Source organism: Castor canadensis, chromosome 12, assembly GCF_047511655.1.
Source record: "Castor canadensis chromosome 12, mCasCan1.hap1v2, whole genome shotgun sequence".
In the NCBI taxonomy this organism is placed as follows: domain Eukaryota; kingdom Metazoa; phylum Chordata; class Mammalia; order Rodentia; family Castoridae; genus Castor; species Castor canadensis.
Window position 1 is genome coordinate 89,398,581 of NC_133397.1, and position 288,358 is coordinate 89,686,938.

General features: G+C 38.6%; 3 protein-coding genes and 1 long non-coding RNA gene across 10 annotated transcripts; 3 read left to right on the top strand and 1 right to left on the bottom strand.

Annotated features, from left to right (window-relative positions):
- Positions 1–786: 786 nt before the first annotated feature.
- Slc9a2 (solute carrier family 9 member A2) lies at positions 787–81,311 on the top strand. 3 transcript variants are annotated; one of them, XM_074050454.1, is made up of 12 exons: positions 787–1,333; positions 28,359–28,822; positions 35,894–36,144; positions 51,808–52,025; positions 52,570–52,772; positions 63,696–63,785; positions 64,298–64,368; positions 69,797–69,958; positions 74,021–74,117; positions 76,083–76,214; positions 77,851–77,941; positions 79,729–81,311. In XM_074050454.1, the coding sequence occupies exons 1-12, from the start codon at positions 1,045–1,047 to the stop codon at positions 80,097–80,099; spliced, it is 2,439 nt and encodes an 812-aa protein (XP_073906555.1). In that variant the 5' UTR covers positions 787–1,044; the 3' UTR covers positions 80,100–81,311. The 3 variants fall into 3 exon arrangements, with proteins under 3 accessions (XP_073906555.1, XP_073906556.1, XP_073906557.1); XM_074050455.1 differs by lacking the exon at positions 787–1,333 and adding an exon at positions 2,388–6,007; XM_074050456.1 differs by lacking the exon at positions 787–1,333 and adding an exon at positions 15,484–18,156.
- Positions 81,312–87,947: 6,636 nt separating this feature from the next.
- On the bottom strand, positions 87,948–106,319 carry Mfsd9 (major facilitator superfamily domain containing 9). Of its 3 annotated transcripts, none has more exons than XM_020157392.2 (6): positions 106,119–106,319; positions 101,954–102,041; positions 100,286–100,329; positions 96,389–96,518; positions 93,346–93,555; positions 87,948–90,855 (listed from the first exon to the last, which is right to left on the bottom strand). In XM_020157392.2, exons 1-6 carry the CDS (start codon positions 106,266–106,268, stop codon positions 90,065–90,067), a joined length of 1,413 nt encoding a protein of 470 aa, XP_020012981.2. In that variant the 5' UTR covers positions 106,269–106,319; the 3' UTR covers positions 87,948–90,064. The 3 variants fall into 3 exon arrangements, with proteins under 3 accessions (XP_020012981.2, XP_073906559.1, XP_073906560.1); XM_074050458.1 differs by having other exon boundaries at positions 106,058–106,260; XM_074050459.1 differs by having other exon boundaries at positions 101,954–102,058; positions 106,119–106,255.
- Positions 106,320–118,686: 12,367 nt separating this feature from the next.
- Positions 118,687–175,341, top strand: Tmem182 (transmembrane protein 182). Of its 3 annotated transcripts, none has more exons than XM_074050460.1 (5): positions 118,687–118,962; positions 119,199–119,298; positions 120,916–121,014; positions 156,157–156,294; positions 172,757–175,341. In XM_074050460.1, the coding sequence occupies exons 1-5, from the start codon at positions 118,831–118,833 to the stop codon at positions 172,975–172,977; spliced, it is 690 nt and encodes a 229-aa protein (XP_073906561.1). In that variant the 5' UTR covers positions 118,687–118,830; the 3' UTR covers positions 172,978–175,341. The 3 variants fall into 3 exon arrangements, with proteins under 3 accessions (XP_073906561.1, XP_020012979.2, XP_073906562.1); XM_074050461.1 differs by lacking the exon at positions 118,687–118,962 and adding an exon at positions 118,983–119,089; XM_020157390.2 differs by lacking the exon at positions 156,157–156,294.
- A 7,576-nt stretch (positions 175,342–182,917) lies between these two features.
- On the top strand, positions 182,918–240,667 carry LOC141415063 (uncharacterized). Its single transcript, XR_012440087.1, has 3 exons — positions 182,918–183,376; positions 238,222–238,595; positions 240,585–240,667. It is a non-coding gene; the product is annotated as an uncharacterized lncRNA (long non-coding RNA).
- The last annotated feature ends 47,691 nt before the right edge of the window (positions 240,668–288,358 follow it).

The following is a 288,358-nucleotide window of genomic DNA, read 5'->3' on the forward strand; positions in this document are numbered from 1 at the left end:
ATTTCGGATGCCCTCGTACATGTTCACCTCTAAGCCTAAAAACAGAGAAAGATGTTTTTCTTTTTCGTGAGCTGGGGGAGGGAGGACAAAATTGCACTGGACAGAGTTACAGTAAGTGAAAGCAGCACAAGGTGGAAGTGACAGGATTCCTGGGGAGCGTGGGAATGCTGCCTTAGAACAGGGGAGTTTCCTGCACTGAGAACGCACCTGTTGCTTCTCCAAAGGGTGCAAACTAAGATTTTTCTAAACTTTCTGCACAGCCAGACAGCTCCGTTGTGTGTCAGACCTCAGCAGCGCCTGGGTTGGGATGACTGCACCCCTATTCCACCCACCCTCCTTCTCCAGACCACCCAAGCCTGCGGCGCCTCCTCGAGTGCCCAGCGCACAGGGTGTCTTCTTGCAGGAGCCTGCGGGGAGAAAGTGCGAGACGCGTGGGTCGCGTCGGTCCCTTCACTGGATGGACGCCCAACGCTGCCTCCGGGGCGGGGACAGCTCCAGTCACCCTGAGCGCGGTGTGGCGATTCCACCCCCAGCTCGCCAGCTCCGGGGGAGGGGAGGGGACAGGTCTTGGCACACGGTCCTAGCGAGAAAGCATAGCCATCGCCCCCGCGGCCACAGGGCCCGGTGCAGCCCGCGGGCTCTGGCAGGTGCACGGCGCACAGGTCGGGTCCCTGCGTCCTCCCGCCCTGCGGCCCCGGCGCCGCGCCTGCCCCGCCCCCGCCCCCGTCCCGCCCCGGGCAGGGCCTGTAGCTGCGGCCGCGAGCCGCGGACCGGGCATGGGCGGACGGCGGGCCGCGGAGGGCGGCTGAGCGCTGCAGAGTCCACGCAGTGGCCTCCAGTCGCCGTGCGCGCCCTTCCTGGCTGTCCCCATTAGAGCAGAGACCCAGCCCTTTGGCTGCAGAGAGCCGGCCCCGCGGCGGCGGTGGGTAACTCTTGCTGTCCCGCTCTTCATGGGACCGAGCTGGTGGCGCTGTCCCAGCGCGATGCGCTGAGAACGCCAAGGGCCAAGTGCCCCGCTGCTCTACTGCACCGGGAGCCGACCCCATGGAGCCCGCGAGTACCGGGCGGAGTGTGCGGGCGCCGCCGCCCGGGCTGCTGCTGCTGCTGCTCCTGCAGGTGGCCGGACCGGCAGGATCCCTGGCCGAGACCCTGCTGGACGCGCCCAAGGCCAAGGGCACCAACTCCAACCCGCCTAGCCCCGCGAGCGTGGTGGCCCCGGGAACGACGCCGTTCGAGGAAAGTAGACTGCCGGTGTTCACCCTGGATTACCCCCACGTGCAAATCCCCTTCGAGATCACCCTGTGGATACTGCTGGCCTCCCTAGCCAAGATCGGTGAGCGAGCTGGACCCGCGGAATGGGGGCGGGAGAGATCGGGATGGGGACGCCAAATAGGACACTTGATCTCCAGGTCCTGGCCACCTCTCCTTGAATCAAGACAGGGTGACAGAGCAGCTTCTGTCAGGTAATGAAGTCCCTGAAAAAGGTCATTTCATGCTTTGGTTCTTTAGTGGATCTTGGCCTTGAAATGCCCCGAAGTGATTACCCATAGAAACTTGGCGGTTTGCTGCGGATTGTGCATAGAACGCCAAGTTTGACAGCTCTCTGCCCAAGTGGAGTGAGAACAGTTTGCTGAGGCAGGAAGCCGCAAGGCTGAAGAGTATGTCACCTACTGGGAGAGAGGGGCCAGCCAGCACCAGGGCTAAAATCCTTATAGTCCAGGATGCCTTGAGGAAGAGAACACTTTGGGTGTGACACAGACTCTGTGGTGCCCCTGACTAATGAAGAGCAGACAAGGGGACCAGAATCACCTGAGTGCCTTGTAGCTGCAACAGGAGCACCTTGTCTTCTCTCTCTTGGGCTGCCACTCTCTCTAGGAAGCTTTTTCTTTAGCAGTCATGTCACTCAGGCCCGTGAGGCACATACATATTTAAAATAAATGAAACCACCATCCTTTTGTAATTCTGTGCCTTTAAAAATTAGCGTATATTAATTGTACAAATGGGTTTAGATGAGATATTTCAACACATGCATATAATATAACCCTTTTTACTACTCTTTCCTGTGCCCCTCTCTGTACCCCCTTTTAAACAGTTTTCAGTGTATTTTATTATGTTATTTTCATACAAATATGCAAAGTACTTCAATCATCATCACCCCACATTACTCTCTCATTTCCACCTCCCCTTTCCCATTGCCTCTGCCCCCCCTCCCAGAAAAACCAGACCATTCTTTACTCTTATTTGGAAAGTAGAAAGCTCAGTGGATTTTCTCATCTTCTTTACCTTCCCCATTCCTGATCTTTTATGTTATAATCATGGTGCTTTATTTTACTTTATATTATTAAGGCTTTAAAAATCTTAAAATATATTAACTACTGTTGTACTATTCAAAAAACTTATAAGGTCAACAGAATGTATGAGTTGCCTGTGTTTCACACATTTGCCTCCTGAGGTGAGGGAGTTTCCCATAAAGTATGAAAAGATGCATTGTCTATCATCCTCAGGGAGCTTCTTGATCAGCAGAGAGAGGCACTGGGGACTAGAGCACAGGAAGTGCTAAGTAGGGTGACAAGTTTGCAAAATATGATATGGCAGTGTAGGGAGGCAGGGATCACCTCCCCAGGGAGAGGAAGTATAGAAACTGTATTTTCAAGGATGATCAAGGTCTGGTCCATTGGAGATGACAAGCAACAACATTCTAGAGATGATGAGCAAAGGCATAAAGGAGAGGAGGAGCCCAAGGCAGGTGGGAGGGACAGTTTATAGGAGGGTGGAAGTTGGAAGAGGTAATCCTGCAGCACACTTCCCATGTCAGATTAAATTAATTAGACTGTACTGGTGGTGAACTGAGGATCCCCAAGCAGCCTGTGTTAATGACTTTGTAGTATATAATTGCCTGACTTTGGCATGGCTGTGTCTGTTGAGTGTTTAATTCTGCCTGAGTAATGGTCAAGGGAAAGGGACTTCCCATCTACCTATTTATGGTCATCTATGGTGTATATCTAACAATACACTCAGAGGCCATGTCTTCACATGACCCTCACAGCATATCTGCCCCGGAGCAAATGCAGGCCCTCATACTCTCCCCTGAGAGAGGGAGAAATTCAAGCTGGAGAATTTATACCCAGGGCAGGCAGGGTCAGGAGCCAAATGCTCCCTCTCTCACATGGTCTGAGCCCGGAGTCTCCATCACTCCATGGCTGTGTGGTACCCTGTGCCATTACTGCTTCTCTAAAGCCTTTTCTATCTCCACACTTCCCTCTGTTCTTTGCTCCTGATTATTTTAATCAGATTAATTACACTAATTATAGCCGCTAGTACACAGTTAAGTTCATTATCCCTAATTTTCACAGCTTCCATCCTGGGGAGATAGGATGGCCCTTTTTTGTATAGGAGGAAACTGAGACGCAGTGAGGTGAGCTTGCTGGTGGGTGGTGATCCAGAGAGCCACCCAGCTCTGTGTGATGTTTCATCTTTGTGTCAGCTTTGGAGTCTTGCTCTGTTGTGAAAATAAATGGGCATGGATGTGTCAAGCATTCTTAGAACAGTGGCAAGGAGGGGGTGTGACATGAGTACTGTCATTATTAATGGCAGTGGTCCTGGCACAGTGAGGACAGCAGCAGGAGTAGCTGCGATGTTCTTGGCACTTTAGTCCTGAGCTGTCTCCAGGCTTCTCTCCTGTCTTAGCCTCAGTCCTTTTCACAAGTCCTTATTCAATGGGTGGCCCTGTGTCCTTGCTCTCATACCGTTGTATTCCATCTGTCTCATTTCACCTTATCATTTTAATTGTGGGGTATTTTGGTAAAAGGTGTTCTTGCTTGTGTGCATCTAGATTTATTTGCCCCATTAGCAGTTTTCCTAGCCCAGATGTCTGTAGGTTCCCTGGACCACGTTTATACTTGTCACCATTCCTGCCCAACCTGTGTTATATTTGACAATGGAAATCATTCCACGTTGTACTTGTGTTTCTCCTTCCCCATCCATCTGCCTTCCCTGAATTCTGTGTCTCTGGCTCCTGTCTTTTCTCTCCTCACTGAATCTGAGATGCTCCTGTCTCCTGTCCAGAGAGGGATCTGAGCAGCCAGGTCCAGACTGTCATGATAAGGTGAAGGTTATAGATTTCAGGGCAGGAAGTGGAGCTTTTGAGACCCTACAGCTAGTACTTCAGGTCTTTTGCTATATTCTTCTTTTTTGTTTTTCTTTGTTTGGTGGTATTAGGGGTGGAACTCAGGACCTCAGTCTTGCTAGGCAAGCACCCTACTACTTAAGCCACAACCCAATCCTTTTGCTGTAGTTGGTTTTTCAGATACAGTCTTCTGCTTTTTCAAGTGTGTTCCTGGAAGAAACTGAAAATGTCACAAATCCCCAACTCTCCCTTCAGGCCCTCAACTCTCTGTTTGGATTTGAACAAGACTGTGGGATACTTTCATAGATTATTAAACAGAAATGAAACTATTGAAGGTTTTAAAAAAATTTTAGATTGGCTAGGCTATTATTTTGAGGGGTAAATTACATGTCTTAAGTCTCTCATATTTGGAAAGGAGGGTAAGTTGAGCTGTGCAGAGGACACTAGGCTATCAGGTAACCCAAATGGCAAATCACAAGGAGTACTATGGTTTCTTTGGGGCATTTTTATGGAAGTACTCAGTGTACCTGAACTTACCTGCCTCAGAGAACATGGAGAAACATTACCAGTGATTAATCTTAACAAGGATGGACAGCTTGACCAAAGTTGAAATTCCTAATAACATTTGCAGGAGGTTTAAATAATGCTTGATAGTGAATTTATAACAGTTTTCTAAGTTACAGCATATTGTAACCTTAGAAATACACTTACAAGTGAGAAAACAGATATGGAAAAACATGAAATAATTCAGCTTAACTTCATGTTTTATTTGATTATTGGGAAAAATCAACTTCCTAATTACACAGTTTAAGAAAAGCAGTTCTGTGATTACAAAGTTTCCTAAAAAGATGAGGATAACAGTAAACGAAGATAATGTATGTGGAGTAGACTAACAAAACAAACAAAAGAACATAGTAAATTTAGTACACCTTGGAAAAGCTTTAAACGTTTTGGCAAGAAACATTTCCTAGTTTGATTTTCCCTTGGGTCCCCACACATGTGAATTTTTATTATTCTTTCACTTTGAATATTTATATTCTGAGTAACCGTCGGGATTTTTTCATAGTTATAAATACACCCTTTGCCTGGTAAATTCTGTGTGCAGGGATGGAGTTGTATAGCTTGAAATATTACGTAGCCAATGAATTAAGAAGAGAAAAAAATTCCTGCTGTGTTTTAAGATTGTCTGTTCTAATTTCTTTGCCCACAAAGTGAGGTTCCTGCTAACCTGAGTGAGTATGGATCTTGATTGTGTGCTCTTTGTTCAGGGTTCAAGGACAAAACTCCGGGTCTCCTGTTCTTCAAAGTAACAGAATTCTCTTCCTTGTCCTCAGCTGCTTCTTGCACCCCTTCCGCTGTCTTGTGTTCTTTTGGGGGCTGCTCTGTCTGCCTTCCTTCAAGGTGCACTGGCCATGCTGTCCTTTTCATTTCCTTTGTCTGAAAATCAAATAACTTGTGTTCTTATTATTTTAAGGGAAAGATAGGAAGCAATTTGGCCCATGCAGATGTCTCCTCTGGGCTCCAGGTTGTCCTGAATTTGAAATATGAAACTCAAGAGTTACATATCTCTCTGAATTTAAAGATTTCCATCTCTGAAAATACTTTTCCTTGCACTTGGTTTGTTTCTCTTTGTCCTTTTTTGTTTACCTGAGCATTATATACCAGAGGTTGGTCAAGGAATAAAGCATGTGGGTTGTCACCCATTATTTGAACCACCTCTCACTTTTAGCACACTTCTAACATCAGGTGTTCCTGGTGACGTGTATTGGATCTTAATAACACCAAAGACTCTATCTGTCCCCCTGGGCTGCCTGTCAGACTTCGGTATTCTCTCTAAAGAATGACTTCAGCCCTTCTCATTTCTTTCTGAAGACAACTCAGGTGTAGTTTCAGATTTTTATACCTATGCTCTACTGATGAAGCCTTTTAGAATAATAGTGGATAACTTATCACTAATTAAAAATTTTACTGTTTATCAACTTAAACAAGGACAAAATATTTATCATTACTAAGATGCTTCATTTCTTGCAGAATTTTTCACATATCTTAAACATATTTAAGCCCTAAGAAATATATAAAGAATGTCTTATATAAAGTTGTTTGTTCATTGTTGGGTTGTAAAAACTTACCTGTAAAACCAGGTGAATTATTGTCTTGATATATGGATAGATTTTGACTAATGATTCAATTGATTTAATCTTTACAGTTCTATTTGGTTTTTCTGTGTCTTCTTGGTTCAGTTGAGGTGCTATGTATTTTTGCTTCATATGAGTTTTTACATTTATTGGAAGACCTCTATTTTATCTGCATTATTGTTCTTCTTTTTATTCCTAATATTTTTCTTTTTCTTTTTTTTGTTTTTGGCAATGCCAAAGTTTGAACTCAGGGCTTTATGCTTGCTAGACAAGTGATCTACCACTGGAGTCACTTCTCCAGCCCATTTTTGCTTTAGTCATATTTTAATAAGGTCTTATGTTTCTAATAAGGGCCAATCTTGGTCACAATCTTCCTACCTGCTCTTCCTGCATATCTGAGATTATTGACACACACCACCACTAACTGGCTTATTTGTTGAAATGAGGTGTCCCTGACTTTTGCCCAGGCTGGCCTCCCTCTCTCCACCTCCTGAGTAGCTGGGATTATAGCTATGAGCCACTATTCCTGGTCCTAATACTTTTATTCTTTCCTTTCTTTACATTGATCAAAATTCTCAGAAGTTTATTAATCTTATATTTAAAAAATAATTAGTTTTCAGTTGCTGTCTAATTTGAGTGCCTGCTTTTACCGTTAAGATTAACTTACTCCTATTTTCTTTTAGTTTATTTATTTATTTAATTCTTGAACTGAAAGCTTGGATCACTCATTGTTGAATTTACTCAGTTTATGATGTATCAATTTCCATTTTATAAGAGTAATTAATCCCTGAAAAGCACTAATAGTCGAAACATAATTGCTATTATTTTCAACAATTTCAGTGGTATTGAATGCTATGTATGCTCTTATGAACCTCTGGGTTCCAAAATTTACATGCACTTATACTGAAATGACATTAGCTTTATTAAAATAGACAAATTACTTCAACAGGTTGCTTTGTAATTTTAATTCTTTTTTCTTTTCTTTTTTGGTGGGACTGGAGTTCGAACTCAGGGCTTTTGTACTTGCAAAGCAGGTACTCTACCACTTGAGTCACATCTCCAGTCCATTTTGCTCCGGTTATTTTGGAGATTTGGGGGTCTCACGAACTACTTGTCCAGACTGGTCTCTAACTGCAATCCTCCTTATCTCCTACTTGTCCTAAGTAGCTGGACTGCAGGCATGAGCCACTGGTGCCTGGCTGTCATTACAGTTCTTAATAAGTGATTTTTATCTTCATCATTTTCTCCAGAATGTGGTATTTTTTTGTGCTTATTAAATTCAAAGTTACAATTTGTTGTGTACTTAAAGCTAAGTCACAAAGAAGACACAGTTATGATACTGAGAGTTTGTATGATTTAATTTTATAATAATAAATAGTAACAATAAAGAATATAGTAAAGAAAATATTTCAGGAGAATAATGCAAATAAAATAATACTTTCCAAATAAGTTGCATATCATAATTACTACTATTAAGTAGCAAACCATAGGCTTTCAGAGAGAGGAGAACTTAATACAAAATATCACTGATCAACCTGAAAAGATCACTGCTTGATGGATCTCATTTGAGCCACAAAATTAAAGTGTGTAAAGTCAGCTTGACCTTCATGAAATCAAAGAAATGTCCTAGGAACTAAAATATTATTAAATGTAATTCTTCTTAAAGATAAATTCTCATAATTCAAATGGTGTTTTCTAGAATAGTGGTAGGCTGTGTACTAACGGCTAGGCTAGAACCCCACCTTTCTGTCCTGCTTTAGTCACATTGCAGTTTTGATATGTAAAGTTTTCACTGTCATTCAGCTTTCAGTATTTTAAAATTCCTTTGTGATCTTTTATTGTAAACTCAATAATTATTCAGAATTTTACATTTTGGTTAATAAACACATGGAGATTTGTGTTTTTGAATTTTATACCTAGTCTATTACATTTTGGTCACATAAGTATGCTATTGATTTTTAATATTGATTGGGATGTCCTCTGTGACTTTACATGTGGCCATTTTTAAAACTACCTTTTCCATGTTAACTTGAAGAAGAATGTATATTCTCCATTGCTACAGGATTATGCACATGTATTCATGCACATATATAGAGACAAGATCAACTTTCTAATTATGGTGGTAAAATCTTCAATAGCATTATAATATTTTTGGCTACTTTATCAGTTTCTGAGCTACACAAAATCAACTTCTAGGGTTGTGATGGCAATGACTGTAATTCTGTCAGTTTTTATGCTATGTTCTTAGGTACATACTGATTCAATATTCTTATATCTTCTGAATGAGTTCTTCCTTTATACTTTTCTTGGGCCTCAAAGTTAATTTTTTCCCTTGTATAACTATTGCTATTCAAAAGAAGTGGATTTCACATAGTCTTTTCCCGTATCTGTGTTTTCTATGTTAGCATCTTCCAGATATATCTTTTCTCACATATTTGCTAGCAAATCAGCTGCATCATTTTCATTTTGACATATCTCATTAAACCACATATAGCTGGATTTTTGTGTTATTAAATTTTGAAATCTCTGTAGTTTACAAAATAGGAGTGTAATTAATTTATTTCATGGCTATATTCCGCTCATAAAATGTCACAGTAACTTCTCTTTAATGTAAGATGAAAATAATTGTTCTTTCCTCATTTTTTTTTTCTGCAGGATGTAGAAATGTGACTATGATACCTTTGTTTTACCTTCTCTATTTTCATTCTTGAATAGCTCAGTAGCTGAGGAAGTTTTGGACCTAAATTTTGGAAAAGATATCCTCAGATTAAAAGAGGAAAGGCTTTATTTTAATTCCAGTTCTACCACTAACTTGGTCTTAAGGCCCTGGCAAGTCTTCACCTACTTGGTTCTCTCTCTTGAATAGTCAAAGTTGGAATATATATATCTTCCCCATATGTTTAATATTTTTATAAGGCTAAAATGAGATTCTCTGTTGAGGAAAAAGTCATTTAAAAAAGTTTTTACTGCCATAGAAAAAGATACTTAAGCCAAAACAACCATGTATTTATTATATTAAATATGGAGACATGGGCATTTGTCATTCTAAGTGATACCTGCACAATTACAGGTTCCTCTTTTAAAATTACATCTTTGAAATATAATGAATCATAATTGATGTACTTCCTGCAACAATGCTGTACATTGTTCATCACTATTCATGGGCTTTCTAATCTTGGTTTTTTCAATTTAATCCCTTGTTTGAAGATGTCTTCTCCCTCTCCAGGGAAGGAGAGGGTGATTCTTTGGATAGCTTTACATATGGCTGTGGCAGAATCACACGTTACAGGTGAATTGCATTATTACTTTATATTGTCATGCAAAAGCTCATGTGAGAAAGAAAAAAAAACAAAGCTCACAATTAAATTTAGAAATTTCTACTGAAGGCTGGGAATGTGTCTAAGCTGTAAAGCACTTACCTAATATTAATGCGTCCAATCCCCAGCCCCACAAAAAGACATTTCTACTGAAAATGAGTTAGATCACGCAAATGCCTGCTCTATGTAGAGAAAGACTCTGAAGATGCTGAAGGGTTTTTTTATCCATAGAGAGTTCCATTAGGGAGTCACAGGCACTGAAACGACTCCATTGCCATATTTCTGTGACTCTACCTCTGGTAATTCTGCTACTCCCAATTCCCAGGCTAGTTTCCTAAGAACCTACAGGCTAAAACCCTGGCAGTGTAATATGACCAGTATCACCTTTCTTGTGGCATTGAAGGGTGGAGATGGGTGAGACTCTGTTAACAGTTTCTTTCATAAAATAATAATAGCTAACAAGGATGCAGCATTACTCCCTGCCAGTTATTTGGGCCAAATGATTTTCATTCATTATCTTATTTAATCCTTACAGTAACTTCATTATTACTATCCTCAGATTTTAAAAATAGATGAAGAAACAAGATTTACAGGGCTTAGGTAAATTGTCCAAGGCCTCATACCTTTCAAGAGGTAGAGGTGGGTCCTCAGCTTATTCTTCATTCCTCTGTGTCTGGCACTGTCACCCTGCTTCTCATGGGAAAGAATGTCAGAGCACAGTTGGCCACCTGTGGTCTGTGGGATCTGCATCTGTCAAGTCAACCAATAGCAGATCAAAACCATTAGGAAAAATGTGTCTATACTGAACACCTGCACACAGGCAGACTTTTTTTCTTGTCATTAGTCCCTAAACAATATAATGTGGCAACCATTTACAGAGCATGTACTTTGTATTAGGTATTATAAGTCAACTAGAGATGGTTGAAAGTATGCAGGAGGATGTGGGTAGATTCCATGGAATATTGTTTGTATATAATACTTGTATATTATTGGTATATAATATTTCATGTAAGGACTTAAGTATGCACAGATTTTGGTATCTGAGAGAGATCCTGGAACTAATGCCCAAGGATATCAAGGGTGAGCTATACTCCCATCTGTATATTAAAAAATACTATATTTCCATCAGTGGTCTCCAAAGTGCTTTCATTTTCTTAATCTTACCCACTTTTCACACAAAGTCAAAGAACTGCACTTGTGTCACGTGATCAACCCTATTGCCTCATTTTGACAATCTTAGACTATCGTTGTGAAATTGGACACAATCAGGATCATTGTGAGAACCAACTACGATAATACATGAAAGCAAATTGTGCTCCAAAGTTACGGATAATATGACCTCATGACAACTCTGTTGGGTAGGACAGAAAGAACAAGATGGCAGAACTCACTGGTAGTTCTAAAGTTAGAATGTGAATCTAGAACTTTTGGGCCTTAGTCCAGCCTTTTCCATGATGTGGAGAACGTGAAACTTTAATGCTTTTGAAATACAGTAGCCCTCCTGATCTGTGGTTTTCTTTTCCACAGTTTCAGTTACTCACAGTCAACTATGGCCTGAAAATTTAATATTTGTCTTGATTCTTTCAAGAGAAAATGATCATGTAACTTTTATTACAATACATTGTTATAATTGTTTATTTTATTATTAGTTATTGTTGTCAATCTCTTACCATGTCTAAGTTATAAGTCATACGTTGTCACAGGTAATAGAGAGTTTAGTACTGTTTGTGGTTTCAGGCATCTGCTAGGGCCATTGAAACAAGTCCCTGATGGATTTAACTAGTTAAGGATTCCTAGGTTAAAGAAAAGTTCAACCCATATAAGTTGGGCTTCTCTATAGATTCTAACAAATTTACAGGAGAAAGGCGTATTAACTATGCTTCATTGTTGCACACACATATTAAGTGGTACATATAGTAATGCACATATGGACTCATGTACATACAAATGACATTCATTAGGAGGTAAGCTTCATGAGGGAAAGGACTTTGTCTTTGTCTGGAGCATAGTAGATCCCAAATATAATTACTGAGTAAATGAGCAAGTAATATTTAGAAACAGTTTTTATTTCACCACACCTTCATTGTGTGACAATTAAGGTCACCATATACTCTGGTTTGTGCATGACATCTATGGTTTACATTTGTTGTCCTGGCATATACATTATTAATGTTCTCTTTCAAGTATCTAAGTTTTAATGATTATTTGGTCTCTTCACTTACTAATAATGCATATGCTATTATTAGATGTATTTCAAGTGGTAACTTAAACTCTGGTGTTCATGTCCCAGCTCTTCCACTTACTATTTGTGGATTTACAGTGACTTAATTAACCTTGCTAACCTCTGTTATTTCATCTGTCAACTGGGATCATAATAATGGTACTTGCTTCATTCATTTGCTCTTAGGATAGAATTAATGCATTTACAAAACTTGCTATCCTAAAGATCTCAGAAATTTGGATAGTCTTTGACAAGAACAGATTTCTTGCTTGCTTCCTTCCCCAAGGATATCATTATATCACGAAAGTCTATTTTGTTCATTTGTTCCATGACACTTTCTTAGATTGTTTAGATGTTCTGGTTTCCTGCTGTTGGTGTTATGAATAGATTTCTTTCCAAATCATACAGATTTCAGTTTCCAATGTTGCATAAGTTAAAAAAAAAGAAAATCATCTTTCTACTTCCGCTAAGTGAGTTTTCAATGGAAAAGAAAGGCAGTGCACACCCATTGTTTTATTCTTGGAGGCTGAAGACTGAATAGCCAGGCATAACAGATGGAGGCAGAAGACAGGGTGGGAAGGTGAGGCTTACACACCGGCAAGTGAGCCTTCCCTGCAGGAGCCCACTCTCTCTTTGATCTGCCCCTGGAAGACCCCGAACAAGCTGCTTGGTCCCCTGTATGTCATCAGGGTCTGCAGACATGTCGGTTTGTGCACAAAGGATGGAAATACATCTTTCAGAAGATGCTTTCTAAGTCTCTGCACTGAGGAATTTCTTTAGGACTCTAAGAAAGAAATTGAAAGCAATATATCTCCTAAACTAATTGATGCTTTTATAAAACTGTCAGCCAGTGCTCTTCATCTTCAGTGACCTAAGGCAGAATCACAAATGGGCTGACTGTACATTGTCTTTTACAAAACACTAGACTGATTTAAACTCCAGGTCCTCCGGGTTAGGAAGGAATCACTGTTAGTGCCAACAACCCTGAGCTGCTTTCTTGGGAGCAGGGCATCCTTTGTCAGGTCTCTTGTGAAATGTCTGGGAAGTTGTGGAAGACACTGGCCCCAGTCTGAGTAGCTTACAATTTTAAGGGAAATCAGAAATCATATGTGCCTGTGAGAAATAGCACAGGTCCAGTCTCTCTGTGTCTGATGCCCAAGCTAACTTTCTTCAGAGCTTTTATCACCCTCTCTCTTGGTTATTTATTCATAAGTAGGCTGCTATTCACTGGCCATCCCTCTCTTCTTTGTGTCTTTTTGCTTGGTTTTGATGTTTCAATTTTGAAGCCAGTGAAACCAACAGAACCCTGACTGTTCTTAGATGTGAACAAATGGGTATAGTTGGCAACTCCCTGGCTCTCCATTTTTCCATCAGATGTGTTCATAGATTTGACTGTTATTTTAAAGAAACGTAATAACTACGATGACAGTGGATCCACAAGACTCTCCATCTGGTCTGAAGATGTGTGTGCTTATCCTGATCCTGGTGAAGAGCCCCTTGGTCTGCAAGGGAGGGCAAGTGGGAGGGAACATGGTGCTGCAGACCACCGAGTCGGTCATCGGAAGTCAGGGAGGAGGCGCAGTGAAGGAAAGGATATCATTCTAAGTAGTAGAGAAAATAGTGTAATTTACCAAATATGGTAGTTTCTTAGTTTAGCCTGGCCCACCAGAGTACAAATGTTTCTCCTGCCACATAAATAACTAGTGACTGCCGTTGAGTGTTAGCAACCACTTAATTGAAAAATGAAATTAGGTAGCAATTACTGTCAATTGTGGGTTCCTTTCCTATACTTTCATCTATGTATTTTAAGCAACTGGTAAATTTGTTTAGCAGCCAGGCCCCTGAAGGTATAAAAACCAACAGAAAATAAAGCTTCCACAGGAGGAGGTGGGGTGGGCGGGGTGGACTCCCTGGAAAAGCTTGTCCAACGTAATGACAGCAGTATGCAAACAACTAAACCAAAATTGGCATAAATCATTTACTAACACATGGGTTGAAAGAATGACAAAGCCGAGAACTTAACAACTAGCCCAGGGCAATAGAGTAAAATTACTTTCAACTCTTGGCCTGCATGGAAAAATTTGAATCTAGCTCACAGTATACCAGAGTCCTTATCACCATCAACCAGCATCACACTCCTTCCCCCTGATCCAGCTATGCAAAGTATGTCAAGAAATAGGCACCACAACTTGCTGGGACGCTGCCGTTCTTCCTAAATAGTGCTTCTGCAGTGGAAAGTTTAACCCGTGTAACAATCCCTGCAGTTTGAATTCTCCCTTGGTTAAACCCCTTGATTAAATAGTATTTTTAAATGGGAAGGGGATAAAAATAATAAATGGGGGGCCTATAGCCTCTAAGAGGTGAGACTCAGTAGAGATGAAGACGTTTGAGAGCAAAAATCTTCTGTTGAATCTGCTTCATAGCTGTAAAACCTAAGCCTGCTGTGTGAACCAGACTCGGTGCTATGCCTCGCTTGAAACATGAGACCAGGACTTCTCTAACTAAGAATAGGCAGCGTGTCCAAGAGCAGCACTCGGTGTTTTAACAGCAAGGATCTTGTTTCCCACATGGCTTGATTAGAAATTGTCTTGGCATCTGTGTATTACTTTTCTAAGCTTGGGGAGTCATACATTTCACACCCAGATAGAATGTGTGCAGAAAAACTTTGAAAACCTTCCAGCATTGTTACTATATTTCTTGGAGCAGAGAGCAGTGTGGGCACACTGAGCCCATTTTAATTTCTGGGCTGTCTTGAAGGAGTCACATGTGTGTTCACATTCGTCTTTACTGTATTGTGCTCCTGGAATATTTCGCAGAGTCCAAGTGACAGACTTTGTATTGTTCTTCTGCCAAATGCCAGGATCTGATCACAGTGGGGGCAAAAATGGGGATTCTTCCCAAGCAGAGGGTGGCTCTTACTTCCAGTTTCTGGGCCATCCTACTTCTAGCATCAAAAAGGGAAGGGGGGCTCATTAATAGAGTAACTTGAGATTATGTCCTTCACCAGGAAGTAGCATCTGTCTACATAACTGGTTTTGGTAAAACAATTGAATAAAAAATTAAATCCATTAATAGCCCTAAGTCAAAAGTGAGTCATATTATTTACAGAAAAGTACAGTGCTTATGTATTTATATGTTTGCTATTCCTCCCCTCTTTTTTGTTATTGTGGAATACTGGAGATTGAAGTCAGGGCCTCAAGTTCTCTACCACACACCAGTCATTTTCCAGTCCTTTTGCTTTCAGTTTGTTTTTTTCTGTGCTGGCCTTCACCTGATATCCCTCTGCCTCTGCCTCCCAAGTAGCAGATATTACTACTGTGTACAACCATGCCCAGGACCTGTTTGTCTTTTTTTTTAAAAAAGCTATAAGATCAGTTTCTTAGCTTAGAAAGAAAGAAATTGGTTCACTATATACAAGATCAATATGCACGTTAATTCAATACATGTCCTTTACAGAGATGCTGGTTAGCTGTTCTCTAACATGTCTGTCTCTTTAAAAATCACTGGAAAAATAGTGAGCTTTTGTAGCCCAGAATGAGGCAGTAGTCTGGCACCTAGGTACCATGATTATAACTTCTCTGAAATAAATTTTAGAGAAAGATTGGACCACAACAGAATGCCATAGGTCACAAGATAGAGGCAGTAGCCAGGGAGTTGTTCCAGTTACAGTATGCTTGATGTGTTCACTGCTAAGGGTCAGCCTCCTTAGCAGCCCCAGGAGCTTCATCTGGGTCTCACCTGCTGCACCTGCCCAGGACTGATTTGGGCAGCAGAAGCTGGCAGAGACTCTGGCCCTGGTTGCATTCCCACCAGTTGCCCAAAACCTGATAATTTCAGTTCTAAGAATTCTACACACACCACCATATTCCTGCTCAAAGCAGAGTTCTTTCAGAATACCTTGATGTGAGAGACAACAGAATTCCCTGTGATTTGAAGGGAAAGCTTACTGCTTTCTCAATCTGAGACTTTCTCTGAAATCAGAGATTTTTTTTTTATATCAAATTGCTGAGAGCATCATCTATGACTGCCTCTGTCCTTGGCCCCCTGTGGATGTGTCCTTTGTATAACTGGGAACTATTAGTGGAGGGTCAGGGGATTCCATGCAGACAAATTGCCTAGAAGGGTTTATGGACAACGGATGACTCCTTGTCACTGTGTGTGTATGTGTACTTATCTGGATGGGCTCCATACACTTGGCAACTTTTAGGTCTGTGAAGAGTAATTACCAGGTTGCTGTTTAAAACACTTAACAGGAAATTTCTAGTTATAGATATTAGAACAATATGCTCTGCAAAATCCTTTTCTGACTCATTAATTTGTTGGACCTGACTTCTTGTGGAGGGGCAAATATACTATTAAGACTCAATCTTAACCTTGCTGATGGCTTGGACTATAAATAATGAGTTGAGACTGAAGAAGGGATTTAATGCAGGTGATAATGAGGGAAGGAAGGAAGGCACCCTGGGCACCTGAGCAGCTGAGCGCTCACTTACTTGCTTATGGAATTGGAAGCCTGTCCTATGATTCATGGAATCTCAGTGCCCAAGTTTCGCTCTCATTGCTCTGGTTATGATGTCAGGAGTCTAGAAAGAGCAGCAGGTAAGGTGGAATGGAAGGATTTGACCCACTCCAATCTCCATCTGATGCTTGGCTTTTTTGGACTTGAAGTCTAGACATGCAGCAAGGGTTGTTGTAAATTGAGAATATTGTATGCCAAAAATGTATTTAATAAAACTAACCTATGGAACACCATAGTTTATCAAAATAGCACTCAGTGAGATCTCACTTGTTTCCCCTCATGAATCTTTGGCTGACTGGGAGCTGTGGATCATTGAATCAGAAGAGACAATTGTACCATGTAGCTCAGGAAAGCATTGAAACTTAAAGTTTGATTTCTACTGAGTATGGACCATTTTCACACTACCATAAACTCAAAGGATCATATGTGGAAACTTCATAAATAGAGCACTATCTATATTTATACCTTGTTATATTAGAGGGGCTGAGCCTATCGTGTTGGGACACTTATGCACTTGGGTCAGCCAGAATTTGTTTGATAGTCAAGTTAACAAATTAGTACAGTTCCCAGAAAGTGAGCATGTTACAAAAAGAGAAATGCACAAAGATGGCTGATGTGCTCTGACCACTGGTAAATGTCGGAAGACTGTTACAGAAAATGTGAGAGAAAGGCATTTATGCTTAACCCCATCAATAAACAGCACAGGTAAGAGGAAATCATGCAGGGAAAGTGCTCACAAAATGATTTCACCATCCACGAAAGGTAAACTCCAAGGTGGAATCAATTGTCTTCCTGGTGATTATTGATATCATGATGAAAATGTTACTTACTCCTCACTACGCAGGCAGTTTCCTTTATATCTGTGGGTAAAATCAATGAATTCAGGTTTTAATATTGTAACTATTCTTGTCCTCTTTCAATGAATATTACTTCAATAAGCCTACAGAACTGATAAACATGTTTGCTGTGGTCAATGGAGAAATTGTGTTAATAGGCTAGAAATTCCCTATGCTTTGACATTTTGCTATGTGTTTTTTTTTTTTTTAGATAAATTACTTATTTTACCCTCTGAACTACCAAAAATTCTCAGGTTTTACATTTTAAGTGAAAGCCCCCCACCCCAGACTTAACTCACAAAGGCCTGGTTCACACTCCAGGTGTCAGAGGAAGAGGTTGTATGTTTTTGGTTATTGCACACAGTGACCAGGCCTACCAGCAAAGATCCATGTTAACAGAATCCTCTTTTCTGCCTGTTTGCTTAGCAGTGTTCATGCAGTTATGTCAATATTTCATTTTGCTTTGACTTCATTATTTTATAACGATGCACAGGAAGGAGAAAATGGAAGGGAAGATTATTTTTATTATGTTAAAATATACACAACATAAAATTTACTATCTTAACCATTTTAAGTATACAATCTAGTGGTTTTAGTTACACACACATTGTGTACAGCCATCACCACCATCCATCTCCTGAACTTTTTCATTTTCTCAAAGTGAAACTCTATTAAACACTAACTTTCCACAGATCCCAGTAACCAGTCTTTCTGCCTCTGTGAATTAATCTATTCCAGGTACCTCATGTTAGAAGAATCACATAGTAGTTGTTTCTTTGTGTGTCTGGAAAAAGTGAAGATTGTAGAAAGAACAGTATATCCATTCCAGCCTAATGACATTGAGACAAAAGTGAAAATCACCAGCAGTCATAAAAGCATAAATCTTCAGTGTAATTAGATAAATCAATTGGCTATACATTCTGTTGGAAAAGAAAAGAACAGCACTGAAGATTAAAGAAAACAGAACAATTGAAATTAGGAATGCAAGGCTTGTGCTAACAGGTGAGATATGAAATCTTTATCTTGCAGCTATTGAAACCTCCCAATGTAACACAGATATCTGGTGCATTTCCATTACCTGTATATTTTTAGACTTGCATATAATCTCTAAAAGAGACCAAAAAGACCAAAGGACATTTCCAAATATGTTTTTCTTATCACCATTTTTGTCCACTTAGAAAAAATTTGTATTTTTCTACTCTGTTGCAATGCTTCTGACATCAAATAGTGGGATTTTTCTCCAACCATGTCCCACTCTAGTTCTCCATGGAAGACAACTAGGTAGCCTGCAATTTAGTTCTGATACTAACTACCTAGCATTTGTATAGCACCCACAGTTTAAGTGCTCAGTCCTACAGTCTGACCCCACTTTAAATGCCATATATCTGTCCAGTTGGCTTTAAATTGGGGGCTCCCATGCCTCCTCTTCAGGTCTGATAATTGCTCACATATTATCATAAGCTCACAGAAATTAGGAGAACACTCAATTTTCTGGCCTATTATAAAGGTACAAATGAAAAGCTAGATGAAAAGGTGCAAAGTCTGAAGGACAAGGGCAGAGGTTCACTGTCCTTTGCTGTCTCAACACTTTGATGTGTACAAGCCAGGGCCTTTCTTAACCTCATCTTACAGCTGTTTTATTGGAGGTTTCATTTAGACAGGCATCTGATTAAATCTTGGCCACTGGTGCTTGATCTCAACCTCCAGATCCTCCTCAGAGTTCAGGTTGGGGGTCTCAAATTCCCAGACCTTTAACCATGCTTTTGGTTTTAATCATAGAGTCAGATCCATACTGATGATTCCTAGGGGCCCCAGCCATGAAAGAAACAAAGACACTGTCATGACTTTAGTGATTTCAAGGGTCTTGGAAAGTCTGGGTTAGGAACCAAAGACCAAGACCAAATAGATAACAAAAGATGCTCCCAGCTGGGCGCCTGTGGCTTATGTATGTAATCCTAGCTATTCAGGAGGCAGAGATCAGGAAGATTGCAGTTTGAAGCCAGTCCAGGCAAATAATTTGCAAGACTACCTCAAAAAAACCCTTCTGAAAAAAGGGCTGGTAGAGTGGCTCAAGGTGTAGGCCCTGATACGCTCATCTTCCTTTTCACTAAGGAGATTACAAGGGTCTTAGGAGCTTTGTGCCAGGAACTGGGGCAAAGATTATATGTATACATTACATCATAACCTACTATACTGTATGAAATGATGGGAGTATAAAAGTGAGAGAAATGTGCTCCAGTCCTGTGACCATGTGTTCTCATGGGTGCAACAGACCTCCGGTAGAGCTGTGAACTCAACTCATAAGAGTTTTAAAGATAAGCAATTTACCTTTCCATGTGGTGATTAAAAGTTGGAATTTGGAATAAGTCTTTTTCTGTTTGTGTATGTGTGTGTGCATCTCTTAATCAAAACAAGGAGAGCTCCTTTTTGTTCTAAGCTTGCTGAGAGTTTTTCATTATGAAGGGATATTGAATTTTTCAAATGATTCTTGTCAATTAATATGATCATGTGATTTTTTTCTTTAGTCTATTGATATGATGGATTATACTGACCAAGTTTTGAATATTGATCCAGCCTTGCATCCCTAAAATAAACCTCACTTGGTCATGGTGTATAATTCTGTTTATGTATTGCTGAATTCTTTGTTAATATTCTGATGAGGATTTTTGCACATGTTCATCAAGGATGTTGTTGTGTTGTTTTCTTTCTTGTACTGCTTTTGTCCAGTTTTGGAGCCAGGGTAATACCAGCTTCATGAAATGAATCGGGAAGTATATTTTCCTCTTTCCTTTTCTGGAAGAGATTGATTAGAATTGGTGTTGTTTTGTAGGATTCACTAGTAAAACCATCTGGGCCTGGATATTTCTTTTTGGGGGAGTGTTAAAATTATAATTTTAACTCACCCATATTGGGTGAGTTGTGGCAGTTTGCATTTTTGGAGGAATTAGTCATGCAGCTAAGATCTCAAGTGTGTGTATAGATAGGGTTTATCATATATTCCCCTATTAGACCTTGGATGACAGAGTCTGTAATGATAGCCTTGTTTCATTCTCAGTACTGATGATTTCTGTTTTCTTTCCTTTTCTCATTCAGGGCTTTTATGCAGATTGACTCATTATTTTAAGATGGTAGAAGTACATGTTCTCACATAGTCTTCACTGGTAACATGGTGAAGGAAGGCTTATCACCACACAGTAGAGAAGAGAATCCCACCTCCTTTTCCTCTTCTGACACCCCTACCAATGTGGAAGCTGGAGTGTTTCCAACACTTGCCAAGAGTCAAATGTCCCACACAGACTTTGTTAGGGGTGGGGCCACAGTTTCTTCTGTAGTGTTTGGCTGGAGTAGAGCAGTCATTGTCAAAAATTTTTCTTTCTTGTGAGACAGACTCACCAAGTCTCTTGTCCAGATAAAGCAGGCCATTGTTGGGACTTTTATTGCCTGAGCCCATTGGCATAATCCAGGTTGCTGTCTTCTTCAGCTCCAAGTCTGAGATGTTAGAAGAAAAAAATACCAAGAGAATCCATGGCCATGTTGTCATTCTTCAGGTGGGAAGGTCTTAGTCAGTCTTCTGTCTTCCTTTCAGAGTCTTCTGTTTGTTTTATACACAACATCTAGGCTTTTTTAGGTGTAGTGAGTGAGAAGAATCAAGAAATAAACTCCATTTTCCCAGAAGTGGAAATCTGTTTTTTTAATCTTCATTTTCTTATCTTTCATGTTTTTGCACAAACCTTAAGAAAGTCATCTTTCAAGCATGACTCTCTTCTTAGTATTCTTTATTTTTGTCACTGATAACAATCTACCACCTCTTAAGTGAGTTGAGGATTACCTGCTGGCTTTGGAGATTCTTTTTTTATGTTAAATTCTTTGACCTTCGTGGAATTTTCCACATCCATAGAACTGAAAAAAGAAATGTGTATGTGAATGTTGGTTATATCTCTTAATCTATCTGCTTCAATAACACTGGTTAAATTATACTTTCTTTCCTCATAAGCATATAGCTTCTTACTTTATATGACTTTTTTATACCTCTACACACCATTACCTGGATTTATTATTTCATTGCTGTGATTCATTATGTGTATAATTAAAATGTATGGCATGTGTATGGCAGTGGCGTTGGGCAAATCTAACATCATGCCCTTTAAGAAATGGCAGCTCTTCTATAGTATCCTATAGAAATTGTTTGCCATTTCTTTTAGCCATAAATTTGTTAAGATCTATGGCATTTTTCAAGGAGATTCTGATTGGCATTTGCCATCTTGATTTTTCTCTTCTCAAATTTTCCCTCTTTACAGTTCAGAAAATAATTCCACTCTACATTCAGTTTTTTGAAGCCCAATGTAAGGATTCTTCTTTGACCATCTGCCTCATTTCCTTTCTCCAGGACAGTGACACTTTCTATTAGGCATCTGTCTGAAAGGATCACTCATTCCAACTCTTCTCATATCCACCACCACCTTCGTTAGGGCCAACCAAGCCCTCTCCTGGATTACCAAAGAAGGCTTCTGACTATTCTCCCTCCTTTACTTCTTCACCAGAAGCCAGAATGACCCTTTATACTCAAAAGTGTGGTCACGACCTTCCTTTGGTCAGAAGCCTTCCATGGCTCCTGGCTCTTGGAATAGGTCCAAAGTCTCTCCCATGGTGTTGGGCTCTCCATGGTCTAGCATTTTCCTGTCCTTCTGTCCTCATTTTCTACCATGTTCTCCTCCACTCCTGGAGCTCTAGCCAGAGCAGGCTCCTTGCTCAGAGTGCTTCCTACTTAGGGTCTCTATCTTTGGTTTTTTTCTTCCATATTCTGGAAAATTCTTGCTCCATATTTCATTCCTTCATTCAGGGTTTTGTCCAGGTGTCACCCATCAGAGAGGCTTTCCCTTTACACATAGAATATCAACCAAAAGCACTTCCTCGCCCTTCTCTATTTTTCTTTGCATGCTCAGCACCACTGACTGCTGTGAATTTATTGGCTAATTTATTTAACTTTGGTTTCCCACCACTAGACTGCCACTCTCTTAGCGTCTGCTATAACAGCCACTACATAAAAGGGTCTCAGTAAATATAAATTGGGTGAAGCAAAATTGATTGAATGGGTTGATCGATCTTGCTGCCACCAGTTTTCCCCTACCACATTTAATGCCACAATAATTATTCTTAGTTCATGAAGCTTTTCTTGAATTTTCTGATTGTATAAGCAACACCACCTGCAAAAAAGATACAATTCCTTCTTTTGTTATATATAGGTGTTCTTTTTCATTGCTAAATAGTCCATATTCTGCCATTATCCCCTCCTCATGTTGAGTGACTCTTTTCCTAGACTGTCTTTTGTGGGTCTGGTAGAGGTCTCTTTAGAGTCTGGATTGTTCAACTTTTTAGCCTCACGTTTACAAACAATTTCTTCACTGATTGTCACCGTATCTATTTGGTTCCATCTTCAAGCAAGAAGGCTTGATGCCCTTGTGTCATATTCCACTGCCTTGGAAAAAGGCGGTTCTGTGGCTCCCAGCTGCCACAGTACAGAGGCAGATCTTCAACAATTTGCTTTCAGGTCTTATACAGAGTAGGTCTTTGCTGCTTGATTGCTGTCCCTCCTCTTTATCCTGTGCTCCATGCTAGTCACATCTCCCCTTCCTCATGGTGCCCAGTCTTTCCTCAAGTGTTCTTGTGAGCTTAGGTCTTCTAAGGACAGAAAAATCCATATCCAGGAAGCTCAATGCCACCTCCTCTCATGACATATTCTCATATATGCTCATCTCAACTAATGTCCTACCCCAAATTCTCAACTACTGCCTTCTCTTTTTATAGCATTTGTAATTCTCTACTTTTTATCGTAATTAGCTATGGTCTTATCTTCTGTATTAGATGTAAGCTCCCTAAAGGTATATTCATGATTCATGATTCATGATTCAACTCTGCCTCTCAGATACTTGCCTACAGAAGGTACTCAATAAATATTTGATTAAGTGCTCAATTCTGTGATTGTGGTTTTCCAAAGTCCATCATGAATGGACAACTCATTAGGTTTTCATTTCTTGTTAGGAGTCAGTGTCATTTAAGTTCTGGTTTGGAATAACCCTAACAATTTTTAATGTTTCATTGATATTTTTAATGTTTATAATTATTGTATTTTATTTTAAGCCTTGTAAGTGGATCATTAAAAAAAAAAACCTCCATATTTATAGCTGTTTTTGGTGGGGTGATTTTTAAGTGAATGTTTCAGTCCCAACCTATGTCTAAATAGGAAGAGATCATTCTATTCTCACATGTTAATAATTTTTTGACATGGGTGAGTTAATTCTGCTTTATTTATCGAACTCTGTTTTGTGTATTATACATGCATTTGCTTATTTATTATTTATTTACATCACTTATTTAAACAATATAATTCAACTTTCAGAAATCAATTGTTATTCAGCCTTTATCTACTTGAGTTATATAGTGATAGCAATTGGTTGGCATATCTGATTAAAAAGATGCTTCTTACTATTTCTCCATGTTTCTATATGACGATCTCTCACTTGTTACAGTTCTAATTTTAAGGTATATATTTGGTTGCTGTGTGATTTAAGATATATAAAAATCTACAATTTTTAGGCTTGGATGAGCTTGTTTATTCCTTTTAAAACTTAAAAACAAGCTTAATGTTTAATACATTCCGTAAGTATTCGCTTTTCTCCTAGCTAGATGGACATGACTTTAGTTGGTCCTCCATTCTTTTTTTTTTTTTGGTCTGTTTCTTTCTTTTTAAAAAAATTGTTGCTTAAGTCTAGGGTTTTTCAAAGTGTGCTTTAAGGATAGTTAGCCTCAGGGCCTACTGCTGGGACCACAGGTACTTACTTGTCTAGTTCTTAACCTGAATTTGTAAATATTTGTTGATCTGACAGATACCTTTATTTTTTCTTCAAGCCTTTTTAAAAGTACAGAATAAAACAGTAAATAAAAGAAAATATAGGACATTTACTAAAACGCTTGTGTTTGTCTTTGCCTACAGCTAGTGCCTTCTCTCCTGAAGGTTTTGTATCTAGTCCACTCTAGATCCTCTTCCCTTTGGGCTAATTACCATTGTATGATTCCTTTGCTTTGTTATTTTATACTGATTTTATATGCCTTTGTTGTGGATGGTCTTCCCTAAGTCCAACTTTTACATTGTTGCCCTTTTGTGGAGCCTGTTATCGTCAAGAAGCTTCCTGTGCTGTTTCTCCTTTGCTCTTCCCAGAATTGACAAATAAGTTATTGTAGATATAATGAGAAAATAAAGTGAATTAATCTCAATTCACTTACTTATATGTAGATCTTTAGTTTTTAAATTCAGTTAATTTCAACACATCTGCAAAGATAAAACAGACTCACTCTAAGACAGAATATCATTTTTTTAAAAAATGGGGCTTGAACTCAGGGCCTCACGCTTACTAGGCAGGCTCTCTATCAGTTGAGTCACTCCACCAGCTCAAAGATGAGTGTTTTTTCTGTACATTTTATGAGACCTTTGATCCTGCTCCCCTTCCCACTGAGTTTCTATTGCAGTAAAAATAAAATGATAAATATTGCACCATATCCTCACAGACTTTTATGTGATGGTAATAAAAATTGAATGATACAAGGTTCAATGCCCCAAACACTATAAACAGAAGTTAGCAGGAAACCCAAGAACAGACCAAACCAGGAGTTGGTACACTACAGCCTGGTCCCCAACTACAGCTGACATCCTGTCTTTATATGGGTTGGAGGCTAAGAATAATTTTTACATTTTTAATGGTCAAAATAAAATCTAAACAAAACCTTTTTGTGATCTACACATTATAAGGGAGTCTACTTTCCATGTGCATGAATAAAGTTTCATTGAAATACAGCCACATTCCCTCATTTTGCTATGATCTATGGATGATTTGCTCTGCTAAGACAAAGTAGAATGTGGGCTGAAAATATTTACTGTCTGGCCCTGTGCTGGAAAATGTTGGCTCATCTCTATGTAGCATGGTAGATTATCTCTGCAGTAGCACATGTTCAACCTGGTAAAAATCATTACAAAGTTCATTTGAATTTTCCCCCAGTAACTGATACCTTTCTTACTAGTGTCAGGTGGAACCATCACCCTGGAAAAGCAAAGTCTGTCCGCTTAAGTTGGTTTTTTCTTCACAAAATACTTGGTAGTGAGGGAGGAAGGTTGCTGCTCTTTTTTTTCTCTGATTTTACAACTGCCAGATTTTCCTCCTTCTCATTTCCTCCACGCCTCCTTTGGCCCTCTGTCCCAGTGGGCTTTCTTTCTCATTGCATCCTACATTTATGTTGCTATATTTTATTTGCCTCTTTTTGACTATTTTCTACTGGCCTGGGTTCCTGGTCAGTATCACGCAGTGAGTGAGCAGCAGGCATTGGCCTCTGTTATGCATGGAAGCAGTTTCTCTGTTCCTGCTTCTCCCACCTACCTGTTTCCCCATCTTCCACTCTTAAGAATATGAGATTATTTTCTACATAGTGACAAAGCAGCAGCCCCATGTGAAAGCCTTGGGTCCCTGAGGAAAGGAAAAGAAAAGGAAGTTGGGGTATCCAAAACCAGGTCTCACTCATTTTCTGGTTTGCCTCCAGTGGATCATTTTGTTTCTGTACATTTCCTTAAAAGTGATCTCTCTGGTCTTTTCCTTTGAAGAGGGAGAAGCAACTAAAATTTAGAGGTGTTTGTGACATTGCAGGCACACTGGTAAGTGTTGGACAGTAAACCACCCATTTATTCAGTTCTACCTAGGAGGTGCATTTGTTCCTATTTTATACATAAATAACTGAGGCCTAGTCCACAATAACAGGCAGGGAGTGACAGAGCTGGATTTCAAGCTGGGGTGGGTTGGTAGAGGTCAGCCTTGAAGGCCCATGGCAGGAACCTTCAGGCTGGGACTGTGTTCCAGAAGGGAGGTGACCATGCTTGGGTCCTGGGAGACTCGGAAGGCTGCTGTTGGCATGTACTTATCATACAGGAATTGCTAGCTGTAAAAGGAGGCAGCATGTCGGGGAGATTACAACCATGTAGTTTTCAGAGGACTATTTCACTTCTCTATTTGTTAGTGAGGTCTGCAGGCTGGCCAGAGGTCCTGGGTAAAGAACAGCTGTCCCCCAACCAATTACTGCAACTTGATATAATAGAAATAATAAAATAATCAACTCTGGAGAGATGATTTCAATACCCCACACATACAGATGTTCACTTTACTGTTTAGAAATTAGGTTTTTAAATCCCTTCAAATTATTATGATTATATTGCTTTAAAATATAAACTCTTTGTCACAGAGTGTTTTATGTTGTGGCTTTAGTCCTGTTTTTAGTTAGGGCTTGCTTATTAAAATTTCTGTGATTATTAGTTTCTAAGGACTTATTCTATCATTTTACTACTATTGTCCTGCAATTTGAATACACTTCTGCCTTACTTTGTTAATGTTGCTGTAACCAAATACCACAAACTTGATAACTTATTAAGAAAAGACATTTACTTTCTCAATTCAGAAAGCTGGCAGTGCAAGATGAGGGCACCAGCATTTGGTCTCTGAAGGGAGCTCGTGCTGTGTTCTTACATGGTGGAAGGCAAAGGAGAAAGCAAAGGTGAAAAAACAAGCTAACCAAGCAAAGACTGCAGGAAGTCTTTTTTTTTTTTTATAGTTCTAGGTTTTGAACTCAGGGCTTTGTATTTGCTAAACAGCAATACCACTTGAGTCATGCCTGTAGCCGTTTTTGTTCTGGTTATTTTGAGATAGAGTCTTACTGGACCACAATTCTCCTAGTTTGCACTCAGGCTGTCATTGGGATGAAAGACACATGCTACCATGCTCAGCTTTTTTTCCACTGAAACGAGTTCTTATGAACTATTTGCTCAGTCTGGTCTCCATGATCCTCCTGATCATAGCTTCCCAAGTAGCTAGGATTGCAGTCATGAGCCATTGGCATTCAGAAGTCTCTTTTAAAGTGCCTTAATCCAATTTATGCAAAAGGAGCCCGCATGGGCTAATCACTTCTCAAGACCCCCATCTCTCAATAGCAAATTGCAATTCTGGAGGGGATCCATTCAAACCATATTATCCTCTTACTCTGCTCTAATTCAAAAATGTTGAAGTCTCAAGATGACTTGCTGTTGCCTTGCAAATATGAGTTCTCATCACTTAAGAACTGTCAGGTGACCTTTGTGGGCTAAGTCACTTTTCATGTTGCTCTCCTGTGCTGGTCCAACCAACATTTTCCTCCTCTTTTCCTGCTTCAGGCCTCCCCTAATATGCTCTCCACGTTACAGCCTCACTGGGGTTCACTATGGGTCAGGAGGCTGATGCTTCTGTCTGTTTCGTCCTTTCTGAGAAGGCACTTCTCAGCTCTACAAGTTTAAATCTTCTGTGCCTTTTCAGCCTGCAGAGATACCGGCTCCTCTCTGGAGTCATCCTCAGCAGGTTTCCTGCTTCTCTGTATTCCTGTAGCACTTGATTGGGACTGGATCCCACTTTGCCTCATACTGGAGTTAGTCACAAATGCAGTTCCTAGTTGATTAGAAATCATGGCACATTTATATTCTTTATAAAGTGATACATCTTGATGAATTGCTATTGTTATCTCTAAGGGAGCACACATCTCAAAACTTAAACGTATTTAGTATTCTGACCGAAAGAATCTGAAATGAAAAGTAAATAAGTTACTAATCTTTATAAATGCCAAAAATAGCAATACTAATCAAAAAGCTGCTTTGTGACCTCACTGCCTTGAAAAGAGCCTGGAGGTCTTTGTACCTTAGTTGCCACTTAAATTTTAACAAGTCTAAAAATAACTGCCTTGATTACTTTATTAGGGTTCCCGTGAAGATGAAATAAAATGTTACATCTGAAAATGTCTTGGAAATGACTAAGTTGTTTCAAATATAAAATTGTGTCATTTTATTCTATTTTCATGTTTAAGATAAACTTAATAGGGGTTAGAAAAATAAAAATTGTAATACTCTGTAGATAATGGGAACCTACAGCATGCTAATTCTGATTTAACATTCAATTTGTGTCTAGATAATATTTATTATGTGTATTTTAAAAATTGTGAGTGGTTTTGAGGGGATCATTTGATTTATGTTGTTACTTGGAAAGCCAGTCTACAGGCAATTGTAGTGACCTGGGAGATTTTGAAATTGGCAATTTTCTCGTAGAACTCCCCCAGGATCCATATTCGTGCCTTCACTTTCTCTTTAACAGGCTTCCATCTCTATCACAAGTTGCCTACAATCGTGCCTGAGAGTTGCCTTCTCATCATGGTTGGACTTCTACTAGGTGGCATTATTTTTGGCGTAGATGAGAAGTCACCACCTGCGATGAAGACTGATGTGTTTTTCTTATATCTTCTGCCACCCATTGTGCTTGATGCTGGCTATTTCATGCCCACGCGCCCCTTCTTTGAGAACCTTGGCACTATTTTCTGGTATGCCGTGGTAGGGACACTTTGGAATTCCATTGGCATTGGAGTGTCTTTGTTTGGCATCTGCCAGATTGAAGCATTTGGCCTCAGTGACATCACTCTGCTCCAGAACCTGCTCTTCGGCAGCTTGATATCAGCTGTGGATCCCGTGGCGGTGCTTGCTGTTTTTGAGAACATTCACGTCAATGAACAGCTCTACATCCTGGTTTTTGGTGAATCTCTCCTGAATGATGCAGTCACAGTGGTGAGTAACACATTTATGGTATGCCCCTGCAGTACGTGGGGGCCACCCACCCACTTGCAGTTTAGAAGATAACCCACCAAACTCATATTCTCCCACTCTACTTTTATATCATGCTACTTATGCCAGGTATCTGGGGGAGCTTCCCCACACAGCCAGCAAGCAAGCAATTCTGTAGTGGACACCAGCTGGCCATCCTCTAATTTAAATCAGTTCTGATGCTGTTTACCAGGAGATAGCATCAGATCCCAAAGGTTGAAGGCTGAGTCCCCAAGACCAAACCAACTTCTGGTTGCTTTACCTGTGTTTCTGATCCACAGGCTTTCCATTGGGGGGGTTCCCATGACCTCTTCTTTGTTGAACAGTTCACAGAACTCAGGGACACAGTTACTTACATCTAGTGACTTAACACAAAGGTTATTCCAAAGGATACAGATGAAGAGATGCATCAGACCTAGCGTGTGGGAAGGGGCACAAAGCTTCCACGTGTCTTCAGTAGCACTGCCCTCCAAGGGCCTCTGGGTGCTTTGCTATCCAGATGCTCTCTGAACCCTTGCTTTTAGATCTTATGGATGCTTCGTTACATAGGCATGATTGATTGCATCATTGGCCATAAGTGCTCAACTTAGCCTTCAACCCCAGTCTCTTCCTGGAGAAGCTCCCTGGAGGTTCAGGGGTGAGGCAGAAAGTTCCAACCTTTGAATCCTGCCTTGGCCTTTCCTGTGACCAGCTCCTGTCTGGAAGCTACACTGAGACTTCCAGCCTCAGTTAAGCTTAGACTACAGATACTTACTCCTCAGATTTTAAAAGCCATATTCCAAGGAAGAGTACAAAAGAGCAAGTATGGATCTCACAATATCATAGCCACTCATTTGGATTAATCACCTTGTATTGCTGTCTTGACATTCTTAATACATTTTAAATTCATTGTTCATTTTTTATTCATTATTTCACAACAGACCCTCATTTTCATATTGCCATGTGTCCCACAAAAAGTGTGGGTGGTTCCTCCATACCAGGCCCTGGTTATGCGAGAAGGGCATGAACACCATCGTGGTCTTTGTATCTCTGATGAGTTGCCATTTTGGCATCTTTAAGAGTGATGGTCTTTGATCATAATTACAAAGACTGCATATCCTAGAAGTCTTTGTGAAAAGTAATGCCATTGATATATGATATATAGATATATGATGTATCGTGTGTGTGTGTGTGTGTGTGTGTGTGTGTGTGTGTGAAATGATAGTATCTATGATGTGCCGTTCTCTGGGGATGGTTTGCTTATTATGTTAATGATCTTAGGAAAATATTTTGTCACGTGTTCACTTTCTGCTACCTCTCAACCAGCACATTTTTGATCCTCATCATTTTCCCAGAAGTGGATATTTATTCAGAAAGCATTAATTATTTTTAATTCTCTTTTAATTGCCACTTAATTAGCGTCAGGGCCTTTCGTGATAATAATGTTTCCAGAACTTACCTCCACCCTACCTTCTGAATTCAGGCAAGCAGGAAGAAGAGGGGCAAGGAAGCATCTCCCCTCCCCCACAGGTCTTCAGTGCACTCTCTTCCACTAAGTAGAGAGTGATCCAGAATTGATAAACCAGTTGGCTAGCACTGGTGATGCTTTGGTAAGAGTGACAGAGAAGACAATCATTAGCCCTTTGTGAATACTTCCTTGTGCTCAGCTCTGTGTGATAACCTATGCAAGAGGTATTTGTCCCAATTTGCTGATGAGAAAATTGAGGCAGAGAGAGATTAAGTAAAGTGTGCTTAAGTAACTTAATTTTTAAATTAGCTCTACCCTTAAAATGTTACTCCTGACTCATTTAAAACTCTACAAAGAAACCAACATTATTCTCTCTTAGCTGTATTCTACTACAAAAGCAGATCCTGGAACTAAATATAATATCATCTCTATGGATGTCTATTAACTCCATTTGGATAGGATTATACAAGAAATAATTTATTGATAGTTTACTGATCACAATTTTTGTAAAATGGCTAAGAAAGGTATTTAAAGACAGCTAAGTTAGCTGACTTGAGAAACCAAATTAGTTCATATATTCCATTATTTATTAACAGCAGTTAGTCTTTAACTTTCAATATTAAATTTTAACTGGGAACCTGCCATAATAGTAAAAAAAAAGTTTTATAACTCATTCTAATTTCCTCAGGCACCAGGTTTTCCATTGTGACAGATTTGATATGTAGATTTTACCCTTGTTGAAGGAGACTGAACAGTTGAGTGTGAATTCTTGGAGTGTGAAAGGAACTTTATAGGGAACTAAGACCTTGCTGCATTCCTTCTAGGGCAGCTCTGCAAAACAGGTTTGTTTCAGAATAACATACTATGTTTTCTGCCATTCTGCCTTTTAGAAACTTTCTCATTCAAACACCTCAGTGGTTCATTGAGTTTGTACAGAACTGGATTTAGTCAAATCACTGGTTAGAGTATTTAAAGGCAGTGAGAGATCCGGAGGCCTGTCCTATGCTTCCTCTCATGAGACATACATGTCGGTGATGATCCAACAATTTCGTTCCTTTTTTTTAACCAAAAAACGATACAAGAATGTCTATATCAGCACCATCTGTAATAATCAAAAACTGGAAAAAACCCAAATGTCCATTGGTACTTGATGGGATAAAGACATTGTGATATAGCCAATCACCTGGCACAGAGATGGCATCTAGCCAAACTGAGAGCTCCTCATTCCAATAGGGAGGTAAGGCAAGGGCAGAAAGGACATGGATGGTGTTCAGAGGTTGAGTCCCTTGTTCATGGTTTCCTATCAAAGAGCCCTTCATAGTACCATGTGTGCCCTGGGTTGAAAGCTCCCTCGAAACTCAGACTCACAGAACACCAGGGCATTCCTAGAGCTTTCCCATCTTATACCAAAGAATAAGCTACCTAATGCCACTGAATTGGCTGAATGCTACACTGAATTGAACACATGTTAGGAATAATTAGAACAGTAGTGTAAAAACTCATTACTTTGCTTTCTAGTCAGATAACCTCAAAAAATAGAGGAAGAGATGTTTCATGGGTGGTTTTTTGATTCATTCTTCTAGTCTTATCCCTAGGAGAGGCTTAAGAAATTCACAGGATAAGAAAAGGTATTAAAATATGGATCATGATACACATGGCATCACTAGGTGTTGTGGGTAGTAGGATATAGATAAATCAAGTGAATTAATGTTAAAAGTGTAGTCTTAGAGCAATTAGCTCCTTCCCAGATCATGCTAAATTCAATATTGAACTAAAAAAATAAAGCTGTGATATTTAAATAGGATTTTTATATTGTTCCCTGTAATAAATACTTTATAAAACTTTAAAAAATCCCAAATATTGTTTGAGTTTTAATTATTTGAGAAGTCCTGCTGTTTCTACACTAGTCCATAACCAAGCAACTTGTATTTACATGGTTATTTCCAGCATCATTCCTAGAACCTGTCAATGCTGCTATTGAATATTCTAATAAAATTTCCAAGAAGACTTAAGGAGCTTCCTTGAGGGTTTCCTAGTTATCTCTCTGTAAATGGGCTTGGCTAAGGAGAGCTGGCTCTGTAGACAGAAGCTAGTGATATGCCTTAGTGGTCCTTGTAGGCTATTGGAGTGGAATTTAACTTTAGGAAGTGGAGAATAAGCAGTAATCACTTGGAACTTAATTTAGAGTTTGCAAATAGCATAAGAGATAAAAAATCTCATTATGTAAAAGTGATTAGCCTTTATATCCTGATAAAAAGTTGACTTGAACCCTTTTTTTCTGGAATAGAGCTATTCTGAGAAATAATTGTATTTGCACAGTTTACATTGGTGCTTTACATAATTTCAATGATTTAGTGCATGTTTTAAATCAAATTTAAAAATATGAAATTCCTAATTTATATATGTGTATGTATTTTTCAAATGAGTCTTCAAATATGCAGCAGATTTAAAAGCACTCAGTTGTAAAATTGGCCCATTATGTCAGTTAGTAATCACTGGAATTTTAATCTCTTAAAAATACAAGTGTCAACTTGGGGCCATCTTTGCACAGACTCACTGGAGACATATTTTTAGCACACATGAATCGTATTTGTGCATATATAATATGTATACATTTTGTAAATTAAAACTCCAAGAGAAACTGCATAGGTTCAATTGAATAGAATTGAAGGACTTAACAGGAATGAACTAACTATGGCATTATGGGTAATTGTAACTAAAAAACTTTACCTCATTGATTCTGATCATCCCTGGGTATCAGGTTCAGTGTAAAACAAGATGGAAGTTATAGGAGACTTTCTGGTTGTCAAGGTAATGTCCCTACCCAAGCCTGTTCTTCCAACATGGAGCTGCCATGGAGAGGCAGTAAACTGATCAAAGTGGAGCTCTAGCCAATGGGCTGAAAGTAAGCTGAGCCCACAGCTTCACTCTTTGCAACATCTAAGGGGATATTTGACAGAGAATGTATTTTTGATAAACTGGATAAATTGTGTTGCCAGGAAAATAGTTTTGGAAGGATTACAGATGTACAACTATCTATCTGCTGGTGCCATTTCTTCTTTGGGCTTGAGCACCTGAGCTTCCCTTGTGGAAGCTCATCAGTATGCTCCATGGGGGGTGGGAAATGAAGGAGAAGAGGAGGAGGAGACTCACTAGGCTAGTGCAAAAGGACTTCCTAATTTTCTTGAGGAAATGTGGCAGTCACTCAGGAGGCTGCACCACCAACAAAAAGTGGCATCTCAAAAAGTACTGAATGATTTGGAAGCCTATCTGGCAGGGAGTTGGAAAAAAGTGCGATTCCTAAGGACTGTAGGAGTCCAGGAACTGTACCAGCTTGGAAGTCCCCAGGTTTAGGGACTGGTTTCTACCAGGGAAAATGACAAGAAAGAAAACAAGGATAGGAGTTTATAAATATGATGTGTTTTGTGGCGCAGTGGTGATACCCTATCCCAGATTTTCTAGGGTTTTGGTCAGTAATAAAAAAAGGAAGGAAGGAAGGAAGGGAGGAAGGGAAGAAGTGAGGAAGGAAGGAAGGGAGGAAGAGAGGAAGGGAGGAAGGGAAGAAGTGAGGAAGGGAGGAAGGGAGGAAGAGAGGAAGGGAGGAAGGGAGGAAGGGAGGAAGGGAGGGAGGGAAGGAGGGAGGGAGAGAAGAAAGGAAAGGCAGGAACAAAGGAAGAAAGAAAGGAAGGCAGGCTATTAAGACTATTAGGCCTTCCCAAAGGCAGGCACCCAAAGATGTCAATTTGGGGAGCATAATGGAAGTATTAAGTCTTGTGGTGGGCATGGGGGGTGTTAGAAAAGGGGAGATGAGATTCCCTGGTATAGGCTTGACACAGGAAAGGAGGAAGTGGTAGAGTCTGGGGACAGAAATACAGTGCCCAGGTCAAGGTGGGAGGGAGGCTATCAATGCAAAAATGAAAATAGTACATCATCAAAAGAGTTAGAAATCCAGTCCCTCTCTCCTCTTTCCTGTGGGATGCTTGTGACAGTCACCTCTGACTTTAACTCTTGGACGAAGGGGCACATATCACATATCTCTTGTCCTTTCTCAGAAAGCAGTTGCATCTTGTTGCTGCTGAATGCAGCCTGATACCTGCAGCAAGCCTTTGGCTGACAACAGGAAGTGGAAAACACTTAGAGTCAGTTTTTTTCCTCAGTCTGCAAATGATGATGACTTCAGCATGCTTAGTTCCTCAAAGATGAGTGTTGATTTTGTTCTTCTATTAAGTTATTTCTTGGAGGTAGGGTACCAAATCCTCCTGAGTGCTATATCAACTATTAGGGGACAGAAAAAGCCCACCTTTTCTAAAGAATCATTCACATTTTTTTTTGCTGTTGTTCAAAACCAATAAACATGTTCTTCTAGGAAAAATAGAAGACATAAGTCATAATAAGGTGTTGGTTGGTCCCAAGGAGTTTATAATATATAAGAGAAAAAATATATACAGGCCTGAAATGTGATAGGGTTATAAATGACCATGGGTGAAACAGAAGCAGTAATGTGGCATTTTCCAGGACACAGGCTGATTAGCAGGAGTGTCTGACTCACCCGTGGTCGAACCTTGAACATCTTAATCAGGTCAGGAGAACTGCATTCTAATATTGCTTCTGACATTTAGTGCTCAGAACCCAAATGAAGGTGTAATACAGCCCTTGTCTCCAATGTCCTTGTCAATTGGTTCTCCTGAAGATTCTGGATACTCCCAGAGTTGTCAAAGATGCAGAAAACTTGCTTGACTTGAACTTGGGTAGCTGGTTTTATGAAAAAGTGGAAAGTCTTAAGCCAGTCCTTCCCATTTCAGCTGGCTCAGTGGTCCCCCACTCCATCGTTGAAAGCCTATTACCCAGAAAACATGAAATGCCTAGCATTCTCAGAGCCTTAATTAAACCAAGACTGCATAAAAAAAGCAACAGTGTAGTATCATTATTTTAGTCATAAAATATACATGAAGTATACATACAACATACGTATACACGCATACATACCACTTTCTGTCTCTCTGCTTTTAGAAAATTCCTTTAGATCTCATATTACACCAGGCCTATGTGTGGGTGGGACAAGGAGATAAGAATATGGAGTGAGGATCTGGGTGAACTGGGACGAGAACTTCTTTAGTTGGGTACCTGTATTGAAGGGTGGGTCCCTTCCATAGTGGTATTCCATCTCAGGACCTTGTACAGTAAACACATTCATGACAGCAATGATAAATTTCTCTTTAACACATGACTTCCCAAGTAAGGGTGATATGAGCTGGATGTGCTGGATGGCAAGAAAATATTTTAAAATAACCTTTCAGGTGGTAACTAGAAAGAAAATGTCTTAGGAATAAGTTAGGAAATGACCTTGACATCTCCTTTTACTTTAAGAAATAGTTTTGCTGACAACATACTTTTTAAAATTTTTGTTTGTTTAAAGCCACAGTATTAAAATAATGTGACAAATAACTACATGGTGATTGCCCCTTATCATCCACTTGGGTACACAGAAGAACTGTCCTTCTCGGAAAGCCAGGTAGATATGTTTGTGCTTGGAATGAGAGTGAGGAGACTAGAGGGGGTCTTGATAATGTCTTCTCTTTCTCCCACAGGTCCTGTACAACTTGTTCAAGTCCTTTTGCCAGATGAAAACCATCGAGACCATCGACGTGTTTGCGGGGATTGCTAACTTCTTTGTTGTGGGGATTGGTGGGGTGCTGATTGGCATCTTCCTGGGATTTATAGCGGCATTTACCACCCGCTTCACACACAATATCAGAGTGATTGAGCCACTTTTTGTCTTCCTGTACAGCTATTTGTCCTACATAACAGCTGAAATGTTTCACCTTTCAGGCATCATGGCGTGAGTATTTCTTTGCTGAAAGCCCTTGAGTACATTCATGTATTCTAAAGATTTTAAAATTGAGTAAGTTATTAAAAAGAATATTTTCTCATTCTAAGAATAGCTAAAATATATTTTTGTTACTTTTTGTAACAAAGAAATGAAAATGTATAGCAGCCAAATTTATGTTAATATAATCTGAGGCTAAGGTGGAAAATTGCCTAAAAGTTATATCTTGAGTCTCATATGAAATGTGACAATAAACTCTTGGGGTTGATCTCAGTCAGATACCAGAATTTTATGAGTCTAATTCCCATTCAGTGTGGTCCATGTGGGAGGATATAATAAAGTTATAGTAAAGTTGCATCACCTACCTACGCTGCCTCTGGAGCTCTGGAAGTACTGAGGTGTGTTCATTTGAATAATCTTAGTGGTAGAAATATTTTGTGCATTATATGTGATTGAGGATGATTACCTAAAGCCATTGAAAGCTGAATTCAATGAAGAAAGGATATGGTCATATAGTTTGAGTCAGTTTTTTTAAGATATTAAATTCAGACTCTAAAGCAAGAAAGTGTTTGTTTGTGAAAGATATGGCTAAGGTATCATTCATCCATTCTGATAGAGGGTCTCAAGCAGTTCTACTGGTGGCTGCAGAATGGGAGTGTTGGGATCACACTGTGGCTTTGGAGTGTCACTTTGAATGAAGTCATTCATTGGGTGTGGATGTTTTGTGGCTTTTCAAAACAAGCCATATTATATTATGGCTACCTTCTCTGTAGTGTCAGTGGGAAACACCTTAGTAATGAATAACGAAATGCCTTTACCTTTTTCTTTTATTTGGACAAATGTTTATTTGCAGCCACATTCTTTACTGTGTGCCAGGACGGTTGAATGTAGTGAGGCCTAAACATAGGCCTCATTCCTCCTGAAATTCTCCCACCTAACCTGATTTGGGTGAAACTTTGATTAAAGACTTTTGCTTTCTGACACAGATCACAATTTCATATCAGAAGCAGATGAGGTTTGTGGTGGAGGAAGTCAAAGGCCCTCCACAAGGAGAGTGGAACTCATTGTCATGAAAGCTATGAGTTAAATGTTGGGTGGTTTTCTGTTTCCCAGAGAACCTAAATAAAGCAACATATTAATCCAGTTTGACCCAGTAATGAAATGTTATGTGTCTTCCTGGTTGCTATTCATATCATTTGTATGACTTCCAGTTTGCTCTCTGTTCTTTGACCAGTGTCATTGAAAATGTGTGATCAGCTAGTTACAAGGTCTGTGAAAAAGAGTGTGTGTGGGGTGGGCCCTGGTGTCTTATTTCACAACCACGTCCTTCTAGAAACAGTTTGTGGAGTAACCTGGAATTGTAGTTTCAGCATATTACATACTCTGGACCATGTGTCTATGTAAATTTTCTAGAACATTCACAACATAGCTCTCTAAATTAGTTGCTTTGCCTGATGTCAAGGACAGAAACTGGGGTCCCTGAAGATATACAGCAGTTGAGGGGTTTTGTGGGGTTGGAGTCGGGTACACCAGAAATGTTGCTAAGGCCTGGAGTGCGCTGGGGTCAGAAGACGAGTGCCGCGTCAAGTCATGTACTTTCTTGTGCTGAGAATTCAAATACCAGAGACAAATGGGCCACATATTTTTGATAAATAGCATAGGTAATCTCCTGCTGTGATTTGTGAGTAGATGTTAAACATTATCTTTATTTCTAAACTTGAAGGAAACATTTATTTTACAACACAGTGCATAAAAATTCCTTTATTACATTTAAACTCAAATTGTCATTGTCCATAGTGTACCAAAATAAAAAATTAACCTTAAATAAGACACTTCAGGAGATATAAATACTTTTGCACTTAGAATCACCAGGCACATCAAGTCCTGTATGATAGCCAATGAAGGGACAGGTTTGTTCACAGAGCTGATGCCCTGTTTTCTAATGTGCGGTTATTAGTAAGCTGCTCAAAGCAGAGCCTGCGCGATGCTTCCATATGGTACAGATCACAGACTCACGTGTTCCCTCTTTGAAGTGCGTCCTGTGCATTTCCATGTTGTATTTACTATACTTTCCTTGGGACATTGGTCCAGGAGATACAGTATATGATACCATTAGAGTTATACACTTCATATAGAACTAGTAATTTTTTCTGTGCTTAAAAGTCACCGAATTTGGAAATTCCAATCATATGTCGTGCTAATGGCACTCTTTTTCCTTGCCATTTAAAAACAAATTTTAAGGTTAATGGGATCGAACACAGGTGAAGTGGTGAGCATGCTCAGTACGTTCCCTTGTTTGCTTTAAAAAAATGGGTAGCCGCTGGAAAGGAAACTAGACAGAGACAGTCAGCAGGTGAGCTGAGAGAGGCTCAACATCTCTCTCAGAAATAGTATAATAGGAAATTTGCTTCACTTTTGCTGCCACTCCCTGTCTCCCTCCCCACTGTCTTCATCCATCGCTCCTTCTCCCTCTCCTTATTGCCTTTTAGACTCTTGAACTCCTAGTACATGATCTTAGTCTTGGGTGGACTCTTGAACAGCTTGTTCTGGAATAAGATTTCGTAATAAGCAGGTAGTTAATAAAAGTGTTATGAAACAGAAACTTTCTAATGTGTAACAAAAGACTTGGCTTTGGGTTCAAAATATAACCAGTGTTTTAGGAAGGAAAGCCCTAGGCAGGATTTGTGTCTTGATGTCTTTGGTGAGGTGTCAGAAGCAATGCACCTCAGGCATTCACAAAGCCTGTTGTTTCTGCTGTTAATTGTCAGCACAACACTGTGGATTTATGTTTTTCATTGACAACAGCTAAATTAAATAGTATGAGATGGAGTTATATCTGTATTTTTGTCTTCTGTCTTGTAAACTATTTGGAGAGATGACTTGTGGGGATTTTTAGATTTGGTTTTCTGCTTTGTGGTCTTTTCTAACATTTACTTCAGAACCTAATACAATATTAAGGGATTGTTTCTGCTCATATTTTGCTGTACGTTCAGGAGAGATTAAGATTCAAATACAAAAAGGGAAGATGAAATTCCCTGTTTTAAAAATATTTTGATGCTTATTTCTTTACTAGAAGAAATTGTCTCAGTAGGTAAAGCTGTGAGTGTGTTTTAGAGTTTGCTTTGTAGCACTGGACCTAAAGTTAAAGGAAAAGTGCCTGCAGTCTCCCGAATAAGAAACTTTGCATATCAGCAGCACTGGACACGTTCCAGTATAACACAGTCTCGGGGGGGATACCATCATCATTAACAGTTATGCTTTAGAGATCCATCTCCACTCATGTACTTTGGACTTTCCATTCAGAAAATGCTCAGAGGTGAAGCACAATGATCCTTCACTGAGAGTTGGGGATTTTATCTCATTTTACATTTTTTTTATCCAAGGATGCTTTGAGTTATCTCTAAAAATGACATCTACACAGAAATGAACTTAAGTGGAAGTTTGTTTGTTCTCTGATTTTGGACATCAGGCACATCTTTGGTTCTCACCTTTTATCTCACACTGTCCCCTGGGCTCTCATTAATAAGATGTTGGAAACTGTCCTGTAGAGGGGCAAGCCCGATCTCCACAGCAGGTTGCAGCCCTCTGGGAAATGATGATTTCTCTTTGATATGACCATGAATTTAAAAAAGGGTTACCTTCCTCAGATAAGAGAGTCAGGCCCAATATTTCTTAGTTTTATTTTGACAGATTAATAATTCCTTAGACTTTCCTCCCTCTAGGGTACTTCCAAAGTATTTTCTGTTTATTGTACCAATTATTCTAGCAGTGTTATTGCAATGAAAGTAGGAAATGGTGATTTTTTTTTTGGTTTCATTTTATGATACGTAATTGAGTTCCAGATGGGTGAGACATGGCTGCAGGGTGACTCAGTAGGTAGTTACACCTAGACTCTGAGTCTCCAATGACTAAGCTAATCTTGCACCTGAAAAATAAAAACACAGTCCATTACTAAGAAAATTTTAAAATGACAATTTAACAAGAATTTGCAGAATGATAGACTCAGGATTAACATCTATGAGCAAATCTAACTCTCTTGGCTTAGGTAGTCCTAGCTAAAGGTGTGGCGATCTTATCCTCTCTTCTTATTTTTCTTTGTAAAATTGATAAATGTCATTTTTTTAAAACTTTGGGAAAAATAAGAAATCTTACCATTGTTTTCCATATTGTAGCTTGGTACCAAATCCAAGTTCATCTACTTAGCACTTGAAAAGGGTCCAGTGGATTGAGGACAATTTATTGGGGCAATAAAAAAGATTTATTTAGTAAGGTAGCAAGATGGGGGAAAAACCATCTTAACACAGGGTTTAATCTCCATCTACCTTTGGGAGGAAATGGTTGAAGAAGATAGCTGGTCATCTGTTGATTTGCATCAGTCTTAAGGGGGAAGGGGAGAGATTAGGGGAGTTTCAGGTAAATCAACCTTGTGCTGCTAGTTCAAACAATCAATGAAGGCCATGTGCTCAGGGAGGCATAGGCTATTTGTAGCAAAGGAGCCTTGCAAAAGCCAGGCTCCAACTTTTCCCCTCATTCCTCTTTGCACATTATGTAGCATTTGGGATACCATGTTCTCAACACTCAAGGGTATGAAATCATCTACTTATGTGCCAGAAGGTTCCAGAATGGCTATGTCATATTTACCAGTATTCTCAAAAATGTAAAAAACAAGCAAACAAACAAACAAATAAGGAGCACATGACACTGTAAGACATTCATAAAGCATTTTACAAAGCATCATGTTTATAACAACTTTCAAACACATGAAGTCAGTTGAACTTTATATGACCTTTGAAGTGTGAAGATAAGCAGATAGAGAGTTGGATAGAAAGACAGAAGGAATCAAGCTGAAGCCTGGGATCTCTGCTGCTATGTAACCTGATACCTTTCCCTAGGTTCCTTGTAATAACCTGGAAAATAAGAATTTTACTTTTAATTATGGTGTAGGACTTCGAGCTGTGTTGCAGTATCACTGTGCCCTTTAAATTCTACTGTGACCACCCAAACATAGACACTACCAGGGGAGAGGATAGTAAAATGAATCAGGAAATAAACAAGTTAAATGAGAGGAAAATAAAGCACAGATCCTTAATTTTCTGGACACCTTCAGGAAAAAAGTAAAAACAAAGAAGTAAACAAAAAAGGTGATTACTTTTTATTTTCTTTTGCCTAAACTTGCTTGAATAGCCAGGTGAGAGTAGAACAGCCAGGAGGCAAATTTGAAATGATAAACCTTAGCCCAAAGACATGTAACTAAGTCATGAAATTATTTGCCTTTATTTTTGTGGCTTAAACTGTTTAATTAGAGGCTAATTAGAGTCTGCTGATGAACCCAGTATTTACGTAGGAGGAGCCAAAAACAGTGGGCTGTCATCATTTCCCTCAGCCCTGTCCCATGTGGTGGCCACCAGCCACATGTGGGTTTGAGCACTTGAAATGTGGCTAGCCCAAATCGAGCTGTGCTCTAAGATTTAAATATACAGTGGATTTTTCAAGAATTAGTAGTGGATAAATTATAGAATATCTCATTGTGGTTCTTATATTGATCAGCCATTAAAATGACAATATATTCAATTTCTTGGTCTAGATAGATATAATATGAATATTGACATCCCCAGTTTGTTTTTGTTTGTCTCCATGGTGACTAGGAACTTGGAAATTACATAAATATATACACCTCCTATTCTATCTCTGTGAGATATAATGTACTATAGTGTTCATCAGTAGTTTTTGCTACTTAGATACTTGAAAACTGGCAGTGAGTTTTATTTTGCTTGATAAAGTAAAAGAGAACAAAACAGTGTGAAAACAAGGGAAAATGGAAGACAACCGCTTTCCCTTCATTGACGGTAATTATGCTTTTTATGAAGAACATTTCTTTGAGAATTGGGAGGGTAGGAAAGGAAATATGGTAGGAGAAACTGAAGGGAAGGTAGGCAGTTCTTAGGTGACTCGTGATAATTACGATGTGAAATTAAAGCCACTTTGAGAGAAGGAAAAGATTTTACCCAAGGTCCACATTTAGGATTATTTAATTGATTGGTTGGTTTTGATTTGTGCATGCGTGTGTGTGTGATGTGCCTGTGTGTGTGTGTGTGTGTGTGTGTGTGCATGTATGTGTCTGTTTGTGTACATGTGTGAATGCATGGTGCTGGGGATGAAACCCTGACCTAGAACATGCCAGGCAAGGCTGTCCTACTAAGCTGTACCCTACCCCCCAGAGGTTTTCAAATAAACATCTTCAAAACTTAGCCAAAGTGAGGTACACTCCCTGAAGGGTTGTTATGACTCTTACAAGACTGAACAAAATATTTTAAAACAGATTGCTTCAGCTAAGGTATTACATGAGTTTTAAAAAATGAACAGGAAAATCTATACAATGCTCAGTATTCAAAATAATGTCTTTTCTTGCCTCATTTTCTTAGAGGTAAAAGAATATTAAAGACATTATTTTCATCTCTGTTTTCATGTTTGTCCATAACTCAAGTGGTAGAGTTCTTGTAAGTGCAAGGCCCTGAGTGCAAACCCAAGTAACAATGGGGGAAAAAAAAGAATATTGTAGAAATAATAAAACTTTTTAGTGTCATACAAATCAAAATATAAAACAAGATAATAAATCATTTCATTATTGTTGAGAAATAGTTATATTTTCTTTATTGAGGAATATTTTTTCAGAAAACTGATACTGAAATGTACAGTTATCACCCATCTAGTACTTGTGAGAATGACATGTTTGCATACATGATTGAAGTCCCTAGGCCTTTTATGACAAGGTTAGAGCAGGGGATTCAGAAACAAGGAGATTATGTTTCAGAGTATAAATGTCTGCCCAAAGCCCATATATTAAAGGTTTATTTTCCAGCCTGTGATGCTGCTGGGGAGGTGGACCCTTTAGGAGGTGGGACCTAGGTGGAAGGAAGTGAAGTCATTGGGGGTGTGACCTTGAAGGGGATGGCATATTGGGACCCTTGCCCTTTTCTGTTTCTGTCTTTGCTTCTTAGCTCCCGTGAGGTGAACAGCCTCTCACCCGGTAGGAGTCATGTGCTTCTACCATGATGTTCTGTGCCACCACAGGCCCAAAGAAATGGCACCAACTAATCATGGACTGAAACCTCTGAAACTGAGCCAAAATAAAACTTTAAGTTGTTTGCTTCGGATATTTTGTCCACAGAAATTTGAATAACCCAGATGGTTAAGGCTTGCTTTTCTGATGACCTGTTCAGCACTTGAGAAAGAGCACATTGTCCCTTCCTTTTGATTTAACAAGCCTCAGTTTACTTCAAGTCATTCTGTGCATGCAGAAGAAGTAACTTGGGTGATGCAGACTTCCTTTCTTGGTTTCCTCCTGATGCTGTTGCATTCCTCTTAGTGTACTCTCTTTCTGCTTCTACTTTGCCCACACTGTCAAACTTGAGGTCTGACTTTCTTATTATTTTCAAGTGATCCGGCCCACTCCAAGAGTCTGTCTTTCATGTGTGCCCTCACAGTTAATCCTCATCTATTTGAAGTAACTTGAATCATCTCTGGTGTCCTTATAGTCAGGAGTCCCTTTCAAACAGTAGACAGGCTGTATTAATGAGGAGAAATGAAATCAAACTATATTAAGCTAGAAAAGGGGGGCTTGTCAAATTATTTAAATAAATTCTTGCCAAGGATAGGTGTGGATTTGGTCCTAGGGTGATGGGATCAAAGATTCCAATGTCTACCAAAACATCTTTCTTAGTAAACTTTGTTTTGCTTTGTGTGATGGCTTCCTTCTTTTAGGTTATACCTCTCCAAGCATAAAACCAGGGTGATAGACAAATTGAGCTTCATATGTCTGCAATCTTGTCACTGGAGAGTAAGGTGAGATCTAGTCTGTTGGCTCCTCTTAGGAAAAAATTCAAATGAAGGACTGTGATTGGCCCAGGGGTTTGGAAAACTTGAATGGGTAATACTGTGTCATATGACCAGTCTGAGGGTCTGTTCCCAGTAGAAGACAGTAAAATAAAACCTACTTGGCCTGAAACCACCATTCCAATCTGTGTTAAGTATAAGTTATCAAGGAAAGTTTAATCGCTTATAGTAAGGTATGATGGAGTGGGCATGGTGGTGCTTCAGTTGAAGCTTCAATGGGTAAGAGAAAGACATGTGAAGAGAGAGAAGTGTAATTGAAGGCTCCAAGGTGAAATGCTCTTCTGCTTCCAAGAAGCTGGGGCGAAAGGAAGTCTTTGACCTTACTGGTTGTGTAGACAACTGGGCACCATTGGGTTCTTTAAGCAAAGAAGTGACACAATTCTATTTCCCTTTTATCGTGAATTACAGGCAGAATGTGTTCACAAATTTTCTTCCACCACCACACATACAACTGATAATATTTTAATGGTACTGGTGAAAGCTGGAGGTCATGGCGATGAGCTGGCTGGCTGCCTCCAGGACTGAAGAATTCTGTCTGCAGACCTGGCAGTAGAAAGAAGCACCTAGGTAGAGACTCAGGAAGGGAGAATAGTTGACTAATTGCAATTAAAAATACAATTGTCCTTAAATCCCCTATTAGCACTTATGATCATCCTCCAATAAGATTTTAAGTAAAATGATTCTAGTTTCAGCTCTTTTTCTCCTTCTTCTGTCCTTCCCTGAACCTTATGTCTACAATCCCACTTATTTTCCTCAAATTTTGATGTATTTAGGAATCATTTAAAAAGATTGTTACATATGTGGAACCCTAGGCCTCAGTCAGCAATTCAGAGATCCTGATTGTCTGGAGGTCTTGGATAGGGCACAGGTGTTCACATCTTTCCGGTAATTTTGTGGTACCCAGCCCATAATGCTTTAATATATATGCTAAGAGCTTCCAGACAGTAGTGACTCGTGCTGGTGTTTCTCAGGCTCATGTGGAACCCTGAAAATACTCTGTATATACATCATCTCTGGGCCATTGCAAGATAGTTTCACATACCTAGGTCCCCTCTCTGGCCCACCTCCAGCAAACACCAAGAGTTTGGAATTCGATACCTGGAAAACTCGAATTCCATTGTCAAGACCTTGTCCACACCCGCCTGCCTCTAGGAAGTGTTTTTCAGCACTAACCAACTGCATGGGTCCTGGGATGCTTGCACTTCACTACACTTTGGACAATGAGTTGTGATCTTTGTGTGATCCCTCTGCACAGAATCAGACTGCTTTCCATGCCAATAAGTGATATATAAACATTAGTTGAATCCAAAACATTTGAAAAGGACCAAAAAAGATGTAGAGATTGCATGAAATGGACAAGGCTACATGAGTGACCCAGCTTTTACAATCCTTTGAATTTGCTTGTTACATTTTTGACATTCGAAGAACAATTGTTCAGTCTTTATGCTTGGGTCCTTCTTTAAAAACAACTTTGTTTGCATTTTCTCATATGTCAAACTCACTTTCTCTTGGTTGTCAGGCTTCCTGGAAGAAGCAGTTCACTATATAGTGAATTCATGCCCTGGAATAATTAATTTACTTCACATGAGTGAGTACTTTATTCTGAGAGTATGTGGTGTACCCTGTGTCCCCATAAGACCTGGCTTTAATCAATACAGTTAGACTTTTTCATTGGTCCTCATCATTGCTAATGTTGGGCACTGAGTATGCCTGATCTGGCAGCATTTTAATTGAAAATATGCAACTTTTATCTGGGCTATATTTTCTTATAATTTCAACCCTGCTTTTTAAGACCATGTGCACGTTTGGAATGAGAGCAAATGAATTTTGCAATAATCAGTGTAGTTCACTCTAAGCAGTTCAGATTCAAGGAAGAATTCCTAATGTTAACATGGCAATAGAGATTAGAAAGTGTACCACTCTTCATCAAAAATAAGTTTTTAAAACCGAAATAACAAGCAGAACCCTTATCTTATGTATGTAAACACAGAGAGTCTTCGCAATCAGAAATCTGCCTTCACAGCCCACCTTCAATATTGATGCTTGGTCCCTTTGTTTCTAAAGATCATGATAATTTAGGTGATGCACTCTGGACCTTCATTATACAAGACTCACCCAATAATAACTGCACCTCAACTTGCTACCACTACAGGCACAGCACCATGCTAAACAGAGATGAGTGCTAGACCATGCTCTCTGAAAGTACACATTCTGACAGAAGGAAAATGAAAATCTACAGAAGGTAGGCTTCATTGAATACTATAATAGAGTCATGGGTTCTATAGAAAAAATCAGTTGCTGGAATTTCCTATTCAGAAAATATCCAAATAACAGATCATCTAAATAGAAAGTCTTTTTTCCCCCTGAAAATTTTGTTGATTTCATATTGGCTGGACTGATTTTTGCCTATGCTGTATTTTGAGTGATATAGGGACAAAGAAAACCTCAATTGCTGGTGAGTGCAAAAGCCACTAATTACAGTGATTTTGCCTCAGCATCTCTAAATTGGTGATAACCACCATACATTTATGTTAAAGCGAGGCAAGATAATAACAAAGCAGAATGAACCAGTGAATTCTATACATGCCTGACCATCATGTGGTCTCACTGAATAGAACCCAATACCTGTCAAAACATGTGCATGTTTTGGTATGTTACATGTGCCAGGTACTACAATGGATTTTGAAATTAAGATAAAAACCATTACAGGGAATAAGTTATCTCCATCCTCCAGGTTTGAACCCCTCTAAATCTGTCCTTCAAATATCCTTCAGAATTGTCTTTCTAAAATTTGTTCTTAGAATACCATTCCTATTAGCAGCACATCGTGTAGTAACTGAGTCAAAGTTCATTAATTATGTCACCCAATGCTATACCATGCATAGAATATACTTTTATTTTTCCTAATGAAGATTCCAGTTGATTTTAGAAGAGATAGTGATAGTAAGATTAGAGATAATTACATAATCAGACATATGATTCCTCCTTTTCTTCTCCAGCTTGTAGAATAAAGTTGAAGCTCAAGCACTGGGTGTAACTAACATTTCTGACCCTTAACGTTCATTATCTCTTAGCATTATTTACCTCACTCTCCTTCAGCTAGCAGAATCATTCAGCAGTTTCATGAATATGTCAACATCTTTATTTCTCTCCTTCTTTTATACATGACTATTTCTGTTCCTTGAATTACAGTCAGTGCTCTGTACCTGCAGGTTCCCCTTCCCTGGATTCATGTAAAATATCAAAGATATTTGGATAAGAAAATTGAACCTGCACTGAACATATGCAGACATTTTTCTTGTCATTATTCCCTGTGGAATGCAATATATCAGATATTCACATGGTATTTATGTTGCATCGAGTATTATAAGAAGTCACCTAGAGATGGGTCTGCAGGAGGATGTGCTTAGGTTCTATGCTGGGGCTTCTAGAACAATACCCCTATGGATCCTGAGGGACAACTGTACTTCCCTCTTCTTTCTCTTGCTAGGTGTGTTCTTATTTATCAATGATGATTTTGCACAGATGTCCTCTCTCTTGTGTATCTGTAGCTACTTCTTTCCCTGTACTTCCAAAGCATTTTTTTTCCATTCCCCATCTCTCACATGTGCACAGTTGGGTAACATTAATCTCACCATTTCTCCCCTTAGACAGCAAACTCTTGAAGGATGAAATCATGTCTTACTTGTTTTCATCTTCCTAGATCCCAACACAGAATTTGGCTTAAGTAGATGCTCAGAATGGTTGATATTGGTTGACATTAAATTGCCATTCACAATCTTATTAACTAATATGGAGATCAGGAAAGTGAGACATGCCTGGAAAGGGAAAAAATATGATTTCATGTCACCAACTAATAAATGTAAGGTCATACTGGGAATATTAAAGGTAAATAGTTTTATTTTGAAAGACACTTAGGAGTTGAGAAATTTAGCTAGAATTTTCTAAAATATAAAGAGTCTACTTAGGGTATAATAATGGTGTGGACATCATTACATTGAAGTTACATGATTAGGGTGAGAAGTTGTGGACTTGAAGCAAGAAATCATCACATGTCACATGATGAAGGATGGAGAAGTCTCACCTCTCTTGGCATGTAGTGCCTTTATAGTGTGCTGTGACATAACATTGTACCCAAGGACTCTCCTGTAAAGCTGAGGAGAGAAAAGCACTAGCCTACAAGGTTCACTAGTTAGCTCTGAAAGTGTCTTATGATTCTTCCAAAAAAAATGAGGGGAATCAAAGTTACTGTGATGGTGAAGACTTTCAGTTCTAGAAGATGATGATGTCCCAGAGAGGACTGAGAAAGTTTTTTCTTTTCTATTTCTGGGACACTGTTTTGCCTGCATCTACCTAATGAAGAAAGACTTTGCAGTTTTGTGTTTTTATGACGTTGCTGAAGGTGAGGTGGTTTGACTTCTGGTCACAGCATAGTACAATAACAATAATTTCTTTGCATTGAAAACACGGCCAGGCCTTTGCTTGAGTGGTCATGTGCATCAAATTTACATAACAGGCCAGGATGGGAACATTTGGACACTTGTCCCCAGCCACTAGCAGGCATTGATACCACAGATATGTGCATATTTCCTGAAGAGGGTGCTTCTGGGTGCTGGACCTGGGGTACCTGCCCAGGGTATTTTTCCCCGTGGAGTGATGGTGGTAGGAAACAGTGTTAGGTTACAGTTGGTGTCTGGCCAGCATGCGTGTCTTTCCTGGTGTCATGTTCATGATACAAAGCAATGGAAAATGACCCTGAGGACATTCATGTAAAATTAATTCATTTATAATTCTGACACCAAACCTATAGATGTGTTTGTTAAATTGATGACATAGTAAACTGAAGAACTTTTTGCCTAAATGGTTTACGTTTTATTAAAGTGAACATGATTTTAGAGAGAAATGTTTGACACAATCACAAAAACACTATTCTCCAGGTTAGTAAAAATTCTCATTTGAATCAACAACAACAAAAAATCTAACTCCAAGAGAGATATGAATAGGATAAGTATGAGACCCAAGGGGTTCCAATACTATAGCTGGTATTATTTTATTTTCAGAAAGAAAAGTGGCCGGGAAAAGCTGTGTACTGGGTATTTTGGTATTTGTTATACTTTGTATTTGACAATTGACTTAAATACTTCCCAACAAAACCCCTTTAAAGCACCTTTTGGATAGGATGAGAGAATTTCAAGAAGTAATATGGCCATTATAAATTATATTTGTTACAAGTTTTCTACTTCCAACATTTAAAAAGACTTACTAGTTTTTGTTGTTGTGTACATGTCAATTCTTTATAAAAACATGTTGGAATTCTGATATTTAATCAATTTAATATATGTTTTGCCCTTGTTACTTTATACCTGGAAATCTTAGTTTCTAAAAGCCTGGTTAAAATAGTAAACCACAATGTGAAAAATGAAGATTTTCTGAGATGTAGTTAACCAGGGGATCTCCAAGGTGTCCATATCCTAATTCATGGAACCTGTTAATATCTTACCTTATGGGGCATTAGGGACTTTGCAAATGAGATACAATTAGGCTCTTGAGAGAGAAGATGGCTCTGGATTATCCAGAGGCACTTAATGTAATCTCAGGATCCTTATGGGAGGGGGTTAAAGGAGAGATGTGTTCAGGGGAACCAAGCAACAGCTACTCCTGACAGCCTCCAGAAGGAACATGGCCCTGGAGACACCTTGAGTTTTGACCTTTGAAAATGATTTTGAATTTCTGAGTACTGTGTGTAAAAGGTGATAAATTGGAATTTGAAGTCTCTGTATTTGTGCTAGCTCTTACAGCAGTCATAGGAAACGAATACTGACAGGCTGTGGTTGAGAATGAAGGAGTCAGGACTTAGAAGGGAGAGGGAGTACTCCCTCATCTTAGAGACCACTGGGCTCACTGACAATTTAGAAGGGAAGAGGGTTAGGTCTGCAATAATCCTGGTTACCTGGATTAACACCCTGGCAGCACTGTTTACTAGCTGTGTAATCTTGAGTAACTGATTCTCAGTCTGCCTTTGTTCTCCTGTTTGTAAAAATGGGAATGATAATAAAAACTTGCACCATAGCTTGTTATGAGGTTTAGCTAACATAATCCATACAAAGTGTTTGCACAGACCCTGGCATATAGTAAAGGGGCCATAAACTTGGAGCAGTATTGTATAAACCCTCAGTTATTCAAAGGCTTTGCTCTATGTTCATGGCTGCTCAATTTTATTAGCACACTTAATAAGGTCACTGGTTCTTTTGGAAACCACATAAGTGGTGCATTCTTCAAAGAAATGCCTGCTTGTTCTGATGGCGGTGATATCGTGGCTAAGCGTGTGTTCCTTGCAGTGGTAGAATCTTTGTTTCATTTTAATATGCGGCACAAAATAAATATACAGGAACAAGTCTGTTCTTTGCAGTGAAACTTGTTTCTGGTTACCTGTCAGGTCTTAATTCAGAGGACTGTAAGGTTTGCATCTTTATACCTGCCCTCATGCTCGCAATAGGAGGATTTGCTTACAATAGCAGAAATCTCAGGGCCAGGAGCTCCACAATGCGGGGGTACAGGAGAAAGAGCACATAGTGCATTATAGTTCTAGAGTTATGAGAACGTAGAAAGTTTCATACTTGCCAGTTTATGGCTCCGTTATCACTCAGTGGAAGATGAATTCCCTTCTCTTGTTTTGCCTTAGGTTAATGAAGTCCTTTTGGTACTTCACGTAACCATGCCTCTTTAAATGTAACTGAATGAGTTGTCACCTAGCTCAGACTAAATTTTCCCAGTTGGTGATATTTGAATTGGTAAGAGGTGACAGGTTCTGGGTGAACCTGTGTGCCCAGTAAGGTAGAAGACAGTAAGAACAAGGACAAATGACAGACAGCTGAGAGAGGTGTGTGCCAGGTAGAGAGAGGGTGGTTTATGACACTGTGATTACTCATTGAGGGAAATGTGTGAACAGCTTTCAATGTCCAGCTCACAATGTGTACTTGATATTTTCCCAAGATATGCGAAAGAGCCATATCAAAATAGCTTTCATGAAAGAAGTCCTAAAATTTTGTAAATAAATGCTAGAGAAGACAAACAAAATAATTTTTTCCTTTAGGACTTTTGGATACTTTTAATATATTTCAAATTTCACAGAAATAGATATAATAGATAAATAGAAATGAGACCCCAAACTAAGGGATTGGGATGAAAAAGAGTGAGTGGGTCTGAGACATATTCAGGATGAAGAACTGAAAATGACTGCCATCCAATTATTTGGAGAGGAGTCCAATGAGAAGGGGTGACAGGGAAGAGAAGGCCAACAAGACCATTAGGATTTTATGCAGTAGTTTATGATTTTACAGAGAAAGAAGTCTAGTATATATAGGAGAAAGAATTGGTGGGAGGAAAATAGATTTCAGTTTTACTTTGGACAGTTTTATTTGGTTTCAAAAAGGAGAAGTGACAGTGCTGATGACTGTAAGAACATAGATGTTCTTTGAGAACATAGATGTGGGAGAACATCTATGTTCTTTGAGAACATAGATGTGGGATAAGGAGCTCTTTAGATGAAGGGCTAGAGAGCAGAACAGAGCAGGGGGGCTCAAGCCACAGGTCTGAATGAAAGCCCCAGATATAGTAGGATTTTTCAAAGTTTGTTTGCAAATCCCATTAACTTATAAAATTCAGTCTTTAATATTGTAATTGTAGAAGAGTAAGTGATAATTTAGCTCTTAGGAGGTGACTCTGGGGTTTTGATTAGGACCATTGTCCTGTTTTGAGTAGAAGCTGTACCTTTTCTTTCAGAATCACTGCTTGTGCAATGACTATGAATAAATATGTGGAAGAAAATGTGTCTCAGAAGTCCTACACAACCATCAAGTATTTCATGAAGATGCTGAGTAGTGTCAGTGAGACCTTGATCTTCATTTTCATGGGAGTGTCCACTGTTGGGAAGAACCATGAGTGGAACTGGGCCTTCGTCTGCTTCACCCTGGCATTCTGTCTCATTTGGAGAGCACTGGGTAAAGTACTTGTTTGCTCAATGAACAGTGAATGACAATAACACAGTGGGGTTTCATCTTCCTCCCTTTCTTCTGCAGCTGCTTTATTCTCTTCACATCTTCTTCCTCATCTACCTTTTCCTTCCCTCCCTCCTCCTACTCCACTTCCTGTTAATTTTCATCTCACATTCCTCTTCTTCATCTTTCTTTCTCTTTTTCCTCTCTTTCTTCTTCCTCTTGTCCTAGACCTCTTCTGTCTCTTCCTTTTCTTCCTCATCTTATGTATAGTCTCTTCTCTTCTCCTCCTTACACATTCTTTTCTGCTTTGAGGATCTATAGGCCTTTGCTGTCAGTCAAATTAGTTTCTGTTGGCTTCTGTGATTCCAATAGGTAAAAACTTGTTATCTTGGAAAATAATAGCACAGGCCTGAGAACCTAGTAGTGCTAATAAGATAGAGAAAGGGAAAGGCCTTCGCCCTGCCACAGAAGCACAGAAAATTGATCTTTATGTGTTCATATTCTGGCCTCACTCTCTGTTTTCTCTTGGGTTTGTCTTTCTTTATAGGTGTCTTTGTCCTGACTCAGGTCATTAACTGGTTCCGGACCATTCCTCTGACCTTCAAGGACCAGTTCATCATTGCTTATGGAGGACTTCGGGGAGCCATCTGCTTTGCGCTAGTGTTTCTCCTTCCTGCCTCTGTATTTCCTCGTAAGAAGTTGTTCATTACAGCTGCCATTGTTGTCATATTCTTCACTGTCTTCATCTTGGTAAGTCATGCTCTTTCTCCCAGAAAAGTCTCTCCCATTTCCTGGGAGGAAACAAGGTCTTTCAGACTCTCCAATGAATTCTAATGAATTCTGTTGATGAGATACAAATTGGCAAGGGTGTGTTGAGGCTTTGGTAATCATGGTAGCAGGAAAAATGATATTTCCTGTCTGGGTTAAGGTCACTGCTTCACCCTGGCATCTGGGATGCTACAAGTCCAATTTGGTCACTTGGCCTCCACAGAGAAATTGTTTATTTAAGGAAACTCAGCTAAGTGAGCTAAGCTTACTACTGGAAACATATGAACCATACTTGCTATTCTTTGTCATTCTCCTTGCTCTCTGACCTAGTAAATGTACTTGTCAAATGCTTGTTGTGCACTGTGACCTTGCACCAACTATTTGTCAGTTGTTGACTGTTGATGGTACCTCCCCTGGGACAGAGGAATGGGTGAATTGAGTTTACTATTGGGAAACAGTAAGTATGGTGGACTTAACAATAGCACTTAACTTTGCAAATTAGTATATTCCAGCTCTCAGTAGATTAAATTTTGTGGATATTAATTTAGAAAATATTTATTGGCCTTCTGCTATATGCAGGCACTTTCTTTAGAATTTATTATCTATACATGTACAAAGCAAAAAGATCTCTGACTCCACAGAATTTACGTTCATGGCAAGGGTGGGTAGAGGCAAAGTGGCAGACTCTAGACAAGACGCATGATAAGTAAATTATGGAGTGTGTTAGAAGGTGAAAGAAGTTACACAGCAAAGGACAGGTAGTGGATCAGGCATGGAAACAGCAAAGCAGAGGATGCTCATGAAAGGGAGAGTGGAGAAAAGGACCTTTGAGCAAAGGCTTATAGGAGGTGGAAGAATTAGCCAAGCTGAAGAACATTCCAGAAAAATGGTTCTGAGGGGTGAAGTGTGTTTGGAGGGCAGCGTGTGCTTTGCCAGGGTCACAAGAGTAGAGCAAGGGGTGCAGTCTCAGGAGGATGAGGTAAAGAATATTCTGGAGTCCTATGTCACGTAGGGCTATTCAGCTTGGCTCTTCACCAGCTGAACTGGGAGCCACTAGAAGGTTTTGTGCAGAAGTGTGATGTATTCTGACCTATTTGTAAATGGCTCACTTGGGGCCTTTGTTGAGAACAGACACTTGAGAGGAAAAAGTAGAAGTGGGGAGTCCATGGTGGAGTCCAAGGCAGGCACCGGATAGGCCCGGTGGTGGCAGGGGAGTTGGTAAGAAGTGAGGAGATCCTGTAGTTATTCTGAACAAGTGATCAGGGTGCAAAGGTGAAAGCCAGGTGGTTTTGTTTCTAAATTTTAATATTTAACAGTCTCAAAGTGCTATGTAGGTGCTTGACTCATAGTCAAAAATCTTTCTTATAAACTCATTCAACCCTCAAAACAATTTCACTTCACCTGACTATGGGATTTTACTATCCCCATTTTGTTCATGAGGAAAGTGAGGCACTGAAACTTACGTTAAGTAGTTTTATCAAGTTAATAGGAAGCAAAAGGTAAAGCAGGGAGTTAGCACCAGGTTGGTCTTAACCAGGAAAGAAATGCCTGTTGGAGAGCCTGGTGTGCACTGAGCACTCCGTAAGGTAAAATGTCCTTCTCATCAGTTCTCCAAAAGATACCACAGCCTTCCTTCAGTTATGCTTTGCAGCATGGTAACAGTGTACTATGTGGAATCCTAAGGAAGGGTGCCTTGGAAGATCCAGGCCTAAGTTGAGGAGTGACCACTTTCCATTACTGCCCTTGTCATCAGCACCTTATAACGCCAGCTCCCTTCAATGATTGCCAGTAGTGCAGCATGTCAGGCATTCAGAATAGGGCTTTCCTATATATATTGTATCATCTCAACTGCAGAACAACTCTCTGAGCTGGAGATCAGTGTTGCCTGCCACTGAGGAAACTCATTCTCAGCTGACCCCAGAACATACATTTGTAAGTGACCATGGCTGAAGTTGACCCCAGACCTGACTGCTTGGTACTACTTACTCACTTAAAGAAGGGATCATTTATTTACCAGGTCATGGTTAATAACGTAGTTATGTATCCCTCCATGATGGGATTACATTCTGAGAAAGTCAACATTAAGATTTAGTTGCGCAAACATCACAGAGTTTGCCTACACAAACCTAGATGGTACAGTGCACTACAAATTTAGGATACATGATATAAACTAGTTTTAAATTTAATTTTCTTTTTTTAACCTTTGACCTTTTTTTGTTATACTGAGACACAAACACAGACTTTGGCCTAGACCTACACAGGGTCAGGATCATCAATATCAAGGTCTTCCACCTCCACATCTTGTTCCAGGGCAATAACCCAAATGGAGTTGTCACCTCCTGTAGTAACAATGCCTTCTTCTTCAATCCCTCCTCGAGGACCTTCCTGAGGCTGTTTTGCAGTTAACCTTAAAAAATAAGTAGAAGGAGTACACTCTAAAACAGTTGTAAAAAGTGTAGTCATAGAAAATAAGTAAATTAAAAAACCATTTAATACTATCAAGTGTCATTGCTGTATATAACCGGTACATAGCTGATGAGCTCCATTTTTATTAGTGGCAGCACAGTAGGTGTGTGTATACCAGCATCACCACACATGTGAGTGATGTACTGAGCTGTAATATTGCCATTGTGATTACATCACTAGGCCATAGGAACTTCCCAGCCTCATTGTAATCTTATGGGCCCCCTGTTGCATATGTGGCCTGTATTTTAATCAAGTGTTATATGATGCCTGGCTGTAGTTTCAGTTCAGTTGCTACTTTTTGTTCCAACCTCTCATGGTTTGAGTGCCTTTGTCAAACTCAGGGGACACCAAGGAGCATTCTGGGTCTTGAGGGGAGGCACATTTCCCAGTCTTCATCTTTCATCTTCAGTGTTTGCAGGATCTTTTTCACAAGTCATCAATTCACCACTTTCACACCTGGCCTGAGGCAAAGTTGTAAAATGAATCAGTTTTGCCTTGGGTATTTTAATCTCTCCTAGTATCCTAGGGCAGAGCACTTGCAGGGCAAGGCCAGAAGGGATGATTCACTTTCTCTTCCCAGACCTTCTGCCTCTCCTCACTACAACAGTGAGTCCTGCCAAGGTATGCAGTGCTTCTGGACTGATGGACTGCTTTGCAGCCTCCCAGAATGGAGGTTATCAAATCTAAGAACCAAATACAAAGATAGACTCAGGTCATCCTAGCATGACTAGGAACTAGGTTACTGAGAGAGGATCATAGCAGTCATGGTCATCTGCACAAATGCTTCTTATTGTCACATACCTGTGATGCAAAGCCAGGCTTTGCCCAGATATCATGGACCTGGCGCATTTGTAAAATATAACCAGAGTAATGTCAGAGAAAGATGGGATTCAAAACATGAAACAACATACAAACCCTGAGTTATATTTCATAAAGTTATTTTTCTACAGTCAGAACAAACATTGCATAGGAAACAAAGAAAAGTAGTGCAAAAATGAAAAAAAGTTATTCATAGGATTTATGTATATAGATGATTAATATAAAATATCTCCCTTATACTCATAATTTTTGACTATTGGGACTGTAACTCAACCAAGAAATAAAGAAGAAACACCAATTACCTGTACTGAAGGCCTTCACACCCACTTTGAGCAAATACAATGTATATCAATATTTAACCTTCTAATGTGATGAATAAACTTGAGCCATTGAGTTTTTTTAACTAATCTAATAAAGGTGGGATTTCTACATTTATCTCACTTAGTAACAGTTAACTTGCAGACCAGTGCTACTCAGTGGAGCAGCATTAATTAATAGACCCTGCTTTGAGTCACACTGGTATCTAGTTTTATGTCCTGTGCACTGGGCTGGTTATTGATACTCAAAGGAACCATGAAAATTTCTGGCTTTTAAGGACAGAAAGTATTTGCTGCAAAGGTCTTTGTGTGGTGGTGATGATTAATTTGAGAAATGAGAGATGTGGAGTCAGTTAGGATCTGTACAAAAGGCAGTCCAAACAGAAGGAATAACTGACACAGAGTCCTAACATAGGAAGCTTTTGGAACAAAAAAAGGACCCAAATTGGCAGGGAGAGAGTCAAACTACACAGATGGAGTGGGGGACTTGGTGGGGGAGAGGACATGACTGAGCATTGAAAGCTGAGGTGAAGAGGGTGGTTTTAGTCAAAGAGGATGAGAAGGGATTGAAGCGGGGGAGTGACATGGTTGAAAAAGGTATCACTGACTCTTTGATGAGAGAATGAATTACAGGAGACAAAAATAGAAGCAACGAGACTGATTTGGGTGCTTGTGCAATAATCTAGGCTAGAAAAGATGACGGTTTGACCTTCTGTAGCAGTGGGGAGATGGAAAGAAGTAGATGAATTCTGTTTATCATGGAGGACTACCCAACAAGACAAAATGTGAGAAGTGAGCCAAAGCAGAATTAAGGGCGAGTCTGAGCATACCTTTTAACTCTTGTGCCATGTGGGGGCAGTGGGAGGAAAGTATGGAGACATTCATGTGAGGTGGTTCACCTGATCCGGTGCTGTAGGAGTCTGATTTTTTTCAAGTGTGAAGAGGAGTGGATGAGGGTAGAAGGAAGCAGCATGATGAAGTATGGCAGAGGCCCTAAAAGAGGAGGAAGACTTGGGAAACAACCAAGATACCTAAGACATATGGGCTGCATGTGGTAGTATGAGTATGTCAGTCTAACTAACGCTCTAGTGGGAGAAAAACCAGAGAAAGGGATCAGTATTTGGAGCCATGTCAGTTTTTCCTCTGGCAAGGGTAAAAGATAGTTTTGGTCAAGCTCTTTGTCATGCCCGTAGGAAAGAGAAATGGCCATCGCTCCACCACCACTGGTGGCTTCTCTTTCCAAGATTAGCCTCACCATTCTATGTACACAGATTGGAGGCTGGTGCATGCATATTTCTTGATTCTGACCCCTTCCTTTCACTCCAGTTCTCCACAGCTGGCTTTTAAACACAATAGGAGCACACACATGCACATATATGTACATACACACAAACACTTCCTTCAGAAAGGAATTTTCCCCAGAATACATCAATAATTAACAGACTCAGTGAAAGAAACCTGGAGGGAAATACTTAATGGGTTACAAATATGGTAAAAATAACTAATTATAAATCTATGCATAAAATTTTGCTTTTCAAGTAAGAATTATATATTCTTTCTCAAATGATAGCTTTTATACTAATGGACTTATTAAGAAATATTTATCTCCCATTATTTCAGAATTTCTTAGGAGATAAGTTCCTCCAAACTGATGATATTGAGTTAGTACTATCTTCAAAAATAGAATTTCATGAGACATTGTGATATTTTTATTTAATATTGTAATTTGCCATGAGAATTTAAGCATTGCTTGAATTGGGTTGCTAATGTGACTAGTACATTATCATGTTATCAATATGTAGTCTTGCTTATGGAATATTGACTCAGTTAACAATCCTGATTCCTTGGAGATTGGTAATGTTATTTATATGAAATGCAAACTGTCTTTCATGATTTAAAATTATATTCAAAATTAGGGAAGATATAGTACAGAATACAGGGCACAAATTGTATTCTTGTAGTCTCTGGGCATCAATTTTCCTAGCTGTAACATCTAGATGGAGGGATCTCCATTTCATGCAGTGTGGTACAGACAAGAGTACTCATACATAAAGTAGCTGATGCAGAATTTTAACCTCATGATTTTCCATGCAACATTAAGTAAAATAGTCACAGAAGAAAGAGAAAGTTGACTTTTTTCAATGTAATTTTATTGGACTCATATAGAAGATCCCCCAAATTCTATAAATCTGTTTGATGATTATCTAGAAGTGAATATACTAGCTAGAAAAATAGCAATTAAGCAACTGTAATTCCAGAGATGGCAGTCTTTGCCACTGTTGCTGATTAGTGATATAATCTGCTGTAAACCATGTGCAAACTCTGAAGCATGTAGACCAAGAAGCCAGCCTGTTATTTCTTCGCGAATGCTGGTAGAAGACACAAGTCTCCTGAGTCAAAGACAAAATACTTTATTACTCATGGTAAAAACATTAAGCAGAACTTTGTGTGGGTTTGGGTCAATTTTTTGTAGTCCTTGCTCCCTTGAAGGAGCACAAGGGGCTTGTTATAGGAGGAGACAAAGAGCACAGGGATCTATCCATTCTCTCTGAAGGGTGATGTTACTTTATCTCTCAAGGTTGCTCATTGCTTGCTACCCTGAGAAAAGCCCCAGGTTTAAAAGAGTTATTTTAGGAGCCTCTTCAAGAATGTGTGGGGACTTTCAGGTGCCATTCTGCTCCAACAATTAAATAAACCATGGCTGACTTAGCCTCTCAAACTGAAGTGGTGATGCTCACTATTTTACTGGCACTGAGAGGACCATCAAATGTGCTTTCATGTGTTAAATAAATGGTCATATGTTATACATATTGTTTAATAATGATACTATCCTTATGTGTGATTAGCATACTAAGTAGAATTCCATAGAATTCAGAGTAATTTAATATAGTCCTATAATAAAATAATCAAAATGATTGGACATTTAAGATAGAAAAGTGTAGGTGAATAATTTAGCACATGAAGAGAAGAACATTGAAAAAATATTTCCCAGAGTTCTGACTGAGAAATCAGGTGAAAGAAAGTGAACAATTTAATTTGGTGAACAATACTGGGGATATTGGGTTTAGAGGGCAGGCATTCAAGTGTTCGGTCTTAGTTGTGTATTTCCTACTAAATATCCAAATGAAGATAGTGAATAGGCAATGTTATGTATAAGTCTGCAACTGATGAGACTAGTCAGAGTGGGAGATGTGAATTTGGGACTCATCAATGTATAACAGCTTTTAAAGCATGAGTCTAAAAAAAATTATTCAGGGAATGCGTGTAGAAACAGCATGAAAAAAATAAAAAGGTGTCTGAGGAGTGAACTTTGAAACACACCAATATTTGCAAATAAAATGTTGAGGAACATAGAGGAGACTAGGAGACCTGGCAGAGCAAATCATAAAGGAAGAAACATCAGGAGGGAGAACCCGGAAGCCGAATGTATAAGTTTTCAAGAAGGAGAGGACACTTTGACAAAAGCAGCCATGAGTTTAGGCAAGGTGTGAATGGAGAACAAACTCCAATGTAGCAATGCCGTGAGGAGTGAGCATCTTTACAAGATCACTTAGGCTCAGACAGTGAGGATGAAACCCAGATTGACTGGGTCTGAAAGGATCAGAGGGACATTGGAGGGGGGCAGTGGACAGAGAATACCTGCCAGAGGTGGCTTTTGTTTTAGTTTTTCTGTAATGGGAGCCATAGCTGCATGCTTGAATATGGATGGTACAATAGAGAAGGAGACACACAGCTGACAGGTAGTCACTGTGCAGATATCTGAAAGCCAGAAACAGCCCCGGGCCAGGAATACCTACTTCACACCTTTATGGTTCTCATTCCACTTATCCCATTCTCAAATAAGTACCTTTGTGTGACTGGGTTTACGATCTCTGTGATCAAGCTCGTAATGTGAGAAAGACCTTACATAAGATAACATGGCAATGACAGTACTGTTTATTTCTTAATAAATGAAAACAGTTCCTTCAAGTTTTTCTGGGAAGTGTTTGCTAAATCAACAAGGAAATATAAGATGGTTTCTCCCCATGTCCCTTTGTTTATAAATATTAATTCCATAAACAACAGCTCATTTTATTCCCCAAAGAGCAGACTAAACGAATGTTCACTTTAACCAGAAAACAGGTTTTTTTTCTTTCTTTTTTTTCCCCTTCCATTCATGGAAGCAGAGGAATGCAAGAGAGAGGAAAGTAGAGATAAGAACAAGTTGGAAACCAGTCTCACTACCTGTAATTTTCCCGACCTTGTTGTCAAATGAGCCTCACAGTTGAGCATGACTATGTGGTATTGTGATTATTGTGCCAAAGTCAAGCAAAATGTGAAAATTTACTTGTGCTTTCAAAATATGTTTTTCAGTACTTGGAAAACTAACAGTTTTTTTAGTCTACTTGGATGGTAACAAGCTTATTTATTTTTCTAAGCCATATCAAATTGCTTCCCAGGTAACCTAAATTAGAAATTTTCCAATGAGATAAAATAGGTGTCTTTCCCAAGGTATCTTTCTTTTTCTCCCTCTCTTTCCCAACCAGAGACCTGGAATCCTAGAATGTAACATCAAGCCAAGCTAAATATGGCATGTGCCCTGCCTCAGATGGATTGAAGAAAGGAAGAAGAAAGAGTGAGGGAGTCAGGCAGTGTTTATTAAATAATTCCTACTGAACATGACAAGATAACTAGGAATTCAAGGAGACAGGACAAATTCTAAAAGGAACATGTTTAAACAAACACCTATTTTTATGAGTTTTATTAAGTATGTACTTTTTCAAACTGAAGTTGATCTGGGTAGTAGGCCACACTTGCTTCGTGGAGTTGACCAGTGTGACTTATTTATTTAGTTCCTTCCCTTCTGGATTATCTGTCTAGTGGAAGGAATTCATAGTAGCTCCCGTGACCTATCTTTAGTTTTGCGTCTTATATTTCCAAATACTGGGCACTTCCCTGTTATTTACTAACTGAACCTGTCAGGAAAAATCATGTGACAGAGCAGTAAACGTCTTTAAAACACATTGTATAACTTTAAAAATTGCATCAATTTTGTTTACTTTTCCTTGAACTATTTATTAAGCTAGTGGCTTCATGGAATATGGAACTCAGTAAAATCGCTCATCTGTGAAAACCACATGTTTGCACTCATTTTCATTTACATAAGTTAAAAATTACAGAACATGTGTTGATTGGGAAACTGTTATTACCTCCTATGTTATTTCAAAGTGGTAGACTGAAATACAAATAGCATACAAGATGTGACTTATACCAATTTTGGTGAAAATCAGTTTGTACTTCAGAAAGTTAAAATGAAAAGTTAAGTCAAAAAAATTCCCAGAGGTGTACTAATGGAACAGAATTAATGACCTACTTTAAAAAAATGTGTGTGTGTGTGTATGAGAGAGAGAGAGAGAGAGAGAGAGACAGGGAGAGAGAGAGAGAAAGAGTTTATATTGTCAAAAGCATTCTCTCTTTGGCTTTGTTATGTGTGGTGATGGAGATTGAATCAAGGGCCTTGCACATGCTAGGCAAGCGTTCTACCACAAAACTACATCTTTCAGCCTTATAAAGCATACTTAATGACAGGTGGAGAGGAAAGATGAAAATCAAATTGCAGGGGAAATACCTCAACATATATACCCCTGCCCTCCATAAAGCCCAACAACCTTCCTATCCTTGTAGTCTTCAAGGAGATAGAGATAGCAATCCATGCACCAAGGAAGAACCTTGGTGATCCTTCACGCCTCACTCTTACCCCTTCTCACCTGCCCAATATCATATACTTTTAAGTAACTAGCTAGTAGTTGCTTTTATATCCATAAGTTTCCCTTCATTTTCCTTTTTCTAAAATTATCTGATTACATTTGCTCTTCCAGATTAATTTTTAAAGTTTTTCTTATTGTTGTGCTGGGGGTACACTGTGACATTTACAAAAGTTCTTACAATATTTCAAATATATTTAAAATCAACCTGTCAAGTTCCAAGGTTCTGTATAAAATCCTTAAGAATATATTGTTGGAGTTGTATTGAATATATATGCTAATTAAGAGAAAAATGTCATAATAAAGACAGTTATCTAGTAACTGTCTTTTTAAAACTCAAATCTTTGAAATATTCTTTAGTTAAGTTTTATAATTACTATAAAGGTCTTATGCATTTCTGGTAGGTTTTGTACATTTGAATATATATATAGTAAATATATATACATAGAATATATTTAATGCCTAAATAATATAGTAGTATATATAGCATACTATTATATGCTCACATATGAGTTATACAAACACACATTATGAATTTTTTCATTGATATTATTTATTCTTCATATTTTTAAATTAGTATTGGGATGGATTATGCATGGTGATTTTATATTAGTCTCTTTGTTCAACTTCCTTGTAATTTTTAAATTAAAAGGGATTACTTAGCTTTTAGAAGGAAAAATGTAGATCATCCATTAGCAATAAAAACCTTTTTACTTTGTTGTCCGTATTTATACATCTGCCTTTTCTTTGTCTAGTATCATTACTGACTAAGACATGCAGGGAACTTCCTTCTGTGGTTCCTAGGTCTGAGGGAAATCCTTTTAATATTTCACTATTAAATGAGATGTGCACTACAGATTTCCTGTAGATGCCTTTTATGAGGTTAGGGAGTTTCCCTTTCTTTCCTAGTTTACTGAATAGCTTGTAATTTTTCTATTTCCAAAGTTCACCTCTGAATATGATCAGACTCACTCCATGCCCTTTCTGACTGTCATGTGGTGTCTCCCAGGAGGTGCTTCTCGACATCTTTCAAGATTCCTACCGAGTGCTTCCTCTGTGTGCAGTTTTCCTTGACCCACTCCCTGTGTTTCTCTCTATCATCCTCTTCTGCTTACTTTGTAACTACTTTTGGATGCATCTGACTTTTCCAAGGCCCTTAACTATTCATCTTTGTGTACTAAATTCCAGAGCCCCTGCCATGTGTGCAGTAGAAGCTCAGTTAAAATTATCTTAATGAATGAGTAAATGAAAGAATCATTGAAAGATTTTATTGTGGATGATATAAGAAGTACGTGACTCATCTGAACGAGATGATAACTTTATTATTTCTTACATTTACTTGTTTTATATTGGGACATAGTCTTTTAAAAATAAGCCAGCTTATTGAAAAGGAAGAAGTTAACAAAATATTACATTTACTCCCTTAAATCTGAACAGCAAAATATTGTTTGTTGTTGATCATCAAAATTTAGGAGACAATACGTTATTCTTGAATTTTTTATCTATAGGAAAATTAACTTACTTTTATTTATTTAGTTGTGTGTTTTGTCTGTTTGAAGGGAATAACTATCCGACCACTGGTGGAGTTTCTTGATGTGAAGAGATCCAATAAGAAGCAGCAAGCTGTCAGTGAAGAAATCCATTGTCGGGTAAGTGTGGACAGTGTAACAACTTAAATGGTAAAAGAAAAAAATACTTGAATCATTCTAGCAACTTGACTCCAAATTGTTTATTTGGGGAGAGGGAGGGAAATGGCAGAGTGCTTGAGGAAGTGAGGCCTCAAGTTGGAGAACAGAATGTTCATAAATCCATGATAGCATAGCTAAGCCAGCTTGCTAAACTCCTACATGGATAGAGGTGTAAGAAAGGGCCTCTTTTTACAACCTGCAACCTCAAAATGTTTCTACTGGGCAATTATCACAAGTTTTTATGTTTACCAAAATTGCAACTGAACTACAATAATCAAAATATTTGAAGCATTGCCTAATATCAATATGACAAACATCTCAATTTGTTTGAAAAAAATATTGATTTATTGCTTTCAATAAAACCAATAAAAAAGAACAAAAAGTAGCAGGGTTCTCGGAGCTTAGGCAAGATAGAGTGAAAATGACTGATTTCAAGTAGAAACTAATCAATTAGCCTGCTTTTTCTGTTTTAGTTTTTTGATCATGTGAAGACTGGAATTGAAGATGTTTGTGGACACTGGGGTCACAACTTCTGGAGAGACAAGTAAGAAGGCCTTATGACATTGAATGGCTTTAGATCACTCTGGAAGCAGGACATATTGACTTGTCCTGTAAAGTTCAGCTTATAACAGAGATGTAGAATAATAGTAGCATAAACAAAGTAGAAGCTTATTTCTGTCTTATGTAAATAACCAGAGAGAGGTGATTAAGGTTGAATAGATGAGCTGTACTCCACAGAGTCCTTAGAGTTGACTAACCAAGGGTGCTCTCCATTTCCAAGGTTGCTTCTTGGGCCAGAATTGCTACTTTGGTGACTGCTATTCTAGGCTGCAGGAAGAGAGAAAGATAACAAAAAGACAGAGGACATCTGCTACCCACCTCCTAACAGAAATTATCAGAAGCTGTCACAAAATTCCACCACTGGGAACTAGTTATACGGCCATTCCTTACTGTAAAACAGTCCTGAGGAATGCAGGAACCAGTTTTTGGTTGAAAACAGGGGAGCCCAATGCTGCCCATTTTGCCACACATGGTGAGAGGCTTAGTCAAACGAAGAGATTCAAAGCACCTGAGGATAAAATTAGACTAGTAGAAATAACTATACATATTTTAATGGCTTCATTTATCTGAAAGATTACATATGTTTATGTAGATATCACACACACAAGTACACACACACAGAATTTACTTCTTTCTAAAAGGCTCTGGTGGATAGATATGAGTTAGTACTTCTCTCTCTGCATGGTTCTTATAGTTGAAGTGGAAAAAATAAGACTAGCCTGGCAGAATTAAATAGATGCTGTAATAAAATCTGAAACATAGCGCTATGGAATTAAGAAGCACAGATTAATGCTGGCAGCAGAGTTTGGAACAGTGGGTCCAAGGAGCCCTCACTGGCTAATAAGGGCCCTCTTCCTGTCTACCCACTCAGTGCCATCCACAGTTGCCTAAAGTGACTATGTTAGGACTGCTACAAACAGGGCCCTTTTTCTCATAGAGAAATTTGTTGTGTATTTGTCAGCATATTACTGGATAGGCAAGATTTTTGAAGGAGGCATCATTTAAGCTGGACTAATTCAGAACTCTATTTCAAGGACCCTCCTTGCTTTTCCTTCCTAACTTGCTAACAGATGTTTTTCCCTCACTACTAATTTATATGAATTTGGCCAATCTGCCAATCTATTTAATTTAACATGAGAGAATTTTTTAATGCTGTTTATTCACATGATTGACATGGTATTGGACTACATTTGAAGAACAAATTATGGGCTCAGGACTCTAAAACTTTGCACCAAAGCACTCATACAGTGAACAGGTGTGTGTGTGTGTGTGTGTGTGTATGTGTGTGTGTGTGTGTGTGTGTGTGTGTGTGTGTGTGTGAGAGAGAGAGAGAGAGAGAGAGAGAGAGAGAGAGAAAGAATGTCCTTAAGGAATACAATGAGCTACAAAGACCTTAATGCCAGAACAACTTTTACAAGGTTTATAACACTGTTTACTGATATAGAAAAGCTCTTTCTATAAGACTGAACCTTATTTCATAAGCAAAGGAAAGATATTTTATGTGTAGGGAGAAAGTCTACTTAGTCACACAGGAGCACAAGGTAATAAAGCGAACTAAAATCTGCATTGGAAAAATATGAAAAAACGGTAGTTACTTCTCTTGGGAAACCTTCCCTTCCCTGAAGGTGAACCAGACAACCCAATATGTCTGCCTCATGACTCTCTACCCAACCTTATTTTACATGCTAGAATCTTCCTTACACAGGCAGGTCCTGGCCTGTGCCACACCAGTGAAATAGACTTTCTTCCCCTTTTTCCCCCTTGTTTTTGTTATCATGCCTCTTTCCCACCTATCTTCTCCCTTTTCCAGCCAACCACTTTTTTCCTTTCTCTCGATTCCTATCAGTACTTTCCCGAAGTGATGAGTGAAAGGCGTAATGCAGACCAGCTTGTTTCCTTTCAAAAGTGAAGACTGGGCTCCACATCCTTACCACTCCTCTGCCTCCCAAGTTGGGGAGAGAGTAGGCATGAGTAGGCTCGTGAATCATGACAGCAGTCCCTGCACACTATTACAGGAAGAAGAGGTGGGCACTGTAGTCATTTATCTGCTTTTGGTCTGGAACTTAGAGGAAGCAACATCAGAGGAAGTCTGGCTCTCTCCTATCTCTCAGGCAGAGTCACTGTCTCTGGGATCTCTGAGTCTGTTCCAGGGAGACCTCTCAAGGCAGCCAGGCTAATTGGACTATGCTAAAGATGGCAGAGCCAACTTTTGTTTCATGTACAAAAGGTAATGTTCCTTATCTAACACTTTTCTCAGCAGTGAATATACTCCATGTAGTAATTCATGAGCATTTATAGCTTTCCATGTGCAATTCCCCCACAAATTTCAAATCATTTCCTGGATTTTCATACATTCTGTGTATCACAGATAGAACAAAGAAGTACGTATGAGAGGCCATTTTTAAATTCAATACTGCACATATTATATCCATTATATCAATGTACTCATGATGTTACTTACGATAGTGTTCAAAAGGAAATGATTGCTTTAGGCACATTGAGTATCTTTCTCTTTCCTCCAAAGTTTTTACACTGTGACTTTCCAATGGTCCTGGCAGCAAATTCTTGAGGCATTTGATCCTTGGGAAATGGGATGAAAGGTAATACAGTGGGGATATTTCTCAGGCTCAGCTAAAAGAGTATAATGATGGTGAAAGAGAACACCTATGTGTAACTTGGCAGAGAAATGAAAGGGGTTGAAATAAAGCAAAGAAAGAAAACACACAGTCCCTACATGGAATAGATCATTGTCTTTCATGTTTACCCTTCCTTTTCTTATCTCTAGTGAAAAGCTAAAAACAATAACAACAATAAAAGAAGTTGGAGGAGATGTTGTGTTGCTATTGAGAATCCTGGCTCAATGGGCCTAACATGAAATTCAAAATAAACATAGTTGAAACAGTAGGCCTAGTCTTTCGTGTCATGGCCAGTCAATAGTAAAGCACAATTGGGATGGCTCTTTATTCAGAGCCTTCCAGTATTTAAAACATAGGACCAGTGCCAAGAACATGGATTTACATTGGTTCCTCTCATGGAACAAGTGTACCTATAAACCTCCTTGGATTTACAGTGATCACTGTAATATACTTCTTTCTTTCTTAACAAATATTTATTGCATGTTGTTTCACTTATATATTGCCACAATAATGTTACATAACAAACCATCCCCAAACTCAGCTGTTCAAAATAGCCATCATTTGTTATTAAAGTAGATGAGGTAAGAGGCTGGGAGTCATCTGGCTAGGTTGGGCTGATCTGCCCATGCTGCAGTGGCTTGGCTGTGGTCACCTGATCCTGCCTGGTCTTGTCTGATGTGACTGGAGTGAAATAACTTTGCTTTATGCATGTGATGTTTACCTTTGCTCATGGCACTCTATGCATATCCTCTCATAATGATTTTGGAAGCATGAGACACAGACTCCAGGGGGTAGGCCCATTTTCAGCCTCTTCTTCCATGTCACTAATGTCACTAATAGGCCATTGACCAAAATATTACATTACTGAGCCCAATGATTGGGAATAAAGCAGGTGCTCATTTAGGCCAATTTCTGAGTAATATGGCAGAAGATGTGGATATAGGGAGACAATGGGATCAAATGACTCATCTACTATATATGCTTGTAGTTGTTCCAGGTTCTGCTCCAGGCATGGGTGATATGGACAAAAATAATCCTTGTATATATAGATCTTATGTTCTAATGCTAAGAGACAAAATAATATGAATAATTAAGTCAAACATCATATAAAAGAGTGATAACTGCTTGTAGAAAAATACATCTGGGAAATGAGAGGGAATGCAGGGGGTAGAAAGGTATGCAATTACAACAAGGACAGGAAAGGCTCTTTTGAGAAAATTACCATAGAGGAGACTTAAAGGTGGTGTATATACATGTCCTGCAGGTGTCTGGGGAAAGAAGGAAGAGTGAATAGAAAGCACATAGGTGGCAAGTATCTAAGACAGAAAGGATGAGTGAGGCTGACGTGAGGAAGAGGAGTATCATGCTAAGAGGCAAAGATCCAGGCTGTGCAGGACTCATGGGCCACTGCATTTTCATTCGTTTGACAGATGTTTTAATAGGAGCACTGTGGTGTCTGTGCTTCAGTAGTTAAACCAATAGGAATTGCTAATACAGTAGTTATAGAATGTTCATCTCCCAGGGCTGCCATACAAATATTCAACACAGTAGGTGGCTCAAACAACAGCCATGCATTGTCTCAATTCTGGAGGCTGGAAGTCAGACAGCAAGGCATCACAAGGTTGGTTCCTTTGAGGGGTAAGAAGGAAGTATCTGTTTCTGGTCTCTCTCCTTTTCTTGCTGATGGCTATCTTCTCCCTATGTCTTTACATTGTCTTACCTCTGCACCTGTGTATGTCCTAATATCCTCTGAAGATCTGCTCTAATGACTTCATCTTAATTATGTTTGTCAAGACCTTATCTTCAAACGTGGTCATATTCTGATGTACTAGAGATTTAGGAATTTGAAATATGAGTTTTTGGTGGGACATAATCCATCCTAAAACATGGAGCATGAGGTAGAAGAATCAGAGATGACACCTAGCAGAGTAATCATTAGCTGAAGCAGAGAGAAGATTGGTTTGATTTGAACATGTCATGTTGGGAGGCTTGTTATGTATCCCACTGGAGATGTTGGGTAGACGCTGAATGCTATGGCTATGATTTGAAAGAGTAGTTGGAGCTAGAGAGACAAATTTTATAGTTGTTGACATAGGGATGCTATTAAAAGCCATGAGATTAGGCCAGATGCCTAGGGGAGTGAGTGCAGATAACAAAGAGGACTAAGGACTGAACCCCAGGATACTCCTTCCTATAGGAAGAAGAAAAATTAGCAAGAGAAGAAGCTGAAAATTAGAGATAGAAGGAACCCAGGTATTGTGGTATTCTGGAAGCCAAATGAAAGCAATGTATCCGCAGGTGAGGTCAGGAAAGATGAGTACAAATAACTGGCCATTGGGTTCATATTGTGGGTTCATTGATGACTTTGATGAGAGTAGCTTCAATAACATGTTAGAGAAAAAAGCCGGATTTATGAATGTTGAAGAACCATAGGAGAGGAGTTGGAGATAGCACCTATTTAGAACGCTGAGTAGTTTGGTTGAACGTGGGAGTAGAGAAATGAAAAGGGAAATATATATAATTTATAATTAGTGAACACTGGATGTATGTATCTTATGGTCATATACAAAAATGTATGACTATATGTATACATATTTACATGGATCTATACATAGATGTATAGTGTGTGTATTTTATATACACATTTATAGGTATGTGTACTTGAAAATATACATTATGATCAGTCTAGCTAAATGCTGCTGATGAATTTTTAACTGGAAGTTTATTCTCAGTGCAATCTTCCTTAATTTAAACTTTGACTTTATTTTTTTACAGGTTTAAGAAATTTGATGACAAATACCTTCGGAAGCTTTTGATTCGGGAAAACCAACCCAAGTCAAGCATTGTGTCCTTATATAAAAAACTTGAAATAAAACATGCCATTGAGATGGCAGAGACTGGGATGATAAGCACTGTCCCTTCTTTTGCATCACTAAAGTAAGTATAGTTTTTACAAATTAAAGTTAGTATTAATAAATTACAGTGATAGTTTTTGAAACCAGTCATAAAAATATACAAATTCATCTACATCCTGGACAGAGGCTTTAAGATGCTACAGAATGAGATTATGGTTAAAAAGCCTAGACATGAGTAAACACATTTGTATATATGTATATTTACATACATATACTCATATATATATATATATATATATAATGTTATGTTTTATGTTATATTATGTTGTGTTTTTTATTATAACATTTTATTAGGATACAGGCATTATATGGGGGGATTCATAGTGACAATTCTGATTAGGCTTATATTGTACATAGGTTAGATCACCCCCATCTCCTCTCTCCCCCTTAACCTCCTCTCTGCCACACTTAAAGCAATTGCAAAGGTTTCTTTGTTCTATTTCATGTAAGTATATGAAGTCCCTCAACCATATTCCCTCCCTATTAATCTTCTTCATTTACCCTCCCCTTCCCACTAGAACCTCCCCACGCCTATTTTACAGTCCTGTCTTTCAATATTAATATTTAAGTTGATGTTCAAAGAGGTTTCTTAATGTATCCCTGCTGTGGGTGTACTTTACTTTGGTCCATTCAACCCCTTCCATTACTCTCCCTTACTTCTTTACCTCCACCTCCCATTTTTCAACAGCTTTCAATACACATCCTCTTATCTTCTACCTTCACAGATGTTATGTTTTATGATATTATTGATGCTCTATCATCTTTTCCTTTCCCTGTTTCCCCAAGTTCCATAGAGTAGTTCCACTGTTACAAACACATTCTACATGAGTTTGTATATGATCATGCTTGTTTTTGTGTATGTTTATCTTTTGTATTTATCTTCCACATATGAGAGAACACATGTGGCTTTTGTGTTTCTGAACCTGGCTTACTTCACTTAACTTGATGTCCTCTGATTGCAACCATTTACCTTCAAACTACATGTCATTATTCCCTATGGCTGAGTGAAACTCTGTTGTGAATATGTACATTTTCTTGACCCATTCATCAGTTCTAGGGCATCTGGGTTGTTTCCATAGCTTGGCTATTGTGAATAGTGCTGCAATGCACATTGGTATTACAGGTGTCTCTATTGCATCCTGACTTACATTCCTTTGGTAGATGCCCAAGAACAGTATCACTGGATCATATGGCAGTTTTATCTTTAGCTTTTTGAGGAATCTCCATACTGCTTTTCATAGTGGTTGTACTAATTTGCATTCCCAACATATGTTGTGTTTTTTGTTCCACTATCTTGGGATGGACCACTAAGAAAATACTCTGTCATTTTTAGGATGTTTGTGATATTATTTTATTTGCTTTGAGAATTCAATACTTGTTGAAAATGAATTAAAGCCCCTTTAGCTAGCATTGGGAAATGGAATATCTTAAGGTGTGTTATAGTTGCTACTATAAATATGCATATAATTATACAGGTATGTCCTCATAGATTATTCACAGTCATAGTTGAATACTTAGAGGGCATAGTAGTGAACATCTAGTACAGTGGTTCTCAACCCAATTTCATATTAGAAATACATTGGGAGCATTCAAATAATGGAGATGTCTGCCCCCCATCCAAACCAATTAAATCAGAACCTCTGCTGCTGAGGCTCAAGTGTAGGCAAATGTAAAATTTCTTCAGGATTCTGGTGAAACCCACATGTTCTTGAGTGTTCAATTTTAATTTGTAATAAAACTTCCTCCCAATTCTAAAAATACCAAAATGTTCTTCAGCCAGGATTGAGATCCACTGATTTAGTCTGTCTCCCTTGTTTTCAGGAGAGAAGTAAGACTTATCCCAAGTCTCCCCAGTAACACTTGCTGAGAGAGGTTATTTCATTGTGTGAACATCATTCCTTCTCTATTATAACAGTGATAGAAATTATAGGTTCCCACTGATTTCTTCTTCTGCTGCTGCTGACTTGGAACTAATTTAAATTAAATGTTTATTAAAATGTTCCCTATGGGAAAGTGAAGTGAGAAAGGAGGAAGCTCCACATCATATCCAACCATCACTATGGTTTTTAACTAGTTTACCATTAAAATGATGGGAGTTGACATGGTTCAGAATAAAAGGTAGGAGTGGACAGAATGGCAAGCAACTAGTGGTAATATATTTAGAAACATCAATGGGCCAAGCAGTAGGACGACTGACTTATCTTCTCAGTTCTGCAAGTAGCTTGCTGTATGCACTGGGGCTGGTCCATCTGTTTCCCTGAGCTTGAGTTTCTTCAACACAAAATGGGAGTGGGTTGAACTTGATCTTTAAGGCTCTCTCTAGCTTTAAAATTTTGTGGTCTTTCTTATGCACACTTCTATTCACAGTTACAGCAAGGGACAACCCCATTATCCAGCTTTTCAAAAGAGAGCCACAGGTTTTGTGATCTCAGATGTTGGAAATCTTATTTTTGCTTCCTGTTGACAGTTCATTTTGAAGCTGGTAGTAAGCAAAGTAAAGACAAGGTTTAGGGTTCAAGAATAGTATAAAAACTAATCTATCTGCGTAGTTGGAAAAATAGGTGCCATGATGACTAGTCTATATTTCCTAAAATGTTTTCTTTAAAGGAAAATAGAAGCAATCAGGGAGGTAATAAATTATATTTCTGGCAATAGTGGTTTGAATATTGAGAGGATGGACCAAATCACCTTCTAAAAGCAACTAGAAAAAAAGGACAAAATGTATTTTAAAAACTGGCTTGGATCTGAAAAGCACTAGGGCATTGAAGAATTTCTTAGCCAAGAGATAAAGAGGGCAAAGTCCAAAAAGATGGAATTAGTATTTGGGGCCATGTTTCCTCTGGTGCTACCATTATTGAATGGTAAGAGAAAGTGCCTCAGAGTCTTAAGAGCTAAACAGAAGTTTGACAGATTAATTGGCCTTGGAAAATATGATTTGAATCCAGAACCTGTCAAGAAGGAGGTGCTCTTGTACTCGACTATTGGTTGTTACTTCAGAGTGCTACACCCTAGCCCTTAAAGGAAAGAAGTTGAGTCTACAATTATATCAATCCATGGATATCAAAGTCATTTGAGATTGCTATTAACCTATCACAGATATTTGAGAGGTGTGAACTTAAATTCTCTGTGGAAGAAAATAGATTATTTAAACAGTGCATTTGTTAATAAGCCACATAAAATGTGAAAAATATCTCATCAGACTGTCAAAAGGACATTATTTACAGAATGACAATAAGAAGAAGCAAGAAAGTAGGATGATGCCTTGTTTAACATTATCTGAGAACATGTGTTGAGTGACACAAATGTTGCACCACTCTCTGCATGTCTAAGAATAGCTGCAAGTGCTGATACAATACAAATACATTTTAGCATGTGGGAGAATTCACAAATACAAAGTCCTCACATAATGGGGATGGACTGTATTTACATGCATAATATAAATAGTGTTTTCAAATAGTTACAATGAGGTATTTAAAAGACAAAGCCTTAGTAAAATATAACTAATTAAATTTCTGTTACAGAAAATAATTCTATATCATTTTATATAAAGAGTGTTAAAAAATAATGAAGTGATAGCCCTATGCATCATTGTAGCTTTTCTTCTTTAAAAAAGTAATTGCATGAGAAGCTGGACGTGTGGTACATATCAATATTCCCAGCACTTGGGAGGCTGAGGCAGGAGGATTTTGAGTTCAAGGCCAGACTGAGCTACATAATGTAAACCTTTCTCAAAAACCCTCTAAAAGTTACATGAATAGACTCTGAAAACTTATTCACAATTAAACTTGTCATGAATGATTTTGATGCTTAAATAAATTTTAGAAATTCTAGTTACCTTAAAATGGAACAATTTTTAAAATATTTAAGATATACTGAAATATTGAATAATCCCCAAGTGCTATTTTTTATTAATATTCCAAACATGCATAACTTTTTTTTTAAATTGGTATTCACCTCAGTAACCAAATGCTGCTAATTTTTAAACTCAGATTCTCCTTCTCAAAAATGGTAAATCTCTAAGAAAGAAAATCACGGACTATAATCTCTGTTGAAAGGTGAAATATTCTTTGTCTAAACTTCACAGTGATTGTCGTGAAGAAAAAATAAGGAAGCTCACACCTGGTGAAATGGATGAAATTCGAGAAATATTATCAAGGAATCTCTATCAAATCCGCCAGAGAGTAAGAATAATTTATTTCCTGAAATATTCAAATACTTTTGGCTAATAGTCTGTCTTTCAGCTATGTGCTGTAATTGAATATCCCATTATTGTCTCTGCCACAGTGGGTCCCACACTGGGCATCTCCTCTTCTCTCAGACCCCTCTCCACAGCATCCCACCTTGTCAGAGCCCCACAATCCTCCCACATACCCCAGCTACAGCTTTGTAGCCCCTGCAGGTTCTGCTGCTGTTGGCTTGGAGATAAAAATTATGTGTTGATCAACTGTGAAGAAATGAACCAATTGTGTGTACGTATGTGCGTGTGTTTTATGGAAATAGCTTTATAGCGTAGATAAAGTATGGAATCCTTTTTGTTATTCATAAGGTGCTATAATTCCTTCAGTGTCTTCTGAGTCACTTATTTCACTGCATTTCCATCATTAACACCTCATTCTAACAATTTGCTAGTAAGATTGCTAACGTTCACAGAGTGTGTACAATTTGCCAAGTCTCACTGTCAGCACTCTGCTTGTATTAACTGGTTTGATTCCCCAACAAGAGGTAGGTATTACTATTGTCTCCATTTCACAGATGAAGAAACAGAGGCAGAGGGAAGCAAAGTGGCACAAAAGCCACTCAGCTTGTGAGGGATCTTCCTCACTCCTGCAGAAGCCATACACTCAGTGTCTTAGCTGGTTTCCCCAGGCTTCTCCCATTCTGTCCACATGAGTGTACTTTTACTCTAAGACCCTTTCATGGTAGAATTCTCCTATTTAAAATGAAACAAAACAATAGTTGTAGCTTCCAGGTGAAACACCTTTTTCAGAATTTGGTGTCTCTATTTCTGAGCTCTACTTTATCCAACCTTATTTCTACATTTGCTTCACTCAATAACTCCAGAAGTCCATGGACTGCCAAGTTCTGTCCTCCTCCCTTGACCTATGTAGTCTCCTCCTCTCCCTCTCCCTTCCCCCTTCCCCCTTCCCCTATCCCTCCTCCTCCTTCTCCTCCTCCTCCTTCCTTCTTCTTCTCTTTCCCTCTCTCGCTCTCCCTCCCTGCCTTAACCCTTGGGGGTCTGCCCTTGCTTCCTGTCAGCTGCCACAGAGCCTCCAGTTTTTAAGTTTTCCCCAGCAACAACCGTATTACCCTGCAGCCCTATCCTTTAAATAAAGATAGCTCTTGGAGCTCATATGGAGAAACTTGTTTTAACACTTAATTTCACAATTTTGTATTATATTGTTAGCCTTACATGACCAAATTCATAGGAAACTTCTCGAGGTAGGAGTAGAATCTTGTTCAATGCAACTTTGCATGTCTTATGCGGTCTAATATAGTTCTTGACACAGGGTAGTCCCAAGAAGTACCTGCCAATTCTATCAGGGAGTGAACGTAACTACAAATTATGATTTTTTTAAAGGAAATGCATTGTATGCAGTCTATGAAACAAAAAATGAATGATAGGGACAGCCCTAGTTTAGAAATTTTACTGGGACATGTTTGTTACCAGTGAGGACAACTTCCAAAAGTGACAACTTAGTTGAGAAAAGGACAAGTTCTGAAGTTCTTAAAAGGACATGGCACCACCAAGTGGTTCAACATGGTTTGCTTTTACATCAGTAATTCCTATTCAATACAGTGTATCAAAATGACCTGTATTTTTCCTATTAATGATCGATAAAATACAAGGCATTTCAAGGTAGACCAGGACACTGAATGAATGCAATTATTTTTCTAATTTCTAATTATTTTTCTTCTTCTTACTGAAGAAAAAAACACATTCATTGATTTTTATGAAAGGATGAATTTTTTTCAAAATTTTAAAGTGTTAACTTTTGTACTTTTGATTTTGATTTTGTTTTGTTGCTCTGCATGGGAGTTGTAGGTACCTAGCTGAGGAGCAAATTTAAACAGAGTTGTACAGTTTTGGAATTTGGGGGGAACCGATCAGTCTTTTGGTAAGCGGTCACGTATGTGTTTTGTCCCAGACTTTGTCGTATAACAGACACAATCTGACGGCCGACACGAGTGAGCGACAAGCCAAGGAGATTCTGATCCGCCGTCGACACAGCTTGCGAGACAGCATCAGGAAAGACAACAGCTTGAATCGCGAGCGAAGGGTAACCGACTGGGACATCCAGGAGGCAGAAGGCTTCCAAGGGTGGAGCCAGCAGCTGTTCTGCTGGTGGTTCACTCTGCCTATTGAACAGCTCTGAGAGGGTCAATTCCCAGAAATTCTGGGATGGAATTAATAATAAAGTCATTTCAGCACATACCGTGGCACTCAGCTGCTGTGGTCCCAACTAGTCAGAAGGCTGAGGCAGGAAGAAGACTTGCGCCTAGGAGGTTGAGGCCAGCCTAAAAAATATAGTGAGTTCCATCTAGGAAAAAAAGAAAAAGAAAGGAAGGAAGGGAAGGAAGAATGGAAGGAGGGAGGGAGGGAGGAAGGAAAGAGACAGTGAATAATAAAGTCTTTCCAAATGTTTCTTGAACACCTGTTACATTTTAGGCACTGTTGTAGCCACATGGAATACATTGGTGAACAAAATTTTCAGACTGCTGTATGTTTGTAAGATTCCTATTCTAGTGGAAAGAAAGCTACCAGCAACAAAATCTAAATTATTTGTTATGATCAAAATGATAAGTGCTATGGAGAAAATATTTCTTTTAAAAAGGGCCAGGGAAGGAAGTTGGTAGTAGAGGGAGATAGTCAAATTATAATTTTAATCAGAATGGCTGGCCCAGGCTACCATGACTGGAAGATGATACAGTCACGCACCACATAATAATATCATATGTTCTGAGAAATGCTTTGTTGGACAATTTTGTCTAGAGAATGTCACATAGGGCACTCACACAAACTAAGAGGGCCATGGTGTCACTAGGCAATATAATCATAAGGGGCCACTGTTGTCATTTCAGCTGGTCTTTGACTGAACTGTTGCTGTGTACAAATGATTATATTTGAGCTTTCTAACCTGAGGCAGCAACATACCAAGGGTTGAAGGTGGGCACGCCTGCACGTTCTCTGGGGAACTGCAAAAGCCCAGAGTGACTGAGGGATATGAGTGTTCACGGTGCACTCTGCTCAGCTGTCTAGTTGATCTAAGGCATTGTCAGTAGATAAGGAAAACCATTTACAAATGATGTAAGGATCTACTGATTTAATATGACAGGCATTACCATCACATTTTTAATGAGATTCTGTACTGGGTCATCAGAGATCAAAATTATGTGTGAATGAGATTTATCTTTTTTACATGTAAAATGTAAGTGTTCATTAAAAGTGAATTATAAAAACTAAAGACTATCATTTGAATGCCACTAAATTAACTTTTGAAATACTTTTCAAGATTTATTAAAGTAAATAAAACTTAAATATGCTACATTTTTAACACCTTTCTTCCTCTGTCTGTCTATCCGTCCATCACTCTACCTAACCTGATATATATTCTATATTGTCTCTCTATATATGTATTCGAAGTCTTTCTAAGGGACTTTATTCTTTAAGAAGAACCAGTGTTTTCATATCTTGCTTCTAATGGTCCCTCTTATTTTTATTTTTCTTAGTACCAATCTCCATTAGGTTTTGGAAGGGACTTGGATATTTCAGTTACAATTGCTTGTCAGAAAATAACTTTGGAATGAAGCACTACAATTGTATTTTAAGACCAAGTTTTGCCAAAAAAAATCAATTTCTAATATACAACTGATACCCTTTATGTAATCTGAGTACATTTTCTATCTCTTTTACAGGCTTCTACTTCCACCTCCCGATATTTATCTTTACCTAAAAATACAAAGCTTCCAGAAAAGCTACAAAAGAAAAAGAATATTTCTAATGCAGGTAATGAATATAACTGGAGTGAAAAGAAACCTTTTAGATTTATTTACTAGTGCTTTAAAAATAAATTTTCTTGTTATTTTTCTTTACTAGGGATGAGTTGAATATCTTGGAAATTTAAAATAATAACAGGGTGTCTTTTTTTAAATCATTGCAACCTTTTTGAATGGCTTCCTATGAAGATTATAAATTATCTAATTGCTTATTTTCCATAACATTTCTTTAACATAGCAAAATTAAATATTGCTACCATGGGGCTACTGAGAAGGAAAATATACAGTTGTAATTCTGAAATGTGTAAAAATGTACAGTTCTGTAGTAATTCTAGTATATTTTCATAGATACCATATATTTTACTTGAGTGTAGTTACTAAAGCTTTTCCCCAAGGTCTAATATTTCTTTGTTTGATGGTAATTTTCATGTAGATACCAAGCTATTTTCTGTGAATCCCAAAACCATGTTAGGATACAGTTATTAACATGTGGATGGGGTAGAGCAATAATTAAAACCCCTTTGCTCCCCCCCACCTTTTTAATTAAATTAACCAACATGAAAAAGTCTTAAGGATTGCTGGTGGTAATGAAGGAAAATGTAAGAAATAAGAAGGGCAGGCAGGGGACGATAAGACAGCTGCAAATATTCAAAATCATGGCCTGTCTTGTCGCTGTATGTCCAGAAACATGTTCTCTGTTCCCAGGAATCTCAACTCCTGGGCAAGTGGCCCATCCCTCCTGCTGTCCTCCCCACTGAACTCCAGCATCTGAATCTGACTCTTACCATGCTTCCTCCCTTTGTTTAGGATGTGTTCATTGGGGTTTTATTCCTTCCATGGAAATATAAAGGAACTCAGCAATGCTGTATATGCAATTCTAGGCCAAGGAAAGAACCTAAACAGCAATAGGTGATGACCAGACTGCTTACTGTGTAACAGACTCAGAGCTAAGCTCCTCTGGGAACATTCCTGCAGGGAAGCTGAGGGCACAGTCACCACTGCCAGAGGGTCTCAGTTTGAATTCCAGGCCCACTACTTAATAAAACCTCTTCAAAAATTGTTTTTGAATGTACTGGGGATTGAACTCAGGGCTTTGTGCTTGCTAGGCAGGTGCTCTACCATGAGCTACATCACAAATGTTTTTGCTTAAAACCCTTGTTCCTTCCTATTATTGCTTATACTCTCTCTTCAACAAAATTAGAGATAAGGGCAAAATAGTTTCTGCCAGGTATCAAGGGGGTGGGGAGGAGAGGAAGGGGGCGGAGTGGGTGGTAAGGGAGGGGGTGGGGGCAGGAGGGAGAAATGACCCAAGCGTTGTATGCACATATGAATAATAAAACAATAAAAAATGTTTTTGCTTTACTTTGTTTTTAGATAGGGTCTCACGCTTTTTCCTTGGCCAGCCTCACACTGCAACCCTCCTACCTGTCTTCCATGTAGCTAGGATTACAGGTGTGCACCACTTGCCTGGCCTTAATAATACCTCTTGAACTTAGTTACCCCATCTCTAAAATGGGTGATTGTGAGGATTAAATAAGATAATGTATTTTAAAGTGCTTGGCACACAGAAAAGTCTTCAAAACTAGCAGGAATCCCCCCTTGTGGACATGTATGCTCCCAGGGGTGACACAAGGAATGAAAAGTTGCTCAGCTGGAGTTTTTAGAGTGAGCCCTCTCACTTCCCATCTCTCCAGGACTCTGGGGAGAGTTGCCTGACCCCCTGAGGTACTGAAGTCATTTGTAACACCTCCTCTCGGACACCCTTGTCCACATTGTCCTTCTTTTTCTCTGTGACAGATAGCAGCAGCAGTGACTCAGACCCAGATGCTGGGACCACCGTGCTCAATTTGCAATCCCGATCTAGGCGCTTCTTGCCAGAACAATTCAGCAAGAAAGCTCCCCAGGCCTATAAAATGGAATGGAAGAATGAGGTGAACGTTGATTCTGGCCGAGGGCATCTCAGCAATCCCCCAGCATCCTGTAGCAAAGAGGGAGGTACCCAGACACCAGGTGTACTGCAAGAGCCCCTTCTCTCCAAAGACAGGTTTGGCAGGGGGAGGGAAGATAGTCTGACTGAAGATGTCCCACCCAGGCCCCCACCAAGGCTGGTCCGGAGAGCATCAGAACCTGGAAACCGGAAAGCCCGATTTGGGGGTGAGAAATCCTAATGAAAATGGCCAAAGCAGACTTGGGGTGACTGACACAGTGCTGCTGTGGTTTGTTACTTCAAAACCTGATGCCATCATGGACTCCATTTTAAACCCTGTCTGTCTAAATACTTTCTTTGGGTGGTAGTCAAGCCACTGATTTATGGGATGAGTGCTTATCCCAAGAAGAGGAAAATCAAAGAAAGGAAGTCCTACAAAACGTCTTTGTGACTCCTTGCTAGCAACGGTATTCTTTGCAGGCCTTAAGAAAAAAAAGTGCCTTTAATGAACTTGAATGACAGAACTTGAAAATTTTAACATAACTTTGTTGGTGAAAATTTTAATATATTACATATATGCCTCAAATTTTATTTATGAAAAAAAAAGTGTATATCTGTGGTAATCAGTTTTTAAGTGAATGGCACTGAAAGTGCTGAGAACATCTTTCCAAGGGTGAAGGTCAGTTTCTAAAGGGTAGGTCCTGAGCTTAGGGTAGGGGTGTTTTCCTATCCTGAGCTGACAGACCAGATGGTAAAGGAAGAACAGAACCCAAAACAGAGACATCTCCTGACTCAAACTGGGAACACAATCAGAATTTGTAGGCAGATGAAGTGGCCTAGTGTGCAGATTAGAGGTTATCATACATCTCTTAATTTGTTCCTTAATTTGTGTTTGGTGATGACATAAAAGCTCCATCTCCCCATTTTAGATGGTGCAAAGAGAAAGACTGTCCATGCCTTACAGCGTGTGACAGATTTGGTGACAGCTTTTGTGTGGTCCCAACCTTGAGGGCCTTTTGTGGCCCATGGGGAGAGAGGGCAGCACCCACATCAACTGGTTGGGGGTTTATATCGTGCAATAATGGGAGGAGGAGGCAGTTGATTCCTCTCATGGTGTCTATGACCACCTGCTTTAATAGACATTCTAGAACTTTGAGTCCAGGTGGAAGGAAGTCTCCAAGAAGACATGGATGGAAGTTTCTATAAACAGTATTCCAATGTTTAACAAATCAGTGAGATTTTGGGTTTTGACTCGTGTTTGGGAAGCACTTTGGAGAATGTGGACATCCTATTTTTTGCACTAGTCTGTAATTTGTTACCTCTTCACTTTCAATAATGTAGCAACTGAAATTCAGCATCTAAAATCGGCTTCTATTCATTGGAGTACTTTTTAGAAGTACAGCAGAAAGAAAAGAGATGGGACATAATCATTAAAGATTCATATTTAAATCTATGCCTCTTAAATCGTACATTTCATTGCTTGTCATTTTTTTCTGAATAATTCCTCTTCAAAATGTGCTGGTACAAAACTCTAAATTTCTAGGTTTAGATACGAAGCCACTCTAGTAGTTCCCTGGTTTCACATTGGAAACTTTTCATGAAGAGCAAAGGACATGAGTAGTATTCTTGGGGATGAACACAAATGAATTAGACAAAAAAGCCAATCCTCAGCATGTTCTTTTCTGCCCCATCAATGTGGAGAAGTAAATCTTTCTTTCTAACATTCTAATATCTTGGAATATTGCTAGACACTTGGCATGAGGTGGGAAGGACACACAGGTACAAGTTCAGAAGACACCATTTCTTTCCCTAGCAATCCTATACTTATCAGTGGAAAGCAGCATAGAACACAGTTGGAAAAGTACAAGCTTAGGACTCTGTGCCAAAAATCTCAATTTAAAATGGAAATATTTATATCAATATATATATATATATATATATATATATACAAAGAGATTTAAACTGACATAGACTTTTATTATAGAAGTATAATTCATCCAGGAGATGTGAGGTACATTTTTAAGAATGTAAAGAGTGAGTTTTCAGGGGGCTGGAGGAGTGGCTGAAGTGGTAGAGCACCTAGCAAGTGTAAGGCTCTGAGTTCAAAGCCCAGTACTGCCAAAAAAAATAATAAGTTTTCAAAATATTTATTATTTATGACATCTGGAAAGGAAGGTAGAAGTTGAAAATGACTTAAATTTCCTGTTTTTTTATATTAATTAGTATTATAAGGGGTTTACTGTTCAGGAACAGAAGGAGAAAACATGAAATTTTTGTAGCACTTCTTGATAAGCAGGTAGACCAGATTCAGCTTTCCTTAGGTAAAAGTCACATAAAGAATTTGAATGCATTGTATGTATTTCTGAAAAGGAACACCTAAGTCATTTTAACTTATTATCAGTATAATTTTTTCTTAGTTTTTGAGTAGCAAAGGCAAATACAAATAAATGTGATTTTAGTCTTTATACTTAATTCTTTTGGTAATTATTAATCAATCACTATGGAAAGTGACAATTGGAGGTGGACCCCTTTAAATACCATAACCACCTATACTTCTGTAGTGTAGAGAGCCCCTATCCTTCATATATGACTCCTTTAGTTTAAAAAAAAAACTGATCTAACCAAAGTCCCATCACTTCTATAGAATTTCCATAGATCTTCTGTTTGTTGTAACAGGTTTGATTTGAACTGCCTATAAGTGAATGGTCAGGGATTAATGCTTTATATCTAAAGTGAACAGCTATTAGGAACAGTTTTACTAGGCAGCAAACAATGAGAAATCAGTACCTAACGCCAATACTTTTATTTGTCCCCCAAAGGTCTGGGATGAAATTTCACTCATCATTTTCTGAAGTGGGGGTGTCCTCTTTCACCAGAAAGTGGGTAAAAGTGGGTGCTTATTTATAAAATGGAAATAGAAGCATGGTCATCACATGCCTCAGCAAATCTTGCATTTGTTACACTGTCTACAAATTGTGTTTATGCCAAAATGACATTTTACAACCCATTATAAGAACAGTTGTATTTTTGCTAGTGCAAAGTACACACTAGACTTGATTCTCTGAAGGGTGATTAAAGGGATTACTTTGACCCAATGAAGTCGCCGTTGGCATGATCTGCTGAGCCTGAACATAAAAAGACATGAATCCCAGGACTCCCTGATATCAGATAAAGCCTGCAGATATTCAATTCCATTGTATAAAATGGCATACTATTTAGATAGAACACATTTCCCAAACATATTTTTAGTACTTTAGATGACCTAATACAATGTAAATGCTCCTTCAGTAGTATACTGTATTGTTCAGGGGAAAATGACAGGAAAAGAGTCTATAAATGTCCAGTAGACATACATTTTTTTAAACCAATTTTCCATACCAGATTGGTTGAAGCTGTGGATACAGAACCTACAGATATATGGAGGTAGGCTGTACAAGAAACAAGAAAGCTCATGACTTAGAAGAGACTGGTGACCTGAGCTTTTGTTTTGGTTTTCATCACTTTTAGTGCAAATGTACAGCTCATGGCTATTCTAAGGAAAGTGGAAGAGCCTTCTAGTTGCCTGGCACTCACCATAGCTCCTTATCCCCAGCAGATGACACTTTCCTTCAGAATTCCTCATGTCTTCCACTTCATGTGGAGTTGACCTCCTCAGACAGGTTGGCCACTACAGGGCTATGTGGGAGAAACACCCATTCGGGTAGTTTTTGAAAGGTTTGCTCAATGTTGTGCTGGTACCTCATTTAAAAAATCTCTTTTGTTTTTTCTAACTTCATACAATTTTTCGAATACAATTCTATTTTACTACCTCCAAGAATGCTGAATAAATTGTGAGCCAGATCTCTTAGCTGTATGGTCAGATTTGAGTGTTTCTGGATATAATGTTAACCTATCTATTATAGATGGGTTATCACATTTTCAACTTACACAGCACAGGGAACATCTTGGCAGTTCAGGACCTACTTTAAGAACTTTCAGTATGTCATAGAGATCTTATGGGTATCTGATATCCTCACACTACAGGGTGTAGAAATGTTGCCTCATGGGACACCCAGTAGGCGGAATGACAGATATAGCAGTGGTGACTTTTTTGATTTCCCACTTGTGTGATAAAATACTTTGAATGAAATATTCAAAAGTTTTCTCCATTTTTATCAAACTGGATCCTGTCGAGTCATAAGTCTAACTGGTAACTAAATTTCTCATTTAAATGAGGCTCTTTGCATCTAGTATGGTTGACTCTGAATGCCAAATAGGAGTTCTGAATATGTACATTGATAAGGGAAAATTTCCTGTTGCTATGAAAAGTCTTACCAAAGTTTAAATATTAAATCGCTTATAAATAATCACATATGGAAAAAATGATATATCACAGAAAACCAGACTGTCCCAGTATAGTTTTGATTTGAATTTCCCTGATGACTAAGGCTTGGCAAGCATTCTCTTACCACTTGATCCCTACCTCCAGACCTTTGGTGTATATCTATATGCATAAGTACAGTTATCTACCCAGAATGGTGTGCACTTAAAGCTAATGAATTGCTTATTTCTGGAATTTCCTGTTTGATATCTATATTTATATACATATCTATATATCTATAGATATATATTTTTTGAGATAGGGTCTGGCTAACTTTGCCTGGGCTGACAGCAAACCCCTGATTCTCCTGCTCCAACTCCCAAGTAGCTGGGATTAAAGGTCTTATTTGTCCATTTTTTAAATTCCTGGTTTTTTTGGTGCTTAATATTTTAAGTTCTTTGTACATTTTGGATAATAATTTCCTGTCAGATGAATAGATGGTAAAGATTTTCTCCCATTCTATAGGATGCCTCTTCATTCTGTTGTTTTTCTTTTTTGAAAGACCTAAAACTTTGAACTAACTAGAGAAAAACATAGTGGAAACCCTTCAAGATCTAGGCAAAGGTAGTAACTTTCTGATAGGACGCCAATAGCTCAGGAAATAATTGCAAGAACTGACAAATGCAATTGCATCAATTAAAAAGTGCTTATTTTAAATGAAAAGGTAAAAATTCTCAACATTGGTGCCAAAGAACAGTGGTGCTGGCAATGCAGACACAACACAAAGAAGCCAGGAAGTGCTTCCTTTACCTGAAAAGGGGGAAGGTCTCAACTTGAATGCAAAAAAAACCTCATACTGAGGTGGCTGAGAGCAAATCTATCAATGGAAACTGTGAAGGAAAAATAAGTTTATGCTGGTTTTGCTGTCACACCAGAAACTGCAAAAGTTATGGTCACCAGCATGGTAAGTGCTTAGTTAACATGGAAAAAAAGTATTAAATTTATGCATATTTAGGAAAAAATTAGGATATATAGGGTTCAGTACTCTGTGATTTCCAGCATCCTCTGGGGATCTTGGAATGAGTGTATGAACTTATGGTCTGTGGGTGGGGGAGTACTGCAGATTCTTTGTCAAGCTTGAGAAAGGCTTTCTCTACCCATCTTGTAAACAGCAACCACTCAGAAGTATTTGAACTACTTTTTTTTTTATCCTCCACAGTACATGGTTTGCAAAAAAAGGACTTTTATTTACCAAAATGTAGTACAGTTTAAATCTGGCTGTTCAAGCCAGACCCTGATAGTTCACTTTTATGCTGTATAAATGATTAGCAATTAACACTCCCTTCTTAATGTCTATAAAGATCTTATCCCTTCAAGGAAGAACACAAGCTGTTGTGAAGTATCTTTTTTTTCAAAATAAGAATGGGCATCATTGGAATTGGAGAACATCATTCTGAGTGAGGTTAGCTTGGCCCAAAAGACCAAAAATCGTATGTTCTCCCTCACATGTGGACATTAGATCAAGGGCAAACACAACAATGGGATTGGACTTTGAGCACATGATAAAAGCGAGAGCACACAAGGGAGGGGTGAGGATAGGTAAGACACCTAAAAAATTAGCTAGCATTTGTTGCCCTTAATGCAGAGAAACTAAAGCAGATACCTTAAAAGCAACAGAGGCCAATAGGAAAAGGGGACCAGGAACTAGAGAAAAGGTTAGATCAAAAAGAATTAACCTAGAAGGTAACACACACGCACAGGAAATTAATGTGAGTCAACTCCCTGTATAGCTATCTTTATCTCAACCAGCAAAAACCCTTGTTCCTTCCTATTATTGCTTATACTCTCTCTACAACAAAATTAGAAATAAGGGCAAAATAGTTTCTGCTGGGTATGGGGGGGGGAGAGGGAGGGGGCAGAGTGGGTTGTAAGGAAGGGGGTGGGGGCAGGGGGGAGAAATGACCCAAGACTTGTATGCACATATGAATAATAAAATAATTAAAAAAAAACAATGGGCATCATTTATTCATACATTGTTACCATGTATCAACTCAAGAAAATAGAAGTTTTGTTTCGATTATTATTACTTCCATAGAATGCTATCTAAAAAGTGTTATGTGAGTGGATGATCTGGGGAAAAAGGAAGCTATAAAGTAAGAATTGTATTAAAACATATTTGTGCATCTGTGTCATTAGAAATAAATTACACTGTGAAAAGATGTAATTAAAGCTACTCTACTGATCAGTATAAATTTCAGATTGTGTATGTATATATATATATACACATACACACACATATATATATATTTGCTATTAGTATAATGGTCATACAAGCCAAAGGCTTAACTATGAATCTGTTTTAGCATACTGGAGATTAAATTTTTCAAGTCCTAATTAAATTAGGACTTTAAGTTAAATATATATTGGGATACAATAATGACTTCCAAAAATATAATTTATTAGACTACTACTTAATTATAATTTAAAGGGATTTTATTATTGAGAAAAATTATCATGTAACATAAGTTCATCAGGAAAAAACAGGACTGATTTTAGTCTGCCACCATTTCAAGAAGAGCTGCCTCATTCACCTCCCTGGATAGGTCTGGAGTAAGCTATTTCTGAGACTCCTGAAAGGCTAAGGTGAGGTTAGCATTGGTGGGGGGGAGGGGGTGAAGGGATGTGGGGAACCACCCTGAGGGCTTTTCTATTTTTCTATGCACTCCACCCCAGAAAAATAACTGTTCTCTGGATGCAGCTGCCCAGCCTGGCCCAACATTCACTCCATGTACGTTTTTGCATATGTTACACAAGTGTCCTCAGAAAGAGAGCCCAGCGCTCTCTAAAACATCCTCAGTGTTCCAACCACTGAGTGAGCTCCATAACCACCCACACATGTTCTCTGAAGGTTGAGATGGGACAGGACAGAATGTGCTCTACACTCACCACCAGCTCTCTTAGCTTTTCCCTGAGCTTCAGGCCAGTGCAGGTACTACCAAAGTCCTTCCCAGAATATCCCTGAGCATCCCCTCCTCTCCCTACCTCCCCGATCCCTTTGGCTACTTGTCCCTCAGAGCTCATTTGGATCACTGCACCAAAGTACAGACTGCTTCTATTTCAGTCTTCAAGTCCTCCTTGCTGCACTCAAAGGGATCTTCTCAAAACACAGATGCTTCCATACCACTCTGCCTTGTGAGTTCTTCAGTGGTTTTCCCTCACCTATCCCTCAAGCCCTAAACAAGGCAGATGAGTCCCTTCCTGATGTAACTTGGTGATTCTGAACTCTGCTTGTGCACACAAACACCTGGGTGCATAAGTCTGGTTCCCAAGGTCCAGGCCATGCATCCAGGGTAGAGAACCAGTGTTCCCAGCCTCTTCGGTGAACTCCATGAATGACGCTTGCATATTTCCCCAGCCAGGTCATCCAGCCCAGGTCTGGAGCATGCTACTCTCATGGCCAGACACACCCTGCTCCCTGTGTTTTACTCTTCCCCTTTGGACATGAACACAGAAGTCCCCCTTTTACTCTGGGAAAAGCAGTGTCTCTGGAACCCTGAGCTGCATTGCCCCTACCAGTTATGGTTGGCATAATGTTAGAATGTGTGCTTGGTCCTTCATAAACATCCTAGGCAAGTTCATTATTTTTCAGATATGATTTCATTGAATTTATTAAGTTGAACCATATGAAGATTTTTTTTTCACTTACGAAAGGAACAGCTTCATGTGTCTCAATCCGATACTTTGGGAAGGATTGTAGAACTTAATTTAAAGAACAAAACAACACAAATGTTAGTTGAACAGATACACATTTAATTTCCCTGAGATCATATTCCATAGACAATACAAATACCGATTACTAGGTCAGTCAGTGTTTCTCAAACTTTGCTGTGCAAACAAATCAGCTAGGTATCTTGTCAAAATGGGGCTTAAACATCTGCATATCTAACAAACTCTCAAATGACGTTGAAGGAGCTGTCCCTGGACCACACATTGGGACAGCAGATGCTAGACATGTGAAAGGAAGTGTGACAAATCATTTAATATCCCTCCCCCAAAAAATAACATTAACGAAATACTAAAATTTTTAGTGCAAAAGAAAATGTTTCTCTGTATACTGAGCTCAATCTTTGGTTTTCAATATTTCTATGTCTTACTATACAGCTTCCTTAAGTTTATAGGGTTTATTTGACTTCAAAAATAAAGTGCTATGATTCTTAAAAAGTGTAAAAATGGCTATACTTAAAAGCTTTGAATAAAACCTATTTCCAAGAGTGAAGACATCTTTGGAAAAATTCTTCCAAAATTTTACTTCATTGCATAAATCCCTAATTACAAACTGTCTTCTTGGATCTAATCTCTGTGACATTTAGTGTATTCCTTCAGGGAAGGCAATCTTTTGGTATCCTCAAAAGCATGTAGCTCTTTTGTAAAAGTTCACAATTATAACACTTAATAAGAGTTAATTATTTTTCTTATAGCTAGAGAGGAAAAAAGATGCTCTTCAAAGGAAAACATACTTTCAATTGTCATAAATGTTTCAAGTTATCATACCCATTTCTAAAACTTTTAAAATACTTCTTCTGACTCATAAATAATAAATATTAAAGCCATGACAAATTAGTATATTAAAATATTATTTACAATTGTATGTGTTAGGCTAAAAAAAGAATAATATCCTAGTGGACCAATTAAGGGTTAAAGGGAATGTGAGGGGAAGAGGGGCCCCTAAAAAATGTTTACTAGCAGTCAGAACTCCCAGTGGTCAGCATGGCACACCTCTGGTGAACCTGTAGAGGCCCCTCTCGTTCCTCTTAGGTGCTAATGCAATGGCATTTAACTGGGAAAGGGCATACCACAACATGCCCCTGAAAAACAACATGGCTCTTTCCAGGCACAAAATTGAAATGAAACAAATCAAGTGACTTTTAACACAAACCCCGGGGAATCCAGTTCCAGTTTCTCTCCTCTGAAAATAATATTTAACTTAAAAGCATTCCTGGACTTTGGCTTTACTGCCAGGGTCTATCAGCACCAGAATCTGAAGTGCAACTGGAATGTGGGCTTTGCAGAGAGGATCACAATGCACAAGGTCCAGGGGGAGTTAGTCCCAGAGAAGATGGACAGGCCCATTCTTAATACAGAGCACAGTTCCTGAGAGCTGGGCAAGGGGAACCCATTGTTATCACAAGCATGATTTAAACCATCAAATTTAGCCAGCGCCTAATAAAAACAGTCAAGTGTCTGTCTCACTGTGATGCTTCTTCTACCTCCATGAGAAATCACCACTGGTGCCTAAAACACAGTAGATCTCTAGGCCTTGCTGAGGCCTAGTCAGGGGCAGCCAGGCAGAGGGGGTGAGGTCAACACCTGATTTTTAACCAGAAAGAAATCCTCAGGCTGGTTTTAATAAAGCAGCTTCTTCAATCTTCCAGATTCTGACAGCAGCAAAGCTCCTTCTTAGCTTATGGATTTAGCAGGAAACCAATGTTGCAGGGGTGATCAGCTTGTGATTAACAAGCTACCTGTATTTTTTCAGCAGGGAAATGTGTGGTTTCTTCCCTCTTCCAGAAATCCTATCTTGCTATTCCACCACCACTTCCCTCTCCTGTACATGGCATCTTTTTTTTCACCCTTGAAAATGTTGGCTTGGGGTCCACATGGGAAGAAGGAGCCTTTCAGGTCAACCTTGAATTGGGTCCCCATTGGCAAAGCTGCTTCAATCTTAACTCTCCTACATGTCACTGTGACTTCTGATGGTCCCACAGGTGTAACTGCACAGCTGAGAGTGGCACACACCACCTGGAAAAAATTTCACTTATACCATCCCCCTTTTCTGATATGTACTTCTTATTACACCCATTGTTCCTGATTTGCACACTTCCAATTTTGTTTCTTCAGGATGTTCCCTATGCACATTTTAATTTACCACTCCCATCATCACTAGCGTGAGGTTTGTTTAGTGACATTAGGAAAATAGCAACCAAGGCTAGAGCAGCCCCAAGGCTGGGAGGGCCACACGGGCTGACCTCCTGGGCCACTCCTGAGAGAAGAGGGGCAATTATGCGGCCCACAGCTGTCACAGACTGTCCTACGCCTATGACAGTGCCGCTGGCCTGGGCTCCGCCCATGCTCAGCTGGAGGTCTGTGACACAGGTCCTGCCAATACTGGTGGAGAAGGATAGGAGCGTGGAGCAGAAGACCACCACAACCATGCTGCAGGCTGTGGAGTAGAGCAGCAGCAGAGTGCAGGTGAGGGTGCTGGAATGCAGCAAGACTATCTGCGAGTTGTGCTTGTACAGCCGCAGGATTGGCCCCAGGGCAAAGCCAGCCAGGGTCCCCAGGGCGCTGCTGTAACTGATGAGGTACCCTGAGGCCTTAGGCCGCACCCCAAAGCGCTCCTCCAGGGCCAAGACGAAGTTACTATAGTACAGCATGACGGCCACACCCATCAGCAAGCGCACGAGAAATATGTGCCTCATTTCAGAAAACAGAAGGCTCTTCATGTCCTGCAAGGCCGATGGGACTTCCAGCCAGGGCCGCTGAGCCATCTTTTCATTCTTGGTGGCTACAGGGGTGGTGGCTGCTCCCTGCAGGGTGTAGTCTGTCTTCCCCAAGGGTGCATGGTTCTGACCCCACCTCGGGCTATTCTTTGTACTGCTGAGTTTCGCTTCACTCCAAGGTAATAGCCAAACGAGACCTGTTAAAGTGGTACAATACCCATCACAGGAGACCAGATGCTGATTCCTGCAGAGCCTCCCTGCAGGCGAGCAAATTACGCATCTGTATTTCTGCACTAGATATTCTAGCCTGTGTTTTTACTTCAGTTTTCCCACTATTCCCACGGCTCCACTGTGACATTAGTAGTCAGCAACACACCCTTCACCTTTATGAAGAATACCCTAACTATCCACAAAATAGTCACCTCCTCAGCTCAAAAGCCTGTGATGGCTTATATCCCATCACTTTATAGCTAAACTCATAAATTTAAGTTCACATGTAAATTCTTTACTTCATAAACTCTCTTTTTTTGGTTTTGGCACTCATTTTGAAGCCATTTTACCTAGATTTACTCCACTCTGCCAGGTCTACTCTCCTGGCTGAGGTGACTGGCAGACAATTATGAAGTGATCTTATGAGAAATGACATTGAGCTTCACTTCCTAAATCTGACATCCCAGCCTGACATGGCATTCATTGTACAATATCATGCTGGGAAGGTGAAGATTTGAAAAGTTGCAGTAAAATATGATTGAAATGACTGAGTACAAGGGAAACTGAACAGTAAGGTTTTACCTGTTTATGTAGCTTTTTACCCAAGGTAGGGCATACCTTGGCCTCTGGACAAAGAGGATAAAACATGTTTTGAGAACTTGGCACTGCATCCAAGATGCCATAGCTGCAGCCCAGGAGGTGTTCTTTCACCCATCAAATAGCACAGGCCCTCTGCTTCATGCTTGGCCTGTCTATGCAGGGGCACGGTGGTGAGCAGATCTGATTAAATCCCTTCCCTATGGACTGTGTGTATGTGTGTGTGTGTGTCAGGGAGAACAAACAGAATATAAGCAGAAAAAAAATTAATAACAGAATTTAAGAAGTGCTACTGAAAAACACTTGAGCTATTTTAGGCAGAATGATCAGGGAAGGTCTAAGGAAGAAATACCTGAGCCTTGAATGATGGGAAGGAGAGAGATGTGGTGAAGTAAAGATCTGTGAGAAGAATGTGGTGGGTAGAGGAAGGAGCCAGTATGTTGCTCTCAGACGGAATCAGCCCAGCACATGTGAGGTTAACCAGAAAGGTAGTATGGTCAGTGCGCATGGTGGAGCAGAGAGCAAGTGGAGCCTCCATTACCATCCAGGCACATCCTTTACCATGATGGGAAGACACTGCAGGGTCTGTAGCAGGGAGTGGCATATTCTGGTTTTATTTGCTTCCAAAATTTTTTTGAAATTTTTAATAAGTATATCAAAAGTAAAAGGAAGTATTTTCATTTAGATTATAACTAAGAAAATATGTATCATACAAAAGAATAAACCAGACCCTTAACTTACACCACAAACTCTAAATGGATTAAAGATAAACATAAACTCTAAAACTATAAAGCTCTTAGAAGAAAAACGAGGGCAAAACTTCTTAAAATTAGTCTTACATGCAGGGCAATGGTGGCTCATGCCTACAGTCCTAGCTACATGGGAGGATGAGATCAGAAAGATGGCCATTTGAGGCCATCCCTACAAAGAGTTCAAAGACCCCATCTCAATCCATGGCAGGGTGCAGTGGTGTGCCTGTCATTCCAGCTATGCAGAGGCTGACATCAGGAGGATTTCAGTTCCAGGTCAGCCTGGGCAAAAAGCTCACGACACCCCAACTCAATAGAAGAAGCTGGATTTGGTGGTACATGCCTGTCAACCCCTCTACTATAGGAAGCATAAATAGGAGGATCATAGTCCAGGTTTGTCCAGGTACAAAGCAAGACCCAGCCTCAAAAATAACCAGAGCAGAAAGGCTGGAGATATGGCCCAAATGGTACTGCGCTGTCAAATGAGAGCAAAGCCCTGAGTTCAAACCCCAATACCACATACACACACACACAAAATTTGTCTTAGCAATGATTTCTTGGACATGATACCAAAAGCACACACAACAAAAGCATAAATAGACAAACAGGACCATTCGAAACTAAAAAGCTTTCCAGCAAAGGGAACAATTGCTAAAGTGAAAGGTAGCCTACAGAAATGGATATGTTATTTGCAAATCTGATGTCTGTAAAAGGGTTAATAGATATCCAAAATATGTAGGTACTCCTACAAGTCAAAAGCATAAACAAAACCAAAAATAACAATAACAAAAAAAACCCCAAGTAAAACGGGCAAAAGATGGGGCAGACATTTCTCCAAAGAATGGTCAACAGATGTATGAAAATAATCCGGGAAATACAAGTCAAAACCATAATAACATATTAATTCATTCCTATTAAGAAGGTTGTTATTAAAGAAAAAAGAACACATAAGTAATAGTGAGGATGTGAGCCTTGCACAAAGGTGGAGGGAATGTGACTTGGTACAGCTGCTAAGAACAGCAGGAAGGGTCTTCAAAATGACTTTCACTTTTGAACAATGAGTCTGCCTCATGGTGCACAGACTGTTCAGTATGAGTACACAAAACAATCTTTTCATAAACACTAACTTACCTGCATTGAGAAGGAAGACTGAAAAACAGATTAAGGCTGTAAGATAGAATCCACCTTCTAATTCAGTGAGATAACCGCCAACCATGGGTCCCAAGATGAAGCCAATGCTGGAGGCTGTATTGAACTGTCCCAGCACAAGAGGCCGCTCCTTCTCTGTTACCAGGTCAGAAAGAAGAGCCCTAGAGATGGAGAGGGTGTGTTTAAAAATACCTGCAAAGGGATAAGAAACACAGTCTGTAACTTTTCCCATACAAAATGGATCTCCCTTAAGATTCCGTGCTTCATCTGTCCTAGATAGAGTTCTGACCTTCATTTTGTTTGAATCCCTAAGTCCCACAGAACTCACCTCACCATAACTGGACTCCTGGGCTAGTGCCATGACTATAGTGGGTCACCTCAACTCTAGCACCAAGCCCCTGAGCCCACAGCTTTCCCACCTCTGGTTAGGACACCCAGCATCTCTAGTCCTCTCTGTTCTCCAACTGTAATCCTGGTGGTTTCCCTGACCAAGTTACCATTCTTTATCCACTCACTCACTGAATAAATATTAGTGCATGCCTACTTCACATCCGGCACTGACCATGACCTGAAGGCAAAGCAAGAAACGAAAGTCAAGAAAGCAAAAATTGAAAAACAACCAAACAGGTATCCCTGCCCTCACACAGCATGGCTTTTTATTGAGGAGAAATACATAGAATCTACTGAAAGGCAAGAAAGCCTCTAGAGAGGAACGGAGCAGAGAAGAGGATAGGGCATGAACAGAAATATGGCATCCTCATTCAACCCGTACCAACTGATTTCTACTAGCAAGAATCTTGTGGATTTGTTGACCAAACTACTTGAAAGCCATTGCATGCCCTTATACTCCTGCTCTTCAGACACCCGTGTGGGGAACACACACACTCATGAACCTTCTGATGGGCTCTGATTATAGGTAGCCCACAGCTCTGATCAATGCCTACTAAGATCTCAACAGAGCTGCTGGTGTGAGTCACCCTGAACTGTGATGCGATGCCAGTCTCCCACAGGCAGTTCTGTCTGCACAGCACTGTGCTCATGTGTTTTAACACATCACTCCTGGGTCGATTCCCAGCTCTGTCTCAAAATTACAGTGTGCAATTTAGCACAGAGCCAACCTCTTTCGGAAGTAAACTTACAAATCCCTTTTGGAATTAGGTAAACCTTTTTTTTTTTTTGGTGGTACTGGGGTTTGGATTCAGGGCCTCATGCTTGCTAGGCAGGTGCTCTTCCCACTTGAGCTATTCTGCCAGCAACTTGTTTCTTTAACTGTTAGAAAAGGCCAGGATAAATGATGTGCAAGCAGTCTTATAGGAACTCTGACTTTCTTTGAAATTCTATTTCTGTCAGGTTTACTGTACAAATATTGGGGAAGAGAACTATGGTAAGAGTACCCTATTAAAAGCCTAGATGTCTTTTAGAGGTTGTGAGTGCAAAACCAGGCATCCAGTTCAAGCATAACTGAAGCCAGGAGCTCATTTTCAGGACATGACACTAGGATCTGATTGTGCATCAGAACCCTAGTGAAGCTTCTCCAGGATCCCTCATATTCATGACCTCCAAACAGTATAGAGGTCAAATAGGCAAGGAGGAAGTTTTATGTATGGCTCTCCTTGTTTCCAAACATCAATACGTCTATATAACAACTATCACCACTTAAACAAAGCTCGTTTCACAATAAAGCTCTACCCACTTTGTTCTCATTCACCTCCCTCATCTGTTTCTATGGAATTAGGAACACAGCATACCATTTGATGGTAGGGTTTAAAGTAGTATTAGAAAAACACATTGCCAAACAAACCAAGAACATATAATAAACTCAACGCAAGATGAACATGGAACAACTATTAATGGAGTTTGTATGTGGAGGGGGATTTGTTAGGATCAGTAACCTCATTTAAGTCAAAATCTTCTAAATTATTTTTTAATCAATAAAAAAGCATAGTATGAATTTAGGAGGGCAAACTCAAAAGACTTTCAGAGAATATATGGATGTCAAAGAAATAGTGTGAACATTCCAATGAACTGATCATCACCTATCTATTAATTGAATTATTTACAACACAGCTCTATTCCTCATTGTTATCAATGAATGCACAAAATAAAAACTAGTTCAAAATGTTAGAAATAGTCAAGATCAGCTGAGCATAGTGCCTCACTCCTGTAATCCTTACCAACCTGGGAGGTGGAGTTTTGCAAGATTGCAGTTTGAGACCAATCTGGTCAAAAAGTTCCTAAGACCCCATCTCAACCAATAAAAGCTGGATGTGGTGGTGCCTGTCTGTCATCCCAGCTATATGGGAGGCATAAATATGAGAATCAAGGTGCAGGTTCTGGTATGAATGCAAAACCATCAAAGCAAAAGGGTGGTAGGTGTGGCTCAGGTGGTAGAATAACTGTCTGGCAAGTGCAAGGCCCTGAGTTCAAACCCCAGTACCACCAATAAATAAATACATACATAAAATAAAAATAAATAGTAAAGATCAGTCTGGAAATAGAAAACCAGCACATGAACTGTTACATTGCAATCTTACACTCCCCCACCCCCAGTCAGCAGCCAGATTTCCAAAAGGCTACAGGAAAGCTGCAGGGATAAATCTCAATTTGAAGTCAGGAAGCCCAGTTACAAAACCAGAAGCTCACCTCAGGAGGGGTTAGTAATCACAGTACTGACCAAAGACCTGGAACACATCCTTACTGTTTGAATGTAGAGATGTCTTCGAAGAAGAAGGAGACTGGTCAGGGCAGTGGCACAGTGTGTGTCACTGACAGCCTCTGAGGGGTTTGGGCTCTGTCCAGCACAAGGTTTATAGTTTTGGAAAAGTTAGCCTAAGGTCAGCTAATGCTAAGTGTTCAACACACAGCAGCTGCTGGTGATGAGAGTACTGCTCTCGTTGCTGCTGTCATTATACTTCTGCAGGTAAACTCTAGTCAAAGAGGCAGTACCAAGCCAGGCAGGTTTACGTACAGAGACTGAGATTTATTTTGAATGAAAACACACACATACTTAAGGTCCAGAACTTACCCACAGGGACTCTAGCTAGTACAAACAGGAACACATTGGTGGATACTCCAAGGAGGAGGTAACCCAGGGCACTGAGCAGGATGCACACCAGTAAGGAGGTCCGTTTTCCGACCACATCGCTCCAGCAGCCCTGAGGAAAGCAAGAAAACAGAGACATCTACAATGCCCACCAAAGCCATGTAAATGTCCAATAAAGCATGGCCAGGTGGAAAATGTCAGGGTATCTTGTTTAGGGTCATTTTCTCTGCTATTCCCACAAGCTGAGTGGAAAAATCTCATTGTTATCTTTGTCTCCAAAACAAAGCCTGATGATCTGGTAGCTAAGAATTCACTGGTGAGAGGGTGAGATATAACTTATAAAGCCTTATTTTTGTCTTTATTTCATAATTTTATGCAACTAAACTCAGAATCTATGTATATTGTTTAGAAATTTAGAAAATGCTGGATGACAAAATGAAGACTAGGGAAGAAAAATCCTTTCACGATCCCAAACCTGTATATATTTTTAAGGAAACGATCATTTAGGACTATATTTTAACTTAATTTTTTTACATAGTAGTGTGGTTTGAACATCATTCCATGTCATTAACATTTTGCCATTGTTACTGTCTTTAATCATATTGCACCTTCCAGTATGCACTAATATTTACTTAACAAATTTGTATTTTGTTAGATTCTTTGGTTCTTGTCGATTTGTTAAAAACTAAGTATGCTACAATAAACGTCCTCATAACACACTCTTTTGTAAATGTCCTTGAAAAGTCCTTAGAATAAAGCACTAGCATAAGTGTTGTTGGGTTAAAAAATGATAGGTGTATTCTTAGGCAATGACACTGACTCAATCAATATCTAGAGAGATCTATAGTCCCATATCAGTGTAAATTGCAGAGTCTCTGGTTCCCTATATTCCAACCAATATAGAACATTCTCAATGAGAAAAATGTGAGAATTTGTTAAGTGGCATTTTATTGTTTTGGTGATACTGAGATTTGAACTCAGGGCTCTAGGATGTCATTTTTTCCTCATGCTAATTTACTTTTCCTTTTTCTGATGAGATGAAGTTTTGTGTGTGTGTACTACTTGCATTTTCCCTCGAGAGAAATAAGCAGTGTAATGTGTCTATCAGTTACAATGTGTGTGGTTGGGAGCCTCAGAGAATTCCCAGGCATGGGCTCCCTTCTTCACCATTCTTTAGACAAGTCAGGAAGCTTGGTGAGACTATAGGTGGCCCAGGATGAAGCTCACCCTGGAGGGAATGACGTGCTCTATAGTGACCAGATGAACTTCCCAGCACCTCTGAGAGGTGGAATGCGAGGCACAGAGACGAAAGCAGAACCCAGTAGGAGCAGAAGCTTAGAGGCCCTCAAGGGAAGACCTAAGCAAGCATAGGCCAATGTAGAAGACGGAGGGCACAGAGAGGCAGTGATGTGCTGCCTGGGGTCCTAACATCCTCTGGGATAGAGCGTAGCCCAATGAGGAGTCTAGGCCACCTTTCTAGCTCAGTCCTTACTTATGTATTCTTCATGCCTCACTGAGAAGGGTCAAGAACAGAACTGCTGTTTCCAATTTCTACTGGTGTTTTCATATTCTTCTAAAACCTTACTACACCGGAATATAAACTGTCAATCCCTCTATAAGTCATTCTGAGGGTAAATCCTCCACAATACTGTCATCCTTCTACAAATGTCAACAATCCCTTTTGCCAATTTTCATTTCAACAGATTTTGGAACTCCTCCATTCCTTTCTCTGAGTTCAGAGTCACTGGCCTTCTTGTGTCCGCATGGCAATCGTATAATCCAGCAGTGATGCCCTGGGGTGAGGGTCCTGGCTATCTGAGTTTAACTCTGCACTCTTACCATTCCCTATACTACCATGATACCAGACATACAACTTAACCTCTCCAAGCCTCAGTTTCTCTATCTCTAAAGTAGGATTAATATTCGCTATAAAAAATTAGTCTACCCCTCAATGCTTACTAGGTGCTTAGTATAAATGGAGCACCTAGTAGGGTATCATCTGAGAAAGGTCAAAAACAAGGTCACTGGCATCATGTGACCACTTTCAAGACCTATAACTACCCTGTGAGGCTGGTTATCAAGAAGATTAAATGAAGTAAGTGCTCAGAAAGGGCCCAACACACAATAGGCACTCAATAAATACTAATCATTTTTCTGAAAACATACACATTGAAAAGATTAACCAGAGCTAACAAAACATGTTCATATAAAACTTACAATAATTAAAATATGTACTTATAAAAGTATTGGTTAGAAAGGAAATTTTAATTAGGTATTTCTCTATCTGAAGAATTTCTAAGCAAGGTTATCATTCAATTAAAGATATATTAAATGTGCTTTGTAAGTGAAAACATAAGACAAAGGATCAATTTGATAATGTGGGTAGTCATAGTTGGCAATAAAATTTCACATTCATAAAATGCTAATCATGCTATGAAATGTGCTAGCAACAAAAATGAATCAATCAGTCATGCTTGGTCTTTATCTCATAGAGGCCAGAGTCCATCAGGAGGGTGCAGAGAAGAACTGGACTTCTCTGCATGTACAGCCTACATGCTGTAAGACATACATGTAGCAAGCACTGTGGGAGTGAGCTTTCAAATAAAGCAGAAAAGGTGTTGCTAAAATCCAACCAACATCCTTGCCTCACAAGAACATGAAATACACATCTGCCTGACAAGCAAATGCAGTTCTCTCCTGTACAAATGGGTAACTCTACTCAGTCATTAACTTTTTTTTAGTGGTAGGAGGGTGCTGAGGATTGAATCCAGGGCCTCATGCATGCTAAGCAGAGCTCCACTACTAAATTACACTCCCAGAACCTTCATTTGCCTTCTTATACTGTTAAAGCAAGGGCAGATGACTTTTAGGAAAAAAGAATGTGGACTTAGAGTCTGCATACTGAGATTAGGTAGCTTAGTCAAATAATTTAAACTCCATGAGTCTTAATTTCCCCTTGCATACAAGGGAGATACCAAGTGGGTTGCTACATAGTTTAAATGAGAATAAAGCAATGATTGTTGTGCAAATTTAACATCCTAAAGATGTAAAAAAAGATAAACCAGGGAGTAGCTATTTGCTTATTTAAGAGTTCATTGTGGAATCTGACTGTCTTTTAAAAACATATTTTATAAGGAACTTGGAAAACAGGAACGTACATCATGTTCACTAAATGTGAGACTGCCAGGCTACCTACAAACACCATTACTCATGGTCAATCTGAGACTAGACAGACTCTTCTATTTAGCTTCCCTGACCATTGGACACTGAGTTCTCAGGATTGCACAAGAGAGAGAGAAGAGGAAGAGCAGTACAAGGCTCTGAATTTCAACCTGCCGAGTGGTCAGAAGGAGTGTGTGACAAGATCACCTTTGGATCTTTCAACTCCATGCCTCAGATATACAACCAACCACTCCAAATGTCTGTCTATTCACTTGGGTCTTACAAACAATAGAGTATTTTCTTCAATGGGCACAACTTTAGACAGAATTCTAGAAACATAAATGGATTTGGCCATTGTCAAGTAAGTGAAACAAGTAATTAAATTGGCAATAACTCTCATTTACATTCTTCTAGCAGAGAATCACAGGAAGAGCACACTAGAATTTGAATTTGTTCTCATCCTATATCTACTAGTGACTATGCTGTGTTCAGAACAAGCCATCCAAGTCCTTTAGGCTTATGTCTTCTCAGGGACCAAATGAAGAAGAACAGACAAAAGAAGGATCCTCCTTGATCTAACAACACTATATTCTAACCATTGGCATCCCTACTTTTTGATAATCCTCAAGCCTTCAATTTTACTACAGCCATGATGATGAGTCTCAGATGAGCATGGTTATGCTCTTGAGATATGCTGCCAGATGGAAAGTAACTTACCACAAATGTGCTGGAAAACAGTTGCAAAATGCCGTAAGAGGAGCCTACCAAAAAATAAATAAATAAAATCAATAATTCAGTAAAATGAGTTAGACCCGTCACAAAAATGAATAAATGTGGTAAGAATAACAGAAATGAACGGAAAAGCATAAGGGTAAAAGCCCATTTTGAGAAATGGAAACTGCTTTGTATCTTTTACCCAAGTCATAAAAGTAATATATTTTTTAATAAAAGGCCTTCAAAACAAAATTAAAGGTAATTGGAAGACATAATAAAAGCAGGGTCAATGTTAGAGACCCTGAAAGATAGTCCTTCTTCCGTTATGTGAGAACTGTGCAGCTTCATCTTATAAAATTGCACAGAGAGCATGCGGGGGGTTGAAATCAGAATGAGAAAAATTAAGAAAGGGTAATGGAGGCGGTGAATGCCATCAAAGTACATTATACACATGTAATAAAGCCCATTACTTTCAACAACTGATACATGCTAATAGCTGGTCATTGTGGCACATCCCAGTACTTAGGAGTCTGAGGTAGAGAACACATATTCCAGGCCAGCCTGGGCTATATCAGTAATACCCAAGCTCAAAAAAAAAAAAAATTAAAAAAGAAAAAGGATATAGAATAATAAAAAATAATAGAAGTAAAAAGAAAAGTGAAATGTTAAAAACTGAAATGTTTTAATTTTATAAAACACAACGTTTTACAGGTCTTTTTGCTTTTCCTAAAACTCTTCATGATGCTGGGTTTCAAAGTACATCTTTCTTTTTTTTTCATTATTGTTATACAGGGGATACACAAAATTTCTTAAAATTTATCATAGTTTTATTTATCCCGTCCATCATTCACCTTTATTTCTCCTCCCCCATTCGTAGAATAGTTTCAACAGGTCTCATTTTTCTATTTACACACGAGTGCATAGTGCATAGTATCTCTACCATATTCACCCTCCTACACCCTATCCCCACATCCTTCTCCCTCCCACTGGTACCAACCCCTCCCAGCAAAATACATTTTCAAAGGAAATACCAACCATGGCATGGACCAGGATTTAACGAAGGTTAGGTACAAAACTTTCTCAAAACTTTTGTTGTCCAGTGTTTGAATGATCACTGGCTGTTAGTCTTAAGAATTTCTCATTAGTTAGCATGGTCCTAACCTCTGCTAACTCCTGCCTCCTTCATAAGTCAACGGCTCTGAGTGGGATTTTTTTTGCTGCACAGGTAGAGAAACCCAACAGGCTTCTAGGATGTGCTGGTGGTGTGGGAAGCTTGAAATATTGCAAGGTCCACTCCAACCCCTTCTGGCCAGGTGTTTTCTTTAGATTGTCTTTCTGGTCTTTCATATTATGTTACAGGTTCCTAATGTGCATGCAGGAGCCTATGCCTACCCTTAACATACACAGTCAACTCCTTGCAGAGGCCCTGTAAGTATGGGATGTGGGAGCTAACACTCAAACCTCAACACCTTCTTCCTGAGTTCAGGTAGCCTAGGAAAAGATTAACTACATTTGCTCCAGGAAAGTATATTTTAAGAGAGCCTGGAAATTCATTTAATCTTATTTCTCACTTACCTTTGGATATCTGGCTAAAGATGGAGTTGTCTGGGGATACTTAGTTCAGGGGATTTAAAATCCAGTGCTCTGAAAAAGGGTGGATTAACCACTCACCTACTATTCCAGCAACAATGGGACTTGCTCCAAGAGACCTGACATGAAGGTTCATTAAAGGCACAACCATGCTGACACCAAACAAATCCTAAGAGAAAATAAACACTGAATGACTCACGTTAGTAACTGAAGTGTAGGAGTTTTTTAAGTTGTGATCCTAAAAATCATAAAACAATTTCAGACATAAAACTGGTATCTCGGGTTTTCAGCAAAAAGAAACCTTATTTATATTCCAGAGTATGCCACATCAATTGGATTAAAGTCATCAAGGAATCAAAATAAAATATCTTGTATGCAGTTGCCACACATACAAGCCTGGGTTACCATGACCTAAGATGAATTTTAACTTTAGCTTCTTGGTAATTCGCCCTTAACATCCAAGGGGGACATGTTACAGAACTCCCTCACATTAAAAAAAAAAAGAAGAAGCTGAAAACCCCACTATGTTCTGTCGATAATGAAGTAGGAAATAAGGGAAGGATAACTTGTATTTATTGGTAAAGCAGAACTTGCTTAAACATAAGAATTTCCTCCTGGTGTTAGGAAAGGCAACTAATGTGCCAGAATTCATAGTTTATAGCTGTATAAGGTAACAGCTGAGAAGAAAGCCTCAGCAGGAGGACAGAGAAGGCTGATGTGTGAGGGGAAGCAGCTGATCATAGAAAGTAAATGTGGCTGTGGGGTCACAGTTCTCCACTCTAGCTGTATCACTTACTAAATGCGTGTCCTTGAAAAGTTATTTAATGTTACAACCTCTAGTGACACCCTGTGTAAAGAAGAGGCCCAATAACACCTGCCTGATAGGATGGTGACAGCATTTCATTCAGTGACATAATGGCTGACAGCAGTCTGACACAAGTAGAAAATTGAATACAGCATAAAGCATCTCCACTCTTGAGCTCTGGGGATAAGTCCAGATCTGTTGGTCTGGTATTAAGGTACTAGAAATACTATGTATTTCCCCTTAAGTTTGTCCTCATTTTTACTTTACTTGGTTACCTACTACAACTGGTGTAAGGGGAAAAAAAACCGTATCGTATACATACGGGTTTTTTTTTTTAACATTTATCCAAGAAACATGGTTAAATTGAAAGAAAGAGAATGCACAAAAAACCCCATTTTCTTCAGGCCCAGAGTTAATCTTTTGCTTCCATGTTGGTAGCTATGTATTCATACAATTAGGGAAACATAAACTTCCACATACTTTGGTGATCCTTTTCCATGATTACATCTTTAGACAACCATATATCCAATTTTCAGAGCTATGGTTTATAATTTCAATTTTAAGATTATTTAAAATATATTTTAGGGTTCCGAGCCAATGGCTTTTGGGTTAGTACTCAGTTCTGCTTCATCAACGGTCTAGTGTCACTTGAAGACTCAAAATGTTTCAGCCTTCTGGGGCTTTCAAAAATGGAAACTGTCCAACAAGATTTTTTCCAATAAAATCCCCAGTAGCACATGTCATTTAATATTCAAATGGCTATTCTAAATAAAGCATGGGAGAGAAATATTCATGTTAATAGCTTGAGATCTAAGGAAGGTAAATATGAAAATACATACTTATCATTATGGTTGGTTTTATTTTAGCACTGTGAGTCTGAAAAATACTACCTTTTCCCAAGGAGGCAGGCTCTTTCCTCTCAGGAAGTTCTGCTCTAAAATGGTCTTCTCTTTCTGAATCCATGGTTTCTTCAAAACTACCATCTTTTAGGGCACATTGTACTTGGCAACTGCTCATGTGCTTGTAACCATTTATGAGAAAGTCCAGTCGGATGGGGCCACCTAAACCTTCTTTCATTCAACATCATTATCTCCCAAAGAAAACTGATGAACCTTTTCAAAAGTTTCAGGACATTTTTTTAGGGTAGGAATCCCATGGTTTCTTGGTTTGTGCAAACTGAATTATCAGTAAGATGAATTATCACCTACTGAAAACTGATGTAATGGAACAGAAATCTCAGCAGGCATCTAGAAAAAAGAAGGGTAGAAAGCATAGATCTTGGCACTATCTTAGATCGGGCCTAATGGAGGATCTTAGTCTTCCTTCTGAAACAAATTAAAACCAAGAAGTTTTAATTAGGTAAAAGCTAAAGTCAGGACATTTAGCAAATGACTTTGGTAATCTTGTTGCCTTCCTCTTCCAATAGGATACCACTTTCCCAAAAAGTCTTAAGGGTGTTTATGTGTCTAAATATATTAAAAATAATAACTGAGTTATGTATAATATTCCTTAGACATTAACTAACAAAGACATATAAGATGCTTCAACAATATTCACAGTTGCATATATTTTGTTTACAACATTTTCTGTTTAAAATGATCCCTACTTTCTTTAAACTTCTAGGCTTTTTTTTTCTTTTATTATTCATATGTGCATACAAGGCTTGGTTCATTTCTCCCCCCTGCTAGGCTTTTTTATATATTTATTAGACATCTAATGATTATCTTAAATATATTCATTTGTGAGATTAGACTTCCCATATGCCCAGTATATGGAAAACATATAAAAGACTGTCAATATTCAAATCTGCACAATGAATGACCTGTGAATTGCTTTATTTTATGGTAACTGTCCTGGAAGTTTCCAAAACCCTATGAATACAGTCTGGACTTTCCAGGGAGGGCCCAAGGCTTCTCCATCTGGCAGTCTGCTGAAGTACCTTCTGAGGTAGGGCTGCAGTAGCTTGAGGCTTACATTTCCAGATGGCAGTAAAACCCCTTTCCAAGTCTGAGGAACCACCTACACTCACTAATTTTGAACTCTGAGTAACTAAACTGCAAAGTGGAAGGGACATCGATATCCTAAGACTGACCCAAGAAAAAAGGATGAAAAGGAATAGGAGGCCAAAGGAGTGTGAGGCTCTGAAATCAAAGGCATGGAGGTTGGGGGGGGTGGGGGGGATGGAGTGAGGCCATAGTGCCAGGGTACTGCATGAAGCTTGCAAAGTTAACTGAAGGCAGAGGTGTCTCTAAGAAGCTGCCCTCCCTCAATGTTTCCTAGCTCTAGGAATATAGAAATTTGTTGAAATATGCTTTCTTCAGGATTCAACATAGAACCTATACCAACTGTTGGATGGTTTGCAAGGAAGTGGGGATGGAGACTGCCTGTCTGGTCCTCCCTACCTGCGTTGGCATCCATCCTAGTGAAGTATCAGCCTGGAGAGTAGTAGTATCCAAACTACATATGTGCAGAAAGCAATCAATTGCTTTTTTGCCAGGGCCCAATGCTATCAGATACCATCTGCAATGCTTTCTCCCACTGACACTTCAATTAACCAGCTCCTTCTGCCCAAACTGGAAATCCTACTTGGTACTTCTTCCAGCTCTTTCCTAATCTGAATGTGCTCACAACCAAGGGTACTGAACCAGGTTTAGACTTGGAATGGGAGGAGTGAGGAGTCCCTGCAGATATAATGGTCCAAGACTACCAACATAACTTTCCCCATAAGACTCTCTTAAGTGTTTTGGCAGCGGGAACCACCTATTACAATACTGGAGGTCCACAGCACCCACCACATGACAGGTGTTTGGAAATTCCATGAATGTTAATTGGCTTACCCTGCCACACACTCATCTTTCTAAGCTTTCCATTCTACCTGGGAAATGAAGCATCTGGATCAAACCAGCACATACACACAAAAAAATTTATAAATGAAACAAAATCTGAGTTGTGCAATATATAACCATTCTGTCAAAAGGCAGATTGTGTCCGGGTCATTGTGCTTTGCATTTTTAAGCATTAAGTCTACTAGGAACCTGGTGAAAATGGGCCTAATTCTGGGGTCATCAACAGAGATTTCCCCTGCACCTAGTCTGGGGGTAAGGCCTGTGTCCCTAAGGTATCAGTTGCCACCACAGCAGCCGGGTTTTCCAAAGCTTGCCCAGGAGCCTCTGCTGTTGCCTAGCATCTGCCACAGCACTGAACACCTGAGGGCGCCCTGGAGCGCGGCTAGGTCAAGGAGCTACACCTGAGGTCGGCTGTGAAACGGACAAGGGAGGCTTGAGAGGTAGGCAAGCCCCTGATCTGGCAGATGGCAGGTTCCTAGCCTTGGCTGAGCTCTGCAAATCTCCCCGGAGCTTGAAAGAAAAAAGCAGCCCTACCTGAATCGCAAGTCCCGGGGCGTAGTCAGTACTTGTCCCCAGCACCAGCGGTTTTACTCACCAAGAAGCCCACCAAATAGAGACAGAGCAGGAAGCGGCGGGCTCGAACCGCCCTGGCCTCCGCCCCTGTCTTCGGCTTCTGCCGCGGCTCCGAAGTCTCTGAGGCCAACCCCGGGATCAAAGTCCGGCCCTGGCGACCCTCCAGCTCCATGGCCACGCTCCGGGGCGCGGACGAGGCCGCAGCCGCCTGGATCCGCCCCTGGCGCGCCGGCCCCGCCCCCGCGCGCATGCCCCGCCCCCCGCGCCGGCCCCGCCCCGAGCGGAAGCGGCCGGCGCGCGCCTGCGCAGAGGGGCAGTCGCGAGACGACTGCTGCGCCGCTGGGTGGATGGCAGCTTGTGCTCCCGGTCAGGTGGGGTCAGAAGAGGGCACGCCACTAGCGTGTTAAGCACACGCCAGTTTTGTGATGACAACAATGATGCTCATTGTTTGTTTTGCCCCGGTTGTTCAAAGGTAGGAGTTGCCGAGCTTTGTGTGGGGTCCTATGTGGTGGCCAGCTCCTGCTTGTAGAGCCACAGACCCTGCCAGTTAGCTGTGATAGACAAGCTTCGCTCTCCTTATTTGAAAAACGGGCAGTCATGCACACGAACGTCTGTCTTCGTGAGAAGTGTCTGGATCCTTATCGAGCACTTCCCCAGTTGCTCTGCAAGGGGAGCAAGACAGATGTGCCGTGCCTGAGTTGAGGTTACAGGCTCATGGTGTACACAAATAGCATGAAAAATTAAGAATAGGCATACAATAAAGAATTAAAACATACAAAATAATGAGGAAGTCTAGTGCCTAATGAGGCGGGGAGTGAATTGCTTTAGAAAGGCAGTTTGGAGGTGACATAAGCTGAGAAGAGTTGCACTACAATGCATGTGCTTGAAACGTTGTGAATAAACTGAAAAATCAGACAGGTAGGCAGGGACACAGATCACTTAAGACTTAAAAAAGCCATGTCAGAACTCTGGGGATTTATTCTGAGTGCAATGAGAAATTAAGTGAGTATGTGATACCAAGTAGTGTGTATAAATCATTTAGCACAACTGCCTGCTACAGGATGGGTACTTTGATATCCATTAACTATGGTTTATTAAGGGGTTGTGCACGTAGTCAGATGCCTTTGCCAGCAAGGATCTTTGTGGCTAACTGACTGTACTATCCCTAAGAGTGAAAGAGAATAGCCTACTAGAATATTGCTTGTGCTTTATAACTGAAGAACCCCTAGAACTGACACCTCAAATTCTGACTTGATTTGCAACAAGTGAAGAGAATCGCACCTCATCCAATTATTGGACTGATGAAATTTAAAAATAGAGCCCTTTGATGGAAGAGGGGTCAGGTATCCTAACCTTAAGAGAAGATCTTATAGCATTTGCATGATTACATACCATGAATCTTCCTCCAAATTTTCCCTTGAGGAATCTGCAGCCATTTCCTAGGCTGGCTGTGTTAGTCAGCTTTCCATCATTTTAACAAAATACCTGAGATAATTAACTTATAAGGAAAAATATTTTATTTTGGCACATAGATGTGGAGGTTTTAGTCTATAATTGGTTGGCCCTGTCACTTTAGGTCTGTGGCAAGGAAGTGAATCCTGATGGGAGCCTTTGGTTAAGCAAAACCATTACTTTCTGGCCAGGAAGCAAAAGAAAACAAAGGGACCAGGATTTCATAGCCCTCTTCAAGGACCTTTGGGGGACATTTAGGACTCAAACCCTAGCAGTGACTAGGTATTGTCAAAAAGGAATACTCAAATCTTAGGAGAATTATTAGACATTTGCTTTGAATTGACACTAATTGTTGGGGCCTCAAAATGCTATTGTGTCCTATCAGTCAAAGTAGTGTTGCACGGGGAGTCCCCAGTATCCACCTCTCCAATTCAGTGAGTCCCCAGGAGAACCTGCAGACCTCACAATACAGTTGTACTTATGGCTAAACTTTATGACAGGAAAAGGATACAAAAGAGTATAATTTGCATGGGGCAAAGTCTGAATAAAAACAGCACAAGATCACAAGAGTCCTCTCCTAGTGGAGTCACAGGTAGTTAATTCCTCCATCAATGTGTGAAACACATTGAACTATTGTCTATCAGAGAAACTCACTAGAAACTTAGTGCCATGGTATTTTTTATAGTGAAAGTGATAGTAGTTTATTAAGAAAGGAATACACTTTCAACAGACTGAAAGGTGGTAGTCTCTAGAGTGAGAATGAGCAAAACCTCCAAGGTTTTTATTGTGGGCTGGTTACCGAGGTGCTCGTCTTCTTAGCACCTATTAAGATTCCAGATTCCTTGAAAGAAAGCAAGTTTTCAATATAAACCACATTGCCTGTACAGTTTAGGCATAATAAGCCATTCTTGCATGTTAGGATATTAAGAACCCTCCCCAAATCTGGGTTTCTAGACACACCCAAAGAATAGCATTTTAAGTGGAATTTTAAAGGCTAACAGTCAAGCTTGATATTTTAATTTTTTTCTTTACAAGAGTTTATAGTAATCAGGTGATAGATGGACTCTTAGTACAAGCCTGATTCACAATGAGCTAACAGATTGATGGATGTCTTCAGTTCTTCAATGTGTAACTGGAATAGTTTACTCAACAACTGACAGCATCCATACATTAGCCTCTGATCCATAGGTGAGCTCTGTTATGGTAGGAAAGGCTAAGCACAAAACCTCTAGAACTTCCTTACAAACATACCAAAATAGAACCAATAATCTGTTCCTGGAGGAATTAAAACAATGTCTTTATCAAAGTCTTCAAAGAAGCAAAGGTAATCAGATCCATCCCAGCCGCACATAACTCATCTGCTTAGGCTGTGGAGAAGCCAGGTAGATCCTGGAGAGTGACTGTGTGCTGTCATAAACAGAAGCAGGTGGTGACTCCAATTGCAGCTGGTGTGCCAGATGTACATTTACTGGAGTAAATAAATCAGTGTGGTTCTTAGTACTAGGAAAGTTGCTACTGACCTGGCTAATGATTTTTTTTCTTATCCAAACAAGTTGGGAAGTTCAAATTGAAAAAAGCAGTTTGCTTTTACTTTACAATGCCAGCAGTATACATTCACAGTTTTTCTTCAGGGCAAAAAGTCAGTTGTTTCTGTTTCCACAATGTTCACAGGGATCTTGATCACCCTCAGACTCCACAAAACATCCATATGTTTGCTACACTTACAAATTTATACTAATTGGATCTGGTGTGCAGGATGTACTCAGTGCTTTCAGTAACTTATTAAGACAAATGAGAACTGGAGGATGGGAGATAAACACTACAAAGCTGTGATGGATCAACCATGTAAAGGATGCAAATGTATCCCCCAAAATGGGAAAAGGCAAGCTCTAAATCTCTTGCCACTTACCATGAAAGAAGAGGTACAATATATGGTGGGCCTGTTTGAGTGTTGAAGGCAACATATATCACATTTGAGTATACTACTCTAATCAAACGTTAATTTCATCTCCAAGGCTGACAATTTCAAGTGAGGAAGTAAGAGAAAACTGCTTTAAGTCTGGGCAGCAGTAAAAGGTGCTGTATTATTCAGGCCTTATGATTTAGCATATGCAGTGATCTTCACAATACCGATGGCAAGCAGTGATGCTGCTGGTACCTTTGTCAAACCCTACTGTGAGAATCACAGCACAGATCTTCAAAGTGTTAGAGCAAATATATGCTCTCTTCAGCACATACCTATTATTCTTTAGAAGCTTTTGGATTGCTCCTGGGCCTTGGTGGAGATTACACAACTAACAATGGCACATGAGGTGACCATGTGCCCTAAGTCTCTTGTGAACTGTGTGTTCTCTGAATCACTGTATCAGTTGTCTATGGTTTCCATAACAAATTACCACAATCTCGAAAGAAACAGGAATTTATTCTTTTACAGTGTTGGCAGCAAGAAATCTAAAATCAATATCACTGGTCAAAATCAAGGTGTCAGGAGGGCTGTGCTCTTTGTGGAAGTTTCTTTCCTTCTGTCTTTCCTTTTCTCCTTCCTTTCTTCCCTCTCTCCCTCCCTCCTTCATTCTTTTTTAAAAGCTTTTTTAAAAGCTTCCAGTGGCTGCTGACATTCCTTGGCCTGGAGCTGCTTCAACTCCAGTCTTTAAGGCTAGCATCTCCAAATCTTTGTTCTGCATTCATGTTGCCTAATTCCTGGTGTATGTGTCAGATCTCCCATTGTCTTTTGCAGATATGTGTGATTACGTTTAGGTCTTACCTGGTTAGTCCAGTATGGTCTCCCCATTCCTTCATCCTTTACTTAATCACATATGAAAATAACCTTTAATTTTTCCATGTAAGGATGTGAATTTCTTTTGAGGAGCCATTTTTTAGCCCACAGGTAAATTGCTTGAGCATGTAGCTTGACCTGCTGCATGGTCTTCTCCCCTTCCTGCCATGCCCATGGCCTCCTGGGGGAGCTTCTTACAACCACTTGACCAAGGAAGAAACAAAGTTGAACTTGGTTTACAAGCAGACATGCATAATATTTTGGGGCCACCTGAAAGTGCACAGATGGAGCGCTATGGTACTACTCAGGGGCAACTCTGAAGAAGAGTGGTGAATGAAGATATTCTTAGTGGTTGGAACTTCCAGTGGTACTTTTGATTGTCTACTTTGTTGAAGGTAGAGAAGAACAAATAAACAGTACAATTCGTGGACAGTTTCTAACACACTGGATGGAACAGATTAGTGATTAGGAAGTTTGGAGAAGAGCTATGTGTATGATGTCTCAAAAGGGGCACAAGATGTGGAAGATATTCTTGTCCTTTTGAATGCCCCAATGGCTTTTACTGTAGAGGATCACTTAATAATCAGGTGGACACACAGTGCTTCTTCAGTAGGCCCTTGAACAAAGTACCTGGTGACAAAGTTAGAGGCTATCTATGTGCTTAATGGCATGGCCTTACCCTTACTAATGCTATTTCTTCATGCCTTATCTACAGAAAAGAACAACACTGAGACCTTGCTATGACACAATTTGCTCAAGGAGACTAGTTAGTAACTGTATGGACAGTTGATTATGTTAGACTTTCCATTATGGAAGATGCAGAGTATCATCCTCAGAGGGATAAACACATTTTGGATATGAGTTTGGCTACTTTATTCAGAATGCTTGTGATGCCACTACTTCTATGAAGTCACAGGATAACTTATTCACCACTGGAGTTTCACATATTGCTCCTAATCAGAGTACTCATTTTTTCTTCAGAAGAAATGAAACAAACAGTAGTCTCATGCTTATTGAATTAACCTATCTGTAACATTCATCATCATGTAGAAGAGACTGGCCTAATTGGAGGAATGGCTTACTGACAGCTCAGAGTGCCAGATGGAGATGATGCCCTAAAAAGATGGAGTTGTCTTGTGTTCTCAGCATATACAATATGCTTTGAATTAGAGATCAATTATGGTGCTGTCTTTTCCATAGCCAGAATACATGAGCTTGAGAATCAAGGGATGAAAATAGCAGTGATTTAGTATTACAGTTAATAATTCACTGAAGAATAATTACATCCCAACTTAACAACTTGAGTTCTGCTAGTTTGGATATCTTAGCTCCCAGGGTGGCAGTGTTAACACCAGGAGGCACAACAAAGGTTCTATTAAATTAGAAGATGAGACCACCACTTGGGTAACTGGGAAGAAAGAGTCAGCTGTACTATCTAGGGTAATTGAATATGATTATCAAGATGACATTGAGCTGATGTTAAACAATAAAGGCAAGGAGCACAACATTTAGAAAGCTACAAAAACATACAAATAAAAAGGCAGAACTATTGAAGAATCGCATCCTTCATAAGCAAAGGCTTGCATCACTCCATGAATTAACTGATGCCAACCAAGTGATATTTTGTCTGACCATCGCCAGAGAAATGTGAAATAGGTATCAAAAGAATGAAGCTATAGAAAGCAGGTGTAATAGAAACCATGTGCCATCCAGCTACCTGGAGGTGGGGGCAGGAGTTACAGGCCAGCCAGGGCATAGTTAGTGAAACACTATCTCAAAAACAAAATAGAAAACAAAAGGGCTTGGTTGACGTTCAAGTGGTAGACCACTTCCCTAGCAAGTGTGACCCTGGGTTGAAGTTCACAGTGTAACATAGATAACGATGATCTCATGTACAGGATTGTAGAATCTTTGCATATTTTCTGTATGGTTGTTATACATGTCTGCTTATATGCTAAACATTTTCTCCTGGCTCCTTCCAAATATAATTTTATATTCAAGTAATTGGAACTTAATTGTACAATTTAGTATTTAAGTAACAGAATATTCAGTCAGAATAATAAACATAGTCATCAATGAGTACAACTATTGAGACTATTTGCTTTTGTAAGGTAGAAACACAGAACTGGGATTTTTGCTTTATAACATTGAAAGGTGACTAGAAGGATGCATTTAGAAACTGAGTTGCCAAAGAGTAGGCTGCCAATTATCAATTTATTATTCTTAGCTCCGCATGCACCCATCACTGCCCTGCTTTGTGATCCTGGAGCTGGACCTTGTAAACATTTATCCTTCGCTGAATGGCAGGGTGCTGAGCTTCGTCAACAGATGGTGTTGCAGGTCATTGCATGAGGAAGGGTCTTCACCTCATAGTCTTCCTTTTGCTTCTGTGTGATGTGTCAGCCAGAAGAGTGCAGGATGCCTACGGGCCCTTAATCCCCAGTGGGTTTCAGTGGTATCCATGCAGCACATTTCACAGGCATCCTAGCTGGCTTCCCATTCAAATTCCCCAACATGTGGTTCCAATGGACTTGGCATCCCAGCTGGTGGCTTCCCAGTGAGTTTTGTCACTTCCCCAGCTGAGTAAAATAGGCCAGATAAATATATACAAGATTTCAATTTGAAAGGAAGACGTAAAACTGCCGTTGTTCACAGACTAAATGGTCATCTATGTAGAAAATTCTAAGGAAACTACCACCATTGATAAAGTGAGGTGAAACTGTAGATTACAAGATGAATACACAAGTTTATTCAAATGTGCTGTCAGAAAGTGGATTTTAAGAACAAAACCGCTTTAAAATGTAAATAGGGATGACTATGACCAAAAATGTGCAGAGACAATCCTTCTTGAGTCTGTTCATGGCAGATATATGACCATTCTTTTATTTGCACCATTCTTCAGTGATAATTATACATCTCATAACCTTGAAAGATGAGGTAATACCTCCAAATTTGTCAAGAAGAAAGCTTACTTACTGTTTACATAGTGATGGGTACCCCATGCAGTGTGCAAAGCATTGCTTATGTAGCATCTATAGGAGTCTACTACATTCTGCCTACAGGATGTACTGGAAAGGGAAACTAACACAAATATGCTGGTGTTTATGCTGTTTGTTTTGTCACAAGTAATAATGTCTTTTGTCTCTGTTCGTGCAGTCTCATGTCTTCTTCTATGCATCCATAAAATTATAGCAGGATAACTTAGTTTTTAAATGGGGTAAGATCAAATGGAAGACACAATACACATCTGTGCCCTGAAAGCTGCAAAACATTGCTGAGAAATACGGTAAGTGGAAAAAAAAATGGAAACATAATCACGAACTAGAAGACAGAATATTATTAAGACAGTCATTCTTATTTCTAGCATGCCACATTGACATCTTGTCATTTTACTTGTTAAAGATTAAAAGATTTTACCAAGAGTTTGTGGGATATGAAATTATAATTCCTAACCACTTAGGAAAAGTGATTGGAAGTTTCTTAGAAAGTTAAATTATTACATATGCGCCTATTATATGACCAGCTAATACACTCAGGTATGTTTATCAGAGATTTGAGGGAATATATGTAAACAAGGTTTTATATGCATAAATGTCTATATGAGTTTTGTTTGTAATAACCCCAAGCTGCAAACAACCCAAATATCCATTGACAAGTGAATTGATGAATAAATGTGGTAGATTGATACAATCAAATACTACTTACCAATGAAAACCATGAGTAATGGATTTCTGTAACAACATGGATGACTCAACATAGTTACGCAGAGTGAGAAGCCAGATGTAAAAAAGGAATACATGCTGTATGACTCCTTTCATTTAAAAAAATTAGAGGATTTCTGGTTTCTGTTTCAACATGAAAAGGGCTTGGAAGTTGCATACCAATTCCTACAACAAGAAAAAATATATAGGCTTATTGAAAACCAACAGTTTTTCATCATTCAATCAAGGACTTGGAGTCACAGGAAATTTGGGGAGAGATTAACATGGAGAATTGCAGTCAAGATAGCTTGCTGAAACTACCATCTGGTAAAAACACTTTGACAGTGATTGTGATGAATTGTTGGAGGCTCAATATGGACTAATACGAGAGATAAGTACTCCTGGAGTGGGATCCATCTTAAAGATGCCTTCTCACTTTCAAGTGTTTCACTGCCAGGAACTTCACAAGGTCTTTATAATGAAGATCTGAGAAAAATCTCATTTCCAGCAGAAGGAAGAGAAAAGTAATCATTTGTAAATATACCAAGGGGTAAATTAATCATTTTGAAATATACTCAGACATTCTCCATAATATAGGTCTACTGTTCTGGGGAAACTATTATATCAGAATCTTAGTCTTATCTGACCTGGGAAGAGAGAATTTCCACAACTTGGTCCTTCTCTAACCCTTTATGTCACATAAGGGAAGGAAAACTATACTAAGAAATGCTTTGACATGGCTCATCCTAAGGAGCTAAACCCATTAAAATACTGAAAGTTAATGTTAAGATTGTAGAACATTTTCCTTTCTGGATACTTTATTAAAATACCAACAGGACTCCAGAACAATGATAGAGAATAATAACTATGAGGGGTGCAAACAAAAAACTAAGACGGAGATTCTGGGGAAACCCTCAGGCAGCAGTACAGGAAAAAACAAAACAAAAAAATGAAGGGATATAGAGGAAACTGAAGTCCCTGGCACCTCCAACTATGAAAATATTAAAAATGGCCTAGCTCTTACCCCGATTTGACATGAAACCTCACAAAAATTTAACTAACTGAGATCCTATCACCAACTACATAATTTCATCAACAAAATTACGGTGCAAACTAAAACAAGAGAAAAGAGACTGAACAGAGAACAATCAAACATTAGACCCAGACTTAGAAATGACGAAGGTCTTGGAATCATCAGACAGGTAATTTAAAATAACTATGTCTAATATGTTAATGGCTCTAATGGAAAAGTAGATGATATACAAGAACAAAAAGATGATGTAAGCAGACAGAAGGATACTCCAAGAAAGAACAGAAATGTTAAACTCAAGAACACCAGCAGAAATACAGATTGCTTTTGATGGACTCTCCTGTAGTTTGGACCCAGCCAAGGAGAGAGTCACTGAGCGTTAAGGCAGATAAATAGGAAATTCTCATACTGAAAAGCAAAGAGAAAAAATAATGCTTTAAAAAAAGCAGAATGAGATATCCATGAGTTGTGGGACATTTCCAAGAGGTGCAAGTTATGCATATCAAGGTGCCAGAAGGAGGAAGAGACAGAACATTTATTTGATGCAATAATGGCCTGGAATTTTCTGAATTTTAAATAAATACCAAAAAGCCTACCCAGAGGGCATATTCAACATGGAGGAAAGACAAAGGCAATACTGAAATAAATCAGAGGATAGAAAGTACCTTATCTATAGAACTTTACTATTATAAGTACAAGGTTTGAAAAGCAGAACAGAGTACCTTATTTGCTTTCTTTGTAAATAATGTGGTTTTATGTTTTTTTTCTGTTATTAGTGCTGTCCTAAAACAAAAATTCTGCCATCTGAGTGTTGCTTGAGAAAAGACTTCTCCTTTCTGCAATCTGGAATCTTTTTCTTTCTCCTTTGTCTGTCTCCTGATTTGCCACAATAGAACATTCTTCCAAATGTCAAAGAGTCAGGCTTTATGACTTCATGGTCCTTGCAGGTATTCAGTGGGTCAATAGGTAAAAACATTGCTGAGTAAGTTTTGGTTCAGGTACTGGGATGAGTATCACAATGAAGCCTTTTCTTTCTCAGACTCTGCATGAATTCATGGAAGAGTTAATACACTGAAGTGAACTAACAGTTTTCTTTATGAAATAAACCAAACAGCTGGAACAGCCGACCCTTTTGGAAAGTGAGATATTTTTGTAATACAACTATTGGGATAAGTAAATCTCAATTTAATGGAGAGTAAGCTGACTAAGTTAATAAAGTGAATGAGCCTTGGGAGTCTTGCTACAGTTGTGTAAAAATTCCAACAAATGTGCCCTTAACGCAGAGAAACTAAAGCAGATACCTTAAAAGCAACTGAGGCCAATAAGAGAAGGGGACCAGGAACTAGAGAAAAGGTTAGATCAAAAAGAATTAACCTAGAAGGTAATACACACACACAGGAAATTAATGTGAGTCAACTCCCTGTATAGCTATCCTTATCTCAACCAGTAAAAACCCTTGTTCCTTCCTATTATTGCTTAACTCTCTCTACAACAAAATTAGAAATAAGGGCAGAATACCCAGTTTCTGCTGGGTATTGAGGGGGTGGGGAGGAGAAGGAGGGGGTGGAGTGGGTGGTAAGGGAGGGGGTGGGGGCAGGGGGGAGAAATGACCCAAGCCTTGTATGCACATATAAATAATAAAAAAAAAAAAATTCCAACAAATGAATGCAAATTTTACTTCTGGCCAGCAGATGGCACTGTTCAGATCAATTCTATTCAAGCTCAGAAAGATTGATATATTTTTAATGAGTAATTACTTACAGTGCTGTGCTTGGGATGCAACAATAAACAGAAATAGAACCACTTATTTTCCCCATATAATTACTTACTATTCTTTTATCGTATAAGAATGGAAGCTCTGTGAAAAATACCCTAAAATGGTTATGACGTAGCCTTCTTGGGGAGGCAGTGAGGAGTGTATCACACAAGAACCATAAATTATAATATGAAACTAAGGTTAAAACTGTCACTAGAGAGGAAATTCTGGAAGTTAGAGTTAAAGCTGGTATTTTACCATTTGTCCATTGCCTTAGAACTGTGCAAGTTCCAAAGTGAAGAATGGAGCACTCAAGTTACCTGAGAATACCTCCTCACTGAGGTTATAGAACTTGCTCTACTCACTGTCACCACCTTGGGACACAGCATGGTGTCTGTCTCAGGGCAGAAAAGTAATGCACCTTCTATAAATATGTGTCAAATCTAGATTCATAGTGCTCTAATGTTAAAAATAATAGTAGTGCTCTGTAAAAAGTGCAACTTCTTTGTTGCATTCAGAAATTTCCATCTCAGAGGACTGGGGGCATGACTCAAGTGGTAAAGCACCTGCCTAGTAAGCTCAAGTCCCTGGACTCAAACTCCAGCACTACCAAAATAAATTAATTTCCTTCCCAGGCTGGATGTGGTGGTACACACCTGTAATCCAGCTACTTGGGAGGTGGAGACAGGAGGACCAAGGTTCAAGGACAGTCTGGCAAAAGTTAGTGAGACCCTATCTCAAAAAGAAGCCAGGTGTGATGGCACATACCTATGGTCCTCAAAAAAAAAAAGATCCATCTTCAGGATTTATCTCTCAAAAAAAATCCACCCTCACAATTTATCCCACCCAACAAAAGAAGAGGCAAAGGAAGCTGGTAGAGTTGAGGGGCCTCATTAGAAGGTTAAGTAGTCCATGTTAATGTTGAGAAACATTAAGACAATAACCAAATGTTCAGTGTGAGAATATAAATAGCACAGATACTTCAAAAATATTCTCTGGCATATTTAGTGGCATAATCAAACATGAAAACAAAACAAACAAATGGACTACAAAAAAGATAAGTCTTGAAGAAAATGTAGATTTGTTTCTATTGTGCAGTCTGTATGGGCATTAAGAATGACTCACATTTTAGGGAAGTTAGTTATTCACAGTGAAGATAAAAGAAAGAGTGGACCAGGTCCTTTCATCTTAATCTAGAAAACAATGTTTTTGAGACTTTCATCCATTCACTTTTAGGATGATTACTTGGAATTACTTGTAAAGATCTTTAAGCTGCTGTAGAACATACTATTTTTACGTAACGAGTGTAGGCTGCATGAAGTACCTTTTTATGCTTACAAGAATTGCATTACCATAGATATTCTTGACCTTTCAAGTGTACGTTTGAATTTCTAAGTTATATACCTGAACCAAAATATTATTTTCAACTCCCAAAAATGTCCACAAGGAATTAAGATAGGAGGTTAATTATAACTTCAATTATATTCCAGAGAAGTATCTACAGTTCTTTATAGTTGTGGTTTATTTATCTTCAAATAGTCTCAAGTGTCTTTGAGGCTGTCCTAGCTATTCTAGACTAAGAGCAGTTTGTTCAGACTTGAGGTTTAGGGCCAATACTGTCAATGACTTCATAACCATTCTCTCTTCTTTCCGCTTCTATGGATTACCCAATCCCAACAGCAATAATGATAATCTGAGGCAGCTCCCAATATGCCTCTTTATAGTCAGGGGAAGGTCAGCTATTTTTTGATCCCCATGGGAGAAAGACAGTGTCTCAATCAGTTTCTTAAAATAGTCAGTCATTCTCAGCTGCTGGGCTGGAGTCCCTCCAGGGGAGAGCAAAGGGAATACGAATCCACTGGCCAGTGTAAGTGAGAAGCCACCAAAACCTGAGCTAAGACAGGCCTCTCAACAAGATCTTGTCAACTCAAAAATCATATTCATTTTTTGTTGCTGTTGAGAAGCTAATTGTCATTTTACATTTTTTGTTTTATTTAAAAGGAAACCAGTGGGTTGAAAATGAGACTAAATATCGCTATCTTCTTTGGGGCTATCTTCGGTGCTTTGGGAGTTTTACTGTTTTTGGTGGCTTTTGGATCAGATTATTGGCTTCTTGCGACTGAAGTAGGGAAGTGTTCAGGTGAACAGAATGTGCGTTTCTTCTTCAAAATATTGATGTGCTTGGTAGTGATGAGGACAGCCTTCTGCCTCCTCTTGAAATAAGAGAATAGCAGTGGGGTGTCTATTCGTCATAGAAGGAATGTATAGGAAGCTACAGGTCATCATTGTTGGGATAAAAGACATTTATTTAAAAATTTCCTGGATGTAGTAATTTTGATTACATTCCTTGGGCTGATGGCAAGTTCTTTCATTTGTCTTCTGTGCAGCTAGAGAATGTTACTTTCCACCATGAAGGATTCTTTTGGAGGTGTTGGTTTAATGGGATTTTGGAAGAGAATGACTCCAACATCTGGAAGTTCTGGTACAGTAAGTGCAACTTGGCTTTATTTTGCCCCTTGTCCTCTGAAACAAAAATTAAACAGTTTCTTATTTAGTACAGATCACTTGTAATAGTATTGCCTTCTTTTCTGTAAAATCTCGATACCATGTCTTCAAAATTATTATGAAATCTGTAAAAATAATTATTTTACCTTCTACCATGGTATAGGAATTTGAATATTTACAGCAAAACTTAGGTATCTGCTATTTCCCTACTTGTGCTTAAAATACACTGTCTCTAACAAACAAAGCAGATAGCGTCTATTGAATTTTCTTTTCAACTGTCTATTATTTCTGTGTTGCTAACAAGTGTTCTTTTTTGGCTGTAAAGTCTTGAAATCTCAAGTGTAAAAAATCCAGAACTAGAGATATTATTTTATATTCATAGCTTCAAAGTTTAAAAAAATCCTTTTTGTGTAATGAAACTTAATTACCAGCAGTAGCAGATGAAAGCTTTTTTATTTGGGCTTTACCCAAGTTTGTAGGCAGTATCAAGAAACGCCTTGCTTTTGATGTTTGTATTCTGGTATAGAAACTTTAATGTTCTCGTTTGAAGTTAAATAACTTTATAAGACTATGATACATTATTTCAGCTGTATTAATCTTTGAAAATCAACTCACTGAAAATAGGTAGTAATCATTTTATTGTCTCCAACAATGAAAGAACTATTTATTGGCCTAAAGCTTAATGAAGGTTAAAATGATTAGTTTTCTTATTAAATACTCCTGTGAAAAATCAAAATATGTATTTACACAGTAGTCAAGATTATGGACTATGTAGTAAGAATGTAAGGCCTCCGAAGACTTAAACAAGCTGATGGCAAGTTGCCATATGGAAAGGGAACAAAGTAGTGAAAAAGGAGCATTTTTGAGAAGGACACTTGGAAGACCATCTTATATTACATTTTGGGTTGGAGAAGTAGGTATACAAGTTGCCAATGGAAATTATTTAGACAGGTAAAATGGAATAAGTCAGACTGCAAGAGGAAGATTTTGTCAAAGACTTAGAGAAAAGGAAAATGTTTTACTATGCCTTAAAGTGTACATAATGAAAATTTTAAGTTTTCTGACAACATAAAAGTTCTTGTGGCTTCTTCTGATCCTAAAATTTTATTTGAATCATTAACTTTAATGTCTTTTCAGTGAAAATAAAGTGAATATAGAAGAAATGCTCCATTAATTGGAGTTTGTCAAAGTTATAACTGGGTTTATTAGATTTTTAAAACAATTATTTTTGAATACAAACTGTGTGCTAAGCATTATGTTAGGGAATGGAAGATTCTTGAAAATAAATGAAACATCATGCCTTCAATTTTAAGGTCATACTAAAGACATTTGCATTTATTCTATCAGATTATATCATATAGCTAGATGTTCTATCTAGCTAGATATATAGCTATGTTCATATAGCTAGATGTTCTAGCTAGTCCTCTGTGCTTTTCCATAAGAAGTTTTGTCCCTCATATCACAATTTTCCAAATTTGTTGGTGGAACCAGCAGTTTATTCTTATATACCCCATGGGCTCCCGCATTTCTGTTGCATTAAGAATGAGTCATCATTGAGCTGCTTAGTAATAAAAACCATTGCTTTGCTCTTCTTCCTAGCCAATCAGCCACCATCCAAGAACTGCACACATGCTTACCTGTCCCCATACCCCTTCATGAGAGGCGAGCCTAACTCCACTTCCTATGACTCTGCAGTTAGTAAGTACCCCATCCTTCAAGTGCCTCTGAAAGGGACTTATCTTTCTTCAGGATGCCTGCTGCAAAATTTCTGTGGACAATTAAAAATAATTTGACACCTGTAATTCCAATATTTTATCAGATATTAATCTTTAAAAATTTTTTAACCCATAATTTATAAGTTTAATAGAACTTTGACCTAAAAAGTAGTTATTGTGATACACTTGCTGCTTATAAAAATAATATTTTTAAAAATGTGTTTTTAGATATGAAGATATTTTCTATATGAGCTGCTTCCTAAGGCTTAACTGACCTAAAACCAGTCTTATAACTGAAAGCATTATAATATACATACTACTTTAAAAACTTTTTGCCAGATTTACACATGAGAATATGATTATTCTTCTTTATTCATACAAAATGACTGAACTCTGTTGAATGTGATATCCTATAAAAGAAGGAAAATTGGACAGTATTAACTGGAAGTCATAGTAAAAATAAGCTTTCAATAACTAAAACCAAGGGATTTATATAGGCTATTAATGCCAAAGAGAATGCTAAAAGTATTTTTTTCAAAAGGAATAGCTAATATGTTTAATTCTCAGAGTAAACTTGCATTATTCAGATTTTTTCAGATAAAGAGATCCAATAGAATATATACATATGTGTGTGTGTGTGTGTGTGTGTGTGTATACTTGAGTCTCTGATATAAAACAGCATAGCATTTCCATAGAACCTACAAACATCCCCCTGTGTACTTTAAATCAATTCTAGATTACTTTTAATATTTAATACAATGAAATAGTTGCTGTGCTGTGTTGTTTAGGGAATAATGACAAGAATAAAAAGTGTGTACATATAGAACCCACAGACATGAATAGCTGATCTGATACATATATATATATGTGTGTGTGTGTGTGTGTGTGTGTACACACATATGTATATGTGTCTGTGTATATCTATCATCTATGTATCTATCCATTGAGATTGAGGGTGGGAGGAGAGGTTAGCTTTCTAGCTTTCTAACTGTTGAGAGGTTAATTTTAAAGATTTGGCTAACATGACTGTGGGGCCTAGCAAGTCTAAAATCTGTTGAGCAAGCTGGCAGGCTAGAGATAAAGATACGAGGTGATGTTGCAGCCTTGAATCTGAAGGCAGGAAGCTCCAATAGAATTTTTATGTTGTAGCCTAGTGACTGAATTCTTTCTTCCTTTGGAAACCTGTCTTTGCTCTTAAGGCCTACAACTAATTGAATGAGGCCCACCCACATTGTGGAGAGTACTCTGCTTTACTCAAAGCTAACTGCTTGTAAGTGCCAAAGAATACCCTCACAGAAGCATCTAGCTTTGTGTTTGACACAATCACTGGGCACAATAGTCTAACCAAGTTGACACAGAATATTAACTGTCTCAGAACTTAACAAATCCTTACATAATTTATCTATTTTTCATCTTTCTGGCAAATATCCATTTCCAAACATTATAATCTTGTTTTATGTTTATCAAAGAACATAGCATGCCTTTATCACATTAATATTACACTTTATGGAGCAGGTGTGGGTCTGGATAGGAAAAGAGATGAGATGACCTATAGCTGTGGTTATCCACCCAGAAAACTTGGGCTCAAAGGACTGTGGTTATTGGCCTTAAAAACGTGTGTGGTGTGGCTGGTCTGTCCCATTGAAAAATGCACAAGGCATCTCACTCAACATTTGTTAGAGCCTTTGTGTTGGGCCAAGTGGTATCTATACACAATGGAATTTTATGCAGCCATGAAGAAGAACGAAATGTTATCATTCGCTGGTAAATGGATGGAATTGGAGAACATCATTCTGAGTGAGGTTAGCCTGGCCCAAAAGACCAAAAATCGTATGTTCTCCCTCATATGTGGACATTAGATCAAGGGCAAACACAACAAGGGGATTGGACTATGAGCACATGATAAAAGCGAGAGCACACAAGGGAGGGGTGAGGATAGGTAAGACACCTAAAAAACTAGCTAGCATTTGTTGCCCTTAATGCAGAGAAACTAAAGCAGATACCTTAAAGCAACTGAGGCCAATAGGAAAAGGAGACCAGGAACTAGAGAAAAGGTTAGATTAAAAAGAATTAACCTAGAAGGTAACACCCACGCACAGGAAATCAATGTGAGTCAATGCCCTGTATAGCTATCCTTATCTCAACCAGCAAAACCCCTTGTTCCTTCCTATTATTGCTTATACTCTCTCTACAACAAAATTAGAGATAAGGGCAAAATAGTTTCTGCTGGGTATTGAGGGGGGGAGCGGGAGGGGGTGGAGTGGGTGGTAAGGGAGGGGGTGGGGGCAGGGGGGAGAAATAAACCAAGCCTTGTATGCACATATGAATAATAAAAGAAAAATGAAAAAAAAAAAAAAAGTGTGGATGCGCTTACTGTCGGAGGAGACGTGGAAAGAGCAGAACAAATTATTTTGGTTTACAGAAAAGTTATAAAGAAGGTGTCCCTTCCCCAACATTATTACTTTCATAAAAATAAGCTAAGAAGTATTACACGGTGGAATTTCCGGAAGATTAGGTAGTTGCATTAATATCAGCATTGTTGTTATTAATTTTCTGTGGTCCTTCAATGAGAAGGACCCCATATATTTAAAAAGGAATCTACATATTTGAATGTTTGCACCTCCAGGAGATAGTGGAGAACAAGAAAAAAAGGTAACATAATCTATGCATAATAATTATGATGGAGATGGATAGTAACTGCATGTCAGAGAAATTATACTGCAATTACACTTAGAATTATTATGTAGCACTGCATATAATTAGTGTGTCAGTTTTTGGATCTAGTGACAAAACCATTTCCAATTTTTTTTTAAATTATCAAACTCTTCTTTTGGCACACATATTATAACTCCTTATTCACTTTAAGCAACTTTATCAAACACTTTGAATAAGAATGGCCAAGATGTGTAAAGATAGGTCCTACAATGGAAATGGCCCATGAGTTTCATTTATCTTCATAAGAATGACATCTTATAAAGGTATCTAATGTTTGTGGGATTTAAGTTTTTCTTTATTTGTTTCCTGTATCCAAGAGAATGGAGTAGCTTTCATCAAAAGTATTCTACCTGAATTTTCTGTATGTATTTCTGACTTAGTGAGACTACATAGTCTTCACAAGACCCTAGAACTACTATTTAGCTCTATGTAGCTTCAAAATTTTCAACCATTATACACTTATCAAGTTGTTTTCAGTAAATTGAAAGTGTTATTTATAAAATCTGCTGTGTGGTGATCTGGAAAGTTGTTGGTAAAATGATTTTGTATTCACCTGAGTTTTAACAATAACAATTGGCCAATGTCAAATGCAGTGAAAGTAGTACAACGAATGAATGATATGTGATTATTTTTGGAGTGACTCTTAGAATCATAGGACATTACTGATGACATTACAGACTGAGGCTTTGAGAAATGATAGAACTATGTTTTCATAGAGCTGATTGTTGGCAGAATTAATGCAAAGACCCAGGTCTCTGGTCTGTTTTACTGATAAGCTTATAGACTACAATGAATGAAAGGGCTGATAGTAGTGCTTACTCTTAAGAAGTGCGTATTTTCTATTTGTGTCTCAACCAAAAAACAAATTAAATCTCTACTTTCTGTCTAAACCTGACCCGTGTGTATAGTCAGTTCTAATTCAATATTTCCTTTAACTTTTTAACTCTCAAATTCAATTATTCTCAAATCTAGTTATTTGAAAGATTACTCAAGCCTAGTGAGAGTGGCCCAGTTCTGAGAGCTGTTTTTGAGATAGGCTTGCACAGTTTGATTTTCATTAAACAGATCCATTACCTTTTGACATCTGTCAGAGTTTAGATTTTCTGGCTTGTTTCTTGGGCATGTTCTGTCATAGTTCACTCATTTAATAATGACATGCTGATATAAATTAATTTCCAAGATGATTCCAACCCTGAGTGAATTAATTTTTTGTTTCTTGGTGTCCACATATTCTGACCCCCCCCAACATATTGAAATGTGTTATACTTAGCTGTAATTGTTTACCTTGATTCCCTCAATTCTTCCAACTCCCTTATTGCATAGAATATATGCAATATTTATAATATCGTATTTATATCCCTAGAACAAAGGATAGTGCCTTTCAATTGGGAGATGCTTAAAAATTTGTGCAGATTGACTTTTTTTTTCTTTTACAAAAATTACTTTTATGATTTTCAGCAATAAGCCATTTTAACTTTGTTTATTAGGTGGAAACAATTTAAAACTGAATGGCATTCTTGAGATTCTTCTTATACTTTGACAGTGTTGGGGATTGAACCCAGGACTTCACACATGCAAAGCATGCATTCTCCCACAGAGGTTTATCCCCAGACCCAATTTTTTATTAAGCAGCATATATTGAACTTAATTTCATCTTTTCTTGGTGAATTACAATAAAAAGGCACATAAAGGCTGGCCACTATGACCTTCAAGTTCTGCAGATTTTGTATCTGTTGCAAGCCTCACAGCTTTCGCATATGCCATGACCCTCCTCAAATGCTGTTCCCCTCTTCCCACCCACTCCTCCTTCCATTTCTCCAACAAAGCAGGTTTATCCTTCTAGCTAGTTCAAATTTTAGTCTTTTGAGGAAACCTTCCTTGCTATCCCTTACCCCACTAATACATGGACTGGGCCCGGTTCTCCTTCACAAAATCACAGTTTAATTTGATAATTCACGCCACACATTTTAATTTTTTACTTGTATAATTATTTTATTCTTGTATTTTCTTTTCATTTCAACTCTAATCTCTGTGACAGTGGGGTCTTGTCTCACCATTTTATTATATCCACCCTATACTAAATGCACAATGAATATTTCGGGGGGCAGCCCATTATCACACTATAAGTGTGACATGGATAATGATACCTAAGTAGCTATTGATGTGTTAGAATTCATGAACTCTTTACTAAATGGACCTAGATGCTCTTAAAACTTTTTGCATGCTTTTTGTTTTTGCCTGTCAGCAGTCCTTTATTGTCAATCTAGTATTATTTTCCAGTCTTTCCACTTTTTCTACTTTTATAGAAAGTGTAAGCTGAAGTGAATGATGTGAGACTAGCATCAGGATGACAGCTGGGTCAAGTATTTGTCAGCAAAGAGTTAGGCTGCAAGTAACAAAACAAATAGCTATAAATAAGGACTATTTTTTTCATATAAAGAGGCCAGAGGCAGCTTCTATGATGATCCTGTAAAGGATCCAGGCTCTTTCAACCTTTTCTTTTCTCATTCTTGGCAAGTTGGCATTTTTCATGTTTCACTAACTTCAGCAAGGCAAAAGGGTGCCTAGAATTTGGCATAGGTTTCTGCCAGTGCTTTAGTCTTTAGAGGGCTGTCACATGTCCTTTAGGCTGGTACGTGGAGCTTTTGGCTTTCTAGCCACTGAAGTAGACAAGTAGGGAGAAAAGCTGAGAGGGAGTGTTGAATGGATCAACTGAAAGAATTCACCTCGGGGGGATCAGCATCATAGTCCTGTCTGAAAATCACTAGAGGTGGAATGAGGTTGTGAAAGAAAAAGCAAAATGGAATTATAGATTTAACTAATATTTGATGAGTTAAGATGTGAAACTTGGTACCAAACTAAAGAAAGATGGAGTCATCTAGGAAGACAAAGAAATTTCCTTTGGAAGAAAGTATAATTCAATTTAAACAGCATGCATGAAAAAGCAATATGATTACTTATTTCCAAGCAATAACATTATTTTAGTATTTTTCTGGTCTTTTTATATTCATAGATTAAATCATTACAAATCCCAATTTATATCTTGCTTTTCTATATTTCTGTTAGCATACATTTCTTAATGTTTTTAATTAATGGTTTCTCAAATTTTATGTTAGCTGCTACCTCAAGGTTAAAAATAATTCTATGATGTAACTTTTTAAATTCTTTGCATTAATTCTTCAAGTTATATTTACAGAAGTGTGAAGGGTGAATCAAAAGACAGAAATGTGTTTTCTTTGATGTCTTTATCTTGCTGCTGTACCCAGGTGCTTGCCAACAGGTACTGAACTGAGAATTGATTTTAAGCTAGAAAATTTAGTAAGGAAGACAGAATATGAGAGTTAAGAGGAGGAGGAGGCATGCTTAGAAGAAGAGGAGGGGCTTTTGTCTGGGTTTAGGCATACTAAATTTGAGTCTATGATGGAATACCAGTGTGAAGTAATTCAACAAGTAGCCTGATGTACAAAAGTGGTTTTCCAGAAAGGCATTAATTAGTACAGCAGATGCAGACAAGCAAATGCAGAGGTGATTTTTTTATATCAAATATCATTCAGAAAATACTCACAGGAAAGAATATGGTAAAATATCAATTATACTTAGGGCAAGGAGGAAAGAATCAAAGGCAGCCCACAAAAAGAGTAAGGAAGAAGCATGGATAACAAGTTCAGGAGCAGCTTAGCGCATTGTCAGAAGAGCCAGCCAAGAGGAGAGCCCTGAGAAGAAGGCAGTGGTCCCTAATGACAAATGCTGAATGAATGAGAATGAGAAGTGACAGGAAGTTATCAAATCAGATGCTGCAGATGCAAAAGTTCAGGTGATTCTAACAGCTCCTCTCCTCCAAGGCCTCCCCTGGAGGAGCCTTTTCCAGGGATGTCCTTCCACCTTAGACTTACACACTCTACTGATTCCACCACAGAGTTCAGACTTCTGCTCTGTAGCACATTCCAGCGCACTGACCATTTTCTTAGACTGAACATGAGGGTTCTATTCCTGGCAAAGCCCTTCCTTCCCCAGGGAACTTACTCCTTTTTCCTCCACATTCTGTCGCCTGAAGTTCCTCTTGAGAGCCAAGCCCCACTGTAGGCTTCTTCTCCTTTCTCTTCTCCCAAGAGAAGAGGTCAGGATCTGAGACCCTCACATAGGGGTGGAGTCACAGAATGCTGTGAATGTGAAACCTCATACTGGGACATTCAGGGCATGAGCAGTGAGAAAGCTGAGACCTTCGCTGTTAACCAACACAGGGCTTGGAATAGCTACCTAGACAGTCCTTACAAATGCAAACCCATGCACGTGCATACACACACACACATTTTACTTTTACTACAAAGTACAAGGCAAAATAAAATCTACAATTAAATGTCTTTGTAGCGTAGAAATGAACTGAGATTTGGTTCTATTGTTATAAAAATAAATACTTAAGGAGTTCAGGAAACCCAGGGCCCTGCCCTTGGTGTCTAATAATCTCATTGGATGCTTCCCCCTTCTGCCATTATAGATTGATTTTCTGGTGTAACTGGATCTTATTTATCCCCTTTTTTGGTATGTTCGTTAGTAATTCTGGATATTGTTCTAAATTTACCAAATATTTTAGAAACACTTCTGCTTTGGCTGTGCAGAGAAAGTATGCACTGCAAAACTTGATAGAAAATGCAATCTAATCACTTTTCTTCATGCATGCCAAGTATCTAAATACTCAGAAATGCATTGTCAACTTAATTTTCCTGCTATTAGTTCAAATAATTGGGATCACACAGCCATGATGACATATGCAACAGGATATTACAGGGGTATCTGTGATACCTGATTAGCAGCTGATTTTTCATGTGGGACCTCAGAGCAGACTCCATTGTTGTTCAGGTGTGCATATCACCCTTGCAGCCCCACACTGAGCTTCCCCACACCAGAATAAATGAGGGTGGAGTCAGTCGTGCATTTTCAGGGCTGAACATCAAAGTTAGAGAGTGTTATTTTGTTTTCTCTACAGTTTACTCCTAGGCTTCTCAGAATCAATTTCCAATTTATGGAATGTCCTTCCAACAACAGGAGGTAATTGCTTTCTACAATTAAGACTGTGTGGTTACTCACAGCAGTGTGGCCTGGCTTTCTCTTGGGGAGGACAAGTTCCCACCTCTGTGGAGACTTCTGGTGTATCTATGAACATGCCTACCACACTTAGAAGTGGAATTCTCCTCTCATTATGGGAGTATTCCCAAGCTATGGAGCTAGGCTCCTCAGCCTTGGTGCTTAATTACATTGTGACCTAGAAAATTTTTTGTTTCCCAGAATGTTCTGTGCATTGAAGGGTATGTAGCAGTACCCCTAGATTCTACCGACAAGTCTCCTATAACAAGGCCTCTGTTGTGGCAACAAAAATGTCCCCAGACATTGACTGATGTGCAGGGCGTATAGGTGATGGTTGGCACAAAAACTGTTCACTGAGGATACTCCTGGGTCCTTCAAGACATCTCTTCCCAACACTACTGACTCAGGGTCCTAGCTCTTTGGCATTACAGTTGGCCTTCAGTGTCTATGGTAAAGTGGTTCTTGGATTCCCCACAGATACCCAAATCCATGGATTGCTCAAGTCCCTTATACAAACTGCATGCATCCTCCTGTATCCTTTAAATAATTTCTAGATGACTTATAATACCTGAAACAATGGAAATGTTGTGTAAATACTTGGTATATTATTTTCATTGCAGATATAGTTTTTTCCCCCAGAATATATTTGATCTACACATGGTTAATCCTTGGAAAATTGACTGTATATTCAACCCACCTACAGTCTCTGCTCAACTCCAGTCCTGGGCCAGAAATCATATTGTAATGGTTACTTTACTTCTGCTTCCTTTCATGCAGAATATTCAAACCTAAAAGGACCAAGGAGCTCATCTAGGCATCTCTTGTCTTTAAACATTATTGCTTCTGAACCTAGCTTTGTGAACATTGCTTAAAAGACAGTATCAACCAGACTTATTGAAAAATAATTAGATGGGTGCTAATAATTAGCTGGATATTAATAATCCTAGCTAGTTGGGAGGTCAAGACTGGGATATCATGGTTTGAGGGCAGCCTAGGAAAAAAAGTTCACGAGACTCTATCTGAACCAACTGCTGGAAATGGTAGTGATTGCCTGCCCTCCCAGCTATAGTGGGAGGAATGAAACAGGAGTATTGTGGTCCAGGCTGGTCTAGGGAATAAGCTAGACCTTATCTCAAAAATAACCAAGGCAAAAAGGTCTGGAGGCATGGCTCAAGTGGTGCAGCACTTGACTAGTAAGCACAAAATCCCTGAATTCAAACCCCAGTACTGCCAAAAAAAATTATTGAGTGCCTACTGTATGCCAGGAATTGCTCTGGATGCTTCAGGATTGACCGTGCTCTTGTGGAGCGTGTGATGCAGTAGGAAGGCACAAAAACATGTACAAGAAAAACCTCCCCATGAAACAAACAAAAACAGTAACCAGTCAAGTCCTTGGAGAAAAGTAAAAGATTGTGGGGTGTGGGGAGGATCTCAGTGCTGGGCAGGATGGAGAGAGTGACCTAGTGAGTGATGTCTGTTTTGAGTGGGCCAGCCTGAGTTTGAGTGGGCTCTGCTCTGTAGCTGAGCCTCATGTGCAGGTTCATCTCTGCCTCTTTTGGGGCCTAAATAGATGCTGCACAGAGAGTGCTAAGCATGGGGACTGGTTTGGAATTAGGTTCTGTGAGTGATACAAGCTGGGATTTCAGTCTGCCTTCATCCCCTGGCGCAACCACTTTGGCTAAGAGCTGAGCGGGCTTCTTAGTCTCAGCAAACTGGTTTGTAAAAGGGACATAAGAAAAATAACAACATGAAGTTGTTATAAAAATGAGAAGAGGTCATAATACAAGTTCTTCACAAAGTGGTTACCACGTTGTTGGTATTCAATAAATGTCAGCTATTCCTATGATGCTATACCAATTTAGATCACCCAGATTAAGCCATCATCAGGCCATATTTGTTCATCAAATCTTTTCCTCAGTGAAATACTTCCTGTCTTACTCTCTGAAGAGTGTGCGTGTGTGTGTGTAGTTTCTGACATAGAATAACACCTTAAAAATAAATGTTTATTGCTATTATCATTTTCACCATAATCCTAGTACATGATGGTGTAATAAATTGTCAACTATAATGGCAGACTTGCCACTCTTTATCTGGTAATAGTGATGGAAATTCATTCAAAAGTACTTATTGAGCACATATTGTATGCCAAAAATTTTTTGTGAGTCTGGGGAACCATAGTGAATAGAACATAAAATCCTTGCTTTTGAGGGGCTGTCATTCTAGTGAGGGGAGTTGGATGGAGAAGGTTAAATGTGTCAGTGACAGTACCTTGAATAAGGACAGATTCTCTGGAGAGGCATAAAAGAGGGCACGCAGCTGGAAGCAGATGGGTCTGAGTGGCGGGATGGAAGGGGCATAATAACTGTAATGTAGTCAGAAGAAAACAAGTCTGTGAGAAAGTGACTTCTGAGTAGAGACCAGAAGAAAGTGAGGGACTGAGCCACATGACACCTGTAAGAAGGGTGTTCCTGATAAGAGGGGCCATAAGATGCCAAGGCCTAGAGACCAAGATCTAACCTGTTGGGTGTACAGGACAGGAGCAAACCAGCCAACTGAGAGAAAGAGAGAGAGACAAAGGGACAGAGAGAGACACAGAGAGAGAAGAAATTATCATCAGATGGAGTGAGTGCTGTAAGGATGTTGGCTAAGACTCTGAGATGACAGAGGGTTTCTATCCAATTTATATGTAAAGTGATCTGCCAGTTTAATACATTGTTAAACAGTAGGAAGTAAAGGGTGAAATCAGGGACCCAGTTAGGATTTTGCTGTACTCCAGATGGCCAAGCCAGAAACGTGACATTAGTGTAATGTGTATGTATAGATCATTGGCATTTACAACATGAATAGACTTTTGTGGTGTGATCACCATACCCACAATCAAGATACAGGTCTCCCTCCTGTTACTCTTTTGTATTCACCCACAGGTCTCCCTCCTGATACCCTTTTGTATTCACCCACAGGTCTCCCTTCTGATACCCTTTTGTATTCACTTCTTCTCCACCCTCCACTCACCAGTCCCAACTCTTAACAGCCATTAATCTATATCCATGACTGACTTTGTCATTTCAAGAAAATTACATAATAGATCCATACAGAATGTGACCTTCTGAGACTTCCTTTTTGCTTAAACATATGTGCTTAAGATCTACCCAACGTGTGTATGCTAATAGTTTCCTTCTTTTCATTGCTGTGTTTGTTTAGTCACTTACTATAGGGTATCTTGATTGTTTCTGGGTTGGGTTATTAAAAAAGACTGTGTACTGTTTTGTGTGAATATAACTTTTCGTTTAGATGGATAAATGCCCAGAAGTACAATTGCTTGGTCATATAGTAAGTGAATGTTTAGGTCTCTAAAAATCTGTCAAACTATTTGCTATACCATTTTACATTCCTACTGGCAATGAATGAGAGATCTAGTTTCTCTATTTGCCCACCAGCATTTGTTATTGTCAATAGTTTTTATTTCAGTCATTCTGATAGATATTTAAATATCTCAATTTGGTCTAAACTCTCATTTCCTCAGTGTCTAGTGATGTAAACCTCTGTTTATATGCTTAATTGCCCTCCACACATCCTCAACAGTGAAATGTCTTTTTGTGTTTTGCCCTCATTTTCTGCCGGGATTATTTGCCTTTTACTGTTGAGTGTTGGAAGTACTTTATAATTCTAAATATAAATTATTTATTAGATATTTATTTTATCAATTTCTCCCATTTTATGTTGTTTTTCATCATCTTAAAGGGGACTTTTGCTGCATAAAAGTTGTGAAATTTGATAAAGTTTACATTACTTGTTTTAAAAAAAAACAGATTATGATTTTCTTTGCTAATCTTTAGACCTTGAAGATTTTCTTTCATATTTTCATCTAAACTTTTTAAAATTTAACATTTTATTAGCATATATTAGTTGTATATGAGGGGTTTCCTTGTGAGATTTCCATATATGCTTGCAATGTACCTTGGTTAGGAGCATCCTCACTATAATTCTTCCTAATCCCCTCCCCCCACTTAAAAGGTTTCATTGTTCTATTAGTTATAAATATATAAAGTACATCAACCACGTTCATGTTCCTTTACCCTCTCCAGTCACCCTTTCCTCTCCCACCAGTGTCCATCCTCTAACAGGACTCGTTTTATAATCCTCTCCTTCATTTTTAAATATATGTTCATTGTTATGGCCCTGTGATTCAGAATTAATTCTGTGATACATTTTGAGTTAATTTTTAAATAAGGTATGAGACATAATTTTTTGGCAGTGTATATTCAGTTCTAGTACATTTTATTGAAAATATTGACCTTACACCATTGGATGCCTTTTGGATCTATGTCAAAAATTAATTGATCATAGTTGTATGGGATATTTTCTGAATTCTGTTTCTCTGACAGTATCTGTTGATTAATGTATCTGTGTATCTATTTCTGTGCCAGCACTACCTAGAAATTATCACCTGGACTGTTTTAGCCATATTATAAGTACTCAGAGTGCATAGAAATTTCATTTACTTTTTTCTTTTTTCAAAATTGTCTTCCTTATTCTATATCCCTTGAATTTCCATATAAATAAAAATATTATTTTCTGTATATCCACGAAAGTTTTTGCTGAGATTTTGATAGGCATTAAACCTGTGTATCAATTGATGAAGAACTGAAATATTTACTATGTTGATGATAAAAGCGAGAGCACACAAGGGAGGGGTGAGGATAGGTAAGACACCTAAAAAGTTAACTAGCATTTGTTGCCCTTAACACAGAGAAACTAAAGCAGATACCTTAAATGCAACTGAGGCCAACAGGAAAAGGGGAACAGGTACTAGAGAAAAGATTAGATCAAAAAGAATTAACCTAGAAGGTAACACCCACGCACAGGAAATTAATGTGAGTCAATGCTCTGTATAGCTATCCTTATCTCAACCAGCAAAAACCCTTGTCCCTTCCTGTTATTGCTTATACTCTCTCTACAACAAAATTAGAAATAAGGGCAAAATAGTTTCTGCTGGGTATTGAGGGGGTGGGGGGGAGAGGGAGGGGGCGGAGTGGATGGTAAGGGAGGGGGTGGGGGCAGGGGGGAGAAATGAACCAAGCCTTGTATGCACATATGAATAATAAAAGAAAAAATAAATAAATAAATAAATATTAAAAGTAAAAAAGAAAAAAAATGAAATATTTACTATGTTGAATCTTTGAATCTGTGAATAGAACATAAACGTCCATTTATGTAGCTTTTCTTTGATTTCTTAAATCAGCATTTTATAGTTTTCAACATACAAGTACTATGTGTGTTTTGTTACATTTACATCTCATTAATTCATTTTTGAGCAATTATAGATGTTTAATGTGTTTCATGTGTTAGCTGCTAGTATATAGAAATTTAATTGATTATAAAATATTAACAGACTGCTTTTAGAATAGCTTTATGTTTCCAGAAAAATCAAGTGGAAAGTACAAGAAGTTCTTTCTTATCACCTATACAGTTTATCCTACTAGTAACTTCTTTTCTTTGCATGGTATATTTGTTATAACCTATGAGCCATGTTGATGTACTATTAATAACTAAAGTTCATCATTACATTAGAGCTCATTTTTTGTGTTATATAGTCTGTAATTTTAGACAAATGTATAATGGCATGAACCTACCATTACAGTACAACACAGAGTAGTTTCCCTACCCTAAAAGTCCTCTGTGCTTTCCCTGTACATCTCTCCTTTCCCTATGAATACCAACAAAGATATTTATTGAAGATTTATCTATCCTAGACACCATCAATAGCTATAGCAAGTTAGCAGGATATAAAATCAACATAGAAAAATCATTAGCATTTCTATACACTAATAATGAACAAACTAAGAAAAAATATATGAAAACAATTCCATTTACAATAGTCTCAAAAAAAATCAAATTCCTAGGTGTAAACTTAACAAAGGATGTGAATGACCTCTACAAGGAAAACTATAAACTTCTGAAGAAAGATTGAGGAAGACTATAGAAAGTGGAGAGATCTCCCATGCTCATGCATTGGTAGAATCAACATAGTAAAAGTGTCTATACTCCCAAAAGTAAACTACATGTTTAATGCAAGTCCCATCAAAATCCCAATGACATTCATTAAAGAGATTGAAAAATCTACTGTTAAATTTATATGGAAACACAAGAGGCCACGAATAGCCAAGGGAATCCTCAGTCAAAAGAACAATGCTAGAGGTATCACGATACACGACTTTAAACTATATTACAAAGCAATAACAATAAAAACATCATGGTTACTGGCACAAACAACAGACATAAAGACCAGTGGAACAGAATAGAGGACCCAGATATGAAGCCACATAACTATAACCAACTTGTCTTTGACAAAGGCGCTAAAAATATATGATGGAGAAAAGACAGCCTCTTCAACAAACACGGCTGGGAAAACTGGTTAGCAGTCTGCAAAAAACTGAAACTAGATCCATGTCTATCATCCTATACCAATATTAACTCAAAATGGATCAAGGATCTTAATCTCAGACCCCAAACTCTAACGTTCGTACAGGAAAGAGTAGGAAATACTCTGGAATTAATAGGTATAGGCAAGAACTTTCTCAATGGAACCCCAGCAGCACAGCAACTAAGAGATAGCATAGTAGATAAATGGGACTTCATAAAACTAAAAAGCTTCTGCTCAACAAAAGAAATGGTCTCTCAACTGAAGAGACCACCCACAGAGTGGGTGAAAATATTTGCCAGCTACACATCAGACAAAGGACTGATAACCAGAATATACAGGGAACTCAAAAAACTAAATTCTCCCAAAATTAATGAACCAATAAGGAAATGGGCAAGTTTGAACTAAATAGAACATCCTCAAAAGAAGAAATTCAAATGGCCAAAAAACACATGAAAAAATGCTCACCATCTCTAGCAATAAAGGAAATGTAAATTAAAACCACACTAAGATTCCACCTCACCCCTGTTAGAATAGCCATCATCAGCAACACCACTAACAATAGGTGTTGGTGGGGGGAAGGAACCCTCTTACACTGTTGGTGGGAATGTAGACTAGTACAACCACTCTGAAAAAAAATTTGGAGGCTTCTTAAAAATCTAAACATTGATTTACCATTTGATCCAGCAATACCACTCTTGGTGATATACCCAAAAAATGTGACACTGGTTACTCCAGAGGCACCTGCACACCCATGTTTATTGCAGCACTATTCACAATAGCCAAGTTATGGAAACAGCCAAGATGCCCCAGCACTGACGAATGGATTAAGAAAATGTGGTATCTATACACAATGGAATTTTATGCAGCCATGAAGAATGAAATGTTATCATTCACTGGTAAATGGATGGAATTGGAGAACATCATTCTGAGTGAGGTTAGCCTGGCCCAAAAGACCAAAAATCATATTTTCTCCCTCATATAGGACATTAGATCAAGGGCAAACACAACAAGGGGATTGGACTTTGATCACATGATAAAATGAGAGCACACAAGGGAGGTATGAGGATAGGTAAGACACCCAAAAAACTAGATAACATTTGTTGCCCTCAATGCAGAGAAACTAAAGCAGATACTTTAAAGTAACTCAGGCCAATAGGAGAAGGGGATCAGGAACTAGAGAAAAGGTTAGTTCGAGAAGAATTAACTTAGAAGGTTACACACAAGTACAGGAAATCAATGCGAGTCAACTCCCTGTATAGCTATCCTTATCTCAACTAGCAAAAACCCTTGGTCCTTGCTATTATTGCTTATACTCTCTCTTCAACAAAATTAGAGACAAGGGCAGAATAATTTCTGCCTGATAGCAAGAGGGTAGGGGGGATAGGGAGTGAGGGGGGTTTTGATGGGGGGAAAGGGGGGAGAAATGACCCAAACATTGTATGCACATATGAATAAAATAAAAATTAAAAAAAAAGAAGAAGATTTATCTATAGTGGACTTTTTTCTGGCAGTATTTGACTTTGAACTCTATGTCTTGAGTTTCTAGGTATGTGCTCTACTGCTTGAGCCATACCTCCAGCTCTTTTTATAGTACTTTGAATGTATCTCTTTCTGCAGCTTCTATAGTCATTGCTCTAGGTATAGTACATTATAAATACATTACCAAAGTCTATTATTTTGACATGTTTCCATAAGTACAGTGCAAAAACTTATCTTACTTTAACTACCTTTGTCCTCTGGCAATCATAATTTTCTTACATTTTTTCAGAGCAAGCCTTTCCTTAATTAATTCATTCCTTAAAAAAATAGGAGCACAGTGATTTCCTTCCAAGGGATACAGTACAGAAAGGAGGATAAAAAAGAGTATATTCACACTGGAGCAGAAGGTAGCATTACCAAGGAGATAAAGGTCAACTCAACAGTGATTAATCATGTTAAGAATAGTATCCATGAACTGATGTCTTGAAAAGAGAATATTTATAATGAAAGAAGCTAATAACATAGAATGGATTAGAGTAGATGTAATAGAAGATAATAAAATAGAAAATGCGAGTGTTTACCACAAAGGGTTATCTTGAGAAATGTTGGTTTCAGTTGTATGTGTCTTTTATGTACACTGGATAATAATGTAAACTGTATTTTTTTCTCTATTGTACTTAATAATGTTTAAAGTCAGTCCCTTGTAGAATGCGATAATTTACCTATTTATGAGAATTATTGGGAGAAGTTTTCCAGAAAGGAAGTGCAGTCTAAGCAAAGTTCACCAGAGTTTGGAATAAAGATAACTCTGGCTAGGTGTGATGGCACACACCTGTGATGCCAGAACTCAAGGAGCAGGGTCAGGAGGATGGTAAGTTTGAGGCCAACCTGGGCTACATAGCAACACATTGCCTCAAAAAGATAAAGGAAAAAAAATATAACTCTGGACCTTTTAAGTTTTTCCTAATTATTATTTTTTCTTTGACACTTTTAAGTGGGCTTTACTTTTTTTTAGAAAAATTTTATATTTACAAAAAAAATCCCAACAAAACAAGATGGTACAGAGAGTTCCTATGTACCCCTCTACCTAGTTTCCTCTATCAAAATCTTACATTAGTATGACACATTTGTTAAAATTAGGAAATGTTGATATTGTTGTTAACTGAATTCCTTACTTTACTCACATTTCCCTAATTTTTACCTTAGTTTTAAGTTCTTCCCATCCAGCATTCATTTTGGATACCACAATATGTGGTATCCAAATTTAGCATCATTCTTAAAGCAACTCCAGGCTGTGACTATTCTTCACCCTTTGCTTGCTTTTTGATGACTTGGAGAGTTTTGAGGAGTTCTGTCAGGTATCTTGTAGAACACCTTTCTGCTGAAATTTGTCTATTGTTTTTCATGATTAGACTTACGGGTTGTTAAGAAGAAGACATCAGATGTAAAGTCAATATTTCTTTAATGTAGATCAAGAACCACATATAGCATGTTACATTTGTTTTTTACTAGTCAGTTTTTCTTGACACCACTCTGGTAAGGGAAGAGGTATGCATTGCCTCATGAATTCTAGGTGTGGCTAGATTTTCAGGCTCCTCACTGCATCACTTCTGACACTTGTGTGCTCAGTGATAGTGAGAGTGCTATTCTCCCACTAGGCTTCCTCTGATACAAGGCCCCATTGCAACTTCATACCTAGCCTCCATTAACAAGGTCAGGGTGGGGAGGGTGTGCAGAAGAGTAGTGAGTGTCCTGCTTCTTCAGGAGGCTTCCTATAACTCCACCCTACTCAGAGTGTTTCTGCCTCATTTCTGTCAATAAGGACTGGAAGTGCAGTCTACATACCCACACATTTTCTGTTGTCACTAAGGGGGGCGGTCTCATTGCCACCCTGCAGGAATGAAAGTCCAGGCTCCCCTGTGGTAGGTCTGGTGGTGGGAATATGGACGGGACACCTTCTTACGCACTGTGTGGGGTAGAAGCTTACTTTTGCCCCCAGGTTTGCTTGTGGGGGTAGAGTTGCAGCTTTTCTCTGGAATTTGGACATACAGAGGGATTAGTTTCAAAAAAGTTTTGCTTGCTGCACTATCACTTGCCTAATGTTTTGAGTAGACATTGTTTTTCAGGCTGGGGCTTTTTTATTGTTTCATTTTGTCTATTTTGAGTCTAAGCCTTGGATACATAGAACAATAAGAAAACCCAAGGAACTTACCATTGTGCTATTCCTTGGATCCCAAGGTCCCTAATCCATCCTGTTGTTTCCCCTCGCGAGTCTTCTTACACTTACTTTATGGGTAATGTCCACAGTGTTCAGTTGCACTTAGCAGAAGGAATAGGGACATATGTATCTACTTCATCTTCCTAGAAGCAGAAGATCCCTTTAGCTGAAGGGACAGTTGAATGAATTTGCCGATGGATTGGGTGTGGGATGTGAAGGAAAGGGCAGTCAATCAAGAATTTTTTTGTCCTTAGCAACTGGAGAGATGAAGTTATTATCAATAGAGCTGAGGAAGGCTGGGGAAGCTTTGCAAATCTTTGAGCATGTTAATTTTAACACAGCTAGTGGAGATGTTATGTCAGCTTTTGCATTGGAGGCTCTGAGTGAGGCGGGAACTGCACCTTTGAGAGTCATTGCATGGAAGTGTATGTAAAGTCATGGAACAAGGTAAGGCATTTGAAGAGCGAGTGCAGAAAGAAAGGAGTCAGTATAAGAACTGATCCTGAGTATGCTCCATTTGTAAGAGGTTAGAGTGAAGAGGAACGACCAGCCCAGGAGGTTGAGGGTAGGCATCTTGAGAGGCAGGAAGAGAACTAGAGTATGCTAGTATTCTGGAAACCAGATGAACAGAGCATTTCTTAGGGCAGGGAGTGGAATGATAACCTGGACAGAATGATGCTGAGAAGTAGAGAAAGGCACAGACAGTGATCTGACCCTTGTAATTAGCAAGTTGTTCAGAGCAATGGAGAAAAAGACTTCAATAATTTGCTCCAGGTTTCTTTGTCAGGCTCACTACTATCACTCGAGACCTAGTCCACAGGCTAGAATGGTGACGAATACAGGAAAGGAATTTATTCTTAGTGTGGTCACACTGGAGAGAAAAACAGCAGGTTAGTGAGTGAAAACTGTCTCTCCAAGGGACTAGCAATGGTTTGGGGGTTATATAGCAAGGATTAGGGTATATACCTGGCAATCTTGGGTAAACCATGGTCTGATTGATCACTATCTCAGGATCAGTCAGGCAGGATCTTGTCCACAAAAAGAAAGTTGCTGCTGCTGACTCTTCTCAAGATGTTTATCCATCAAACCTGTTGTTCTTGGAATGCAAGCGGACTTCAGAAGAGAATGTCTCAGAGCAAAAGACAAGTCAGAAGGGCAAGATAGAGATAGGCCTTTAGGTTTAGAGCAATGACTGGAGACTTCTGGCTGCTGTTCAGTGGTGTGGAGCAAGGATGTTAAAGGTGACATTTTACAACATAATTGATTATGGCATCCCTGCAAATATTAAAATACCTTAGTTACCTTTATCTCAGTATCTTAAGTCTTGAAAAGAGAGGAATATTATCTTTAGATACACACTCTTAAATATTTAGCACTCCTATACACACTCTTAAATATTTAGCACTCCTATACACACTCTTAAATATTTAGCACTCCTGTGGGTGAGCTGAAATCTGACCCATAGTTAAAGGGAGCAGAGGAGACAGGTACAAAATGAAGACAGAGATGCTGGGCTTTTATCCTGCTTTTAGTTACCCATCGGCCATCTGTAGGATCAAGTGAAGAGTCAGTGATTTTTAACAAAAGTAGCCTCTAACTCCTTTTTATGCTCCCACAGTTCATAACTCATAAATGATAAACATTAGTGCTGCTTGAATTCCACTGCTGAGATGAGGAATTTGACCTGGTAAAGTTATCAACAATTGGAGACATAAATGCTCAGCAGAACCAACTTAATTTCTTAGAAGCTAATTGTCTATATTGTTATTTCTTCTGTCTGCTTATTGACATCTACTAACATCAATAATTTACAGAGAGAAAGTAAAGTTTTTTACTTGTTATTTTATAAAACTCACTAATACCAGTATAAAATTATTTTGTTTCTTTTTTTATTAAAAAGTGAATGAAATGATGGAAACATATATGGATCTCACATTATATGAAATCTTCAACCAGCCCACCTGATGTACTTTTTGTTACCAGGAAGGGTTTGGAAGTGAGAAGGGTCCCCAAAGAAAGGGGATTTCTCTCCTCATCTCCCTAATTGCCCATGGGATCAACAGGCTCTTGAAATCCATGATAAAAAGAGTTTTGAAGCTCTTCATAGCAGTAAACTCACAAGGTAGAAGGTCAGCAAAGACTTACTTAGCAAAGCAGGAAAAAGCAGAGAGAAATAGAAAGGGAAAAAAAGGAGTACTCCCTGACATGCCAAGGGTAGGAACTGAAAGGCTCAAATGGCAGTCTGCTTCTCAGGAGTGTTTATAGCCTCTAAGCTGACTTCCATTCTAGTTTTTACCTAGACATGTGGTCACCTTTTGACCTATAATCATTTTGCAAAGTTTCTGATCTGATGTTAATGCCCAAACATGGAGACAATGGGTCTAGGATGAGTTTATAATCAAAGGATCTTTTGACATGGGTATCTGCTTCTTGTAACCTTGAATATTCCTTTCTAGTCAAAAAATTTCCTTCTCTTCCTGAACCAAATTTCCCATCTAGGGGAGTGGTAGCTCATTTAACATCTACAGAAAGAGAGTGTGCTGGATGGAATGCAGACATATACATTCTGGAATGGTTGATTCAATTCCTTTTCTGCAGTGATTTTCCCTGGGTCTCTCTCTCTTGGTCTCTGGCTTGGGCTTCTTTTCTAATATTTTTTGATTTTCTATGATTTTTCATGTCACCCTATATATTCTGCCTCATTTTTATATACTGCACCTTGAATTTTCACTGGGAGAGGATTTATCGCTGCCATTTGAAAGTCAAGAGAAGAGAGTTTAAGTCTCTCCACCAAAGACTACAAAGACCATGCTCTGCAGGTAGCTGCCTGCATTTCCATAACTCTCTTGGTAATCAACCTCCTGATAACACTGTAAAGTAAATTATTTTGTGTGTTTCTCATAAGCAATATACACTTTAAAACAAACCTATTAGTTAAATAGGAAAGATTTGATAAGGTCTATAATTTTACCTTTAGTTTTTGTATATTGAATCAATATCAATTTTTCTTTAACTGATTTATTTTCTCTATATATAAATATATTTTTAAAAAATATATAAAAATTATATATATACATATATATATATATATACTATAAAACATATAAAAATATATAGTCTTTCACAAACAAGTTTGAGGATACAGGATTAAAAAGTGACATGGCTCAAATAGTAGAGTACCTCCCTAGCAAGCATGAGGTCCTAGTTCAAGCCTCAGAATCTCCAAAAAAATTTAAATGACTTTTAAATGTAGTTATTTTAACATACGATTTTTTTTATAAGGTACTTTTCTAGCACTTAAAGTCATTGCTCCATTTCTGCTTGTGACAAAGGTCAAGGCTATTATCTACATCAATAGAACATTGACTTAGTATTGTACAAAGTAAAACACTTTGTGGGCAGCAAAGTGTTAATTTGTTTCCAGAGCAAAGGCAGCTGTTATACAATATGTGGGTATTTGCTATAATAGCTTGCTGGGTTGAGTAGCTATGAAGGAAAGTTTTCCAAAGATGTATCCTGTCACTGCTAATAAGTGAGTAAAGCCACCCCCTGCAAACCATGTAAGGAGTAGCTGTGAGAACACAACACTGTATTTGATCTTTGGAATGATTTTCTGCTTAAAATGGTCAATTTTAGAAGGTTGGTCCTTTCCAGTGGCGACTTGGAAGTTCAGTGCATGCAGTTTATGTCAAAAGGACATATTGACAATTCACTTGCTAGAACGCTAAACAGGTAACTTGGAGGTGACTTCTGAGGCTACTGGTTCTACAAACAGAAAACCAGGGAGGCTGGTAAAGTGACTGGCTTCTAAAGAACATACAATAAGTAGTTTTCAGGTCAGTGAGGAGAACAAATTGAAGGCTGCCCATAGATATTTCCATGCCATTCCTTCAATTTGTTCCCTAGAAGAGGCTAAGTCATGAAAGGTGCCCAAGGGAGGCTTAGACATTGTACTTAGCAAGTGCTGACTTTGAATGTCAACAATCATGATCATGTTTCTTGCTAAGTGGGGAAAATGTGATTCAGTATAGGGCAAAAAGAAAAGCTTGGCTTTGTCCTCTGAAGGCTTGCTAATATGAACTGTCACTAGACAGACTAAGGAGAAGAAAAGACACACAAATTTATTACATGCATAAAGGACGTCACAAAGTGTAATTACCCACCAGCTCAGCATGATTCAGAAACTCATATACATACCACATTTTTATAGAAGAGGAGGACAATTGGGAAGGTAGACAATTTTTGAGGCAATAGCAAATTATTTTTAGGCAAATTCACTGGGCTAGCAGGAACATCCAAAGGTCTGGATCAAATTCTGCTTAGCCTACAGAACAGACAACAGATTATAAATGATTCTCTTTGAAATAGTAAGTGGGACCTAAACCTAAATACAAGACAATTGTGTGAGACAAAATCTGTCCAAGTATAGTGACAGATTTTTGTTTTTCTTCCTATGCAAAGAGTGTAGTTAAATGAAAACTCAGGGAAGGAAATTGAGGTAAATGTTTTGTTTCTTGGTGAGTTCAGGAAAGCCTTTTCCAACATCTGCTGCTTTTGAAGTTTCTTTAATTTAAAATATTCAGCACACCAAGCTACCATATTTTAGGGTATCAGTCCCTGGACTCCTTCATCATGACAAAGTGAGAAAATTTGTTCTGAAGTGAATGTGCCAGGGATGCCAGCAATGATCCAGTTATCTCCTCCTTCCTAAGGAGAAACTTTTCTTTCATCACCTAGTCTGAATCACTTCTTATAGGTATGATTCACATCCTAACCTATGTAAGTCCTGCTTCTACACTGGCCAAGCTTCTTTCTGAGGCATCTGCCAGCAGGCACAGGCTGTGGATGGCTGGCACCAACCCCAACCCACCAGCTTCTCATCTTTGTACCTTTACTTTCTTCCCACAAACTCTTTGCTCCTCTTCCCTTTTTCTTCTAATTCTTTGTTAAGTCTCCTTGTTCATTTCATTTCCTCCATGAGGCAAGTTAGCTTCCATGAAGTACTGTCAAGAGTTTTTAGTGCTTTACTTCAAAATATTTTACCCCTTAAGAAAAAATAGGAAAATGTAAAGTTCTATAAGAAAAAAAAGATATGTGTTATCTTTAGCCTGTTTCTTTATCTATCTTTCTCAAGGAAAACACCCCCTGCCCCGCAAAACTGGAGCGCAAATTTTTCTTGATGGTTTAGATATTAATAGATTGAAGCTCTGTATGGCTAAAAGGCAAATTTTAATTTAAGTTAATCAACAATCTTTTCATATCATTTCTAAGAGAAGGTGACAAAATTTTGGCCCAAAATGTTCCAGTTTGAAATGAGCACCTCCTATAAGTAACATCACTAAAGATCTCCTGCCTCTCCTCATGCCCTTTCCTTAGCACCAAGCTTCTTATTGTTCTTCACCTCCACACTAAGCCACTGTGTCACTGGTGGTTGGGGTGTTTAGATGTTCATTGGTTCTTAGGTAAAACAGATTAGGATGTTGCCCATGTGTAGTAAAAGAAACATAAAGAATAGGAAGATAGTAAAGAGTGATTTATTAGCAAAGTGAAAGTATACCTGGGGGTGAGATGGACAGTTAGGGTAAAGACTGACTAACCAGCAACAGTACATGTTAATGAATGAGGCAAGCAACTTATGTAAAGATTGACCTTGTGAAAGCTATCAGGAGTTTTATCCAATAGGGCTAGGTTACCAAGAGGTATAAAGTTGAGGTTCTTCCCTTTTTGCCCCACTCCAAAGAGTTTGACAACTGTGTTGTGGCTGCCTGAGTGTGGGAAGTCATAGCCTACACATTTGATCCTCTTTGCCATTCCTGATTTAGAGATGGCAAGTAAAAGTGCACAAAGTGATCATTATGCTCACCAGACCCATATGTGGCCTTGCTATGGGGAGTGGGCTCCTTAAAGAGGAGATAGGCCCATTACCTCAATCATTGTTCTCAGATTGTGGGTCATCTGGGGTTTTAGAATGAATCTTGTAACCCAGGGCATTTCCTCATTCCTGATTATGCCTACCTAGCTGCCTACACCAACACTTGCCTGTGCCATTCCCCTCCTTTGTGCTGTCTGCAGGACTGGCTCTGTTCTGGGCCACTCCTGCCCTCTGCTTTAAGTGTTGTCCATCCCTCAAAAGCCTTATGCAATGTGGGAAGACTGGGTCAGGTGCCCTTCCTCTGTTCTTGTGCAATGTACTGTCTCTGCTTCTCCTTGGACTTGACATGGCTGATAGCCATCTGTTGTGTATTTCTATTCTCTTAAACTGCTTGATTGAATATATTGTACATTTTTGTTGTTACAACACCACTAATTGCTTAACTAGCACATTGGGTGACACAAGGTAATGTTTCAATGTCTGAACATGCAGTGGAATTCCATTCTGCAAGAGTGAGATTCAGTTTAGTTGCTAATCATTTCTTTTTTGTTTATATCTTATGATATATATAGAGAGGTGAAATACCAAATCAATTCAGTATGGTGAAATTCCTAAACTAACTTTTCTGATGTAGAAATGTTAGGAACTACTTTTGAGTCACATATCTCAGAGGACGATTCCTGGGTGTGTAATATTATTAAATCATAAATGACTTTAAGATTCCCTGGAGAAGTAGGATTTCTAAGATATTAGATATTTTCAAAGGCAAATATCTGAAAGGTATGAAATGAAAGATTCAGAGATCTTAGAATACTTCCAAGAGAATACTTGCAATTAAATAAGCCTTTGCTTTAAGTTATTTACTATTGTCTGTAAGAAAATCTTTGGGCAAGCAGATTCCAATTTCATGTTCAAAATCATATGAATAAAGTTTTCTTAGAAGTATTCCTTTCATAGCTTAATATTAAGGGTAATAAGTCCTTTCAGGTGTAGATCAGATTCTTTTATTTTAATATAAAAGGTGAATCAGTGAATGAGAATATTTGACTTAGAGTTGGGCAGAAACACTCCTAGAAATCCCCAGTGCTCAAAGCTTTTGATTCATTTCTGTGTGCTGGCACTCAGGGGCATGGACAGGATGACCACAGACCTTAGTGCTCTTACTGGTACCCAGGTGCTGACTACTAATCCCTTGATTTCTCCACTCTTCCTTGACAAGTGCCTGTTTCTCCCCAGTAGGGATTCATGTGATTAAAAACCCTTAAGCCATTGTATAGTGAGGTGAAGATGGTAGATTCATTTCCTGGAGAATGAACTAGCTTCATTCTGCTCCATGGCCATTGCATATGCCATTAGCCTTGCGATTACAATGGAGATTGAGAGACAAGTTAATGATTATTTATTCATTCATATTTTAGTGAGCATCTCTTACATGCCAGGTATAAAGCTTCTGTCGAGTTAGAAAGATAAATAAGTCTGAGTCTTTGCCCCGAAAGAGTTCAAGGTCAGGAGGTAGATATGGAAAGAGGAAGTGTAATGCAGAGTTCGCAGTCCAAGGCTGGAATGTGTCAAGAACACATTGAGTCTATTTAGTGCTTCCAGCACTATGAAATAGATAACATTATTGTCACATTTTAGGGAAGGAAACAGGTGTGGAGAGGCCAAGAACTTGCCCAAGATTATACAAGTGAAAGGGAGTTTTCCAACTCTTGAATTTACCTGTATTCCTACTGAGTCTTCTCTCCTGCTCTTTGGTGGAGGTGAGGAAATAACTGCACTATATCCTTTCAAGGAGGGCAGGGCTCTTGATCAGGTCCTGAAAGTTCAGTAGACCTTGGCTAGGGCTGCTATAACAAAACTACCACAGCCTGGGTGGCTTAAGGAACACACATTTCCCCCAGTTCTGGAAGCTGGCAACCTAGGGCCAGGGTGTCAGCATAGTCAGGCTCTGGGGAAGTCTCTCTTCAAGGTTGTTGGTGGCAGCCTTCTTGCTGTGTCCTCAAATGGCAAAGAGAAAATGATCCCTGCTTCCTCTTCTTATAAAATCACTAACTCCATCAAAAGGGCCCCAAAGACATGACTTCATCTAAACCTATGTACTCCTAAAGGCCTCACCTCCAAATTTTCTAACATTGGGAGTTAGACCTTCAGTAACCAATAAATAGGGAGGGTATTTATTCTAATTAGAGGAAAGAGTACTGCAAAGTCCTTGAGGTCTGTTAATAACATCCCTCCTCCCACCAAGGAACTTCTGTATAATGTCAACATTTCTGGAGATGAGACAGGAGCTGCCAGAGAGGAGGATGTGAACCTAGAAGAATAATAAATTAGTACCCATTTTATTTTGAAGGCATAACAAACATAAAGACTAGTGGTAGCTAAGACTCCACACAACCCTGAAATAATATTTGGCCTTGTCATTTACTGGCTGTTTATCTTGAGGGAATGTTACTTAACCTCTCTGAGCCTCATCTATGATACACAAAATAGCAGTGACTGTGATAACAAAGGAAAGAATACTTGTGCTGCAGGACTGTGGTAGTTTCTCAATAAAAGTAGCAGCTCAGAGAGACCAGGTGTTTGGTGGTTTTTAATCTGGCTGTATATCATGATCTCCTAGAGGGTTGAAAAAGACTGATACCTGTTCTCATTCAGCTAGTCTGGCTTGGAATCCTGGCATGTGTATTATATTAAAGTTCTCCAAGTGGCCCTAATGTAAAAGCAGGGATGAGAGCCTTTCTGATCCAGCTCCCTCCAAGCTAGCAGGTGACAGAGGGAGACCTCAGAGCTGAAGGTTAAGTCCTGGATGCTCACCTGTTCTCTTGTCATCCCTCACTACTCTGACTTTGAGAACACTGACTGCTGCCACCACCAAACTGCATTGTACTATCATAAATAGTACTCAGCTTACGATGGGGCTACACCCTGACAAAGCCATCCAGCATGGAAAAGATCCTAAGTTGAAAAAGTATGTAATACACCTAACCTATCAAATATTCTAGCTCAGAAACACAACACACTGTAGGGTATCTGTTGTTTTCCCTTCATCACAGTAGAGCTGCCTGGGAGCTGTAAGCCAGAGAGGACTAAATCATGCATTGCTAGCCTGGGAAAAAAATACAAAATTCCAAGTACAGTTTCTAATGTGTGCAGACTACTTTTGTACCATTGTTAAGTAAAAAAATCGGAAGTTGAACTATTGTAAGTCAGGATCATCTGTATTCCTATTACTGTAGCCACACCCTATGCTTCCAATACTGCAAAGTCATACTTCCCACTCCTGGGAAACCTCATTTCCTACCCCAGGTTCCTTAGGAGGAGCAAATGAGGTAAACATGGATCCACTCTGTGTCTGAATGCTCTCTCTCCCATGGGATGAAGCCTGTGCTTCTCCTGCTTCAAGGACATTCCCAAGGTCACAACCAAAGTGGAAGGTGAAGCCCTGTCCCTCCCATCCAATGTGCTTCTTCCTGGGCACCTTGGCCAGTTTTTACAGTAGGGAGGTAAATTAACACATTGAGTCTCTCAATGTTCCTTTTGTTTTGAGATAAATCACTGGGCCATACTGAGCACCGGCTTGGCTGGGCCCATCCACAGTTGTGGAGTTCAGACGTGGGGAGAGAGTACAGTCTGTCCTTCTGCCTTGGTGCAGGCATTCCTATATTTTTAGTCCTGCCTGACACTGCCAAGATAAGCAGTGCCTAGAGATGAAGGACGGGCTTGCTGGCCTGTGAGACAGAGCGCCTTGCCTCAAGCTATGGCAACATATGCTGGAGATCCTCTTTTGCTGCAGAGGGAGTTGGGGGGCATTGAGCTTTGTTTTGGCTTCATTTAAAACATTTTATAACACTGTACACTGTGTGTGCCTGAGGATGTGTCGAAACAGAGGATTTGCTCTGTGAACTAGCTTTGTTGGGTGGCTGAGGCAACATAGCAAGTTTTGAAAAAAGGGTGACACTTAAGTTTAGCTTTAAGCTGCAAATAAAATATTTACATTTTGATATGTATGTACAACAAAATAACTTATCAAAACACTAGATTTGGAATTGTGGTCATTTGGGTTGACTTCTCTCTCTGTACTCTGTATGAAAGAAGGTTTATTGTATAAATTGTATCACATATAATCAAGAGGAAATTGTAATTTTTTAACGGAACAAACTCTTTTAGCATACAAATGAACACCCATAGAGACACCCTTTGTTCTTGCTGATTTCTCATAATGAGTAGCAACAGTAATACTAGAGCTTATTTCATGTCTATCCCAAATGCTCAGCTATAGGTCACCCCCTCGTGAGCCCCTACTTGTGTCACTGTAATGACTATGTGACTGGTTTTCCTTGTTCTATCCTTTCTCTTAGCAGTTCATTCTCTATGTAGTTATAAGAGTTGTATGTTCTGTTCCAATACCAATAGGACTGTTATATCTGAATGATGACTTTCAGTGACTCCCTAATCCCTTTGGAGTGGCGTACAAGCCATTATTATCTTTCCAGTTTCCTCAGTTTCTCTCTGCCACATCCACAGAATGGCAGGAAGGAAGCAGGGAAATTCAAATTCCATGGAAGTCTTTCCTGCTGTGTTTGGAATGGCCTTGCCCTTGCCTTCTGCCTTGTGACCCAGCACAACCTATCTTTCCTCACCAGAAGTCAGTCCTGAAATTTTGGTCTGTCTGTGCAGTATTCTATCAGGCACCATGCTATCCATGCCCATTTCTGCCTGGCATGAATCACACAGTGACCAACTGTCTGCTCTTGCCCTGCTGCAGTGAGTTTGTGAGGGTGAGGATTAGAACTTTGAACAAGCTTCAGCACAGGTTTGCTCTACTAAGTGGCTTCTGGTTGTTAGCAGTGTGTCCATTTGCCAAGTGAGGTTGGCAGGTGATCCCTTTTAGGGGTGTCTGGGGAGACACGTTTGTTAATGGATGGATGTGGATGGCTTGGAATGGAACTTATTCTAAAACAACCCACTGTTAAAGCTTCAGGCTGCTTTTGTCCATCGTGTAAATTAGTAATGGTTTATTGCATTTTCATTACACTCCTATTAGAACAGGAACTACTTGGGGTTTTATTTTTCTTACCATTTACATGGAACTCAGAATAGATATCCATTCTGCCACTAGCTTCTTGTCTGTGGTAGCCTGCACATGGGCACATCATAGACACCTGCAGACACACCCTCAGACACAGACATGCTGCACACACATATGAGTGCATACACACACACATGCACAGACACACATGACACACAGGCACACTCCTATATACTACTACAAATTAACATGCATATTTAACAGTCCACATATTTCATGCTTTTCATGGTCCTATAGTTTTAGGTGATTTTTGCTTTCTCCCTCACTGAAGAAAAGAATTTCTTGGAAGTTCCTGTTTCCTGGTTATGTTAGATAGTTTTCATAGACATCACACTTTTGATTCCAGAATTAAAATGTTCAGTTATAATCAGTAATTGTTATGTGGGATGGATAGGTGTAACCATTGTCCAAAGTAAACTTAAGACAGAGAATCCAGCATAAAGTGAGTTAAGTTTGTGTGCTTTGGCAGCTCCTCTGCTTACTGGTGATGTCACTCTGGTAGACCTTGGTTTTCTAACACAGAACACTGTATCATTTATACCAGCTTACAAAGAGAATTTTTTTTTTCATTTTTCTTTTATTATTCATATGTGCATACAAGGCTTGGTTCATTTCTCCCCCCTGCCCCCACCCCCTCCCTTACCACCCACTCCACCCCCTTCCACTCCCCCCCTCAATACCCAGCAGAAACTATTTTGCCCTTATCTCTAATTTTGTTGTAGAGAGAGTATAAGCAATAATAGGAAGGAACAAGGGGTTTTGCTGGTTGAGATAAGGATAGCTATACAGGGCATTGACTCACATTGATTTCTGTGCGTGGGTGTTACCTTCTAGGTTAATTCTTTTTGATCTAACCTTTTCTCTAGTTCCTGGTCCCCTTTTCCTATTGGCCTCAGTTGTTTTAAGGTATCTGCTTTAGTTTCTCTGCATTAAGGGCAACAAATGCTAGCTAGTTTTTTAGGTGTCTTACCTATCCTCACCCCTCCCTTGTGTGCTAAAGCTTTTATCATGTGCTCATAGTCCAATCCCCTTGTTGTGTTTGCCCTTGATCTAATGTCCACATATGAGGGAGAACATACGATTTTTGGTCTTTTGGGCCAGGCTAACCTCACTCAGAATGATGTTCTCCAATTCCATCCATTTACCAGCGAATGATAACATTTCGTTCTTCTTCATGGCTGCATAAAATTCCATTGTGTATAGATACCACATTTTCTTAATCCATTCGTCAGTGCTGGGGCATCTTGGCTGTTTCCATAACTTGGCTATTGTGAATAGTGCTGCAATAAACATGGATGTGCAGGTGCCTCTGGAGTAACAGTCTTTTGGGTATATCCCCAAGAGTGGTATTGCTGGATCAAATGGTAGATTGATGTCCAGCTTTTTAAGTAGCCTCCAAATTTTTTTCCAGAGTGGTTGTACTAGTCTACATTCCCACCAACAGTGTAAGAGGGTTCCTTTTTCCCCGCATCCTCGTCAACACCTGTTGTTGGTGGTGTTGCTGATGATGGCTATTCTAACAGGGGTGAGGTGGAATCTTAGTGTGGTTTTAATTTGCATTTCCTTTATTGCTAGAGATGGTGAGCATTTTTTCATGTGTTTTCTGGCCATTTGAATTTCTTCTTTTGAGAAAGTTCTGTTTAGTTCACATGCCCATTTCTTTATTGGTTCATTAGTTTTGGGAGAATTTAGTTTTTTAAGTTCCCTGTATATTCTGGTTATCAGTCCTTTGTCTGATGTATAATTGGCAAATATTTTCTCCCACTCTGTGTGTGTTCTCTTCAGTTTAGAGACCATTTCTTTTGATGTACAGAAGCTTTTTAGTTTTATGAGGTCCCATTTATCTATGCTATCTCTTAGTTGCTGTGCTGCTGGGGTTTCATTGAGAAAGTTCTTACCTATACCTACTAACTCCAGAGTATTTCCTACTCTTTCTTGTATCAACTTAAGAGTTTGGGGTCTGATATTAAGATCCTTGATCCATTTTGAGTTAATGTTGGTATAGGGTGATATACATGGATCTAGTTTCAGTTTTTTGCAGACTGCTAACCAGTTTTCAAAGAGAATTAATTGAAATAATAAATGAAAAGTGGCTGTATGCAGTAATGCCTCAACTATGTTTGCTATTATTATTACTAGTCCTTGAAATAAAATGTTCTTGTCAACAATGCAATTGACACTAACAGATAATCTCTGATCTCATGGACCTAGGATAAGGACAGATTTTCATTTCCAATACATACATTAGAAAGTCCCCAGGCTTTCAATATGTGTGTGTCTGCATAATTCTGTATATTTATAGATATACGCATAAGGTTATGTGTGTAACTATACAATTTAGATGGAAAGATATTTTTGTCTGACTGGTATTTTGTATTGTTTCAGACTCTTGGTTCTTGAATGTCTCTCAAAGAAGGCTGAGTTTTATTTTCTTGTAATTTATAAGAGCCTGTAAAAACTTCAAAACCTTGTTTGGATGGTTTTGGACTATGCCTAGTGAAAATATCTCTAAAAATCCATCTATATAATTCAATGTTTAACTTAAGCAATATAGAACTTTTACTTATTCCTTCTTTAACATGAAGCAACAAAATACCCCTCAGATGAAAATTTAAAAATACTGCAGAAGGAAAAATACTAAAAACGTAGGAAATGCTGTACATAATATGTTGGCTTATTTCAGTATACTCTGGGCTGATGATTTTCAATCTAAATATACTAGAATAAATTACTAGTGAAATTAACACTGTAAGGGTAAAACTTTAATCTGTTTAGGAAAGTAAACTCCAAGTGAACCATGTACATAACATCTGAGAATAGATTGACTCTGTCCACAGAACTATCTGTGAATAGTTCCTCATTTCAACACCTGGTCAAAGAGCCTTATTAGCTCAATTCATCACTTTACTTATAATCAACAGAACTTAATTTCTTTGAAAATAATCTTTAATTCTGGCCTCTGTGTTAGAGACTCCAATGACACAAGCAAGAAAACTTTCAATGTCCCAGTCTCTAGAATTCAATTATTTCTTCTTCAGTATTTTTTACTTGCTGTTCTTCATATTGGATAATTTTCATTGCTTGATCTTCAAGGTCACTTTCTCATCTCCATTCTGTTATTGAGCCCACTTGTGGATTGTTAAATTTCAGATAATACATTTTTTAATTCTAGAAACTTAATGTATTTCTCTTGCTACAGAGTGTTTCTTTGAAAATCTCTTTTTTATTCATTTCAAGAGTATTCATCTCAATTCATAGAAAATAGTTCTGATAGCTGCTTTAAAACCTGTCTGATAACTCATAATCTGAATCTTTAGGTTGATATTTTCTGATTGACTGTTTCTCTGAGAATTGGTGAGATTTTCATGGTTCTTGATAGATTAAGTAATTTTAGGTTGTATCCTAGACATTTGAATATTACCTTGTCACAATTTTCATACTGTTAAAATTCCCTGGAGAAGGTGGAATTTTTTTTTTTAAGCAAGGCATCCATCTTTTCTTCCTACCCTTTCCTTCTGTGGTGGCAGTTTCCATGTCAACTCAGTTTGTCATGCCCTTTGTGTGCACCTTGGGTACTTGACTGGTTCTTACAATGCAATTCAGTTCTCTAAGACTTTGTTATACATCTGGGCATTTTTCTGAGCTTGTGCAGCTTGGGGGTGAGGTTGGTGTTTGTATAGGCTCACATACAGAATTTCAGAGTCTCTTCTTCTGGTCTCTTGTCTGTGGAGTTTCCTTTATACCTTCAGACTTCCAGGGCTCCTTTCCCTGTTTCTCTTGCCAGAAAGATTTTATTCTCTTAGAATTTTGGCCCTGTGTGTCCAGTGACACAGTTCCATGCAATTGTGCCACAGAACAAAAGAGCAAGAGGCAAAAAAATACATAAGTGGGACTCCCCGACTGTTTGGTCAAAGGTTGTAACTACTGGCTCCTCGACCCAAGGGTTGGATCATCTTTTGGATCACAAGTGGCATGCCTACACCAGGATAGCAGCACAGATCTGCATTGTAGCTGGCCTGGAGACAGGACTAGGGGAGTAGAAGAAGAGCTGTAGATGTGGGGATCCCTTGCTCTAGTTTTCAGGGGCCCTGATCCTGGATCTCTACTGGAATGGTAGTCTTGACTAGCATTTCTTGTCCTTTGTACCATTTGCACAGCTCTTAGTTTGGCTTGCCTTCAAATCCAGGAGCCGCACCCCAGACCCCTTTTAAAAATTTTGTTTTTGAGACCTTTACCTGAGTTGGCTTTGGATTTATGATCCTCCTGTCTCTGCTTCTGGAGTAGCTTGGATTACAGGCATGTACTATCATAACCAGCCGTGAGTTGACCTTTAAGGTTTGACCTCCATTCTATATCCACTTGTCAGAGTCCTCAGACAGCATTTGTTCACTATACACTTTTAGTTGTGGTTAGGGGAATGACAAAACAGCTCCTCATTCTGAGGACTGCCTCTTGTTAGTGTTTATACTCCTCAAACTTGGTACAGGACCCACCATGAGCTAGACATCTCCACCCTTTTTTGTGAGTGAGATGAAAGGAAATGAAAAAATGTGAGACTCATTAATTATCTATTAAATTTTGGTAGGACAGGGCTGGCAAATATTTGTCCTACAGTCCGCAACTCTTACATTTCCACACTCAAAACGGACATTAATACAGTTGCCTTTCTGAAGCCAAAGAAAATTGGTTTCAGGATTCTCATGGACCCCAAAACCCATGGAGTCTCAAGTCCCTTCTATTAAATGTCATAGTGTTTGCATAGACCCTCTGCACATCCCTCATTCCACTTTATATCATCCCTGGATTACTTATAATACATTATGCAATGTGAATTCTATGTAATTAGTTATTGTACTAATATATATTATTTAATTGTTATTGTAATTATTGTTTAGAGTATAATGATAGAGAAAAGTCTGCAAATGTCATTATACACACACTTTTTCCAAATATGTTGTGTCTGAGGCTGGCTAAGTCCTCAGATACAGAGCCTGTGATTTGGAGGGACAGCTGCATTTCTTCACTGCCCTGCTTCTTGCCAAGCCTGAGTACAAGTGTGGGACCCTTTCTAGCACAGCTGACCTGAAGCCACGCAGAGTGGTCATCACTGCCATGTGAGGAAAGCTGACTCATCCTGGTCTTCAGGACTTAGTTACCCCCACAAAGACTCAGCCTTCCCTTCTCATCTCTGTGGCTCCTCTCCTCAGATTTCTCTCTCCCCCCTCCTCTTCTAAGATTCACGTTGACTGACATAGTTCTTCTTTGCCAGGCTGGCTTATTGAGAAAAAATAATTCTTTGCTTTACAATAAAGATACTATATGTTTAAAAAATCTAATTTGACTAATATGTTTCGCTGAGCTTTCTTCATTTATACCAACAAGAATTCATTTTAGTGTTTTAGCCTCCGGGAAATGATGAATTTGTTTAATAGATTGGTAATTATCCAGCTCAGAAATGATCATTAGAATTCCTTTTCATTTGATTACTATAAATCACCAAACACACAATCCATTTATCACCAGCTGCATCCATTAACTCAGCCTTGCTTGTCCTTGACTACAAGCCACCTGAGTTACTCATTTTGATTCTTTCTAAGTATAAATATTAATAGAAAGTGGTACTCCTTAAGTAAATCTGATATAAAATTTCAGATTTACTTGGAAAGCATAGCTGTACAAACTTTTATAAATGATTTAGCTTTTATTGTCTTAGAATATTTTTCAAGTCAGCCATGACTTGAATAGAAGTGTCCTTTTTGGTTAGGAGTTTGGGGTGATTATTATCAGTTGTCAAAGGATCACTCCTGGACAAATATCATCTTAGTAGAGAAGGTGAGGCTGTGCTTGTAAATCACGAGAATGTCTTTCATATCTGTACTTTTGGCGCTAACTAAACACCTGTATGTGATGTACTAGATAGAACTTGAGGTATTACAGTTCTGAAATGGAAAATCTGGTCAGAAAACTGAGCTCCCCCAGTATGTTATGTGTGTGTGTGTGGTGAGAATTACAAGCATGAAGACTTGTCATGAAGAATGTCACCTACGTGGACATCACCGAACCTAAGGTCATCTGGTAAGAACTCATGTGTAAGATAATTCAGGACCCCTCCTCTGGGATTCCATCTAGCAGTGTTATGATTGGATTTAGACAAATGAAGAGCAAAGAAAGTTACTGTAGGGCAGTCTGCTTAGTCCACAAGCCAACTGTGTTTTTCTTTCCCCTTTTTTCTCCTGCGGTCTCTAGTTTACCGTGGTTTCTGGGCAGTCCTGATGCTTCTAGGGGTACTCGCTGTTCTGACTGCAAGCTTTCTGATCATCTGTGCAGCCCCCTTTGCCAGCCACTTTCTCTATAAAGCCGGGGGAGGCTCATACATCGCTGCAGGTAGGTACAGTGCAAATCCTACTGCATCCAGTCAGAGTCTGTCTCCATATCTTCATTGTCTCTAGCTTTGGACTTAGGTCTAGATTTTGGTTTTCCAGTAATAGTCATATAGTAATGTTCACATGTAATAATTCTTGCCTGCTAACTGTATGCCTGACACTTTCCAGAACCTTTCCATTTTCCATGTGCTATCACACTTAACCATCACGCAGCCTAGTTTGGATGTCTCCCCATTACAGGAATGCCAACACTGAGGGTTGGAGGGGAGAGATCTATAAGGTCCTTAGTCCCTCTTGCTTTATTAATTTCCTATCTGCAAAATAGTGGTCATAACACATCTCTCCATAACACCAGGATGTAGGTGAATGGTTTTGTATACTCTTGAAAAGATAGCCGCATGGTGACATTTTTTGATAGACCTATCCTCATGGTTTATTTAACACAAGTGAAAAATCCTTTTCTACATTGTTACTATTCAGTTTTCTTAACTGTGGTTCACTTGTATTATCTAAATATATTCTTTTCTGTATAAAATCTGCATATATTTTCATCAGCTTTCTGACTAGTTTTTCTAATTCCTGCTAAAATGATCATGGTAGAAATAGAAAAGAAATTGAATGGATGAGTCTAGTGAATTTTAAAGCTTTTTTCATTTAATTTGAAAGTAAAAGCCAGATCACTATTATGAAAAATATAAGCACAAATATTGTAAGGATAAAGAAAGATAGACCAACTTCAGCATGCCTGAGACCAAACTGCCCTGATCATGCTACACCATGGCATCAGATCAGAAGAATGCTGTGTTTCTGTGGACATTGTAGTAAAGTTAAAGGAACAAAGCAGAATGGGTGGCTCTGCTGTCTTTAGAATTATTGCACTGACAGTTCACAACATAACTCAATCAGTGACCAGTCAGCAAAACTCTCTGCATAAATGGTGCTTAATTCTTCAGAGGGAATAAAAGGATAATGAGTTATGGATCCTCTGCTAAAGAGCTCAAAAAAATAAAAAGAAAAAAAAACTGTGAGAAGAGCTCTGTTTAAGTGCTCTGTCTTTCTTTTGTCTTCTACTTCAACTTTTTTTTAATTGGATTTACTCACTAGAGCACACAGTATTTTAATAATCTTTTTTTCCTTTTGTGGCACTGAGGTTTGAACTCAGAGCTTCAAGCTTGCTAGGCAGGTGCTCTACCAAACTGAACCATATCTCCAGTTCTTTTTTCTCTGATGATTTTGGAAATAGAGTCTCCTTTTTTACCCAGGCCAGTTTTGACTTCAATCCTCGTAACTGAGGCTTCCTGCCATCACTGGGATGACAGAAGCACCACCACATCCAGTTTGCTTTGGTTGAATTAGGGTCTTGCAAACGTTTTTGCCTTGAACCACAGTCCTCCTGATCTCAGCCTCCCAAGTAGTTGGAATTACATGTTTGAGCTGCTGTGCCTGGTAAAAATCCTTTTTTTATTAAGGTAGAATTCACATGGCATCTAACTTACCACTTTGAAGTATCAGTGAGATTTTTAATATGTTCACAGATTCTTCAGATATCACCACTATCTTATTTCAGAGTATTTTTATCACACTGGAACTCTGTCCTCCCTTTTTCTCCTCTTACCACAAACCCTAAGAAACCATTATCCTATTTTCTGTCTCTATGAGTTTGCTTATTCTGGGTATTTCATGTCAGCTGAGTCATACCACACATGGTACATGGCCTTCATGTTTGCTTCTTTCACTTAGATCTCATGCTTTATAAACCCTCTGCCTAAATTCATAATTCTGTTAAGACCAAACCCATTATAGCCCTTAGTGTCTTCCTTGCCAAATGGTGTTTCTCTCCTAAACTGCATACTTTTATATGGTCTTCCCAGAAATAACAGCCCTCTGCTAAAATGTGTAATTATATGTTTCTTTTTATCCTTTGCTTTCTTTTTAAAATAGTTCGTCGATAAAGGAAATATAAAATAACAGTAATTATAACTAACACATTATGAGTAGCATGATTGTTTTAAGCCCAGAAATAATTTGATCCTAGATTTGCTCCTATTAGAGTACTGTGTGTGTGAGTCTATATGTGTGTGTTTAATACTTTTGGAAATTTTCCATTTTATAATTTGTAAAAAAAAAAGCAGTATACCCAAAGAATTATATTTGGCTAAGATCTCTGTAGGAAGATAACACATTTGACAGGAACTCATATAATTCTATGCATGTGACCAGTGGGTTTTCTTTAGTCAGTGAATCTCATGTTGCATATAGTAAAAGACAGAGAGGTTCCTTTGTTAGTAATTCATGCAAATGACTTTGGAATTCTGAGGTTTTCTGGGAGCCCATTCTAAAAGCCACTAAACTAGGTGATTATGAAAAGCTTTTCTTTAAATTTTACTTTAAATTTCCTTGGTGACACACCTCTATATTGTTTGTGTATTAATTTTTGTTTTGCAAGAATAGAGAGAGAGATTTTTGTTGTATGATCTAAAATATTGCTACTCATTTTATCATTTGGGTCAAGAAAAGTCATCATGTGTTCAGGGGTGAAGTTGACTGTCCAATAACAATTTCAACCATGAAGCACAATCTTTTTAAATAGTTATGAAGCTAATAAATATTCTTAACCTTGAACATTTAGGGACATAGAATTTTTTAACTGTGACAACTGTTATTAACAGTTTCTGACAATGTGACTAGGCAACTTGTTCTTTCAAAGTAGAAGGTGCATGCTTACATGCTATTCTATGGAAAACATGGAATATTTGTCTTATTCTAGGTTTGTCAACCAGCCAAGTTTCTTCTAATGTGTCACATTTAATACAGCACCACACATGTCATTTACTGAGCTAAACTGAGTTGAATTTCTAAGGCATTTTTTGGTTGGATTTTATATGTTCAAAATATGGAGGTCTCACTAATGTGCCAACTATTCCAAAGTCTCTTCCATTTTAGGGCTTGCTTGTCATTGCCTCCTTGTTTCCCATGCCTTTCCTATGCCAACACAGTTCTCTGCTGGACAGTTAGGAACAGGTGCAGCCTGGGCTCAGTGTGCTGTGGCTGCTTTATCAATGCGACAAACAGGACTGGACACTCTTTATTTTGGCAGATGAGTCTTAGGGAAGGGCACAACCAAATTCCAATGTCCATTTTGGGGCATGTGCATGTAGGAAGACTTTTAGCATCAGCAGAAGATTGTTTGGGGGGCATTTCATGCTTGGCAAAAGGGTGCTGATGCTGCAGCTGTCTGTTGGGAGCAAGGGGTGGGTCTGTGGTATCTCTGTGCTGGACTAAGAAAATCCAAGCCTAGAAAGCAGGTGTGGCCATGCCCTACATGCCCTACACTTAGGCTGATCTTTCCTCAGGCAGACCAGGACATGTGTTCCTGAGGAGGGTCCGTGCTAGACAAAGCATTGGTAACTGTCAGGACATCATGACTCAAGTCTGTGTTTCAGTAAGTCATCACACACCTCATAGCCTGACTAACTGCTGTGATTAGTTTTATTGTGGATGCATGGAGAACTCTGATATCAACGAGAGGATTTGTCATTTGTGTTCTCTTGCCAAAATACAAGTGTCAATCCCTTGTTGAATATTTGAAGTAATGGGAAAGCAGCAGGGAATGTTAGAGTGAGTAGGGATGGCAGACCAAACACTTGGGTTATACAGAGAAAATTATTATAGAACTGAACATTCCCAATCCCAGTCTACATGGAACAACATAAGCACAACTATTCATGTGCAGGAGTAAGTCAGGTGAGTGATGAGATGGTGAGGACATTCTAGAACGCTGAAACTGAGGGATAAGTCATTATAACCAGAGCTGGTATTTTGCCAGCAAGTCAAGGTAGAAATGCCCTTCTGCCATAATTCATAGCTCCTTGTCCTGAAGAGCAGGTTAGGATGGCTGCTAAGTTTGTGTGCTAACTGGAGAGGTGGACAGAGTCTCTGACCTGGGGCTGGAGCAGAAGAGCTTCTGAGTCTTGACCAGAGCTCTATTGGCCTTTTTGGGTAGTTAACATCTACCCAAGGATGAGAATAGCCCCTGTTTCAGGCACAGGATGTTTTCATGGAAGCAGAGGATACCTTTGCCATGTAATCCTGTCCGTTGGATACTAGTAGAGGCAGACTTGTGGTTTGCTTCTGCATATGCCTGCTTGCTCTGCCCCATCCCGTGACGCCACCGTATGCTTTTCCTCAGGGACAGCTGTTTCCTGGGTTGTCATTGCTCACCAGGGACATAAACATAGCAGGTTGGCATGAATTGTGTAAATCCTGTGCCATGCAGGACAAACAGCCTGAAGCTTAGCCTTCGCAGTCTCACGCTGTCCCCACCTGCTCTGGAGCAATTGCTGTATGAAAGTGGAATGATGTGAACACTCTTAAAAAGGTAGTGAAGACCAGTTAATGTAAATAGAATAACAAAACATCATCCCCAGCACGTAAGATGAATTTGGAAAGAAGTGAAACTTGAGGCTTTTTTCCTTGTTTCATTCAAGAGATAAGGAACATGGCTGCAGTTCATTAGTAAACCACATTTAGTTTTACACACAGTAAGAGAGCTATAAGTGGCTACATAATAAAAGACATGTCTTTTCCTTTTAATCCAAGGAGAAATAGTTCTCAGAAGCCAATGAGTTTCATTAAGTGATTCATATTTCCTTTGGTTGAGACCAACACAAAAGTTTCACACAGCAATTCCTGGTTCATGCCTGACTCCTCTCATTCTCCTCCAGACAAAGCAGAATGTGGTCCTCATCAGAGCAGGAGAGAAGTATGTGATGGTGGCAGGAGACCCAAAGCAGGAAGGGATTAGGAGAGAATTTCTGATGGTCTGGAGGCTCCCTGTTTCTGCTGCACTTACCACCCGTATCTATACCATTGCAAGCTCCAAGTGACAGGCATCCTGAATGGTGACAAGGACAGGAGGCTCTGCATGGGGAGATCAACCTGGGGTGAATACTTAGTGGTAGTAGCTTTTTTAAAGCTACTTTCAGATGTCTTTCCTATGGTACAAGAAATAGACTTCCTGGAGAAATCAGAAGTTGAACATCCAAATAGGGAACAGATATTTTCCCCAAGTCCAGGGCTCACATTTCCCCAGAGCTCCGGTGTGTTGGAGTGGGGTGGTGGAAAGGAGGCGTTCTTAATAAAATTACTCGTTTTGATATACCCACCAGCCAGATGTGCTCCCTGAGGTAGAGTTAGTGTCCTAATTTGAGCAGCAGTTTAGATTTCTCCAAAGCTCTTTCGGAGCAGAACACTGGAAGACTTCATTATCTCATGCTTCTATAGAACCTGCTCTGTGTGCCTTGCATCTTCAGGTGTCACATGTGGGAATTTGTCGAAACAATGGTTTCTGGATACTAGGTACTATACCATTACAATGTGGGGAGACTTTCCTTCAAATTTTAATTTGGGTTTTCTAACATCCTGGCTCTGACATTTTATATAAAGGTCAAGTGTTTGAGAAAGACAACTTTGCACAGGTGCTCTGCATAGGAAAGAACTGGGAAGAGTGTTTAACTTTAAAAAATATTTTAAAATGCTATTACGTTTCTTTCTTAGGTTCTTCCACAAACATTTCTTTCTCCCACGTTGCTTTTCAGTTGAAGTGTGTAACAGGTTCTCAGAATACCTTTCAAGTGGGGTGCTCGTATGGCAGATGAACTTATGCCATGACACTGAGGGAACTAAAGCCCCAGTGGAAAAATTTCAGAGACACATTTCAAAGTCTGCTCTCTGAGCCTAAAACAGCTCAGCTAGTGAGTGTCCTAGAAGGGAATGAGTATGAAGCCCAGAGGAGACACAGACCAGTTTCTCCAGAGAGCTGTTACTTTCCTAACGTCTCTAGCTCTTCCTGGCTCTTGTATCCCTGTTGGAGACATTCTGAGTCATGGTCTAACTCCTGCCCAGAAAAATTTAGGCAGCAAGAGGCCAGTTCAGTAAGAACTTTGGTGGAGATTTGGGAGAAAATCTTGAACTTTGAGTTGGAACAAATACTCCCTTACACCTGCAGCATCCCTCTTTAAGAAAAAAAACATCAGTGGTGCTGTTCTTCCCAGACTAGAGCTAAGGCTTTAACTTTTTCTCAACATGACATATTATTATGCTGTATAATTAATCTTCACTTATTTCAGGGGGTTTTCAGATGTGTAAAATGACAGGATTATTGCTAGCCTATAAATAGTGTGTCTGGTCTAGAATTAGGTTTTATCACCATGGAAAGACAGACTGAGTTCCCATATGCTTTATTCTCCTTTTCCAAAGTTTGTGTATCATTAACATTTACTATTTACTCAGTAGAGTAAGGAATTTAATTTCTTTGCAAATATTCTCTTTCATTTCACATCTTCCCCCAAATAGTCACTTTAGTCAGAAATAACTTGTATTGAATGGCTGAGAAATATTGATTAGTTTCTTTATTAAATTTTTCAGTTTTATGAGACCTTGTTTTTTCTTTATACTTTCTTACATGAAGAAAAAAAAGTCCCATGACATATAGACCCATCTAAATGGCCCAATTGTTCTATGCTGAGTTTGTTCTAGAAGTTTTACTTCATATAATTAAAGAGGCTGGTGGAGAAGGATGGGGGGTTTGCTCTACTGAACACTTAGAGCAGAAAATGTCTTTAATATGAACAAACCCAAGTCTGGATTCATCTTTTCTTTTCACAATGTTCGGCAATGGACTGTGGGGTGACTGGTGCCACCCTGTGGAGTGGCCTGGTATGACACTGGAGGTAATGGATCCCTCACTTCTTTCACGGAGTCTCAGAAGTAGAAGGCACCATGATTCCTTTACTTCTTAGCCGGTTCTGAAATATCCCAGTCACTTGAAAATCTCTGGCACTGTGAGTGATGCCAGAGTAATACTGGCTGGCCATTATCAGGGGCTCATGCCAAACCACCACTACCACCATCATCATTGCAATGAAATTAGCTAATGCTGATTAGGTATTAACATGTTCTAAGCATGGTTCTAAGTGCTATGCCTCATTTCATTCCTTATGGCTGCTTTCTGACAGGAGTGCTTGCATGATCTCTGTTTTACCAATGAAGAGATTGAGATACAGAAGTAAGAAATACACTCAAGTTTACTCAGTAAAGTGTAAAGCTTTCTAGCCAGTAAACCTTTGAGGAGGGATTTGAACCATGGCAGGCAGAATCTATAATAATAATCAATAATTGTGAGTAAATGCTTCCTAAGCAGTAGGTGAAACTCTGCCCTTCATATTAAACCTTAATTATTTGTAGAGATGGACACACCCTCCTGTTTATTCTCTGTTGGTAACTATTTCTCAATAGAGTACAGAATATTGAATACATGGATGTTCATGTTCAGTTATTATGCCAGTCTAAGAAAGTCATAAATGTTTGGGAAGTCCAATATGTATTATATAGGACTGGTTAATTAGATAGGACTAGAAGTCCAGAAAATAAAAGGGAAGATGCAAATATATATCTAGAACATAGCTTGGTGAAATGTGTGCATCAGTGAACATTGAAAAACCAGATGGGTATAGTCATGGTATTAGAGCTTTATAAGGAATTATGACTGTCTCAGAAAATTGGAGAGAAATCAGTGGAAAATAAGTCTGAGAAAATGAAAAATGTAGATGTCAAGGATGTTGGTTACTATGCTTTAGTTATTTTATAATTTCTGAAATATGGTGCATGAAAAGAGCACAACTTTATGATAAGAGAAGACAATAGCCTATTAATGTAAAGAAGAAAGAACTAATTATTATAAAACACTATCTAAATTATTTTTAAGGACGTCTAGCTTATTTTCCCAGAAAAATGTGGTAATATTTATGAAATTGCTTTGGAAGCACATTACAATATAATGACAAGTATTACTCTTTAGCAAATGCAGAATCGGCAGATTTCTTTTTTCTCATCTTATAACATGTGGAAGGATAAATACACATGTGGACTTGAGGATAAGCTGTGAGAGAGATCAGCCTGCACAAATCCCATATTTCCTCCTCTAGCATGACACATAGGACCTTGTGAAAATTGGAAAAGGCTCAACAGTGCAATTTTAAGGTTCCTAGTATATTAAAGTTAACACATGTAAAAAGAGTTTTGTAAATATTGTGACATTTAAAAATATTTATATTTAAACATTAATGCTCTACACTTTTGAAATGATTACATAAGTGAAGGGAACCTATATACAGTAATCCTTCCTTATCTTCAGAAGATAGGTTCCAAGACCCCCAGAGGTTGACAGACTATGCTTTTTCATATATATACCTATGATAAAGTTTATTATATAAATTAAGCACAGGAGATTAATAGAAATAACTGCAATACAATAGAATGATCATGGCAATATAGTGTAATAGAAAGCTTTCTAAAACTTGTCAATTATTTACTTCTGGAGTTTTCCATTTAATACATTTAGACAATAGGTGGCCTCGAGTAACTGAAAACACAGATATTTAATGTTGCACTACTATATAATGTAATTTGCAGATATCCTTCAAAGTCTAATTGGGAGTCTTTCATAAATACAGAGCTCAAATCAAACAATCCTAGTAGACCGTGTGGCATCTGCAGCACGAGAGAGCACTGAGATTCCATCCCAAGAGCTACAATCACCTGTGCATCCTCCCTGAGCCAGCTCCTGATGACATAGCTTTGTTTCATTGTTTGGAACTTTAAGCCTTCAAAATGAAAGCCTAGTGATGCTCCTAAATATTGGAGCAACATCGCTCTTTCCATAGGAATTCCAGGAAAAATAATGCAAGGGCCAGTGGTGTTCTGGTTTCCAGGTCAGAGACCAGTTCACAGCTTAATTATTGTATAATTAAGTTTCATAACATTTGTTTACATGCCATTTTCATATGTTTCAAATAATACTTAATGAAAGTTTCAAAAAATGAAGGAATTGAAAACATGAGTCACACAAGAGCCTCTGGGCTATAGGCACTTGGGAAGCTTAATTGCTCGGTGCACCATGGAGGGCCTGTCAAAAGCTGTGCTTGGAAAAAAAGATGTTGAGAAAGAAAATTAAGGCAGTGGTTTTTTTCTTTTCTTTACTTTTCATTCCTTTTCTTTTCTCCTCTGTCCCTCTGTCTCTCCCTACCTCCGTCCCTCCCTCCTTCCGTCCCTCCCTTCTTACCTTCCTTCCTTAAGAGAACTATGCTCTCAGTCAGGCTTTGCAGAGCTGCTGTGGTCTTGGGGTTGGAGTGAACTAAAAGACCTTTAGTAGGTACACTTCAGGTCCTTGCCAAACATCAGAGAGACCCAGCACCATTTTATGAGTTTGCTATACCATGGTCCTCTATAAAAGATCTTATTGCCACTTTTTTCAAAACCACTTGGCTAAATGAATGCTATCCCTCATTTCAAAATTCTGTGTATATGTTAGAACATCACAAAGCAACATGTTTACAGTGGCTTAATTCATAATATCCAAAACCTCGTATTTCTCAAATGATCATCAATAGATGAATGGACAAACTAGTTGATGTATACCCACATGATGGAATGTTGCTCAGAAATACAAATGAGGAAACTACTAACACATGCAAACAACATGAAGGAATTCTCAGATGTTGTGTTGGGTAAAATATGCCAGAAATAACCAATAGTATACTGTTATGAATTTATTTGCATGAAGTTTGAAGGATAGTGCTGCAGTGATGGATGCTTTGGTTGGGTTTTTGGGGGTGAAAGGGCATAAAGAACCTCTCCAAGTGAAGAATACATTCTGTTTTTCAATGCACTATGACTGCATTAGTGTTTAAATTTGTCATAGTTCTTTAAATCTGTACATTTTACTTTAGGTAAAGTATACATTTATTAAAAGAATGGGAAACAAACAGCAAACCTAGAATGTTTTTTACCCATTAAAACTACTGGAGTTTAACATAATAAAAATAAATAAAACATAATGAAATAAAATATTAAGTATGGGTGAATTTATTAAGTGTTTATGTGAAGATGATGCATGCATTGTCTGCAAAAGCACCTTATGAGATACTGTCAGTCATGCTGATCAATGTCCCCATGTAGAACCACAGAAGGTGTTCAAGGTATCTCTAGATGAATTGCCTTGTTTCCTCTCATAAAGTGATAGTAAATATATAAATTATCCAGTTTCCTTTTTCTGGATATGCTGGCTAAAGAGTCAGGTTCACTAATACTGCTATCCTTAGATTTTTTTTGTTTCTATGCTTAGCATGATAAGAATTTTTTGTTGTTGTTTCTACACTTGGCATGAACTCCTCACTAGACAACTTGACCTACAATTGTCACCTGGCCTTGCTGATGCTTCCTCTGAATATTTTCCCTATTGCTGGATGTTTGGGGATGTCACCAACCTAATTATTATGGGACACCCAACCATGGGGTTCTTCTAGTCTGAGATATGCCACCAGCTATAAGATTGACATTGGTAGATAATTATCTCCTGTACATCTTACTTTCATCTTCTGCAAATAGCCACAATGAGTAATGTGACACTGTCATCCCTGGGTTTCATGACGTTTAATTCCTGGTTCTATGTTGAAGGCCCTTGTTAATCTTGCCCTGTCTCTAGAGTGTGTGTGTTCTTCAGGTAAAGACAATTTGTTTCTGATTCTAAACTTCTTTTCTCCTTAACTTCCTTGGTAATGCATTTTTTTGATTATTGGATTTGATGATCTTTCCTAAACCCCACTGAAAGTTGAAGCGACTTGCCCATGAGCTTATCTAGAAGCATGACTATGATTCTTCCTCAAGTAGCCAATTACTGCATGCATTTCAAATTAAAAGCACAGAGGAAGTTTAGTTATTCCCAAACAGTTTAAGACCAAGTTTATAATTTTTAAATAGTTCCAAAGCACTGTCTTTTTAAAAAAAAAATCATGTATTTTTACTTCTGTAAGAAGTTTGATACTTTGCCTATCTTTTTAGAGAAGAAAGTTTTCATTTCTGTGGCTAAATTTTTCCCTTAGGGATGTATGTTTAAATCTGTTTTTTATAATGCAGCAAAAAAAATCTTCATAGAATGCATCTTTTTTCTGTTCTTGTTTTGTGAAATATTAAAAAAATACAATTTTGTTACTCAGTATTTGACTTGGCCTTGGGGAAATCTTTGTGTTTTTGTTTTAATACTGGGATTGTTTCCATATTGTTTTATCCAACAATTGCATTCTAATGTCCATTTGCCACCAAATTTTGTATGCCTTTTTTCAGAAAAGTAATACTTTCCAAATTGAATTCATGGGATTTAAAGGGAAAAAATTAACTTTGTAAGATAATCCATTCAGAATTCTAAGTTTAAAAGATTCTTCTGCATATTGCCAATAACAAATCCAATATGTTTTTTTTTTGCCATTCTATTATTGGTCCACAGTTTTATTATGATCATAAATCATCATGGACTTTGAGGCCATGTTTTGATCCTGCCTACAGGGAGCTATTTCATGATTTTTTTATTGGACTTTGAAAAGTAGGTATCATAAAATTTAATTGTAAGTAAATTTGTGCTTTCAAAATATATGACCAAATTTAAGTATAATTTTATTTAAAAACAAATTACTCTCTAAATGTTAGCAATAATTTCTATTTTACTGAAATCAGTATGGCAAGTGAGTTTGAAATTTAACTCATTTGTTATTCAAGCCCATTTTTGTTTATATTTTAATAAATAAAACTTAAGATATCAAGGGCTAATAAAGTGTTTTCCATCATAATAGTTTTTTCCAAGTAGAGATGCTCTAACTTAGTAGGTGAACCAAATCAATGATATTGCTAGTTTTAATAGTCACAATGTTCTACCAAAAGTACATATCTATGTGTGTCTCTCTCTCTCGCTCCTCTCTCTCTCTCTCTTCTTCCCAACATATATGGCCACTGACTTTTGCTACACTTTTTCTTGAAAGTCGTTCATCTTGGTTTTTGTTTTGGAATATCTTCAAATTTATACAGAAGTTGCAAGTACTTTCACCCAGTACTTTCAAGATCTGGACTCTTTGTGCTCCACTCAAGTTTTTAAACTGTCCCATTAATGTTTTTATAGTAAAAGGATCTAACCCTGCCTGGATCATGCATTGTATTTACTTGTGTCAATTGAGTTGCCATCAAACCAGAACTTGTCTTTTGATACAGTTATGTGTCTTTTGACACATAAACAGTGAAGGCTGAGGGTTTTGTAGAATGATCTTGAGACTGGGTTTGGTTTACTTGAGGTTTCCTCAGGATGGGACTTAGGCTGTTCATTTTTGTCTATAATACCATAAGCCATGCTGTGTTCTTCCTACTGAAACTCCTCAAATGACATGTGACATCAATACATCATGGCACTGGTAATGATAACTTTCTTCACTTGAATAAGGTGGCATTTAATAGATTTCTTCTGTATGAGGTTACCACTTTCTACGTTATAATTAGTAAGTATTTTGTGGAAAGGGAGTTTTAGACTATGTAAATATCCTCAGTTTCAGCTAAATTTCACCTACTACTTTTAGATTAATTTTTGTTTCTTGCTTGAATTATTACTTAAATAGTTGCTAAGTGATTTCTAATTCTTCCACTACTTCTTCATTTATATTTTAAGATTAACTCATCTGTTTATATTGCTGTGAGTTCCTATTTTATTCAATGAGATATAATGTGACACTGTAAATATTCATTTGATGACCATTGTCTCAGTTTGAGCCACAGGAGGCCCCATTAAGCTTACATCTGAAAAGTGCCCTTCATTCCTTTGAGCACATATTTACTTCTGGTATAACAAGATGTTCCAGGCTCATCTTGTACTTCATGCTCCAACCTGGGTTCTGTCATTTCTTTGAGAATTTCTGGTTCCTGGAATTTAGAAATCAAGATCAGGATACGTTGTGATCCCTGTGACTATGATATTGATGCTCCCAGTCCCTTTCAGGGAATAAAGCTAGGAAATACATTTAGGTATATACATGTACATTTTAATGCAAGCATGCAGTCTCACACTTTTTTGTTATTGTTGTTGTTTAGAGGATTTATTTAAGAAGTGAAATGAAACTGGTATTGTAAAGATGACCAAAAGGGTACAGATGTGAAAAGTGATATCAAAGTACAGGGCTAGGGTTGGCAATGATGTAAGTTATATGATGTGAAGAGCCCAAAGAAAGACAGTAATAGCCCAAAGAATAGCAGTCCACTGTAATTCTCTCTCTGTCTCATTCACCTCTCTCTCTCTGTGTATCTATCACTTATCTATCTATTGAATAGCATGAATTCACACTGTTACATTTAATTCTAATAAAATGCCATAAGGCTAATTCTAACTTTCTAGCCTTTTCAAATCTGTAACTGAATTTCCTGACAGTGAGAAACATGATCCAGTTAACATTAGTGCATTTATTAATATGACCACTGTAGTCGTAGGTAACAACTTCCTGACTCCTCATGCAGGTATTTATGATAAATTATTTCTACCTTACCAGTTAAATCTTTATCCTTTTGATATAAACACTTTCCCATGTTTATTAATTTGTTAGCTTATTTACCTTTCTCTCTCTCCTCCTCCCTCTCTTTCTCTGTCTGACTCTCTGTTTCCCTTCCTCCCCACTACATCCCACTTGCAATTTAGTGGGTAGGGAAGTACTGACTGTTTTACCCCATGGGTGAGATATAATCATAAACTGATTTGACACAAATTAAATGGACTGTGTCTTCAATTAGTGAGAATGTTAAAGACTACAGTGAAAGATGACCATTTTCAATGCTTTCATAATGTAAATCATCAAATAACAGCAATGTTTAAATGTAAGTTAATTCTTCCTTATTAAGAATCATCTATGTTATTACTGTAATACACAGTTTAACATTCTAAATTCAACAGTGGCTTCTGCAGCTTTTGAATAGATGTGTATAAGGCTACTGTTTGTTCACAAAGGCAATTTCCTTTTTTCATAATAGTATCTGAAAGCATAAAATTCATATGATGCAAGGAAGATAAAACCATATCAACAAATAATATAAAGGTTTGCAAGGTGTTTGCATGAGGCAAAAGATATTATGCAAATGCCAAAGCCTGGCCTTTACATTATCAGAGAAAACTGTCTATATATTGGCTGAAAATGCATTGGAAGGCACAGAGTTGCTAGACAACACATGGCATGGCCATATTGTTGTCAAAATCTGAAGTACAGCTTTGTAAGGAGGTTGCTCACCAGCTATGGCTTTACTATTTCTCTGTGATATAGTTGTTGTTCAGCAGCTACATTGCTCTATTCTGTACACCAATATTTGCATTCACATTACAGACCATAGTGTGAAGGATGTTTCTTATTAGTGAGGCATCTAGGCTCATTCCTCATTTCTGTATAGCTGGTATCATGATTATGAGGAGTTTTAAGCTCTGATACTGGCCCACTGTGACATATTTATGAGTCCTTCCTTTGTGTCTACCTTTTCAAGATTCTTTATGAAATTGATGGTCCAAGCGGGGGGTACCCTCAGTGCAGTAGGAGCACGATTAACTTGCTAAGTGTGATCAATGGCTGGGCTTTTAAAAGCATCTCTCTTCTATCCAGATGCTTCAGTCTCTGCTCCTAGTAGCAGAATTGCATTTACCTTTCAAGTATATTAACAGTTAGAATACGGAGATTTTAAACCTGATATAGTTTGGATCTGGAGTGTCCCCCAAAGGCCCTTGTGTTAAAGGCGTGTTTGTCAGCCTGCAGCACTGTTGGGAAGTAGCAGAACCTTTTGGAGGTGGGGTGTAGTGGAGGAATGTTAGTTTATTGGGTGTGTGCTTTTAAAAGGGCTACTGGGATGATGACCCCTTTTTTTTTGTTTCCTTTTGCCTATTGGTTGCCATGAAGTGAACAGTTCTCGTCCTCCATGCTACCTCACCACAGGCCCTGGACTGGAACCTCTGAAATTGTGATACAAAAATCACTTCTCACAAGTTGATTTTCTCAGGTATTTTGTCATGGCAACAGAAAGTTGAAAAAGACAGTTCCTACTAGTTCAGCTCATTAATTCAGTGAGTGTAATAATCCTTTGTATGTTAGAATTGGACTTTTGGCCATATAGAAAGCACTCTCAAATATATTTTTCTTTGGGGCAAATGTAAATCCTTTGAGTTATGGGGTTTGTGTGTAGTGCCTGTCACTTCCTTGGGAATCAACATAAGTATTTTTCTGGGATCTTCAACTCAGGGCAGAGGTGGTATTGTTTTCTGGTAATTACAGTAGCAGTTACATGAAAAAAAGAAAACAGTGTGTACCTAAACATATTTTCAAATTTCAGTATTCACACAGCTTTTCTATCATATCAGTTGTTAGGGTCAGAAGTCCAACATTGTGTATATTCTCTACTCTTAGAATTCCAATGGTGTTTTTCAACTGATAGATCATAGGTGTATGGTAGATATTGATAAATTGTGATACTGCCTTTCCTTTGTTCCTTCCTTCGTTCATTCTTTCATTTCTTCCTTCCTCCATCCCTTTCTTTCTGCCTCCATTCTTTTCTTCCTCCCTCCTTCCCTTACTTCTGTCATTCTACCTTTCATTTAATAAGGCTCTTGATCTCAAATCTATGCTTTTATATTTCCAGATACTTTATCATTAATTCCTTTCCCTTGTTCTTTCAAGACAGGATTTCCACATGCTATAAGAAATCTTCAGTACATATATTTCAATTTTAAAGGGTAATATGTGTTATTCTATGTGCATTCTGTGTGCTTACCTCAGTCCTTGTGTGATAGTCACCTTGACTTCTGTTTTCATAGCCATATTTAATGACCTAGGCTGAAAATCAGTTCTAAAACCTACTAGCTATGTCTATGTACACTTAAAGCTTGAGAGTAATAATATTTATTTCACTTATTTATTGTATGTATTGAAAGAAATAATATGCTACATTGCTCATCTCAAGCCAGGCATCCAGTAAAATACAACCAACCAATCAAACCAAACATAAAGCCCAATAAATGATAGAATATATAAAGTACCACAAAGGCAGGAATCTTTTTTTGATGCTACTGGTTTTTGAACTTAGGTCTCACACTTGGTAGGCAGGCACTCTACCATTTAATCATTTCCCCAAACCCCCAAACATTTTTGCTTTCTTTGTTTTCTGAATAAGCTCTCACACTTTTGCCAGGAGCATGATCTCAGACCTTGATTCTCCTGCTGCATGGCTGGGATTACAGGCTTGCACCACCACATCCTGGTTGTTTGTTGAGATAAAGGTATTGTTAATTTTTTTTTTTTTTTGGTGCAGGCTAGCCTCTGTAATCTTCCCTATCTCCATCTCCCAAATAGCTGGAATTTGAGGCATGAACCACTCCACCAGGCCTCAAAATGCTTTAAAAATTGAAGGTAGATGATGTGTTTAATAAGCACACAATGAGGACTGTGACACAGAATATATGATTCAGTGAGGGCTGTATTTGCAGAGGCTTAACTTCAGAAAGGGATTGCTTTCCTACAGTGTTTTGGGTGCTGTGTCTTCGGAAAGGCTAATTTTTTTTTCCTTCTCAGGCATCCTGTTCTCCTTGGTGGTGGTGTTATATGTCATCTGGGTCCAGGCAGTGGCTGATATGGAAAGCTACAAAGTCATGAAGATGAAGGATTGCTGGGAGTTCACACCTTCTGTGCTCTATGGATGGTCATTTTTTCTGGCCCCAGCTGGAATATTTTTCTCTCTTCTAGCTGGATTATTATTTCTAATTGTTGGACGGCATATTCAGATACATCACTAATCAAACTGTTTCCACCAGCGATTTTGCGGTAGATTTGAAAACAGAGCATACTTTTTCTTCCTTTGTTTTAGTGATATCAATATAAAGTTAATTAATCAATGTGCCTTTTTAGTTGATATTTAGAATGAGTCATTTTACCTGTGGTTTCCTCTGATAAGAACGTCCTAGAATTCCTCCAGGTATAGCATCTCTATCTCATCGGTACTGGGCCTCTGGTGTATTGCGTTTGGAGTTCATGCAGTGCAAAGGCCTGATGATAGCTTTAATACCATCACACCAGACAGATCACTATTCAAAGTCTCCTTGACAGTCACTTCTGCTAATTTAAAAAAATGGAGGGTAATTAAGAATGGAAAACAAATGTAGCTCGAGAAAGTATTTCATTTCTCTTGCACCCATGTACATATCCACATTCAGATTCATCGACTCCTGTGAACAAATGAGCCATCATTTAAACACAGCCAGCATTTGCTCTTGTTAGCAGGAGCCACGAGTGGGCCAACAAACAAAACCAGGAACGTGGATGCCACCTCCTTACCCACAGCACTTTGCTTACCTACTTTTACTCGCTTAATTGTATATGCTTATAGGAGCATTTAACTGTCCTTAAAAGCAGTAAGTCTGTATACCAAATTATACATAATTCAGATTAGAATTGTATGAACTCAAAGTGGGCTGATTATGTAATGTAATATGGTTTAAAATATGTAAAATCCAACCACCTCAGCTTAGCACATAATTCTATTTAATATTTTTAAATTCCCATTTAAAAATTACATTGCTAAGATGTTCAACGTGAAAATTTATTGATGAAACATGCTTTTAATATTCTCTAGCTATAAAGTTTCAAAATACTTCCATATGAGGATTATAATATTCTTGCTTTATGAAAGACCATGAAATATTAACTTTCCCCAAGATTTTATGGTTCTAGTTCTTCTGATCATTTGATTCTCTTAATTATTGTCCCTCATTTCTTCATCTTTACAATAGATACATTAACATTTACAGATCCACAATTTCCTTTAACCTCCTGGAAGAAAAGGTTTTGTGGGGAAATATAATTCTTTATTATTCACTAGCATTAGACATTTTGCATATCAAAGATACTCCTTTGGCAGGAATGTTGATTGAAATCAAACCCATCTGCAAGGCCTAGGCCTTGTTTGCATTCAGGAAGCTTCCATCATGGAGGAGTTTGTTGTTAGTGACAGAACAGAGAAATGGACAGCACTTGAGCTTTGCTGGAGGCCCCATGCTTCGTTCTGCAGCTGTTGTCATGAGGAGCACATGTACGACTCAGAGGCATAGGAATGACCACTTGGAAGCTTCTCTGGAAGAGATGGACTGAGGCTGCTGTGGATGGGGAGGACACCTGAGCCTTCCCTGCAGGCCTCCTACTTTAGTGTCAAGTTGTTTTACAAAGAGGGAGCTTAGAGGAATAACAATAGGTCTGAGTTCTTTACAGCTTCATGTGGGTGTTTTAGTGACAGTCAGGACTTGTCTGTAACAACAACAGCAAAGGCAACAACACTAATTTTTAAAAAGCTCCTGGGGTTTAACTGGCTTCCAAGTCATTTCAATATCATAAATGTATTTTTGTGGTACTTTTCTTTTGTCTTCTTCTGTTTCATTTTTTCTATTGCTTCATTTACTTCTTTGCTTTTTGGCTTGATTATCAGAAAAATAATTATGGGTTCTGTTATGCATATTGACTGTGATATTAAGTTATGGCATGCCATTAAGTTTTCCAGACGATGCTTAGATGTATTTGATTAGTACATGTCATCTGAACATACAATTCTTTTTCATAGAACTTTGGAATGGAACCTTTTCCCAAGCACTGTATGCCATTTAAATTTCACATGCAAGCTGCTTTTAGTAAAAGTTTGAATATTTATAAATTTCAGATGGTTACCCTCATTTTCTAATACACTTATGCTCAACCATCTATTTACCATAAGGCCATTGGCTGAATAGCTGATGTGTATGACACTTTACACAGAGCCACACTTTGGAAGTCTTTTATAGTTGTGATACATCAGTCACATTAATTTCAAATGTGTTTGTTCATCTACTACCGAATGGCAGGAATGAAGGTGAGTTTGTGGTTTCAATGTGTTAACTATACTTGAAAACAGTAGATTGTTGTGACAGTCTTATATCTGATTTGGGATACTATATTTCCAAATATCTTTGCTGTGTTTAATTCTCTATTAGGTACATTGATTAATTTTCAGAATTCTGCAAGCTAAATAATACTCTTTTTAAAGAGTGTTGATTTTGTATTATATAGTTTCAGTTTAAAAATATCTTTTTACTGACACTTCTAAAATGACTGAATAAAAAGGGAAGTGAGTGATGCCTTGGTCTTTGGGAAAGCTGTGATTGCTCCATTTGTACTTGTTCAGTTGTCTTAGGTCAGTAGGTGGCAGGCAGTGCATGCATTGAGCTGGCTGTAGAAAATATACAGCAAAGCTTAGTGATGGTATTAACTGGTGTTCATGCTAGGGCTTTCTAGAAAAAAGATGCCATGTTTAGTGGTTGCTTGGTCATTTTTGATGGTAATCTATAAAATATAGCTATTGATTTGAATATTAAATCCACTTATAAAAGAATGTGGTAGAGAAAGTACCAGTGTTTGGTTATTATATCTATCTATCTGTCTATCTATCTATGTATCTATCTATTTATCTATCTATCTATCTCTCTATACCTATTATCAACATGTACGTGTGTGTGTGTGTGTGTGTGTGTGTGTGTGTGTGTATTGTAATGATAAGTTTGGATAGAAAAAGATGAATTGAATGGCATAAATCATTATATATGAGCCAAGTAAAAATCAGTTTCTCTTGGAGAACAGTGATACAGTTGTGTTTGCTTAGAAGCCACTTTAACTATTTGAATGATCTCATGATTTATTTCAGTCACCAAAAATTTGATTTTTATTTTCATGAAAGTTACCAAATTGAGCTTACAAAGAGACTTAGAATGTCAGGCAAACATCAGGTACAAATAAAGTTAGTTGTACATGAGCCTTCGGTTGGGTAGAATTGTGGGAAAAAACCAACTGTGCTGGAGTTACAATGGAAAACATATATTAATGATCAAAGTCAAAACCGGATTTGATTTTGGTGGTACTCCACCAAGAAAGCACAGGAAAAAAGTTGAAATAGAAAACTAAATGTTTATTGATTGTCTGAAGAAATTAAACATGTGGAGACATTTCCTCAGTAATGATCAAATGTGGGTGGAGAACTTTTATCAAGAACATGGGGAGAGAGTGTCTTAGATATGTTAAAAATCAGACGGTAGGAAATACCACACATCTTTTATATTATAGCATGCATGTAAATGGAGCAAAGGATATTTAATCCAGTTAGCAAGGAAAAGAAGACAGCAAGAAAGATGTCCAGTAAGAGTGCAGAGTTTCTGTACTAGTTAGTAAGGCAAGTGTTGGTGGTTCCATCTGCAGGACATGAAGATCGGCATGGCTAGTATGTATTAGACACAGCTCTGCAATTACAGTTGGATCATCCAGAGAGGCTTGCTATGGCTTTTAGGTTTCAATCTCACCCCTAGTATGTTGGTATTAAGTGAATTGTATTCTCAGTGAACATCTTATTTGGGTCACTGTAGAGAGGTTTGTATGGCATGGTTAGAAAGGTTAATAAACCTGAACTCCAATCCTGCATTTTAAAAGAGGCTATTGGAAGATTGAACTCTGTAAAATGGTCTAACTCTGAATGTAAAGAATCATATGGTAAATCTAATAATTCTGTGTATTTAAATTATATAATTTGTTGTATACATAGATACATTAGGAATACATGTAATTTGTGATTATGTGTAATTTATAAAGAACCTTTACAAGTAACTGCATTACAATGATTTTGTGTTTTCCTGGTTGAATTAGAATGGCAATGGTTCTCCTGGTATACACAAACAACAGGGGCAGTTTTATGAAGTAGCATGGTGGGAGGTCTTGCCCACCTGCACCAATGCTGAACCTCATGGAGACCACTGAGGAAGGAGAGGCCTCACTGGGTAAAATAAATTAATGCATAGCAAAGATTTTAATATTCTCATTATTCTGGTAGTCTTAGATTTATTGTGAAATAATTCACTGAAAGTGTAGGACAGTTCTTTCTTTATGTGACAATTACTTAATTTCTTTCCTTAGCATTTCCTTGTCCATTAATTCTAAAGAGTAACTGCAACTGTGAAAATATTCACCAGTACTTGCAGATAGTATTGCCGTTAACACTTTCTAAACAAATAGGTATTAAAAACAGGTAGCTTAAAATAAGAGTGACATGCAAAGCGTAGTCCTCATTGCTTCATATTTGAATGTAAAAACAATCAAGGTAGTGTCTTCATCTTCCAAAAATACACGGAATTTCTCAAGTAAAAGTATATGTAAATATCTTGGAAAGATGCTAATATAAACTTAGAGTAACCTGTGTATGTACACAGGCCCCCATGCCTATGCAGGCTTATATGTATATGCACATCTGTGATATATATGCATATATGTGGTAGATTTGCATAAACATGGATATATATGTGTATATACACATAATATATGTATTTATAAAATTATTTTCTATACTGTAACGTGTTTGCATATCAGAAATGTCTGCATTGTATGTGCATGTGAACATATGCAAATATCTATGTCTCGGCATTATTGAGCTTTTAAGGTTTGCTGCAAAGGAGGCCACATTTCACCTTTGTGCTCTGCGTGCTTGTCCTAGTGGTAAGATTGGGGTGAAGGAGTCTCAGTGAGTGCATTCATGGCATTCCTTTCTTTGGATCCAGAGGATTTATGGTTATACACATGCAATTGACTGATCACATTTCCCTACAAATTCACAATGACAATGATCTGATGTTTGAACATCTTCTGGGTACCATGTAGCAATTGATGAATGTTGATAATGTTATAAACTTTTTGAACAAAAGGATTCCTTTCTAAAGCACCATGGCTTGACTGATTGACTCTTCCAATTCCTCTATAGAAGATTAATCCATGTGGGTTCAATGTGAATTCTTTATTTAGGTTTCCTGTAGAGAGCTTGTATAGTGTGAGAGGGAAGGTAAAGGACCTGGGTCTGAAAAGCTCAGTCCCAATCCTAGGTTATAAATTTATAATTGTACAAGTTATTCCACCTCACTTTGGATCCATTTTTTCATTCAAAATATTCATTAGATTACTCAACAAATGGGGATTGTGTGCATGTACGTGTCATAAATAGTGCTAGATACTGTGTTTATAATACTGAGCAAAACAGAGCTGGTCTTTTCATTCTTCAAATGAGGGTTCAAGCAAGGGATCTACATCCCTTGTTCACAAGCAAGTGAACAAAAATAAGTATGAAGCGTGATAAGCCCTCTAAAGAAAAATGCACAAGATGCAACATGCATAAGATGTGCAACCATGTTTCTTGAATAGTTGAAGAAGTTCTTTCTGAGGTGAAAATTCTGAATATCCCAATACATGAAAGATATAAAGGGACTATCTGTGTGAAAAATGGGATTGAGAAACAAGTATGAAAAGAAAGCTCAATATGTTCTAGAACTGCAAGGCAGCCTGTGTGCCTCAACATTGAAACGAGAGGTTTGTGATGAAGTTGGAGAATTAAGAAGGGTCCAATCATTTGAATCATGGAGCCATTATAGTATATTTTGAGGGATGAATTTGAAAGGACTTTGTGGGGTAATGAGTACGGGGTGAGCAAAGGTAAAATTGAAGCATAACTCAGGTATATAGCTTAAGCAAATGGGTAGAAGGAGAGGACTGAAATAAGGAGGATAAGATGGAACAGGCTTGGGGGAGAATGGAAACCATGGTTCATTTTAATGATGTCCTTTCTAAGATGCCTGTGAAATGTTCACATTGAAACTCTGGTAGACAGTTTGACTTGGTAGTCAGTAGCTCAGAAGAGTAATCTGAGTTGGAGGTGCACATTTGGAAGTCATCAAATTTAAATCCATGTGTAAGGTGAGATCATTAAGAGAAGGGCTAGAGAGAGTGACTCTGCAATAAGGAACCTAACACTAAGAGAGCAGGTAAGAGGCTAAACCTGTTGAGGTGCCAGATATAGACACAGGGAAAGACTGATGGCAAATGTGAGGCCAGGAAAACCAGAGGGAGTGTGTTTGGGGAAGTACTCAGTTTTGATGGTTCTCTGCTTTGCTGAGAAGCTGAGTCAGGGGAATTGAGGTGGTTGTAGGAGAGAGGCTTGGAGGCTGTCAGAGACAGTGATGGCAGAAATTGTGGCCTAGTGGTAGGAATGGAAGCCAGGTTTGGTTGGTTTCAGGAGTTAATGATAGGTAGGAAGTGAAGAAAGCTTGTTGGGCACTTCTATAAGAAGTCTGTCTTTGAAGGAGAGCGGAGAGTCATGAATGTGGGCTGAAGAGAATGCAGGAAAAAAAGCTTCCTTAAGACCTAGAATAGCAACAGCAAGTTTGTATTTTTATTGTTGTTGAAATTAATTATTTTTTGTTAGTGTATATTAATTGCACAAAATAATGACTTTCATTATTACTTTTCAGATATGTATATAAGATACTTTGGTTATATTCATCCCCTTCTCTCCATTACTCACACTTATCCTTTCCCCCACCTCCTGGTCTCCTTTCTATTCCCAAATAGTCCCTCTTCCACTTTCAATTCTTCTCCTTTTTTTTAAAAAAGATTCTACATTGAGAGAAAACATGTAGTACTTGTCTCCCTGCATCTGGCTTATTTAGCATCTCATTTAACATGTTGATTCCCATTTCCATCCATTTTACTGAAAACAACATAATTTCTTTATGGCTGAGTAGTACTCTATTATGTATATATCCACACTTAATTGATACATTCGCCTGTTGATGGATACCTAGATTAGTCCCATAGCTTGGTTATCATGAATAGTGCAGCAATAAACATGGGGCTCAGGTGTCTCTACAGTCTGCTTCCTCTTACTGATTCCTTCAGGAATATATATGCACAGGAGTAGTAGTAGACCTGGACCATATGGTAGTACTTTTATAGTTTTTCTGGGAATCTCCAACCTGATTTCTATAGTGGCTGCTTAAGTTTTTGTATTTTGGAAACTATTTTGTATAGTGGAGAAGTTGGTGGCATAGGAAGGGATCGCAAGAATGGAGAAAGGAGTATGCCATGTGCGTGGAGGGATACTGGTTGGTACCTGCCTTATTCCAGAGGATGTCTCTTCATATGAGTGAAGATACCTGGGATACAGAAAGCACTCGTTAAGTTTACTTGCAATGATGTAGTTCTAGCATTGGGTGTTTGGGTTGTAAAAAGACTGGCCCATCACCTCACATTGGCCTAATGGAATACTCTCCAAGGTTATTAGTGAAGCCCATCACTAAGACCTTAAAGCCAACAGGGTTAGAAGATAGATCGATCAGAACATTGAGTAGTAATGGAAAGTGAGAGCAGACTCAGTATAGGAGCACACTTCTGTCCATCTAGAACATTCTATCTTACTCAAGAAGATAAATGTTTTCTGACTTACTTCTCTAGATCAGTACTTAAGAAGGAAGTTCTTGTTTACTTCTGATACCTTTAGTTTTATTCCTATTTAGAAGAATCCCAGTGACTCTCAGAAAGCCATCCATTGGTTTAATAGGAATTCTGATTCTGATGAAGGACAATCAACAATCAGAATATATATCACAGTACCATACTAGAACCTTGGAGTGGAATTCAATATTATTTAAGTAGTCCATTAGTGAGCTAAGAAAATAACTTAAAACAATAGGAAAAGTGTAGTTTATGAGGAAGAATGATTATAGGATCTGGAAGAGGATTTTAAAAAGAGTTCAATTTGGATTCACAGAAATTGTACTTTTTTTAAATTCATTTTTTCTTTTTGGATTTTGGTGGTCTAGGCTAGGCAGGCACTCTACCACTGAGCTACATGCCTAGCCCTTAATTCCTTTATCCCTTGGAGGCCATATAGGAGAAGAGTTGTATTTACTGCTGCTATGGGACAATCAATGGAGGGTTTTTGTTGTGGATATTATAGTCTTTCATCAATTCACAGCTTCTCCAGTAATTTATAATTCCTAATACTGTCCCCGTCCACAAAAGTTGTTCACAGATAGCAAGACATTCCAAACTAATTTGATTGCTTCATAGTAGTATTGGAATAATCATAAAATATTGAGTTCCAAAGTCAAAAATTTCACTACCTACCAAGCTTTTTCAAAAATAGTTTCCAAAGTCTGTGACTGCCTATTCCAAGACAAAATAGGGCAGAAAAAATGTTTACGAAATCTTTTAGATCTCCAAGCCTTTTGTCATTACAAAAGTAATGCATATTCATTAGACATTAAGAAAGAGCAAAGTAACAACAAGGAAGAAACAAATTCCACCACTAGACACAGTGGAACAATGGCTGAGAGGTGCTAGAAAGGGTCACACAGAATGAAGTTTTGGAAACTTAGTTCTTCACGTAATACTGTCATTTTAACCCTTTATTGTGCCACTAAATATATTTCAAAGCTTACCTGTGCTCTTTCAAGCACAGCACTTCCCAGACACACATGACCCTGGTCAATGATCTTTCTGTCTTTGTCCTTGGAGAGTCCACTATTTTTGAGTCACTTAGCTGCTCTCCATGTGGACTAGAGATGGAAGTGTGACAGTGACCATAAACCCAAAGGGACTATGAAATAACTGTGGACAAATGAAATCCTATTAGAAAAATAAAAGGTTCAATCTATATTTCCACTAATGAAAGTTGGAACATGATTAACAATGGGGATAAATCTGATTTTTTGATCAATCTCTCTATGCCAGTAGCTTGTCTGACATTGTTTGGTAATGTCATTTCCATTGGAGAATTGCGGGAACTGAAACAGAAAGGGTATGTAACCCTTTCTACACAGGGCTAGAGGTAAGTTTCTAGGTGTTTGAATTACCATGCTTTTTCTATGGTAACAACTAAAGAAAAATATTTTGAATATTTTTGAAAGAGAACAAAGATTTCTTAGGGCAACATGTTAGATGAGTTGTATGAATGAAAAGCCCCATTGCACAAAGTGAGCCACTTTTAAATCCTTGACTGGCTGCTTGCTGTGAGTTAGTGTTTGGCCTAGAAGCATTAAATGAGTCAATGCAGGAAGTCCAGCCTCTGTGACATGCTCAAGACCTCAAGACATACATTGTGGTGAGAGGTAGAGGTCTGAAGCTACTTGAGGACATGTCACTCTGAGGACAAACTAGGGAGCCCACTACTCAGAAGGCAGCTGTTGCTGTAGAAACAGCTTCTGGGGTTATAACTGACAGCTATCACCCACAGTGTTCTAAAGGACACCCTGCTGTGCAGTAGGAGAGAGTGAGACCTGTGTCACTGGGCCCTTCACTTTCCTCACAATAATGTAATTGAGCACAGCCCCCAGTGTGACTCCACGTGGTGCTCAGTCCCCACTCAGTGCTGGTTAGGGTAGCCATGGGGCACTGCGTTATGAGAGAGGTCCAAAGTAGGAACCCAAATGATGTGGAACAATGGTGAGCTTTCTCTATGCCTCAGTCTCCTCATGCATGGTGTCAGATAGTGACAGGTTCATTCAAAGTATTTGAAATAGTGCTTATCACAAAGTAAGTGCTCAGTAAATGCTATTTGCTATTGGGATTGTTGTTATTTTAACTTTGAATCTGCTTCTTATCCTTGTGGATCCAGGGGTTCTTACCTTACTATTTGGAGATCACTGGAGACATTTTACAGACATTCCCACACTCATCTTGAGAGCTTGTTATATCTCACCCTTCATTTGCTTATCCAAGATCTCAGGAGTGTAATGCAGATCAGCAACCCTCGAGAGAGTGGGTAGCAGTGGTAATACCAGGGCCTTCTGGAGAAATAAACTACCAAAGAAGAGAAATCATCTCGGAGTGAACTCTGGTGGGTTTCCAAATGTGGTTGACCAACCAAAAAAAAGAAAAATCCAAATTGAGTTAATGCTATTTTAAAATGGGACTACATTTGAATAGCTAGAAAAAGGGAAACACAGAAAGGTAATGAAAAATGGCTCCTTTGCACATTAGCTTTCCTTGCCCTCCTGTCGTATGGCTTCTCTTTGAAACGGATCACTTCTCGCCACACATAGCAGGCTGCCAGCCACCACATGGCTATTTGGCAGCTATTTAAAGCTCAGATCACGTTACTGCATGTGGCGCCAGGCACCCATGTTCCAACTAGTATAGTGCTGATTGAAACAGAAAAGAACGTCCTTGTCTCTGAACTGAAATGTGAAGGCAGGATACCTCTGGTCCTCTTCTCTTTTCTTTGTGCATTACTTCTTCTTGGAAGAGCATCCTACTCACACCACAGGGGAAATTCAACTAGGCTGTCCTTCCGATATACTGTGTTATCAGGTACGTTAGCTTTTCCTCTGTTCTATATTTGCTTAAGAGCTTATAAGCCACAGAGAATAAAAAGTGCTAAATGGAATGAAATGACCTGTCAAGGGTAGATATAGCATTTGCAAATGATTTCAAAAAGGTCCCTGCATTTCCAGGCCCTCTAGCTGGAGTTTCCTGCTTTCTTCATGCTCACTCCCTTCTTACTAAAGGACTTTGTGCATCATTGATGTTGCAAGATTATTTCTCAAAAAGAAACAATTTTGCCTTGCCTCAAAATCTTGTCCTACTAAAGACAAGGTTTAGAAGTGGAGGTGAGTGTTGAACAATAGGAGAGTAGATTTCCAGCCTCGCCATCTTTGTCGTACACTGTCCTGGAAGGTCACAGAATATTCAAAAAAAGACAAGAAACTTCCACACAGATTTGGCTAACAGTAATTTCTGGTTTGAAGTTTAGCAAAATGAAGGTAAGAAATGTTGAAATCTGTGCTCTGGCCTCTTCCCCTGCTTCTTCCAGTTAAACTCTCTGACTTTATCTCCGCACAAGACTGTGCAACAGTAGGCACTCAATGCATGATGACTGACTGAATGACTGATTTCTACAGGCCATGCTGCTCAGAAGTTTTGGCCCAGAGCAAGGTCCCTTTTACTGATAACAAAGAAGAAAGTGGAGAATGGAAAAGACTGCAATGCTAAATTTTTAGCTTAAAATTGCCTGAGGACTAATCCCAGGGCATAAGAGATATGTAGAACAGCATGTGAATATATGAAATATTCTGGGGCCTTCTGTGGAAATTAGAAAAAAGGAAAATTGATCCTTTAAAGAGTTGGACCAGAGCAGACAGCAGTGAACATTCTTGTTCTGTCCTTCCCTTTTCATGGTCCCCAATGAGCAAGTTACTCACCTGATTCCCAGCACCAGGAGACTTTGTAGGAGGCTGAAATGATAGGGTAGCTGTGCTGTAGACAAGACAATACTAGTTTCTCAGTCTCTATGGGATTAACAAGTTCTTGTTCACATGAAACAGTTTGTTGCAATATGCTTTACATGAAAAGGTGTTGATAATGCCACAGAGCTGGCTCCCATTATGCCACATTGCCAGTACACTACTCACATCAGGGCACCTGTCCTAAGGACAACTTTGGCCAGAGATGAGTTGAATAGTAGGTTCTTCTCATCTCCCTTTCTCCTCCCTCTTTCTCTCTCCTTTCTGTTCCATCTCCTGTTTTGACAGCAGCATGTTGGAAAAACATATCAAAAGGTGTTGAAGAAGGAGGAACGGTTGCCTGAAATATACATCCATAGTGGCCTTCTTGACAGAAACAGTCAAGAAGGTAATGGACCATGCATGGCAAAGATTTAGGGGGACAGAGACCATTAGAAAACACGTGACGCTTTGCCACATGACAGAAAGCCACCTACAGAGAGCACAAAGGAGTTCTATGAATACTAGAGAGCTGTCCTGTGGTCCAAAGGATTTGGTTACTGAGGCCTTTGGAGCCTCCTTGCTTCCAACTTTGGGATCTAGGCAGCCTAGGTCTTTATGTTTCATGTTCTGTGAGACTCCCTGTTTGCATCATGAATTTTGTTTGATCACCTCCCTTTCCCAATTAGACTAAGAGATAGGGTGTGCCACTACATGGCCACCCAAAAAGCCAGATCAAAGAAAACATAGGGACAATTTTTCTTCACTAGGTCAACGTTCAATCGTCAGTAGGAGGTAGTTGAAGGGTGAAAAGAAGTGCACTCATCTTTCACTGAGAGATCCAGAAAAGTGTCTGAGTGAGAATTCAGTATTCACTCTGTTCTGTCTAAGAGCTTATGTCTCTTAAAATAAATTTGACTTCTAATCTGTCTCTCATTCACTATTACAATCCTAGAGAGATCTTACTGCTTTTGCTGTTTTCATGTGTCTAAAATTTTACCAACTATTTTCAATATCATAACCAGACTTAATAAGCAATCATTGGACAACCTTTTTATACAACTGAATATGCTTCCTCAGTGTCAGTATCAGAAGTGTGTGAAATCATGGGGCTTGCAGTACATGGTATTAAGTGTTCATATACAAATGTGGTCAAGGTCATGACATCAGCTCTAATCACAGACTTGTGAGCTAACCTGGGAAGTAAGGTTGGTTTAGAACACAGGGGCTCTGGGAAAGTGCATGGTATGTGTTAACCAACGACAAATGAAATTTGTATTTAAAAACAGTGCACAGCCTATGCTCATTTTTCATGTAGACATATTACAGGAACAGTGATGAAGCATGCTCCAAATGCAGGATGGTTTTTTTCTTGAAGTCTGTTTCTTAATATAGGAATCTACCTTGACTTATTGGGAACATGGTGTGCTCAACTACTAGAGTGCTTGTAAAAAAAAAAAAAGAAAGAAAGAAAAAATAAGGGCTAGGAATAGTTATTGACACAATGCTCCTTTTTCCGTAAGACAAGACCTGCATTTTTTATGTGTGACATAAAGGTGTGTTGCATATGCGAAACAGAGAACACTCAAGAGAAAACTTAGAAGTGCTGGGGTTGGGGGTACAGCCAGTGGTACTGAGCTTGCCTAGCCTGTGCAGTGCAGTGGCATTGATCCTCACAATCACAAAAAGCAACAACAACTTGTAAGAAGTGCTGACATATTTCCTGTTTCTAGGCCTTCATTTCCCCACACCAAGCATTACAAAATGACAGGCAGACCTCCATTCTGGATAAAGTGGACATAAGTCCACTGGATTTTATCTCCCTGCATCCTTTATTCTGATATGTTTCTACTTTGTACAAAATTAAAACTTATCCCAAGGATATGTTTCTGGGCTATGAATTAACTCTCTGATTGAGTGATTTGCTCAATGTTCCTCCGGGTTCTGTCCCCTCAGTGGAATATAAGAAATACGAGTGTGTTTCCTACTTCGGTGTTGTTGAACTTGTAGCCTGTTCTCCTGGAATTAAAAATCAGTATGTACATCACAGCCATTTGACAATTATACTTGAAGAGAGCCTCATCAGCTAAACAAGGTGAAGTGTTGTGAATGACATTCTCTGAAGGCCTTTGGAGGATTTCATTCCAAATGTCATTTTTTAAAAATGAAGACACTGGGTCTATGGATGCCTGAGCCAAAGGCAGAATCCTGTGCAACTCTGGTCAAGTCCAGCCCTTCAATAAAAGCCAGAGGAAGTTGGAAGAATTGCAAGCCATGTTTATAATATCATTTGAGGGACAGCTAGGGTCGGTGCTAAATTTTAAATTATCAAATGCAGGGAAGCAACTCTTGCATAACAATAAGCACAGGCTGTCACATCTAGTGGAAAACAACCACATTTTCACCTTGGAAAATATATTCTAAAAGGACAGTAATTGTTTTTAGAAAGCTATTCAGTGACTTCCTCCCCACCCTTCAAGAATTTCTCAGGAATAAGGTAAACTTTTTATTGTAATATATACAATGTGGTAAATTTTTGAATAGTTTAGAATTTTCATAGCCTGATAACAGATCTGCCAAATTGCATACAGCCCTCCTGCACTGGCAGGGAGACAGGCTTGGATGACCTGCTGGGTCTTTCTCATCTCTAATGTCTGTGAGTCTTTGAAATACATCCCAGAGCTTAATTATGACAGCAGTCTTTATTATTCTGAGCCTCTAACAGCACACTTCATGGGAACAATGTAGAAAGAAAGGAGTCCATGTTTTTGCAGTAGGTTATATAAAAATTGGAGAATGCAGAGGATTTTGGGGGGAGCTCCCACTTTGTAGGCAGGTGGACAATTGGAGAGTGGGTGAGGGAGAAAAGGATTGCTGCTAGGTTCTTGTTAAACAAATTCTCAGTTATTCATTCAGAATCTGGTATAAATCAGTCATGGATATACTTTTTGTAGAATAACAATCTGTGTTCATTTTGAACCTCTGCATTTATTCAGACAGCTTAGATCCTTTCCTATCCACCATATCTAATCTCAACTCTGTCTTCTCCCTGGCATGGTTGTGTGTGGGCCTAGAAAATCTAATCATTAGATTAGATAAAATATTATTTTGAAATAAATTTAGAGTTGTGGAACAGTTACTAAGATAGGACAGGAGTCCCCACCACCACCACACATATATACTGTTACTTGCTCTCCTAAACATTGACAACTCATGAAGCCTTGGTACACCTTTATAAACTAAGAAATTCACCTTGGAACAATACCATGTCTAATACAAACTAAACTATATACTTCTGTGAATCTCACCCATCTTTCCTCCAATATCCATATAGGATCAGATTTAGGATTCTATATTGAACCTAGTTGCAATGTCTCCTTAGTCTCTTCTAATCTGTGATAATCTATCTGCCTTCCATGTCCTTGATACTTTTGGTCAGCTACCTTGTCAAATGTGTCTCATCTTACTTTGGTCTAATGTTTTGATAGATGAGAATCATGAATTTGGGGAAAGAATACTACAGTGCATCATATCAGGGGACATACAATGTCAATGTATCCTCCATTGGTCACGGTAAGGTTGAGCTGCTGAATAAGGTGGGGTCTGCTAAGCTAGTGACATATACCTTATCCCATTTATATGAATAGGGCATAGGTCAGCAAAATACCTTATTTTATATAAGGTATTTTAATACATAAATATTTAATATAAGGTATTTATATATAAACTGTTAGTTTAGTAGATGTATAAGTTAAATAGCAAGCATGTTCATTAAGTAAGCATTCAATGCTTTGAATCATTGGGTGGACTTGGCATTTTTCATTTCCTTGCTCTATGATTTGTGACCATCGAGATGTACATAGGTCTAAATTCCACAGTTATGTCTAACCATCAGCAAGTCATCTCCTGGCTCTCCTGTGCCTGGTCCTTTAAGGCTAAAGGATTATCTACACATCAATGAGCTTCATACACCACAGTCTACCTAAGGAAAGAGGTACACATGCCATTACCATTTCAGGACTTCTCTGTTTTTATCTGCACATGCCACATTTATCTTTTGTTCTTAGCTTCTCTTGGGGTGTTCTACTATAAATAGAAATCTAGAGGATGGGGAAATGCGTGAAGTGAAATGGAGTGTAGGGATTCCTACCAGTACTCACCACTCTCCAACCCAGTTCAAATACCCTGCTCCATTTGAATAGATGCAGGTGAGCCTCGGGAGGTGAGCAAATCAGTGATGGTATCATCTTCACAAATCTAAACATCAGGCAAATTGAGCCAGGTGGCATGCACCTATAGTCCCAGCTAGCTGGGAGGCAGAGGCAGGAGGATCACTTGAGCTCAGGAGTTTGAGACAGCCTGGATAATATAGTGAGACCCTGTTTCAACAAACAAACAAACAAAAACAAAAAAAGACCCCCCACCTCAAAATACCCCTGATGAGTGAAAAGGTTCAAGGACTTGTCAATGTCATATGGCTGTCAGGGTGCATAGTCAGTTATGGGAGCCACAGTGCTTGATGCTTCATCTGCTCATTTGTATTGCCACTCAATTCATGCTATCAGAAGGGAATCGGGGTTCTCACAGGCCCAGAGCAGTCCACTTTATAAGCAGGTGACTCAAACTCTGAATTTATTACCAAATTGTTACAAAGGCCAAAGATCCTTAGTGAATCATTCTGGGTTTTCCACTTGGTGGTTGTTATCTCAGAAATAAAATATTCCTGGGGTCTATTTCTAATTTAATGTCAAGATGCAAATTGTGTCTCACCTGTTTCACCTGAGGTGTTATTTATGCCCAAATAGAACCTCCTAGATGAAGACCCATTCTACCTGTTTTCCTTCCTTGGAAATTAAAGATAATAATAGTAATCAACTGTGGGATTGTGGGTGCAAAGTTTCCATAATTAGAACAGCTCACAGAAAAACCCAAACCAGGAAACCATTATTGCCATGCTAAATGCAGTGGTAAGAATTATGACAGCTCTACAAATTCACCACCAGAGGCCAGGATAACACAAATGGTTGGGAAATGTTCATTCAGCAAATATATACTCGTTACATATAACATCAGAATTCACAGCTAGAAGGGATTTTAGACAAGAACCATAGTTTAGAATTTTTGACATTATCTCTTTAGATCAGGTTTTGGTTTGCAGTAATACTGAGCAGAAGGAGCAGAAATATCCTGTATCCTCCCCCATTATCAATACCTCCAGCCAGAGTGATACGTTTATTGCAATGGATGAACCTACATTGACACAGCATTTTTATACAAAGTCCGTATTTTCATTAGGGTTCACTTTGGTGGTTGTGAACTTTAATTTAGATACATTTATGGTGATATGTATTATTCATCGTTGCCATATCATGCAGAATAGCTTCCCTAACCTAAACATCCTCTGCGTTCTGTCTTCTTCCCTCCTTCCCCACTTACCCCTGACAAGCACTAATTGTTTTTTTAACTGTCTTCATTGATTTTTTTTCCAGAATATCATATAATTGAAATTGTGCAGTATGTACCCTTTTGAAATTGGCCTCTTCTGCTTAGTAAAATGCATTTAATGGCTTGATAGCTCATTTATTTTTAGCACTGAATAATATTCCATTGTCTGGATGTACCATAGTTTTTTTATTCAGTGACCTACTGAGAGAATTCTGATTATTTGCAAATTTGGGTAATTATGAATAAAATTGGAATAAACATCCATGTGCAAGTGATTTGAGGGGCAAAAATTTCAACTTCTTTGGGTAAATAAAAGGAGTGCAATTGCTGGATCTGATAGTAGGACTATGGTTAGTTTTATAAGACACCAACAAATTGCCTTTGCCAAATTGGCTGCACCTTTTGCATTCCCCCAGGCATGAATGAGTTTTCTGTTGCCTCACATCTTCTCTAGCATGTTGTGCTAGCAGTGTTCTGGTTTTGGTCTGTTCAAATAGGTGCACAGTCGTATCTCATTTTGCTAAAATTTTTGGGGTGCGTGATATATGTCAGACCCTGGGCTGACTATCTTAGACAGTGGCTCCATTTAGTCCCTACCAGACTCCTCCTATAAGGTGAGTGCTAAAATTTTGTCTTTCCAGCTTTCTGATAGGTAAATAGAAGTTAAAAGAGGCCACATAACTTGCCTAAGATTTCACAGGCAGAAAGTTCAAGGCCATATCTTTGTTCAGATCTTAGAGTGCAAAAGAAAAAAAATGATCTTAGAGTGTGAAGTATCCACTATTCTGTGACAGTGTTGCTCTGCTTGTTGACTCCTTTTTCTCGAAGAGAACGTAGATTCTTGATTTACTAAAGGGCTCCCCCAGAAACACATCTATCTGGAGCAGGACACAGGAGGAGAGCCGTGTCTGCCACGTACAGCTCAGCCCTCAGTTACGTTGGGAGTGGCCTCCTTGAACAGGTGTGCAGTCCTTGGCTCGGTACTAGAAAGCCTGAACTACAATGGCTAGTTCAAGCTTTTTCACATACTATGCTTATTTTTTCCCACATTTAATTTAATGTTCAGTTTACAGACAGAGCACATCACTTGAGTATAACACATCAAACTTAGTTTGCCTTACAATGTGGTTAAAATATGCTGCCTACCCTGTTCACGAACGCCAGCTGCCAACGAGAGCTCTGTGTTATTATGGAACCTCCGTCCAATGTTAATTGCTTTCTTGGGTAGTTTCTGTTCCCAGTTCTCTGATACCCTGTGGTGTTTCTAATATTTTCATAAGTCATAGAAAATTCTTAGAACATTAGTTCCAGTCCAATTCAATGCTAAAAAAATGTTAGAAGAAAGTGAAGTTTTGGGGTTTGCTTTTCTTCTTTTGGTAATTTTGGGGATTGTAATTTCCAAAATGTTAAGAATTATACTGTTGTCTATTAAGACAAGGAAAGGTTACTCATTCTGAACTTGAACTAGAGAAAAGAAAGGCATGAACACCAAAGCAGTGACTACATTCTAAGTACATACTGTAGAATGATTTGCTCTTGTCAGTAGGGTACAGATTGTGTTCTAGAAAATAAATATGAGAATTCTTGAAACAGATAGCAGAATTGAGGGTGTAGGAGGCCATAGGAGATTGTAGAATCTTTGTGTGTAGTGATGCTATAGAGGAAGGACTCTGTGGGATCCTAGGCCACCTTGATGTGGCAGCAGAGCATTAAACCAAATGTAAGGCCTTTCTATGCACCTGGCCCTGTGGGACTGCACAGGTCACACACCCCTGAAGCTGGCTCTACTCAGTGTGAGTGTCTCTTCTTATGTTTGTACCAAACTTGTGCCAGGAAGCAAACAGGTCTCTCTGTTTCCTAAGCTTTCACTGTATCAGAATAAGTTCAACAAGTCACATTGCTCAGCTGCTTGTTTCAGTAAGCGGGAAACCTAGCAGAACTCCACTCATGTGCTATACACTCCTTCATGGTGAAATCAGCATTACTGAGAAATACAAATTACCAGTTGGGATTTACATTTACAAATTCAAGAAGTTTTATTCCTTTTTTCTTGATAACCTTACTTATCCAATAACAATTCCGTGTGTTTATTCTTCCCCAGTTTAATTTAGCTTTCATTATGTCTCAAAATTAGACACCAGAAGTTCTGGAAACCCATTGTCACTTTGAATAGATGGCTATCGTTTAAACTTAGGGTCTAATTCAGTGGATCAAGGAAGTGACTGATTTTGTTTCCTCAGTGGCGGATTATAAGCAGGATGAGATATCACTCTTCCTGTCGATGGCTCATATTCTATCAGTGTATAAAGCACGTAACTAAAGCAGGCTGCACAATACAGTGTGCATAGCGAGCGTGAATGAAACATTAGGGGTGTGCAGAGGTGGAGGGCGTAATTCAGTTTCCTTAGAGGACCTCAGAGTGGAAATATCTGTTTCCTGAAGACCCCTTGGCAGTTGTTATAGTGGACACCAGGTGGCTGCTGACCATTCTTAAGGCAGGGTTCAGTCTGAAGTATGTTTTAGAAGGACAGTTTTGGAGCCCCATGGAGAACTGATGGGAGAGCCTGGGGGTGGGATGGACATGGGTGACATGAGTCCAGGGTATCAGAGCCTTTCAGGCAGAGAGATCTGGAGACCTAAAGCAAGCCATTGGCAGAGGAAAAGCAGCAAGAGAATGAATTCAAGACAGTGTTGAATGTGAAAAAGAAGGAAAAAACCAGAAAAGTCAAGGATTGCTAAAGAACCACCACCTTCTCTAAGGCAAAATCTAGTGTTTCCTCAAGTGATTGGCATTGCATCTCCTTAACCAGTAATACCCCTGTATTATCATGTCGTGAAGGAGCAATGTGCTTGTGTTTTTGTTTCTGACAATAGGTTCTCAACTGCTTTTCACAGATTCATCTTGCTTCCTCCTGCATTTGACCATGAGCTCTAGGTCACTAGGGTTCTTCTTTTTGTCTTTGTAATTATGTTTGTTTCACATGATATAGACAGTGGGTACTAACTATATGCTATTTTCCTAACTGAACAGGAGCACACAAGGACATCAAAACTGTTTAAGCAGCTACTTGGGTTCCCTGTATTGATTGCAGTGCTAGGAAGATAAGGAGATAGAGCAACTTGCAACCACAGGGATGTGCATGTGGATCATCGCCAGCTTCCTGGCTCTTCGTGTCTTCACTTCAGATGCATTCTGAAGCTCTCCATGACCTCATCTTGTCTGGGTGTGGTGACACACACTTGTAATCCCAGCACCGGGGAGGTAAAGACAGGAGAAGCTTGAGGCAAGATTGTGCTTCAAAAAACACTTTATTTTATTTTTAATTGACAAATCATAATTACATATATTTATGGGGTTCAATGAGGCTTTGATTTATGTAGATATTGTAGAATTATATCAAGCTACTAAGACAGTAGAATATAAAGTTCTAAGCTTTAACCATTTCCCAGGTTTTCAAAAATTGTCTTTTCAGGGTTTTGTGTAGCACTATATAAACGTAAAAAAGACCAGCAATTTGGGGGTAAATAATGAAACAACAAGAAACTCAAATGTGGTGTAGGTCTAGTTCCCAGCAAAAGGGTGAAACTGAGAGCAGGCCATCTTGTAGCGTCTGTCTGTCAGTCCACCTGACCGATTGCCAGTGGCTCTGTTCTTTCTGGTGTGGGACTTCTGAATTCCGGAGAAGCACAGGCGCTTGGAGAATCACAGCAGACCCAGGTGAATGAGTCTCCTAGGTTACAACAGGCAAAAGAAGGAGTCTCAGAGAGGCTGCAAACTGGGGAAGAGCTGTTACAAGGAATGGAGGTGACATGAATTTGTGGTGTGCGCTAGCAGGCATTGGAAAGAAGCAGCTGACCAACATCCGGAAAAATCCCACACTGGTTGCAACTTTTAAAATTGCCACAAGAGGGCGCATTTCATCTATAAAGAAATCATTCCCTTGAAAACCCAGGAATTTTCTTAAAGGATTTTGAGCACATCGCAAAGGGTGGAAGGGATTGGGGTCCAGGTAAGGCCATAGAAGGGGTTGGTGGAAAGGGTGGCATGAGAGTTACATCCTTGGATAGCTGTGGGGAAGGTATGTGCTTAAGTGCGAAGTCTGTACTTACCGCACATACTGTAAACTCGTACTTAGAGCACATATTCCAGGGAGAAGTGAAAGACCAGTTATTTCCAGATGACTCTCCTGTGGAGGAACCTGGACTTGATGAGTGCTCCCTTGTTTCCAAAGGGCCTCTTCAAGTGAAAGGGACTGGAGCGCCAGTTAACTGCAAGGCGTTTTTGCCTCAGATAACTGATGCTCAGGCCCAGAGGTATGGCAGGGCAGTGACTTCATATCCAGCCATCTCAGCATCATAACTGCCATAGGAAGTTGGAGTAAAAACAGAAATCGTGAAAAGTGGTTAATAAAAGAACGTTTGACTCTTCAACTTCCTGTGCTTCTCTGGAATTCAGAAATCCCAGAGTTCAGACTAGGTAGAACTCTGATTCCTTTCCCAGAAAGCAAAATATTCCCAGACAGCAGAAAATTCCCAGCGATAGGGGGAGTGAGAGCTCAAGAGCTGTGATCTTAGACATTCCCTGTTGGTAATCCTTCAGTTTTTATAACATTTTCCTGATCTGACACTGCAAGAGCTGCGTAACTGACAAATCTTCAATTCACGTTATATTTAAGTGGTTTCCCCATCACTCTTCACAGTTAAAAATACATTACACAAATTACTATCCTGCCTAGTGAAATATGCAACCACTCTGTTGTCTGCCTTTTATTTCTAAAACATTTTGGCACTTGCTGTGGAAGTCGTCATCTTCTCAGTTATGTTGGGGACTTCTTTTCAATTTTACTTTGTTATTAAGTACAGTATCATGGAGATCCGTGGAGAAACAAGCCTTGATACAAAGAATGGTGTTTTAGGGAGAGAATTAACTGCTACCAGCAGAGACAGAGCAGGGAGCTGGAGACAAAAACATGGAAGCAAGACAAAATCAGGCTGCCCTTCATTTGAGGTCTTTCTGTTTGAGACCTGGATGGAACTTCAGCAAGCACCAAGGGACCAAGGGTCTGGGTATTAATGGGGTGAGAGCTCAGCTCTCCATGAGATGTATTATCAGCCAAATGTGGAAGGACAAGAGACAACCAGTGGTGATTGCTACACACCCTGCAGACCACTCACTCCCCGAGGTCCTGAGAGCTTCTGCTGGGACCCATGCCTCAGCTGTTCTTCCTCCCCAGCAGGTGTCACTGTGGAATTATTAAAAGAGGGGATAGCAAAGGAACTGTACCTTAGCAAGAAAAACCACAAATCAAGGATCTATCGACCTTGAACCCAAACTGCATTCAGTTATGTGACAAAGGCATACATATTTTAAAAACTCACATCTCTGATGCCAATGCTGTGTATATGCAATGCCTGTTGTCTTTGAGCTGCTAAGTTTACCTGCTGTTTTAAGTATTAAAAAGTAAACTAGAAACTGAACAGTATCCATACACATTTTTATTAGTATATATTTAGTTGTTCAAATAATGCGTTTCGTATCACATGTTCATACATACATATGTTCTTCAATCATATTCACCTCACATCACCCTCTCCTGTCTCCATCTCAGACATTAAAAGGATAGATATGTACATTTCAAAGTGACAATGACCTATAACTTTTTCCTGTTTGCTGACTGTTTGGAAAGCTATTTTTATTTCATTTTATTTATTTTTTATAATTAGGGGAGGTAAGGAGCTGTCATGGCAGGAATGCAAGAATCCAAAAATCTAGGTTCAGTTTCTAACTTCACTATCTCTGTGTATATGCTGCTTTGAAAAATTTACATAATTTAGAGTTGAAACTGAGTTCCATGACAATGTAATCACAAAGGTTAAGTAAGAGAGTGTTCATGAAAGTACCTGGTACGGTTAGTTAGAGCTGAATCCAGACGCATCATTGAAGTACTGTTTAGATTATGGTTTTATTATTTTAATTCATTTTGAATAAATTTTGCTCATTCAGGATTACCCAGGTGTACAGAACAGGTGATGGCCCCCAGGAGATGACCCGTTTCTTTCCTCCCGCAGTGATTTGCTGTAGATACTGACCCCTGAACGTCTCCTCTCAGTTGTCCCACAGGGACTCAAATGCACAGTCATTGTCTACCTACTTTCCTCATTCGGTCCCCTTTCACGGAGCCTGGAATTGGGATTGCCTCAATTTCTCTTTCATCACTGTCTCCCATATTTAAACAGATCCCTGACCTTCAATGACTCATGAATGTTCCTGTGCCTGTCCACTGCCCCATGGACTACTGCTCAGGTTTGCTGCCTCAGTGGCTCCTGAGTGTCCTAGGAAGCTTTCTCCAAACACCGATCCCAGGTCTCCACCTAGATCCACAGATTCAGAGTTCTGGGGAGCCTAGAATGACGTGCCTTTCATATATACCCAAGATTTTGTTGGGAATCACCATCTCATACATCTCAGACCTCAAGTAGATCTACCTTTAAATCTGAGATATGTGTCAGTGATGGAACGCCCATCATAAAAGCTATTTTTAACGTTGTTCTTTCCCTGATGTACATTCCATTGCCTGCTTTTGTTCATTTCCTAGACAATGGACTTCACCTGGTAGTCAGGTGGCACCATTTAATTCTAGGTTTCACGGAGGCAATGACAATGTGCATCTTGCTCATCAAATAGTGAATATCCTGACACACAGTAAATGCTTATAATAATTACCTCTTCATGGTTGTTTGATTACAGCCATTATTCTTCTTCTGGAACTTTCCTGACATATAGAAGGCCCTGACACAGCCCTTTGGCCATAGCTGTTGTATCCACAGAACATGAAATCTGAAATGGAGAGAAGCTAAGATGGGAAGACACAGGCACCAAGTCTGATCAGTGGAAAGCCTATGTGCTCAAGAGTTCTTGCTGCTGAGGTTCCCAGACACGTCCCAGGGCTGGCCCACCCTGAGCTCAGGTACACAGGTGTAGCCCATCATAAAATACTGTGACATCTCCAATAAATAGTTCCTTTTCCCCATTTCATTCAAGCCACCCAGCATCAATTTCTCTTGCTAGTGAACAATAGGGCAGAATCTGACATGTGGTTGGGGATTTATTCTGTTTATGGTATAGTTATGATCTACCTAATTCAGGTTATTTCTCACAATTCAGTCCTAACCAAGTGACTCTCCCAATACACTTTCCTCTTTTCGACATGAAAGTTTCTCTTCTCTCTGAAAGCTAAGTCCCTCAAAGCCTTCATGGTACAGCCCTTTCCTGAAACTAATGCAGCCTTTGATGAGGTCTCATTCCTCCAAGCTCTTATACCTCTGCTAGGATGAACCATTCACCCAACATTGATCACACATGGTCTTACATTCTCATGTATTCTTACTCTCATATACAGTGCCTCTTCCCAATTAGTTACTGCTTAGGAGCAGTGCCCAAGTTTTTCATCTTTTAATGTTTTTCTCTTAATTGCTTAATGTTCCAATGTTAGGAATACTACCCTTATTCCTAAATTTTTATCATTTAAGTGTTACTCTCTTACTACACCATGTTTTATAAATATTTATCAAGTAAAGGAATGAAATTCATACCTGCTTATATTTCTAATGAAAGGGAATTGGGAATTATAGTATTTGTTGTTCCAAAAAAGCACCCAATTACCCTTTCCCTCATCAGTTTGCATATACCATGAAAATGCACATTCCTTTGTAGAATGTTTGCTTTGTAATTGCTCCTGTCAGGGTGATTAATGGATAGTGGTTTGTGACCAGAAACCTCCATGATGACCTAGTGGTCAGCAGAGGCCACCTCCTCTCAGAGATTTCTATTCCTGCATGAGATTAAATAGTAAAACATGGCTTTGGAAAGGAACTAAGGTTACATTATGGATATGACTGCATTTGGATTCCTGGAGCCTAATTGCATCCAGGTGGGAGGCTCAATTTGCCTGCCAGTTCCTCCTAACTGGGAGATGGTATGGTCACTCAGGGCTGGGGCCAGCCCAGTGTGCCAAATGTGCTCTCTTCTTCATGGCTGTCTGTCTTCCACTTGGGCTTATTGTGTACTCTTCTGACATCCCAGGTGAAGGTCTCTTTGCCAGCCCAAGTAAGGGCTCCCCATTTTTCCTGCATTGACTTGTATCAGCTACTAAGGTTAATTTCTGCCTTATCAATTACATTCTTCATTCTGCTCTTGTGAATGTCTTGGTTTCTCTTTTTCTGAGACTCCAGAATTATTCTAAGCTATAACCTCCTGTTGGTAGAAACCAGCAATAGCTGAAGCCAAGGGTGTGACGGGAGCCTGTGGAACAGTGGCCACATGGATTTGACCTGTGCCATTCCAAGATGGCCCTCCCTGAGAAAGCTAGAAGGCTGCCTTCTCTTCCTTCTCTACCCTTCCAGTGTCCTAAGTCCTTCGGAGTGACAGTGTACTAGAACTAGTGAACCAATAGTGTCCCCATGTACACGAGTGTGTGAGTATGGCAAAGTATTGCACATACTCAAGATATTGTCTTGCTAAACTCTCTCACCACCCAAATGAGTCAGGTGTGCCTGCCAGTTAATCCCATTTTCCAGAGGCAAAAGCTGAGGCACAGAGAAGTTAAACACCTTGTCAAAAGTTGCATAGTTTTTTAAAAAGGTATCCTTATAAGCATAATAAGAATAGACCACTAAGTACTCTTTCTAATTAACTATTTCCTAGTAATTATATGACTGCTGCACTTATATTTCAGGAACCTGTTCAGTAGCATGCTAGTTTAAAGCCTTCTACTTGGGCATTCAACAATTGTTAATTAAGTGCTTTCTAACACATAGTCCAACTCTACAGGCTGAAAGAAATTTTGCTAAAAGTAAATGCTTACAATGTACTTTAGGAGAAAAGATCCTTCTCTCTGTGTCTCTCTTTATGGAACTCCCTGGGGATGAGGTGCCAGCAACTGTAGACACAGGTGTGGGTGGAGGCATGGTCCTGTTGGTGAAAACAACAGCCAGCTTGTTCAAATGTGTCCATCACGTACTAGCAGTGTGACCTTAACATTCACTTACCTGCCCTGAATTTCAGTTGTCTCACTCATAAAGTGGAAATTTCATTCATTTATTGATTGATTTTTGAATTATAGTTACTAATTCTTTAGGAACGTGTGAAGAGTAGAAGAATGAATACAGGAAGGACAGTTTGAAGTAGTGCTGGACACATGGCAAATAATCAGTAGAATACGGCTACTATTGCCCTCATTTTTTTTTTTATCATTTGTCGTTCTCTGGGCTTCTATAACTTCCTGCTAATTTGAAGAAAGTCACATCCTTCCTTCTGGAAGCCTATGCTGACACCCACCCCTGTGTGCACCTCTGTTACAGGATGGATTGCTACCTTCCAGACAGATCCTGTAAAGATGTGCATGCTCTTTAGAATAGCCATCATTAGCAACACCACCAACAACAGGTGTTGGTGAGGATGTGGGGAAAAAGGAACCCTCTTACACTGTTTGTGGGAATGTAAACTAGTACAACCACTCTGGAAAAAAATTTGGAGGCTACTTAAAAAGCTAAACATTGATCTAACATTTGATCCAGCAATACCACTCTTGGAGATATACCCAAAAGACTGTGACACAGGTTACTCCAGAGGCACCTGCACACCCATGTTTATTGCGGCACTATTCACAATAGCCAAGTTATGGAAACAGCCAAGATGCCCCACCACTGACGAATGGATTAAGAAAATGTGGTATCTATACACAATGGAATTTTATGCAGCCATGAAGAAGAACGAAATATTATCATTCCCTGGTAAATGGATGGACTTGGGAACATCATTCTGAGGGAGGTTAGCCTGGCCCAAAAGACCAAAAATCGTATGTTCTCCCTCATATGTGGACATTAGATCAAGGGCAAACACAACAAGAGGACTGGACTTTGATCACATGATAAAAGTGAGAGCACATAAGGGAGGGGTGAGGATAGCATAGGTAAGACACCTAAAAAATTAGCTAGCATTTGTTGCTCTTAATGCAGAGAAACTAAAGCAGATATCTTAAAAGCAACTGAGGCCAATAGGAAAAGGGGACCAGGAACTAGAGAAAAGGTTAGATCAAAAAGAATTAACCTAGAAGGTAACACACACGCACAGGAAATTAATGTGAGTCAACTCCCTGTTTGGCTATCCTTATCTCAACCAGCAAAAACACTTGTTCCTTCTTATTATTGCTTATACTCTCTCTTCAACAAAATTACAGATAAGGGCAAAATAGTTTCTGCTGGGTATTGAGGGGATGGGGAGGAGAGGGAGGGGGCGGAGTGGGTGGTAAGGGAGGGGGTGGGGGCAGGAGGGAGAAATGACCCAAGCCTTGTATGCACATATGAATAATAAAACAATAAAAATAAAAAATAAATAAAAAAAGAAAGTGTATTCCTTTCTTAATAAACTACTATCACTTTCACTATAAAAAATACCATGGCACTAAGCTTCTAGTGAGTTTTTCTGATAGACAATATTTCAATGTGTTTCACACATTGATGGAGGAATTAACTACCTGTGACTCCACTAGGAGAGGACTCTTGTGATCTTGTGCTGTTTTTATTCAGACTTTGCCCCATGCAAATTATACTCTTTTGTATCCTTTTCCTGTCATAAAGTTTAGCCGTAAGTACAACTGTATTGTGAGGTCTGCAGGTTCTCCTGGGGAATTGGAGAGGTGGGTACTGGGGACTCCCTGTGCAACACTACTTTGACTGATAGGACACAATAGCATTTTGAGGGGGTTGGGGGGGGAGTGGGTGGTAAGGGAGGGGGTGGGGGCAGGGGAGAGAAATGACCCAAGCATTGTATGCACATACGAATAATAAAACAATACAAAGAAAAGATGTGCATGCTCTCTATGGAGTGCACATTGCAGTCATACATACGTATTACTCAGGACTCATTATTTGTCAAGTGCATGGGTTGTAGTAATAAATAACAGCAGCCCATCCCTGCTGATCTAAGGGGTGGTTAGTTTTTGAACGACTGCTTTTGCTCACCAATAAATACTGAAAACTCAGGAGTTGTAAGAAGACTCACAGAGGAACTTCACCTCAAGAACAGGGTTAATTTGTGGCCTTCTGACACACAGTAAAACTGAGATGGGGAAGATACAAAGCTGGGTGAGCCTAGCCCTTCTAGAGAGAGGAAATAGAAGGTGTGGAGGACCTGAAGGGGAAGGCACCTACAGGTAGGAGGTTGGAGGTCAGACATAGAAGGTAAGAGCTGCACCTGAATTTCTTCCTTCTTAGGCAGAGTTGGATCTCACTTGTCCTGTGACTGTGAAAGTGGCTGCAGAGGCAGGACATGGTTTGGACATGGCCTGGACATGCCACCCCTGCAGGCTGGGTTTAGTTGCTGCTCTTGCCCAGTTATTTTTGCCCTTTGAGGAAGTTGGGTAGTGTGAATCTTCACAATACTTACATGATTTATGCCCATTTTAAAACTGAGGAACTGAAAGACACAATAAATTGCTAGGGTCACCCTTAGATGACTGTTTGGATTTGCACCTAGTGTAGAGCAAAGCACCTGCCCTGGGGTGGCAATCAGGTTCACACTAAAACAAGAGGCCAATGAAACGTTCAGGAGAGTCTCCTCTTCAGATCTTATATGGAGACTCCTGAAAGTCGTGAAGAAAAAAGTTCTCCCTTGGGTGGATAGAAATGGCAATTTTCAGTCATTGAAGCTATCCAATGATTTTTTTAGCACTTTTTAATACCATAAAGTGATCTTGACTCAGAAACATGAAATGTGTGATTCATAAGGAGGATCTTTATTACCTTTTCCTGTTTGGACATTTCCCCCTTCATAAGTCTAAATGTTTGCAAACCAGATGACTACACAAACCATGGTCAGATGTTTTTATCCTTAGAAGATAAGAACAGAAAATCAAAGGAGACTGGTTCCCATTTTTCATGAAGAGCTCTGATTTGTTTTATGTCCTTGACCCATAAATTAGTTGTCATTATGTGGATGTTTAAATACAAAAGGCCGATTTGACTTTCAGAGTTTGGATCTTATGTTATATCATCAAAGATGATTGACTTTTTTTCCCCTAGGAACTAAAAAAAATATATTAATACATATTTAGAGAGCGAGATTTTTTAAAAAGAGAAACAGACATCTCATCTGCTTGATTCCTATTTTTCCAAAGAGAATGTCAACAGAGAATACAATCAGTGAACCTAGTCAGAACATAGAAAGTTACATTTATTTGAGTCCAAATAGGAATCACAAAATCTGGAAGATGTACTCTAAGGTTATTTGTTGCTCAAGGGTGAGGGGTTCAGTAATTTCACCACTTGTTAGTCAGGAACTATGATGGGTTCATGCAAAAGTTAAGCTGCTTTGTCAAAAAGAGAATGGCTGCAGTATGGGTCTCTGGGGGGTTTAGAAGCAAGGGTCCCTTGTACAGAGAATGAGCAAAGACCAACGATGTTTCTGGAATCTGTGGTTTGGACCAGCCCAAAGAAAAGTTTGCATGGGGGGGAAAGAGTTTAAAAGACCAAAAGCTCAAAGATCCAATTGTCATTGCTGACTCCATTGTAAGTACTCTAAACCAACACTACTTCATGTTGATTTTCTTCTTTGACGAGGAAGACAACATGGATTCTGCATAACAGTGGACTTGTAGATGTTTTGGCTAATCAGGCTGTCACTGTTTCAAATGCCAGCTTTCTTCTGTGAAACTTGAGTTACAGTCTGGATAGCAACAACTAAAGTGGTAACTACCCGTGTCTCTGTGTGAAGAAAATGAGATAAATGAAAACATTTGCCCCAAGATAGATGAAAGTATTTTTAACATATAATTAAATTTAATTTAGAATTACCAATAATTTCCCCTGAAAATTATCAGACTATTGGAGATATCTTCAAACATACACATATAAAGAACACAACAAATCTCCACACATCCTTTTCCCAGATTCAACACTTAACAGCATTCTTCCAACCTCTTTTCATCTATTCCCAGCCTCATTCTTTTCTGGAATATTTTAAAACAACACACTGATACTATATCATTCTACCAATGAATATTGTCTACCTCATAGACAAGGTGCCATCCTTTAAAAATAAACCCCAATGTCATTATCAGCAGAATAAAGAATTCCTTAATATCATCTGCTTTTAAAATCACATCCAATTGCCCACAAGTTTTGGCTCAAATATATTTTAGTAATTGATTTCCTTGAATCAGGGTCTCAAAAAGATGTTGATGTTCATGTTGTCTTGTTCTATGTCTTAGGTGTTTTTTGAAATGAGTAGTTTCCGCTTTCTTTCTTACTACTTCCCATTTGTCCTGAAGATTTGCATATTCTGGGCTTGACTGATGACTCTTTCAATGTCATGGAGCAGTAAAGTGATGACAGATCTAAGACTTGATTAGAGTCTGATCACCAGCAAGATAACCTCCTGGGAGGTTGTTTTTACATTAAGAAATCTCTTCCAGGAATGACCACCTGAAGGCAGTGTTAGGCACAGCAGTGTTTTCTCCTTGGTGGAGTCTGCATTAGGAATGGTCTTAACCCTCCTCTACCTGGAGTTCTCTGGACTTTCCTGGTGCCCCACAGTCATGGAGGTACCTACTCCTGTGAAATAAATTAACAGCTTTTAGCCAACCGCTACTAATGGTGTCCATGGCCTGCTCTGTGTATGTGGGTGCAGAACTCATGACCTAGAGTGAGTGGCTGACATGCTCCTACCAGCCTGGCTTTCTTGGATTGTACAAATGACTAGCTCACTTTTGAATTAGTTGGCTCAAATATGTTAGTGAGCAAAAGATGGTGGTGCACACGCATAAACCCCGCATTTGCTAGGCTGAAGCAGGGGGACAGTGTGTGTGTGTGGGTGGGTGGTATTAGGTAAGAGCAAGGCTTTTCAATTTGAGTTAAAAATTAGCAATAGGATTTTCAGAATGTCTCAGAAGCAGCCGATTTGATAGAAAATAATGGCAAGGGAAGATGTTTATTTTAGCCTTTTGTCTTGGTTTCCCCATAGAAGATAACCATGAACTTTAACGAGTTTGACTTTCAAACACTAAAACTGGCTCAAGACAAGAAGTACTTAGTTTTTTGGATTTTCTTGGTTTTGGGTTTTTTTTTTCATTTAAATATTAGCCAATTCTTGGACATGTGAACTACATTTTCCAAAATAGCCTCATCAGAGACCTGGAACATTGATCAGCATAGCATAGAAATGTCAACATCAACGTGGAAGTGGAGGGTTACCAAACCATACTTAACCTCAGTTCATTCCTTCATCAAATGTGAGCAACAGTCACTAAGCAGCAAGATTAGGATTAAATGAGTTAATCCATGTACTGTCATATTGGTTGTACAACTAATGTGAACTCAACTCAATTCCACTGCGTCTTCAGAGTTGGGATTTGATGAATTTCAGGCCATTTTAAAATCTGAATCATCACACTGAATGAGAAGCCTGACATTAGAATAGTGGAGTAGTACTTCACTTTATTTGTTTGTACTGCAGCAAAATTAATAAATGAGTAAGAATTAATTCACTAATATGTGACAAGTGTACATTCAAGCTCCAGACTGGGTATCTGCAATTTATTTGTTAGTTAAAATTATGTAAGAACTATTTTACCTAGACTACTACCTTCCTTGTAATTTAAAATTAAACCTTCAGCCAAAACAAGTAGCTTCAATTTGATGAATTTCAAACTCTACTCTCGCAGTTCTAATTCTGCTCTACGTCTTTCTAGCTATATGGTCATCGTGCATCACAGTACCTTTCCTGATGAGGTCAGGTTACTAAAGTGATTTATTTTCTTAGTAACTTTGAGAATTTTATTTAGATAGTCTAAACTGCTTTTAGGAATTACTGACAAGCATATTTAATTCAGAGCCAGGTCACTGTCAAGAAGAAAAAGAGGAAGAAGTTAAATACCCTTATTTGACATCCAGAAACCATAATTACAGTCATAAATAGTCATGTCTGTCTCTAATAAGTTATTGGATAGGAAGCCAATATAAGTTGCACAAAATCATTTTGAACATTTCCTGAAATAAAAAATTGAAAAAAAATCAGTCATATGTTTCTGTCACATTTTGGATTCGAACTAATTTATTTGATGATATACCGATGATGGGAAGAAAACAGGAATATTTAAGAAATTAATGATATGACGCCATGAGTCCTCTGCCAACCACTTAAAAAAAGCAGCCAAAATATTAACGGTGTAAAATATGTTTATATACATTCAGAATTTTAATGAGATTCTTTTGGTATACTGGAAGCAAAATGCCAACTTTATCTGTACTTCAGCATATCATACAGGTACTGAGGATATGGGTAACATATATGAGGCAGATTTAAAGTTCGTATTTAGAGAATCTTTGAAAAAACAGTTCCTCAGAGGAATAGATGAATTCCTATTCCGTTTGTGTTCAGTGAACTACTAATGTTAAGAAATGTTATGGTTAGCTGAGAGACGTTGTGGTCTTTTTAACTTTGCCTCCTTTTCTCATTTAGACTCTTGCTGGGTATCTCTCATTTCTCCACTGTAATTTCCAGCTTTTCCTAAATATAGACTCTGGATTTGAGCCATCCTAATTAAACTGTGAAGTTCTTTTGTTGTGAACTCTGAAGCTTCAGAAATCAATTTCAAGGTTTACACAAGCAGGGCATGTCATCTCCTTGGTTTTCTTTCCCTTTATCAAATTATCTAGAAATGATAAATTTCAAATAATTTTTTGTGGCACATTTGTACTTTTTTTTTGGCTAGGCTGTTTAAAAAAGAACATATAATTATAAACATCCTTCTGTTTTGAGGTGATTTAATTTGCTCTTCAAAAGTTTCCCGCCCTGAGTACCTATTCTCCCTTGCTGTAGGAAGTTAAGTCTTTATGTTATAAATGAAGAAAGTGAGATAAAATGGTTTTGCCTAAGGCTACCTGGAGAAACAAGTATCTGATCCTTTTGTTGTTACACAAAATTCATGTCTTTTCTTGACACACAGCTGTTAGAGATAATGGGATTTTCACCTAGGGAATAGAAGCTGAGAATCAAATACAAAAATTCCAGCACAAGCCAACCCCCGGGTGAGGCAGAAAGCCTGGGTGGGGATTCTGAGGTGTTGGCTCTGGGAGTGTGTGTATCTTCACAGCCTTCCTCCCAGCTAGCTCAGGCCCCCTGAGAGGAATCCAGGAGCTGAGTGGGGCCTGATAGTTCACGTTCTGTGCAAGCAAGCGTTCAGGTTCCTCATGCTGCCATCTACTTTGGAGAGCACCTGGCTGCAGGCCTTGGACTTGGATTAGTGGAGACCAAGTTTACTCTGACTGTACCTTAAATCCTGGAGTCAGAGAGGCAATAAAAATTCTGTAAGCAGGTTGCAAACAATTTTTATCATAAACCAAAGTCCCATGTCTGTGGCAGGTGCAGGTTGAGAGTAATTTTAAATAGACTCTGATTTGCCTTTTGACTTCAACTTCCCGGATGCAATTTTGCTAGAACTCTTGGTGATTGTTTTGAGGTGGTGCTCATGGTGGCTTTCCTTGTAAATTGTTTTTGAAATCTGGAATAGTGAGTGTGTTTGCCCGAGGGCTTTGGAAGTCAAAAAGCAAAAATCAGGCAGGCTGTGAGCGAGAGGTGAACTCGCAGTGTTCCTCATCCCCGGCTACGTATTAGAATAACTTGCAGGGTGTCTGAAATAGACAATAGTTGTGTCCCTTTCCCAGACTAACTAAACCAACTTCTTTAGGCTGGGGATAAATGCATGGGTAAGGTTTTAACGCTTTTCACATAGTTTTAACTTGCAATGGGGTCTTCAGATAAGAACATTGGTTCCAAACTGTGATGGTATCAACAATGGTCCGGGGGAAAGCTATGGGTCTCCAGGTGTATGGCAAAAGTCTAAAAATTACTTTTAATATGAGTTCTTTAAGACCAAATAGTTATCATTTAAGATAACAATCTTGGAGGGCAGGGAAAGAAGGCAGAATGAGATGAGAAGTAAAAGTAATCAAATGTTCAACAGATGGGTGCCCCTGTTCTAAAAAGACAAAAGCATTGATCTAGAGGGTTGAGTGTCCTCTGTGTTGGCTAAGTTAAGAAGAAATAATATAAAACAAAGTAGCTAAGTTAAGTGGAAATAATATAAAAGAAAGTGATATGCAACATTTCTCTTTGCAGTTAATCTGGCTCTATGACAGAAAAGTTCCATTTCAGCTACTAGATACATGCCATCATCTTACTGTGAACTTACATCATGGGTATTGCTTAGAAACAGGACATCCTTGAGCTAAAAGTTAGCACTCCTGTTGCATTTTAAGCAGAAGGCACTTTTTTCTAGTTCTCATGGTCAGTGTGAAGCACTGAATTTCAAACTTGCTGAAACAGAAAGAACTTGGTAAAACCCAGATTAATGGATCCCACCCCCAGAGTTTCTGAATCATTTGCATTATGGATGATGCCCATACTGTGGGTCTGGGGGCCCCACTTTGAGAGCCACTTCTCTAAAGCATGAGAATTGCTATTCCCTGTCCATTGACCATGGTATATGTCTTGGCTCAGGTTCTCTAAAATATAGCCTGAGACAGAAGCTTACATGTAACTTCTTCATTGAGCTATACGCCCCTGAGAAGCTGGTGGGAGAAAAGGGAGTGTGAAGCAGGGCAGGAGGGCAAAAAGTTTTCAGGGTGTATTCTGGAATGCTGAGCTAACTCTCACTTTGTACAAGCTCAGCTTATTCCTGGAACAAGGAAAATAGAACTTGTTTATCACATCTCTTCAGTTTATCATCTTTAATTTATGAATGTTGCTTTAGGACATATCTCCCCATTTGCATTTTTATCTCCAGAGAGGCTAGCCTGTGTGGATATTGTCTTGCCAGAGGGAAGTCAGCACCACACACGAGCTACGCACCAAAGGGATAGTTCTAGATTCTGTAGAAACAACAATTTCTAGATTGACTGTAGCCAGAAAGGAAAGCAAAGGCTCCAACCCAGAGTAACGCCTAAACTGACCCTGGAACATCATCATTGCTTTCCAAGTTATTTGCTGTGCATGACAAGTACTAAAATTTTTGATGGTTCCTAGATCCCTGCTCTGTTGTGTCCTTCCATGCTTGACTACCATGCAGCGTGGTTCATTTGACTCAGTTCCTCAGCATAGTGACACCCAGCAGAGGAACTCAACAGTCATACACTTGGATACCAAACAATGCTAAAGTGTTGCCAAGATTTCTGAATCCTTACTCTTACTTTCTTTCTGTCCTTTTCTTCTTAGGATCTGAGAATAACTAACAGGTGTAATTATATTCAGACTACTCTTTGAGTAGCTTACTTTTGACCAGTTTTTACAGTAATGACTTTATCTCTTATTTATTACAAATACTGAATGTTATAAGGAGCACAAATGTCTGTTTATTAGAGACTCAGCAAATCCAGAAGGATACACTACATATAGCTGTGAAATAAATGATTTCTAAAGTTGGAAACTTTAGATAAGTTAAGTAGTATGAATCCCAATTGAGTATTGTTACCGTGATTTTTGAATATAACATGTTAAAATATTTTTCCTTCCTTAGTGTAGTGGAAGAAAGCCTAATGTGAGGTCAGAGTACAGGAGAAATTGTTTTTGTAGTCAGACACACTTGGGATGCAAATTCTGTTTCTGCTATTAGCTAACTATAATTCTGGATGAATTACTAATCACTATGAAGTCCAGGGTTTTCATCTATAAAAACGAGAATGAAAAGAAACCTTACAGATCACTAATTTAAAGTGATATATAACTAAGATGTCATATAGTAAACACACAGCCTCTAGTAGCTGTTCCCAAATGTTAGTTCCTATCATGTTGCTACTTTATGAACTGAATGAACCATCTGTTAATGTTTTAATGAGACAATCATCTCTATTGCAGGTTGGGATTAAAGGGAAGGCAGAGGTCCAAAAAGTTGACATTGGCTACTATAGTTTGGATCTGGAGCAGCCCCCAAAGATCCACCTGTCCACCTGTTAAAGTCGTGGTCACCAACCTGTGGTGACCTTTAGGAGGTGGGGACTAGTGGAGGGAGGTTAGGCATTGAGGGCAATTCCCTTAAAGGGAATATTGGGATGCAGTCCCTTCTCTCTCTCTCTCTCTCTCTTTCTCTCTCTGTGTTTTCAAGTCACCATGAGGTAAACAGCTTTGTTCCACCACATGTTCCCTGCCATGAGGTGCTGCCTCAACTCAGGCCCAAAGCAATACAGCCAAACCACCATGGCGTGAAACCTCTGAAGCTGAAGCTGTGTGCTGAAATAAATCTTACCTTGCTATAAGTTGGTTATCTCAGGTATTTTGTTCCAGTAATTGAGAGCTGACTAGCACATTGGCTTCTGATCATTCTCCCCCTAAAACAAACAAACAAACGATGACTCATAAAAGGATTGAAACAGGCAGAGACTGGGCATTGCTTTCGACAAGCTCTGAAGACTACAGCAATAACGATTGGTGGTAAGGATCTGTTCAAACACAGAGTACTCTGTGAGCCACCTTAACTTTGGGTTGGAACCCAGTGGAGTTACAAATGAAGTGAAATGCCTTTGTGGGAATGGCATCTCAATCATTGGAATTGCAATGAATCCCAGATTGTGAGGGTCTCCATGAACTTGGCAAGCGTAAACAGCAAACATCTATGAAGACCTAGACTTACTTCTGTATGGAATTTGCAAGTATAATATCTAGAAAACAATAAAAATATGATAAATCTATCTGATTCAGCCTTGAAGATATAGGACTTTGTGACCATCAAACAACTTGAAAACCAAAAGAAACTATCCACAGATTCTAGATATTAGAATTGTCAGTGTCAGATAAAACTTACAATATGATAAGTGAAATTTAAAATTTATTGGATGGTTTAAAGAACAGATACAGTTAAAGAGAGAAGGTATGAATTGAGTTATAAATCATAAGAAGTCTTACTGAACAAAGCATGGAAAGAAAAAAGGTTAGGAAAATCAGAAGAAAGGGTGACAGGTAGAGCTCATACTGTGAAGTTTAATATATGTTTAATTGGAATTCCAAAAAAAAAGAGAGGAAGAAATAGGACAGACACAAAATTTGAAAGGCTAGTGCCTGACAGTTTCTACAGATTCAAAAGACATTCAAAAGCTTAAGATATGTGGCATGTTTTTAGCATACATGTAACATTTACAGAAATTACTATACTTAGATCATAAAGCAGCATTATTAATTACTTTGGGTAGGATTAAGCACAGCTGTAATAAAGTAGCCCAGGAATTAGTGGGTCTTAGTACAGTAGTTCCCCCTTATCCATGAGGAACATGTTCTAAGACCCCAAATGGATGCCTGAAACCACAGCTACTACTAAAATCTCCAACCCTGTATTTTCCCTATACACACATACATGTAATAAAATTTAATTTATAAATTATGGACAGAAAGAGATTTACAACAATACCTGATAATAAAGTAGGATAAGTATAGCCAAATACTTTAATAAATATTATCTCTTCTCTCTCTTAAAGTATCTTACTATGTTGTACTCATCCTTTTTCTTATGATGTGAGATGATGTTTAAAGGAAGCACCTTGTGGCTTTTCTTCAGCATTTCTAAATTGCAGCATCACTACTCTTGTGCTTTGAAGATACTGTTAAATAAAATAAGGGTTACATGAACACAAGCACTGCAATACTTCAATAGTCAATCTGATTTCTGAAAGTGCTACTAAGTGAATAATAAGTAAGTAGCATCTATATCTTGGATATGTTGGAAAAAGGGATGGCTCTCATTCTGGGCAGAATGGGATAAAATTCTATCAGGCTACTCAGAAGTTGCCAATTCGCAACTTATGAATTACTTGTTTCTGAAAATTTTCATTCAATATTTTTAACTGCCATTGACCAGGAGTAACTGAAATCATAGAAAGCAAAACCATACAGAAGGTGGGAGATGACTGTTGTATAAATATTTGTTTCTCAGAGTTTCTGTGGGTCAAGATTAAGGAAAATCAGCACTGCCAAAAGAAAAAGAAGGAATTGGCTTGATTGGGTACCTCTAACTCAAGGACTTTCACAAGATTGAACTCAAGGTATTGTTAGGGTAGCAGTAAGCTCAAGGCTTGACTGGTGAAGAATCTACTTCCAGGATCACTCATTTGGCTGTTGGTAGGCCTTGGTTCTAGCTGACTTTTAGCCAGACACCTAAGTTACTTGTCATGTAGGCCAGGCAGTGGGTTTTCTCAGAGCATGCAACCCAACAAATGAGAGGGGCTGCCCAATACCCAAGGCATAATCCTTTTTGAAGATGTGCTTTCAAAAGTGACATTCCATGGACTCTGTAGCATTCTATGCAACAGAAGCAAATGGGTACATCCAACCTACACTTGGGATAGAAATCATACAGAGATATAATTACCAGAAGTTAGACGTATTTGGGATCTCTCTTACACATTGCCAAACATAATCTGGGCAGATTGCCTTATCTATCTTGTTTGCATGCAAAATACATTCTTACTTCAGCATCCAAAAAATTCTCATCCAATTATAACCTCAATTCAAAGTCCAGAATGTCATTATTCTATTCAGATCCAGACGTATAGATGAACTGCCTCTACTGTATTTCCTTAAGTACATCTCAAGCTCCTCTTTCACTGTGGATTTGCGAAACTAAGGGAAGAAGTTATCTGTCCCTACCTGTAACCAATGTATAATGGCAGGACTCACATAGGAAAATTGCTATAGATAATCCTGTTCATAAATAAAAAATGGGAGCTGAAGTCACTAACCCATAGTAATTTTGAAATTTCATTGGGAAAAGTACTGGAAATTCTATAATTAGATCACAAAGCCTGGAAAAAATTCTCTGTGGTTCTTAACGCCATCCTGCCAATCATCCTTCTTTTCCATGGAAGGTAGCACTTGTCTACAGCTAAGAAGCTTTCTCAGCCTGCTTCTTGCCAATAGAATTTTGGGATCCAAATGCTTCTTTTCATCTGTACTGTCTCTGACTCTTTTAGTCCATATTGATTATATTTCTTTTAACATAAGTCTCTCCAAAACTTTGTGGGCATCCTTAGAATTTCCTCATAGTTCAGTTGATAAGACAAATGCCACACTTCCGAATTCCTCTCAGATAGGCCCTAATACTCTTTAAGGGTCCTGTTGCTCACCCCAAAGGAACTTTGAGGTGTGTCCTTAATGCCAACTTTGGTCTTTCTGAGGTCTTAACTAAGGATTTTATAATCCCAGCCTGAGATTCCTCTCTAGACCATGGTTCACTGGCTGTGTCCTTGACTTGACCTTCAGTCTGAAGCTAATTTTTTTTTCTGTTTCAGTCTTTTTTCCACATTGTTTTTCTTTTCTTTTTTTTTTAAATTATTGTTTACAGGAGTACATTGTAACATTTACAAAAGTTTTTGCAATATATCATAGTTGAAGTCACCCCCTCCATCATTCTCCTTTATCCCCCCTCTGCTCATTTCTGGAATAGTTTCAACAGGTCTCATTTTTTCATTTACATACATGTATATGAAATAGTTCCACTATATTCACCCTGCTATACCCTTTCCTTATATCATCCCCCCTCCCATTGATACTCACCCCCCAGACAGGACCTGTTTTGCCTTCCTGTTCTCTGTTATTGTAAAAAAAATGATACTTTTGTTTACAATAACTATACAGGGTGTTTCCATGTATATATGTATTATAACCTGAATTGGTTCATCTTTATTTTTCTCCTTTATACCTTAATCTTCTTCTTATGATGATTTCAATAGGTTTAAAAATTCTATATTCATTATTGGGTAGGAAGTACATTAACCATATTCACCTTCTTAACTTCCTTCTTTTACCTTCCCTCTCTCATATGTGACCTCCACTTAGCATGGCCTATTTTTTATAATATTTCTTGTGCTTGGATTGGGTCTATATTTCACATATAAGAGAAAATGTGCTATCTTTGGCAACAAAATGTACCTAACTGCACTTAAGATGATGTTCTCCAGTTCTATCCATCTACCTGCAAATGACAAAATTTCATTCTTCTTTTTAACTGAATAAAATTCTGTTGTACATAAATACACTTTCTTAATCTGTTCATTAGTAGTGGGGCATCTTGGCTGTTTCTATAACTTGGCTGTTGTGAGTAATGCTGCAATAAACATAGGTGTGCAGGTGCCTATGTTGTAACCTGACTTATATTCCTTTGTGTATATCCTTAAGAGTAGAATTGCTGGATCATATGGCAGATCTATTTTTAGTTTTTTGAGAAACCTCCATACTGTTTTCTATAGTGGTTGTACTAATTTACATTCCTACCAGCAGTGTATGGGGATTTCTTTTTCCCCATATCCTCACCAACTTTTGTTGTTGTTTACATGTTCTTAACTTTACCACTATTAGTCATCTTGAGGAGCAGAGAATGTTATATCTAGAAAATCCTGGCTACTTTGTGACTAACAGTCCTTCCCACAATTTCTCTTTTTCCCTTCATATTTTACTATAAGAAGCAGAAAGAACAAAATTGCATATCAACATCTGAATGGAAATCTCTTTGCTCATTCCACAGATGTTCTACTTTCCATGTGACTGCAGGTACTAATGCAGCAGACTTCCTGGTATTTAACAAGGGTTCCTCTTTTTCCAGGTTCCTTATAGCCCTCATGGACCATGCCCTTAAAATCAGAGTGCTGCTAAAACCAAGGGAAAGCTGAATAACCCTTCTCAGTTTGCTTGGGGTTTAGTCACTTCCTTTTAGTCAACACTAAAATTCACTAACTATCAAAGACCCACCTCATTGACAGAAATAAACACTGGCTGAAAGTGAAAGGCTGGAAGAAGATTTACCTAGCCAATAGTCCCCCAAAATAGGCAGGAGTAGGCATACTTATCTTGGACAAAGTAGACTTCAAACCTACATTGATCAAATGAGATAAAGGAGGACACTCCTTACTAATAAAAGGGGAAATACACCAAAAGGAATAACAATTATCCACCTATATCCACCCAACATCAATGCACCCAGTTTCATCAAACATACACTGAAGGACCTAAAAACATATATAAACTCCAACACAGTGATAGTGGGAGACCTTAATACTCCCTTATCACAAATAGGATAGGCCATCCAAACAAAAAATCAACAAAGAAATTCTAGATCTAAATCACACCATAGATCAAATGGACCTACCTGATGTCTACAGAATATTTCATCCAACTTCTGCACAATACACATTCTTCTCAGCAGCCCATGGAACCTTCTCCAAAATAGATCATATCCTAGGGCACAAAGCAAGCCTCAGCAAATATAAGAAAATAGAAATAATCCCATGCATTCTATATGACCACAATGCATTAAAACTACAAATCAATAGCAAAAGCAACAGTAAAAAACATGCAAACACTTGGAAGCTGAACAACACATTGCTCAATGACAAATGGGTCGTTGATGAAATAAAAGAGGAAATTAAAAGCTTCCTGGAAGTTAATGAAAATGAAAACAGAACCTATGGGACACAGCAAAAGCAGTCCTAAGAGGAAAGTTTATAGCCATGAGTGCGTATATTAAAAGGACAGAAAGATCTCAAATAAATGACCTAACTCAATAACTCAAACTCCTAGAAAAACAAGAACAAGCAAATCCCAAAACAAGCAGAAGGAAATAAATAATTAATGTAAGGGCTGAAATCAATGAAATAGAAACCAAAAAACAAAAACCATACAAAGAATCAATGAAACAAAAAGCTCATTCTTTGAAAAAATAAATAAGATTGACAGACCCCTGGCAAACCTGACTAAAATGAGGAGAGAAAAAAACCAAAATCAGTAAAATCAGAAATGCAAAAAAGGAGATAACAACAAACACCACTGAAATCCAGGAAATCCTCAGAGACTACTTTGAGAGCCTATGCTCCAATAAATTTGAAAATCTTGAGGAAATGGACAGATTTCTAGAAATTTACAACCACCCAAAACTGAACCAAGAAAATATCAATCACCTGAATAGATCTACAGCACAAAAAGAAATTGAAGCAGCAATCAAGAGTCTCCCAAAAAAGAAAAGTACAGGACCTGATGAATTCGCTGCTGAATTCTATCAGACATTTAAAGAAGAACTAATACCAGCTCTCCTTAAATTGTTCCATGAAATAGAGAGGGAAGGAACATTGCTTAACTCATTCTATGAAGCCAATATAACTTTCATCCCAAAACCAGACAAAGACACCTCCAAGAAGGAGAATTATAGGCCAATTTCCTAAATGAATATCGATGCAAAAATCCTTAATAAAATAATGGCAAACCAAATTCAACAACACATCAGAAAGATCATACACCATGACCAAGTCAGCTTCATCCCAGGGATGCAGGGATGGTTCAACATATGCAAATCTATAAATGTAATACAGCACATCAATAGAAGCAAAGACGAAAACCACTTGATGATCTCAATAGATGCAGAAAAAGCCTTCCACAAGATCCAACACCACTTCATGATAAAAGCTCTAAGAAAACTAGGAATAGAAGGAATGTACCTCAACATTGTAAAGGCTACTTATGACAAACCAACAGCCAACATCATACTTAATGGTGAAAAACTGAACCCATCCCCCCTAAAATCAGGAACTAGACAAGGATGCCCACTGTCTCCACTCCTATTCAACATAGTACTGGAATTCCTAGCCAGAGCAATTAGGCAAGAAGAAGAAATAAAAGGAACACAAATAGGTAAAGAAACTGTTGAAATATCCTTATTTGCAGATTATATGATCCTATACCTTAAAGACCCAAAAAACTCCACCCAAATCTCTTAGACACCATAAACAGCTACACTAAGGTGGCAGGATACAAAATCAACCCACAAAAATCACTAGCTTTTCTATACACCAACAAAAAACAAACTGAGAAGGAATACATGGAAACAATTCCATTCACAATAGTCTAAAAAAAAATCAAATACCTAGGAGTAAATTTAACAAAAGATGTGAATGAACTCTATAAGGAGAACTACAAACTCCTGAAGAAAGAGATCGAGGAAGATTACAGAAGATGAAAAGATCTCCCGTGCTCATGGATCTGTAGAATCAACATAGTAAAAATGGCTATACTACCAAAAGCAATCTACATGTTTAATGCAATTCCCATCAAAATCCCAATGACTTTCATCACAGAGATTGAAAAATCTACTCTAAAGTTCATTTGGAAACAAAAGAGACCGCGAATAGCCAAGGCAATACTCAGCAAAAAAAGCAATGCTGGCGGTACCACAATACCCAACTTCAAACTATATTACAAAGCAATAGCAGTAAAAACAGCATGGTACTGGCATAAAAACAGACCTGAAGACCAGTGGAACAGAATAGAAAATCCAGATATGAATCCACACAACTATACCCACCTCACTTTTGACAAAGTTGCCAAAAACATACGATGGAGAAAAGAGAGCCTATTCAACAAATGTTGCTGGGAAAAGTGGTTATCCATCTGCAAGAAACTGAAACTAGACCCATGTCTGCACCCTGTACTATTTTCAACTCAAAATGGATCAAGGACCTAAATATCAGACCTGAAACTCTGAAATTACTAAAGGAAGGAGCAGGAAACACTATGGAACTAATAGGTATAGGCAGGACTTCCTCAATAGAACCCCAGCAGCCCAGCAACTAAGAGAAAAGATGGACAAATGGGACTTCATAAAATTAAAAAGCCTCTGTACAACAAAAGAAATGGTCTCTAAACCAAAGAGACCACCCACAGAGTGGGAGAAAATATTTGCCACCTATACATCAGACAAGGGACTGATAATCAGAATATACAGGGAACTTAAGAAACTAAACTCTCCTAAAATTAATGAACCAATTAAAAAATGGGCACCCCACCCTCTTTCCAGTGTGTCTTAATTGTTCTTATTGCTTATTACTCAGTTTCTCTTTTTTTTCCCTGGATGGAGGTCAGTCTGTCCAGGGGGCTATGCTGCTCTGGCCCAGGCTTGTCTGTGGGAGTACTGCAGTTCCGCGAAGCTCACCTGGTCTGTGTCTTCCCAAGCCATCTGTGCGCCGGCCACTGGTGGCCCAGGGGCCCTCCTCGGTTCTCCATTTAACGTGAGGTGGAGATTCTCTGCGCTGGCTGGAGATGTGGAGGGGTCAAAGTTATGCCTTTTCTCAGTGATTATGCCTGCAAAGTGTGTCTCCAGCGTCTCTCCAAGATTTCACTATAGGAGGCTCGCTTTCTGCTTCCTACCTCTAGCCGCCATCTTGGAATCTCCTCTATATTTATCTTGATACAATTAAGTTAGAAAGCAATATCAAACATATAATACACAATCCCCATATATTTGGAAGTTTAGAAAAAATATAGTTCTGGATAACTCATATACCAAAGAAAAAGAATTGCAGATTTAGAAAATGAATAAAATTACTGTATGTATCAAACCTTGTGGAATACAACCAAGGCCACACTTAGAAATTTGTAGCATTAAGTATCCACAGAAGTTTTAAAAATATACAAAATAAACATTGAAGCCAAACATAAAAAAAAAAGATAAAAAAACTAAACCCAATTGAATTTGGGATGAGAAAATAACAAAAAGAATTTTGAAAATATTGTTAAGAAATTAAAAATAAGATAATAAGTACATTAAAATGGTAATAACTGATGACAAATCACCAAAAAAATGGACTTGTAGCTTTAATAACACCAATTGAAATGTATGTAGAAAAAATGGGGAGACACAAATAGAAATATCAGAAAATCCAAGGGAAACCAAAGTAAAAGCTACAGTCATTAGAGATGTCAAGACAATGTTATAAACCAATTTATTTAATTAACATGAAAATTTCTGTGAAATGGTTTAATTTGTGGGAAAATGTAATTTATCAAAATGACTAAAGCAGAAACATAAAATCTTAATAATATTTCACATTTAAAAACAATCAAAGTGTAATTACAAATCTTTCCACAAACAAACCTCAAGGCCCAGATGATTTACCAGTGGGTTTTACCACAAATTTAAAGAATAACTATTTGGTTTGGGGTATAAATCACTTGCTGTAGCATGCACAAGACCCTGGGCTCAGTCCCCAGCACCACAATATATATAAAATCAGTCTTTCACAAATTCTCATGAAAAATAGGGAGAGTAAAATGAAACATCCCAGAAGTAGTATTAAGATACCCATCTAACTTTGATATCAAAAGTTGGTAAGGGCACTACAGGTAAGGAAAATAACAAGTGTTTTTTAGTTATGAATATAGTCATAAAACTACTAAACAAAATAATGTGAAATCCAATCTTGCAAATTCCAAAAAAGATAATACATTATGACATAATGGGGGTTTTCCAGGAATGTAAAATTGATTCAACATTTGAAAATCAAGCAATGTAATTCATCGTATTAATAGAATAAAAGAGAAAAATTTAAAGATTATTTGCATAGATACAGACATTTTAAAATAAAGTCCAACATGCATTTATAATTTTAGAAAAACTCCACAAACTGGAAATAGAAAAAAAACTTTCTTAAATTGAAAAAGATCTATAAAAATCCTATAGCAAACACCATATTTAGGAGTGAAGTGTAAAATCTTTCGTTTCAAGATCAGAAAATGACAAGAATTTTGGTGTCTTCATTACTATTCAATACTGCACTTGATGAACTTGCATAGTAGAATAGGTTTAGTATGACACATAAGAGGCAGAGTGATTGGAGAAAGCAAATAGGCCTTGATGGCATGATCTGTTTGCATATGAAAACTAGTTAGAAGAGTCTACAGATACATAGTAAAATGCTCAGCAAGATAGCTGAAGAGCATATGTCCTAGTCAGTTTTAGCTGCTGTAGCAGAATACCGTGGTCTGGTTAGCTTAAACAACAATCACTTATTTCTCACAGCTCTGGGGCCAGAAGTCCAAGATCAAAGTTCTGGTAGATGTTGTTCTTGGTGATTTATTAACAGCTTTCCTTTTACTATGCATTCCATGACCTTTCTTTGTCTTTTAACTCTCTCTGTTCTTCCAGGAGCACTAATCCAATCATGAAGAATCCACAGCCATGACCTAATCTAAGCCTAATTACCTCTTAAAAACTCCACAAAATATCATCACATTGGGAATTCACATATTATATTCAAATTCACATATGAATTTTGGGTCATTAAGTCCATAGCAATATACAAATATATAAATATGCTAAGTGAAACATATACACTATACTCATACTAAATTGCATTTTAACTTACAAATAACAAATTGTTAGAAAATTATAATAAAAAAGAAATACTTTATAATGACATAGTACTACTGAAAATTACATTTAACATGAGACTTCCAAAACTTCTATGTCCCAAACCATAAAACTTTATGGAGAAAAATTAAAGTAGACCTACCTGAATGAAGGGATTTATCAAGTTTTTGGATTAAAAGGCTCAGTTTCTTAAATATGTCAGTTTTCCCCAAACTGTTCTAGAGTTTTAGTTTAATTGAACCTTAGAATAGAGTGACTTCATATTCCTTCTTCTAAATATTTTATACCCCACATAATGGGATAGGAAATAGTCTGGTCCAATTGTCAATCCCAAATTTGTTTGTAACCTTGGAGTCACAGTCTAGTCCAATGGTACTTCAGGCTGTTGAGTTTTTACACAGCTGGTGTTGCTGTACCATCATCAATCATGGTCATTATCACCAATGGTATTATCTTCTATATAGTCAGTCAACATGGAAGAACTGACACTTACTGGTATTTCACCACAAGTTAGAGAATAGTTGGGAATTAAAAATGGGTGTTTTGCATCTAGCAACCTACTAATAGTATCTGAAAACTATAGTCTTCAAAATCCAGATTGATAATTTCACATCCTATTTTTAGATTTTGAAGTCCTAATCTTAAAAATTCTTACTTTAGGATTTTCACATGTTGTTATAAGTCACTCGAGAGGCATTACTCTGTGCAATAAGCAAATGTGTGCTTTGGAGAAGATGATTGAAGTGAATAACTCTCACACTCACCAGTCTCCTCATCTGTTAAAGACTGCACCAGACTGTCAGGCAATAAATGCTGTGTTCATGGCCATGGAAGCTCCATGCTGATGCTATGTGAACAGGAGAGGATTATGTCTATTCTTTGCAGTCTGGTCAAGGAAGATGTGTAGATCAGGATAATTTTAAAGCCTTCTTTGAAAATGGGATATATATATATATATATATATATATATATATATATATATAATTGGTACTTTTACTCCATATTTTCTCTCACCTGTTCTCACAGAATTTTTTATAAATACAACCACTTGGTTTGCTGAGTTTTAGTTATTCTTTAGCAATTTTTTTGTGGTGCTGGAGGCCTTCACCTTGAGCCACCCCACCAGCCCATTTTTGCAAAGGGTTTTTTGTTTCTTTGTTTGTTTGGTTGGTTTTTTTTTTTGAGCTAGAGTCTCATGAACTGTTTGCCAGGGCTGACTTTGAATTGAGATCCTCCTTATCTCTGCCTCCTAAGTAGCTAGGATTACAGGCATGAGCCAGCACTTTGTATGTTTTATTTGGTAAAGAAATCAACATCAAAAGTAATATTAAAAGGAGATTCACTAATATTGCTTATAGCTATTAGATTTGAGCTACTTTTAATCATGAAATAATCTTATGTGTTAGTGTAAGACTTGATGAATGACTGTAGCTGTATGAAGATGTAATGGTGATACTACAAACATTTTGCATCCCTTTCATGACCTAATTGACAAATATTTAAAATTGTGTTTCTATTCTGCTTTGCTTAATAGAAAACTGTTTCAGAAATTTTATAAAAGAAAATGTTCAAAGTATCTACCTTCATCTATGTAGATGGAGACACCCAGTAAATGATTTGGAGAAGGTGGCTGGAAAACTAAAGTTAGGAGGTAGCAAGCCCACCAAGAAGAGAAGTGTGCTAGAATATTTTAATTTAATATTAATGCTAGAATATTTTAATTCCTGTAACTTTGTTAGGGACATAGTCTTTAATGAATTGGCACCTTCATTTATAAAGTGTCAATAAATGAATTTAGTCTGCAAAGATGTTAACTAACTGGTACTAAAACCACCTGAAACTGATTTAATCCAATATTTCAAATCATTACTTGCAACACCCTGACAGGCGTTGCCATGCTCTCACACCTTTTTGTTATGGTGCTCTAATAAACTAAAATGATATCACATTAGTGTGATACAAGATGACAGAGTTTAAAATGTAATGCACTGGTCCCTCAATCAGTGGGATGAAAAATGAGAACTGATAAGAGCTTCTGACAGATAGACATGCAGTCTCCTTCCCAGTCCCTCCAGCCAGCAGGGAGCTTTAGGAAGACTAGGATGGAGAAGCCTTCATCTCTTACCGTGGAGTTCAAGTGGACAGTGAGGTGTCTATGGTCACATCCACAGGGGAGTTGTAACAATACAGAGAGAATTGTCCATCCAGGGGTATTTCTCCCCTACTGGTAATTCACATTGAATAATTTGTGCCAAAACAATAGAAAGAGGCCTAACTTGGGAGTAAATAGTTCTAAATACTAATATTTTTTCCCTATAAACTTTGGTTACTTTACTTTTGAGTCTCTCCTTCCTGATCTATACAATGAGAGGTTTGACTGCAATAAATTTTTCATTAGAATTTCCATTGAAGGGAGATTCCAAGATGGTGACTAGAGGGAGGAAGCAGAAAGACTGCTTCCTAAAGTAAAATCTTGGAGAGATGCTGGAGACACACCTTATAGGAAAAACCACTGAGAAGAGGCAAAACTCCAACTCCTCCACACCCCGAGCCCGCACATAGCATCCACACTCCACATTAAACGGAGAAACCAGGAGGGCTCCCTCACCACCAGACACCAGCTCCTACCAGCTGGAGAGATGCAGACCACCAAGTGAGCTAAGTGGCACGTGGTACTCCCACAGACAACCCTGGGCCAGATCAGCATAGCCCCCTAGACAGACTGACCCCCATCCAGGGAAAAAAGAGAAAAAAACCAAACTGAATAAACAACAACAACAAAAAAAGACACGTAGCAAAAAAGGTGGGGCACCCTGAGCACTGAAGGCAGGGAGGGGCAATCCCTCACAGAACTTTAAATAAACAAGCCAGCCGGAAAAGGCAGGACTGGCGGGCCCAGACCAGCAACCTTGGAGCAGGAAAGCTTGTAAAAGTGGCTATGTGAGGAAAGCTCCACTGGAGTGGGGGGATGGGACACTTCCCATGTAAATAAACACCACACCAGCCAGAGAAAGGGGGTGCAGTGTCATCTCCCCCAGTGTGCTTGGAAAGGGGAAAGCTTGTAGCAGCGGCAGTCATGCCCAGAACTCTGAGCAAACAAAGCCTGAGGGGCTAGGTGAGTATTAAGCTCACTCCTGAGATCTACATAAATAAAGCCTCCAGCAACAGCAGGCTGACAGTAGCAGGCAGATATCACCATTGCTATTATTACAAGCTAGAAAATACTTAATTGCACACCCTACAGGGACAGTAACAATAGCAAGGGCAATGATGGGAAGATGGAAAAAGGAGGAAAACCAGTTTTCCCACAGCAAAAAAATAGTACAGGAACCAGAGGGAATTGAAGAAAACAGATACTCAGATCCAGACTCCAAAAAAACGAGGATAAACTATGCCAAAGAACCCAATGAAGCCCACAAGAATAATCTAAAAGAAGAAATACTACAGGTAATCAATGAGAATTTTATAGAGATGATACTGGATATGGTCAACCAAAATGTACAGGAGACACTCAATAAATTCCAAGACAACAAAAATAGAGAATTTGAGCAAGCACAAGAACAAATAAAAGAAACCATAGAAGCACTGTATAAACCCGAAAGTGAAACAAAGAACAGGATTAATAAAGAGATAAATGAACTCAGAATGAAAATAGACAATATTAAAGAGGAAGTGACTCAGGATATTGAAAACCTCAGAAAAAAGAATGAAACAGAATGCAAAACAAAATGGAAGTCCATCCAGTGGTATAGAACAAGCAGAAGACAGAATCTCAGAACTCAAAGATGAAATGGAATTAAAGGAAAACACTGAAGAACTATTAGTTAAACAACTCAAGGCCTGTGAAAAGAAAATGCAAGAACGCACTGACTCCATCAAAAGACCAAACCTGAGAATCATGGGCATTGAAGAAGGAGAAGAGGTGCAAGCAAAGGGAATGCGTAATATATTCAACAAAATAATAACAGAAAATTTTCCAAATCTAGAGAAATCTATGCCCACACAGGTGCAAGAGGCTTCCAGAACACCAAACAGACCTGACCAAAATAGATCTACTGCATGGCATATTATCATTAAAACAACAAGTACAGAGACTTGAGAAAAAATATTGAAGGCTGTAAGAGAGAAAAAACAAATAACATACAAAGGCAAACCCATCAAAATCACAGCAGACTTTTCAACAGAAACATTAAAAGCAAGAAGAGCTTGGGGTGAGGTCTTCTGGGCACCGAATGAAAATAACTTCAACCCTAGGATACTCTACCCAGCAAAACTATTTTCAAAATAGATGGAGCAATAAAAGTCTTCCATGATAAGAAGAAACTAAACCAATATGTGACTACAAAGCCACCACTACAAAAGATTCTTCAAGGGATTCTGCACACAGAAAGTGAAACCCAACATAACCATGAAAGGACAGGCAGCACCAAACTACAGGAAAAGAACAAGCAAGAAAGTAGAGAGTAACCTCAACTTAGGTACACACAATCAAACCTTCAAACAACTAAGGCAACTAAGTGGCAGGAATCACCACATACCTATCAGTACTAACACTTAATGTTAATGGACTTAATTCCCCCACCAAAAGGCACTGTTTGATGAACTGGATTAAAAAGGAATATCCAACAATTTGTTTCTTATAGGAGACCCATCTCACTGACAGAAATAACCATAGGCTTAGGATAAAAGGCTGGAAGAAGATTTACCAAGCCAATGGCCCTCGAGAACAGGCAGGAGTAACAATACTTATCTCTGACAAAGTAGACTTCAAACCTACATTGATCAAAGAGATAAAGGATATTACATACTAATAAAAGGGGAAATAGACCAAAAGGAAATAACAATTATCAATCTATATGCACCCAATGTCAGTGCACCCAATTTCATCAAACATACCCTGAAGGACCTAAAAGCACATATTAACTCCAACACAGTGGTCATGGGAGACTTTAACACCCCATTATCATCAATAGATAGGTCATCCAAACAAAAAATCAATAAAGAAATCCAAGATCTAAAATATACCATAGATCACATGGACCTAGTTGATGTCAACAGAACATTTCATCCAACTTCTACACAATATACATTCTACTCAGCAGCCCATGGAACCTTCTCCACAATAGTTCATATCCTAGGGCACAAAGCAAGCCTCAGCAAATATAAGAAAATGGAAATTATATCATGCATACTATCTGATCACAATGCAATAAAACTAGAACTCAACAACAAAAATAAAGACAAAAACCATGCAAACAGCTGGAAACTGAATAATTCATTGCTTAATGAACAATGGGTCATTGTTGAAATAAAAGAGGAAATTAAAAAGTTCCTGGAAGTCAATGAAAATGAAAACACAACCTACCGGAACCTATGGGACACAGCAAAAGCAGTCCTGAGAGGAAAGTTTATAGTCATGAGTGCATATATTAAAAAGATTGAAAGATCCCAAATCAATGACCTTATGATATATCTGAAACTCCTAGAAAAACAAGAACAAGCAAATCACAAAACAAATAGAAGGAGAGCAATAATAAAAATAAGAGCTGAAATCAATGAAATAGAAACCAAAAAAACCATACAAAGAATTAATGAAACAAAAAGTTGGTTCTTTGAAAAAATAAACAAGATCCATAGACCCCTGGCAAACCTGACTAAAGTGAGGAGAGAAAAAACCCAAATTAGTAAAATCAGGAATGCAAAAGGGGAGATAACAACAAACACTGTGGAAATCCAGGAAACCATCAGAGATTACTTTGAGAACCTATACTCAAATAAATTCGAAAATCTTAAAGAACTGGACAGATTTCTAGATACATATGATCATCTAAAACTGAACCAAGAGGACATTAATCACCTGAATAGATCTATAACACAAAATGAAATCGAAGCAGCAATCAAGAGTCTCCCCAAAAAGAAAAGTCCAGGACCTGATGGATTCTCTGCTGAATTCTATCAGACCTTTAAAGAAGAACTGATACCAACCCTCCTTAAACTGTTCCACGAAATAGAAAGGGAAGGAAAACTGCCAAACACATTTTATGAAGCCAGTATTACACTTATCCCAAAACCAGGCAAAGACACCTGCAAAAAGGAGAACTATAGGCCAATCTCCTTAAAGAACATTGATGCAAAAATCCTCAATAAAATAATGGCAAACTGAATTCAACAACACATCAAAAAGATCATTCACCACGACCAAGTAGGCTTCATCCCAGGAATGCAGGGGTGGTTCAACATATGAAAATCAATAAACGTAATAAACCACATTAACAGAAGCAAAGACAAAAACCACTTGATTATCTCAATAGATGCAGAAAAGGCCTTTGATAAGATCCAACATCATTTCATGATAAAAGCTCTAAGAAAACTAGGAATAGAAGGAAAGTAGCTCAACATTATAAAAGCTATATATGACAAGCCTACAGCCAACATTATACTTAATGATGAAAAACTGAAACTATTCCCTGTAAAATCAGGAACGAGACAGGATGTCCACTATCTCCCCTCCTATACAACATAGTATTGGAATTCCTAGCCAGAGCAATTAGGCAAGAAGGAGTAAAAGGAATGCAAATAGGTAAAGCAGGTGTCAAAATATCCTTATTTGCAGACAATATGATCCTATACCTTAAAGACCCAAAAAACTCTACTCAAAAGCTCCCAGACACCATCAATAGCTATGGCAAGGTAGCAGAAGATATAATCAACATAGAAAAATCATTAACATTTCTATACACTAATAAAGAGCAAACTGAAAAAGAATATATGAAAACAATTCCATTTACAATAGCCTCAAAAAAAAATCAAATACCTAGGTGTAAATTTAACAAAGGATGTGAATGACCTCTACAAGGAAAACTAAAAACTCCTGAAGAAAGAGATTGAGGAAGACTATTGAAAGTGGAGAGAATGCCCATGCTCATGGATTGGTAGAATAAACATAGTAAAAATGTCTATACTCCCAAAAGTAATCTATATGTTTAATGCAATTCCCATCAAAATCCCAATGACATTCATCAAAGAGGTTGAAAAATCTACTGTTAAATTTATATGGAAACACAAGAGGCCACAAATAGCCAAGGCAATACTCAGTCAAAAGAACAAGGTTGGAGGTATCACAATACCTGACTTCAAACTATATTACAAAGCAATAGCAATAAAAATAGCATGGTACTGGGACAAAAACAGACATGAAGACAAGTGGAACAGAATAGAGGACCAGGATGTGAAGCCACACAACTATAACCAACTTATCTTTGACAAAGGAGCTGAAAATATATGATGGAGAAAAGACAGCCTCTTCAACAAAAAAGAAAACTGGGAAAACTGGTTAGCAGTCTGCAAAAAACTGAAACTAGATCCATGTATATCACCCTATACCAAGATTAACTCAAAATGGATCAAGGATCTTAATATCAGACCACAAACTCTAAAGTTGGTACAGGAAAGAGTAAGAAATACTCTGGAATTAGTAGGTATAGGTAAGAACTTTCTCAATGGAAACCCAGCAGCTCAGCAACTAAATATAGCATAGATAAATGGGACTTCATAAAATTAAAAAGCTTCTGAACAACAAAAGAAATGGTCTCTAAACTGAAGAGACCACCTACAGAGTAGGAGAAAATATTTGCCAGCTACACATCAGACAAAGGACTGATAACCAGAATATATAAGGAACTCAAAAAACTAAATTCTCCCAAAATTAATGAACCAATAAAGAAATGGGCAAGTGAACTAAACAGAATTTTCTCAAAAGAAGAAATTCAAATGGCCAAAAAACACATGAAAAAATGCTCACTATCTCTAGCAATAAAGGAAATGCAAATTAAAACCACACCAAGATTCCACCTCACCCCTGTTAGAATAGCCATCATTAGAAACACGACCAACAGAAGGTGTTGGTGAGGATTTGGGGTAAAAGGAACTCTCTTACACTGCTGGTGGGAATGTAAACTAGTACAACCACTCTGGCAAAAAATTTGGAGGCATCTTAAAAATCTAAACATTGATCTACCATGTGATCCAGCAATACCACTCTTGGGGATATACCCAAAAGAATGTGACACAGGTTACCCAGAGGCATTTGCACACCCATTGTTTATTGCAGCACTATTCACAATAGCCAAGTTATGGAAACAGCCATTGTGTATTTATACACAATGGAATTTTATGCAGCCATGAAGAAGAATGAAATGTTATCATTCACAGGTAAATGGATGGAACTGGAGAACATCATTCTGAGTGAGGTTAGCCTGGCCCAAAAGACCAAAAAATCACATATTCTAATTCATATGCGGACATTAGATCAAGGGCAAACACAACAAGGGGATTGGACTTTGATCACATGATAAAGTGAGAACACACAAAGAAGGTATGAGGATAGGTAAGACACCCAAAAACTAGATAGCATTTGTTACCCTCAATGCAGAGAAACTAAAGCAGTTACTTTAAAGCAACTGAGGCCAATAGGAGAAGGGGACCAGGAACTAGAGAAAAGGTTAGTTCGTGAAGAATTAACTTAGATGGTAACACACATGTATAAGAAATCAATGTGAGTAAACTCCCTGTATAGCTATCCTTATCTCAACTAGCAAAAACCCTTGGTCCTTCCCATTATTGCTTATACTCTCTCTTCAACAAAATCAGAGATAAGGGCAAAATAGTTTCTGCCTGGTAGCAAGGGGTTAGGGGGGGTTAAGGGAAGGAGCAAGGAGGTAAGGGCAGTGGTGGGGGGAAGGGGGGAGAAATGACCCAAACATTGTATGCACATATGAATAAAAGAAAAAAGAAGAATTTCCATTGAAATGTATAAAGCACCTTATATTAATGAGAGGGATGCTTGAGACCCAAAAGCCCCAATTAAATAGGAGGTAAAATTTATTTTTAACTCTATGTTGGTTTTAGCAAATGGAATCTGGTTTTTAATGAATTATTTCAGGTAAGTGTCTTCCCAACTGAATGTAAATTCACTTTCCTTAAGGCATTATATTTCTGCTTAACTCTATGTATGCAAATCTAGTGTATTAATTAGGATTACATTTGGTTGCAAGTAGATAAAATACTTCAAAGAGCAATGACTTAAACATTGGAATTTCAGGGTAGATCTGGTAGCTCTGCTCCATGATGCCCTTAGGAAGTCTTTTCTGACTGTTCCAGAGGTGGGACTCTTGTAACCATAGTTTAAAATGGTAGAAGCGGTGAAGAGCCATGAACAAAAGGCTGGTTCCTAGAAATCATCTCACACAACTTCTTTATCCATCTCATTGATGACAACTTAGTTACCAAGCTTCAGATGAGCCTGGAAAATGTAGTCTTCTTATTCAGCAGTCTTCATTTATGTTCCTCTACTGCAAAGTTTATACATTGAAGCCCAAACCCCCAGTGTGATAGCATTTGGTGACAAAGCCCTTGGTCAGGGAATTAAGGTTAAATGAGGTCATAAAACTGTGGTCCTATCAGATATAATTAGGGTCCTTATAATTAGAGGAAGAGATACCAGAACAAAAGAGCCACATGGGGATACAGAGAGAAAGTAGCTGCTTGAAAGCCAATGTGTTAGACAGCTTTTCATTGCTGTGAGAAAATACATGACCAAACCAAGTAAAGGAGGAATGATTTATTTTTGCTCATTTTTTAGGTTGACTGGATCCATTGCTTAGGATCTGAGGCAAGGCAGAATATCATGGCAGTGAGAGTTTGTGGTGGAAGAGACGGCTTACATCATGGTGACAGAAAGATAGAGATTAAAAGGATGGTGCCCCTGTACAAGTTATGGCCCCCACAGGCACACTCGCAGCACCCTATTTCCTCCAGTAGGTCCTGCCTTTGAAAGTTTCCACTACCTCACAATAATATTATCAGCTCAAGCATCTATCAATGGATTAATCCATTGATGAAGTCAGAGTTCTCATGACCCCATCACTTCCCTAAAGCCCTGCTCTGAACACTGCTGCTTTTGGAATCAAGCCTTCCAACATAAAATGTTGGGAAACATTTTATATCTAAACCATTATCAGCCAAGGACAGAGTCCTCAGTTGGTCTTGGGTTGCCTTTGATGCTCTACCTTGGAATTACCCAAAAAATGACATTGCCAGATTCTGGAAAACCATAATGATGATAAATATATGGACTGTGTATTCTAGTGTCAGTTTTAAAAAAACATTCTCTCCCTGTATAGTAGTGGTAATTAAGGGAAAACCTTAAAAGTCATAAGAGTGAATTCTGATTGATGCTCACTGTTAAAAACCTATAAATTTTCACATGCGATTGTGATTTGTTAGGGAGTTTTGTAGCAGATTTTATAGTCTACATTTGTGTAGTAGATATCCACCAATATGGCCTCAGTGATTCCTGGTCCAAAACCTGGTGGAATTCCCTCTCCTTGTATGTTGTCTGGGTATAATTGTGTCATCTGGATTTAAAGACTCATTTCTGATGAATACAGATACAGTGGAAAGCTGCTTCTCAGATGACATCAGCAAATGGCGTGACTCTATCTTGGATTCTCTCTCTTTCTTTCTCTCTCAATCCTATTACTTATTCTAGGGAAGCCAGATTCCTTGACATGAGACATCCCTGGGGGTAAAACCTATGTGCGTGATCTCAGGAGCAGGTCTTGGGGGCCTTTCAAGCCCAGAGCCTTGAGATAACTGCAACCCAGGCAACACCGCCATTGCTGTTTCACAAGCTGTCAAATGAAGCCACTCTGGAGTTCTGATTCACAGACACATACCCAATAAATATGCATTCTTTCCAGCCACTGAGTCTTGTGGTAATTTGTCATGCAGCAATAATTTACTAATCTAATCTGCTTCCACTTGTCTGTGTTCAACATGAACAGCTGTATGCATTTCAAGAAGACATAGACTTGTTTTTCTCAATGAGCTAAGCGGTATCATTCATTCTAGTAGTTATTATTGTCATTATGATCATGAAATTGCTATGCTATGGCAGAGGTCCTAAAGAGTAGATATGTGGCTCTTACCCTCAAGAAACTTATAATTTAGAGAGAAAAACCCAAAATATATTTCCTCATTTGGGGAACTGCACTGCATGGTGAGCAACCAAGCCCCTCATGCCCCTCATGCTTAAAGAAACAGTTCCACTATTTTTTTAAAATAAGGATCAGGAAGCCTGGGGTTATGCAGATCAGGGCTTATGTGGTGGATGCATAAGCCATTGGGGGCACAAATGACTCTTAACTTCTTACTTTGTTGACTGTAGCTACAGACAACATGCTCACCACTAGTGTCTCTGCCCTGCACAGTTATGTGAGTGCCAGGCCAAGAAGGGGGAAAGGTAGGCCAAAGACACATAGGGGCTGCAATAGCCATTCTAGAATTCAAACCAGGAAATTTCCTCATTGCTCAGAACTAGATTTTATGACCACTTTAGTTGCAAATAGATGATGGGAAATGACAGTTTTGGTGCTGAAAACTGCAAATTAAGCCAGAGTCAAGCTGTGTGGCCCAGGCTGGCCTTGAACTCACCATGGATCCCTGGTTGGCCTGGAGTTTGTATTCCTTCTGCCTCAGCCTTCCCAGTGCACAATTACAGACATGAGCCATCATACATTCTAAACTCGTCGATTCAAAAGGAACTTTGTAGAAAAGAAACTTTGGATGAGTATTATACACATATATTATATTTAGTTTTCCCATGAATCTTGCAAAGAAAGTTCTACTGTCCCTATTTTACAGAAGAACAGAGCAGCAGAGGCTAAGTAACTTTCCTAAGAAGTAGCAATTAGAAAGTGTCCTAGGTGTGGGACTAAGTTTTAAATTGGGGGGGTGGTTATAGTGCTAATGATTTGCTTTTCCCCACCCTTCTACTGTGGAAACAACTCAAAGCAATATAATTCCATGTGGCATTGCATTTAAAGACAAGTGACACAGGTAGAAGTGTTGTTTGAATTCAAAGATGGAAAGCTCAATGGGAGCAGGAAACACCAATATTACCGTACAACAGGAAACATCGGGTGTAAAATCATAAAGAGCTGGTCATATTTAGTAGTACAGGGGATGCTAAGCAAGCTGTGTCCTTAAATTATGCTGTTCTGTCACCTGAGCACTTTCCTCATTGATGTGTATTGAAGATGGCCACTTGCTTTGTTTCACTCCACTTCACCCAGTCATGACACTGGGTGATCTAGCTTCATGTGAAGCCATTCAGCATGAGAATTTAATAAGTTTTATAAATACCAGAGATGGCTACTTTGAAAACTGAGATTGTACCTTCTTTGGTAGATCAATGCCAATCTTCATAGTCATATGAAAAGAATTTATACCATTTCCTTCACTGGGATACCAGTATCTTATGAAGAACTTGCACTTGTATAAGGAATACAGATATTAAAAACAAAAATAAATGATAATCTTAACAGCTTAATGGAATTATCTAGAATATTGTTTGCCACATAGTCTTTCTTTCTTTTTTTTTCATTTTCTTTTATTATTCGTATGTGCATACAAGGCTTGGTTCATTTCTCCCCCCTGCCCCCACCCCCTCCCTTACCACCCACTCCGCCCCCTCCCTCTCCCCCCACCCCCTCAATACCCGGCAGAAACTATTTTGCCCTTATTTCTAATTTTGTTGTAGAGAGAGCACAAGCAACAATAGGAAGGAACAAGGGTTTTTGCTGGTTGAGATAAGGATAGCTATACAGGGCATTGACTCACATTGATTTCCTGTGCGTGGGTGTTACCTTCTAGGTTAATTCTTTTTGATCTAACCTTTTCTCTAGTTCCTGTTCCCCTTTTCCTCTTGGCCTCAGTTGCTTTAAGGTATCTGCTTTAGTTTCTCTGCATTAAGGGCAACAAATGCTAGCTAGTTTTTTAGGTGTCTTACCTATCCTCACCCCTCCCTTGTGTGCTCTCGCTTTTATCATGTGCTCAAAGTCCAATCCCCTTGTTGTGTTTGCCCTTGATCTAATGTCCACATATGAGGGAGAACATATGATTTTTGGTCTTTTGGGCCAGGCTAACCTCACTCAGAATGATGTTCTTCAATTCCATCCATTTACCAGCGAATGATAACATTTCGTTCTTCTTCATGGCTGTATAAAATTCCATTGTGTATAGATACCACATTTTCTTAATCCATTCGTCAGTGCTGGGGCATCTTGGCTGTTTCCATAACTTGGCTATTGTGAATAGTGCCGCAATAAACATGGATGTGCAGGTGCCTCTGGAGTAACAGTCTTTTGGGTACATCCCCAAGAGTAGTATTGCTGGATCAAATGGTAGATTGATGTCCAGTTTTTTAAGTAGCCTCCAAATTTTTTTCCAGAGTGGTTGTACTAGTCTACATTCCCACCAACAGTGTAAGAGGGTTCCTTTTTCCCCGCATCCTCGCCAACACCTGTTGTTGGTGGTGTTGCTGATGATGGCTATTCTAACAGGGGTGAGGTGGAATCTTAGTGTGGTTTTAATTTGCATTTCCTTTATTGCTAGAGATGGTGAGCATTTTTTCATGTGTTTTCTGGCCATTTGAATTTCTTCTTTTGAGAAAGTTCTGTTTAGTTCACATGCCCATTTCTTTATTGGTTCATTAGTTTTGGGAGAATTTAGTTTTTTAAGCTCCCTGTATATTCTGGTTATCAGTCCTTTGTCTGATGTATAGTTGGCAAATATTTTCTCCCACTCTGTGGGTGTTCTCTTCAGTTTAGAGACCATTTCTTTTGATGAACAGAAGCTTTTTAGTTTTATGAGGTCCCATTTATCTATGCTATCTCTTAGTTGCTGTGCTGCTGGGGTTTCGTTGAGAAAGTTCTTACCTATACCTACTAACTCCAGAGTATTTCCTAGTCTTTCTTGTATCAACTTAAGAGTTTGGGGTCTGATATTAAGATCCTCGATCCATTTTGAGTTAATCTTGGTATAGGGTGATATACATGGATCTAGTTTTAGTTTTTTGCAGACTGCTAACCAGTTTTCCCAGCAGTTTTTGTTGAAGAGGCTGCTATTTCTCCATCGTATATTTTTAGCTCTTTTGTCAAAGATAAGTTGCTTATAGTTGTGTGCCTTCATATCTGGATCCTCTCTTCTGTTCCACTGGTCTTCATGTCTGTTTTTGTGCCAGTACCATGCTGTTTTTATTGTTATTGCTTTGTAATATAGTTTGAAGTCAGGTATTGTGATACCTCCTGCATTGTTCTTTTGACTGAGTATTGCCTTGGCTATTCGTGGCCTCTTGTGTTTCCATATAAATTTAACAGTAGATTTTTCAATCTCTTTAATGAATGTCATTGGAATTTTGATGGGAATTGCATTAAACATGTAGATTACTTTGGGGAGTATCGACATTTTTACTGTGTTGATTCTACCAATCCATGAGCATGGGAGATCTCTCCACTTTCTATAGTCTTCCTCAAATCTCTTTCTTCAGAAGTGTATAGTTTTCCTTGTAGAGGTCATTCACATCTTTTGTTAGGTTTACACCTAGGTATTTGATTTTGTTTGAGGCTATTGTAAATGGAATTGTTTTCATACATTCTTTTTCCGTTTGCTCATTGTTAGTGTATAGAAATGCTAATGATTTTCCTATGTTGATTTTATATCCTGCTAACTTGCTATAGCTATTGATGATGTCTAGAAGCTTCTGAGTAGAGTTTTTTGGGTCTTTAAGGTATAGGATCATGTCATCTGCAAATAGGGATATTTTGACAGTTTCTTTACCTATTTGTATTCCTTTTATTCCTTCTTCTTGCCTAATTGCTCTGGCTAGGAATTCCAGTACTATGTTGAATAGGAGTGGAGATAGTGGGCATCCTTGTCTGGTTCCTGATTTTAGAGGGAATGGTTTTAATTTTTCTCTGTTAAGTATAATGCTGGCTGTAGGTTTGTCATATATAGATTTTATAAGGTTGAGGAACTTTCCTTCTATTCCTAGTTTTCTTAGAGCTTTTATCATGAAATGATGTTGGATCTTATCAAAGGCTTTTTCTGCATCTATTGAGATGATCAAGTGGTTTTTGTCTTTGCTTCTGTTAATGTGGTTTATTACGTTTATTGATTTTCGTATGTTGAACCACCCCTGCATCCCTGGGATGAAGCCTACTTGGTCGTGGTGAATGATCTTTTTGATGTGTTGCTGAATTCGGTTTGCCATTATTTTGTTGAGGATTTTTGCATCAATGTTCATTAAGGAGATTGGCCTATAGTTCTCCTTTTTGGAGGTGTCTTTGCCTGGTTTTGGGATAAGTGTAATACTGGCTTCATAAAATGTGTTTGGCAGTTTTCCTTCCCTTTCTATTTCATGGAACAGTTTAAGGAGGGTTGGTATCAGTTCTTCTTTAAAGGTCTGATAGAATTCAGCAGAGAATCCATCAGGTCCAGGACTTTTCTTTTTGGGGAGACTCTTGATTGCTGCTTCAATTTCATTTTGTGTTATAGGTCTATTCAGGTGATTAATTTCCTCTTGGTTCAGTTTTGGATGATCATATGTATCTAGAAATCTGTCCATTTCTTTTAGATTTTCAAATTTATTTGAATATAGGTTCTCAAAGTAGTCTCTGATGATTTCCTGGACTTCCATGGTGTTTGTTGTTATCTCCCCTTTTGCATTCCTAATTCTACTAATTTGGGTTTTTTCTCTCCTCATTTTAGTCAAGTTTGCCAGGGGTCTATCGATCTTGTTTATTTTTTCAAAGAACCAACTTTTTGTTTCATTAATTCTTTGTATGGTTTTTTTGGTTTCTATTTCATTGATTTCAGCTCTTATTTTTATTATTTCTCTCCTATTTGTTTTGGGATTTGCTTGTTCTTGTTTTTCTAGGAGTTTGAGATGTATCATTAGGTCATTGATTTGGGATCTTTCAGTCTTTTTGCTATATGCACTCATGGCTATAAACTTTCCTCTCAAGACTGCCTTAGCTGTGTCCCATAGGTTCCGGTAGGTTGTGTTTTCATTTTCATTGACTTCCAGGAACTTTTTAATTTCCTCTTTTATTGCATCGATGATCCATTCTTCATTAAGTAATGAGTTATTTAGTTTCCAGCTGTTTGCATGTTTTTTGTCTTTACTTTTGTTGTTGAGTTCTACTTTTACTGCATTGTGGTCAGATATTATGCACGGTATTATTTCTATTTTCTTATATCTATTTTCTTATATTTGCTGAGGCTTGCTTTGTGCCCTAGGATATGATCTATTTTGGAGAAGGTTCCATGGGCTGCTAAGAAGAATGTATATTGTGTAGAGGTTGGATGAAATGTTCTGTAGACATCTACTAGGTCCACTTGATGTATTGCATATTTTAGATCTTGGATTTCTTTATTGAGTTTTTGTTTGGATGACCTGTCTATTGATGATAATGGAGTGTTAAAGTCTCCCACAACCACTGTGTTGGCATTTATATATGCTTTTAGGTCTTTCAGGGTATGTTTGATGAAATTAGGTGCATTGACATTGGGTGTGTACAGATTGATGATTATTATTTCCTTTTATTAGTAGGAATGTCCTTCTTTATCTCGTTTGATCAATGTAGGTTTGAAGTCTACTTTGTCAGAGATAAGTATTGCTACTCCTGCTTGTTTTCGGGGGCCATTGGCTTGGTAAATCTTCTTCCAGCCTTTTATCCTAAGCATATGCTTATTTCTGTCAGTGAGATGAGTCTCCTGTAAACAACAAATTGTTGGATCTTCTTTTTTAATCCATTTTGTCAAACGGTGTCTTTTGATGGGTGAATTAAGTCCATTAACATTAAGCGTTAGTACTGATAGGTATGTGGTGATTCCTGTCATTTAGTTGTCTTAGTTGTTTGAAGGTTTGATTGTGTGTACCTAACTTGACGTTACTCTCTACTGTCTTGCTTTTTCTTATCCTGTGGTTTGGTGCTGCCTGCCTTTTCATGGTTAAGTTGCATGTCACTTTCTGTGTGCAGGATCCCTTGCAGAATCTTTTGTAATGGTGGCTTTGTGGTCACATATTGTTTTAGTTTCTGCTTATCGTGGAAGACTTTTATTGCTCCATCTATTTTGAATGATAGCTTTGCTGGGTATAGTATCCTGGGGTTGAAGTTATTTTCATTCAGTGCCCAGAAGATCTCACCCCACGCTCTTCTTGCTTTTAATGTTTCTGTTGAGAAGTCTGCTGTGATTTTGATGGGTTTACCTTTGTATGTTACTTGTTTTTTCTCTCTTACAGCCTTCAATATTCTTTCCTTAGTTTCTGAACTTGTTGTTTTAATGATGATATGTAGTGGAGTAGTTCTATTTTGATCTGGTCTGTTTGGTGTTTTGGAGGCCTCTTGCATCTGTATGGGAATATCTTTCTCTAGATTTGGGAAATTTTCTGTTATTATTTTGTTGAATATATTACGCATTCCCTTTGCTTGCACCTCTTCTCCTTCTTCGATGCCCATGATTCTCAGGTTTGGTCTTTTGATGGAGTCAGTGAGTTCTTGCATTTTCTTTTCACAGTTCTTGAGTTGTTTAATTAATAGTTCTTCAGTTTTTCCTTTAATTACCATTTCATCTTCAAGTTCTGAGATTCTGTCTTCTGTTTGTTCTATTCTGCTGGATTGTCCTTCCATTTTGTTTAGCAGTTCTGTTTCGTTCTTTTTTCTGAGGTTTTCCATATCCTGGCAGTTTTCTTCTTTATTGTTGTCTATTTTTGTCCTGAGTTCATTTATCCATTTATTCATTGTGTTCTCTCTTTCACTTTGGTGTTTATACAGTGCTTCTATGGTTTCCTTTATTTCTTCTTTTGCTTTTTCAAATTCTCTATTTTTATTGTCTTGGAATTTCTTGAGTGTCTCCTGTACATTTTGGTTGACCCTATCCAGTATCATCTCTATAAAATTCTCATTGAGTACTTGTAGTATGTCTTCTTTTAAATTATTCTTGTGGGCTTCATTGGGTCCTTTGGCATAGTTTATCTTCATTTTGTTGGAGTCTGGATCTGAGTTTCTGTTCTCTTCATTCCCCTCTGGTTCCTGTACTAATTTTTTGCTGTGGGGAAACTGGTTTCCTTGTTTTTTCTGTCTTCCTGTCATTGTCCTTGGTGTTGTTACTGTCCCTGTACTGTGTGTAATTAAGTATTTTCTAGCTTGTAATAATAACAATGGTAATATTTAGAATGGAAGAGTGAGCTGAGATGGAAAGCAAGAAGTTAAAGAAAAGGGGAAAACAAATATCCAGACAAGAGGGAGAAAGCAGAACAAGGTATCAGACAAGAGAGTTTCAAAGGTATAAACAGGGAGTGTTAGTGTACTAATCGACAGTAAGCTGAACAGACATTAGAGAGACAGAGAGAGGATTGAAAATCAAAGATAAAAAAATAAAAAATAAGTAAATGAAAGTAATATCTATATATAAAAATGAATTAAAATAAAATGGAAAATAGAAAAAAAAAAAACCAAAAAACTTCTAAGTTTATATGTAATGCAGTTTCAGTCTTAATAATTTGGGTGTCCGTCTCAATCTCCAGTCCTGGAGTTGGTGCCTCAGATGTTGTTTTGTAGTTGTCTCATCAAAGGGGATGCATAAAGTAGAACAAAACTACACACTCACACACACACACACACAAGAAAAAAAAAAAAAGCCCCACCAAGTGTCCCCAGTTCAAATGCAATATAGTTTCAGTAAGTTTTTTGGCTTGCAGGTATAATTCGGTTGTTCTCTCATCAAATGTAGGGAGAAAAAGAGAAAAAAGCATCTGCAGACAGTTCTGAGAGTGGTATCTGCAACTGTGGCTTGCCTGCCTGCTGCTCTCAGCCTGTAGCTGGCGGCATTGTTTATGCAGATCTCTGGGGTGAGCTAGCACTCACCTGGTCCCACAGGCTTTGTTTGCTCAGAGTTCTCCTGTGCAGGAGCCTCTGCTACAGGCTTTCCCCTTTCCAAGCACTGGGAAAGGTGACACTGCCCCCACAGTGTCAGGCCTGCGTGTTTATTTACAGTTCATGTGGGAGGTGGGTCTTCCCCCCTCTCCTCTGAAGTTTTCCTCCCACTGCCACTTTCACAAGCTTTCCTGCTCCTGATTACTGGGCGGTGCTGCTGCTCTTGCCCGCCGCCATGTTTGTTTACAGTTCACGTGGGAAGTGGGTCTTCCCTCCTCTCACCAGCTTCCCCGCTCCTGGTTGCTGGCGCGCCCCGCTCCCGCCAGAGCCTCTCCGGCCCGCCCGGCTCGTTTATTTACAGTCCCGGGAAGGAGTCCCTTCCCCCAATCTTCAGCGCTCAGGGCGCCCCACCCTCTTTCCAGCGTGTCTTAACTGTTCTTATTGCTTATTACTCAGTTTCTCTTTTTTTTTTTTCCCAGGTGGAGGTCAGTCTGTCCAGGGGGCTATGCTGCTCTGGCCCAGGCTTGTCTGTGGGGCTACCGCAATACTGTGAAGCTCACCTGGTCCGTGTCTTCCCAAGCCGTATGGGCGCCAGCCACTGGTGGCCCCAGGGGCCCTCATCGTTTCTCTGTTTAACATGAAGTGGAGATTCTCTGCGCCAGCTGGAGATGTGGAGGGGTCAAAGTTATGCCTTTTCTCAGTGATTATGCCTGCAAAGTGTGTCTCCAGCGTCTCTCCAAGATTTCACTATAGAAGGGTCGCTTTCTGCTTCCTACCTCTAGCCGCCATCTTGGAGTTCTCCTTTCTTTTTAAAAGTTTGTTGAAGTGAATTGAAGGAGAGATAAACTCATGGGTAAGGTATAAAAAACTATCATACTGATACAGACACAGAATTAGAGAGGCAAACTAGTACCTGGTACTAATGTCAACATAATGCTTAGAGATTATGGGATTTGAAAGTTCCATAAACATGTGACTTATTCTAAGATATCATGGGTCTGCTTCATAGCAATCTCTTGTTTTCTCACTCATAATATCATAAAGGAAAAAGACAAATTGTTTTTATTCAAATTTAACTTACCTTTTCAATAAAGAAAGTTCAAATGATGATTTATTAATGACAGAAGAGGAACAAAATTAAAGGTAGGAAATGTTGAAAATTTATGATATACAAAAATACTAAAACATTTTGTCCAGAAAATGATTTTACCTTTGAGAAATTTATGTAAATTCACCCAAATTAGAAGCCAATTTGTAGAGTGTGGTAGAAAAGAAAGAATGCTGAGTAAAGATAATCATCCTGAAGCATATTTCTCTTCTTGTATTCTGTTACATGTTTTAGAAAAGAATGGGAAGATTACTAAGAGGCAGTGTTCAGTTTTGGTGTAAAAAAGTGCAGGACAGAGGGATCAGCCACTCTTCATGTGATCGCTCTTACATGCAATTTATCCACTTCCATAAGTGAAAAGCAACTTTTACTTGTATTAGCTAATTTGGATTTGCTTACGTATGACAATAATGTCTTTCTTTTAAAAGTCATTCTCATCAAATATTTAATTTTGAGTATTTGGAGTACTTAATTGCTTCATATATTCACTTAAATTGATAACCCAATTGACCTTCTAGGGGCCATAAACTTAAATTTGTCTTCTTTATTTCTAAAAGACAGTTTCAGGTAAAGGAAGAAAAGCATAAACATGGATTTAGCCCTTCGTAGAGTAGCAAAATAGCAGGCTTTTCTCTTCTTAATGTAATATGTCTATTGAACTCCATGGAAAGAAAATTTTGAATGCATTCTAAGGCTAAACTTGAACATCTCCCACTTTGAAATAAACAGTTTACAAACCTAACTTAGATTCAGAGGTTAATTTTTCCTCAATGTCACAGCAGTCTATGACCATGCTTAGTGGTACTGAAAAGACATGGATTGAGTGAATTTTATCAATACATATATTGGTTATTTGATGTCTTGTAGACAATCTAATCACTTAAATCATTTTTTCTATCTTAAAATAAATTATTAATCAATGTTCACAGTATCATTCTGGCCCAACAACAAGCCCAGTATCATGGCCATTTCCAACTTCCCCAGTGACAACTACATTCTGGGTGCTTACGAGGCTTTGGTGGCACTCCTGAGCAGTTTCTTGTATACATAAAACCAGGGTGGCAGAGAACTGAGAATGACATAAAGACAGATCCACCATGGGGATCTGTGGGGGAAGATTTCTTAACTTTCATAGCCTCCATTTTTTTCTACACTATAACTCCCTGTAGGTTGTTGTAACAACAGAGATAAATAGTGACTGTGTCTTAGAGTAATAATGACAGTAACAGTAAGGATGGATGACATTTACTGAACTCTTCTAATGTGCCACACACACAGACCTATCCCAATACTTTCACTTGTTGGCCAGAAAGTGATTAAAGGAAGGCAACTGCAGTAGGAGGGGTGGATTAGAGAAACTGTTACGATATGACCCAGCTGTGTGGAGACACAGACATTGTCCTCTACTTGCCTACACATGTCCTCTCCACCCTTCTACCTGCTCCTATTTTTTTAAATAAGAAAGTTTAGGTAAATTTCTTTCACTTCCATATAAGCCCTGTGGTAAAGGTTGAACATCCTTAATCTGAAAAGTCTGAAATGTAAAATGTTCTAAAATCCAAAATTTTTTTCAGCATGATGGCATTAATGCCAGGATAAAATTCCACACCTGACCTCATGAGAACAGGTCACAGTCAAAATGCAGTTGCACTAAAAATTACCTTCAGTCTATGGGTGTAAGTTGTATGCAAAATATAAGTGAGTTTCATTTTTAAACTTGGTTTTCATCCCCAGGATTGGGATTTGGAAATAGAGGAATTAAGGGTCCCAGCACTGGGACCCATTGGAGAGGACAAGAAAGAAGAGTTAACAGAAACATTGAGGTAGGCCTCCCTGAGGTTTTTGCACTTTTCACAACTTTTTCATCCCTGTGTTTGTCTAAGCCTCCGATACTCTTTTTTTTCTTTGTCCCTTCAAACATTATTAGTCCACAAAATTATCCACAATTAGGACACTGCATATAGCTTCTCTGGATTTTGATGGCCATGAAGATCCCCAACCTTCAGCTTTGTGGACTTCAGGTTCTGGGTTTAGTGCTGCTTCAGCTTAACTGTGAGACCAGTCACATCCTGACCTCTCCTGACCTCACTCCATTTACCTCTAAGGAGATAACAAGTTAGGTCATTATAAGACTGCTTTCTGACTCAAATGCTGTAGTTCTTCTGATGAAAATAAGTCATAACTGACAGTAAGTAAATGGAGACTTCATTTATCATTTCTGGAAGGTTGCTGACCTCTAGTGTTGGCACCAGACTAGAAGGAAAATCCAAACTTCTAAGTTAATTTTATATTCCTAGCAATGTTTCCTTTACTCTTCCTTTCCTTATGGAGGAGAAGAAAGTATAAAATACTTCAAATTAAAGTTCTATTAACTAAAGCTTCATTTACAGAATAAACACTTCTGCTGACATTTGACTGATTATATCAATTCTGAAGTTCAAATTTTAATAAGGTATTACCAAGCTCAAGAATAAACAAGCTAATCAGGTCTAGTTTCCTATTTCCTTCTTTGTATTAAATGATGAAGTGAACTTAAAGCTGTGCTTTGTCTTATTAATATCTGCTAAATATGGATGAATTACTGAATATATATTTATTCTTAAACTCATTTGGAGGCAAATATTTACAAGGCTTTTTTCTTATAATCTGATTTTAATATCTCAACTGAAACTGATTTATAACACATGACTTCAGACGTGATGTTAGTTAAAGAGGCCAAGAATTAATGAGCTGATCCTATCAAGGTTTCTTGAAACTGATTTTGAAAGGGGAAAAATATTCTATTTTTTAATCAAATTTTAATTGTAGAAAATTTCTTGGCAAATATCACACTCCCACATAAACAAATCTTTAATAATTTTGCTTGTGCATACATTTGGTTTTCCCATATTATTGATTCAGTCAGAAACTCACTTGAATATTCTGTGCCATCAAATGAACATTGCTTTTAGCTTGCAAGTGGATTTCTTCATTTATTCTGGAATTAGTTTCTGAGGAGTTTAGTAAAATATTTTTCCTGGAAATCTTTAAAGCTCATTGAGTACAAGACACGAGGCAGATGGAATTAGTGCAAGTCAACTACATGTCTCTCTTTTTCTCCTGTGAGCTACAAAGTATCATTTGTCTACCCATTTTGTACTTACGGAGCTTGCCTCTTGCTGCATGCATCTGAGAGTGTGCAAAACTCTGCATGTCACTGGGTTACAGTTATATTGTAGAGACCAGAAAATAATTTCATTGTAATGTAGCAAAATATATGAGTACTGGGTAAACTGTAGTCACAAAAAACATGCTCAGTGGTGTGCCAGGCAATGTACACATCCTGGAATATTTGCACTACCCTCCTCCTGAGTTTTGTATTGATCAGTTTTGAAGTCTGTAAGTTAACATTGGCATATGCACATATTTTAAAAAGAAAGAATACTTGAAGACCAGCACATATATTTTGGAAGATTTAGAATTATCCAGAGAAACTGTATGTGTGTGTGTAGAAAGAGATTGAAATAAATTGAGAGATAAATTTTATAGAATTAGCTCGTGTGATTGTGGGGACTGATAAGTCCAAAATGTGTAGGGCAGGCTGGAAATTTCAGGAGACAGGAATCAGAGTTTCAGGAAACAGAAATCCCTCTTCCTTGCAGGCCTTCAGTTTTTTCTCCAAAAACCTTCCCTTAGATGGGACCCACCCACATTTTGGAGGGTGGCCAGCTTTACTCAGCGTCTACTGATTTAAATGTTCATCACAACTAAAAACCACACCTTCACAGCAACATCGACACTGGTGTTTGACCTAACAGCTGGGCACCACAGTTCAACCAACTTGACACAAAAAGTTAATCATCACGTTCTCTTGCACAAGCACAGCTGTGCATGGGCCTGATGTAATATTTTACATAAAAATCTTTTTTCTCATATAATTATTTACTTGACTCAATTTGAGAAAAATTGAAATGTTAAAATGATTTTATTATGTGAAAAAAATCATTTTTTCAGGGTTATTCCTGACCCTGGTCCCATCATGCCTTCCTTCTCTTCTCCACATCAGGGTACTTGGAGGAGCCTATTTTTACCTGCAGATTAAGGTCATTTCCTTTTATATTTTCTTTGACAATAAGGGTGCTGTTCTTTGCCTAGGTATTCAGTCAGCTGTGTCTTAAAGGATTTGTCCATTTGGATGTTTTGGCAATTTTATTTATAAATAAAATTTATAATTTTATTTGTCAATTTATTTGGGTCATAGTGCCCAAACATTTGACCAAAAGCTATTCTGGATTTTTGGATGTTTCTGTGAAGTTTTTTTTTTTTTATTTTTGAAAAACTGGATGAAATTAACATTTTCATTGGGAGACTTGAGTAAAGCCAAAGCAAATGGTCCTCTATAATTATGAGTGGACTCAGCAAACCAACTGAAGTTCTTTATAGAAAAAAGATTAGCATGGTGGTACACAGCTCTATGCCTAGCACTGGGAGGCAGGAGGATCCCAAGTTTGAGGCCAATCTAGGCTACCTAGTGAGTTTGAGGCTAGCCTTGGCTGCATAGCAAGACCCTACTGAAAAAAGAGTAATCTCTTCCAACAGGTGGAGAGGGATTTTTCGAGCAGATGATTTTAGGACTAGGCTTCAACTCCATTAACACTTCTCTGGGTCTCGAGGCAGACAGTACCCAGAACATTTTGTACTTGTATTTCCTCAGTTAAATAACTCAATTCTTTAAAAATCTATACATCTCTTTCCTCTTCCCTTTCCCTTCCTCCCCTTTCCATCCTTTCTCCACTTTCCTTCCTTCTTCTCTAAAAAACTGTAACACTGAGGTCACAGGAAGACATGGAGATACCAACAGAGAAGAAATGTCTTCCTCATTTGGAATGTCCACTGTTAAGAGGACTTTGTAGGACAATTTCTGTTCTGTATACAAATGAAATTTATTAAAAAAAAAAGTACAAAGCAAGAGTAAAATTTGGGAGGATACAGCCAAGTCCCAGGGAAGTTTTTAATGTTTCATATAAATGAAACTTAATCCTGAAGGGATTGCACTGTGGTCTATCTCAGGGAACTCAAAGAGTAGATGGTGATCTTCCTGAAGGCCAAGGACAGGATCACTGTTTACAATGTGGGCTTTCTAGGAGAGCAGATCCCCAGGAGGGCCAGCTCAAACTGAGCAACAGGGGCAGGTTGCTGATTCCCAGATTGTGCAGGCCATGCAATATACTCACTGATCCTGGCCAGGGGTCAATTCTGCTCTACATCCTTCACTGCCTGGACATCGTGATCCACATCCTACCGGCTGTGTCCTGCCAATAATCCACCTAGCAAGACCAACATATCACAGCCAGGTGTCTTCTGATGGGAAACTTTGGCTCAAGGCCACTTCTGGCCTCATTAAGTTCCTCAGAACTGCACTACACTCTTCCTGTCTTGCTCTCCTCCTCTTTCTGATTTCTCTTTTCTTCTGGGGTGAAGTTCATATGTACATTGTGGTCTGTGTACTCTTACAGTCTCCCCATTTCTGTCCTACGTTTTTTCCTCAAGAAATGTCTTGCACATTTGACACCATGTCTGCTTTCAAAGAACTCACACAATGCACAGAGTTGTTGGAGCCTCATGTTTTACAGCTGGGGGAACAAGAAAGAAAGCAGAATGGATTAGAGCATTCACATGACAGTGTCCTACAGAGTACTGGTTTCTAGGTATTCATGAGGACCAGCCCAGATGTCCTTAACAAATGTGAAAATAATGACAAGACTTAGAAACTGCTGAACTTGTGCCCTGATAGAACTTCCTGGGGCTATGGTTTGATGTATTTTTAAAAAGCTTTAAAAAAAATTTAAGGGGATGGTCAACAATCTTAAGTATCTTTTTTTACATTTAAATGCAAATAGAGACGCTCCTTGATTTACAGTGGGTTTAGGTTTCAATATTCCGAAATGAAAAGTATCATTAGTTGAAAATGTATATAATCCACCCAACCTATGAGCATCAGAGAATGACAATGACGTCTGCTGAGGAGTGTCTGATTTTACATGGCTGATTGGGAGCTGACTTGCTGCTATTCCCCAACAGCATTGTATGAAAGTATTTTACATATCATCAGTCCAGGAAAAGACAAGAAGTAAAAATTAGAAGTACAGTTTCTACCAAATGCATCACTTTCACACTAATGTAAAGTTGAAAAATCATTAAGTGAACCATCCTAAGGCGAGCACTGTGACTGTCTGTGGTTAATGAGTAGTTGTGTATAGAATGTTGTTCAGAGTTAGCAAAGATGAGTATAATTTATTCTCTGCTTCATGCTAGTTAGAACACATGTAAGGCAACGCAGAATGTGATTATTACTACAAAGGAGAAAACAATACTATAAAAATGGCAAAAAACATAGCCCTCAAATAAAAATGGTTATAGACTGTATGTCCTTTGAGCTGCATCTGAAGAAGATGTTGCTGCTCGGATACCAGGAACTGATGGAGGGAAAACAGTGTACACCAAGCACAGAGTGGGGCATTCCAGAGGTTGATCTGGAGGGTAGTATTTCATATGAAGCAAGAAAGAGGCAATGGTTATGTTGGGAAGGCAGTCTGCATCCCAGTCATTGAGCTACCTGATGCAAGCTGAAAGAAGTTGAGCAAAGTTTCAAGCAAAGATGTGCTTGCATATCTTACATTTTGATTACCAATCTATAACTTCTAACTCTGGTCTAGTTATTGATCTGATTCATCCTGTGAATATCATGGGCATTGTAGCATGATTACCCACAGCATGTCAAATATTCTGTATGGAACAAAATGTTAATGATATATATATATATATAAATGTTAATGAGATATATATATATATATCTTTGACTTCATTACCTATAAATAAACAATAAAATAAGACAAAATAGTTATAATTATACAGTTGGAGTAATATAAATATAACTGAATGAAAAATTCTGAAAGATAACTTGTCAAAAAGGAGGGAGTGGGAAGGAGGAGATGGGAGAAGATAGTTATTAAATAGAGAGAAAATAAATCACCCAAGGCAAATTGACTTCTAAAAGAGTTTTGACAATTTCCTGAAGTCAAACATTTGACAAATGTGACTAAGAAGATTGTTCTATGTTAAAAATAAATGCAAGATTAAGAAATGCCTACATTGGTCTTAATAAAACATTTTTTTTCATGATGTATAAGCAACTCCCAGTGGTCTCACAGCACAGCTGGTCAGTGAATATATTGTCAGAACAAAGTAATAACCAAGAACCAACAGGATATGATTAAAAACATCTATTTTAAGAATTACAATAATTTCAAAATGACAAAATGTTATTCAAAGGTGAAATGAATATTAATTCTACACAAGTTTGGCTAATATTAACTTCCTTCTTTATTGATTTATAATTCTTTTATTTTCAAAACATTCAAACCCTCAGAAAAATTGAAAGGATAATACAATGAACTCTTTTATGTCCCTTAACTAGATTTACCAACTCTTAGCATTTTGTCACATCTGCTCTCTCCTTCACTCTTTCTGTTCTTCTTTTTCATCAAACCATTAAAAAGTACCTGGCAGATTTGGTGGGAAATCACCCTAATGTATTAAAATTTCTCTACATAGCCATTTCATCATGACTACGCCCAAGGAAATCTTCCATGTGTAAACATAAGCTAGCATGCACTCAATCCTCATGTTTCCCAATTGTCCTCAAATGTCTTTTTTTTATTGAGGAGTGATCAACATACAAAGAGATGTACACAATTAATATACAATTTGGTGAGCCTGTATATAAGTATATACCCATGAAACCATCACCACTATCTATGCCACAAACATTTTCATCAATTCTGAAAGCTTCCTTCTGCCTTCTTTATTATCATTATTTTCTTTTTAATTGTTTATTCATTTATTCATATAAGCATACATTGTTTGGATCATATCTTCCCCCTGACCCCCACCCCCTCACCCTCCCTTCCTGGCCCCCTTGTTTCCAGGCAGAACCTGTTCTGCCCTCTTCTCCAATTTTGTTAAAGAGAAGACATAAGCAATAATGAAAAAGACATAGTGTTTCTTGCTAGCTTGAGTTAAAGGCAGGTATACAGAGAGATTCCTAGATTGCTTCCATGCACATGTGTATTACAACCCAAATTGCTTCATCTCTACCAGACCTTTTCACTACTTCCCAGTCACCTTTCCATAGTGGCCTCTGTCAGTTTAAGATTGCTATATTTGCTCCTCTACAGTGGGCACATAAACCACTTTCAAGATTTAGGGTGTTTTCCCTTTCCCTTTTCCTCCTGTACACATTCTCCCCTTAGCATGTGATTCATGTCCAATAATATTATTGCATTTGTTTTAGGTCTAAAGTCTGCACATGAGGGAGGGCATATGAGTTTTGGCCTTCTGAGCCTGGCTAACCTCTCTCAGAATGATGATCTCCAGTTCCATCCATTTACTTTCCAATAACAAAATTTCATTCTTCTTTGTGGCTGAGTAAAATTCCGTTGTGTATAAATACCACATTTTCTTAATCCATTCGTCAGTAGTGGGGCATCTTCGCTGTTTCCATAACCTGGCTATTGTGAATAGTACTGTAATAAACATGGGTGTGCAGGTGCTTTTGTAATAAATTGAGTTACATTTCTTTAGATATATCCCTAGGAGTGGATTGCTGGATCATATGGCAGATCAATGTTTAGTTTTTTTAAGAAGCCTCCATATTGTTTTTCAAAGTGGTTATACTAACTTTTACATTCCCACTAGCAGTGGATGAGGGTTCCTTTTCCCCTGCAACCTCGCCAACATTTGTTGTTGGTGGTATTTTTGATGATAGCTATTCTAACAGGAGTGAGGTGGAAACTTAGTGTGGTTTTGACTTACATTTCCTTTATGGGCAGGGATGATGAGCATTTAGTCATGTGTTTTTTGGCCATTTGGATTTCTTCCTTTGAAAAACTGTTTAGTTCAGTTGCCCACTTCTTTATTGGTTCATTGATTTTGAGGGAATTTAGTTTTTTGAGCTCCCTGTATATTCTGATTATCAGTCCTTTGTCTGATATATAGCCAGCAAGTATTTTCTCACACTCTGTGGGTGGTCTCTTCAGTTTAGAGACCATTTCTTTTGTTGTGCAGAAGCTTTTTAATTTTATGTAGACTCATTTGTCCATCCTTTCTCTTAGTTGCTTATCTGCTGGAGTTTTATTGAGAAAGTCCTTGCCTATACCTATTGCTTCCAGAGTATTCCCTGTTCTTTCCTGTAATAACTTCAGAGTTTCAGGTCTGACATTAAGGTCCTTAATCCACTTCGAGTTGATATTAGTACAAGGTGATAGACATGGATCTAGTTTCTGCAGGCAGATAACCACTTTTCCCAGCAACATTTGTTGAAGAGGTTGTCTATTCTCCATCACATGTTTTTGGTGTCTTTGTTAAAAATAAGTTGGGCATAGCTTTGTAGATTCATATCCCAGTCCTCTACTCTGTTCCACTGGTCTTCATATCTGTTTTTGTGCCAGTGCCATGTTGCTTTTATTGGTATGGCTCTGTAATATAGTTTGAAGTCGGGTATTGTGATCCCTCCAGCATAGCTCTTTTTGCTGAGTATTGCCTTGGCTATTTGTGATCTCTTGTGTTTCCAAATGAACTTTAGGGTTGATTTTTCAATCTCTGTGATGAATGTCATTGGGATTTTGATGGGAATTGTGTTGAACATGTTGATTGCTTTTGGTAGTATAGCCATTTTTACTATGTTGATTCTACCAACCCATGAGCACAGGAGATCTTTCCACATTCTGTATTCTTCCTCAATTTCTTTCTTCAGAGGTTTGTAGTTCTCCTTATAGAGGTCATTCACATCCTTTGTTAAGTTTACTATTAGGTATTTGATATATTTTTTTAGGCTATTGTAAATGGAATTGTTTTCTTATATTCTTTCTCAATTTGTTCGTAGTTGGTATATAGAAAAACTAATGATTTTTATAAGTTGATTTTGTGTCCTGCCACATTGTTGAAGCTGTTTATGGTGTCTAAGAGTTTTTGGGTAAAGTTTTTTGGGTCTTTGAAATATAGGATCTTGTCATCTGCAAATAGAGATACTTTCACAGTTCTTTTTATCTATTTGTATTCCTTTTATTTCTACTTCTTGTCTTATTGCTCTGGATAGGAATTCCAGGGCTATGTTGAATAGGAGTGGGGAGAGCAGGCACCCCTGTCTCGTTCCTGATTTTAGGGGAAATGGTTTCAGTTTTTCTCCATTAAGTATGATGTTGGTTATAAGTTTGCCACATATAGCCTTTATAATGTTGATATAATTCCTGTATTCCTAGTTTTCCTGGAGCTTTTATCATGAAGTGGTGTTGAATCTTATCAAAGGCTTTTTCTGCACCTATTGAAATGATCAAAGGTTTTTGTCTTTGCTTCTATTAATGTGCTGTATTACATTTATTGATTTGTGAATGTTGAACCACTCCTGCATCCCTGGGATGAAGCCAACATGGTCATGGTGAATGATCTTTCTGATATGTTGTTGGATTTGGTTTGCCATTATTTTACTGAGGTATTTCACATCAATGTTCATTAAGGAGATTGGCCTATAGTTCTCCTTTTTGGATATGTCCTTGTCTGGTTGTGGGATTCGTGTAATGCTGACTTCATAGAATGAGTTAGGTGGTGTTTCTTCCCTTTCTAGTTCATGGAAAAGTTTAAAGAGAGTTGGTATTAGTTCTTCTTTAAAGATCTGATAGAATTCAGCAGAGAATCCATCAGGTCCTGGACTTTTCTTTTTTAGGAGACTCTTTATTGCTACTTCAATTTCATTTCATGTTATAAATCTACTTAGGAGGCTAATATCCTTTTGGTTCAGTTTTGGATGGTCATAAGTATCTAGAAATTTGTCCATTTCTTCAAGATTTTCAAATTTATTGGAATATAGGTTCTCAAAGTAGTCACTGATGATTCCCTGGATTTCCATAGTGTTGTTATCTCTCCTTTTGTGTTTCTGATTTTATTGATTTGGATCTTTTCCCTCCTCATTTCAGTCAGATTTGCCGGGAGTTTGTCAATCTTTTTTATTTTTTCAAAGAACCAGTTTTGTTGATTCTTTGTATGGCTTTTTTAATTTCATTAATTTTGGCTCTTATTTTTATTATTTCTCTCCTTCTGCTTGATTTGGGTTTTGTTTGTTCTTGTTTTTCTAGGAGTTTGATATGTAGCATTAGGTCATTTACTTCAGATCTTTCTGACCTTTTCATATATGCACTCACGGCTATAAACTTTCCTTTTAGGACTACCTTTGCTATATCCTATAGGTTCTGGTAGGTCATGTTTTCATTTTCATTAACTTCCAGGAAATTTTTTACTTTCCTCTTTTATTTCATCAGTGATCCACTAATCATTGAGCAATGTGTTATTCAGCTTCCAATTGTTTATATGTTTTCTACTGTTGTTTTTGTTTTTGAGTTCTAGTTTTAATGCATTGTGATCAGATAGAATGCATGGGATTATTTCTGTTTTTCTTATATTTGCTGAGGTTTGCTTTGTGCCCTAAGATATGATCAGTTTTGCAGAAAGTTCCATGGGCTGCTGAGAAGAATGTATATTGTGCAGATGTTAGAAGAAATATTATGCAGACATCAGCTAGGTCCATTTGATCTATGGTATGATTTAGTTCTAGAATTTCTTTATTGATTTTTTGTTTGAATGACCTATCTATTGGTGATAGAGGGGTATTAAAGTCTCCTACTACCACTGTGTTGGAATCCAAATGTGCTTTTAAGTCCTTTAGAGTATGTTTGGTGAAATTGGGTGTACTGATTTTGGGTGCTTATAGGTTGATAATTGTTATTTCCTTTTGGTGTATTTTCCCTTTTATTAGTATGGAGTGTCCTTCTTTATCTCGCTTGATCAATGTAAATTTGAAGTCTATTTTGTCTGATATAAGTGTTTCTTCTCCTGCCTGTTTTCAGGGGCCACTGGCTTGATAAATCTTCTTCTAGCCTTTCACCCTTAGCCAATGTTTGTTTCTGTCAATGACATGGGTCTCCTATAAACAACAGATTGTTGGAGCTTCCCTTTTAATCCAGTTTGCCAAATAGTGACTTTCAATGGGAAAGTTGAGTCTGTTGACATTCAGTGTTAAAATTGATAGGAATGTAGTGATTCCTGCCATTTAGTTGTTGTTTAAGGATTTGATTGTGTGCAGCTGATTCACTGCTACTGTCTGATTCCTTGTCTTTTCTTCTCCTGTGGTTTGATACTGACTGTCCTCTAGTGCTTTTGTTTGCTTTCATTTTCTGTGTGCAGATTTCCTTAGAGATTCTTTTGTAGTGGTGGTTTGGTGGTCATATATTGTTTTAGTTTCTGCTTATTGTGGAAGACTTTTATTACTCCATCTATTTTGAATGATAGTTTTGCTAGATAGAGTATCCTAGGGTTGAAGTTATTTTCATTCACTGCCCAGAATATCTCACTCCATGCCCTTCTTGCTTTAAGGTTTCCATTGAGAAATCTGCTGTGATTTTGATGGGTTTATCTTTGTATGTTATTTCTTTTTTCTCTCTTAAAGCCTTCAGTATTTTTTCTCTATTCTCTGTGCTTGTTGTTTTAATGATAATATGTCATGGGGAGGTTCTATTTTGGTGAAGTGTGTTTGGTGTCCTGGAGGCTTCTTGTACCTGCATGGGCAAAACTTTCTTGAGATTTGGGGAATTTCCTGTTATTATTTTATTGAACATATTACAAATCACTTTTGCTTGGACCTCTTTTCCTCTTCAATGCACATGATTCTCAGGTTTGGTCTTTGATGTGGTGAGTTCTTTGCAGCTTCCTTTCACACCTCTTGAGTTGTTTGACTAAGTGTTCTTCAGCTTTTTCTTTAACTTCTATTATATCTTGAGTTCTGAGATTCTGTATTCCACTTGTTCTGATCTGCTGGAGTGGCCTTCTGCTGTGTTTTGTGTTTCTGTTTGATTCTTTTTTCTGAGGTTTTCCATATCTTGGGTCACTTTATTTTTTATTTTCATATTTAATTCATTTATCTCTGTATTTATAGTGTTCTTTGTTTCACTTCCATGTTTATTTAGGGCTCCTCTAGTTCATTTATTTGTTTCTGTGTCTTCTCATATTCTTTATTTTTGGTGTCTTTAAATTTCTTGAGTGCATCTTATACATTTTGGTTAACAATGTCTAGTATCTTCTCCATGAAATTCTCAGTGATTTTTTGTAAGATTTCTTCTTTGAGGGTGTTTTTCTGGGTATTGCTAGGTTCCTTAGTGTCATTTGTCATTGTTTTGTTGGGGTCAGGAACTGGGTATCCATTTTCTTCATTTCCTCTGAATTCTATATTAAATTATTTTTTTGAGGAGAGTGTTTTCCACCCCTTTTTCTTATTCCCATTGCTCCATTTGGTACTGTGCAACTATATTCTTGATAGGCTAGTTGGTGGTTTTAGTCACCTGTCTTCTTTCCCTTGATTTAACTTTTGTGTTGTGACTGTCTTGGTTGTTAGCTAGGTCGGTGTGCTATTTCTGTCACTGGTATGGAGGTGTAATTTAGCACTAACTAATTCACAGTTTCAATACCTGACAAGTTGTTTATATATTATGTAGAAGACCCTTTGGTGGTAATATCTATAAGCAGTGGGAGTTGGAGGGGGTTAATATTTGTTAGACTAGCTATAGAAATTTGGGAAATTGGTTAGGGTGGCACTAAAAGGGGAGGTGGGAAGTGGAGTGGGTGAGTGGGGGACATAGTGTGGGGGCTGCTGGGTTTTGTGGTCCTTGTGTGTGTTGGGTGTATTTCTGTTGTAGTGTAGGGTGCTTATGTCAGGGATTGCAGGGGGTTGGGGTTGTGTAAAGTTTGTATAGTAGGTTGGTCAGCAGGTGGTGAATGTGTAGGAGGGAGGGAAGGTTGGGGGAGAATGAGAGGGCAGGTGAGAGCAGGAGGAGAGAGTGGATGAGAAGGGGAGAAAGAGTAGTTGGGAAGAAGAGCAATGGATTTTAGCACAGGAGGAGTAAGAGTGAAGGGGATGAGAGTAGAATGAGAAGATGGTGATGGTAAAGTTGATAGTATAGAAAGAAAAAAATGAAAATAGGAATAAAAATTAAAAACCCACATAATAAAACAAAGAAACAAAACAACAGGGAAAAAAAAACAATTAAAAAAACCAGGTTCAGAAACAATAGAATTTCAGTCTTAGTTTAAGTTCTGGAGTCACTCCTCCAGCATCCAGTCCTGGTATTGGCATATGAGCAGAAGTTCTGATGTGGTCTCACCAGGTGATTGACTTGTGAGTAGTGTTTTGTTCTTCTGTCTACCAGTTTAATTGAAATTGTGAGGTGTGGTAGGTTTGCCAGCTCATGCAGGGTGGTCAGAGCTATTGTCTTCTCCAGCCAATAGCTGTGTTATTTTTCAGCTGCAGCTGTTTGGTCAACTTCTCTCCAAGTAAGGTGGGGCAGTTCTGTTTTGAATGCTCCCCTCAAGTTCAGGAGATCAGCTCTGCGATCCACTACCTGCTCTGATTTCAGGTGGCTGATCACTGTGTTTGTTTACTGGGAGTTCAGTGCTGGAGGTTTATTTCTTTGTCCCACTTCCTTTCTCTGGGGCACGTTCAGTGTTCTACCTGCCCCCTCCACTGTCCATGTCTTATTACAGTTCACTGTTTGTTTTTCAGTTTTCTGGGGCAGTTTGGTTTTGGATGCTGCTCTCTGGCTTAAAAGATCAGTTAGTTCTGTGATCCACTACCTTCCCTGCTTAGGGTAGTGGCTTATCACCCCCCTGCTCTCAGTCTTCACTGCCTTTCCTGTGTTTGTTTACTGATAGTTTGGTGCTGAGACCAGTTCCTTGCCCTTCCCCTTTTCTCTGGCTCACTTTCAGCATTCCCACCCCCTCTACTGTTGTGCTACATTACAGTTTGCTGTTTGTTATTCAGTTTTGTTGGGGGGCAGGGATCAGTCTTCTTGGGGAATGTGCTGGTTTATGTTCCTTGGGGTGAATAGGGGAATTTCATGTGGTGCGTGGTGCATGGTGCTCACCTGTTTGCTCTGTCAATTGACACGCAGGCAGGTTTGGAGCCAGCAGCGGTGAGAAATGGTGCCAAATTTTCTCAGAATAACATGGCATGGAGAGGCTTTCCACAGGCTAGGGGTTCAGGATGTCAAAAGTTTGATTCTGATTGATGCTTTATTTCTGCCAATTGTGGCTCCAGCATCTCAGGGAGGTTTTTAGTCATGGAGTTTAGGCTTTCTGCTTCCATACCCTAGTTGCCATCTTGGATTTCCCTATCATTATTTTCAGTGATAAGAACACTTAACATAAAATCTACTCTCTCAGAAAATTTTTATGTGGGCAATAGAGTATTGTTATCTATACCACAATGAAGGTAAAATAGATCTCTAGGACTTACTTACATTAAGTAACTGAAACTTTGTACCCTTGGGTCAATACCTCCCCATTTCCTCTCCCCCCCCCACCAGACCCTGATAACTACCATTCTTCTTTCTGCATCTATGAATCTATTTTATATTCCTCATATAAGTAGGGTCATGTACATTGTCCTTTTAAACTGGTATATTTTACTCAGCATAAAGACCTCTAGGTTCAGCTATGTGGTCACAAATGTCAGAGTTTCCTTCTTTTTTTGTGACTGATCAAATGTTTTTGTGACTCTTTTATTTGCAAGTGCTTTTTGATTTGGGATCTGAGATTCCCCTAGTGCATTTGACTGCTGGATTTTTTACTCTCCCCTGAGGACATACCCTTCCAACTTCCCTGTGCTTTTCAAGACATGGCAGGCTGTCAGTGCCCTGCAATGTACACTACATCCTGGATCTGTGCTCAGTCCATGGCTTCAGGAGGTGCATGACATCAGACTGGCTGATGATTGACAGGACCTGCTTGACCTCTTGTTCAATGGGGATTACCGGATCTCTCCATTATAGAGATGTAGGCTTCCTCTTCTAACTAAGAGTTAATCAGAGGGGGTAATATTAATTCACACACTAATTCATAAGCTTTCTAAGTCATTTTTGGGGAGTCAGGTGTAGAGGAGGTTCTTCTAATAAAAGTCAAACCTACCATTGCCAGTTATAGAAATTCCCCTGTCTGCATGCAGTGATAGACACTGAAGAGTTAGGGCTAGAAGAGACTCAATCTGGCTCAATTTCTATTTCTTTTTAAAGGAAAGGAGCTCAAGCCATTTCATTGAAACTGTCAGAACTATACTCTAGATCTCCTGATTTTTGTCTCATTTTCTTCTCATTATTTTCAAGATTTATTTGTTCAAACTTTCAAAAATAAATAGCAAAATCTTGGACAATCAAAAGAAAATATGAGAGAAGCTAGAAGAGGGAAGATTATATTATTTTTGGAGATGTATGCTGGGGATCATAATGCTAGGATGTGATAGCTCTATAACAAATAGATAAAATGCTTTGTAAGCCATAGATGTGAGCTACATGAGAAAATTTATATTTTCTAGAAATCATTTTTAAAAAGAATCAGGTCAAACTAATTTTAATAATAAATTTTATTGCATTCATATCTCTAATAATACACCAATGTTTTACATTCCTCTTTTCAAAATAAGCATATATTAGAGCCAAACATGATGATACACAACTGTAATCCCAGCTACTTGGGAGGCAGAGATCAAGAGGATAGGGTTTTGAGGCCAGCCCATGCAAAACATTAACAAGACCACATATGGACCAACAAGTGAGGCATAGTGGTTCCAGTGACCTAGCTATGTGAGAGTCATAGGTAGGAGTAATTGGCGCTGTGGGCCAAAATTTTAAGTTGTGATCGGTAGGAAAAAGGAAATAAAACCAAAATGAAGAATACTATTACAATTATGACTCAAGAGGGCTGCAGCCACATTTCAGTCTTTAGATGCAAAGTGACAAAATCATCATGAGAAAAATTCCATGAAGGCACAACCTAAAAGTAGTGTTCCAGGCGCCAGGAAGTGTACTGGCAACACCAGCACGGAGGGAGTACAGGTAGGTGCAGTGCAGTTTGGCTCTGCCTGTAGCTGCTCCCAGGGGATCCTGAAGAGAGGGTTACCTCCCCAGAAACCCTTAACTTCTTTCAATCATAAGTTTCTATTGAGCCCTAACAAAATGTATTGTGAATTTTCACAGTGTATAAGTACCTGTCTCTACCCTACTAACATCCCTTTCTCTGATCTGGAGACACAGACTCCACACTGAAGGAAGTGCCCTGTGAGTTTATTACCACCCACTATTTCACAAAAGGACATTCTGGGATGATTAATTTGTTTTTGTTTTCAGTTTACTTTTTGGAGCCTGCTAAATGTCTGATTACTTGTGGGCTCGCAGACATGTGAGTGATATTGGATTGTCTGTTGCTTCCTCATCCTCCAGGCCTACTTTGCTGAGAGCAGTCTATAATTCTTGGTCCTTTGGTGGAGTCCATTTTCACCACAAGAGTCTTTATTACACACATTCTTTGAGAATTTGAATAGTGAAATTAATCTGACTGTGAAAAGCTTGCTTCCTAGAGTAATGGCAACAACCTCAAGATGTAGCTTTAAGGAACTTTGTACCTATTTTCATAACCTTCATCTTCTGGTCCCTAGCCGTCTTCTCAAGCACTTCTATATATTAGAAATTCTTCAAACCACAATTTTAGAAATTTGTTTAAGTCATTGGAAAGGATCAGGAGATGTCTGACTGATCTTGGGGACTTGATTGAGACCTATTTAGTTTGTGGGTTATGAAAGTGCTGGTCATCTGTCACCATGTATGGAGCACAGAAGATCCCACCTCTGTGGTTCCTGATAGACACGATCCATTTTTAATGCCTTGTGTCAGGCATCTCTGCTGCCCTGTAACCAGTGTTAATAATCAGACAAAAGTGATATTTTAGGATAACAGTTAATAAATAATGTGACTTATCCAATCATACCTTTCACTAAAATATTATTATCTTTTGGCAGATTCATTACTGTAGGGACATCAGGATCTGATGAAACATTCTCTAATTCTACCACTGGTACATTTTTCAGAGTTGTCTTTCTTTTAATTTAATTCTCCCACTCTGAAAGCATACTGTCCATTGCAATTACTGGATGAGCTTTAATCTTGCATAACTAAAGCATTTTAATCTTTTCTTATGGAAAGACGATTAAAAGGTCCTAATGTTGCAATGATATGGATACATTTCATCTCAACCCTGTGAATCAAACTTTTCTTTGTTCTTGTAAGTATAAATAAAGACAAACCAAGTCCCCAGGCTCCCTACTGCAATGGTCAAGCCATCTTACCACAAGGTGTGATAAATGTTTCAAAACATTGAAAGGTTTCTAGATCTTCTGCAGGCAGAGGTAAGCCTAAAGGTAGAAAACCACAAGAGCAGTTTATAATAGTTGTTATGGTAGCTTGATTTATAGTGTATTATATTTGTCTTAAAGCAATAATGGTACTTTTTAAATGCTGTGTCACTGAGAGACATTGAATCACTTGAAAGCTACAAAACTTGATTTTGCCACACTATAGCATTTCTACATTGACCATTTCAGTTAAAATACTAGTACTACTGTAGTATAAAATAAAAAGAAAGCTTATGAACTTTTAAACCTTTCCAGGTAACAGTACCTTTCCCTATTTTTACCTTCATATCACTGTTCCATTTCCCTGGAGCTCAGCACATTATGCTAGAAGGACTGTAATCCCTGAATTGTTGAAAAGTACATAAACCTTAGTCAATTATCAATGCCAGTGAAAACACATAAATACACATCTGTGGTGTGTTGTTTATCTAAGAAAGTAATTTCCCTGGGACTATTTTGCTGGGCCTTCATTCACGGACACTGGTATATTTATTTCACTTATACATACCGCTGGTTTATTAAAAAAGGACTTCACACTATATTCTGCATTTTCATAACCTCTTGAGCTTGGTTGAGAAGTGCAATATCCCTTCCCTTCAACCTCTGGTTTTCAGCCACATCCGTTTATGAACTAATCTTCCTTCTCAGAATTGTGGTGATGTAAACAGTTACAAGTTAGCAAGTTTTGCACTTGGTAACAAGTTAACTACATTGTATCTTTTATTTGTATTTGTTTCTCAAGGATCAAATTGGTAAAACAATTCCTTTCATACTGATAGTCATCTGTTAATCAATGTGAAATATATTTGTTAAATAAATAAGACTCATTTCTCCAGTGAAAACATTAAGAAGGTTGAAACAATCATTTTAATTGGTTATATCTGAACTTTGTAAAATACTCCAGAAAAGAACATGTTTTTTTTTTATTCTTCTATATGTGCTTTGTCACATTTTATCATGGAATGCTTTAAAAATTACACAAAAGGTTTATTAAGTAAATGTTTGGATAATGACATAAACAGGCATAAGAAACTGTTGATATTTCCTTTATTTTTTTAGGCAGTGATGATAGCATCAGAAATTCGCAGAATATTCAAAGAATATCTAAGAACATCTAGCAATACATAATTTCATAAAGATATAGGTTTTTTTGTTTGCATGCTGTTTCTTTATTAGCCAGGGTCTGCTTTGATTATTTGGGCTGAGGTGTTGACAGTTCAGTGTAATTCTTGATTACACAGGTAAAGGAGTATACATTAAGCTGAATAGAGAGGTGATAGCAAAGTAGGCTAAGTGCATTTAATTAGCTGCTTATTCAAATACCTTATTCATTATTTCTCTCTCTATAAATGTGATCTGTGTGTGTGTGTGTGTGTGTGTGTGTGTGTGTGTGTGTGTGTGTGTTGGGGGTAAGGATGTGATGATATTGGTACAATCTTTTGGAGGAGACTTGGGAAAGAAAAGAGATTCTGTCTCATTATGTAGCCCATTCTTGCCTCAAACTTGAGATTCTCCTGCCTTCTCCTGCCTCAGTCCTCCTGAGTTCTGGGATTATAGGCATTTATCATCATGCTGGCTATTCAGCTTTGTATTTTAAATCAATACCTGACTTAAGCAAAGGGTTTGAAATTTTCTCTCTTCTACTATATAAAATAGAAATGATAATGAAATATCTTTTTTATAAGTTTACCATGAAAACTGAAGAACATGTGGGTAATGTTTGCAGCAGAGTACCTGGCATGCAGTAATAACTCAAAATATGCAGTTAAAAAACTGGGTAAAAAAATAAAATGTTTAAGAAATCCTTTTTTTCCCCCCACTTGCCATCTCTTCCAACTGGGTTGTTGATTTTTCCCTTAGAGCTACAAGCTATTTCTCTTGTGTGCTTTAAAAGAAAGGGAAAAAAAAAAAAAACCAAACATTGTAGGAATAAATGTCCTGTTAAAAGTACAGAAAAACCATGCCCTGACCTTGAAACAGAGTTTATGAATTCTTGAAAGGGTGAAGGAAAACATAATAATTTAACTATCTACTTGCCCATCCAAACAGTTATTGCAAAGTCCTGGTCCATCTGTTTTTATAACAACTTTGCAGGTTTCACTAGGATCTGTAGCAGTGAGTAAGTCACTCTGTACCCTTCTGGGAAAGTGGCCTCAGGTAAGGCTGGAGTTAGCCACAGACTTGTCCTTCTTACACTTGGGGACTGGAGTCTTTTTGAGGAAAGGAAGTTCAATCGAGTTAAGCTGTTTGCTTCCCTCTAAAGTAGAAGTCATAAAGACTGATGGTGCAGGAAGACCTCCTTCAGCCTATGTCTTTGGCTTCCGGCTCTGTTGGAGGCATTTTGTGATTAAAGTAATGCCAATCCCAAATCACATGAAGACAGGACCTGGCACTTCTTTGTTTGGCTGAATTGCTATGTATTTCTGTCAATGTCTTAGCTGTAGAAGTAATGAAACTTGCTTTTCCTGACAGTATAATTTTGCTTGTGAACACATTGCCCAATTAGGAAACATTTAAAAGAAATTTCCCAAGACTCCACCCTGTTTAAAAAGGCAACTCCCACAATTCCCTTCACATTTATCAAGTCACAATGTACCTTAAAGCCCTCAGGTCAATACAGCAGTTAAATGTCCTTCTGCCGGTTGCTCCTTTTCTGCTTGTTGACTTGCTTGGGACTAATTGAAGATGCTATTTTATAATCTATCCTGGGAAGCCCACTGTGAGAGAGCAACGGATCTACTTTACATGGATGCAGGGAAATTTGAGATCTACAGTATTTGATGCTGGAAACAATTTCTATTACCTGCTCACTTCCACAGGAAGAATCTGTGGAGGGTTGTCTGTGATAGTCATTGTAGAAAATTTGTTCACACTGCCTTGAGACAGAGTCTTTAAGATTTTGGCTTATTCAAATTTATAATAAAAATATAAGTCTTTTTGATGCATTTACACTTTTTGTCTCTGATTTTAAATGACTTGGGAGGGAATCTAACAGCCTTTTAAAGCTAGAATAATGCTAGATTGATTTTTTAGCAATGTATATTCAAAAGATCCTGTATTTTAGTTTAAGAATGTCTGCTTTTTTAATGGGGCACAAATAAGTGGTAGAGAAATTATTTTCAGAGAATCTATATTAGTACATGCAATGAAGGGATCACTCTGATTTCAAAAGACTCTCTCTCTCATGTACATAATTAAAACTTCTTGATAAGTTTTTTTAACATTGGACAACTACAATTAATTTGTGGTATAGAACAAGCTCTCTTATCTGCATAGCTTTTAAATCCCAGAACCTGATTTAGAAGACATGAAATGCTGGGGTGAAATATAATTCTTACCTGGGCAAGAGAACAAAATCTTAATATTATTTAGAACTCTACACTGACAAGTCACTCTTTACTATCTAAATTTTTACAATATTTGAACTATGCTTATTGGGACCACGGCGATGAAAACTGCTCGGATTTTCTGAAGCAGGTGGAAGGAGTTGCCACTCACTTGCAGAGTTGAGTCTGGGATCTTGTTTGTCCTGGCCCTGTTCTGTGCCCAGCACCATGCCCAGCACCACCTGTGTAGAGTGCTCAGAGGTTTGTCTGAGGGCAGGACTGCCTTGTGACTACCCCTTTCTGTGCACAAGTTCCTTTTTGGTCTTTTCTCCTCACTAGCAGCTGTACTATCTTGTACCATTACTGGGTGACTGTGGGGAGCCAGGAAGAACCTGTGTGTTGAGATTCTCTGCTTCCTCAACCTCATTTTTCTTTCCTCCTTGATTTTAGCCTTAGCTTATCTATCCTCTTTCCCTTTCGGGAAAGACAGAAGTCAAAATGCAATTAAAATGGCTTTTTCTGAGTTGTTGGCCCATAAGGGTTCTTTCTAGGGAGGCTGAAATTCAATCCGCTTTTAAGGAAAAAGAGGTTTTTTTTCTCTATACAAACACGATCTGGCTGGCTGTAGGTGTTCCAGGAGAGAACAAGTGCTCAAAATACTTGGAAAATTGTCTATAAAGGATTGAACAATAACCACCAGGATGCAGGAGATTTCCTGGGGATTAATGAGTAGCTGGGAGGAATTGCTGGCCTTCATCTGTACTCTGGGCAGTTAACCTCAGCTAGTCAGTACTTCCTGAGAAACGCCTGCACTGAGGCGGTGATTGCTATTGTCGGCTATAAACACGTAGGAACACTTTTAGTGTGATTTCATTTCAATGTGCCCTTTGCTTCTGAAAGACTATGCAGTGTCGTGCGGAGCATTTGGTGGCTAATAACACAGCACTTTGTTACTGCTTGGAACATGCCTCATCACTTTCACCAAACTGATTGGAATAATGTTTAAGGGGAAAATTTAATATTTTATTGTGGTAAAAAAATCTTGTAAAAATCACTTTTAAAATATTAAACGCACAGGCAAGATTTATTGAGATTAGAAAACACCAGATCTGATTTCATTTTTATCACAAATTTATAACATTTCTCTTAAAAATGAGGTTATTTTTTGTTTCATATTGGTAAGATCAACTCAAAAATTCTTTAAAAAATCTTTCTGTTTCTGTCTGACTAACCCTTATGCAAACAAAATAGATCCTTAGCTAAATGTTTTATGTTCTAAATTTCCTTTGGTTTTAATGAGAAAGGGGAAATACGGAAAAATGTTTTAACAAGATATACTCAAATACATCATTTTTTCCACTTCTCTTTGTGATCGCATTTACTTCATCTTACAGTACTTTCCCAACAGACTGAAAATGACATTGTCATTTATGTGGTTTGCATCCTAAATCAACCAAGACTGAGGTCAATGGTTGACACTAATGTCAAGCTGGCATCCCAGAGGACAGAGGCACGTCTCATGTCAGCGCCTCCCGTTCAGGACAAATAGTGACCTAAACCAGCCTGCATACCAGAGTCTGGAGCGTTGATCATCACCACCCTTAATACCCTCCTATTGCTTTGCATTGAGAAGTCTATGCAGTCTCAGTATTCAAAACCCAATATAAATGGGTGGGAGGCATGTTGTGTTCTTTAGTCCTGTTTCCTAAGTGAGCATAATTTTGAAGTAACTGATTCTGGAAAGTGGAAAAACATATAGAAGCCGGTGAAAAAATGTGAATATCTAGATCCTGTCTTTTCCCTTCTCAGAAGGGCAGGGCCCAGATGCAGATAGAAGGAAGCATAGGAAATGGGTGAAATTGTGGACTCAGATTCGTTGCTGAATCAGGACAGATGTCCTGCACTTTGCTTGATTAGTCTTTGGGTCTGGTGTGTGCGATCTCAGCTGCTGATTGTGGTAGGGACTCAATGTTAGGGACAAGATGGTGACTATCCTGTGCCTGTCTAGACAGCTTCTCCTCAGTCTCACCATACATAAAAACTGAATGGAGCGCTGCTGAATCAAAGGCATTGTCTCTCTTTACTAACTTCAGTATGTGAAATTCATGTTAACTAGATGTGGAACAGAACTGACTATAGAGGTAACAGATTTACGCAATGCTGGAAATCCAAACTCATTCATTCAGTTAAATATGTAAACAAGAAATATTCAAATGTCTTAAAAGATCAAGAGAAATCTGGGCCCAAGTTTAAACAGATCATCTTATAAACTCTTCCTATTGCTTAAGCATACTGGGTTCAGGGTGAATCCTCATAGCTGGGGCTCACCATAGTTGACAGTTCCACACAGGCAAGGAAGGAACAGTGCATTGTAATAGCTAAGCCCATGGTTCTGAAGGCAGAATTTCCATGCAATACCTGCTACCCTTGTGCTGGCTGGTGACCTGAGCAGTTCATAACCTCATCATGTCACAATACCCTGGCTACTTCTAGGCCTTGATGCTTCATTTTAAGCCCAGTGGTTTCTTAATTAAATACTTAGGATAGTAAGACTAAGTTTTAGTTTTCCCATTTATTTTGTCAGTAGAACCTGGACCTTGATGTTGTCATCTATAAAATGGGGACAAAAAACCTAAAGCAAAACAAAATAAAACATTTCAGAGTTATTGTGAAGGGTATAGAATGACCATGTAACCCAGGTACTAAAATAGTCCTCACTAGAGAGAGGTAGATCTGCCTGATGTCCTTGTTTTGCAGATGTAGATGTCAGGATACAGAGCATCAATTTACACTGTCTTTTTGAAGCTTGGTTAAGAAAATACCCTTTATTGGAATTGTTCAAAAAAGATGTTTGCTAGGATTGCTAAAACAAATTACGATGGGCTGGGTGGTTTACACAATGCAAATTCATTACTTCATAGCTCTGGAGGACAGAAATCCAAGATCAAGTTGTCAGCAGGATTGGTTTGTCCCAAGGCATCTCTCTTTGGTTTATAGATATCATCACGTGGTCTTCCCTCAGCATATATCTGAGTCCTAATCACTTCCTGGAAGTGATATGGAATAAAGCCTACCTGATGACCTTATTTTAACTTAAGTTAGCTGTTTAAACTCTCTATCTCCAAATACAGTCACACTCTGGTTTACTAAGGGTTGGTACTTGAACACATGATTTTGGGGGAGTGTGTTAGTCAGATTTCTGTTGCTATACCAAATACCTGAGATAACCAACTTTTATTTTGACTCATAGTTTCAGAGGCTCCAGTGCATGATCCCTTCATTCCATGGCTTTGGGCCTGTGGAGAGATAGCACAATATGGTAGTAGAACATGGGTAAGCAAACTACTCATTCATGGCCAGGAAGTGAAAGAGGAAAGAAGAGACCAAAGTCCACAGTGCCCATGGAGGGCATGCCTCTATTGACCCAAAGACCTCCCAACAGGCCCCATCTCTTAAGGTTTTGGCCACCTCCCAATAATGCCAGAGGCTAGGTAAAGTCTGAACTTTTAACACATGGACCTTTGGAGGACATTCAAGGTCCAAAGTACAGAAATAGGACACAATGCAGCCCATAGCAAAGGACAAGTGACAGCAATATGTGAGTAGCCTTAGTCTTGCTTAGATGGAATATGGCCAAATGTAATGCTGTCTAGCTACGTGGGTAGGCTCAGTACTTCAGCATGTATTTACTGCCAACATCTCTTAGCTTCCCAAGCTATGTAACTAAGCCACTGCTGAAAGCTCCCGTCCCCAACCCAAGGAACTTGAAACTCTAAAAGTCATCATTAGCAACAACAGAAGTTTCCATTGCCACAAATCTTTGTCTATATTTTTAGCAACAAAGGGGTATATATTGTCAGGGAATTCTTATAGTGAAGTGGTTAAATCATCAAGGATCATTTCTTCCTCCACCATCAGTTCACCTACGACCAAATTCAGTTGCCATTCTTTCTGTTTCTCAGAAATGAAGGAGATGACCTGAGATGATCCACAGCCTTAGTATTCAGTGCTACATCATTTGGTTATCCTCATGCTCAATGCTTTACCAATGTTACTGGTGCCAGGAGGACATCTAATTCAGAGGAGAAGAAAGGAAGGGAGTGGAGCAGCAGGTAGACAGGTGCTCTCAGAAATGCATGGCAAAACATGTGTCTTATGAGTGAAGAAAGGCAGATGGGATGCTTCTTTCTGCATCTGATGACTGCCTCATGGAGGAAACTTATTCAGGTTTGTCTGCTGCTGGTTTGATATTCATTGTTTGTATCTATTCATGTTCTTTTGACATTATTTTCTTTATTTTTGCTGTCATTACTTTTGTATATTAATTCATCTCCTCATACATTTTACCCTTCTGGGATATTGCACATTAATAAAAAAGCTAGAAGAGGATAATTAGTCCAAATTAGCCGTTTGTGCAACAGGCAGCGTTAAAAGGGGCTTCGAGGGAAATCAGTTCCGTTTTCTACTGAAATGCTATAAACAGTCTGAATGTTAATAGTGACTTCTGAATTAAAAAGTGGATTAAGTATTCTGAGGAAATAGTCCTTAATTGATATCACTTAGCACAATGATAAATCTCGATGTTGGACACATTAATATCTTTATCCAATATTGTATCTTTTTGTATTATTCCTTCATTTTATAATGTTGTAGGATGCACAGTATGAAAACTGGTTATCCCATGTCATTCCTTCTCTTTGTTAATACAAGAAATTCACAAGCATGAAACTGTCCATTATACAACAAACCAGAATTTAAAAACATTCCCAAACTAGAGAGTAGATTGTGCCATTCATTCCTGTGTTGGTTTAGTAAGCTTGACAGGAAACTGTTTGTAAAAATACAGGAGATGAACTAATTCAGGTTATAATACAAATATACGTGGAAATGTCACAAGGACACTCCTTCTTTAGCTACCTTAATCAAACAAAAATGTCACTTTTTTTCTTTCACAAAATCGGAGAACAGGAGGGAGGAATAGGTTCTGTCTTGGGGGTTGGTACTAGTGTGGGGAGAGGGTGTGGGAGGGTGAGTATGGTGCAAATATTATGTACAAATGTATGTAAATGAAAAATGGTACCTGTTGAAACTATTCCAGGAATGGGAACAGGGGATAAAAGAGAATGATGGAGTGGATGAATTCAAGTATGATATATTGTAAGAACTTTTGTAAATGCCACAATGTACCCCCAGCCAGCACAATAATAAAAAAAAGAAAAAGAAGCTTGGATTTTGAATTTTGGGAGTCAAATTCTTGCTCCCCATTCAAGATCTTTGTTAACTTGGGCAAGATTTCTCACATGCCGCAAGCATAGTGCTCTCATTCATTCAGAAAATACAAATGAATAGAAGGACACCCTGGGAGTACAGAGCAGACACTGCTAAGCACATCTTCTGAGGGCTAGCAATGAGTTTATCCAGGTAAGAGTAAAGCACAGCTTCATCCTACACCTTCCATCCTCTGCATTCTCCTTCAAACACGTTGGGGAAAAATATTAGGAATAAAAACCAATAAAAATAGCAGCAGACAGAATGATCACAAAAGCTAATATATCTGTGCTGTGTTACAGGCACCAGGCTGAGCTTTCCATGGATCCTCCTTCACTGTCACCAGCATTTCACAAGGGTGCAGCTAAGAGACCCAAGTGAGTTAAGAAACTTGATCAAGATCACACCTTCCCTGCTACTGAGTGCAGTCAGAATTTGTTTCACAGGATGTCTCAGATGGATACTAATGAAGCCCTTTGGATACATAAAGGAATAAATTATGGCTCATTTCCATTTCAAATTGAAAAAAATATCTGAAAGGAAGTAGAAAGTAGAAAATTCTAAATTATGGAACTAACTAAATAAAAGAATTTCCTGCAACCTGTGGCAATCCAGGCCACAGGAAGGCATCAATTCAAAACAGACAGAAGATTGTCTATTCTGCCACCTGTCAACTTCTTGCAGCCAAATTCTGGAGTTCCATTCTTCTTGGTGGACACATAGCAATGTTTTCTTTAAAGTCATTTACTTTCTGACCCCAGCACGAGGGATAAGTAATAATGTATTTCTGGTGGGAAAATAAACAAGTGTTTCAGGTCTTTATGATTCTTCAGATTGTAATAGAATATATATGATAAAGTAATTAAAATTAGAATTTCACAAATTTGAAAAAATAATTATATCATTATATACCCATGCAATTATAGAGATATATTCTAGATATATGTGTAAACTAATTCCTTTAAGTATTATTCCATTGAGAGACATATTTAGTCACTTTTGGTTTATGGTTGGGGTATCTTAACAGCTCAGTGTTATTGCATATGTGCCCTAGGGAACTGTTCAGTTAGATAGCATTAAAACACAGCCCTTCTGCTTGAACAGTGGATTCTACTTTAGAGATAATTATTCTTAAAAGGGGGGGGTGCATATTTTTTAAGGGGAATCTATTTAAATGGAAATAATGCATCTTTATCTTTTTGGTAATAATTTTAAAATAATGCAAAGATGATCTTAAAATTTTGTACAGAAAACACGATACTTAAAGCATTTAAACTACCCTTGCATCATTCCCACTTTCAGGAAGATCCCAGAGCATTGAAAGAAGGCTGTCACGGTGTTTGAATTTGTTAGTTTGTAGCTGAATGTAAACATGGCATAATTATATGGATGGAGGTCCTGAAGGACCTGTCTTGCTGTGGGTTGTGGAAATTGAATTTCTTTATTATGTTCTTCATAGAGCCCAGAGATAAGGCTGAGTCCCACAAGAGGCACTGACTCAGATATATCAAGTGCATATGTGTGTGTGTATGTGTATGTATGTGTGTGCACATATGTGTTTTGTGTGCTTATATCCATATGTGTATATGTATGTATATTTCACATCTTAGGTGAGATATATATTCTGGGCATTGTATCAGCATCAGATTGAGAACTGACCTCTGGACTTAGGTACTGTATTAGTCAGTTTAGGCTAAATTATGTGAAAGTAACAAACATCCCCAACTCTCATGACTTATAAAAATCCACATTAATTTTTGGGTCCCAGTACCATCCACTACAGGTAAGTTACATTTCTTGGACTACCTCTGCTCTACAACATTGCCAGTTACCCAGGTCAGAGGGAAAAGAGCACAGGATTGAGTCACGTGAATTTTCAAAGCTTTTGCCTGTTGGTGTCATCTGCCACTTCCTCTTGTATTTCCTCGGCCTAAGGAAATCATATGGTCAAGACTTATGTCAATGGGGAAAAAATGTTCTTCCTTCTATAGGGAAGAACATTCTAATTCACACAGCTAACCCTGATGTCAATAAGTTGAAGATATATAATCTTCCCACAGGGAAAGGTAGTGAATATTTTGAACACTAATACAACCTGCCTCAGTGAGCTAAGAAGCAATTAGTAGTATAGTTTTGTCCTTCACATAGCTAGTATCTTAGCCTGTAGCAGATAAATAAGCTAAAAGAACAAAGAACTCTTTCAGTTTCTGTTTAATTAGCAAACACCCCTTTAGGCAAGGGACAAGCCATTTAATTCTGGGGAAGGCAGAAGGTCAATGACTCCTTTGCTTGTGGAATGCCTCAAATGGAAAACTCCCCTATTTGGAGGCCAAATGTAAAGGGGAAGAAGTGGTTTTACATAAAGAGATATTAGTGACTAGATACCCATTAAGCATTCATTCCTGTGGGATAACCTAGAAGCAACTGTTAAACACACATGTGTTTTGTGGATTTGAGGTAAAGTTTACAGACCTTGGCAGAACAAACTAAATGAGCTGTAGTGCTCCACAGTCTGCAGAAGAGCTAGGCCACAAAGGACTCTGTCCAGCAGGAGGCAGCAGAGCACCTGCAGGCCTTCTCCGTGGAGGGGCAGGGGTTCAGGGGTTCTGCTGCCCCTAGATTACTCAGCAGAAATTTCGTAGGATCAATAGCCCAGTGCATAATCTGTAGCAGAAAGCTGTCATGGTATTATCTTCCTAATATAGCTTTAGGTTCTGTGTGGTCAGTCTATTTAAAGTGGGAATTTCATCTAACTGGAAGACTTTTCTCATAGTAGTCCTTGGTCAAGGGCCCAAACAAAGAAATGTGATCCCACCCAATTTCTCTGTCTCCTGTGATGCAAATATAGCCTCTGGGACATCTTGGATGATGGTTTGGTTTTCCATGTGTCCACCCGGTCAACATTCTTCAAGATTCAGTCGAAACTTTCCCTCTGAGATACTTTTCTTGTTGTTTTGCCTCTTTACCGTCTATTTAGTAAATTTATTTGTGATTTTTACATAGTGTGTACTTTTGTATATGATCCCTCTTACACTGCATTGTTAGTATACTTGTCCATCTCCCCTGATGAATAGACACACATTACATTTGCTTCTTCAGAATAAATTAGATAAAACTATTTCCTGAGGTAAGAGTCATACATTCTCAACCTTGTAATCCCAGCAGCTAGATGCTCAAAAAAAGTGTGTGGGTCATTCAACTGTAGCACTAAAAACATCTATATATATTCCCAGAAAACATATGAGAATTGTATATATTAGTAGCTATCATTTCCTGATACTCATTATATACTGTGCTCAATCATTTATATATACCATTTGATTTCATTTAATCCACCCAGCATCTTTATAAACTCGGCACTAGTATTCCTGTTCTATGATTAAAAAAATTGAAGATGAGAGAGATTAGATACTACTTAGAGGATTCACAAGCCTGCAAATATTGCTCTCTTTTTGAGTATCTCCAAAAAGAAAAGTAAATTAAACCAGATTGTAGTAATTTATGAAGGCATACGTTCTATTGCTCCTTTCTTGAACACATCTTACTAACACGTCTGAATTCTAGATATATTCCAACCAGTATTTTTCAAGACATCCTTCCTGGAGTTGAATTAAAGATTCTAGTATATAAAATAGCTATATAAGAGCCTATAAAATAGTTTGGAAATATGCTAGAACTTCTTTCTTATAATTATGCAAGTGTTCTTGTACATTGGAAACTAGAGGTCTGCCTCATGAAATAAGCATACAATATCACAAAATATCTTTATATTATATCTTCATATATCATAAAGGAATCAAGTGTAACTAGTTGATCAAATGGGTTGGCCTTGATACACAGCAGGGAAAAATTTCTTTGTTTTTTATCATGACTTCAAACTAAATCTGTTGGATTCCCTTCCCTGACCCAAGATCATGGAACAAGTATTTTGCATCTTCTCTGCTATCTTTGTCATAGTAGTCCTTGGACCTACAGCACATCCAAATCCAAACTTGAACTTATCACCAAGGGGAAAACTCTTGCACCCTCAGCTCAAGCACCCAAACTCGAAGTTTCAATGAGATGTGAAGGTGGCTTGCTTTGTTTTGTTTCTTGAAGCTTCTATGCTTATACAGCATAGAAGCATAGTTACAGAATTGGGATTTATCTACTACTTAGCAAAACATGGATAGTGTGGTACAGGCAGAATGAAGCCCCAAAGGCGCCCATGCTCTAATTCCTGGAACCTGTGAAGATGTTACAGCATATGGCGATAAGGACTTGGCAGCTGTAAGTTAAGATGATGTACCTTAAAATATGGAAATAATCCTAGTATATGCTTATACTGCTCCTACTAGCTCTTCCAGAGTTGGGATGGAGATTTAGGTGCGAGTTCTTTCTTGGATTCAGCTTTTACAATTAGATTGTTGTGTCCCTTGTGTGGTATTTTCTCCACAAGACACTTGTCAGGCTCTTCATAGACCTACTATGGGGAATTCCTATATTTTGTGTTTACTAGTCTGGCCACTATGTTTCCTTCTCTTCCTCAGCTTGCTTTCTGTCTTACAGCTTCTTTCTGATGCAGAGACCTTTCTGGGCACCCTGGGAGGATCAGACATAACCTTCCCAATGATGGGAGTGTAGTGTGTCACACTGCAGCCTTTCTTCACTGATTTCTGGCTCTGGCATTTGGTTGGATTTCCAGGGCATTGTCTCTGTACCTCTCAAATTCCAGGGACACAATTCAATTCACCCCAAAGATCCTCATCATTATTTAGGCCACAGATCCTCTTTGCTTGCTTGTGATAGGAGAAACCATGCTCCCATGTCTTCCCCCTAAGACAGAGGATGGAGGATGGTAATTGGTAAAATAGTTACAGAATTGGGATTTATCTACCACTTAGCAAAACATGGATGGTGTGGTGCAGGCAGAATGAAGCCCCAAAGGCGCCCATGCTCTAATTCCTGGAACCTGTGAAGATGTTACAGCATATGGCAATAAGGACTCGGCAGCTGTAAGTTAAGATGATGTACCTTAAAATATGGAAATAATCCTAGATTGCTCCCGTGTGCTCAATCAAATCACAATAGCCCTTGAAAGGAGGGAACTATCTCCGGATAGAGGCAGGAGAGATGAGGCAGAAGCCGAAGTGAGAGAAATGGAGACGGCAGAAAGTGAGGGTGACCCCTGAAAATTAAGAATAACTGTTGGCTGGTAGCAGGAAATAGAAACTTTGGTCCTATAACCACAAGAACTGAATTCTGCCAAAATCCTGCTGAGCCCCAAGCACATTCTCCCTGAGCCTTTAGGTACAGTCCCAGACTGGCTGCCATTTTCATTTTTGCTTCATGGAGCAATAGCAGAGAGCTTATCAAGCTTACCTGGACTGTGGAGCCTCAGAGTTCTGAGATAATACATTTGTTGTCTTAAAACTGATAAATTTGTGGTCATTGGTTATAGCATGGATAGACAGCAAATAAAGATGATTTGGTTACAATTTGAGAACAAAGGAAGTGATGGCCTCTAAACACTACACTGTTCGCTTCTCTAGGGTCCCAGCCAGAACCACAGAAATGTCCCTTTTAACATCATTCTGCATATTTCCTTTTCCCAAGTCAGCATTCAGCCAACTGCTGCCTCTCCAGAGCCTTGTAAAAGCTAACAGATTTGTCATGAGCAACACCTGGGTGTTGCACAAGGCAGGGAAGGGCCAGGCAGCAGATTAATATTTTGTATATTTCTCTTCAAAGAAAGCTAAATGTTAACTCTAATACATAATTTTCTTTTATTTTAGTGAGCTGTATAAAGAGGGCAATTAGAGGCTTACATTTATCTTCCAGAATTATATTCCTAAAACCTATGGATTTTAAATCCAACCTGCACAGCTTCACACAAGTTCTTAGCTGCACTTCCCCATTTCTCTACAATAAAGGATGTGGAAAGTGGAAGGCAGCATGCAAGATTAACTACATTATAGTTATTTGGTTACTACTTGATGTAAAAAGAAATCGTCAAATGACAATTTTATATACTCCTTAATTAGTGATATCTCATGGGTGGAGGTGGGATTTAGGAACACATAACAGGCATATTAAAGTGAGTTATAAAATGAATGAGCTTTCTGAACCGGTATTTTGAGGGTTACAGGTGTCCATAGAGAGATGCTTATTCCAAGTGTTAATCTGCCACCTTAAACAATTGCTACTGTGGAGAAATACCAACAGCAATGAAGTCATCAAAAGTGAGAAAATTTCTGTTTTTTTGGTGCTGGGACTTCAAGAGTATATGATATTTCCCAGCTGAACCAGTCAGGATGGGACAGGGTATGCTATGGTGACAAACAGTTCTTACACTTTCATGACTCAATTCATCAAAAGATTATAACTCCCTTACATTGTGTGTTGATTGTGAGGTGCTAAGATCATTGTAGTTAGCAAGAGACTAAGTGCCTTCTCTACGTTACTCCCAGGATCACTGCTGCAAATGGAAAGTTGCATCTACATTAGCTCTAAGAGCCTCAACATGGAAGTAACACTCCTGGCTACACGGCATTTGCCAACGCCACTCACAGGACCGTAGCTTGCTTCACAGTAGGCAGGAAGTAAAATCATACCAGGTGCCTGGAAAGAAGATCATTTGGTGAACAGCAGTAATCTTGCCACAGAGCCTAGGAAGATCCTTAAACTTCATTTGGATGAGAAACGAGTTTGGACTGAAAAACTGATTTGTTTTCAGGTTTACCATATGATAGCTTAAGTTTCATTTTTTCTTTATACTAACATGTCATGTTTTGTTTTCTAATTGTGAAGATAATACCAAAATATGAATCTCACTGAAAATGTCAAGAAATAAGGTCTATTTATAATTTTTCCAGAAAATGGTGACATGATAAGAAAGTAAATATGCTTCTGTGTCTAACACTCCTGAGGAAATATTAAGAATATTAGCAACTTACCTTCCAAAATGCAAACCATGCATGCCCTCAGCTCGTCCTCTAAATATCTGATTCAGTATTCATAGTGGGCCCTCCTAACCATATTTTGAAAGAAAAAAAAATTTCCCAGGTAAATCTGAACTGTACTCCTTTTGAAGTACCTTTATTATGTTAAATATTAATTAATCAATCTTTTAAGAAATTATTCTTTAATTCTATCAGTAATGAAAGGGATGGGGTACACTAAATTGCGTCTTGAATTTGGGGGTTTGAAAGGAGGTTGGGTTGTATCTGCCCTACTAATGTGTCTCAAAGGTGAAAATGTCATACACTTCCTCGATCTGCTGGGTCACCAGCTCTGCTGTATGCCTTTGGGAGGAGCCAAGTAGGAGGCCAAGACTCTATGACCTCCTGCTCAGGTCTTCGTGACCACTCCATGGACATTTTACATTAAGTGTAGTGTTCTCTGCAGTTCCCTTGCATATAGAGATGGTGCCCACCAAATGCCCCTTCTGTATAATCTTCACCCTGAACCAGACTATACATCCAGCAAGCTTCCTAGTCCTTAATTAACACTGGCTACGTACTAACAAGAATGACGTCCAAACTTGGAATAGGAACCTTACTTTTGGGAGTGATTCTGAAAGAACTGGTTGTTGGCAATTGTGTTATGTTGAACTCCTTTGGAGACCCCCAGCGTACCTGCAACATGTCTTCCATGAATATCCCTGAGATTCCACCTTTCTTTACCAGCCATTCTCTCAAGTCAGGCATGAGGCTTTCAGGAGGGTGATGGGAAAAGACAAGTATCCCTGCTTTATCACACACTCCACTGTAATACTCTGTGAAATTAGACCTCACGCATCAGATCTCTCTTCTGTTATGTCTGTTGCCTTTCCCACAGCAGGGTGAGCTCCATGAGCACATCCACCCCACTTTTGGTGGTATTGGGGTTTGAACTCAGGGCCTCACACTTGCTAGTCAGGTGCTCTATCACTTGAGATGTGTCCCTAGCCCACAACTGGATCTGACGTGCTGGAATAGTGTCTGAGACAGAGGAGATGACCTATAAATGTGTGTTGAATGAATTCAGATCACATTCATTTGTAGGAAGTCCCCAAGAAAATGGGTCACAGGGCACACATTGTGCTAGTTAATATCATGAATTTCATGAATGACTAGTCCTGGTTTTGAATACTGATTAGTTTCCTTATACCTATGAGTCCTTAGACATCCTTCAATTTTAGTTTCTTCTTATGAAAGGCATATAGTAGTAGTGATCCACTGTTGGGAGGATCATAAGAGATATTGTCTGTGAAATAATCAACACAGTGCCTAGTGCATAGCAAGTGTCCAGTATCCTGCAGATATTACTACTATCACTAAGAAGCAGCAGCAGAAGGAGGAGCCCCCACAACAAGGCTAAGGGTAACAATAAGAAGCACTGTACGGAGAAGATAGGAGATAAGAAAGGCTCCAAACTTCCTGCTAAATTCTAAGTGGCTGCCTGAATTTCTTCATTTTTTTTGTTGCTTTTGTTTTAGTTTTTTTTCTGTTGTTTCATTTTGGTAGTACTAGAGTTTGAACTCAGAGCCTTGCACTTGCTAGGCAAGAACTCTACAACTGGAGCCACACTTAGTCCTTTTTTACTTTAGGTTATTTTTAGATACAGTCTAGCTTTTTTCCACGTGCATGACCTCAGACTTGGATCCTCTTACCTACGCCTCCCCTGTAGCTAGGATATATAATATATATGTGTCACTGTGCCCAGCTTGTTGGTTGAGATGAAGGTCTCACTAACTTTTTTGCCTGTGCTGGCCTCTAACTAATATCCTCCTGATCTCTGCCTCCCAAGTAGCTGGGAGTAATTACAGGTGTGAGCTACCCCACCTGGCCTGAACTTTTTTCCTAAAGGAATGAGGCATAGGCTCTCCAGAAACACATTTTAAAAGACATGTATTTAGATATATGTGTCAGATGAATATTTATACTTATACCAACATACATGTAAATAAAAAGTGAATTGAAATGTTTATACCTGAAATGCTTCAAAAAGTGGAGCCAGCCGTGGTGTATGCCTGTAATCCTAGCTACTTGGGAGGCAGGGGTAGAAGGATCATGTTCCAAGGCCAGTCTGGGCAAAAGCGAGGGATCCTGTCTGAAAAACAAACTGAAAACAAAAGTAGTGGAGGCATGGCTCAAATGGTAGAGTGCTTGTCTAGCAGGTTGGAAGCCCTGAGTTCAAACCTCCATACCCACACAAAGGGCTTGAAGTCCCATGGGAGGATGGGAAGGTGTAGAGGGGGTGAGAGAGAAGGGGGAGAATCCCAGAATGTCACAAAACCAGAGATAGGAGCATTGGAGCTCCACACACTGGCATGCCTCAGAATTTCAGGAATATCTGGGTATCTTCATTTGTGTGCCACTAAAGGTATGAGTGTACAATCCAGTGCTAAGTTACCTGTTCCTTGGCCTCATGGCTAGGCAGTGGATCTGAACTGGAGAAGTTTCTAACTTGATGCCAAGTAGAAATACACATGTGATGTAGGCTGCAGTGACAGAGTTCTGTGAACAGGTTTCAGACACCTGGCACCATCTGTGGGAAAGGGGAGCCGAATGTCTGGATTCTGGGACTTTAAAAATGTACATCATTTGACCTTTTTATTTTTCTAATTATATTAAGACAAACTGGCCATAATGAATGAGGTGAGTTGCCCTTATCCATGGAGGATATGTCTCAAGACCCCACAGTACATGCCTAAAACTGTAAGTAGAACCAAATCTATCTATCTATCTGTCTATCTATCTATCTGCCTATCTATCTATCTATCTATCTTACATACACACATATGTATTTTTTCCTTTATATACACATTTATGGTAAAGTTTAATTTATAGATGAGTCACAGTAAGTGGTTAATAACAATAGCCAATAATAAATAGAATAATTATAACAATGTACCATGATAAAAGTCATGTGGATGTGCTGTCACTGTCTCTCTCAGAATGTCCTATTGTTCTGTACTTACCTTCTTGTGATATGTGACACGACACAATGCCCACAGGATGACATGAAGTGTGGTGACTAATCATTTAATCCACCCTGCAGCCATGACTTCTGTAGTATGAGGTGTGACAACAAAACTGGCATGTATTTCCTTTTCCTTTTCCACAATTTGTCAGAAAATTTATTCTTAATGTAGAGCTTACCAACCTTCGCGTACAATATGTGTTCTTTCCTTATTACGTTGAGAACGTCTATCTTTTCACTTAAACGAAACACTAAGCAACTTCTTTTTGACATTCTCCAATTCTGGCATTACTACTCTTGCATCTTGGGGTCACTGTTAAGTAAATAAGGGTCACTCCAGCACAAGCCCTGTGATACCATGACAGTCCAGTCGGTCTGACAGCCAAGTGACTAATGGGCAGGTAGGGTATACAGAGTAGATGCACAGGATATCATAGTGACCCATGTCCTGGGTGACAGGGAGCAGGGTGCCTGGAGATTTCATCAGGTTACTTAAAATGGCATATGATTTACAATTTATGTGTCAGTTCTGGAAATTTCCATTTAATACTTTTGGTCCATGATTGATCACAGGTAACTGAAACCTTGAAAAGTGAAACCACAGATTATGGGGAGCTATCTTCTTGGAGGGATGCCTTGAGAAGTGCATTTGATTCTCACAGTACTAGTACTGGTGGCATATATTAGCTTGGGCATTAATTTGTTTCTCATGTTTCCATTTTCCTCAAGGAAAGAAGGAAATACAGTCCCTGTTTAAACTGTCTAAGACTATTTCAGTCAATAATGAACCTCAAATATGATGATGGTTCCATAAGATTAAAATGAAGTTGAAAAATTCCTGTCACCTAGCATTTTCCCTGAGCCTTTTCTGAGGTTAGATATGTTAGGACATGAAAATACTTACCATTATGCTACAGTTACCTTTTACCATTGAGTTCAGTAGAGTAACATGCTGAACAGATTCCTAGCCTAAAAGCCTAGGTGTGAGGTGGTGGGTACCTCTTAGGTTTGTGTAAATACACTCTGTGTACTTATGTTGAGATGCTCACACAACATTACAGAATGATGCAGTTTTCAGAATGGGTCTCTGTGATTAAGTGATGCATGTCTGTAATGGCTTTGGCATTTACACTGTAGGGTTTTTGGAAGATTAAGTAAAATGATAAATAGAGAAATAAACGGACCAAAACTTTTGAAAGAGTTTAGGTTTGTTTTGATTTCTTCTGCTTACTTGTTTTTAACATTTCTGTTCTTTCTTCTTGTCCAGCTTTCCTTTCTCCCTTGTCCCTCCTGCTTTCTATATTGGAAACCTTACCCCTTAGTTAGCAGAAGCTGGTTAATGTCACAGTTGGGTTCCAGTGACTTCTCCATGGGCCAACCCTGCTCTTTCTTCTCCTTAAGTAGGCAGAAGTGAAGACACTCTGGAGGTTAAATTGGCAATTTTGGAGGTCAATTGGCAATTTTGCTGGAGAAACTACTTTCAATCCTAAATAAATCTATGCAGAAACTAGGCTTTTCTCTAAGTTCCCTATCCTTACTCTGTGTCTCATTCTTTTCCCCCAGTGACTGATGTCCTCTCCCAGTGAAAAGGCCAGGGGCATACTGCCACAGAACAAATGGGTCATTGTAAAGAGTTATATTAAAAAATAAGTAAACAAAAAAACCCAAAACACCAGGTGCCGATGGCTTAGCCTATTATCCTAGCTATTTGAGAGGCTGAGACTGGGAGGTTTGCAGTTCAAGACTAACCTGGGCACATAGTTTGAGAGACCCCCCCCATCTCCAAAATAACCATAGCAAAATGGACTGGAGATGTGGCTTAAGTGGTAGAGCACCTGCTTTGCAAGCATAAAGCCCTGAGGTGAAAACCCAAGTCTCAACAAACAAACAAACAAACAAACATCCATTGAGTCATTCATTTATGCTAATTCAATAAATATTACTTAAGGAAGTCTACAAAATGAACAATATTACACATGCCCCATTGCTTTTGAAGCTGGGGCAAAAAATAATATTCCTGGTGTACAGAAGACTGAAAACATGGCATTCCTTGGTCTTCCCACTATGACAGTCTTCACAGGGATCTAACACTGAGTTGGTCTACAGTGACTGTAACACCGGAATAATATTTGATGTCTCAAGCCATGACTTCATTCTGCTTGCCTGACTTCCGGCCTCATTGTCTGTGAGTTGGGCATGTCGGTTGCTTCTGTAGCCCTCTGTGTTTATTGATCAGACCCTGTCATCTCAGAGATGGTCCTTACATGCAATTGAACCCTCCACCTTGTGGGCCTCCTACTCGCCTCTCCACGACCTCTGGAAAGCCTTTCACCTGGGCTGTCAGAGTAATGAAGGCTTGATTTCAATACTCTCCCTCATTTCTCTGTTCACTGCTCTGCGGGTTAATGCAGATTCCAAACTTCAACAAGCAGCTGTTAAACATGTCATTAACACTGCTTCGGCTGCAAATGAGACTCTGCTACTGGGATTACTCTGCGAGCTATAGTTTTGTGATGAGCTTTGTCAATCACAGCTGACCTGCTGTGTACCGAATGGAACTCAGATTATCTTCTTTCTTCCTCTGACTCTTGTCATTTTTTTCACAAAGAATTACTATTCTACTTCCCGAAAGATTGATTACTTGCACAAATAAGAGAGTCGGAGACATTAATACAAAATTCACAGGCTTTTCTTTATCTCAAACCTGCAACTCCCATTACATTTCCTCCTGGTAATTATATTAGAATTGTGTACACTAGGAATTGCCATCTGATTATTGTGAAACTAGTTTTGTCATGACAAAAATGAGCTTAAGTCTTGTTTTTTTGGAAAATGATCAGTACAGTGCACTGGATGAGAGAGAAGGAGATTAAATCCAAGTTGCTTTCATCCATGAATGCTTTCATCTCTTTTTCAAACACAGGAAATGATTACCACTGCTATAAGCTGCAGTACATATGAGAGAAAAAGGATAAGGAAATATTGAAAATTCTGTAACCAACAGTAGGGCATAATATAGGTCCCTGGCACCCACTGAGCAACATGTACTGTATTTTTCCATACTGCCAATGTCAAGAGTTTCATACTTTAAAGGCAGTCTTACCTTGAGGTGTGACACTATGGACTGGGGAATAAACCAAATTGCCTTTCTTTTTTCATTTGGGCCATTTTTTAAAAAAAAGATGACTAAACTAAAGATACAAAATCTAATAACTAATACTGTGGTGAGCTATGATTTCATGTTTATAGTTTACAGAAAAGAGAAGATACAGTAATGACTTCATAGACTGTATTTTACAATATGTCCTCAAGTGGAAAGAAGGGTCTTAGAGGAGAGTGGTCACAACTGACTCACCTTTATACCTCTGATGTCTAACACACTGTAGCTATTTGACAGATAATTGTTAAGGGAGTGAGTAAATGTATGAGTGTTATGTGGGAGAATTACCCAGGGTCATCTTGAGATTAGAGAAATAGACGTGAAGTTCATTATGGAAACACAGAAGCATCCTCTCTACTTTTCCTTCACACAGCCACACACCCACACCCACCTACATACACTCACACTCCCACATACCCACACTCCCACCCCCACCCGCCCACATCCCCCCACATCCCCCCACCCCTCACACACACTCACCCCACTCACTCCTCCACCCCCCCACACCCTCACATACCCACACCCACACACCCACACATCCCCACATGAACCCACACCTACCCACCCACACACCCACACACCCACACCCACCCACATACACTCACATCCCCCTACATCCCCCCACATCCCATCTCCCCACACACATACACTCACACACCCACACACACCCCTCCCCCTTCCACACCCACACACCCACACCCCTACCCCATACCCACCCACCCACCCACCCATCCCTCCCCCTCCCCCCCAAACTCCCCCCCCCACTGCTTACATAGTAGTTAGCTTTCCTAATCAGTCTCCATGATAGGTCTTCTTTTGTAGTGAGACTAGACTCTGTGACTGCTGAATCAGTTACCTGTTGTCATCATATTTCCGTGTAATAAGACTTTTAGTGGCACTTAATGAAACACATTTAATACTTATATGTCTGGGATTGGCTGAGGGTTATCTCAGTGGCTCTGGTGATCTTGGTTGGGCTTATATATATGTAGGAATATGCTATATCATGGCCCTGGATGACTTCTGCTTGACAGATAGAGCTCTGTATGTCTTTCATCCTCCATAGCCTAGTCTGTGTGTGTCCCCCACTGATGACAGAGACTTAGTGGACCCACAGGTTCTTAAGGCCTTCAGCTGAAACTGACCCTTCTATCCTATCCTTTGGGCCCAATGAAACAGAAGAGTTAAAGGAATATTTTTTGCTTTTATGGGATGAACTCTAAAATCAAAGGATATCGTTGTTGACAACACAATTAGGTCAATGAATCCCTTTAAAAGAAAGGAGAATTAGTCACCTTGAGTTGATAATAATTGTAGTTCAGTTTACTTCTTTACAACCTTGAAAGGTATGTGCACAAAATGAAAATGTGCTCAAATTAGGTAAAAAGAAGAAATGCTCATTTTCCTCATATTTAGAATCAAGGACATGTTCGCACCCAGGCCACTGGAAAGCACAGTTTCTTCCTACAGGCTGCCTTACTTTCTGCTATGCATGTGTGAAGAAAGCCACAGAGACAGAGACAAAAAGCTGCTAATAGAGAAACAAAAAAGAAGATGACTGGAGTATGGGGACAGTGTGGCACAAAAAGGCAATGCAGAATTCTAGCTCCCAAACTGGAGGCTGTATCACTTCCAGTTCTATCAGAGATAGTAGAAGAGTGGAAAAGAAGAAACACAGATTTCAATGGATCAATAGCAGATCACTAAACAAAGTCTATGACCCCAGGTTATTTGGGTGTTTCATATTTTGACTCATTTACATTTCATGAGCCCCAAATAGTGCTTCTCTGTATTCAATTTTTTTCTCCATTGATTTTAATTAAGCTCACCATAGGCTGGCAACTCTGATGAACCAGGAAAGTGTTTTCTATCAAAAAGCTATCTCGCTTCTAAGGCAGGAATTCTGGGGCTCACCCACATCTTATTCAAAATGTTTTTACTTCATAGTGTGGCATGATTCTTAGAATGTGAAATAAAGACACATTCAACTGCTACGCCATAAATATTTTCCACTCTGTAACTGTGAAAATTACCATATTATTCCTAATTCAGACATGTCATATGGAATCTGGGATCAGTAATAAGTGCTGATACAGATTGGCTCTGTGTAGGAAGTGGCACTGGGGAAGGTCTCCATGGGACATGCTTGCACACCTCCTGTAGATGTGTAATTACTGGGCTCCCCTCCTCCTTCCTGTCATTTCCCCTTCATCTTTAAATCCTAGTTTTTGTGTCTCTGATTATAGCAAGGAAAAGGCATACCCAGTTCTTGTTTTGGAGTGAAGCTCATCCATTCATTGTGTTACTTGTTAGGAAATTGCTGCTCTATCTTTGTGATGAGGTATCTCAAGGCAAAAATCCAAGTGCACGATTCTTCCATTTATTTACTCCCAAGATGGCTTTAAGGGGAGGGTTGGGTCTTATTGTTAGAGCAATCCCATTGGATAGGCTAGCTCTTCCTAGAGTGCAAGGTCACTTCTTTACACAATTTGCTTATTTAAAAATGTAAATTGTATAGATCTTAATGTTAGTTTATAGTGGGAAATGAGAAATGTGGTTACAATCAAGATCTGAGAAAGAGGACAGGGGATTTGTGTGCATTTTTAGCAAAGCCACTGAGCTTAGACTCCTGACATTCTGAGTAATCTCACTCAGCCATATTCTTAAGGAACTAGGGTTTGAACTCAGGGTCTTGCACTGACCAGGCAGGCACAGTGTAAGACTTAACCACGCCCTAGCCCTTTTTTCTTTAGGTATTTTTCATATAGGACCTTGCACTTATGTCGCTTCTGGCCTGGACAGTGACCCTCCTCTTTATGCTTCCCATGTAGCTGGGATGACAGGCTTGCACCACCATGCTGAGCTTTGTTGATTGTGAGGGGTCTTGAGAATGTTTTGCCAGGACTAGTCTTAAAACTTGTGCCTTTCCTATCTCAGCCTCCCAAGTAGCTAGGATTACAGGTGTGAGTCACCATATCTGGCTGGAAGCAAATGTTTTGAAACCTAGTTTTAAAAATGATGTTCCTTCCATATAGTTTATTCTATTTGTTAGAAGCAAATCAGTAGGTCTTGCTCATACTGAAGGAGACCAGTCAACACTTGAACACTGGACCATATATAATTGAGTAAAAGAAAGAAACAAATTTAAAAATCATCTGCAATTTCTTCACCTAGAGACAGTTATTGTTCAGTTTTTGATACATGTACCTGAATACATTTTTAATACATTGAAATACATTTATATCACTTTTCTTTACAGAATCAGCTCATATGATATACATTTTTCTGAAACTATTTACTTAATAATGAGATATTTAGTAGAAAGGAGGGCTTTTTAAAAATTAATCTACCAATGCATATTTATTTTGAAAGCAAAAACAAACCCCAAATAATCTATAATCTCACTACTTGGATGAAACTACTATTTCCCTTTTTCTTCTTTTTCAGTTGCTTATTTATCTGTAAATGCATGCACAGAAGCACAACTGTTATTATCACTACAGCCTTTGGTACCCAAGACCTCATGTTGTACTCGAGTAAATCAGCTGTTAGCACCATTTTTAAGGTATGAGGACATCCAATAGCTGCGATAGCAACTTATATTTGTTTTTAATATAAGAAGAGTTGACTAAGCTGGCATTTTGCCTATTGCCAATATTTGAAGGGCAGTATTAAATATATGTGCTCATTAAAGTTAAGGATTACATTTAAAAGGCTTATTGTTCAGTAGGAAATTATCAATATCCCAACAGAAGTGATTCAGATAATGTTACATCATGCTCAAAATAAATAGAACCAAGAGTACAAATTAAAAATAAAAAGACAATTACAACTCTTTAATATTAAATACAGGATTGGCATTTCATTTCTGTAAAATAACAATCTGTGTCACACTAAATTTTGTTTGGCTTGAGTCTTATAGCAATTTAAAAGGTTATGAGATAACAGTATAGATATAATTTAGTATTTATATCATTTAAATGACTATGATACAAAGCTTTAAAAAGACTGGTTGCCTATGAGAGTCTTTCTATTTATGATGTGAGGAATTTAATATCTGTATTTCCATATCATTATTAATATGAGGCCCATATTTTGGACAGTTTCTCTCTCTGCATAGAAGACCTCTCTTGCTATTATGATTGCCAATAATACCTTAATCATAGTTATTTTCCTCTCTTTTTCATCCTGAAAAATCTATAAGCTTTGTTAAGGTCATACTGTCTAAGTAATACTGCACTGAATGGCTAATTGAAACTATGTATATGAAAAAACAATTTAATGACAACACAGAGGTATTTTAAGCATGTACTAGGCACTAGTCCTGATTTAATGAAACATACACTTTAAAAGAAAACAGACAGTGTGAATATTTTCTTTTCTATGTGCAAGTTTTACATGTCACTAAAGTGTATTAGTAAGTTATATGAAGAACAGTAAAACAGATAAGATGATACTCAAAGCTACTCCAGGAGCTTTGTTAGAACCAAAAGCCTGCAGACATAGACAGGTGGGTGGCCCAGTTTGATAGGACCATAGACAGTCATGCTTCTTATGTCATTGGTTCTCACATGGAACCCCTTGGAGTCGCCCAGAGAGCTTTAACTTGCCACGTCTGGGTCCTGCCTCAGTGGTTTTGTTGGGCTGATTGAGCATTAGGATTTTTAACTTTTCCCTTACTGATTCCAGGAAATCAATCTCTTACTCCAGTGTGACACTTTATATATGACAGATTTGGTTTGGGAGAAGATTGGATGGTGCCAGTTTCCTGCTTCATTCTCATCAGTGGCTTATCTAGGCTCCCAGCGATACATCTCAATCCTGCCTGATAGCAAGAGTCACCCTGGGTGCTTGCTAAATTCTAGGTCTTTGGGATCTTGTCTTCATCTACTGAATCAGACTCTCCAGGAATAGGATCAGTGGGTCATGTCAATTTCTTTTAACAAGCAACCTGTGTGATGCCTAATATTTGACAACTTTTTATACCCTTCTGAAAAGATATTCACTGAATTCATTCCATGATGTCCAAAACCTGTCAGTCTAGCCCAATCTGTTATTCTTCAAGCCATGCAAAGCTGACTCCATTACCACATACAGATTACATTGTTGCAATCTTATAATATCCTGATTAGGAATTTTTGCCAAAAACATTTAGACATTCCAGTGCTAACAAGTTACAAAAAGTGGCAAAGGGATTTTTTTTTTTTTGGTAATAGGTAACAGGGTATTTCAGGTTACATATTGGGTGCCTTAGAGGTAATTCATAAGGAGAACCATTTGCCAATGTAAGGGTGGATTTGTATGTGCACTGCAATTTTCTGTACATATCTTTTTATTTCTTATGAGATTTTTTTCTCAACTTTGCTTATACACTGAGGGAAATTTTGTTATTATCTCTTTAATGACTTGAGGAAGATCATTTATATTGATGGTATAATAAACTTAAATGTGTTTAGTTAGATGATTTGAAACATTGTTTTTGTTTTGTCTTTAACATGGAAGCTCATTTGATTTTCTCATTGCCCAAGGAGACTAGAAAACTAGGGACTATCTACATTTGTTGGTGAATCTGAGGAAAAAAGAAAGAAAGAAAAAGAAAAACCAGACAGGGAATTCGTGGGGATTATTCCTGGATGCTTGGTTGGTTTGTCAGCAGTTGAGTTGAGAACAGATCTCTGTGTGTTCAGAGTCTTTCTGTCTTGGCAAGCATTAGTTTTTCCCTTGTTCTCATTTATAAATTATCCCCACTATGTGTCTGACAGCCCTTTTTTAGCTTATAGGTCATGGGTGCTAGTTTCCTTTGGTGACTTAAAAGATCCTACTAAGGCTAAAGAGAGTCAAGAGGTTCTTTTAAAGAGTGTATTAGATCAAGAAGAATTAACCTAGAAGGTAACACACATGCACAGGAAATCAATGTGAGTCAACTCCCTGTATAGCTATCCTTATCTCAACTAGCAAAAACCCTTGGTCCTTCCTATTATTGCTTATACTCTCTCTTCAACAAAATTAGAGATAAGAGCAAAATAATTTCTGCTGGGTATCGGGGGGGGGGGAGAGGGAGGGGTTGGGGGGAGAGGGAGGGGTTGGGGTGGGAGGTAAGGGAGGGGGTGGGGTGGGAGGGGGGAGAAATGACCCAAACATTGTATGCACATGTGAATAAAAAAAATAAAAAATAAAGAGTGAATTGGATGGGCAATTTTACTTCATCTTCCTTAATAAGAGATTGGGATTATTCTTGAAATCTGTAGATTATGGAACAATGCAACAGGCTAAGACATAGGGAAAAAAAAGATGGCGTTTTTGTTTTATGTTTTTAGACAAATGCTTCTCATAAGTTTGAACGGCCGGTGGGGTTTCTAATTCTGCTTGCTGAGGGAGATGAGGGGAACTTTTCATGGTGAGGAAGGAAGAATGATCATTCTGCTACAGGTCTGTGTGGGAGGTGGGTAACATCGGGAGAAAGTCATAGCTTTCAACAGATCATTTTTCTTTCACTGAATTTCTTTGGTTACTTTATAATCAGATTTGGGCTCCTTTTTCTGTTTTCTCACCTGCATAGAAGTGGATGTAGGGAAGAGAAGAGATTTACACAAGATCCAGTGTGGCACAGTCAGTACCAAAAGAAGAGTCAAGTAAGAATTGGGTAACATGGGGTCTTGTCCTGGCTGCCCCCCTGTGGAACTGCAGGTCCAGATTCACCAGCAGCAGTCAGGATTATGTTGGTCTAGTTGTCAGCATAGCAGCTCATGGAAGAGGTATTTTCCTTTACCTATAAAGCTCTCCCTTGTGCACACAGCTCTCCTCTCATTTCCATCGCTGTGATCCGGGCTTACCTGTGAGCTCCTCAGCAAGGTTAGATGCCTGCCCTGTTATTCTGCCTCACAGCACCCCATTCTTTCCCTTCTTGCCACTCAGCATAATTTGTAGGCAAGTAATTACTTGGTAATTATTTGATAATGCTGCCCCTAGTAGACATCCAGTCCACAAGGCTAGGATTCATATAGATTTTCCCAGTGCCCTATCTTCAGCGCCTAGAGTAGTAGTAACTATTATGGTGTGACTAAGTGAATGGAGGAATGGATGCTTTTCCTCCACTTGGAATATTGCTTCTCATCCTTTCTCTGAGACAACCCAAAGCAAGTAGTGATATTTTAAGACCTGGTGCAAATATCATTTTTCTTGTGGTGCATTTCCAGCCTTCCATCTTCAAGTAGAAAATACAATCTCTTCCTTTTTTGCTCATAAAGCCCATGTATACCTCTTTTTAGTTATAATGCGTACGGAACATGCCATACCTCTACAACGCTCACACTGTGGTATTCTTTGTGTCAGAGTGGTGTCTTGTTGACCTGTATCCCATTATTGGGTGAGATAAACACTCATCAACACCGTGGGGGAGGCAGTGAAAGGCTGGTGGAAAATGTCTGAAGATCAGACTGAGTCTAGAATAAGTGAAAGGTAGTAAAGCAGTGAACTCCAGCTAGCCTAGAGCAATCTTTTAGAAGACTGGGGTTTTACATTCTTCTAGGTGGTTCTCTTTTCAGAAACCTCATAGAGACACTTGAAAAAGTGGTAATATAGGTCGTAGGTGTGCTTGTCATAGCTGTAGATTTTAATTGATAATATTACCTCTCTGAGTTACAGTTCCTCACATGCACATTGGCTACTTACATAGTAAGTATTCACTTTTTAGGAGAAATACTCAACAACCACTTGCATCCTTGGGCTGGAGCATGGCCTTTTACCTGACAAGGCCAGGAACGGCCTGGCTGCTGTGCTGGTGTGTGGTTAGTGTGGGGAGACTCTACTTGAACTGGACAATGAAGGCTGATCACATTTTGACCCAGAACAGGCTGGGCATGGTAGTACATAGCTGCAATCCCAACACTTGGGAGGCTGAGGCAGGAAGATCATGAGTTCCCAGCAAGCCTTGGCTACATAGAGAATTCCAGGCCAGCCAGGTCTACATAGCAAGACCCTGTGTCAACAGCAAACACAAAAAATACTGTTTGTCTCAGAGGAATTGAAGTAATTAGTAACAAGGGACCACACAGACTTTCCTGGGCTGGGGAAAAACAGTGCTGTGAACTTGCACTTTTTGGAGATTTGCAGTGTCATTTTCGGCACTACTCCGCATTTTAGGACAAGGAAGGCTTATTTTGGAGTTCAACTAAAACAAACCAAAAAATTAAAAAAAAAAACTTGTCAGTGACAAAAATGTTCCATCTTTTAAAAAGTACAATATTATATACATGGAAATGTCACAATGAAACATCCTATATTAAGCAAATGAAAGTGTCTTATTTTTCAAAAAACAGAGAGCTGGAAGGCAAAACAGGTTCTGACTGAGAGGTTGGTACCAATGGGAGGGGGAGGTTCTAGAGAAGGGGTGGAGGAGGTGAATATGCTGGAAATATTATGTACTCACATATGAAAATGGAAAAACGAGAGCTGTTGAGACTATTCTAGGAACGGGGGGAAGGAAGATAAAGAATGACAGAGGGGTGAATTCAACTATGATATATTGTAAGAACTCTTGTAAATGTCACAATATACCCCTAGTACAACAATAGTTAAAAAAAGGAAAGAGTTTTTAAAAAGTATAATATTCAAAATTATCATGGTAAATCTTCATGGTAAATCTTCAGAATCTTGCTAATTCTTAACCTTTACTGCATTTCTCTTGTTCTTTCCTCTTTTTTTGGGATCTTTTTCCTTTTGGGTTATCATTACCTCAAAGGGTTACCAAGGGATTGAGCATCCCTTTCCCAAAATGGTTGAGAAAAGAAGTGACTAATATTTCAAATTTTTCCTGATTTTGGAAGATTGCATATACATAATGAACTATATTAGGGATGGGACCCTGGTCTGAACACATATGCATATAAGGTGTTTCAAGCACACCTTATATGCATAGCCCGAAGGTTCATTTATACAGTAGTTTCACTAGTTGTATACATGAAAAGATTATTGCTTTTGGAATTTTCTACTTGTGCTGTCAGGTCAGCACTCCCAATATTTTGGAACATTTTAAACATTGGACTTTCAGATGATGGGTGCTCTGTATTATTATTGCTGGGCTCAGAGTACTGTTTTCCCATTTGATGTATGTCTGTGCACTCATTGCGGGTAGTAGTGTTGTTGAAGTATTTAGAAGTGGGGAGATGAAAGGCAAAAGGGAGTGAAGTGATAAACTAGAGGCAGAGCACAGAAAGACCACACCTATAACTGTAACTCTTACAACTTCCAAATTTTTCCTATATGCTAATATGTTTATTAGCATATATTCACTGTACAGGGAGAGGGATTTGTTGTCACAATTCTGAATAGCCTTACATTGTACATTGGTTAGATCGCCCCCTCCATCTCCTCCCCCCTGCCACCCCTTCCCTGTCTCACTTAGTGCAATTACAAGAGATTTCATCATTCTGTTTCCTTTATGTATATGAAGCCCATCAACCCAATTGCTTCATCTTCATGTCCTCCATTC

Coding starts and splice junctions, on each gene's coding strand:
- Slc9a2 (XM_074050454.1), top strand. CDS start 1,045: ATGGAGCCCGCGAGTACCGGGCGGAGTGTGCGGGCGCCGCCGCCCGGG. Junction 52,026..52,569: donor TCTCATTTGGAGAGCACTGG/GTAAAGTACTTG, acceptor CTTTCTTTATAG/GTGTCTTTGTCCTGACTCAG. Junction 64,369..69,796: donor CACAACTTCTGGAGAGACAA/GTAAGAAGGCCT, acceptor ATTTTTTTACAG/GTTTAAGAAATTTGATGACA.
- Mfsd9 (XM_020157392.2), bottom strand. CDS start 106,268: ATGGAGCTGGAGGGTCGCCAGGGCCGGACTTTGATCCCGGGGTTGGCC. Junction 100,330..101,953: donor CATTGTTGCTGGAATAGTAG/GTGAGTGGTTAA, acceptor ATTTTTTGGTAG/GCTCCTCTTACGGCATTTTG. Junction 96,519..100,285: donor TGTTTTCCAGCACATTTGTG/GTAAGTTACTTT, acceptor TGCTTTCCTCAG/GGCTGCTGGAGCGATGTGGT.
- Tmem182 (XM_074050460.1), top strand. CDS start 118,831: ATGAGACTAAATATCGCTATCTTCTTTGGGGCTATCTTCGGTGCTTTG. Junction 119,299..120,915: donor CATCTGGAAGTTCTGGTACA/GTAAGTGCAACT, acceptor TCTTCTTCCTAG/CCAATCAGCCACCATCCAAG. Junction 156,295..172,756: donor AGGCTCATACATCGCTGCAG/GTAGGTACAGTG, acceptor TTTCCTTCTCAG/GCATCCTGTTCTCCTTGGTG.